General features: G+C 36.8%; 1 long non-coding RNA gene across 4 annotated transcripts; it reads left to right on the top strand.

Annotated features, from left to right (window-relative positions):
- Window positions 1-92,990: 92,990 nt before the first annotated feature.
- LOC132495067 (uncharacterized) lies at window positions 92,991-205,794 on the top strand. Of its 4 annotated transcripts, none has more exons than XR_009533201.1 (7): window positions 92,991-93,087; window positions 133,720-133,854; window positions 134,377-134,560; window positions 136,071-136,225; window positions 188,952-189,033; window positions 197,110-197,206; window positions 205,288-205,794. It is a non-coding gene; the product is annotated as an uncharacterized LOC132495067 (long non-coding RNA). The 4 variants fall into 4 exon arrangements; XR_009533199.1 differs by lacking the exon at window positions 188,952-189,033 and adding an exon at window positions 203,538-203,699; XR_009533200.1 differs by lacking the exon at window positions 188,952-189,033 and adding an exon at window positions 203,538-203,608 and having other exon boundaries at window positions 205,288-205,793.
- Window positions 205,795-288,358: the final 82,564 nt, after the last annotated feature.

Genomic DNA, 288,358 nt, shown 5'->3' on the forward strand with positions numbered 1-288,358 from the left:
CTGCCTGCTGTCAGCGCCGCCTGTGCCTGGAAGTCAATGTTGGCCTCTTAGAGCAATTCCCAGGGGTCCTAGTGCCATCTGCCTATTCTCTGCTAAGTAGGGGCTCTGCAACTCTGAATCTGGGCAGCAATGATGTGAGAGGTGCAAAGCCTCTTTGTCAGGCAGTCTTTCTTCATTTACCAAGCCATGTGTTTAAGCCTTGATAAATGTTTCACAGTCCAGATCCAACTCCTCTATAATTAATGCCAATTCCTCTTAGATTCTGTTTTTAGATTGACGATCAATCATAGTTTTTTGGTGAGTTGTCAGTGTGTCCTTTTTTGCAAGTGTTCATTTGTATTTAATGAGAAGTTGGGGTCAGCTATGCTGGGAACTTCTTGCCATTCATCATTTTGAACTTGTCTAATGTATGTTTACTACTAAAGATACCTGTTTATATTTAACTTACCCTGATCGAATTTTATAGTTTGTTTGGTCAAAACATGTTGGTTGTGTTTCAAAATCTTGTACTCTGATCTCTTTGAAAAGTTTGCAGAATCATGCTGAGTCATTTACAAGAGGCATTCTGGAGTCAGTTAACTACAAATAGTTTAAATAAAATCTCTCATTAGAATAAAAGATGGGTATAACGGCTAAGGCAACAATGGTTAAAGAAGAAGGAGCAAGTTCAAAAATGTCTCCCAGTTACCAAGCTATTTTTCTCCTTTATAATGTTTATCACTATTGTGATTAAATTATTATGTAATTAGTTGTTGAATGTCTTCCTACTCTTTTTAATACAAATTTGATGAGGATTTTGCTTTCACTGCTGTATCACCAGAATATAGAACTTTGCACACATAGTAAGTGCTCAAAAATAAATACCAGATGAATGAATAAGGTTACCACTGTCCCAATTCACTCCCATGCCACACCCAAGAAGGCATTCCTGCCTCAGAAGAAAGAGTAATATTTAGTAGAAATTAATCCTTTTGACAAATTCTAACCAGATGAATGAGTCATGGCTGACAATTCTGTAATACTGCAAGGAAATGCATTTTGAGGCTTGAACCCTGGGATGAAAAATGCTAAGACAGAGGTGACCAAGGGGAAAGATAACAATTAGTCTTATATTTCTTTAAAAAGTAAAACAACCCCTCCAAACAGCAATAAGAAAATGAGTTTACCCTCAAAAATGTTTGTAAATGTAGTTTAAAAAATTAAAAATTACTTAAAACAATAGTATTAACCTCCCATATATGTTTGCACACCTTTTGGATTCACAGATTTTTGGACAGTGATTTTCAGAAATATAAAGTGATTGCATGATCTTTCCAAACATTCTCAAATTATGGTCTAATGTCTTAAATCATAAGAAGTACCTCTAGTCACTAAAGTAAGCATCTCCGTTTGGCTTGATGTATGTTTAGTCTATTTCTTCTTGGCAAAAGTATTTTAGCCTAAGTGTCCGAGCATAAAGCTGACAAAATGTTTTCTTTCCTACCCATTTGTGTGGTCTTGTTTAATAAAAATTATATATAAAAAACTAAGTAGGATTTGTTCAGAGGAAAAATATATATCTATATAATCAGTTTACTTGGTATTAAGAATAATCTATGAAAGGTAGGTGAATTCTAAGTGAGAAAAAGTAAGAGACCATTTCTTGCTATCACCCTCTGTTTCAGTTATTTAATTATAAGTTTGCCTTATTTCATTAGAGAAAGTGAAAATCTCTCAATGAAAAGGAAATAATTTTACTTTTTGTGAATAATTTAATTTATAATACATTACCACTTTTGCTCTCACCATTTAATAATACATAGGCATGGATTTGTTTCTACTTTTGTCTTTTTTGAAAACTTGAACAGGAAATTCTGCATTCCCATAACATTATTCTTACAATACTAATATATAGGTACTTGGGATGAAAAATAATCTTAATTCAGAAAGTATGTGTTGAAATTTTTTGTGCTTATAATGTGCTGTTGAAGCAGTCTAAAGACCTTACAACATAAATGATGAGATATATTCACGTGCAATAATTATATGTCTCACAAAGCAGCATGTGACTAGCTACTATAGTGTACTGTTGAGATGGCTACCGAAATGTAGAGAGGGAGGAGTATCACAGTGGGTTAGAAGAGACTGAGTATGCCTTATAATTTAAGTTTAGAAAAGTAGATTTAAATAAAGTAAATGAATGGGGGAGGTCACTTCCTCTCAGGAAAACAGTATGAAGAAAGATTATGAGTTGAGAGCAGGCGTAGGGCAGAAATCTTGTGTGTGATGAGATTGGCCATGAAGGCTGGTACAAATTTCAGGAGGGTCTTGAGGTCCAGACTCATCAGTTTGATTCTATGGTTTTTTTTTTTTTTTTTTTGTTTTTAGACCAGTAGGAAGACATTTTTGAAAAGGGGAACGAAATGTTGATATTTATTTAAATTTGGAAATACAATGTATAGGATCAATAGGAATATGGAATGAGTAAAAGCAGAAAGACTACATATGGTGTTCAAGAAGTGACAATACTAGGATGACGGTGGATAGGAGTGCCCTTTTTTAGTTTTTTTTTTTTTTCATACTTTGTGTTCTTAGATGTTTCCAAATTTTTTGCATGGAGCAATTAGGAGAATGAAACTGCTAGGGAAGATAAGGTGGAAGGCTTCTTTTTTATGGATGATGAATTTGGTTTTGACCATGTTGATTTGGGTATTGTGTGAATAGGAATGTCCTTAGGTAGCTGGAGATCCAGGCTAGAATTACCCAAGAAAGCAGAAGGGAGGCACAGATCTGAACCATCAGCATAGGAGAAATAATTAAAATCATGAGAGGGCTTCCCTGGTGGCGCAGTGGTTGAGAGTTCGCCTGCAAAAAAAAAAAAAAAAAAAAAAAAAAAAAATCATGAGAAACTATAATGATAGTATCTGATGCTTTAGGTAAAGGATTAAAGACAGCTTTGGATAATTTCCCATTAGTGGCTGGGGGAAGGAGGAAAAAGTAAAAATGAGCAGTAGGACACAGGGGAAAAAAATGTTAGCCAAGTATAGTCCTGGAAAAAAATGGGTGTTCACTGTCCCATTGTGCTTGAAGGTCAAGTCTGAAAATTGTGAAAAAAATCTTTAGTTTGCCAAGAAGAGAGTAATTTGTCTTTTTTTTGGGTGGGGGGCAGTGGGGAGAGCCACATATAGGTCAAAGAGTGAACAGAAAGTTTGAATTTCAGGATATTGGGGAGTGAACTAGGGTTGCAGAAATGAATCCATGACTGAATGGATTGAAGCATGGCTGTAATTAAGGAAAACAGAAGAGTCAAGAGAGATTTTCGAGAGCTCTTTACCTTAGAAAGGGATGCCTTTTTAAAAATGACATTGGGAGCAGGGTGGGTGAGGGAGCTAAGGGCTGATGGCCTTGTTTCTTTGCAGGAAAGTAAGGGCAAGAATTTCTTGGCAAAAATAGAATGCAGCAGTGAGAAAAATTGAAATATTTATACAGTAGAATCTCATATATCAGTCCTACATTTAATTTATGTATTACCAAATATGCTTTGAAAAAAAGGCAAGGTAACAAGTGCCTTCAGTTTCATATGGATAAAATTATTGAATCTGTTCTTCATATATAAAGAATGACTTATTTTTAAGTTTTTCCTTGGCCATGAAATGAAAATACTAAGTATATCTTCTATGGTGGACACTGTATGCACCTAGATCCTCCTTCTGGATTGAAGGATCTATTTCCCCAGCTGCTGGGAATGCCACCAGACAACACTCTTTAACTGTCATTCCACTTTGGAAATTGCCTTGGTTGAAGAAATATGCTTCACCTGAGGTCGTATCTCCTTCTAGATGGCCCACATTTGGTGACTGATCAATATACGCTATATAGACCTGCCTGACCACACGCCCCTCCCTAGCAGAGAACCAGTCTGAAGGTCTAGCTAAGCTCTAGAGCCTCCCACATGGTCCCCTGTGTTCTTCATTGGGATGTATCACACAGCCGGTTTTCTTCCTCAAAACAGGTGCTCGAGAACACTCCCTAAACATCCTTTATGCTGATCTATGTTTCAAAGTTCACTTCTCAGGGAAACAAACCTGCAGTGGAAAGAGTTAATCCTCCAGTAGCTGTAAATGATGCTAGAAGAAGCCATCAGAATTTGTCTCCTTCATGATTCGCCTCAGCTGAAGAAAACTTTCTCTACCAAGTCGTGCTTTCTTCCAGGAACGATCCACGTTCAATGACTGATCAAGGTGGTGACATAAAGGGCTGCCATTTCACTCCAACTTGGGACAATTCTCATAGGCCAGCATACATTCAAAGCTCCCCATAGCATTGGCTGAGGTCTTAGTTGAGACTGCATTGCTGTTCAGCTTCTCCTTCTGTCCAATTCTCTTTCCTTCCTTCCCTGCCATAGGTGGGAGTCCAAGGGCACTCCTCAATCAACCTCCTGCATGCTCAGCTCCATCTGAGAGTCTGCTTACTGTGGAACTTAACCTGTGACATTTTTCTAACTCAGGTTTCATTTTTTAACACTAATTTTTACTGTAATGAAGTATTCCAATAAGGTTCCATTGTTGTATTTGACTCTCCTGGAAATAAGTAAGTTGTTCATATATTTTATTTCTTTTCATGGAGACATATTCCTCCTGTATCCATGGTTTAAAGTTTTTAAAGGTCCACTGACAACGCCACTTGGTTTAGAAAGTTTGTGTGTTATATTTTGCTTCATTAATTTCAATTCTCAAACACTTATTTTAATTTTATTTGAGATTCTTTTCAAATTGCCTGACACCTCTACAGAATATTAGTCAAAACATGTGTATATTTGGTCATGATATATAGAAGATGATTTCTGTTACTCCTTTACTGAATATTGAACAAGTGTTTCTATAATGCTGATAACTTTAGCTGAGTGTGGAAAAAAATTGCTGGTTTTTATCCAATATCCATTTCCCTTTATGATTTAAAGCTTCTTTTCTCCCCTCCCTTCCCCTCCCCTCCCCTCCCTTCCCCTCCCCTCCCCTCCCTTCCCCTCCCCTCCCCTCCCTTCCCCTCCCTTCCCCTCCCTCCCCTCCTTTCCCCTCCCCTCCCCTCCCTTCCCCTCCCCTCTTCTCCTCTCCTCTCCTCTCCTCTTTTCTCTTTTTTTTTTTTTTTTTTTTTTTGTTTTAGGAGAGTGTAAACCTACCTTGTTAAATACTGCATTTTCCATCCTCCCTTGTAGCTAAGTATGGCCATGTGATTCTATTCTGGGGATTTTCAGTGTAGATGGAAATGATGTACACAACTTCTAGAGCAGGAGAACTGCCTGCTGATGGATGTGAACACAATGGCAGGAACTAGGGGAGTGATCTCGGACCATGTTGAGGATGGCAGAACAACAAGACAGATGAAACCTGGCTTTCAACACAGGCCACCACATCAGCCAAGACTTTTACATGAGAAAGAAAGAAACATGTATCTTATTTAAGCCATTATTACTTTAGGTCTTTCCATTACAGCAGCCAAATCAATTCTTTAACTAATCTTGTAAGAATCTGCCTCTCTTAGGATAGTCCCTAATGCTATATTCATATAATCAGTTAGTAGTTGCTTGCCATTAGGTTGGGAAATACATGAATTCTTCTAAAACTACACTTATTCACCTGGGATATGCGTGACTCCATGGGTAGGTGGTGGCATGCCAGAGTTCAATAACCCTTAGGATCAGTATGACATATCTTCTCCAAATACTCACTTTACTCAAAGTTTAATAATAAAATAAATTTCAAAACTGTCCCAAAGATAATTAAATTATTTTAATATTCATATAGGTATGCATTAAAGAATAATGCAAAACTACCATGATATTTTAGGACAAACACAAAACTTAAAAAATATTTAATGCTTGAGATGGGCTACTTTTTGATGTATACCCCAGCCTACCAGTGGGCTTATGTTCCCAATCCTTTTGCTTTTATGGTGCTTTTGGGGAAATTTTTGAAAAGCACTTTTCCATAGAGCTATTCTGTCTCAGTGTCAGGAGCTCTCAGGCTGAATCAAAATGACTTGTCCTTATTTATATCAACATTTAATTTTGTTCCATGTGGGTATAATATCATTTATTAAATTGATGCTTTGATGTTTTAGAAATACTATATTTTAGAAATTGTAGAACTGACTTTTGTGATTTTTCTAGACTTTATTCTTCGAGGCTTTTTAAGATATCCTTATTACCATTTTCAACAGAGGTCTTATTTATTCCAGCTCAGTAGTTATACATGGCTGGGTCTGGCTCAGACCACGGAGGCCAATTTATTGTTTTTGGCTGTCCTTTTCTAACTTTGTTATTCAAACCCTTGGGTGGCTGCATGCTCATTTTTGAGTGTCTGATAGAGTTTGAGAGATTCCAAACACATAATACAGAATGTTAGAATGCTACTTGGGTTCTATTCAGTGATATAAGTTTTGGTATAAAGTTCAAAACTGCAAATATAAATGGATTTTCTTCCTGACTGCAATCAGACTTCAGCCTCATTTCATCCTCCAGAATATTCAACATAAGAGCTAACAGTGGGGACAAAGATCAGATAGAGAGTTGAACATGTCTAATAGAGTTTTGAAGAGGGACCTTTTAGGGTGGCTTTGGAATGTTGAATACACATTGCCTGGCACTTCTGAAAGCCAGGTAGACTGCCTTTGCTCTGTGTCCTTACGAAATGGGTATATTCATGAAGGGGATGCAGAAAAGAGAACACTTTCACTCCACACTAATTATCAACAAGGGGTCCCTTCTCCTTAGGCCAGTGACTACTGAAATTAAAATATTGGATACAGGAGGCAATCATCCTGTATTTGTGGTTTCAGATCAACCTCAGAGTGCTAACCATAAGCTGAACAGCATGAGGAATATAAAGATTAAGGAACAAACACACAAATGAGAAAGATGGTACATGAAACAAAGAACACTGCAAAGCCATCAGTGATTAACTGCCAAAATGCTGTGGAAGTTGCATTTAGAGCATGCTGGCCAATAGATCATGGCAGTTGGCAAAGTCAGCTGCAGCTGAAGAAAAGCCTGAAAAAAAGGGACACTTTATACAGCAACAGTTATGTTTCAGCAACTCAGTGACAAAAGTTGTCACCTGGCAAGGAGTATGAAGTGAAGACATGAGCATTAGTAGGGGATCTGATACATGTGTCCGCTCTGCACGGAGAAGCTTGAGCAAGTCTCCGGTCTGCCCTGGGTCTCATTCTTGTCACTCTAAGATGTTTCTTGATGATTCAGCTAAGGGCACTTGGTCCGCAACCACAGGAACCAATTTTGCCTGCTTAAGCAGAAAAGTGATTTACTGGAAAGATGTGTGGTTGTTCACAGAATCTAGTAGAATGCTGATGGAACCAGGTTCACTTTGGGAGTCTAGGAAGTAAAACAAAAAGCAAGCATGTCACCCCTGGGATGAATCTAGCTTTTGTGCCCTTTGCTCTAGGATCAACTTTCAGGCAGAATCCGATCTGCTTAGTTTAAGTCACGTGGATGAGACTGGGGATGGACAAGGTACTTTGCTTGAGAGACCCTCTAAACTGTATCCAGTGAAAAAAGTAGAAAAGGAGAAATGGAATATCTTTTTTTTTTTTTTTTTTTTTTTTTGCGGTATGTGGGCCTCTCACTGCTGTGGCCTCTCCCGTTGCGGAGCACAGGCTCCGGATGCGCAGGCTCAGCGGCCATGGCTCACGGGCCCAGCCGCTCCGCAGCATGTGGGATCTTCCCAGACCGGGGCACGAACCCGTGTCCGCTGCATCGGCAGGTGGACTCTCAACCACTGTGCCACCAGGGAAGGCCTGGAATATCTTTTGACAACTTCCAGTTAATGCACAGCACTATTCTGACTTTGAGTGCTGGTAGTTACATTATCTTGGAAAAGTTAATGAAAATCATTTGTATCTGTTTCCTCATCTGCAATGACAGTGCCTAATTCAAAGTGTTCTTGAGAGGTTACATTCATGTAATTATGTTAAATCTTCTAGTGAATGGAACATAGTAAACACTCAATGAATAGTCTTTTCTCTCTCTTAATCTTTGGAGGAAGAACTGGTATGTGGTTTAGGATGTGTCACGAATATCTACAAGTATGTTTTTCTATGCATGGCTATGTTAATGGCTTTCTCATGTCTATCTATGCTTGTCTATTTATGAGTGTGTCACTATCAATGAATGTTTATCAGTACTCCTTTGGGTACACAGTGCTGAGATACAAATATGTATATATAATGTGGTGTTTTGAGAAATTGCAAAATGCTAAATAAACATGTTAATAAACACATCAGTTTTAAAACATATGTGGCAATGTTTCCAAGTGCTAAATAAGAACTTCTAAGCAAAGTGTAATCATGGAAGTTTATAATGATTATATAGCTTTTTTTTTAAAGAAAACTTAAAAAAATTTACTATATCATATATTCAGAAAAGCCCACAGGTCATAAGTAGATGACTCAATGAATTTTCAAAGTGAACACACCCATGTAACTACTACTGGGGTGAAGAAATAGAACATTTATAGTGGCCAAGAAGGATCTCCTTGGGCTCTGCTTGTTCAGTAGCCATCTTTCTGTAAAAAAAATACCTTCACTTCTACAGCCTTGGGTTCATTTGACCAGTTTCTGAACTTTGTGTAAGTGGAGTCATACAGTGATAAATTTCTTTATATATGGTTTCTTTTGCTCAACATTATACTTGTGAGATTCGTGCATGCTGTTGCGAGTAGCAATAGTTTGTTTCCACTGTTGTTCAGCATTCCATAGTATGAATATATTAATATTTATTTATCTATTCTACTGTTGGTGGACATTAGTGTTGTTTCTGATTTGAGCTATTAGGGATCGAGATGCTATAAGCATTCTTGCAACAGTCTTTTGCTGCACCCATGCATGCATTTCTTATGAGTATATTCCTAGGGATTGAATTGGAGGGTTTTAGGATATATCTTCAGGTTTCATAGATATTATTTTCCAAACCAGTTGTACCAGCTTATAGTCTCACCACCAGCATTTAAATGTTCCAGTTGCCACACGTTTTCCTCCTTCTTAACTTTACCCTTTGTTGTGGGTGTGTGGTGTTATCTCACTGTAATTTTAATTTGCATTTCCAACCTAATAACTGTCTTTACCATCCTTTCCTTTCTGTTTATTGAGCACTTGGATATATCCTAGTGTGAAACGCTCATTCAAGTATTTGCTCATTTTTCTCTTGGGTTGTTAAAATTTCTTATTAATTTGTGGACATTAAAAAATATTTTGGACACAAAATATTATACAAACCTTTTCCTTCAATGTGTGTTGCCCTTGTAATCTCTTAATTAATTGAGGTAATTCATTTTTAATAAATTAAGAAATTAATTCTTAATTTTAATATAGTATAATTTATCAGTCTTATCTTGCATGGTTAGGTTTTTGTTTGTATCATGTGTAAGATAACCATCAAGGGGTTGACAAGGTGGTTCCTTCTGAGGGCTGTGAGGACAATATATTCTATGTCTTTCTCCTAGCTATCATCTTTTTTGGAGACACAGTTCAACACAGAGTGGGGTTCTAACAGAGCACATTGTTATCCAGAAGGGTATAGAATTTCAAGTCGGAATATGGGGGAAATCAGACATTTTACTATTTTATTATCATATTTTATCATATCATATTTTGTCATATTTCATTGTCATGTGTGCATCTATATACAGGCAAAAGTTGAACGTTAGGGTATAGGACTATCTGGTGAATGTCTATTTTTCTTCTACTGAGTAATAATTTCTATCTTGATTCCTTTCCCTATCCCTTCCAGAACTTCCTGCAACAATTTGTGTGCTAGATTCTGTCCAAAGATGTTTTGAATTTCACTATTATTATTGTTATTTTTTAACAAAAACAATCCTGTAAATTTATTTAGTATATATTTTTAAAGTACTGTTTCAAATTAGTGAAAAAAAGGAAGGGGTTCAATAAATAGTGTTGGGACAACTGACTAGAAATTTAAGAGAAAAATTAAATTGAATCTATAACATACAATTCCAAATTTCCAAAGCAGACTAAAAAGAAAACATTTTAAAATATCAGCGGAATCACTTTAGCACAAAGAATGACCTCCTGCTCAGTAAGCATGGCACCGGAGAATTTCACTATTATTTTTAATGGAGGGTTTTCTCATCTGCAGCTGGTTACTAGCTCTATCCATCTTCCTGCAATGTCACTATCTATTTCTTCTCAACAATGGGCAATTGGCTTCCTGATCTTATGTGCTTGAATCATTGGAACTGAGAACATTCTCTCCACCAGCAGCTCCTGCCTGCTCCACACTCCTATAGTTTCTGTCAAGCTACTAGATTATGGAATTAATCTTGCCCAGAGGAAGGGGAATTTGAAAGAGCCTTAGGCCAGCAGCTCATGGTGGCTGGTTCCATTATGATCCTGTTCCATGGCTCTTATGTTCCTTTGTGAGCACAAAAGGAAAAAACCTTCCTTTCCCTTCACATACAGAGCCTAGACCTTTCAGTCTTGCACTTCTATCTCTGAGTCCCACTCACTTCCACCTAATCTAGGGCCGTCTAAGAGACTCAGCCAGATGATAGGACTTAGAAAGAACAGATGTTTGCCTATTGGGGCCAGATCACTAAGAAGGTCCTGCATATATATTCTTCTCTCAAATATTTTTTGACATCTTCTTTGTAAGTGAGCCCCATTCAGCTACCCTGGCCTTGTTCTCAGAATATGTATGTCTGCTTTATTGCTGTTTCTAATTCTGTCCAACCAAGAAATACTTTTCTCACTATGCTCCATTTTCTCTTTTCCCTCTAATTTCATCACTCTAGCTCTGGGCCCAGCAGTGATTAGCACTCTTTGAAGCACTGCCCTTGCTGTAACTTTGGACTATTCCCTTACTTAGAGTCAACACCCCTAGACTAAAGTCCTCTGCATGTGCCCCAGGGATCAAGACTGGAACCTGCCTACCTTCTTCTAGTGTGGATTTAGAAGCCTTTGCGTGATGGAGAAAGATACTTCTTCCAGGTGGATGCAGCCGTGCTCCTGGACGCACTCCATGGTGAGTGGAGACGGATCCCCCCACTCAGTCGTTCTCCCTGGCATCTTTATGCAATGAACAAACTGCAGAATGGGAGAGCCCTGTGCCTGGACCTCTTCCCTTTTTCTCTTGTATGAATACTGGCCTCCTTTAGTTGCTGCCCCTACCTTTTTTTAACCTTCAAAAAGTTGATCTCCTGAATATCCAGATCCAAGCCTTTTAGCACTGGCCCACTTTGTCACTAACTTAATCACAGTGGTGGATTCAGGAACAATCATAGAGCAACTGAAATAGCCATTTAGTCATGTTGGGGGTGCGAATCGGAGTTCCCAGAATCATGGATGGGAAATTTGATGCCTAAGACCAAAAGTGCAAAGATATACGTATCTATTGAAAGATTGGGTCTGGTTCACATTTACTATTTCAATACCCACAAGTGATTGAGATTTCATAAAACCATAAAGGAGGTATTAATATTATTCATAACAGTACATAAGTACACTCAGAATCTAGGTTTTCTCATTGATTCTAGAGAAAACCTTAAGACAGCCTATCTGTTATAAAAAGGTCTTGGTTTATTAAAAATCCATTGTACATTTGAAGTGAATTGACCACTTTTCTTGAAAGACTGTTTAAATATAGCAATAAGAAAATGGATGCATATTAAAAAAAATTGGGTGCCAATAGCTGGTTCTGAAGCTCATTAAAACAAATGAAAGACTTGGAATGTTTTCTTGTTTTTTTTCTTTTTCTTTTTGGCAGAAATTACACATCCACATTGCAAGTTTAATGATTCTATGTTTGTGATTAAAACTTGAGTAATATTTTTTTTCCTTTGAAGAACATAATAAATGCATGTGGCATCCATAATATTCGGTACTTCTCTGTCGTATGGTAGAATTTCTGGGTGCTTAAAAATATTAACTCCTTTGCATAATAATACTCAGGAATAATTTTTATCTTATGGCTCCCATTATATCAACGAGAAAATAAAAATAAAAGGATTGTGTCAGGTCGGTGGCAAGATCTCACAAATGTAACCCAAGCCCAGGGTTACGGCCCCCTGTGGGGAACTGGGAAGACCTTATCGGATTAGTTGCCATATGGGCTCATGAAGTCGAATCATAACACCTCGCCTCCCTTCCCTGCTTCTTATCGTATGGACCTTCCGTGGGTGATATTAATTTATAAGAATCTGTATGCAATTCCAATTACTCTTAATCTACACAGAATTAAAAACACAAATCTTTTTCCCAGAGGCAATGTAGAATGAATGCACAATTGATGAACCACTTATCTGTTCCCTGCTTTCCAAACATACCAGTTTATTAATTCCGTAGTATGTTTTCTCCATTCCAATGCCCTCCACCCCCAACAGAAAGCAAATCCAAAAATAAGAAGTCGGTCCCTAAATCGAATAGGGGCAAAATCAAATTGAATCCCTTCCCAGGAAACCTTAACCTTTTCTGATCAATGGGTTTCATTCCTCATTCTTGCAGTCCTTGGTCAGCCTGGCAGCCAGCCTGGTTGGCTCTGGGCAGCAGGGCACTAAAGGATGAGCCTGGTTGTCTGTTTCACAAAGCTGGAGGGTTTACTCTTGGTTTCACTCAGTTGCTTGGCCAATCAAATAGGATTCTATTTAAAATAGCATTTTTTTTTCAACCTTGGCCTCTGAAGTCTTCCAGAATATTGGAAACCTGTTAAAGCATAAACATATGTCACGCAGAGAGAGGGATAGTCAAAGAAATCAGGATGGCAGAGTCAAAGATGCAAATTAAAACCCAGGAAGAATCAATTAAATAGGCACCAAAGGTCTGTTTAAATGATTAAATGAGACAGAAGTTCATCTTGAGATGAATAAATTACAGGAATGTGTGAAAAAAAATGAAGGCACAAGAGACTTGTGAAGGGGAGGATGAGTGAATAGCTGTGAGAGAAGAGAGTTAATACAGGTGATGTGCACACGGTCTCAGGTTTTGGTTATTAGATTGATTAAATATGCAAAAATGTTGCCATAGCCTCTGGGTAATTGTACAAAACATGAATACAAACGGTGGACTCCCACTGCTAGAAGAATAACAAGAGGAAAGGCTTTGCATTCCTCACGGGGCTGTGAGCAGTCTCTTGAAACACCACACTTTTCCTCTTTGTACCCAGAGCTCTGTCCTCAAGCTTCATCATGACGAACTGAGCCTTTTGGTCTCCCTCCTGCCTGGCTGAAGAGCCTTGGGTTAGGTTGCCTTATAATAATCTCTGTCATTGTGTACGTTTCCCTAAGTGCTTTCATGTATATCACTTAATGCTTAAAACTATGTGAGAATGGCAAGCATCACTACAGTTCCAGCTTTCTGGGCCCGCAACTGGAAAACACAGAAACTTAGGTAACCAGTCTCATAGAGCCAGGAGCTCCCCTAGGGCTGCCATGTGCAGTTAGGCAGGTCGTACAGCACACAAAATTGCTGGTTAAGAGGGCGAAAGATGGCTGTAATGCAAACCCTGTTCTCTTCACCACACTGTGCAGTTTGACACAAGATTTCTTCCTGGAGGTAGGGGCATTGTTTCCTAGTTGACAAAGGACAGATTTAAAGACCAGCAGTGGCCATGAGCTGGCCTTGGGTCTCTTGGGTCTCCCTCTCTGATTTGGTCCTGCCCTAAGATAGTTCTCTTCCTTTCTCTCTTTTACCGAATTCAGGGTCCTCCCTTCATCTCAGGCTCAACAGCCTGAAAATACTACCATGCTCAGTTACCTAGGTCTTTTAATTGTTTCTCAGGTTTTTTTTTTCCCCACATAATAATCCTTTTAATTTTTTATTGTTCTTCACTGTTTCAAAGGGCTTACATTGTCTTAAAAACAACCTCATACACAAATGCTTATCCTCACCTCACAGAGAAACACCTCAGGGGGAATTTCTCAAGAGTGGGAGGAAAAGCCTGGATTAGAGGCAGATCAGATCCGGGGTTTCAGGCCTGTCCACCATGTGACATTGCCTCAGGCCTAGTGTCCCCTTGCCAATTCCATAAGAATCTCTCCTGGCTCCTTTCTAAGTAACTGTACCTATTTTTACCTCTTCCATGAATCTATTCATGGTTTCATCAGATAGGCCAATAATACCCAGCTTCTTCCGTGCTGAAATTTGACGAAATGTCCACTTAGTTTTGGCCCAAGGCAAGGACCCTGGCTTAATTCCTTTTGTTAACATTCCTACTGAATGCTGAGTTTCCATGGGATGTGTCACTCCTCCCCACTCGTCCCCACCTAAACCTCTAAAGGGGCCAATCAATCCCATCTCCATGTTTCCTCCCATCAGACTGAATCGATTCAGAAATCATCTCTGTGGGCAGGAGAGAGGAATGCGTTTTATTTATGGTTATAAATAGGATGTGGCTGGGATCCAACACCAAAATGCAGTTCTGATTATCTGCCTACCCCATCCCAGTCTGCAGAGCTGGGGGACAAAACTTCCTACGAGGTGGGGGGAACCTAGAGGAGGAAGAAAGGGCTTGCCTGAAGGGCAGGTTGTTTCCAGAAAGAGATCCCTGAGCAGCATACATTGTCCCATCAGGCCCCCTAGACCCCCACTCCTAAGGAAGGCTCTTTCCACCTTCCTCCTCACTTGGGATGAGAGGCTCGTTGATGGAGAGAGAGGCAGGAGCTTCTTCCTGGATCTTTCCTTGGAAGGGTGGAGGGAGTAGCAGAAGAGCCAGTTTTATGGGCCACGGAAGGACTGTTGATGGCAGGATGTTCTTGTTCCTAGGAATGGAAAGGGTCTTGAGGTGGCCTTAGGTGAGCCCTTTCTCAGAGCATCTCTGAGGGCTTCCCTGTCCTCTCCGTGGAGTGCATGGCCTCCTCTCCAAGACCCCTCTACTGAGAAAGACTTCTGGAGTAAAATGCAGTTTATGGAGATTGAGCTCCCCTCCTGGCTGCTGTGTAATGGGAACTCCCACTCTGTTGGGTGTATATGAGGAGATGTTGCTCAAAGGGCAGAGGGGAAATCTCCTCTCTCTCTCTCTCTTTCTGTTTTTTTTTTTTGTAAGTTATTGATGATTTTGCCTGACAATTCCCTGAGAAGAATTTTCTCCTGTATGAATAGCAACATGAAGAACTCACTCATTATGAAATTATTTATGCTACTGGGTTACTTGAAAGCCAGGAACACTGGCCTGAGACTCAGGAGACAGACTGTCATTCTGATATTGGCACTCACTACCTGTGGGGTGCTGGCTACGTCTGGAAATGTCTCTTAACCACTTTGGATGTCAGTGCTGTAATCTGTATAACAAGATGCTTAGGGAATTCCCTGGCGGTCCAGTGGTTGGGATGCCACCCTTCCATTGCAGGGGACACGGGTTTGAAAGATACATGTATGTGTATAACAGAATCACTTTGCTGTACACCTGAAAACTACCCCAACATTGTTAATCAGCTATACACTAATATAAAATAAAAAGTTAAAAAAAGAAGATGGTTATATCAGCTGGACCCTTCCAGGCTCAATGTCTCCCAAGTAATGAGCTCTGAGACCTTCAGAAAAGTAAGAAGGGTCCTGGCTGATGAGGTATTAAACATCAACTCGCTCATCTCCACAATGATTTTTTAAAGCAGTAGGAAGGAGTCGAAGTTGACACAAATGCCTGGAATATCTCTAGTTGTCACTGTCTTAGCAAGAGACCCGACAGGCTTCCTTATCTGATTTACGAGTGGAGATATTTTATTTACAAACACTGTCTAATCAGAAAAGACACAGTACACCACAGAGAAATGTGATGGTAACAGGTTCAAAAGACTGCTGAGTAATATTTCACAGGTAAATTATCTCTATGAACACAATCTGTTGCTGCTGAGAATGGGTTATTTCTTTAAGTCTCTGGAGCATTAAAGAAGACATTGATTTCCCATGGATACAAATCAGCAGGGAGTGTGAATATATATTTTATAGGAAAATCTCTATAGGAGGAAATAAGGGAAGAATAAATGGAGTTCTTTAGTGGTGAGGATTAAATATATGAAAGACTATATTGTTATAGATGCTCTCTCCTCATTTCTGTAGGATGGTAAATGAGGGCAGCTTACAACAAAGAAAGGATCATTTTAACTGGACACTGTCCATTTTTACAGAAATGTTCAGGTAAGGGGAAAATGTGAGACAGCACTAAGCCAGATTCCAGGAATATATGTGGCAAAGGTTTTTTCTTTAAAGTTCAAAATTGGTATTCTGGCCACCCCCCCTTTTTTTTTTCCTAAGGAAATATTTTGAAAACTGAAACTTGTACTGGGAACTAGTGACCAGTCATAAGTCTTTTCTACCCTGGAAACTTGGTTGACATCCAATTTGGACAGATTAGCTAAGTGTTATTCCAGTTATAGTCCAGCCTGGTTTTTGTTTTTGAAATTGGGTAGTTTCATTACAATTAATTCACATTAACTTCAGCTAAGAGAAAATATTACACCATCTGTCAGAATTCCCAATTTTCTTTTAAGCTTGTGACCTTTTGTAAGTCTTGATGGCAGTATACAGCTTGTTCTTGCTGTTGAATCCACTGAGGTTAGATTCTGTTTGTTTCTGAATCTACTAAGTAGATCATCTTCAAACAATAAATATTTACCCTCTTTAAATGAAATGTGCAACCTTAAATTATAGAAACACTCAGAAGTAAAAGTGACTTGCATAGGCTCACATAGTTGGTTCCTGATATCGACAGGACACCTCTTCTCTTGGTTTATTTTGGAGAAGAACTTTTGTGGTTGCCATGATTTTGGGATAAAGGGGTACTTGAGTCTCTCTTTCTGTCACTTTATCTCTTTCTCTGTCTCTCTCACACACACACCCACTTTTAGTGTATATATTATAGGCAGAAAGAAACCAAATGTATTACTTACAATTATAGACAAGTCATACATGTCTGGGAAATTCAACTTGAAAATACAATTCATCAAAAGTAAATGGCAGTAGGGGGATATGAATGGCTTGAGGCCACTTCCACATTACAAATGCATTGGGAAATTCCAAGCCAATTTACTATCTGTTGAGTAGAGGAAATTTCTGTAAGACTGAATCTAGTTTGAGATATAGATAGATAAATAGATAGAGATATAGATAAGTGTATGTATGTACAGGCACAGACACACACATACACATGGTGCATTTTAAGGAAACAACACATATACTGCTCTATTGCACTGTACATCTCCAGAGGCCACCATTCACATGAAGTACAATGTGAATGGGAACCACTACCCATGCTCTCACTCCAAATTGTACAATGTGTAGTCTGGACATTACTTTTGAATATGTCAGAGTTTTCATCACATAAATATTTAATTTCATCAGGCATGTTTTAAGATTCTTTTAAAACTTCTTAATCATGTATGAGTTCTTAGGTATCATTTTTTATGAATGAACTCATTTTGCCAGAAAACTAATTATATTTAGAAAATCAGTCTAATTTGGATGAGGCTGCTGGATTTGACAAGACTTACTTCAGAGGTTGTTAATTTGTTATAAGTAGATTTAATGTAGGTGAAACCCATTCTACTTGTTGGGAAGATAAACAGTGAAACCAGGAAGTTCCCCAATAGAGCATAAGCTAAGACAATTCTCCCCTTGGCATCTACTGTGACGTCTGGAATTCCTAATATTAGTCATTCCTTTGAGTCATGACATTGTCTGCAGAAGGGCTCCTATAGGGCCTTGTTAAAATTATGATGTGCCCCACTCAAGTGGGGCAACATGTAACCCATTAACCATTATTGTTAATTCAACAAATAAAACATTTATTAAGAATCTTATATTTTCCTGACAGTAAGCTTTGGTTCACATATAATTCCACTTACTTCCAAAGAGAAGTTGAATCAACCTAAAGTAAAAATCCTATACACACAAAGTTGTTCTAAAAGTGTAATGATAATTATCTGGAAAGGCCGATGACGAGGAGAAGTGTGTATGTTTTGATGGGGTGTTTGAGTGCGTTTAATAGTTGTGTTTGCAGAGTGTTGGTCATGTTTTACTATTCCATTAGCTAAAAGCATGATCTGCATGGGATAAATTCATTAATATGCATTTATGGTCCTTCCTCCCTCTCCCCACCCCTGGTGCTAAACAATGTTCTCAGAGCCATTACACACTTTCCACAGCTGAGTAGAAAGTTTTGAGATGGACAAGCACCCAGTGTGTAGTCTGGTTCTTTCCTGCTTTTGCACATATTTTTCCTGTTTAGCTTCAACATGTTGATAGGTTTAAGGGATGCCATTTCTCTCTACTTTTTTTTAACACACATTTGATTGGAGAGTCAACACTTATTTTCTCTTCGGAAGCCCTATCTCATCAATGGAAGCCCTGTGAGTGAGAGCAAAATGCACAAGCGAATTCAGGAGGAGGGATTAAAGGTGCAGAGTTTATATCTGAGAAGAAAACAGATTCAAGGGACTGTAGAGTCACTCATTCAAAGACAAATATAGATTTAAGAATCAATTATTTATGTAGAGGTTTTAGTTCAAAAACCACAATTATATATTTATTTTTCTATATTCCTATCGATGTTGCTTCCTGTGTGATTGGAATGTAAGGTTTATGTATATTCATTTAGAAGAATGAAGTGTGTGTAGAGGATATTTGTTTGAGGTGTCCAGCAACATGTGCTCTTTCCTTCTCTTTGCTGACCATCTTCTTCTACTCTGTCTATCTGATTCAGTTAGGCTGTCATATCTGATGCCAGGAGTGGAGTCTGTGACTCAAGCTTGGCCATTCAATGCATCAAAGCCCCTTAACCACAATGAGTATTGAAGAGGTGGAAAGGAGTGAATCAGGGAATGTGCAGGAGCTCTTGGGAAGAAACATTTTCTCTTCTCTGTTGGATTGAACATGGGAGAGCATGAGCTTGGAATTGTCAGTAGTCACCACAAGGAGCCTGAAAATTAAGTCAACACAGTAGGAGGCACAGTCAAGTGATGGAGAAATTTCGACTCTAGGACTTTATTTGAGCCCCTGGATCAAATCCTACCTGAAGCTAGAGCTCAAGGTAATTGGTAATGTGGGCATTACCAATGGCAAACTCATAAGCCCCCCAAAAGTTCTGGTTAGGTCTATCAACTTCTTCAACTTCTTAAACATAAGCAAATGTTGAAGTCTTCAGACATAAAGGTTATTGAATATTGTTTTTTAAAGATTTGTGAACTTTAATGAATTTAATTTTTGTTCCCCCTTTTAGAAAAAATAATCACTCTTAAAGATTTCAAGTTAAATTACAAGAAAAGCTATCATTCTGAATTCCTTCAACTACATGTAGCCAGTTTTACCTTTCTAACTTTCACAATAATTTGCACCACTTCTGTGATAAAGTTATTTGTATGCCTGTCTCATTACCATAAACAATTTTAAAATTCTTTTGAGAAAGAACAGGTCTTGTACATGTTATAACACGTTCCTCTCATACTACACCATATACATTAATTGAAGTTACTTGAAAGCATGTGTGAAGTCAGATTATGGATGTTTAAAATTCAGGAAGTGAGCCAAAAATTTAGGTAAAGAAATTAAATGTGGAGCCTAGATTTATTGATACTTGAAATTAGCCATTTTTAATCACTGACTACCCAGTAATGAAGGGGAAGGGACATATGTGGAACCAGAATAACAGCTAATCCTTGTATAAGATAGGCTTTGTTTCAAAACCATTCAAAAACATGTAGTTACACACAGTTATTTACTAAAAAGGTTGATTTAAAAAGGTGGTGAATTTTCTCTACTTTGTCATTTGTTTATGTGTGTATCTCTTGCACTAGACTGGCAGCTCCTTAACTTATATCCATAAGGCTTGATGCTCAATTCATATTTATTGAACGAATGAGTACAGTATAGAATGAATGAAAGATTTTTTCCTCCTATCTTTATTGCTCATTTTAAGCATTTCCTTCTATTTTTTTCTTACTGTTCTCTACTGTTTCTGCCTGACATTTGGGTGGCTCATTGTAGGGTGTGTGTGTGTGTGCGCGCATGCACTTGCATTTTTGTGTGCGTATGACAGCAGTGGCAGGAGTTAGGGGTACTGTGAACCTTGGATTTTTCTAGAACTTTTTAATATAAAAATATTTCTGCTTCTTCAGTTCCCTGTGTGTATATTGCATTTACATTTTGTTTCAGGTCTCAGGTGAGGTATCAGAGCACAAATGGATGGCTATGATTGTGCATATTTTGGGTGCATTTGTTGGGAGGGTGAAGAATATAGGAGATGCCTGTGTTCTTTACATTGCCACAGAACTGGCCTTGCTCACAGGGATTCTGGCTTTGTCTGTGTGCAAGGAATAGCCAGACTGTGAAACAGTTTGCCTGTTTTGGCCCTTTACATTTTTGGATCATTCCATAACCCAATCAATTGTGTAGGAATTGGCTCTAAATTTGCCCAAATGTAGTAAGCTGAATACATATGCACACTTAGGTACTTGCATGGCCACCTCCACTGTGCCTGGCCTGAGCATCTTGTAGATGAGTCCAGGCTCTCAGTGATTCAGGACGTGCATGGACATCATGGGAGGCAGGAGAGAGTTAGGGTTAATGGAACAAGTTATGAAGTTGGACTGTCTGGGTTCAAGCTGAGGCTCTGTCACTTACTAGCGTGTGGACTTGAGTATGATATTTGCCTAATATGTGTTTCAGTTTCCTCACCTGTGAAATGGGGATAGGTCTTACCTCATTGGGGTTGTTATAAAAATTGAGCAAGATAATCCATGAAACATGTTTAGCTTAATGCCTGCCAAATAGTAACTCTCAGCAGTTGTTGGCTATGATCCTGTCATCATCGCCACCACCATCATCACCTCCATTATTATTAGCATCAGCATCATCCATAGGATAGCTCTTCTTGATAACTAAGCCAGAGGAAGGAGTGTTGAAATTTGAGGAAGGAATACGAGATTTCATGTCAGGGCAGATGATGTTTAAAAGTTGGGGACCACATGTAAATCAGGTTAGGATTAGGGTTTAAGTGCCTGTGGATGTATTTGCTTCTTCTTCTTGATGAGAAGCTGGATCAAAAGCTGGATCATGATTTGTTCACTGAAAATCCATAATAGTCCTTAGGTAATTTATTATGGGTAACTTTTTGATGGTGAGTCGTAAATATTACCTTTGTGTAAAGAGACATATGCAAGCAAAAACAGTCACAGGGATTTACAAAAGGCAAGATGGGGAAACAAGTTAAGAAGATCTCTCTCTCTCTCTCATCTATCTGTCTATCTATCTATCTATCTACCTATCTAATTGTCTATCTATCCATCCATCCACCTAATATATCTACCTATCTATCACTGATCTTTATATATAAAAGCAGTTTTTCCGGGTTTCTGGTTTCTCTTTTCTCATATAAATCTTGGGGATCTCTCATCATATCTTTATATCATAATTCTTTTCTACTCCAGAAATGACAGAAAAACAACTCTTGGAGAGAAATGTATTCCTATGTGAGCTACTGCATGAGTGTATCATATAATATGTGGTGGGTGCAGCTGTGAGGTCTGCTGGCAGAGGCAGGATTTGAAACAACTCTGGGAGAGGACCATTCCTACTGTCCCAAAGCCTGGGATGGGTGGAAGGGACGCATCAAAACAAGTTCTCTAAGTAAGCAACAAACTAGAAGCCCTTATTGTGCCTTTGTGACTCTATCAGTTTGTTTTTGAGCTGTGAGTTGTCTTTAAGTGAAAAGTGTAAAATGCAGTGATTTCTGAGGGCGTCAGCTTCATTATTCCCATGTCCAGGCTCACACACTTTCCTTCCTTCAGACAACAGCTTTGCCCAGCCTAATGCTGCTTGACTGTTTAGAATTCCTGACTTGTTCTTCCACATTCTTCAACCTAAAAGGTATAATAGTGTTTTATGGAAGGGCCACCTTCTATTTACCTTCTGAGAAGGAGGGAGATTAAAAAAAAAGAAGGAAAAGGTGAGATACATTGACAAAAGCACAGAACTAGCCGAGACACTGGACAGAGATAGGAGAAGCTGATCCACATATTCCACCTTTGGGCTTGAAAGGAAATAATACTTTATAAATCCACACATGAACTTCAATTCTGCTGGGTGTTTTTTTCTCCTATGGAATATATTCCTTTTTGCAGAGTTGAAAATTACTTTGTTTTCCTCTTCTCTAGGTTTCTTTCTTACCCTTGGTTATGTTCCTTTTTAACATGTACTTCTCTTTCTCTTTTTAAAGCTTTGTTTTCCTTTGTTCTCCTTCCACAAGACCTTTCTGGTTTTCCCTTGCTTTCTTTAAATTGCATGCATGTGTGCATGTGTGCATGTGTGTGTGTTTCTGTGTGTTGTGTGTCTGTGTGTGCTTGTGCCTGTGTCTGTTTGAATAAGAGTCTAAGGGGGAGGGAATTTAAAAATTGGGGAAACCAACTGAGTTTGGAAAAAGTTATGTTCTCTGAGGCACATTCATTTCGCCATGTGCTTTGAGACACATAACCTGCTCAGCCGTGCAGTATACCAAAAGAGTGCAAGCAGTGGAAAAAATGTCTCCCTTTCCAGCTTTCATATAGGCTACATGGACCGAGGTCACAGCTTCTGGGATGGAGTGGTGTCTTTTCTGCTTTCTAGGTGAAAAGTCAGTCAAGAGACAACACTTTGCACCTGGTGCTGGAGTCTGCAACAGGACGCAAAAGTTATTTTACAAGTTGCACAATGAAAGAATGTTGTTTGTGCAAGATCTGATGAGCAGAAGTGCTTATTAGGTGTACCTTGTTAAACCAGTGCCTGATTTAATCATAATGACTGTCTTTTGTGGTGGGGTTAAATTACAGAGAGTCTGCTATGTAAACAGGTAGACAATTGAAGTCCCACTGGAAAGAAAATCACCCATCTGGGCACTCCTGGAAATATCTGATTCCTCCAAGGTAGAGAAGAATTTGAAAAATCTGACATTACAGCATTCAGGCAGCTGGGGAAAGGAGCTGCAGCTTTTACTCCAAGATACATATATTTTCGGTCTAACTTTCACTCCCGCAGGATGAAAAGCAAACCCAAACACAGCTAACTCATAATCACTTTTCCTATTCTGGAAAACCCTTAAGAACTGCTTTAAAAGTTATGGTTCTTTCGGGTTTCCTTGACTTTTAAGTCTTAGGTAGAGGCTGCAATTGCAATTACTGTGCTTCTCCCTTCCAAGACCTGAAAAGTTTAATGGGTACCTCAGGAGAAAGGTTTAGTTTTGTTTTAAAACTGTGCTATGTTAAAGCTTGGAAATATTATTTATTTTTCATTTCAAATCAAAGTCATTAAGTCATTATTAAAAAATGTTCACTTTTTGGAGAGGTAGGTCATATACCTCAAGGTCATATAAAAATTTTTACAATGGCAATTCCCGTGGAACTTATGAAATCTAAAATACAAGGGTTATTTTTATTCTTTGAGATTATTTTAAAAGTAATTGAAATATTCTTTTTTCTTCTTAAGGAAAGAATACACATACAAATGCACACACACATATACACTACATTTGGAATGACTAACATGATTTACAAAATCAAATTTATCAATGATCTCTTTTTAGCAATTGTCTTTATTAATATGTAAAGTTCTGTTAGATTCTGCTGCATCATTTAGTACCTTTGAGTTGAAATACTATTTGAAATACTGTTAGATATCATATAAAAGGAAGGAAAGAGGAAATAAATTCAAAATAAATACTAAATATATTCACACTCAAATGTAAATGATGCCAAGAAAAAACATTGGTGAAAAGTTTTATTTTGAAGTAGTGCTTTTGGCTGTCTATAATTTCATGCTTATAAAGCACACACATGCTGCCTAAATTGGCTCCAAAAGCCTTTTGTGTCATTGTTCATGACACACATGCCTGGTTCTGGACCTCAGTTTCTACCCAACACCCAATATAACGTAAATTTTATAAGTGTGAAATTAAGCTAAATGACGTATGTCCTATAACTGTTAATAAGTATGCAAAAGCATGACAATTTTCTTGATTTTCTTATTATGCACTATTTTATTTTCTAATAAATGTTTTGCTTAAACCACCAAAAGACAGGAGTTTGAGCAATATATGACTGTCTAAACCCTGTTACTATGCAAATAACTTTTGTTTTCTTCCCTAGGAAGCATAACTTTTGACCCATTTGAGATGAACTCTTCCATCTGAAAAACCTTGCTCTCAAAAGTGATAGATTTTGGGCTTCCCTGGTGGTGCAGTGGTTGAAAATCTGCCTGCTAATGCAGGGGACACAGGTACGAGCCCTGGTCTGGGAGGATCCCACATGCCGCGGAGCAACTAGGCCTGTGAGCCACAACTGCTGAGTCTGCGTGTCTGGAGCCTGTTCTCCACAGCAGGAGAGGCCGCGATAGTGAGAGGCCCGCGCACGGCGATGAAGAGTGGCCCCCGTTTGCCACAACTAGAGAAAGCTCTCACACAGAAATGAAGACCCAACACAGCAAAAAAAAAAAAAATAAATGAAACTCCTAACCCCAACATCAAAAAAAAAAAGTGATAAGTTTTAAGATGTAAATCAAAACTAACATCTTATTAACAATTCAAAAGTAACAAAAATAAAATATCTCAACTTTCACTATACCTCTAGGTTTGAAGGCAGTCTGTATTAAATGACCAAGCTGTGCAGTGAAATATGAGTACCATCCCAGACTGTAGGCAAAATATATTTCACATGTCAACCTTAAGATACAACAATGTAAGATAGTCTGCCTTCTTAGAATGCCCTTCTCTGTCCTTCCAAGTTACCTACTATTCAAGGACAGATCAAGTGCTCCTCTGTGAAGCTTTACTCACAGCTCCTGTCTGATTTCCATCACATGCAGAAGTAGAGTTTCCCTCTCTCATGTTCCCAACATAACTCTTCATACATCTATTGTAGTTGTCATTGTATTATAATTATTTGGAGGTGTATATTGTCAGATGGTATATTATTTGAGAGAAGTGAGCATGTATTTAGCTATATGTTCTCAAAACTGAATCCAATATCAGGCATAGAATAGATGTTTAATAAATATTTGTCACATAGAACAATACATTCAGAAGGAAACTTCAAGTCCTGTTATCTTGTAATCAGTGGCTTTCAAGGTCTCTGTACAGTAATGTTCTGTAAAAGTATTTCTTTTCATCAGAACTGAGAACACACACAAGCACAACTGACAGTTTTATGACACAGCATTTTCCTTCCCTCAGTAGGTGTGATGTACACTGATTTTTTTGTGTTGCATTGTATCATATTCCATTCCATTTCATCCAATCCTACCCTACCCTATTCTAATTTTTAAATTTGACTCTAATCTACTACATTGATTTCCTGAACTACTTGGTAACCCACAGTTTGAAAAACACTATTTCATCTTTGTGGCTTTTGGCACTCTATTTTTAAAATTATGGTTTCAAGGTAATCTGTCCTATTTTTAAAGGTTATCAGAGATTCAGATTATTATAGCCATCTTCTAAACACTTGTTCCACTGGAAATAATCAATGTAGAAATAAAATGTTACTTCAAAATCTTCCTATTAGAAAATTTCTTCCAATGCTTCTCTAGTATATTTTGTTCAAGAGATTAGCAAAATTACCTAGTTCTGATTTTACCCAGTCTACTACAGTGTCCCATAAGAGGTGCTAAGGACTGAAGTATTAAAAATGTCATGTGTCCTGATAGTTGTCTGGTAGCCATGACACATAGCATACCTGAATTCATGTAACAAGAAATCAGTTACCAAGAAAATTGCGAAAGAGTTTTCTTGAAATAACTACATGGAACACTCAAAGTTAAAGTCTAAGAAACTTGTAATTCTTGACTCCAAACCCACAGAGAAAAAAATATTGAACAAAATTATTTCCATGATCCAGGAAGTTAGTATCACAAATCAACTTACAAAAACATTTAATTACACACCATGGTCATCCCATCCTGCTGTGCTTCAGTTACAATGGGGTGACTACTCACAAGGAAACCTTCCCTGGCAAATGTATAGTCAGGAGGCAGATCCTTTTCTCTGTGAAGTCAGAGAGAACTAGTCAACCTCTTGCTGATTTTCATGATCTTATCTACCATACATAGGCTATTCAAGTAAAGATTGTCCTTCTGAGTAACTCAAAGGGATCCCTTTTGGAAATGACAATGTTTTTGATGTTTTGTCATGCCTGAGCTAAATATAAACACTGCATCTTATTATTTTTAATGTGGGGTTTTTGATAGGAAGGTAGATACCATCTTTAAAATCCAGCAGAGTCAAAACTTCTTTGACTCTCCTAACTCAGTAAAGTTTTATTCTCTAGAATTGCACCATCCAATATGGAGGCATAAGTCACATGGGACTATGGAAATTCAATTAAAGTTCAATAAAATAAAAATTCAATTATTGAGTCACAGTGGTCACATTTAAAGTGCTCAATATCCATTATTGCAGGAGGCTCTGTTGAACAGCACAGTTCTCAATAGAGAATATGTTATTTAACATCTGATTTCTTTGGTCGTTTGTCTGATTGTTGAAAAGGAAAAGTGGCAGGAAGGTTGAGATGTGACGGTGGAGACTTGTTCAAACAGGAAAATATTTATTTTTGGCTCTAATGGCCTCTTATCTTACAGTCTTTATTCCCTCTATAAGTGTGGGTCCGTTCTAGCTCCTGATTTGATCTCTCTCCTCACTACTTCCAGAGGTATAGTTCTCAATCACAGGTCAGTGTAAGTCTATTTTTTCTTAAGAAAAGTTCGAAATGCTCAGAGTAATTTTTATTCTTGTTTTGGATTCAACCTGGCACCAATCAGTAGCTCTTAATCTCTTCCTCTGTGTAGCTTTGTTCTGGTGACACTCTTAGCCACCTACCCATACATCTTTAGTCCTTGGTTCTCACTGTTCCTTGGAGCTCCATGAAAGGTGTCCATGCCTCTTGGTTCAGTTTACATGACAGAACCTTTGTGAAAACTTCTGTGATCCCATCAAACTCAAACTCACCCCTACGTTTTTAAGTGCTTACAGCATTTTACTTGCATCTCTACTACAGCACCTTTTTTTCCCAGTTAGAGTTTTACATGTCTAACTTTCCCACTGGATTATAAGCTTTTTGAAGAAAAAAGAGACCCGGCATCTTTGTGTCCTCCACAGCTTTCTACACATAACTGCTTAACAAGGTATATATAGAGAGAGTTAAATTTAATTTGGAGTGAGGAATAAAACAACTGGCTAACTGAAGGTGAGTGAGAATTTGCTTCAAGAAACACTGCTGGGAGTTGGGTAGGGTTGTGAAGTATGCAGACAGGAGGAGGACTGAACTTACCACAAGAAATCTAACCTTGGCCGTGCTGAAGAGCATAACAGAATTGTGAGGCAGCACTGCAGGCTGCCAATGTTTCATAGGTCACAGAACACCACAAGGCATTCCTCCTGATGGAGATCAAGCTCAGGCATCATGAGTCACTCTCTCCCTGAGCTCATGGGGCACTTAATCCACAGCTCTACTCTGTTCTGTGTCCTTAGGCTGGGCACTTTTTGCTGTCAATGCCACCATCTTACTCCACCTCCCCTCCCCACCGCATGCTCTGCTCCATTCACCCTAGTTCCTAGTTTCACACATTCCATAAGGAGGTTCTCAGTAAACTGTGGCTGAATGAATCCAACTGTGAGATAAGAAATGAGTGAAAGGTGGCCACAGGTAGAATGTAAAACATGTAAGATTGTCGAGTACAAATAGGAATGCAGAACATGTTGCCGGAGTTATTTTATTTATTTTCAAACAGCATGGGGTCTTTGGGTCATCTCTCCCATTTAACCCAGCCATATCTTGGCATGCCTGGAATTCTAAATGCTGTTTGATCAATCATCACTTTTTTTTTCCCCAAAAGGGCCTGTTTTTACTAGAGATAAAACTCTCTTTCCTCATCTTCAAAAGGAAGCTCAAAATGTTTTAAAAAAATTCCTCCCTTTGACTTTTCTCTCTCTATGTTTCCTGGGGTCAATGTGAAGTGAATTTGGAGACTCAGAGCTGGGAGTGTGAGGAACGTGGAACTCTTACCAAGAGTGGGAGGGAAGTTCATCAAAGCACACTTGTGGTCAAGGAAGCTTAAAAATAAAGCTGATTTCTAAAGGTGAAAAAGAAAACATTCATTAAGCTTTCAATAAGCTGCTTTTTTTCTTAAGAAATTAGCTGATTTACTTACCAAAAAAAAAAAAAAAAAAAAAGCTGCCAGCAGAGGAAAACGTAATCCACTCTTCCAAAAGGATCCTTTGAGTAAAAAGAACACATAAATTCTAAGAAAAGTTAGTTAGAAAGAACAGTTTATTCTCACTGGTGCCTTCTCATCACATCAGTATTTATTCCCTCCAAGTGCACTTTATTTATTCATTTTAAACCATCATAAGTGTCTACATTTTGGTCAGGACATAAAGAACTTTTCTTACCATGAAGACCCTTTTGGGACACCATGTGGAGACCTCAGCTATCCTTTTAAATTCTCAGGACTCCAAAATCTAATGTCTGCAGAGACAAACAGGAGGGCTACTGCAAGAAGGCAGAAGCCTAAGTAGTTAGGATGTAGGCTTCTTACCAAGAAAATCACTGGGCTGTTCCAACACGAGCTGGTTTGCCATCAATCCATAAGATGGAGATAGGGTGTGCCAGTTTCAGACTGTGTAACTTCTATTTACTGAAACTGTAACACATATTCATTGTAAGCTACAATTATCCACAGTTTAGTCTGTTTATGAAACCGTTTTGTGGTTATTTATTAAAAATAAAATTTATGTGTGCTTATTGAAGCTATATTTTGGAAGGCAAAAGAGGCTGGCAGAAATTTTTGAGTCAACAGCCAGGCTCCAGCCACTCTTTATGTCGTCATATAAAAGCTTGTCAAATAATATTTAGTTTTTAATCTTTAGTTACAAACATAGGGTTCGTCATAAAAATATTCTGTAAGTAGGTCTCCTTGAAACAAGAACCCTGGTGTTTGGATTTCAGTAAAGGTGATAATTAAGTTTCTGGCTTCTTTAGGGGCAATCTGTTATTCCTTTCCTTCCACCAACTTCTATTACCTGTTTTTTGTCCAAGTTCCTCAAGTCTTTAAAGAGCTGTTTCATAATGATTTTTAAAAATATAAGCTGTTTATCTATCAGTTCTAAAATCCAAAACCAAATATATTAACATTATTAAGAAGAAATTATCCTGCCAGTATAGTCATGGCTGTCCTCTATTGGAGATCTTTTGTATGCAAATGGATTATTTATTCTTATGAAACATTTTAGTTATTTAAATCACCAGTCTTACTTTTCTAATGCCTTCTAAAAAGGAGGTTCTTTTTAAACAGACCACAGGTGTTGGCTTCAGGAATGTATAGTTCATCTTAATGAGATGAACTTACAAATAAGCCAAAATGACAGGAGTTTGTTGACAGGAATCCTGAATGGAAAGAAAAATATCATTAAGTAAAGGACCTTTGAAGTAGAGAGAAGAAATATACTATGAACAGTTGGAATAAAGTGATTCTTTGCTTTGAATCTACTTGCAAAAAAATCAGAGGGAGAAGAAGGACTAAGTATGAAATTATTCAAGAAGAAATCTTTCCTGAAAGGGAGTTTCTGAGATGTGATAAACAGGAGTTGAAAAAAGACTGCCCAATGTGCTTGTTGCTATTGCCTTAAATACCTTCGGTGTGAGTCACCCTGAGATTGTTGCGTAGTTCGCCTTGAAAGAATGTCTGATCCCAGATATACACTTTATGTATCAATTGTCGCCTGTCTCTCCACTAGAATTTGGCTTTGGTTCTAGTAGAGGAGCTGTTTTGAGGGTGCCTTTGTTGATAGTGATTTGATCCTGCAATTTAACATTTGTTGCCAAGTTTGCAAATTCAATTCCATACATGTTTTATTTATTGGGCATTTTCTGTGAGAAAAGTTCTTTGCCATCTGCTAAAATGAATGTCAAGTCTTCTAACACAAAGCCATTCCTGGAAGAAGCTTATAAAGTGATAAAATATATCATTTATGAGCGATCTGTATCCCATAGTTTATGGGAGTCTGGGTACCATTAACATGATGAAACCTTATTTTGTATCCATCAAGTACAAAAATCCCGAGACCTGGAGGAGTTTGGTGTATTTGAAGACAGAGACTCAGCATGACTGGAGCATGGGCAAGAGAGGGATCTATGTGGATCAGTAGGACCCCAAAAATGCCATTGCAGGGTTTCAAGCAGGGTAGCAAAAACTAGTGTAGATTGTGTTCCTGAGGAAGCAGTCTGAGAGTTGAGTAGGAAGGATGTTTATGGAAGAGTGATCTTAGGCTTAATACCTGTAGAAGTTTGGGAAAGAAGGATTTGCCAGAGAAAAAAAGGTGATTTGGGGTTTGAGCCCAATGACAGCCTCGGCTGACCACACAGGGAGGAGTGTTCCTCCAGAGTGGTCCAGTGATGCTCGCTTATTTGGGCATTAATACCTCCACACTCAACCATAACTGGAGAGGGGCCTCCCCAGGATGGGGTGGGACCCGGGGCAAGGCAGTTCTCTGCAGCCAAGTTAACCCTGAAGGGGTTGACATCACACTCAACTTCTGCATAATAAGTTCTTCATTGAAGCAGAATCTGAGTGATGTGTCTCAGTGTCCACAAAAAGAGTAGATTGGGAACCCAGTTAGGTGCTCTTTGAGTTGTTCAATGGGAGATGATGATAGTTTGAACTATAGGAGACTTTTGAGTTGCAAGGAAGATGATGGAATCAAGATATTTTGACATAGATCCTATAGGAACAAAGGATGGACTGGATGAGGGGTGTAAGGGAGAGAAAGGTAGCAAGGATAAATCTCAGAGTTTTGGCACAAGCAAGTGGGAGGAGAGATACCATGAACAGAGGAGGGGAGTGCTCAAGGAGAATTGTAGGTGGGGGGAGGATAGTGATGGGATTAGAGAGCTTTCCTCTGCACAAGTTAAATTTGGTATATTGGTGATTCCGTCATGTGGAGACATCAAGCAGAATGTTGGATGCATGATTCTGGAGCTTAGAAAAGAGGTCTGCAATGTTGCTTTATATTGTTGCTATTATTGGTACAGAGCCAGTTGAAAGTGCTAATTCCTAGCAAGGGGATGTGGTAAATTGGAAAGGAGGTTCAGCAGAGAATCCTAGGGAATAGCCACCTCTAGATGTGGAGGAATGAACAAAGGAGACTGAGCTGATGTGAGAGGAAGGAAGAAAACAAAGACAATGTGATGTGGGAGTTTAGGAAGAAGATCACTGTTAGCATCTCTTTTAATACTAATAAGGAAGAATATCTATTTTAATGTTTATTGTTCATTTATTAACAACTTTGTTGAAACATATTCAACATATCATATAATTCATCCATTTCAAGTGCACAATTCAATTATTTTATTTATTTTCTTTTTTTAAGTAAATTTACCAAGTTGTATAACCATCACCATAAATCAGTTTCATTAGAACATTTTATCACCCAAAAAAGATTCCTCATGCAGAGTCATTTGGTTTTGCTTTTCTTTTGTCTATTGCTTTCTATTTTTTTAAATATTGATTTTTAAAAAACTTTTTTTGATGTGGACAATTTTTAAAGTCTTGATTGAATTTGTTACAATATTGCTTCTCTTTTACATTCTGGCTTTATGGCTGCGAGGCATGTGGGATCCTAACTCCCTAACCAGGGATTGAACCTGCACCCCCTGCATTGGACGGTGAAGTTCCAACCACTGATCCACCAGGGAAGTCCCTAAATATTGATTTTTAAGAACTTTAAAAAAAGATATTAAAATTTTGGGGGCATAGGGCTTCCCTGGTGGCGCAGTGGTTGAGAGTCCACCTGCCGATGCAGGGGACACGGGTTCGTGCCCCGGTCTGGGAAGATCCCACATGCCGCGCAGTGGCTGGGCCCGTGAGCCATGGCTGCTGAGCCTGTGCGTCCGGATCCTGTGCTCCGCAGTGGGAGAGGCCACAGCAGCGAGAGGCCCGTGTATCACCAACAAAAAAAAAAGAAAAGTTATTTTTCAAAACCATTGCATTGGGCTGACAGGTAGAACTATTGAAGGGAAAAATAGTAGTCACTGAGTTGTGATGTAATAAGGAGCAGGTCAGATCATGCAGCAATGTAAGGTCTTTGGATTTTCAGCTAGATGAGGTGGGAAGACATTGCACAGTTCTGAGGTGAGGAGTGCCATATTCTGAAACATGTTTTTAAAGGATTACTCAGACTGGTTGACTAAAAGTGAGGTGATGGTGTGAGAAGTGTCTCAATAATCCAGGTTCGAGATGGTGTGGCTTGGGCTTAGTGGTATCAGTGCAAAGTGGTGAGATTTGAGGTATATTTTGAGGATAGAGTCAACAAGACTATTGATGAATTGGATGTGAGAGAGAAAAGAGAAGGCAAGGGAGATTTGAAAGTTTTGACCCCTAGAAGTTAGAAGTATGTGGTTCCCTTTACCAGAGATGGGAAGACTGTAGTTAGAACTGGTTTGCAGAAGAAGAGAAGTTTAAATTTGGTCATATAGAGTTTTCAATGTCTGTTAGACCAGTGGAAATGTTGAATATGTAGTTGAATATACCAGTGTGAAGTTTGCCAAGTGACCTGGTCCCGGGATATAAATTAGAGTTTATCAGGATAGAAGGTACTTAAAACCTTGAGACTAATGAGATCACCAAGGGAGTGAGTGAAGGATAAGAAGAAAATGAGAGTAAGGACTGAGAACTGGGGAATTCCAGGGTATAGTGGCTGGGAAATGAGAATGGAGACGCAGAAGGAGGGATTGTTTAGGTGGTAAAAACATGGTGAAAGCCAAGGGGAGGAAGGGCTTGTAGGTAGGAAAGAAAATGTCAAGTATGGCTGAGAGGTCAAGCCAGTGAAAGACGTCAGAGGCAAACTTAACAGGAACACTTTGGTGGAGTGGTGGGAGCGAAACCTAATGAGTGGGTTTAGGAGAAAATGGGACATGAGGTATTGTTAAAGACAAGTAGAGATAACTCCGTAGGGGAATTTTGTTTGACATAGGAAGGATGGGGCAGTAATTGTAGGGGAAAGTCCTATTAATATCAAGAAGGTTTTGTTATTTTTTTTTAAGATGAAAAAAATGCATTATGGGGACTTCCCTGGTGGCACAGTGGTTAAGAATCCATCTGCCAATGCATGGGACATGAGTTCGAGTGCTGGTCTGGGAAGATCCCACATGCTGCGGAGCAACTAATCCTGTGCGCCACAACTACTGAGCCTGCACTCTAGAGCCCACGAGCCACAACTACTGAGCCTGAGTGCCACAGCTACTGAAGCCCATGTGCCTAGAGCCCATGCTCCACAACAAGAGAAGCCACTGCAATGAGAAGCCCTCACACCGCAACGAAGAGTAGCCCCTGCTCGCTGCAACTAGAGAAAGCCCACACACAGCAATGAAGATCCAACACAGCCAAAAATAAATAATAAATAAATAAATTTATTTTAAAAAATGCTTTATGTAGATGGAATGATACAGTAGAGAGAGAGAAGCTTATGAAGCAGAAAAGAGTGGATAGGTACTAGAACAACATCCTTGAGTAGGCAAGAGAGGATGGAAACTGGTGCACAAGTAGAAAAGGTTGATCTTAGAAGTGCACACAAGTTGGAGAAAGTGGACTGCAGGCAGAGTGTTAAGAGTCAGATGCTGGTAGGTGGGTAGAAGTCATGTGGGAGGTTCTGTTCTGATTGTTGCTACTTTTTGTTAAATTAGGAAGCAAAGTCTTCAGATAAGAGTGAAGACTGGAACAGAAGTGTGGAATTTCCTAACAGTCACTCAGCAGGGTGGGAAAGGGATAGAGATGATCTATTTAGAATGATTGCCTTGTATCAGGAAGGGCCCCCTAATGATAGTGACCACAAATTTAAGCTGATATTAGATTTTCTTTAGCCATATTTAGCTTCTCTGAGATAGGCCAGAAATGGGTTGAAGTTTGGTCTTAATCAGGGTTGAGTTTTTTGCCAAGTGAGTAAAATGATAATAATATGAATATGAGTGATATGAAACACCATGTTCAAGGTATACTCAAGGGAGAGATGAGGTTCTGGTAAGAACCAGGGCACTATAATTAAATCGAGGTCAGAGTGTGGGATTCTTGGAACTGGATTATAGAGATGTTGTAGATTTTGGTAACGGTGAGGAAAACTTGAGCAAGTATGAGAATCACACTGAGGCCCTACCCCACATTTCCTGATTCAATATAGGTCTGAAGTGAGGTCTGAGAATGTTCATTTTTAACAAGTTCCCAGGTGATATTTAGAATGATCTTTGAGAACCACTGGTCTGGTGTATGAGAATGGTAAGTAAATGGCTGAGATGGGTGGAAGAACATAACCATCAGAATAAATTGGGTTCAAAAATCTAAGAAACCAGAATGTTGGAAGAATCATCTATTTGGAGATAGGAAATGTCAAGGAGAGAGGAACAGTAGGTCCAGAAGCTAATGTCATTGAGAAATGAGGGTTATGGCTGTCATAGGAAGAGTGGCTGGGTGAGAAAGTTTGACAATGTGAGATTCAAATTTGGATTTTTAAATGAAGGAAGGGGGACTGCAGCGCTCCATGGGTGGTTGTGTACCCTGCACATCTCTAGGGAGCTCTGTCTATGTCATGGTTCCTGGGAAAGAGAATGGTCTGTAAATTTCATTGAGACCTAGGAATACACTTACTTCATTAATTCCAAGCCCACAAATATGTAGGCTGTACATATGCTCTAATTATCTCTGCCCTAAAAAGAAAGTGCTTTGGCCTGCTTAAAACTGTGGGGCATTTAGCTCTGCACTGAGGTAACCAATGAGGAAGAAAACACATAAATAATCACACAACCAAACTCCTACACAGACACCCCTGTGCTCAAATTGGAATTAGTTATTCTGAAGTCTAAAGTCATGAAAGTTGGGTCCTTCAGGTTCAAAGAATATCACAAATCCCTCCCAGTGAAGATGAGACAAAAGCAAGGGGTACACTTTTGGATATTTGCCATTTAATTTAAAAAGTCTGCCTAATAATCCTGTGAGGCAGGAGGGTAGTCTCAATTTAGAGTCTGAAGAAACAGCAGCTCACAAGTATGAAATCTGCTTCCTCTTCACTGCCTTCTTTCTTTTTACTTCCAACTTTTCCCTTTCTCTCCTTTTTTATTGTATATATCTTTTGGCCAAACACCATACATAAAGATGGATTTATAAATGCCCAACTTTTACTCATTTTCAGTCTAGCTCTGAGGGAGGACAAGAGAAGTTGAGGGATCAGATAGGAAGACACCTTCCCTTTAGAGAGGTTAAATGCATCCTGTGTAGATCCAGCAGCCCTAGTGAGGTGGCTCTTTTCTGTGGGTGAGGTATTACTTGCTGGGGAGCACAGTTCTCAGAAGTGTGTAAGAAGAATTTGATGGCAAACCAGAGTTGGCAAGTAAAGTGGGATTTTAATTTTTATATTTAAAAAATTCTGCCTTTACTTTCAGGCTTACTTTATAGTACTACTGCCAACAAAATGAAGAAACTGCTTTACAACATGCATTTAAATTGGCTGGTGGGACCATAGCACCCTCAGAACACTGGTAAAGGGCATTTATTTTCAAATAGCTATGAAAATTCATATTAATGTTTAATTTCCTTAGATGAGCTGAAATTAAGAAAATTATCTGAGCATGAAGAAAACATTGGGTTTAAACTAAGTTTGGGTAAGGTTTTTGTTTAGAATATCCCTTTGTGTTTAAGTTTGTCTCTGTTTCCTTGGTTGTTTGGTCATTTGCTTTTCCTGCTATTGAATTTGAGGTTCTTTACAGAGAAGTTACATGTTTAATATTTTCTGTAGAATATGTGATATATCTTAATTATGTTTCGAGCTTGTTTTTATGAATAAGTAAAATACACTCAATCTGTAATAACAATATATAAATAATTGAGGAAATTACATGTGAGGGGTGGTATATAGAGTAATTTACTTTTCGTGGCTCTTCTTTTAAAATATTATTGAGGGCTTCCCTGGTGGCGCAGTGGTTGAGAGTCCGCCTGCCGATGCAGGGGACACGGGTTCGTGCCCCGATCCCGGAAGATCCCACATGCCGCGGAGCGGCTGGGCCCGCGAGCCATGGCTGCGGAGCCTGTGTGTCCGGAGCCTGTGCTCCGCAACGGGAGAGGCCACAGCAGTGAGAGGCCCGCGTACAGCAAAAAACAAAAAAAAACAACAACAAAAAAAAATAAAATATTATTGAGATATAATTATATACAATACAATACATAGATCTTAAGTGTTCATGCTGAGGAATTTTGACAATTGTATACAGCTGAATAACCATAACTGAAAACAAGATTTCCATCACTACAGAAAGGCCAATCATGCCCTTCTCTAGTCAATACCCAACCTCCTTGTCCAAATGGTGATGAATATCCTGACTTTTACTATTTTATAGTACTTTTGCTTATTCTTGGAAGTCAAAATGTACCATATATATGTATTTTTGGTGTGTGCGTGTGAGTGTGTGTGTGTGTGTGTGTGTGTGTGTGTGTGTGGCTTTTTTCTCTCAACATACTATTTAGGATTTATCCCTGCATAATTGATATTTTGAGATCCATCCATACTGTGGCCTGTATTAATAATGCATTTCTTTTTATTACTAAATAATTCTACAGTATTATCTATTTTACAGATCACAGTTTGGGCATTTTGGTTGTTTTCATATTTGGGCTATTATGAATAAAGCAGCTATTAATATTCATGTACAAATCTTTGCATAGACACGTCTTAACTTTTCTTAGATTCAGAATTTAAGAATGCCTGGATGATATGTTAGATGTATATCTAATCTTTTAGGAAACTGCCAGACTGTTTTTCAAAGTGGTTGAGCCATTTTACATCCCCACCATCAGTGTTTGAGAGTTTCAGTTCCTCCACATCCTTGCCAACACTTGGTGTGGTTAATCTTTTAAATCTGAGCTCTTCCAATAGGTGTGTAGCTCACTGCAGTTTTAAATTTTCATTCCTTAATAGATAATGATGTTGAGTATCTTTTCACATGATTATTGTGAAATGTTTGTGTCCAAATCTTTAATTCATTTTGTAATTGGTTTGTTTGTTTTCTTATTATTGAGTTTTGAGAGTTCTTTATGTGTTCTTAATACAAGTTCTTTTTCAGATATATAATTTCCATATTTTTATTCCTAGTTAGTGACTTGTCTTTTAGTTCTCTTTACATTGTTTTATGAAGAACAGAAATTTTAATTTTGAAGTCCAATTTATTAATTTATACTTTTATAGATTGTGCTTTTGGTTTTGTATCTAAGACATCTTTGCTCAATCCAAGGTCACATATATTAGACCACTTGAAGTTGTCCCACAGTTTCAATATTCTGTTCAGTTTTTAGACTTATCTGTTTTCCCATATGCTTTATTTTGGATACTTTCTAATGCTAAGTCTTCAAGTTCACTAATATTTTCTTCTACAATTTCTTATCTGCTGTGAATTCAATCCTGTATATTTTTTCATCTCCCATTTTATAGTATCATTTTTAGAAATTTGATTTTGGGTCTTTTAAAATATCTTCCAGGCCTTTACTTAACTTTTTTTCTTTTTCTTTTCTTTTTTTTTTTTTTTGTGGTATGTGGGCCTCTCACTGTTGTGGCTTCTCCTGTTGCGGAGCACAGGCTCAGTGGCCATGGCTCACGGGCCCAGCCGCTCTGCAGCATGTGGGATCTTCCCGGACCGGGACACGAACCCGTGTCCTCTGCATCAGCAGGCGGACTCTCAACCACTGCACCACCAGGGAAGCCCTACTTAACTTTTTTAACATAGGAAATATTTTTGTAATAACTGTCTTAATGTTTTTGATAATTTTAACATCTGCTTAAGTTCTAGGTTGGTTTTGATTGGTTATTTATCTCCTTATAATGGGTCATATTTTTCTCCTTCTTTACACGCCTGGTAATTTCTGATTAGATGCCAGACATTGTGATTTTTGCCTTGTGGGTGTTAGTTATTTTTGCATTCCTGTAAATATTCTAGAGCTTTATTCTGGGTTGTAGTTAAGTTATTTGAAAACCGTTTGATACTTTTGGGTCTTGCTTTTAAGATTTGTTAGGAGAGGGCTTCCCTGGTGGAGCAGTGGTTAAGAATCCACCTGCCAATGCAGGGGACATGGGTTCAAGCCCTGGTCCGGGAAGATCCCACATGCCGTGGAGCAAATAAGCCCATACGCCACAACTGCTGAGCCTGAGCTCTAGAGCCTATGTGCCACAACTACTAAAGCCCGTGTGCCTAGAGCCTGTGCTCTGCAACAAGAGAAGCCACTGCAATGAGAAGCCCGCACACTGCAAAGAAGAGTAGCCCCCGCTCACCGCAACTAGAGAAAGCCCGTGTGCAGCAAGGAAGACCTAAAGCAGCCAAAAATAAATAAAATAAATTTATTTTTAAAAAATGGATTTGTTAGGAGAAACTGGAGCAATGGTTGGTCAAGGAGTAATTATTGTCCACTACTGAGACAAGACCCTTAATGCATTCTCTGCAATTCCCCATAAATCATGAAGTTTCCAGTGTGGCTGGTGGGAAAATGTACTATTCTCAGCTCTCTGTGAGAGTGAAGGACTATATCCTCTAATCGTTTTGGGTAGTTCTTTCTCTAGCTTGCATAGTTTCCTTGCATGCATGTGCTTATCAATATTCAGCTGTATATTTGACAGAGAACCTCTGAGGATCCCCAGGGCTATTCCTCTGTGCAGCTCCCTCCTTTTCTAGTACTCTGTCCAGAGAACTTTAATCATGCTCTTCTCCCTGAATTCTCAGCTCTTTCTTAACTTAGGATGTTCACTGGACTCTACAAGGTGTCTGAGTTTTCCTTCCCTGTGTTACAAACTGGAGGCAGTAAGCTTGGAGTAATTGTAGACTCCACCTCATTTGTATCCCATCTCTAGTTTGTAAGCTGTTGCTCCATATATTTTGTTAAAAATAGTGTCTTAGGAAGGAGTGTAAAAACAGTTTCTGTTATTCCATCTTGGCCTAAAGCAGAAGTCATCTTCTACTCTTGTCAGTTTCTGCTTCATGTATTTTGAAGCTCTGTGTTTGATGCTTACACATTTAGGATTGCTCTGTCTACTTGAGGAACTGATCTTTTTATCATTATGAAGTGTTTTCCTTTGTCACTGACAATATTGCTTGTTCTAAGTTCCACTTTGTCTTATACTGGTATAGTCAAACCAGATTTCTTATGCTTAGTGTTTGTTTTGTGTACCTTTTCCCACCTTTTTACCTTCCTCTTGTCTGTCTTTATATTTAAAGACCCTTTTCATAAAGAACATACAATTGGTCTTGTTTCCCCCCTCAGTCTGATAATATTTGCTTTTTAACTGGAATGTTTATTTATCTATTCTGTTTAATAGGTCTAGTAACATGATTGTGCTTAATCTCCCATCTTTAAATTTTATTTGATTTTATTTATCTCATTTATTTTTGTTCCATCTTTTCTCCTTTCTTTTATTATTTTGAATGAATCACATATTTTAGGTATCTCTTTTGGGGGTCATCTTCTTATTAATTTTTCTAGATGTTGCAATATGCATTTTTATGTTATCACAGTTTACTTCCAAATAAAATTAGCAGTGTAGAAAGTTTAATAATTTCAATTACCCTCTTCCATTATTTGTGCTATTATTGTTTACATTTTATTTCACTGCATAGACTCTCTTCCTTCCAGTACATAGATGTTACTTTTATTTTAAATGGTCAATAGTTTTTTTAAATATATTTTTTTATTGAAATGTAGTTGATTTACAATGTTGTGTACAGCAAAGTGATTCAGTTATACATACATATACATTCTTTTTTAAAATATTCTTTTCCATTTTGGTTTATCATAGGATACTAAATATAGTTCTTTGTGCCACACAGTAAGGCCTTGTTGTTTAAATGGTCAATAGCTTTTAAAATTCAAAATTATATTAATATGTAAAATCATAGAATGAATTATTAACATATGCCTACCCAGATTTATTCCTTTTGGTATTCTTTATTCCTTCTATGAGTCTGAGTTCAATCTGGTATCATTTTCCTTCAGATTAAAAATATTCTTTTAGGGCCTCCCTGGTGGCACAGTGGTTGAGAGTCTGCCTGCCGATGCAGGGGACATGGGTTCATGCCCTGGTCTGGGAAGATCCCACATGCCGCGGAGCGGCTGGGCCTGTGAGCCATGGCCACTGAGCCTGCGTGTCCAGGGCCTGTGCTCCACAATGGGAGAGGCCACAACAGTGAGAGACCCGCATACCACACACACACACACAAAATATATATATATATATATATATATTTTCTTTTATCATTTCTTGTAGTATATGTCTGCTGGAGATGAATTCTCTGTTTTTACCTGTTTGAAAACATCTTTACCTAACTTTATTTTAAAAGAATACTTTTACTGGGTATAGAATTTTTGTTGTTTTCCCTTTATATAATAGGAAAATTCTGAGTGAAAATTGTATTAATTTCACATCAGAAAAATAGAAGAGGAGAAAAGAAAAAAGTTCCTTAGGATGGCACGTGAATATTTTCTGAATCCTTATATTTAAAACTCATTTTATGATAGAATTGAAATTGCCATTTTAAATTCTAATAGAACTTATGAATTGATTAAATTTGGGTTTACTGTAGTAAAAGGTAAAATTTATATATAATGACAGGAATCCTTTCCATAGCAAGTAAGTTATTATTTCATCTATAGAGTTTAGAGGTAAGGAAGTAAAAATATTAGGAAATAAGGCAATGGATGCTTGAATATCCATAGATTTCACTTATAGGAATCAACAAGGCCAGGTCAGAACATTATTGTTGAAAAGTTCTTTAAAGTCTGTCTTAAATAAATACAGTGATGTCTTCCAGTTATGAGACCTATTACTACAAAGAATATGAAAATATATGAATACAATTGAAGCCCATTTACATTATTTGGTTTTTAGCTGAAACTTATTTAAAGTATGTTTTAGTTGGTTGTGGTAGAGATTGTGCTGTTGCTCCTAGTTATTTGTTGCCCTCTTTGTGTGTTATTTGTGTATTCCTACCTATTGGTATAAGAGCCACAGTGCCATTTTGTAGGCGGGGTATGCATCCCCATCCCACTGAGTCAGGTTTTGTCGCTGATCTACTTAAGCTAATGAAATGTGAGTAGCAGTAGAGGTGACTGTATGTGAGCTGAAACTTCAGGAGCCATTGTATGATTCTTCCACTGCTCTTTCTTTCTCTTTGCACAAAATTAGAGTAATGGCAACTGTGTGCATCTGCTCACTGAATTGTTATTTAGAAACACCACACCTGAAATTTTATTTGAGTATAATTTAAATATTTGGAAGCTATGGTTGACACCATTCTTTTATAATTTTAACATATGTGTGGAAACTGATAATGAGTTGACAGTTATTTGGAGAAATAAGGCTATCGTATCAGGGCAAAGTTTAAGATGTTCTAATAAAAAGACCCCCATGATATAATGGCTTGAAAAGAGAGAAGTTTTTCCATTTCTCATGTAACTATCAGTCCAATCTAGCCTGGTGGGGAAGCTATGCTTCCTGAAATCATTAAGGGACTTGGTTTCCATCCATCTTATTCTTTCACCAAATGGGTTACAGATCTTTTCTGGATGATGGAATTAGGGCACTGATTTATCTATATCTACAGTTCACAATAAGGGAAATAAGAAGAGTTCTGGGACATGACATTCTCTCTTAAATAAACAATTTAGAAGTGTGCACAGACGATTTTCACTCATATTCCCCTGCAAAAGAAGGTAAAAATGTAGTCTCTAGCAAGTTTCCCATGATTCCAGCCAAAACTAAAATAAGAAACTCTATTACCATGAGGAAGAAGAGAGTTGATAAATGTAGACAGCAATCTTCACCTCACTATAAGATGGGAATCCAGATCATTAGGGCTCCATACACATTGCATTTTTCAGAATTTTTGAGTTGAAAGAGACTCTAGAAGCTATTACACTCAGCCTCCTGTGAGAGATAAATATCTATCTTAATCTTTAGCTTTTTGAGAACAGAAAATTTAAAGCTCCTCTTAGTTGTCTACTTTGTTACCCTGAGACACTAAATCATGAAGATCTTAACAATGCTTGGCACATAGAAGATGCCTGATTCAAAACAATATTCAATGAATGCATAATATATTTATTTGGCTTTTAGGAGAGTGTTCGTTAGAAAAAATTAAGTAACGTTTGTTGAATATAGAATGAGTGGGTGATTAGGTAAATTCTCAGTTGTTAAGTGTAAATAGGTTTCCCACTGAAAATGGTGAACTGAGCATGTGGATTTATTTCTTCTGCCTCCAAAGATTGAATAAAAATGACAGTAAAAGAATAAAAATCAAGTATGATCTTAGAAAAAAATATAGCTTGGGCAATCTTAAGCGAATAAGATATTTCAAACCTTTTCTTGAATGATGAAATATAGAACAGCCATAGACTTGAACACTCTCAGAGAAGGATGCAGCCAATAAGACTTTCAGGTCTCAGCGGCTGCAGGGATGAAGCATGGGAATGAGAAGGGGTTGAAAATGGAGGGACTCATATAAAGTCTGTATATCGACCAATCAACTCTACCCAAATCCCTTTCTTCCCTTACCTCCTAAGAGAAAAATAAATCAGTCGTGTTTTTTTTTTTCCAACTATACGAGCCACTCCCCCAAACTGAAGTTTGTTAAAGAAATTGAATGAACATCAACCTTAGGGCCTGTGGTGTAGAGTGAGATTGATGTCCCAGTGCAAAGCTTCCACACCCTGTGGTCTGGGATCTCAGAACAGTGCCACTAGCCTCAAATTGGCAAAGAGCTTGTGAATCCAAGAGCCTCACAGCACACATGGGAAAGACATGGAGATACCACCACAAGAATAAAGCCATTAAAAAAAAAATTGAAGCGTAGTTGATTTACAATGTTGTGCTAATCTCTGCTGTACAGCAAAGTGACTCAGTTATACACATACAGACATTCTTTAAAATATTATTTTCCATTATGGTTTATCCCAGGAGATTGGATATAGTTCCCTGTGCTGTAGAGTAGGACCTTGTTGTTTATCCATTCTAAATGTAAGAGTTTGCATCTACCACCCCCAAACTCCCAGTCCATCCCTCTCCCCCCACCCCCCCTCCCGGCAACCACAAGTCTGTTCTCTATGTCTATGAGCCTCTTTCTGGTTTGTAAAGAGGTTCATTTGTGCCATATTTTAGATTCTACATATAAGTGATATCATTTGGTATTTGTCTTTCTCTTTCTTTTAAAATGGCTCCTAGGAATGGGTAAAAGATAGAAAAGGAGCTGTTACCTTTTCCAAATGACTGAATAGTGTCCCCCCCACCCTGAAATTCATATGCTGAAGTTCAACCCTCAATGTGATTGTATCTGGAGATACCGTCTTTAGGAGGTAATTAAGGTTAAATGAGGCCATAAGGGTGGGGCCTTAATTTGATAGTACTGTGGCCTTATAAAAAGAGGAAGAGCTCTCAGCCATGTGAGGACCCAGCAAGAAGACAGCCATCTGCAACCCAGGAAGAGAGCTCTCACCAGAACCCAACCATGCTGGCATCCTGATATTGGACTTCTAGCTTCCAGAACAGTGAGAAAATAAATTTATTTATTGAAGTCACCCACAGTTGATGGCATTTTGTTATGGGAGACTGACACACCTTTCATTATGAATCCTTCTTTGCTCTTTGATTTTTAATAATTTGTAGATGTCTACATTGCTTTGAAAAGCCATGACAAAACAACAACAACCAGAGCAACAAGAAGAAATAAGCAAGACCTTCCAACTGGTATAGAGTAGATCAATCAACTTCCCTTTTTACAGTTGAAGGACAGTCCCAAAGAGCAAAGGATTTATCTGTGGTCAGCTAATTTGAAATATAACCTGTTTAAAACCTATGATTTTTTTATTTCGAGTCTGTCACTTCCAATGTTTGCTACATATTCTGTAATATACTTACATTTAAACACATTTACTAATTCAAATATTTTAGCCAGTTTGAAAATTTATACTACATTCTGATTTAAGATTGCTTGATTATATACGATGACTGCAGAATATTTTGATAGCTTGAAAGGGATATTATCTGTATGGATTGCTTACATGAGGAAAATAATATGAGATATATATAACATAACATAAATTTCCAAAGAGTTTAGAAATAGGTGAGCATTTTCATGTGAATATTTATGAGAAACTGCCTAGTTTAGTGAAAACTTATGAAAAAGTTGGAACTGTGGCTCTTTTACATATTATCTGTGTGACAATGGAACTCATTGAACTTTTCTGGGTCTCAGTTTCTTCATCTGTAACATGAGGATAAGGCTTGAACCCTACAACGATGAACTAGGTAATGAATAATTTTTGATGAGGTGCCTCATACTTTTGTTTTTTTGATTGCTGACCTTATTTTTCTCGTTGCTCTGACAAGTAGTTAGTTGCACATATCCATTCATTTCCTTCCTGAATCTGTTGAAGAGGACTCAGAAAAATAGATTGAGAATTCTAGAATATTTTAATAATGGAGCCCTCCTGATATTACCTTAATTGGTCTCAGATGCTATTTGCTAACTCTTGAATTCAATATAGATTCTTTGCAAAAGAAATAAAATGAATTTAACATTATGTAAAAGTTGTGTTTTTTTTTCTAGTGTTAGTTTAGAGGAATCATTTTCCTTATTTTGTATTACAAAAAGATCCTGTAATGTGAGTAAAACTACTGTAACAGTCATATGAAAATATTAAGCAAATAACATTTTGTGTCCAAATGCATATTAGTCACTATTAATTACTCATCGGTTTAGGGTAACAGCTGTCCAGCCAAGCATCTCCAATTATCATAGAAAACGCTCCTATTTTTTTCCCTTTGTCACTTTTACATCTCTTGTTGTTGAAGGAGTTGCTGACACAACAGGGGATGCTGATGTCCAAAGCAAACTAAATTTTCAGGACCAGCGATCCCAGGGAGGTACATGATTCATTGCCTTCTCTGCATACCTGCTTTCTTTGAGCATGCAGTTAACTGTGCTTTGCAGTGTTTGTTGGTTTGTGCCAACCTCCTTGAACCCAACAATTCCCTGACTTAAAATCTCATATGATCTCTTTCCGTATTTACCCTTTGTATTGAAGGAATTTATGTGGTTGATCTCATTTCTGAAAATAGGAAACAAAAAGGGAGAAAGATTAGAGTTTATGGTAAAGTTAATTACCCACCTACCTGTTCCCACAGACTTGGCCTTCCCCTCCGACTTCTCAGGGTCATCAAAATACGGAACCTATTGGGTTGCAGCATAGCATAGCTAAGAACGAGGACTCAAGTGTCAGATTGTACGACCTTGGATATATAATTAAGTCCTTTATTAAGGAAGCATTCATTTCCTTATTTGTGATATTTGGATAGTAACATTATTACCGCATAGAACATTTGAAAAAAGAGAAGAAATAATGGATTGAGGGTGCATGGCATTTTACCTGACTCATAGTAAGCAGTCAGAAGTGCTGGCTTTTAATGCCATAGCCCTGTGCTTAAAAGAACTTTTTATTTTTTAAATATGTGTTTGTGAAATAAGGATGAGTGCTGGCCAGGAGAATCCCACTATACCTTACTTGTGGGACTATTAATAAACTATTAATAAAAATGCTTAATATATTTCTCTGTAGAAGCCAATACTAAATTTATTTCACAAACAGTTGAGTTCCCAGCATCTATGTGTAGTGCTAGCAAAGTAGACACAAATGCAACCCTTTTGCTTTTCAGGAGCTCACAATCTAGTAGAAGTGATGGACCAAAAAATAAATTGCAAAGGTTTAAACAATGAAACAAATTACAATGACAAAATTCCTATTGGTGCAGAATTTCCCTCCTGGACCAATACAGAAAGTCAAAGTCATCAAGAACATAATGCAAATGTGAGTTTTATTTTAGTTTCGAATTGAATAATCTAATGAATCAGGATCAATCTCGACACATCTTAAATGCTCTATTTGAAGAAACTCGTATTTTTTGGGTAGAAGACAGAAAACCACTGCATGTATTATATTGCATTGCCTTACATGGTTTAGGGAAGTGAGGCCAAAAAACATCTACCGGATATTCTACTAACTGTTGTTTATGTGAGCCAACAGAAAGAATTAGTTTGCACATCCATATCAAATGCCCACACTCTCCACTCCCCAATTCTTTATATAGCTGTCATGAAACAAAGATATGCCTAATTGGCTTTGCCAGCAGTAAGGGATAAGCTTTTTTTTTTTTCCATCTTCATTGGCTGCACTTCTCATTCCTAATTTGATACAGAACACTTAGCTTCCTTTAACAAAGATCCCTGTTAAAATGAATCCATATACAGATGCATTTTTGCATGTAGTCTCCAAAAAGCAATGGCATGCTGGAAGTCTCTGGTGTTGTGGAAACTTGTGATTTAGGACACGTGACTGGCATTTCTTTTAGGGGTGTAAGCGGCTCAAGTGGCTCAAGATAGAATGCCACTCTATGCCTGGTATTACATTATGCACCGTCAGAAACCCTGACACTGATTTATTATTGTTACTGATGTGTATTACACCATCTAATATCTTACATGAAATAGACTCTAACTCAGTTCCAAACATTGTTTCACTAATAAGAAACAACCCAGACATATTAATATAAAGTAATTGTATTCAGCATAATTAAATTTTGTTTCTAACATTTTAGGGAACCCCACTTAAATTTTTCCTTTATTCTGTTCTCATAGTTTTCCCTTAGAAGTCAGACTTTAATAATAGGACAAGATAGCTGGGAGTGTGCATCCTAACTTCTATTGTCCTTTGTGTAATAAAATTAAATTTGGCTGAATCTATAAAATAGTGTTAATATGTAGTTAAACTGTACATTTGAAAATCTTGTGATTTTTTACCGAAGTGGTGGATAATGTTATTCTGGTCATAAATGAATGGGAACAACTGAGAATTTTATGATCACAAGTTAATTTTTTAATGTTGTTTACTACAGAGTTTGTTATTGAAGTTTATTTCTGAGCTATATATTTATTTACAGAAATATGTATGTAGTAGAGAAAGAAGAAAGTAGAAAATCTTAGTGTTTCAAGAGGATTTTTATGCCACCTTACACTCAGAGCACTGCATTCACCATTTGTTCCTGTACTTTTTTGCACTTTTAGCCACCTTTTTCCTTTTCTTATTAGGATAGTCTTTTTGTTTCTGGATATTCTTTTGAGAGTAGATTTATCTGTTAGGTCTCATTTGGTTCCAAGCGATACATAGTTGAACCTAGCTTTCTTAGGCAAAAGGGGCAATTTATTGACTCATGAAATGTACAGTGTGTAGGGCTGCCTTCAGGTGAGGTTTGAGTCAGATGCTCAAATGATGGCATCTTCTTTTTCAGTTTCAAGATTCAGGTTCCACTTGGGTCTGTTCTCATACAGGTTCTCTCCTTGTAGTATCAAAATGGTTGCCTAATGATGCGTTATAGTTTCAAGTCCAACTAAATAGAGGAAGAATCTTTTTCCTAGAAGATCCAGCCCAAGTCCATTCTTCTGTTTCATTTTGATTGGCTGATGTGCACGTCTCTGAACCAGTCACCATCACCAGGCTAGTGGTTTACATTTGTCATATTTCCACTTTTGAGTGGAAGTAATAATACACTTGGCTAAGGGTGACCGGAAGGTAAATGCCCAAATAATATTCTGGAGCTAATATTGGAAAAAAGGCAAGAGTATGCAGAGCCTGAAAACAAACAAATAAAAAAAGTCCATTGCAGAAAGGGCTCTTGGGTGTTCCAGCCAGTGACAATTTAGGCTGTGGTATGAATGACTGGGCTGAAGAATGATTAAGTGTAGGTGCCCTTGGAGATACTCAAAACTTTCCAATGTGTGCACCTAATATTCCTAGAATTCAGTTTACCAGAGTGACTGTGGTCACTCTCTGAGGAATATGATTTTGGGCCACAGCAGTTTTCTCAGTCTGGAATCATAAACTGAATAACATGCTACATGGAATGTCAGCTTCCCTTTCTCTTTTCCTTTACCTCTGTTATTTCCCTTCCATTCCTCTTTAAGGTGTGCCCTTTCTCACCCCTTCCTTATCACATTTAGTACTCAGATAACTCATATTGTGGTTTCTACTAGCCTAGTGCACATTTCATATAAGCTTTTCAGGATATAAACTTTTGAAGCCTGATCTTGATTAGGGAAAGAATTGGCAAACTGATTTCAGTGGCAAGAAGTGTAGTGAATGCAGAGGCCTCTTTCTAGGGTCAGTGGAAATCTTTTACCAAATACACATATGAAGCTCACATGTAAAGCCAGCCTTGATAAGAAAGAAAGAGGGTCTTGGCTGAATGCGGTTGAATACAGATCATATTTTAGAAGATTCCAGAAGATTTAATTTTAGAGTCATCCCTCTACATTGATATCTCTCTAGGAAGGGTACTGAAATAATATTGTATTCTCTAGGTTTTTGATTCAAAAAAGTAAGCTCTGAGGTTTTATTCCCTTAGAGAGTCAAGAACTAATCAGCCTTGTAAAGAAATATTTTAAAACAGCATTTCACAGATTTCGATGTGTATGCAAATCACCTGAGAATCTTGTTAAAATGCAGATTCTGTTTGTAGATCTGTGATTCTGCATTTCTAATAGAAATGCAGTGGGTGATGCCAAAGCTGCTGGTTCCCAAATCACACTTTGACAGCAAATCTCTAGTAACTGTGCTGTCTGATAGAGTAGCCACCAACCACATGTGGCTATTTAAATTTAAATTAAATAAAATTAAATAATTTAGTTCTTTGTTCTCACTAGCCACATTTTAAGCACTGAATAACCATTCATGACTAGTATTGCAGTATTGGGCTGCACAGAATAGAACATTTCCATAATCTCAAAAACATCTCTTGGACAACTTTGCTCTGGAAGATGGACAGTCCAACTCTAGATTGAGTGCAATGCTGTAAATAGGACATGGCTTCTTGAAATTTCAAGGTAGCTCTATTTCCCAGAGAAGTCGTCTATGTTTTCAGAAGGTCCAGAACCAAAGGTCTAGCACTTACTAAACCCTCATGTAATCTAAGCTACAGGAGATTTCTCCTGAGATCTTCTTTTCCTGCTCATACACAAGATTACCAGCACCCATCACCACACCCCAGCAAGACAAGTGCATCCAATTTAGTGCTTGGTTTCAGTTATTGGCCATGATTCTCATCTTGGTACTCTTGATACATATTTTGATTAAATAATTTAAAAACTGTAGAGTAGCTCCTTATCTATCAAGAATTCTTATGTGGCAACAACACATATTGTAACACAGGTAAAAACTAAGAATTGAAAAAGGCTTTTAGTTACCAAACAACAACCACAGACAAAGACTTAGCAATGAAACAACTAAACATGTACCTATAAAACACCCTATGCATATGGCAATGACTAGGTCTTGGTGGTAAGGGAAGAACCCAGTCTCTGTCCTCAAGGTGGGCTTATGAGGCTTTGACTTTACACACAGTTAGCTCTTGTGTTATTAGAGCTTATTAATTTCAATGTCTTAGAGGAACAGGGTATGCAAATGTCCCAACTGACACTTAACTGCTTCCAATTTAGCTCTGAAGCTCTTTTCCAGCGTGTAAATGTCAGTATCTTATGCATGGCACTTGAGAACGCCTCCTGAGCACAGGAGGACTTGTGTCATTCAGCCAACCCTGTGCTTCGGATTCGCTTCAACATGGACAGGACCTTTGTGGTGATGAGTACAGGGCACACTTCTCAACACTTCTCTGTTATGGAGACGTGGTTTGGAATTTTGCGTCACACCATCTCCAGTGCTATTCCTCCAGAGTCACATGAGTCTTTAGTATTTCTGTCTCCTGAGAGCTGGCATGACAAGTATAAGTTTGGCCTTCAAGTGTACTCACGTCAGATCGCTGGCCCGCATGAGAACATGGGGTGAATTCTCTCAAGTTCCTGTAAGGATAAGTGCAGTGCCTTTTGGCTACAGGTTAAGGTTAAGAGCCTCAGTGAGATTCTGCCTCATGATGGGATAAATGCACAATTGAGAAAGGAGTTAGAGATCAACCAGTGCTTCCTCCACTGAAAGGTTGTCCAGCCATGAGCTGAATAATCTCAGGGATGCATGTCGGTGACTTGAGGTGGGGGACAATAAATATCATCTTTCTACCCTCCTGAGATTGGAACCAATGGGCACTAGAGTCAGATCAATAAAATAAAAATATCACTTTTATGATTTTTGGTAAGGCAGTTGGAGAGTGGGCCTTAAGGGTTGTAGAAGGCAGCTTCTGATATAAGCGCCAAAGATACCCACCTCCTGGCATTCAAGTTTATGTGTAATCCACTCCCCTTGAGTGTGGGCAAGACCTAGTAACTTGCTGTAACCAATAGAATATGGCAATGGTGATGATTACAGATATAAGATTGTAGCTTCCATCTGGCCAGTGGGCTCTGTCTATTGACTCTCTCCCTTACTGGCACTGATGAAGGAGGCATTCAAGTGACAAGAAATTGAGGGCAGGCTCTGGACAACAGTCAGTGAAGGATGGAAGCCCGCAGTCCAATATCCTGCAAGAAACTGATTCTGTCAACAACCATGTGAGTTTGGAAGCAATATTTCTCCAGTTGAGATTTCAAATGAAGCCTCAGCTCTGGCTGACACCTTGACTGAAGCCCTAGGAGAGACTTTGCAGCAGAGGGTCCAAGTAACCCATAACTGTGAGCCAGAGAGAGAAGAACAAATATCATATATTAACACCTGTATGTGGAATCTAGAAAATTGGTACCGATGAACATATTTGCAAGGCAGAAATAGAGACGTAGATGTAGAGAACAAACATGTGGACACCAGCTGGGGAAGGAAGGATGAGATGAATTGGGAGATTGGGAGTGACACCACTGGGTATGAAAGAGATATCTAGTGAGAATCTGCCGTGTAGTGTGGGAAACTCTACTAGGTGCTCTGGGGTGATCTGGACAGGAGGAAAACCCAAAAGGGAGTGGATATGTGTATACATATGGCTGGTTCACTTAGCTATGCAACAGAAGCTAGCACAACATTGTAAAGCAACTATACCCCAATTTAAAAAATATATATATTAAAATAAAAGAAACTGTGAGATAGTAAATTGTTTTAAGCTGCTAAGTTTTGGGTAATTTTTTCCTAAGCAATAGATAACTAATACAGGTGTGTTTGCCAAGTAGACTTGCTAATACTCTGTCCCTAAAGTAGACAAATATACCCCCTTGCTCTCTGGGGGTACTGAGTGACTACATACCTCATCTTCTATAGCTTGTAGAAACAGAGAAGACAATATACTTCCTCAGTTGAGGAAGAGAGGGGATTGGTTCCTTTTACCAAACTGACCTACTGATGAGTTTCTCCTCCCACTGGAGAAGAATGAGGGTTGAGAGAAGCCAGGACCTTTACTTCAAAGACGGTTTTCTCTCTATGCAAATGCAAGCGGATGAGCTTCCTTGAGTCAGTTGGTTACCTAGTGATCAGGTAAGTAACTCCACTTTTACAGGTAGGAGTGAGTTGCAGTCATAAGACAAGAGTATTTAGGGAAAAAAATCTCTTCTCATGGAAGTGAGAGTAGTTAAAAAAATAAGTACTTTTCTATCACAGTGAGAAACTCAATGAGTTCCTGGCATAGAAAAATCTCCCTTGTGCTGATTTGAAATCTCACATTTTATTTTCTTGTCCTAGATTGATGTCTTTTATTAAATGAAAATTCTGAGCCCTGTCTCAGGAGTCAGGTCTCAGTAATGCTTTAAGATCCATCTCTTAAGATGTGGGATACACACACACACACATACACACACAGGAATATTACTCAGCTAACAAAAAGAATGAAATAATGCCATTTGCTGCAACATGGATGGAACTAGAGATTATTATACTAAGTGAAGTAAGCCAGACAGAGAAAGACAAATACCATATGATATTGATTATATGTGGAATCTGAAAAAAAATGATACAAATGAACTTATTTACAAAACAGAAATAGACTCATTGACGTAGAAAACAAACTTATGGTTACCAAAGGGGAAGGAGGGGAGGGATAAATTAGGAGCTTGGGATAACATATACACACTATAGTAATAACCTATAAGGGAAAATAATCTGAAAAAGAATAACTGTGCTATACATTGAAACTAACATGACATTGTAAATCAACCATAGTTTCAAAAAAAAAAAAAAGAACCATCTCTGCCCTCAAGTGACTTACAGCCTGGGAGGAAGATATATTTGAAAACAGACAACTAGAACACACTCTTGATTGCCCTGGAAGCTGGCTCTGAGGTGAAGTTTAATATGTAAAATGTGTATTGGGAAAGGTCCTTGGAATCAATACATGCCGAAGGGAAGCGGATGATGCAGTACTGGGCAGAGGGAGTTACTGAGCTGAGAGGGAGAGTCTCAGCTGATTGCATAAGAGGCTCTGGCATGAAAATGGTGCACTGGAGTTGACCAGATAGGCTGAAATAGCTTGGCCTTATATGCCACTGGATCCTTCATTGGATGTGGGCCACCCTGACAGAGGAGTGATCTTGAGAAAGGTTATTCTCTGCACCTGAGGGAATCCCTACAGGGCTGACAGCTAAGAGCAGTGTGCCACCAGCCCTCCTAGTACCTGAGGCAACAAGTCCTTCCTTGATGAGGTAATTTAGAAGGCTGGACCCACAAACCCCTCTCTCAAAAGGTAGGAGTAAGCCTACATGACAACAGCTCTCTCCAGTGTAGACATCCCACACAATCCCCTCTCTCCACACTCAGGTCCATTTTTATTTACTCCAAGGGGGGGAAGTGGTTTAAAAAGCTCAGGTTGGTTATTTATTTAATTTTTAAAATTTTATTGAAATAGAGTTGATTTACAATGTTGTGTTAGTTTCAGGTGTACAGCAAAGTGATTCAGTTATGCATGTATATATCAGGTTGGTTATTTCCTTTGCTTCTGTCTTCTAGCCTAGATTAGCCACACACCCTCTATGGCATCTTGTGTCTGTTGAAGGGGGTGAAGTTCCCATTGGAACATCCTTCTGTGTATAATTAGGTGCAAAATGGCCATTCAGAAGGAGTCCCTGGCTGTGAGACTGAAAGGTTACCTGGGGTGAGTCTGCAAAGTAAGCTGTATATTACAGTAAGAAATCTGCACTTTTGGGTTACTGAGACACAATTAGAAGATTATTCTTCACAGCACCCATGGGCCGGGACACTGGTTTGACCCAGGTAATGGGCGAGAGTGTAGAGCATGCACAGAAGGAGGGAGAGATTGGAAGCATGGAGACAAAATTAAGAGACCAGAAAGCTGTGGAAGAGAGTGGTGATGAGGTCCAGAGCAGAGCATAGGCAGAACAAGAGCAGGTACGGGGGCTCTTAGGGGGGATTTTGGAGATTAGACTGACAGGATTTGAAGACTGAGTAGGTATAGGAGGTGAGAATGAAGTTAGACTGAATATGTTTTTCAAATTGAGCTAATTTGTCTGGGGGGAGGAGGAGTGAAACTCTTTTCTATTTTGCAAAAATGTATTTATTCTAAAAACATGTAAGATATGTTATTAATGAGGTAATATTATATTTTTTTCACATGTGCATTTGTTTCCAAACAGTTTTTCAGGCATAGAAAATTTGAGTGGACATTAAAACGTTCCAAAAAAATTAACTCACAGTTGATAATAAGAATGACAATCATTTCCTGGGTATTTTCTAGGCATTGGGGCACTCTCCTTAATTCATCTTATGATACTTCACAACCACATTACTATCCTGTAGATTATTATTATGTCACTTTACAGATGGGAAAAGGAAAACGGTGTATCCAAAATTGGAATGACCATGGTCTGACTTCAAATCTCATACTTTCTTCTTATAACCAATTCAAAGCCTTACTCAAGATGGTATCAGTCTTTTCCTGGACCTCTTCCCTGGGCCACTCCATCTCTGCTGATAATGTGTATTCCTCATTACTGGCAACCAAAGGGTTAAGGGTGAGGTAGCTGATTCTGCAGGCAGTCTACGCCGGTAATTTGTGGTATGGAATGTTGATGTGCTGAGAAAAAAAGATGTTCTAGTTGCCAGGATTTCTTGCATAGAAACAAAACTTCCATTCACATCCTGCTGAATTTTTCGGGACCTAATTAGATGTGGGACCACATATTCCAGTTTGTTCACTCAGTAAGAGCCCAGATGGATACTGATAAAGGTTAGGAATAGGATTTTCAGCCTTTTTAATATGTTTTTGATCTTAAGAATTACAGATTTGTTCAATGTTAAACTTTGATTTAAGTAGTACCTTTCAAACTCATGTGTCCCCTCTCCAGTTTATCATATAATATGTTACCCTTGAATAGCACTCTGTGTTTTACCAATAACTCCCTCACATGGAGTCCCACTTGATCTTCCAATAATGTAAGACTGAGTGACTCAGAGGGCTGAGCTGTCAAATGTCACCCAGCTATTAAGAGTCAGGACCAAGTTTCATACTTGGCACTTCCAATTTCAAGTTCAGTACTCTCAAAAATTTTTTCACCACATTTAGGAATTTTGTTGACCAAACAGTAACCAAAAACACATGATGTTAATTTTATTTTTCTCATTTGTTGTATATCAACATATAGCAAAATTATTTTAATTCTATTACTGTTAAAAGTAGAGTTTGAGTGGAGTGAATGAAAGTTTGGGTTGTTTTTTTTTTTTTTTGCTTGACCTAGAAAAACAAAACAAAACAGAGAACAGGAAATAGATTCATTTTTTATAGTGCCATGGTACTGATGACATCCAGTTAACCCAAGGATTTGCATAGAGTTTGCATTGTTTTTGTGAAATGTTGTGGAAGCCTATGCTATTGAACTGAGTTATGACCTTAGAATTTGGACTTTGAAATAAAGACAAACAGATAAGTCTTGGTGATATACAAAGGCTGGCCTCTTTTGCCTTAGATTTGCAGACAGGGATTTCTGTGTCATTCCATGATTAAGGGTGCCAAATGTAGCCAGGAACTGTTTCAGCAATCATAGATGTTGTTTTTCCAATTGGGCCAATCTGCCAGACTGGCAGACAGAAAACTAACAGAAATATTAAATATAGACAGCTTCTATAGCTGAATCTTGTTTTTCCCTCTCTCTGCTGGAAGCCATGATAAAATAGTAGCCTGTGTGGAGGTCATTAAAAACATACACAGATACACACACCTCGTTGTGTATTTGTACTGTTAAATTAAGTCTTTGTGGACTCCATAACTGGATGCCAAAACAGTTGTTGCAGATGTACTGGGTGACTGAGGCAGTCCTTCATTCACCATGTTCTACCCAGATTCTCTCTCCTGGCTCCCAGTCGCACTGTGAAGGATTCCATTCTCTGTTGATCCACACACCTTAGGGAGCCATTTCAGGGGAAGCGCCACGCTTGAATTTCCAAATTCACACTCTTGAGGTCTCGTAAATTTGATGGATGTGTGCTTAGAGAACTTGATAAAAGAGTGGTTTTATTTCCAGGATTTGTTTCCACGCACAGTCCACAAAGATGCATAATTATGTGCAATTCTTTTCCTGGCCGCAAATGTAACAGAAGTGAGCTCAGTTAGTTTCTGTGACCACAATTTATGTAGAGCAAAACCCTCCCCTCAGATTCAGAGAAGTGATGATGCAATGATATGGCAACATACATATGTGGCTTCCCCAGATGCCCCTGGAATACAAAAGGGCCTTATGTAGCTTGCGTGGCACCTTGATCTTCCTTTCTAATGAATATCCTACTACTACTTTCTCAGCTTTCTTAGGAAGAAAAGAGTTTTAACAATATGATGTAAAGAGAACTTCTGTTTGGTAGAATTGATCAATATTCCCTTAGGAAAAATATCTTGCAAATAATTTTATCTCATAGGTAGAAAACATATGGAGAGCAGTGGGCTCCATCATACCTGATTAGAAATGACGTTTTCCACCTCCTCTTTCCTTTCCATCAGTAAAACTGGCAAATGAGAGGATGATATATTTGGAAATCTGTCTTCTTTACATAGGGCTTGAGATATAGTAATCGCCAATATTAAAAGTAGCATTTAATGTACATGTTTTTATAAGGATTGGGAATTAGGACATTTTTCTCTGTTTAAAGAGTTTGGATTATCTGATCCTTTGGTCAAAGTAATGAGTGATTTTCAGGAGCAGTAAACACTGTCGTTTTCCATGTAGAACTCTTTGCTTCTTGCCAGGCTTAGAGATGTGACTCTGAATTGAAAAAAATTCCTCCATTTCCCCTTTGTTATGCCTGAGAGGTGGAGAATAGGAAGAAGGGGTTAGAAAATTTTATGCCTCAAGCAATTCACACCCCAGAGTAAAGAGGATAATCATATGTTGGCAGTGTTTATTAACTAGCTTGGTCCGACTTCTCAACCTAGATTCTTCACTGTTTTATATATATTATATATATATATATATATATATATATATATATATAAAATATATATACACATACACACATATATAAAACAGTGTTTATATATATATAAAACACTGTTACATATATATTATAGCAATGCACTCCCTATACTTAAAAGGGCATTTGTGGCCTAGTCATCCTACACATGTGGGAAGACACCATTGCAATCCTTCTCTTCAGTATGGGATATTCCCTTTGCATGGAAGACCCCTTCTGCCCTCCATATAAATGCTTGGTTGGTGGTTTAGAACCATTTGGTATATTTTAGAAATTACTACTATTAATCTTCTATGGAAGTTTAACATATTACCACAGTTTTGTGGCTTAAAACAGCATAAATTTACTGTCTTAGAGTTTTGCAGACCAGAAGTCTGATGTGGATCTCACTAGGCTAAAATCAAGGTGTTGGCAAGCCTGGGTTTCTTTCTGGAGGTTTTAGAGGAGAGTCTGTTTCCTGGTCTTCTTTGGCTTCTAGAGGCTGCTGACATTTTTGGCTTCATGGCTCTCTTTCATTTTCAAAGCCAGCAATAGAGTGTTGGGTCCTTCTCACATTGTATCACCCCGACCTCAGCTTCCATCATTGCATCTCCTTTTCTGACGTTGACTTTTCTTTTGCCTCCTTCTTCCATTTCTAAAAGTCCCTTGTGATTACATTGGGCCCACCCAGATAATCCAGGATAATCTCAAGGTTAGCAAACTTAATTGCATATGCAACCTTTATTCTCCTTTGTCAAGTAACATGACATATTCATAAGTATTGGGGATTAGGGTGTGGACATCACTGGTGGGGACATTATTCTGGTTACCGTAACCTCCCCTTATTTTAGATTTCCTAATGAAGGACAAAAGTTGAATTCTTGAACTAGATTAGCAAAAGTTAGCTGATCTTGGCAGAACTGAAAATGGTATTTCTTGGGTAAATGCTCAGGAGCCTCATCCCAAGCCTGGGAATCATTGTATAGAGTAGGTATGTATGACTGCATGAGGGCATTCTGCAGAATCATGTTAGAACCAAGACATGTGGTCTCTGGGATTCCCAGAAGACTGTTGTAAATGACACTGCCCTTTTCTAATACTAGTACAGTAGCCTTAAAAAGAAGTAAGTTGACAGTTACTAGCTATGTATTCTTTGGTTCTAAATGCATTGTCATTATTATTATTTATACAAATGATTATACTGCATGAACACTAGTAATTTAGCAGCATGTTTGTCTTTGAAAAGACAACGTGGTTCCTGAGAGGATGCTCCAGGCCCCTGGGTTTCTACCTTCGCTCAAACACCCACCGAACCTTGCGCATCTGCTGGAGGAACACTTCCATTAGATTGGACCATTTTAGAGGGTGTTTCAGACCAGGCAGCTGTCTTGGTCCAGTTGTTGAGATGTGCTTTCAAGTCTCCTGAATTGTGCAATTTCCCCTTTTCTCATTTTAATCTTAAAATTCTAGCTGTGTATTCAGATTTTAGATTTGGCCTCTCCCCCTCTGCCCAGCCTGGACTCCTGGACTTGGGTACTGAACTCACCTCTTTGGGGTTTACCCATTATCTGTGATTGGGCCAGTAATCCCTAATTGGATTTTCAATATTCTTTTGTTTTCTCTATTCTTACCCCTTCTTCTACCTTTCTTCACACATTTAGGACCTCTTAAGGCATATAAAACTCTCTGTCGGGTCTCACTGACCTTGCCAGATTCTATCTCAGCCTTTCTAATCTTTCCCTTGCTGATTTCCCTTAACTTTTACCAGACAGTGGTAAATGACTCATTAATGTAGAAGAAGATGCTTTAATAAGAGAAGTGAGGCAACTTCCGAAAGAGCACAGTACACGCAGTTTCTCAGCAGCACTTTATAAGGAATTAGGAGTACATATTTTTATATCTGTAACAGCTAGAGCAGGGCTGTGATAAAGAAGGAAATCTCAATAACATTCACTGAATAGGGAAATGGTCATGATCAGGAAAGAAGATTTTGGCCACAGAAATTTGAGTCACTGTATTAAAAAATGTCTCCCTTTAAACTGACAGGTTATTATTTTTTTAATAAAAAACATTTTTTTTGGCTTTTAGATGGAAATGTTTCTCAGATTTCTAATTACTTAGAAGTAGTTTTCTCCAGGATCTTTTGGAAATGAAATGAAAGATACAGAGAGGAAGAGAAAAGTAGCTGAAAGCCAAAAAAATAAAAAGCTAAGGGAGTGTTGTGTTTCTTTGGAATCTTTTTAAAACTGTCAACAGTGTTTGGGGCAGTTTGGGGACACAGAGACACACTCTTAGCAGTAGCTGGAGTTCTGTTGCCTGATCTTGTCCTACCTAAGAGTTAACTTGCAGATATAAACAAGCTCCCCTTTCCACTACCCAAGGGATTGACTTCAAAGTTGAGGTTCTCTACACCCTACAATTTGAATTTGCACTACTTTTGGTTCGACTGTGAAATTGTGGTATGCTAGAGCTTAACTCAGCCAGGCTTACTTTTCCTATTTTTCCCTTGCAGCCAGTTTGGCATTAGCTACATCTTAAAACTGGTTTCACACTCCATTGTATCAAAGGTTAGAGGTCAATTTGAAACATGGCAGGAGTGGACAGTAATAGCATTTGGCCCCTAGATCCCCCTTTTATACACTGTGAAGAATTTTAGAAACACTAACCTCAGTGGGGTTCTCAGATTTGTTCTGTTTTGAATTAGTCCCTCGAATCTGGGTGGTAAAATGCTAGCAGGGAGTTTAAATGAACTTATTCAAGCTCAAAAACAGAGTGCTTTTCAAAACTGATATTCATATTTAGAATGTAATTCTTCATTACTTTTCTATCACCCTCTCTTCCTATTGACCTTCTCTGGAATCAAATGCATTCTCTGACATTTGTAAATCTTCTATACCTGGAAGGAAATGTCATTTAAGTACAATATTTTTCTATATTCTTCCTCTATTTGGTGGAGGGAGATTTTGTTACTGGACAGAGTGCATCAGGAGGGGAAGAAGGGAAAAATCTTGTTCATGATTGTTTATAAAGTTATTGGAATAAAAGGAGCTGCAAAGACTTCCTTGGGAACTAGTCATCGGTGGTCCAGGAGGGGGATTCTGGAGCCTTGATTTTGGAGGGGGAGCAGTTTATAACTTATGCTGAATATTCACATAATAATTTCTCACTAGGAAATGATGCTGGACAGACGCCGCCGCCGCCCCCCACCTCCCTGCAAATTAGATAGGGGCTCAAGACAATCTGAAAAAAAAGCTCTAAACTGGTATCTGGCCCTGAAAGTTTCAGCTGGAAGGGAGTGGCTTGGTTAAAGATGCTGTGTTTTTTTTTTTGAAGATGAAATGTAACAAAAGTCTCGACATTCTTTTTGATGCTTACTGGGCAGTAGTGGTGGTATCTCTCCTTCCTGATGGATTACTCTTTCTGGGAAGAAGACTTCAAACAGTGGGAACTTCTGAGGCAACCATCTATTTTGTGTCTGAATAGTTCTTTTTCAGAGATATGCCCATCCTCAGTGACACCCTGGATGGCTGCAATCTAGAAGTGCTTCAGGGAACACTTTTCAAACTGTATCTATTGTGAAGGACCAGGTTTTATTCTTTAATCCCAAAGAAAGAAAAGACACACACAAACACAAGTCTGCTGATCAGGCAAATCAATTCACTGAGAAGTTTCTAAATAGTTTCTTTCAATTTTTATACTCCCGCCACTATGGACAGGTAATAACAGTTGGAAGACCAGCATTAGTCTCTGGAACAAACTTTGAATAGCACTGACCTAGGTCCCTTGGTAGAAGGTCATCTTAGTTCTACTCTCTGGACCAGCTAACATCCCTGCTGAGCCATGTGATGGAAACTGATATTCAAAGTCCTCTCAAGTTGCTTTGTGAAGGAATTTTCAGTAACAATCCTGCATGCCACCTTGCTCACAGACCAAAGTGCCCTGAAATAAGGGCTTGCTTCATTGCATTCCTTTTATTAGGATGTGTTTTCCTGCTCAGAGGATACCCTTTGGATTTCCTGTTTCATCTTGCTTAAAATGTTTGAATTCAAGAATTTAGAGAATTTGGCAAAAGTCCCAAATTCCTTTTGAATTTCTCCCATGTGACATAAGGACGAATATGCAATTGAGTATCAGAAAGGATAGGGGTACATAGTTTGCCAGGGTAGATATGTAACTCAACATTAATAAAAATTCTGGGCTATATTAATTCACGTTCATATATAGGCAATGGGACTTCTGAGCTGAGGGAACAATTGCACAATTTTAATACGGGAAGCCACTTGTCTCCATATACATAGAAACGTTACTTAAAAAAGGATGACAATAGCCACAAAACCTGATAATAAATAAACCTGTTCTTAGAGTTTTATTCTGCAAAACCAACTACTACAAATTTGCGTCTTTCCAATGTGTGTTAGTCCTATGTCATAATTGTACAACTTGAGGAGCTTTTAATTTTTGTTGTAACCTCTTTTTTTCTTTCTACTCAATTTTTATTCTTCCTAGCTCTTTTTGTTGTGAAATTAAGAACTCAGTGATACTCAACAGGGACATACTGGATCTTTGAGGGATCTTTCTGAAGCCATTTTTGACATTTAGGACAAATCCTATTCTATGATTACTGAGAATTTGACAAAGTCATTCTCTCCCTCATATGTATTTATAGAATAACACGGGAACTGATTGATTGGATTTTCATCACTGAACTAAATATAGCTTCGACTTAAAAACAATGAACATCTACTTGGCAGTTAATCTTATCCTAAGGCAAAATAGGGTTGGTAAACTTGCAAGAATCCAAGGAATAAAAAGGAAAACTTGCTAGTAGACAAAGAGGAAATGTACTAATCTCTCATCTTTTATTGGAAGGTAGGTTTCAGGTGGCATGTCATAAAATAAGCCAATTAATTGAATTAAGGGTCTCTTCACAATATTCAGTTAACATTTAGCTACCTCTAAGCACTTTAAAGAAAGAGAAATAAAAAGTATTCAACCTATCAATTTCCAGAAAAATAATCTCTGCCTAAACACAAGACATAAAAATTCACTTTAGAAGTGACTTCTCTGTCATGTTAGGAAACTTATCTGGATGCCCTTAATTCTTTTCAGATGAATGAAAAATAATTTTCTACATCTGTGGAAGGCGTAAAATGAGAAAGTCTCATAAAACACCGTTAATAATCAGCCCAATGCCCTGCAGTTATTGGCCGAGTTTGATAAATTGGAGCTTTTTGGTGTTTTTCTCTTCTTTTACTTTTAGAGAGGAGAGGAGAAGAGAAGTCCTTTTGCCTGGCAGAAGAATCAGGGAATGGATCAAGGCAGGGAGGTATCAGATTAAGACTGACCCCACCCATGGTGAGGTCACTTCTATTCATACCTCTCCATGAATCAGAACACCTCACCTTAAAAAAATCCAGGTATAGAAATTAAAGGAGAGAAACCTGTAAACCTCACCCTGTGTTTCTGGAAACCTTACAACAAAATAAAAGTTTCCATTATCTAGAGTAACTTATTTAGGGAAGAAGCTTATCCAGAGGATATTTCTAGCAATTTTAGTTTCAATAAAACAGGGCAAAAAGGAAAGCTAGGGTTCTCAATTTTTGCATCATGCTTTAGGGGACTCCATGGTGGTCAATAGGTTTATTGATTCCCTGAAAGATTAAAAGTGCTGACACTTTCATTAAGTCCCCTTCCCAATATTCCATCCTATTTTTCATCCCAGGACCTGTGCTAAGGTTGTGGGACAATGAAAGCAAGCCCCTTTGCTTCATCTGTACCCAATCTGGTGAAGAGAGGTAGACAATTACATACAGCACATAAGAAGAGGTAGGGATATTACAGGAGTAACTAGGAGAGGCATATAATCCCGGGTTTAGAATTTCCAAGATGGCGCCCAGGAGGTGGTAATATCTCCCTTGGAACCAGATCAACAGAATGCAGTTTTTAGTTGGGTATCTTGAAGGATGAATGGAAATTAACCAGATGAAGACTTCACACTGGAACATAGGTGAACAAATAGACATACTGAAAAGGCAGGTTGGGTTCTGGGAACTGGATTGGAGGAAAACAAGGCTGGAGGGAAGCAGAGTCTGTCCTAAGTCTACAAAACTAGAGATCTTAATCCTCAATAAAGAACCACTGAAGATTTTTAAGGAGGAACAAGACACAGATTTGTGTTGTGAATAGATTATGTGAATGGCAGGGTGGAAAATCGATATTGGGGTGATATTAGTCCAGAGTTCTCACCAACTGTGCATCTCTGAATCCCATACCTATTTTGACCTGTTTCATGTCAGTGACTTGTGACCAGTAATCTTTCCCAAATTTTCAATAACACACACAAGGAGGAGTGGGAAGAAGAGGAGACAGCAGAGAAGGGAAGGTAAGCAGGCTCAGTCTCTGGTAGAAAGAACTACAGTCGTCCCTTGTATTGGCAGGGGTTTGGTCCCCCCCCCCACACTATATATCAAAATCCACGAATGCTAAAGTCCCTTATGTAAAACGGCGTAGTAAATCGACCCTTCCTATCCGCGGGTTCCACAACCTAGAATTCAACCAAGTGTGATTGATTCGTTGAATGTTGGATGCAGAACCCTCCAATAGGAGGGTCTACTGTACTTTAGCCAGGGTCTATGGCTGCAGGCTCCTCACGCCACTTGAGCAAACTGAGTGGGAAATACAGGGATATGGAGTTCATTCACCATGCCCTTAGCAGTCTAGTCTTCTTCTGAAAGTGGATTGTGGCTGTCGCTCTAGGCTGCTGTGACGCAAAGTGTGATCCCCTGGATCCGCAGCATCAGAATCACTTTGGATTTACGGAAATGCAAAATGTATCATTAATACCCTAACCTGGACCTACCAAATCAGAAACTGCATTTTAGTAAGATTCCCAGGTAATTTTTATGCTGTAAAGTTTGAGAAACAATACTTTAGAGCAATGTTTTTCAAATTTTTAAACCAAGACGTTCTTGCATAGCCAGAAATTCATTTTTCATTGCAGCCTAGAAAATGTGCATGCGTGCACACGTGCAGCTGAAGAAACAATTTTCAGGAGGTTAATGCTGTATATTTTATGCTATGCTATCCAAACAAACAAACAAAAACATAAAATCTCCCCCAAAATCTGCTCAACATCTACTCCTTTGATTTCATAATTCACTAATAGTTTGTGACTTATTTGGTTTGTGCTCCCAAAGAAACCAAAGTAGTATAGCCCTAAAATAGAATATTGGAAGTAGTTTCCCTGTTTGTAGGAAAAATAAATTAAATGGAAAACAGTTTGTCAATTTAAAGATTTTTTTTCCTATACATTTTTTTTTAAAGAGCTGGCTTTTGCCAGTAAACATAAAGAATAAAGGAAGAGGAAACAAATATTTATGGGAAAAAATTAGTAGAGCCATGTTTAGTTTAATAACTTAAAACATTAGTGATGTGCTTTTGGTTGAAATTTTATGTATCATAAAATTATTGTTTATTGCCGTGACATTTTTCTGGATATGAAAAAATTTGGCCATGTGATATCATTCCGTGTATTAATATTTAATACCACTTGATTACAGTTGAGAGTCATTGTTCTAGAAGAGTACTTCTCAAACTATTTTTGATTATGGTGTGGATTGGCAGAGCAAAAGACCCCACAGCTCACTTATTCTATCCATTCCCACTCTACAGAGGGAAGAGAATATAGTACTAAGAGGGAACGTGTCACTGTATAAGCAAATTTTTGTGGTTTGCCTTAGCAGAGTGGTAGAGATGACTCGTCTTTGAATCACAATGTATACATGACTTAAAGTCTGGTGATTGAAAAATTATGGTCCTCAAATACCGTTGATGGAAGCATATATCACTGTACACTCTGGGGTTAACCAAATGATCCACAACAAAGTCCAATGTAAATGAAGAAGCTAAGCCAAAAGTAATTCGTAAGTACACGGCATTTGGAAACCATGACCAAGTTAAGACCACATCGATAACCAAGTATGCTTCCTGAAAACTGCAGGCACTCCACAAGTTGTGCTCAATTAGAGTTACACAACCTTGCCTATATTACATGGCAATGTAGGACCCTGAATTAGAGTCATCTAATTATGAGTTTAGTAGAGTAAACCCTACTAAAGCAAGAGCTTAATTTTGTAAATACACCATTTCAATAACTTTAACTCATTCATTTAGTAGGTGGCCAAGATGTAATCTTTGAACGTATGTAATAACAGTATATGAATCATGCATCTTTTAGCTGTAAGAACCAAAGAAAGAATGTGCATTATCAATGAGGCCCAATGTGGATTATAATCCAGATTTTCAGAACTACCACTAGAGAATCATTCATTATCAAGGTCCCAGTGAGCTATCTGGTGACAACTCTGCAATTTCATGACTTTTTAAGGTCTTTTTGTTGTTGTTTTTTAAATTTTATTTTCTGTTTTTCAGAGAATACAGGAAAACCCACTGAGATTTGCCTGGGAACTAAGCCTGAGTAATTCCACATATTTCCACACATTTCACCTTGTCTAGGCCAGGGACTGCTAAAAGGTTTCATCTCACGAGCGAAGTCTGATTGATTTGTAATGGATGTCTGAGGGGTTGTGTTGAAGCCAGAAAGGGGTATCTTGTTTGATTAAGGATGTTGGCCGTGGGCATGGGACAGCGGAGGGGCAGCTGAATGCCTTGTCTTGCCCTTTCTGCTCCAGACTTTCTTTTCCTAAACTCTGAGGCAGGACATGGGTCCTCTGTCACCTTGTTGAGGTCTGCTTCTGGAATATTATTGATTAATTAAACTTTGACTTCCTCCTCACTGTGTCCAGATTCAGCTAAGGTTGCCAGATAAAAGACAGGATGCTCAGATAAATCTGAATGTCAGATAAACAACAAATACATTTTGGGATAAGTATGTCCCAAATACTGCAAAGGACATACTTATGCAGAAGACATTGTTTATCTGAAATTCAAATTTAATTGGTTACCCTGTATTTTTATTTGCTAAGTCTGGCACCTTAAATTCAGTAGTTAGGGTACTTGACAGTGTCTGAGTATCTGAATTTATAAGTTACTTACCTTCAACTTCCTCAGGGTATGAAAACTCACTTAGCACCAGAATAGTTTTGTGTATCCCAGAGTGACCCAAGGTATATATGCAAACTAATCCTGAATTACAAAAGTTTGATAAATCCTAGGAATGTGGCAAAGGAGAGTGGGAGAGAGATTTAAAGGATTAGGGGTCAGTGGAATGTACGAGTCAGGAATGTTCAATATTGTAGGCTGGGATTAAGCTATTTGGAGGAAGCTGAGGTGGGTGAAACCAGTTGGCTTAGAGGTGACTGTCAGGGTGGCATTTAAAAGGAGAAAAGCAGTGCAGCATTGTGTTTGATTCTTTCAAAGCTGCAACTACTTCCACATTAGGAGTTTCTGGGAAAGGGGGAGGGAGCAAGAACAAGGCATTTCTTAAGACTCAGGCTGGCACTTGGCTTGAAATGGAGATTATAATTCTATGTGTGATTTTGAAATATGGCGGTGATAATCTTTGGAGTCCTGCCAAAGCATTCCAAAAAATATTCTTAACACTTTAGAAAAGAGGGATGAGGAGAAAATATTTAAGCACAGAATGCTCGGAGAGGTTCTTTGTACTCTCTTCTCTCTCCTTTTTTTTCTTTCTATCTCATCTTCACTCTATCAGTTTTCTGGGAGTAAAATCTAATTGTTGGTGTTTGTGTCAAATGAATTATGTGTATATGTACGTGTATGCATGTATGAATATAGTTTAATTTAAAACCATGATCACTTTTGATTATAATTCAGACGCATCCTAAGCTTTTAATGCAAAACAACAGAAAAACTGGGAACCAGAGTTTAGCCAAAGATTAAATTTGTGACCAGCCATGGGAAGATTTACAGTTAAGAACTACTCTTAAGACTAATTTCACCAGTGGTTTCACTAGATTTTCTGCGTGCTGAAGAGTTACACTGGAGTATGTCAGATCTCAGTCATCTTGGTAAATTTAATGAAATCAACAAGGTATGTGATGACTGTAGGTTGGAACAGTGATTGAGTTCTGTATTATGTATCTGAATTTGCAATTAATGTTTGACTTTAAGGCTTCTTAGAAAATCTAACACAGATCATTCTTTTGTCTTATCTGTTTGTTTTATTAAGCACTTGAAATAACCTGCAGAGTGCCCAAGGAGTGCAAAGGAAATAGGGTTAAGGATATTCATCTGATCACTTTCACATCAAGTCTAGATATTCAGCAGTTTAGGAGGAAATGCACCTACCAGCTCCCAAATGAAGCTGCTGGTAAACTGGCTATCTTACCTTGCCTTCTAAGAACTCTCTTCCCTCTTGTCTTTTTCCCTCTTCTCTTTCTCTCTCTCTCTCTGTAATGTTTTTGCACTATGTAATGGTCATTTTTGCATTACTTACTGCAGGGTCCCCAGGAAGGTGAAGGCAGAGGAAACAGATTATGTGCCAGGGAGCTGGATTTCCTCTAAAGCCTTTTCCATCGAATGAAGCTTCCTCCTTTCACAGGTTTATAAACAGCCCTTCCTGTGATTTTGCAGCACAGAATATGGTGAGTCCTCCTGTCAGCTTAGTGCAGCCAGGTGCTCAGCGTCTGCTGCAGTGAGCTAGTGCCTCTGCAAGCTGCGTGTTTGCTATCATACTGGCATTCTCTCATCCTCCAGGGAACCAGGAGGCTCACTGTAACATACAACGCTCCCCACTTGGTCATGCAGGTAGCAAGAATATCACATTAATGTGAACTGCTGATGCTCTGCTTCTGCTTTGCTATTTTTTCCCCTGATAAGCTTATCGCAGTGATATCAAAAGCAGCAGGAAGCCTAGCCTAGGTGGTACATTACTGCTTTGTGGCCAAGAGGTCCTGGAGGATAGAGCAGAGAGTTTTTCTTGTCCCAGAGGAGTGAGGGCAAGTCCCCTTTTCTTCACATGATTTCCTTTTTCCATATAACTGTTGAATTTCTGGCATGGTAGGAAAAGCATAGTGATAGAAGTCCTTTCTGGATGGAGAAACTTGCTAAGCCCATGCAGATACATATATAATGGAAAGTGTTAGCAGTCAGTCCTTATTCTAAAGGTAAAAACAAATATTTGGGAAATCATCCCATATGCATGATTACTAAAATCTGGATTGTCCAACTACTGCATGTGGCATGAAATTTAGATCAGTGGAGAACAGAGCAAATGATCTACCTGAATAATTATGAATTTGATTTGTAAATTACATTAATGAGTTTTCACAAATGGCAGATTTGGTGACATCAAAATTAACCCTGTCTCATATTTCTTCATGATTTTATTCCAATCTAAGTGTATGCCAGATGCACCTCATTTCATATGCTTTATACAATAGAAAACTGTGTACGTTGAACTTTAATAAAGCAAACTACATTTTAACTCTGTGATGGTGAAACAGATGTGTGAAGATTGATATTAATTTAATGATTACTATGTGTCAGGCACAGTGCTTAATTCTTTATATGAATTTTCTAATTCGAATCCTTACAACAACTGCATGATTTAGGTACTATAATAATTCCCATTTGATACATGTAGAAATTGGCCCAGAAAGGTCAAATAACTTATCATAAGTACCTAGTGATGAAGTTCAGATTTCAACTCAGACAGTCTGATATTCCTGGGCCCAGGCTCTAATGGTGAAAAGTGATCTTACATAGTTGTCACATAGGTAAACCTCAGGCTTGCTATGGTTCAGACTGGGTAGTTGTTCCAACGAGATAGTCCCAACTAGATATTCCATTCTAGGGAACTGGGATCTCATTCTACTCTCATTGCCAAATTTCCCTTGTAAGACTTTGGGACTTCTGTGGCAGTCCAGTGATTAAGACTTTGCCTTCCAATGCAGGGGTTGTGGGAGCTGGTCAGGGAGCTAAGGCCCACATTCCTCAGGGTCAAAATACCAAAACATAAAAAAAAAAAGAAGCAATATTGTAACAAATTCAATAAGGCCTTTAAAAATGGTCCACATCAAGAAAAAATCTTAAAAAAAAGAAGACTAACATCCATTTGGTCAGGATTTTGTTACTCATCTCTGTATTTTGGACTGCAGTTAGCTTGGACACAGGAGGCAAGGCATTCAGTAGCTTTGCTGAATAAATGAGTAGAGTCTTGATAAACATAAATGAATTTTGTAGTGTTGTTTTTGTATTTTGCCAGATGTAAAGGGGTTAAAGTAACATTACTGTAGTTATCAATAGTATTCTCTCTGGAGTCTTTATCCTGCCATAGTAGCAGAAAAAAAAAATCTTAGTTTAGGTTTTCCCGTGCTTTTCTCATACACTGCAGCTATACTGGGGGTGAGTTGAAGGCCCTAACCAGCTAAAATAGAACTGGGGGACAATGCCCAGATTGTCCTTTCAGGACTGAGGTATCCATTCTCCCAGCTACCAAGAGTGTTGTCTCTTGACAGCTCAGAGCTGCATTCCACCCTGGGGCTTTCCCATGGCTGTTACTTGGGGGACCTCCTTTCAGCCATAATAACTGATATTTTATAGATATTTATGAGTGTTTATTTCTGTCCCCCATCTTTTACCCTTTCTCTATTCCAACCATCTAAACCTTCTTCATTCATGGCCTCAGGGGAGGGCAGCAGTCAGACCAAAAGCAAAAGTGGTGAAGACCACCCACCATCTTTCTACATTGAAAGATCACACCCCAAAGGGAGTAAAAAAGCTTCCAATTTTAGTTTAGAGGCTAGTTAGTCCTTATGATGAGGATCAACCCACTTCTCTCTCTTCATCTTGTCTCTTCTGCTCCCTTCTCTTACCTTCTCCAGGGGAGGAGTGTTGGTTGAAGAATTCACTTCTCAAGCCCTCACCATGATTAATATGATCTTTCAAAGATGTAATCTCACTACATCTAGCACTTTATTGTAGTTGAAATCTCTTTGCCGTCCACAGTTCTGTTAAACCATCATCAATCTCTTCTTTTTTTTTTAAATCTAGGATTTAAAAAAATATACACTGTTCTGCTCATGGGGTGTTAATAATTATTTGTTGTTATTTTTCTTCTTATTATTGAACTTGTTGACTATAGCCAGGACACAAAATAATAAAATGCATATCAAGTATAAAACTGACATTAGATTTTTGAAATTCATTGTTGACAATATCAGCCACACTGATAAGAATATGCAGTCCTCTCCTCACAGCTACTTGACTTAGGTTTCTCTTATATTTTGAAATTTATAAACATCTTTCTTACTATCCACAAGAATCTATTTATAATGTTCACACACTTCAATGATTTACTGTAGTCACCACTTGTAAGTAAATATCTCACTTCCTGGATAGATAATGAGATATCATGAATGAAGCTGGAACTATGAATGAAAGAGTTACCAAGGAGAGAAGGCAAACCAAATCCAAGATTCAAGTACACCTTCTTTCCTTTCATTGGTCCCTGAGATGAGTAAGGAAACTGCCCAGGGGATTTGAGGGAACAAACTTTTGGCTTTATCACTAAAAGGGAATACTTGATCAATAGAATTAAGGTGTTCAACCATGGTGATTGTTAAGGAAGTGCATGTAAAACTAACAATGATGTACCATGTCATGACTCTTAAACTGTCAAAGAGGAATACAACAGTAATTTCTGTGGGTTCAGGAAATGGACATCTTTAAGTTGGTCTTCTCTTTCAGAAGAGTAATTTGTAATTTGGGACACAAAGCCTCAAAATACTTGTTTTCCCTTTGATTTAGTAATTTCATACTCTGGAATTTATCCTAAGAAAATTATTAGAGATGAGGCAGAGAGTTATGTACAAGGATGTTTATTGAATATTTATTTATAACACTGGAAAATTAGAACCAACTCAATATGTGGCAATAGACAGATGGTTAAACATTATCATGATTATGCTGAGATAATATGCATCAATTCAAATTTTTGAGCAACATTTAATGACACAGAAGAAGCTATGACATTACATTAAGTGAAAAGTACCATATTTAGGATAATCCAAATTTTGTAAGTAAGGAATAACTATTTTGGGTATAAAAAAATTCCAGAAGGAACGAACTCTGCCAACACTGTGATCTTGGACTTCTAGCTTTTAGAACTAGGGAAGAATACATTTCTGTGGTTTAAGGGAAAAAAAAATTCCTGGAGGAAAATGAACCAAACTGTGAACAATGATGTAGTAGCGTTGAGGAGTTTTAATTTTTCCTTTGTAATTTCTATACTTTCAAAAATTTCCAGATCAGCTATGTATTACTTATAATTATGAAGGAACAATAGAAGTGTTCTCATACAAGTGATATTTGTCTTTGGTGATGACATTAGTGCCTTCACATGGAGAGGAAGAAAGCACTCCATATGTACACAGTGCCATTCAATGATAGACATATCTGAGGATCACTTCCACAAAGTGCCCCACCAGTCTCTGCCCTGATCTCAGAGTCCCAGTTCTGGGTTTCTTTGGCATGCATGTACTGTGAATACAGCATTAAAAGTTCAATCTCTTCCTTTGTAGGGTGACAATGGGAATTGATCTTTTGTTATTCCTTGAGGATTACTTGCTAAAATGCTTCGTTCATAACTATGCATGATTTGGAAACTTCCTTCTTTTCAGAAACAGCAAACATGTTAAACTGTAAGCAAAGCACAGAATTTTGCAGACCATAGTCTTTCTCAACTGCTGTGGCATGAATTTAGACTTACACTCATGAGGATATTTTTGAAAAAGGAATTTGAGCATCATGGAGTGGAGAGAGAAAACGACAACTTCCATAGAAACAATAACATGAAGTTCCTGATTTCTGTGTCTACTGAATTAGAAAAATAATTATTAGTTACTGTTAATGGAAACTCATGAAATTATGAATGCAGTGTAAGGTTGCAATGTTTAGTATTTCTCCAAGGAAATTGTTTTCTTTATCCCTTTTTAATTTTTTAAATTGAAATATAGTTGATTTACTATATTATATTCAGGTGTACAAAATAGTGATTCAATATTTTTATAGATTATATGCCATTTAAAGTTATTACAGGGACTTCCCTGGTGGTCCAGTGAATCCATGCTTCCACTGCAGAGTGCACGGGTTTGATCCCTGGTTGGGGAACTAAGATCCCGCATGCCACGTGGTGTAGCCAAAATAATAAATAAATAAAGTTATTACAAAATAATGTCTATATTTCCTTGTGCTGTACAATATATGCTTGTTGTTTATTTCTTTTATAGATAGTATTATGTACCTCTTAATCCCTTACCCCATCTCACCTCTCTCCCCTTTCCTCTCCCCACTGGTAACCAGTAGTTTGCTTTCTTTATCTGTGAGTCAGTTTCTATTTTGTTATATTCCTTCATTTGTTTTAATCAGGTTGTTGGTTTGTTTGATATTGGATTGTATGAGCTGTTCATATATTTTGGATACTAACCCCTTATTGGTCATATCATTTGCAAATATTTTCTGCCATTCAGTAGGTTGTCTTTTCATTTTGTAGATGGTTTCCTTTGCTGTGCAAAAGCTTTTAAGTTCAATTAGATCTCATTTGTTTATTTTTGTTTTTGTTTCTTTGGCCTTAGGAGACTGATCCCAAAAAATATTGCTACAATTTATGTCAAAGAATATTCTGCCTATGTTCTCTTCTAGGAGTTTTATGGTTTCAGGTCTTACATTTAGGTCCTTAATCCATTTGGAGTTGATTTTTATATATGGTGTGAAGAAATATTCTAATCTTATTCTTTTACATGTAGCTGTCCAGTTTTCCTAGCAATACTTATTGAAAAGACAGTCTTTTTTCCATTGTATATTTTTGCTTCTTTTGTCCTAGGTTAACTGACCATGGGTTTATTTCTAGGTTCTCTATTCTGTTCCATTGATCTATGTGTCTACTTTTGTGCCAGTACCATACTGTTTTGATTACTGTAGCTTTGTAGTCTGCAGTCAGGGAGTGTGATATCTCTAGCTTTATTCTTTTTTTTTTGATTGCTTTGACAATTGGGGTCTTTCATGGTTCGATAAAAATTTTAAGATTATTTATTCTAGTTTTGTGAAAAATGTCATGGGCATTTTGATGGGGATTGCATTAAATCTGTAGATTGCTTTGGGTAATATGAATAATTTAACAATATTAATTCTTCCAATCCAAGAACATGGGATATTTTTCCATTTCTTTGTATCATCTTCAATTTCTTTCATCAATATTTTATAGTTTTTAGAGGATATAGATCTTTTATCTCCCTGGTTAAGTTTATTCCTAGGTATTTTATTCTTTTTGATGTGATTTTAAATGGGATTGTTTTTTGCTTTCTGGTAGTTCATTTTTAGTGTATAGAAAAGCAACAGATTTCTGTATATTAATTTTGTATTGTGCAATTGTGTTAAATTCATTTATTAGTTCTAAAGTTTTTGGTGGAGAATCGTTGGTTTTCTATATATAGTATCATGTCATCTTCCCTTCCAATTTGGATGCATTTTATTTCTTTTCCTTCTCTGTTTTCTTTTTTCTTTTTTTTATTAGTTTCTGCTTTATAACAAAGTGAATCAGTCATACATATACATCTGTTCCCACATCCCATCCCTCATTCATCTCCCTCCCTCCCACCTTCCCCATCCCACTCCTCCAGGCGGTCACAAAGCACTGAGCTGATCTCCCTGGGCTCTGCGGCTGCTTCCCACTATCTATCTACCTTACGTTTGGTAGTGTATATATGTCCATGCCTCTCTTTCGCTATGTCACAGCTTACCCTTCCCCCTCCCCATATCCTCAAGTCCATTCTCAAGTAGGTCTGTGTCTTTATTCCCGTTTTACCTCCAGGTTCTTCATGACATTTTTTTTTTAAATTCCATATATATGTGTTAGCATATGGTATTTGTCTTTCTCTTTCTGACTTACTTCACTCTGTATGACAGACTCTAGGTCTATCCACCTCATTACAAATAGCTCAGTTTCGTTTCTTTTTATGGCTGAGTAATATTCCATTGTATATATGTGCCACATCTTCTTTATCCATTCATCCAATGATGGACACTTAGGTTGTTTCCAGCTCTAGGCTATTGTGAATAGAGCTGCAATGAACATTTTGGTACATGTCTCTTTTTGAATTATGGTTTTCTCAAGGTATATGCATAGTAGTGGGATTGCTGGGTCATATGGTAGTTCTATTTTTAGTTTTTTAAGGAACCTCCATACTGTTCTCCATAGTGGCTGTACCAATTCACATTCCCACCAGCAGTGCAAGAGTGTTCCCTTTTCTCTACACCCTCTCCAGCATTTATTGTTTTTAGATTTCTTGAAGATGGCCATTCTGACTGGTGTGAGATGATATCTTATTGTAGTTTTGCTTTGCATTTCTCTAATGATTAATGATGTTGAGCATTCTTTCATGTGTTTGTTGGCAGTCTGTATATCTTCTTTGGAGAAATGCCTATTTAAGTCTTCTGCCCATTTTTGGATTGGGTTGTTTGTTTTTTTGCTATTGAGCTGCATGAGCTGCTTATAAATTTTGGAGATTAATCCTTTGTCAGTTGCTTCATTTGCAAATATTTTCTTCCCTTCTGAGGGTTGTCTTTTGGTCTTGTTTATGGTTTCCTTTGCTGTGCAAAAGCTTTAAAGTTTCATTAGGTCCCATTTGTTTATCTTTGTTTTTATTTCCATTTCTCTAGGAGGTGGGTCCAAAAGGATCTTGCTGTGATTTATGTCATAGAGTGTTCTGCCTATGTTTTCCTCTAAGAGTTTGGTAGTTTCTGGCCTTACATTTAGGTCTTTAATCCATTTTGAGCTTATTTTTGTGTATGGTGTTAGGGAATGATCTAATCTCATACTTTTACATGTCCCTGTCCAGTTTCCCCAGCAACACTTACTGAGGAGGCTGTCCTTTCTCCACTGTACATTCCTGCCTCCTTTATCAAAGATAAGTTGGCCATATGTGCGTGGGTTTATCTCTGGGCTTTCTATCCTGTTCCATTGATCTATCTTTCGGTTTTTATGCCAGTACCATACTGTCTTGATTACTGTAGCTTTGGAGTATAGTCTGAAGTCAGGGAGCCTGATTCCTCCAGCTCCGTTTTTCATTCTCAAGATTGCTTTGGCTATTCAGGGTCTTTTGTTTTTCCAAACAAATTTTGAAATTTTTTGTTCTAGTTCTGTGAAAAATGCCAATGGTAGTTTGATAGGGATTGCATTGAATCTGTAGATTGCTTTCGGTAGTAGAGTCATTTTCACAATGTTGATTCTTCCAATCCAAGAACATGGTACATCTCTCCATCTATTTGTATCATCTTTAATTTCTTTCATCAGTGTCTTATAATTTTCTGCATACAGGTCTTTTGTCTCCTGAGGTAGGTTTATTCCTAGGTATTTTATTCTTTTTGTTGCAATGGTAAATGGGAGTGTTTTCTTGATATCATTTTCAGATTTTTCATCATTAGTGTACAGGAATGCCAGAGATTTCTGTGCATTAATTTTGTATCCTGCTACTTTACCAAATTCATTGATTAGCTCTAGTAGTTTTCTGGTAGCATCTTTAGGATTCTCTATGTATAGTATCATGTCATCTGCAAACAGTGACAGCTTTACTTCTTCTTTTCCAATTTGGATTCCTTTTATTTCCTTTTCTTCTCTGATTGCTGTGGCTAAAACTTCCAAAACTATGTTGAATAAGAGTGGTGAAAGTGGACAACCTTGTCTTGTTCCTGATCTTAGTGGAAATGGTTTCAGTTTTTCACCATTGAGGACGATGTTGGCTGTGGGTTTGTCATATATGGCCTTTATTATGTTGAGGAAAGTTCCCTCTATGCCTACTTTCTGCAGGGTTTTATCATAAATGGGTGTTGAATTTTGTCAAAAGCTTTCTCTGCATCTATTGAGATGATCATATGGTTTTTCTCCTTCAACTTGTTAATATGTTGTATCACATTGATTAATTTGCATATATTGAAGAATCCTTGCATTCCTGGAATAAACCCCACTTGATCATGGTGTATGATCCTTTTAATGTGCTGTTGGATTCTGTTTGCTAGTATTTTGTTGAGGATTTTTGCATCTATGTTCATCAGTGATATTGGCCTGTAGTTTTCTTTCTTTGTGACATCCTTGCCTGGTTTTGGTATCAAGGTGATGGTGGCCTCGTAGAATGAGTTTGGGAGTGTTCCTTCCTCTGAAATTGTTTGGAAGAATTTGAGAAGGATGGGTGTTAGCTCTTCTCTAAATGTTTGATAGAATTCGCCTGTGAAGCCATCTGGTCCTGGGCTTTTGTTTGTTGGAAGATTTTTAACCACAGTTTCAAGTTCAGTGCTTGTGGTTGGTCTATTCATATTTTCTATTTCTTCCTGAGTCAGTCTTGGCAGGTTGTGCATTTCTAAGAATTTGTCCATTTCTTCCAGGTTGTCCATTTTATTGGCATAGAGTTGCTTGTAGTAATCTCTCATGATCTTTTGTATTTCTGCAGTGTCAGTTGTTACTTATCCTTTTTCATTTCTAATTCTATTGATTTGAGTCTTCTCCCTTCTTTTCTTGATGAGTCTGGCTAATGGTTTGTCAATTTTGTTTATCTTCTCAAAGAACCAGCTTTTAGTTTTGTTGATCTTTGCTATCGTTTCCTTCATTTCTTTTTCATTTATTTCTGATCTGATCTTTATGATTTCTTTCCTTCTGCTAGCTTTGGGGTTTTTTTCTTCTTCTTTCTCTAATTGCTTTAGGTGCAGGGTCAGGTTGTTTACTCGAGATGTTTCCTGTTTCTTAAGGTGGGATTGTATTGCTATAAACTTCCCCCTTAGAACTGCTTTTGCTGCGTCCCATAGGTTTTGGGTCGTCGTGTCTCCATTGTCATTTGTTTCTAGGTATTTTTTAATTTCCTCTTTGATTTCTTCAGTGATCACTTCGTTATTGAGTAGTGTATTGTTTAGCCTCCATGTGTTTGTACTTTGTACAGATCTTTTCCTGTAATTGATATCTAGTCTCATAGCATTGTGGTCGGAAAAGATACTTGATACAATTTCAATTTTCTTAAATTTACCAAGGCTTGATTTGTGACCCAAGATATGATCTATCCTGGAGAATGTTCCATGAGCACTTGAGAAAAATGTGTATTCTGTTGTTTTTGGATGGAATGTCCTATAAATATCAATTAAGTCCATCTTGTTTAATGTATCATTTAAAGCTTGTGTTTCCTTATTTATTTTCATTTTGGATGATCTGTCCATTGGTGAAAGCAGGGTGTTAAAGTCCCCTACCATGATTGTGTTACTGTCGATTTCCCCTTTTATGGCTGTTAGTATTTGCCTTATGTATGGAGGTGCTCCTATGTTGGGTGCATAAATATTTACAATTGTTATATCTTCTTCTTGGATCGATCCCTTGATCATTATGTAGTGTCCTTCTTTGTCTCTTCTATTAGTCTTTATTTTAAAGTCTATTTTGTCTGATATAAGAATTGTTACTCCAGCTTTCTTTTGATTTCCATTTGCATGGAATATCTTTTTGCATCCCCTTACTTTCAATCTGTATGTGTCTCTAGGTCTGAAGTGGGTCTCTTGTAGACAGCATATATATGGGTCTTGTTTTTGTATCCATTCAGCCAATCTGTGTCTTTTGGTGGGAGCATTTAGTCCATTTACATTTAAGGTAATTATTGATATGTATGTTCCTATTCCCATTTCCTTAATTGCTTTGGGTTCGTTATTGTAGGTATATTCCTTCTGTTGTGTTTCTTGCCTAGAGAAGTTCCTTTAGCATTTGTTGTAAAGCTGGTTTGGTGGTGCTGAACTCTCTCAGCTTTTGCTTGTCTGTAAAGGTTTTAATTTCTCCATCAAATCTGAATGAGATCCTTGCTGGGTAGAGTAATGTTGGTTGCAGGTTTCTCTCCTTCATCACTTTAATTATGTCCTGCCACTCCCTTCTGGCTTGTAGAGTTTCTGCTGAGAGATCAGCTGTTAACCTGATGGGAATTCCCTTGTGTGTTATTTGTTGCTTTTCCCTTGCTGCTTTTAATATGATTTCTTTGTGTTTAATTTTTGACAGTTTGATTAATATGTGTCTTGGCGTATTTCTCCTTGGATTTATTCTGTATGGGACTCTCTGTGCCTCCTGGACTTGATTAACTATTTCCTTTCCCATATTAGGGAAGTTTTCAACTATAATCTCTTCAAATATTTTCTCAGTCCCTTTCTTTTTCTCTTCTTCTTCTGGAACCCCTATAATTCGAATGTTGGTGCGTTTAATGTTGTCCCAGAGGTCTCTGAGACTGTCCTCTGTTCTTTTCATTCTTTTTTCTTTATTTTGCTCTGCATCACTTATTTCCACTATTTTATCTTCCACCTCACTTATCCATTCTTCTGCCTCAGTTATTCTGCTATTGATCCCATCTAGAGTATTTTTCATTTCATTTATTGTGTTTTTAATCCATGCTTGATTCATGTTTAGTTCTTCTAGGTCCTTGTTAACTGTTTCTTGCATTTTGTCTATTCTATTTCCAAGATTTTGGATCTTGGAAATAGAATCTTGGATCAGCTTTACTATCATTATTCTGAATTCTTTTTCAGGTAGACTGCCTATTACCTCTTCATTTGTTAGGTCTGGTAGGTTTTTATCTTGCTCCTTCACCTGCTGTGTGTTTTTCTGTCTTCTCATTTTGCATATGTTACTGTGTTTGGGGGTCTCCTTTTTGCAGGCTGCAGATTCGTAGTTCCCGTTGTTTTTGGTGTCTGTCCCCAGTGGCTAAGGTTGTTTCAGTAGGTTGTGTAAGCTTCCTGGTGGGCGGGACTAATGCCTGTGTTCTGGTGGTTGAGGCTCAATCTTGTCTTTCTGGTGGACAGGTCTACGTCTGGTGGTGTGTTTTGGGGTGCCCGTGGCCTTATTATGTTTTTAGGTAGCCTCTCTGCTAATGGGTGAGGTTGTGTTCCTGCCTTGCTAGTTGCTTGGCATAGGGTGACCAGCACTGTAGCTTGCTGGTCGTTGAGTGAAGCTGTGTGCTGGTGTTGAGATGGAGATTTCTGCGAGATTTTCGCTGCTTGATATTATGTGGAGCTGGGAGGTCTCTTGTGGACCTGTGTCCTGAAGTTGGCTCTCCCACTTCAGAGGCACAGCACTGACTCCTGGCTGCAACACCAAGAGCCTTTCATCCACCCGGCTCAGAATAACAGGGAGAAAAAGTAGAAAGAAAGAATTAGTAGAAGAAAGAAAGAGAGAGGGAAAGAAAGGAAGAAGGGAAGAAAGGAAGGAAGGAAGAAAGAAAGAAAGGAGGGAGGGATGGAGGAAGGATGGAAAGAAAGAAAGGAGGGAGGGAGGGAGGAATGAAAGCAAAAGGAAGAGTATATGGAAGAAGGGAGGGAGAGAGGGAGGAAGGAAAGAAAGAAAGAAAGACAGGAGCGAGGGAGGGAGGAAGGAAAGAAAAAGAAAGTGGAAAGAGGAAGGGTGGGAGGGAGGGAGGGAGGAAAGGAAAAGAAAGAAGGAAAGGAGGAGCGGAGGGAGGGAGGGAGGAAGGGAAGGTAGGAAAAAAAGAAAGAGCAGGTAAAGTAAAATAGAATAAAGTATGAAATATAGTAGCATTATTAAAATTAAAAAGTAACTATTGAAAAAAAAAAAAACGGACAGATAGAACCCTGGGACATATGGTGGAAGCAAAGCTATACAGAGAGAATCTTACACAGAAGATTACACGTACACATTCACAAAAAGAGAGCAGGGGGAAAAATCAAAAATCTTGCTCTCCAAGTCCACCTCCTCAATTTGGGATAATTCGTTGTAAAAAGAGGAAAAGGGCGAGAAGTCTGAAATCTTGCTCTCTAAGTCCACCTCCTTAATTTGGGATAATTCGTTGTAAAAAGAGGAAGAGGGGGGAAAGTCTTAAATCTTGTCCTCAAAGTCCACTTCCTCAATTTGGGACGATTCGCTGTCCATTTATGCGCTCCACAGACGCAGGGCACATCAAATGGACCGTGGAGCTTTAATCCGCTGCCTCCGAGGCTGCACAGAGAGATTTCCCTGTCTCTGCTCTCACAGCTCCCGGGTCTCAGCCTTGGACCTGGCCCCGCCTCTGCGCGTAGGTCGCCGGAGGGCGTCCGTTCTTCGCTCAGACAGGACGGGTTTAAAGGAGCCGCTGATTCGGGGGCTCTGGCTTACTCAGGCAGAGGGGAGGGAGGGGCGCGCAGTATGGGGCGGGCCTGCGGCGGCAGAGGCCGGCGTGACGTTGTAGCAGCCCGAGGCGCTCCGTGCGCTTTCCCGGGAAAGCCGTCCCCGGGTCCCGGGACCCCGGCAGTGGCGGGGTGCACAGGCCCCCCGGAAGGCGGGGCGGACAGTGACCCGCGCTCGCACACAGGCCCCGCGGCCGCGGCGGCAGCAGCAGCCCCAGCGTCCCACGCCCGTCTCCGAGGTCTGCGCCTTTAGCCGCGGCTCGCGCCTGTCTCCGGCGCTTCCCCAAGCAGCCCTCTTAATGCCCTCTCCTCGCGCACCAGGAAACAAAAGGCAAAAAAGTCTCTTGCCTCTTCGGCAGCTCCAGACCCTTTCCCCAGACTCCCGTGGTGCACTAACCCCTTCAGGCTCTCTTCCTGCCGCCAGCCCCAGTCCTCTCCCTGCGCTCCGACTGAAACCCGATACCCAAGCCTCAGCTCCCAGCCCCGCCCGCCCCGGTGGCCGAGCAGACAAGCCTCTGGGGCTGGTGAGTGCCTGAGGGCACTGATCCTCTGTGCCGGAATCTCTCCGCTTTGCCCTCCACACCCCTGTTGCTGTGCTCTCCTCCGCTACTCCGAAGCTTTCCCCCTCCGCCACCTGCAGTCTCCGCCCGCGAAGGGGCTTGTAGTGTGTGGAAACCTTTCCTCCTTCACGGCTCCCTCCCACTGGTGCAGGTCCCGTCCCTATCCTATTGTCTCTGTTTATTCTTTTTTTCTTTTGCCTTACCCAGGTATGTGGGGAGTTTCTTGCCTTTTGGGGGGTCTGAGGTCTTCTGTCAGCGTTCAGTAGGTGTTCTGTAGGAGTTGTTCCACGTGTAGTTGAATTTCTGATGTATCTGTGGGGAGGAAGGTGATCTCCGCGTCTTACTCTTCCGCCATCTTCCTCCGGGGTCCCCTCTGTTTTCTGTGATTAGGACTTCCAATACTATATTAAATAGTGGTAAGACTGGGCATCCTTGTTTTCTTCTTGAATTTAGAGGAAAGGCTTTCACCTTTCCACCATTTAGTATGATATTAACTGTGTGATTGTCATAAATGGCCTTTATTATGTTGAGATATCTTCCCTCCATACCAACTTTGATGAGGGTTTTTATTACGAAAGGATGTTGAATTTTGTCAAATGCTTTTTCTGCATCTATTGAGAAGATCATGTAATTTTTATCCTTCTTTTTGTTAATGTGGTATATCACATTGATTGATTTGTGAATATTGAACCATCCTTGCATCCATGGAATACATCCTACTTGATCATAGTGTACGATCCTTTTCATATATTGTTGGATTAGGTTTGCTAATATTCTGTTGATTTTTTTGCCTATATTCATCAAATATATTGGCCTGTAATTCTTTTCCTTTGTAGTGTCTTTGTCTTACTTTGGTTTCAGGGTAATGTTGGACTCAAAGAATGAATTTGGGAATGTTCTGTCTTCTTTAATTTTTTGGAATAGTTTTAGAAGGATGGGTATTGCCTCTTCTTTATATGTTTAGTAGAATTCCCCCGTGATATTGTCTGGTTCTGAACTTTTGTTTGTTGGGAGTTTTTTCAATTACAAATTGAATTTCAGTACTGTGATCAGTCTATTCAGATTGTCTGTTTCTCCCTGATTTGGTCTTGCCAGATTTTATGTTTCTAGAAATTTGTCCATTTCTTCTAAGTTGACCAATTTGTTGGCATATAATTGTTCATCATATTTTCTGACAATATTTTTCATGTCTCTGTGGTATTTTTATTTCTACTCTTTTATTTTTTAATTTGTTTATTTGGTCTTCCCTCTTTTCTTCTTGGTGATCCTGGCTAAAGGTTTATCTTTTCAAAAAACCAGCTTTTGGTTTTATTGACCTTTTCTATTGTTTTTTTTTTTTTTTTGGTCTCTATTTTATTTATTTCCTCTCTGATATTTATTATTTCCTCCCTTCTGCTGACTTTGGGCTTTGTTTGTTCTTCTTGTTCTAATTCCTTTAGATGGTAGTTCAGGTTGTTTGAGTTCTTTCTTATTTATTGAGGAAGACCTTATCACTGTAAACTTCCTTCTGTTTTTGCTGCATTCCATAGATTTTGGTAAGCTATGTTTCCATTTTCATTTGTCTTGACATATTTTCTGATTTCCTCATTGATCCATTTTTTTTTTTTTTTAGTAGCATGTTTAGTCCCCATCTGTTTGTCCTTTTCCCATTTTTCTTTCTGTGATTGAGTTCTAGTTTCATACCATTGTGGTCAGAAAAAATGCTTGATATAATTTCTATTCTCTTAAATTTGTTGAGACTTGTTTTGTTGCCTAGTGTGTGGTCTATCCTTGAGAACATTCCATGCACACTTAAAAAGAATGTGTATTCTGCTGTTTTTGGATGGAATGTCCTATAGATATCTACTAAGTCCAACTGGTTTATTTTGTCATTCAAGACCACTGTTGCCTTATTGATTTTCTGTCTAGAGGATCTGTCCATTGATGTAAGTGGGGTGTTAAAGTCCCCTACTATTATTGTATTATTATCAATTTCTCCCTTTATGTCTATTAATATTTACTTTATATATTTATGTGTATCCCTCTTTAATTTTGATTTACTCCTTCCAAGATTTCTCCCAGCACAAGTTTTGCAAAGTATCTTACAGAAAATAAATGAGACAAAAAAAATGCTATAAAATCACCATATGTTTTCTAGGAATAGAGGAATGAATGTTTTTTTGTCCATTCATTTTTCCTTCTGTTCCTCCATCCCTCCCTTCCTCTATTGCTCTCATTTACACTCTTGTTCTCATTCTTTCACCCTCTTGCTTTCTCTTTCTTTGCTTCCTGATTTAGGTTGTTACATAAAGTCTGATACTACTTGGCCCCTTCGAGGTAAGAATATATAAAATCTTAGTTTTAAAAACAGTATTTTAACATGCATAAGCCATAACTGCTGTAATAGGAACATGTTCTCCTGTGTAAGATGGCATCATCTTTTATGATTTAACTTGTGATATGTAACTATGCTTGGACAAGTATATTCACAAAAAGAGTGCCTTTCTTAATTTTCAGATTTGGAGATGTCTTGTGGCTGTTTTTAAATGGTTTACTCACTGTGGATGCAAAAATAGGGAAAGTCTTATTTCTTGTTTCTTTCAATAATTTTAGCAAACATCTGCTAAGAGCTCCCAGGGGTATATTTTGCACAGAACTGAAAAATGACTGCTGGTAATGCTAAGCGCCTGCTACTTTCAGAATATGTAACCCAGCTAATATGCATTACAATTTAATAAATCCATGAATGGATATTACATGGAGATTGTAGACCAGCTGTTCCCTGCTAAAACAAGCCAGAGGAACAGGGGTTGTAGTTAGAGGGATTCAGGTTCAATATAAGGAAGTTGAAGAAGTTACTGGTGAGATTTTTGAATGAACTATGAAGATCCTTACTCAGAAGGTTGAATGTTGCCACTGCTGGCCTGTGATTTTCAAGTCTTGCAAGTTAAAAAAAGAACAAAAATATCTATTTGGATTTTAAACTTAGATGAAAATTGTTGTATTTACTGAAACAAGTTCTCAAGCAGTACTGAAAATAAGGAGGAAAATCTCCTTTCAAAATTTCTAGAATTAAAATAGAACCTGTTCACCCTCTTTGTCTCTGTCTTAACATAGCAAAAAGTGAATCCCTGCAGATTGTAGAAGTGATTTCAAGCCTTGTGCCAAGCCTCTACCATCACAATTTTCTCACTGGACTTTTCAATAAATTCCCTGTCCATTACACTGACAACCAGAGTCAGACCTGGAGTAAGACTAAAGCAACAAGGTTCCTTCAATTTATACAGTAATCTTCTGATGTTGAATGCTTTCTTGTTTAGTGTCTCATTTAATCTTCCCAACAATCCTACAAAACAGGCATAGTTGTCTCCATTTCCTGATAAGAAAAGTGAGAATCATGGGAGGACCTGTGCAAAATTACTTGCTTTGTAAGTGGCAAAGCCAGGGGTAAAACCAGTTTTAAATCCTAGCTAAGGGCTCTTTATCATATCTCAGTAATTTTGATGTACTCATCATTTTTTTCTTTTCCAGGGTGCTCCACCTTCTAACAATGTGGCTGATTTTTTTTGGAATGAGCCTCCATATACACCCTTCTAAGAAACTGAAACAAGTTCTCAAGCAGTACTGAAAATAAGGAGGAAAATGTACTTTCAAAATTTCTAGAGTTAAAATAGAACCTGTTCACCCTCTTTGTCTCTGTCTTAACATAGCAAAAACGGAATCCCTGCAGACTGTAGAAGTGATTTCAGGCCTTGTACCAAGCCTCTACCATCACAATTTTCTCACTGGACTCTTCAATAAATTCCCTGTCCATTACACTGACAACCAGAGTCTGACGTGGAGTAAGACTGAAGCAACAAGGTTCCTTCAATTTCAAAGAAAGGACTTAGACTGGAGCTTTCCAGAAAACACCCTTGATGCAGAACATTCCTACTTATCCATTCACTATAAGCACTGACAGTCTGGCTTTTCCACTCATCAGTTGTGTGGCAAGTTATTTAATATCTGTATGTCTCGGTTTCCTCATCAGTATAAATGTAAATAATAATAGTACCTACCTCAAAGGGCTGTTGTGAAGGAAAACTAATTTAACACCTGCAAGGTGTCTGGAGTGAACTGTGCTGGTAACAAAATATGTGGAGTGAAAATGTTGGCTAATATCACAAATTTGCCATAAACTCTAGATGCCAAACTTGGCTTCCAAACATGTGACAATATAGCTAAATAATTTTATAAAAATCATCTATAAATATACCTCTTTTTAAGGTACTGGAAGAATGCAGGGATGAATAAAAAGTGATATACAATAGGTTTGTCATTCAGTGGAGGAGATATGGAATATATGTACATTTCTATAGTCCAAGGCACAATAAATAATGTAAGATCAGAGCACAAAGGAAGCAGACATTCTTAATAGCTGGAAGAATCTGATAAGATTTGTAGGCGTGGTGAAACTTTGAATATCTTATTTGCCTGGAGTCTTCACAGTACCTGGCTCAGTGGCTGCTGCATAGAAGGTGCTCAGTAGATATATAAGGAGTGACTGAGTGTGGCAGGTAGAGGTCAGAGGTTTGGGGAAAGCTTCTTTGGAGGGGAAAGAGTATAAACCAAACACGGAGGCATGGAAAGGATCCAGTTAGGAAGTCCATGACTGGTGGATTCATACGTTGGGGGTCAGTGATGAAGCAATCATCAAAATAGATTTAGTTCTAAGTACTGGACAGTCTTGAATGACATTCTACTGATTTAAATTATATGTGATACCAATGGAGACAAGCAGAATATCAGATAGTTCCAAGAAGCATCTGGTGTGACTGGATATGAACTGTAGGAACATGCCTTTTATGATTTTGAGGAATGTTAGGACAGTCACCTTATTAACAATATTAACAAGACCACAGCCACTCCTCTCATAAAGTGGCCCATGTTGTGGGTTAAAAGTTATTACTTGAAATTTTTGTCCTCAACACCCAAGAACTCTAGTAAGATGGGCTTAGAAAATAGCATGTAGACCAGAGGAGCGTCTTTGCTATCCCTAAGCCTAGATCATAACCTGGGGACTGTGCTCCTGCTGTCCTTGAGAAAGGACAGAAACTTTTGAGATTAGTGGACTGAAATATATATGAAAGAGAATTGATGAGTAAGGCAGCTAGATGACTCAATCTCCCCCATGTGGGAGAAGTCCTGGGCTACTTTGCCATTCCTGGTCCATAAAAGGAGAAAGCAAAAGAATGAGCCATGCCAATGTGTGTGATCATTAATCCACAGTGACCCTGCTCATTAGTAAATGCAGCTCAGGCACATGCCTGAAATCTGACTCATTAAATGAGTGTTCTTCCTCCTGGAGAGAAGAAAAGAAGGTTCAGGGGAAAGTAGGTGTTTGTCTTTTCAGAATCCTACCTGGAATATGACTTAAAGAGAAATGTTAGAGACAGAGAGAATTTGAGCAAGGTCAGTGTCGTGATGAAAGAGAGTTTGATTTCAAAGACTTCGAAGAATCTGATCTGATGTTGGGATGAGAGATACAGAGGCATTGAAGATGATTATCATTTTGCCATCTCTTGTGACTGGGAGGATGGCGTTGCTGCCATTAACTGAAATAAGCAATGAAGGGGCCAGGATGATTTCTCTTCTTTTGCAGTTTTCCTGTAGCTTAAAACAAAACATATCAGCTTATACCCGGAGACTACCTTGAGGCTGAGAAGAGCTATAAGTTAATTAACAATTAATATTACAGTGTTAGGAGAAAGGAAAGGATGAAATTACCTTTTTTTTCTTTTTCTAGAGAATGAAGAATAGCAAAGTAGAATTCTTCAGGAGGCAGGTAGACTCAGTGTCCTGAAACAAATGGCTGCTTGTTTGACATCCTTTTTGTGTCTCAGAGGATCTCAAGAAACATCTAAGAGGTGCTGAAAGCTTTTAAAAGGATTATGTAAAAAAATTGTGAAAGAAGGCAGTCATAGAAATTACTCTCTAGGCAATATTTTCATAGTTGAACAGAGAGCCTTTGCTTTTGGAATTGTTTAGGTATATGAAAGAAAAGAAGAGACTCCTCTTTAAAGCCAGCAATGGTATTTTAAAAAGAAGGGCAGGAACAACATAATGATTCTAGGCTCATGAAGAAAGATACACATATGTAACTTAGTATTTGCCCTAATATCACTGAAGGGAACTGGTGAGGGGGTCTAGGATAGACAACTGAGATAAGAAGTGCTGTTACTATTCCATGTTAATATTTGGGGAAGACAAGAAAAAGCTTATGACAGAAAAGGGACTCAAACTCAGTGACTGCTAACAAGTCATGCAATTTAAGAGAACACTCTAATGAATGAGGTTCAACTCTCAACAAAGATTGGAAGGCCCAAGAGCTGGAGACTTAGGCAATTGTCAGAGGCAAGAATAGACAGTGTCCAAGATCCAAGATGGTAGTTTGAGCTACGGGGACAATGGTAATAGTAGGGCTGGAACTTTGGTCAGTGGCTGGGGGAAAAGTGTAGGAATCCACTGTAGTAGTAGGAAGAAGGGCCGTGGTAAGTTAGAGTGTTTTCATTGGGTTCTTGTTAGGACAAGAGTCAGTTCTCAGGATGGGTTATCTTGAGTCCTTATGGAAGAATGAGTAAGCTCTTCATGTACATATATGGGATGATCTCTCAGAATAAAACAAAAGGAATACAGAGCACTCGGTATAGTACGCTAGCAATTGTGTAAAAGAAAAGGTGCATGACTATATGTATCTAATCTGTCTTAGAACTTCTGGAAGGATCCACAAGAATCTGTAATAGTGATTTCTTGGTAAGTGGTAATGAAGAACTGAGGAAAAGAAAAAAGGAATGGAAAGAAGACTTTAACTTATACCTATACATTGTTATATGACCTTGGAAAAATTAGAGATATATATTTTAAAAAGAGTGCTGCTTCGGGCTTCCCTGGTGGTGCAGTGGTTGAGAGTCCGCCTGCTGAGGCAGGGGACATGCGTTCGTGCCCCGGTGCAGGAAGATCCCACATGCCGCAGAGCGGCTGGGCCCGTGGGCCATGGCCATTGAGCCTGTGCATCTGGAGCCTGTGCTCCGCAACGGGAGAGACCACAACAGTGAGAGGCCCGTGTACCGCAAAAAAAAAAAAAAAAAAAAAAAAAAAAAAAATAAGAGTGCTGCTTGAGAATTTCATGTGAGACTAAACAGGATTACATGTGTTGGGAAGGGTAGAGGATGAGGTGTCAGTCATCTCACATGATGGAAGGAAATTTTTTGTTTTAATAAGTTGTTTCAAATATTTATCATCCATAATTTAATGTGTTTAATGTGTAAGTTAAAAACTTTAACTCATAGAAATCCAATGTGTGAAGTGAGTCCAGATTAGAGATGAATTTCCTTGGAGAATAGAAATCAATCAAAACACCTACTTTGGGGGCTTCACAGATCTCTGACTCTTTCTTGCTATCTTCAGCAGTATAATTAAAAATCAGGGGCAAACCTAAGGGATGAACAAACTTCTTGTATGTGAAATCGTGAAGTGAACTCCATGTGGCAATAGCTGAGTGATAGAGCTCTTCCTACTTGCAGGTATTTTTGTTTGTTTGTCTTTTTTAGTTGGTGTCAGCAATGTTTTGGTTTTAAAAACACCAATGAATCAACTCACTAACTGAACCAAACCCAACAAAACAAACCAGAAAAGAGAGACAAAGATGATGGTGATGAAGAGAAACACTTGTATTTCACAGTTCTGCTCAGGACTAGTTTTTCCTGAAACATTTTCCCATTAAGTCACACAGCAGCTTATGATACCAATTCATGGTTCATTAAAAACCTTCCTCCTTCCTGGAGCTCTCTTTGCAGTCAGTGGGAACAGAAATGGAAAAAGATTTTAGAGTGATGGTGTGTGGGTTCTTACTGTGAGTGAAATCCCATTCAGGATGACTGAAGGATTGATTTGTGCAAGTTATGGATGCAGTATTGACTCTAAATAGGTGTTGGGTTCAACTTTGGGAAGAACTGGAAAACCTGTGGGAGAATAGATTTATATTCAGGTGTTACTATGTCAAGGCAATGCTTTTAAGTTATGGCCAACCAAAATGTTTTAACAGTGTGCAAAGAAATAATTTAGTTAAGTAATTATAAAGAAAATGTTAAAAGCAAAGATTTTTAGATTTAATACGGTTTCTGGAATTTCCTCATTTATTTTCTTCCTCTACAACCTCAGTGCCTCAGTTATTATCATCTCAGAAATGGGGAGATCAATGCTGCTTCACGAGGTTACTAGAAGAAACAACCTAAGAAATAGGTTTGGGGGCTTGAGAGGTACCATCTTCCAGTTACAAAATAAATGAGTCACAGGTATGAAATGTACAGTGTGGGGAATATAGTCGATAATAATCTAGTATCTTTGTGTGGTGACAAAGGGTAACTAGACTTATCCTAGTGATCATTTTGAAATGTATAGAAATATCAAATCACTTTGTGATTGAACTAACATAGTGTTGTCAGTCAATTATACTTCAAAAACAAACAAACAAAAAATAGAAAAAGAGATCAAATTTGTGATTACCAGAGGCAGGGGTGGGGAGAGGGGGAATTGGATGAAGGTGGTCAAAAGGAACAAACTTGCAGTGATAAGATAAATAAGTACTATAAATTCAATGTATGACCTGAATAATATAATTAACACGGCTGTGTATGTATGAAAGTTGTTCAAAGAATAATCATGAGTTCTCCTCATAAGTAAAATATATATTTTTTCTTTTTCTTTTATTGTGTATCTATATGAGTTGCTGGATATTCATTAAACTTATTGCAGTAACCATTTCACAATGTATGTAAGTCAAATATTTATGCTGTACACCTTAAACTTATACAGACCTGTCTGTCAATTATATCTCAATAAGATTGGAAGAAAAAAAGAAATGTTATTGCAGTCATTCTGCAAGGATGAAATACTAAAATTTTGGAAAAATTATTTATATCAATGCAAAAAAGGTTGTCGATTGGATTTACTGATAACTTTGATATTTTACCCGTTCTTTTGGGTTATGTTCCTTTGACATATCCATAGTTTACTTAGCTTCTCTTTTGGAGATGTTCTGATTGAAAATTGAACCAACATGTCTTTCCTTATTCATGTAAGTTCTTTCAGTTTTTAAGCATCTGTTCTTTGATCTAAAGCTGTTATGGAGGCTTTTATTTCTTCTAGAATGTAAGCAAGAATCATGGAGAAGAATTTTCTGCAGTACTCTAGTCTTGTTTATAATAATAAGTTCTTTACAAGTTTCATAACTGATGTTTCCAAGGGTTCACAATTAAATATTAATACATTGGGGTTGAACTACAAAACACCAATTTCTGGAGGAAAGAGTCAAATAGTCAACAAACCAACAAATGGTGAGAGCTAGTAAATACTCTGAGATTCTAGCTATTTATCATTGGTGTTTGGTAATTGTGATTTATTGGGGAAAGTTACAATTCTCTGAGTTCATCAGGCTTTCACTTCTGTATTGTGGCCCAGGCTTACTGCATTTGTTTGTAACATAAATCATGCCTGGATACCAAAGACTACAGACCTGCTAACCTTTAAGCTTTTGTTTGTTTGTTTGTTTGTTTTTTTGTATTCTTTGTGTTTCCTTATTAGGAAATCTTGATGCTATGTTCTAATGCATATTATTTTCTTAAAAGAAATGTTACCCAGAAATATTATTTGATATAAGGGTCACTAGAAGACAGGTGAGCTTCAAATTTATGGTATTTGACATCTCTTTTAAAAAAAAAACTCTTCTTGGTGTCATTTTGGATCAGAATCACCTACTCAAAGACTGTTGTTTCTTGAAATCCTGACAATAAGTAGTTCATTAGCTAGTATTGTGGATAGTTAAAAAATTAGCATACTAAATATTGCTTTAAGTTACAGGTTACTGTCTCCCTTCTTTGATGAAATCCCCTCAGAATGCTTTGCTCTTAAATCTTTACTTGCTAGGTTCCTTCCTGTCATTCAAAGTTCACATCAAATGTCATTTCCTCAAGTAGGGAATGATGTCTAAAGCTCTAATGCTTTCTAAAGTGGTCCCCTGCCATTACTCTCGATCACATTACCTTATTTTATGTCAATATCTGAAATCATCTTACCTATCTGTTTCCTTTTTTATTGTCTGTATCCTCTCAGTAGGAGGAAACCTTTGTGAGGGCCGAGATCTTGCTCTTCTTATTTTTCAGCTATATCCTCAGAGCTATATCCTCAGTTTGGGACTCAGGATGTAATACACACTCAATAAATACTTTAAAAAATTCAATAAACAAATTAAATTGGAGTTACCAAGAGCTTTTTTCCTCTGCAGTTTACTATGTGTATAATCTTGAGCACGTTCTTTGATCCCATTCATCTTATTTCTTTCTTTGTAGAATATTGAGTTGAGGAACATGACTTAAAAGGTTGCTTTAAGGTTGAAAAGCGTGACAGCTCTAACTTTGAAAATTCCATTTAATTAGTGTAGTTTAATGTCAAGAAAGCACTTTGCATTGGGTTACTCTACTAGCAGACATCTGTAATATTTCAGCCAAATTATTGTTTTCCTTGGATTTTGAGAGGAAATTTTCCTACCTTATATTTTTTCCTCTCTTGGATACTTCCTTTCTGCTATAACGTTGACTTGACATCATGGTATGGAAGAAAAGAGACCACTGTTTAAAAGGGCACCTATCATCTCTGGCTGTGCTCTGTCAGGACTTGATCAAATTTGGCTTAGTGTTACGGAAGTTAAGCTCAAGAGATGTTACTGAATCTCCAGCTCACTCTGAGTGATCAGGGGTCTTTGAAAGGACTCAATATCTACTCTTCATTTTATCCACAGTTCAAATTCAAAGCCCAGATTTCAAGTGACTAAGACAAACAGATGACAACTGGCTTTTTTTGCTTCCTATATTTGATCACACTATGTATTCTTATGATATATTTTAATAACCCTATTTAAAATAGGATAAGAAATCTGATCCTTCTTATTCTCTTCTCATGTTAATTTTCTCCTTAGTACTTACCAATTTATCACCATCTAATATCACACACACACACACACCCCTTATTTATTTATCTTCATTTTGTTTTTCTTCAGTAGATTGGAAGCTCCATATGAGAAAATTTTTCTATTTTTGGCTGTTTTGCTCCCTGTGTGTCTATGGTGTGTCACGTACTAGAAATATAATAAATATTTGTGGAGTGAATATTTACATATATAATTTCTAGATACTTTTTTTTTCATTAAATCTATTATCAGAAAAGCAGGACCAATATTTGCCTATGATTTCTCATTAAAAAAAAAACAGTCACTATTTTGGAACTTAATTTTGTCATTGATTAGTGTTCACTGTATGTATTAAACTCTATAATTTTTCCTTTGGAATGGGAATTGAGAAAAAGTCCATAAGAAGATATTCAAATTAGCTTGCATGCAAAAAGTCAACCTTACGAGATTCTGATGAATAGAAAAGAGAGCATTTAAGAAAAAAAAAGGCTTCCATGGGTATATAGTTTAATGATCTCACACAAAATGCTTCCTATTTTTTAAATCTTCATTAAAGAAGAAGAGAGAAATTTTGTTTATTCTTTTGATCACCATACTTCTTTGTTTCTGGACTATGAAGTAGGAGAAAAAGGTTTGTTTTTTACATGAGTTAAAATTTCCATAAATTTCATTTTTTTTTTCAGGATAATTTGAGCTTTTTGAGTGTTAAGCACCCCATTCCTTTCTCACACTTAACTAGATTAATCTCAGGAGGGAAAACATGTTGAACAGCATTTTCTTCTTTCCAGCAAATCAAATTAAGTGTTGTTCAACATGTCAAGCAGGATGGGGGAGCTCTATCAAGTGTTTTTTTCCCAGAAGAGCAGGCATCCACTATTCATAAGACTCTAGCAAGCAGAACAACAAAGAGAACTAAATAGCAAATTGCCAGGAGTTAATAAAAATCTGAATGAAGGAAAAGGATCACTGATCCAAAGCATGCTATTGACACGAACAAGAAAGAAAAATGAATACATGGACTTAGAAAAGTGAATTTTAGTTTAGTTAAACTGAACCCACCTGTTGTCCCCAATTATTTTATTTTTCAAAAAGTGAACCCAAAGTGTTACAAATCCCAGATTACAGAAAGATCTTTTTTTGGAGTTAAATGAACCAAAAGCATAATTTCCCCTTCTGAAACACATCTCAACCATTCAATTTCTCACTATTCATTCATACGTTCCAGGGGCCTATTGTCTACAAGACAGACCAACCTGGAAATAATTACAGTGGTATGACAAATGTCCTAATAAAAATGTGGACAATATACAGAGAAGGATTTGGTTAATGCTGCCTGCAGAATTTAGACAAAGCTTCTGTCAGAGAGTGACATTTAAACCACGTTTTAAAGAATAAGGAGGATTTTTCCAGCAGGACAACGTGGAAGGAACATATTGACCAAAAGGAGATGGCTTTTTCAAAGCAATCAGTATGAAAAAGAGCAAATAAAAAATGTGTAAGTCCTCGCTTGTTTCACAAAAGGCTTTTAGTTCATTTTCCTGAAGGCTAATATTACTTTTTTATTAAACAATTATATACCTGCTTTTCATGTCTAGCCCAACAAAGTCTCCAATAACCAAATTTAGATGACTAAAACGGGAGTGTCAGGGAGACATATTTTTAATGGGAATCATTTGTTTAAATCACTATGGTGAAGAAATGTGTTCACTGGTCAGTTAAATAGCCTAAATGCTCTGCAAGCTCTTCCAGGATAGCTATCATAATGATTGGTCCTCTTGTGAGTAAAATGCTGCCGTTTCCCCATTGCTGGTGATGGAATGCCTTGATTAATATCTCTCACTTTTCTTCGTTCTCCCTCCTGGGTGTTTTGGCCATGACTTCATGGGAATTCAACCGTTGCTTGGTAGAAATATTTGTAGAGTTGTTAGGACAACTCATACACTCCTTGAAACAGATGTTTGTTTCCTCCCATTACTCCTTCAGCCCTCTTGCCTCCTTTCTTAGCTGCCTCGCCTGTTTCCCATCACCTTCTTCCTGTCCCCTCAAAAGGAGGTAAGACTTGTCCAAGCTATAATCTCTCTACTCATTTTTCTTAATCCTTATCATTTACTCAATACTATAGATGTTATAAAATTAAATAAATATCCCAAATCTGATTATTCTTGCTTATACTTTAAGTAAATGTATAATTATTTGAGTTTTAAGGTTGTAATAGAAGTATTTTTGGAAATATTAATAATGCTTTCTATTTTATGACAAAATATTTTCTATTATGATAATATTAAATTTGATTTAATTAATCTTTATAAACTGGTATAGCATCATGAAAAATTATTATAATATTTAATAAAGTAGAATATTAGTCTTTACATATAGCTCTTAAGTGTATACGTACACATGGGTGATGAAAAGAATAAAAATCTTATTGCACAGAATCTTTTATTTTTCTGTTTATGATACTTGTCACATCTAAATATAAATTATGATAATTATTACTTATGTCAATAAGCATTAAGCTCCATAAATGAAACATTCATCTTTTCACTTTTCTTACACATGCCTAAAAATATATGAAACAAAGTACAGCCAACATATTAATCACCCATTTAGCCAAGAAAGGAAAAATAAAACTTTCTCAAAATATAAACAAAGATTTTAAAAAAAGTATTTATGTTTTTAAAACTAATAGATATATTGATAATATTTAAGATGGGGGGTCTAAGTGATCACATTTTGTATCTATATTTAAACATGATTTAATGAGAACCATTGGTTTGGAAAGCATAGTTACATTAAGGGGCATTGTTTAGTTGGAAAAAAATTGAATTATGCTGTAAACATGACTTTTGTGGGATGCAATTTGATCTCAAGTGTTGTCATTTCCACAGAATTATTAATTTTTGATATCACATGATGATAGTTAACACTTACTTTGTATAGGCATCATTCTAAGTGTTTTATATTTATCTACTTATTTGATAATCAGAACTGCCCTATGGAGAAGGTACTGCGGATCATCCCTGTTTAGTAGATAAGGATACTGAGGCACTCAGTGGATAAGGTCCAGGCCACATAGCTAGTGAGGAACTTCTGGCTTCAGCTCTCTGCAGTTTGTGCTAGTAACCACTGAACTCTATTTTTTTAAATAATTAGGTGTCCTGTTGGACTACTCCTTCTACTAAATTAGCTGTGTATTAAATGTTTGAGGAACGTTTAATGAGTGACTGAAAATTATATGTATAAAATCATGATCAATCAAAAGTGAAGAAGGTAGGCATAGGGAGTAACACATAAAACACTTGATAGATATGTCACTTTCTGTAAATGTGATTTCTCTGGTCTTGGCTTCTTCAACTATAACATAGGAATAATTATATACTTTTTGCCAGGTGATTTTTAAGATTCCATAGGCTAACTTAAGGTTAAGTATTTTTAATCTGCAAAGAAACATTTGTGAATCAAAAATGATCACAAAACACAAGGCATTTGCATCCTCCTTCTGCTACACTTAAAATATGTTTGTCTTTGTTGTTTCTGTTCTTGTTGATAGCAGAAGTCAGTGAAAACCCTAATGTTCAAGTTAAGATGAAATGATTTTAAAAACTTGGAGATCCTCAGGAGTTGCTGAGTAATGACTGAATTTATATTTTCTAAAATCAATTAGACTATAATAAATATTTTGGCTTTTAGTCTCAAATAATTGATTTGACCCATTTTTATTTATGAAACATTTTATTGTTATGTACTTGATAACTACAGAAATTTTGAAAAGTCTACCACTAACAGTTTAACCAGAAGGTGAATTGTTGTGGTGACTATTCAAAGAATCTCATTTAAACACTTATTTAATGACCAGTATCTGTCTGACCCTTTTTATTGAGTATTGTGACATAAAGATAAGTAGAATGAGTTAACTCCCTCAAGAGTTAAGCATGATTGCAGAAAACCATTTAAGCTTTTTATAACATGCAATGGGGTAAGTGTGATGATAGGTGAGTGCTTTCAGAGGAAAGAGGAGAGTCTTCAAAACAGTCTTCCCAGAGATTTAAAGAAGAATAAGGCTTAGCATGGGAAGGGTGGTATGGAAAACTGTCCTGTTGAAGGACTCAGCATATACAACAAAATGGACACAAGAACTCTCATGTTGGTTCAAGGGACTGAAGTATTTAGTTTGCCTGGAATGAGGGATTCGTCTGAAGGAGTAAGAAGAGACAAAAGTAGAGGTAGAGGCAGGTCTGGATCATTTAGAGCCTTGGGCACTTATCTAGACTGTTAGAACTTGATCTTGAAAACTGTGGGAAGCCACTGAAGGACTTATAACTGTTACATTACCAGATGTTCAATTTGGGAATATCACTCTGATGGTACAGTAAAGGAAAGCCAGCCATCCTGGAGGTAGGAGTGGAGAGAAGCCTTTTTCACTAATCCAGGTGAATTGTGATGAGGACTGGAGAGGAGGATGGATAGAAGAGATGTGAAAGATGAAATCTTTTTGATTTGGTGACTGATTGATTAAAGGTGGGGGCAGATTGAAAGGGTATAGTCTTGAATGGTTCCTTTGATTCTAGTCTGGCTACTGGGTATGGACGATAGGATCATTAAGATAGAGGACACAAAACGTGAGAAGTGGGCATATTCAGGAAGATTGGGTTGTTTGTGTCTAGAATTCAAGGTTGTAGCTTGGGATTTAGATATATGTTTGAGAGCATATTTGATTGACCTTCAACTAGACAAGGAGAAGAGGTCCCCTGAAACAATAAATGTGTCTCTCTTAACCTCCTTTTGTCTCAAGTGGACATTCCCCTTGAGTCACACTTCTGATCTTTCCAGGGCATTTAATATCAGCTGTATTTTCCCTTGAGGATAGAATCAAATTCCCAAGGTAACAATTTTCTAATTCTAAAAGACTGATCTAATCTTTGTGGAGATATGCTTCACTGGCCAACTATAGACAGGGTTTCAGGTAAGAGGACTTTAGTTGTTCATCTTAATTGGTACCATAAATGGAATCAGAAGCAGTTTAGATATAACATAATTAATGTGGGGTGGGTATAAGGCAGAAGCAGAGTCCTGTGTTGCCTGTTCTTAGAGACAAGCAGAGGAGACACCAGAATTTGGATAGACCAATGTGGTGGCCATGGAGTTGCATTTCTCATCTATTCCATCAAGAAAATTGCTGTGAGGAACAGAGGAATACTGCTGTGAGGAATACCTAACAATCTCCAGTTACCACAACTTTGGGCTCCATTGGGGAATTCACACCGTGGCCAATGACTAAGCATGGCAGTAGTGCTAGATATAGCAGTCCTGCCATAAATGGGAGTCCATTCATGGACATTCTTTGCTCACAAGCTTCCTATTAACCTGACCAAGACATTTTCAAAACTTCACTATAGTCTGAGACCTTTTTTATCCAATTCTCTTCCCACTCTTCTTGCACAAATGTCTGACCTGCACTGTGGTTGGAAAGCTTTTCCTGTCTATTCCTGCTTCCTTTATCTTAATTCTTCATAGGCCTTTCTCGCAATAAAGCTCTTACACATGTAATCCCATCTTGGCATCTATTTCTCAGCGCACCTGAACCGGTTATGGATTAAAATGACAAGAGTTTCTATGTGACATATAAGCATATACTACTTATCATGTCTCAGATGATATTCCTATCCTCACCTTTGGTCTAAAGATGATCTATTACTGGTCATCCCTGGATAAGAGTCCTTCTGTTTAGCCTGGCCAAAATAGCACATTTATATACATTCTTGAAAGTCACAGAAAGATAAAGATATACATAAAAATAGTTTTGAGATTATTTTAAGCAAACGGTCACACAAATTCTTGAAGCTGGCAACTGTCTAAGTTTCTGAAGGATAGATAATTGAACGATGGGAGTGAAAGTTGACAGCTGATCCCTGTGGAACATGAACATAAATGCAAGGGGAGAAAGAGGAATTCACAAGGGCAACCAAGAGAGAATAAGTAAAATGATAGTAGTAAATGGGAGAGGTGACATGCAGGCCACTGGATAAGAAAGGGTTCAGAAGTAAGGAGCAGTCAGCAGTGCCAACTACAAAAGAGGAAGCAAAGAAGAGAAAGACAGAGTCTTTTCACCGATCTGATACTATGGTGTTATTAATGACCTTAGCATGAGCAGTTTTACTGGAGTGGGGAGGACAAAAGCGAATAGCAGTATGTTAATGAATAAGAGCTATAGTAGTGGATAGTATTAATATAGATTTTTATTTTAGAAACATTTATTATTTCATAAAGGAAAGAAGAGAGAGAAGAAATAGAAGGAAATGTGAACTTGGGGCCAATTTTGTTTTTAAACATAGGAGAAATTTTCTGTTGGATGAGTGGTTTTGGGCCCATCATTTAACTATCCCATGCTTCAGTTTCTTCATCTGTAAAATAAGGGGAGTAATTATGCTTTCTTGGTGTGCTTGTGAGGGATAAAGGGGCTGATATACATACATTACTGGAAGAGTGCCTGTATTGCACATCCTAAAGCCAATGAAATGTTTGCTTGTATGTAAAATGGCTTGTATGTAAAAGTAAATGAAAAATATCTATGGAGAGGGAAGGTTGAAGTTTTAGTTTTTCCTTCAGAGACAAAAGGAAATGAGGAATAAAGTTTCAAATTAATAAGTAGAATTTTCTTTTTATCCTGATAGTTCCCATGCTCTCATGGAGGAATGAAGGTCTCTGTATGAACAATAGATCTTCTTAATCTTTCCTGGCTAGCTAGTGTCAAAGCTTCCATGAATAAGCTAGCAGGTAATGGGTTGGAAGTTTTGAGGAAACAAGTGAAGTTTAGAGCAACTGCTGAGAAGCAAAGGAAAGATGAATGGGCTAAGGATAGATAGAAGGGCTGCTGGGATTATTAATGTACATACTTAGAAATTATTAATTAATATGGGTTTTCATCATCAAGATCCCTGAGTGATATTCTTTAGCAGAGTTCAGTCATCTGGGATAAAGAACAGGCAAGTTAGGCAATTGGATTTATCCAGACCTATACTATTCCAGGGCAAATGAGGTGGAGAAAGCAAGAAAGCAAGAAAACAGAAGTCTGAGGAAAGGACAAGGAAATATTTATGTGATAGGCCTAAGAAAATGGGTTAGAAAGGTATGGAAAGTACAGGCAATTAGGAAGCATAGATGGGTACAACAGCCAGACAGTCTCTATGAGGGTAAGAAATAGAGAGGTTTGGAAAGATGAGTTTGTTAAATGATGTTTGTAGTGGGAGAGTGGAATATTGGAATTTAATGAACAATATGTGGAACTTTACAAAATATCAGCCATGTTTATAGGAACTGATGGTGTGAAGATAAGAAAATTACTCACATGGAGGAGATCAAGTAGCAGTTGTCTAACATAGTAAAACTATCAAAATGAACATGGATGTTAGCTAGGATGATGGCAAGACTATGGGTCTATCCTCATGGAAGACCATTACCTACTGATAAAAAATCATTAGTGAATGTGGAGAAGGAATTAGAATGCAAGTAGATGACAGTAATGAGGAGAGAGACAAGGGTCCCAAAGAGATATAGTTACTCTAAGGAGTAGGCTTAATAATACTGTATAGTAACAATGGGCAAGAAGCAATTACTGAATAATTTCCACACACTTCCTAGTTTCTACCCCCATTCTCTAATCTTAGCCTTGTAAGAACTTGGAGTGGGAGAATGTGCAGGCTCTATCTGAGTGGACTGAAACCAAGATGGGAAAAATCTTAAGGAGAAAAATTTTATCTTAAGGAAAAATAGAGTGAAATGTGAACTTAGGAACAATTTTAGGTGCAGGAAATCTTTTGTGAACAAATTGATGATGATGATAGAAATAACATTTATTGGAACATGCCTTCCCGAGGATAACTTTAAATGGATTGGCAGGGAGGGCCTCAAAAGGATGATGAATTGGAAGAAATGGGGTCTGAGTAAGAGTTTGGGAAGGAGTGGAACACAAAAGGATTTGCATTTTGGATAGAGGCCAAAAATATCAGGGAGATATTGGCATTGAGAGATAATGGCATTGAATGGTCTGAAGATTTGGAATGGAACTCTGATGTAAAATTATTTTTGTGCCAACAGAACACTGGGCCTTAGAAAAGACCTTATTCTATATGTGGTCTGGTTAGCAATTTGCAGCCATTGCTCATTATTACATATAGAACCTTGATAAAATGAAGTGTTTCAACTTGGCAAAGCTCAGAGTTGGGTATAAACAGCAATGTAATTAGAACCAAATCAAGATGTTGTCACCAATCCCTTATGACCCATTGGATCTAATGGGCTTAAATATTTGCCAAATAGCTATTAGTACTCATCCATATTCATGTTCTCTTCATCCTGGTCTCACAACTAGATTATATTTTTCAGTCTTCCCTGTGGCTAGATCCATATCAAACTCATATAAATGAGTTCTACTCAATGGGATTGATGGAGATGGTATAGATCACTTATAGGTCTACCTGACAAAATCCTCCAAAACCCTCTTTCCCTAATGTCTGCTGAATGGGGAGGTTTCTGAGGACTTGGGGAATCACAAGATGGGAGGAACTTGGAGTAGAGGCTCCTTCCTCCACTGCTCCCAAATGATTAGCACTGCAATGGGACATAAAAGTAAATCTATATTGTGTTAAACTAGTGAGAATTGGAGATTATTTATCATAGGAATGGCCTTGCCTATCTGATGCAGTATCTGTGGAAGATATCTTTATTGTATTGAGCTTGTGACAAACGCCACAGAGTTTTGGAGCAAAGACATACTTTCTCAGCAAGTAAATTTCTTTTTATTTTAAAGAGGAGACCCTAGCTTGTTACTGGGACATCATAGAGACTAAACACAGGGTTACGGTGCTGTCCAAGCTCTCTCTGTCATCAATTCACTGTCATCTGATTGACTGAGCCAAGGAGTCAAGTGTCCCCCTGGGCACTTCTTCATCAAAAGGAAGCATGTCCTGATGGCACAAGTGACTAACATCCTTATAATACCCGCTTCTTCTGCAAAATACTATTATGGTCTCAGGAGCAATTTCCTATGACAAAATGAGAAAAAGAGCCTAGTTAAAGATAACTATACATGATATACTGGCACGAGCATTACAACCTGCTGCCTGGGTGGCTCTGAGGGACAGTGTGGGAAGAGAAATCTTCCCAGGGGGTAGAATTTCACACAATACTTACTAAATTTTGAGTTCATAGATAAACCAGCTCCTCTTATAATACATTCTCCACATTATAAATAGTCTTTAAATACTAATTAGAAAATAACAGTTGCATGCTCAAAATCCTTCTGTAGCTTACTATTACTCTTTGCATTATTTTATACTCTTATTCTTCCTATTATTTTATTTTATACTCTTAGCTTTGGTCTACCAGGCCCAAAGTAGTGTGTTCCTTGCTTTACACTAGAACTTCGGCTTTGATTACCCTTTCGTTTACTGCTCTAGACACTGGCCTTATTTTAAGTCCCAAGCATCAAACTCTTGGCCTTGTAGGGAACTTCGCCTGTGCTAACTCATAACATGGCTGGCTCTTTCTCATCTTTCAGATTTTAGCTCACATTTGATCTCCTCTGATAGGCCTTCACTAATCTTCAGCATAAATTGAGCTTCTTCTGTTACTCTACCCTGTTATTTTCCTTCATAGAAGGTACCAATACATATATAATTGTTTATGTATTATTTTACTGAAAAGTTTTCTTCTTTATTGTGTTGTAAATCCTGTAAAAGTGAAGACCATGTCTGTTTTGTTCACCATCAGATACAGAACACTTAGTACAATGCCTGGCTTGTAGTTGGTGGTTGAAAACCTTTTGTTGAACAAAGAATGAATAAACAGCTGTCCCTCTAGGAAAATTTTTAAAGAGAATGTGGGTCCCTAGGCCAAATGCAAGTGTTCGGGTACCAGGAGACTAATTTGATTTATAAGCCATGGTAAAGAAAAATAATAGAAAGCTGGTAAGGCAAAGTCAGCAAACCTGTGAGGAACAGGAAGAGGCAGAACAGATATAAATATGAAGGATGGTGGAATAAGGAAGGTCTTGTTGGTTATCAGGGTCCAGCCAAAAGAGGAACACAGACTTGCCCAGGATCTCCTGTAGCACTTTTAAGAGAGCCCTTATTCTACTCTGATTGGAGCTTACATTTCTTTATTTTCTTTCTCTTTTCTCATTCTTTTCTTTACTTTTTCCACACACACACACACACACACACATACACACACACACATAAACAGAACAAAACAAAAACCAACCAAATTAAAAAAGCAAAAACAAAACTAATCTTCTAGGATCTGGGGCTGAAATATTAAGAACAATAAAGTTTATTTATAGAGAGTGAAATTTTCAGGAGCCTCTAAATTCATTCATTAAAAAAAATTATGTACATTTCTGCTCATTAACAAAATAAAGATTAGTGTCTCTTACGAAACATTTTTTTTTTTTTTTTTTTTTGCGGTACGCGGGCCTCTCACTGTTGTGGCCTCTCCCGTTGCGGAGCACAGGCTCCGGACGCACAGGCTCAGCGGCCATGGCTCACGGGCCCAGCCGCTCCGCAGCATGTGGGATCTTCCCAGACCGGGGCACGAACCCGTGTCCCCTGCATCGGCAGGCGGACTCTCAACCACTGCGCCACCAGGGAAGCCCTCTTACGAAACATTTAAATTTTACTGCCAAATTATTATAATGATGTTTTTCTAGGCCTAGACATTCTGGAAAATACAGCTTCTAATAAAAAATTCTAAAAAGCATCCAGAGAGAAAAATTCCAGATTTCCAACTGAAGTGCATCCCTGAAGCTGATTAAACATTCGTATAAAATGAACACACACCCATATATAAAAAGTAGATCATCAAAGGTCATTTTTTTTTTTTTTTAATCATAGGTCTTCTTAGAAGCCCATATGATTTAAATTTATTTATTTATTTATTTATGGCTGTGTTGGGTCTTCGTTTCTGTGCGAGGGCTTTCTCTAGTTGTGGCAAGCAGGGGCCACTCTTCATCACGGTGCGCAGGCCTCTCACTATCGCGGCCTCTCTTGTTGTGGAGCACAGGCTCCAGACGCGCAGGCTCAGTCACTGTGGCTCATGGGCCCAGTTGCTCTACGGCATGTGGGATCTTCCCAGACCAGGGCTCAAACCCATGTCCGCTGCATTGACAGGCAGATTCTCAACCACTGCACCACCAGGGAAGCCCAAAGATCATGTTTTTGAAGGTAGAAGATTAAGGAAACAGATATCCTGAGAGCGACTGGCTGTTACTGCTAACTTCAAAATACTCTTGGTTTCAGTTATTTTTTTCAAGATGTCATAAAATACTGTAGTCATTCCAGTCATTAGGCATTTCATGCCTAAAGGTTTCCCCATAGAAATAACCTATTTTTCAGGACAGTGTTACAAAAGGAATGAAGTGAAGGTCTGTTAAACATCTGCAGAAGAACTGTGAGATGAAAGACTTGGTTGCTTTGTGATATGTTTATTCCTTTCTCCTGCTAGCTTGCTGGAGTTCCTTCTGACCAAGCATTTCCTTCACTGAAAAAAAAATGAGCTCTCTGAAATATATCTAACCTCAGGAAAGACACAGTCTTTGATTGAGGTTGATTAAACAGTCAAATATGACCCCCAGAAAAGTACCTATCATTTAGACCAGTGGTGGGTACATTGAATGGTGTAATTAATTGCAAGCAACTGAAATAAACTAATTTAAGTAGTAAAGAAATTTATTAGGGAGTAGGTGGCTGGTCATAGAGTCTCCAAGAGAAACACAGGACTGGCCTGGGGGAAGGCAGCCAGGGACAATATCTCAAAATGTGCCCCAGAACTACACATAAACTATCACCACAGGGTACAGCCAAAGTGGCCAGTACCATCAATGCCATGGCTGAGCGCTCGTGTCCCTGTGAACTGGAGGCAGTTGCTAATTCTGCTGCCTCCCCTACCTTATTACAATGGATTGTATGTGCACTCTATTTGCTTGCATCCCCATTTCAAAATTCAAAGTTCAGGGAAGGCACATGTGATTGCAGGAGCCTAGGTCTTGCCCTAGCTTCAGGGGAGGCTGGCATTCTCCAGTTATACACTGGGAGGTAGTCTTTTCCATAAGATAGGCATAGGACTTGTACATAAAAGGATGATTGGTTCACAGATGACCTGAAGGAATAAAAAACATCTGCTATAGTCAATATTTGTTTGACTTCGTGTAGATTGTGTTATAAAAGAATGTCTAATTTCTTAAGTAGTTAGTAAAATCAAAATGTGTTTGGAGTAAGAAGGTCTGGGTTCAAATCAAGATGTGAACATTTAAGCTCATCAAGCCTTAGTACTCTCTTCTGTGTGTGTGTGTGTGTGTGTGTGTGTGTGTGTCTGTGTGCATACATACACTTAGATGGAATAATATTTTGTCTTTTTTTTTCTGCCTCACATTATTATTGGGAGAGTCCAATGAGATCTGTGTGAAAAGAATTTGAAAATACGAAGGGATTTAAAATCACATAAAACCAGATTCAAATCTAGGCTCTACCTCTTATTAGATGTCTGACGTTAGGCATGTTATTTAAATTATCCAAACTTCAGTTTCCTAATATGTTAAATGGGGATAAAAGTTGCTACTTTTCAGAGTTCTTAAGAAGTTTAAATGGTATAATGTAATTAGAACTCAGAACACACATGACACATAAAAAGCACTCAGCAAAGGATCGTATTTACGTACACAGGTACACACACAGACACAAATACAAAAAGGTGTGTCCTTTACCCAACTAAATCTATTATCTAGTTGACATGGAAAATATATATTGTTTATATACTTTTGAATATTTTCTTGTTGCTGCAAATTAATATGTCAGTAAACATTTAACATGCTTTAACTTAACTTGTATATATCTATCTCATGCTAATTAAGTAACTTCATTTTATACAGAGTGCTCATTAAAAAATCCCTAAATTCTCTTTCAGTCTCTCCTCCCATCTCTCACCTAAATATACTCTGTGTTCTCCATGTATGGCAAACATTGTATGGTAACCTCATGTGTTTACCTGTTCACTTAAATATTTATGTATTATACCAGGTACCACGCTAGTCAATGAATACTGAATGGTGAGTTAAAAGGCCATCATATAAGGAAGGAGACAAGAAATAAACAAGCAAACAGGCACTGTAAACATAAACCAGATCATGCCACCCTGCTGAAAAGCTGCCAATGGCTTCCCATGTAATTGAACATAAAAGCTAAAGACCTTCTGAAGACCCATGAGTCCCTACAAAGTCCACTCCTGACCACTTTACTCACAGAACTAATTTTTACTAGTCTCCCCAACTTGTATTTTGTCCCAGCCATGCAGGCATCCTTGGGTTCTTTGAACACAAAAACTGTGCCCCACTTTAGTGCTTTTATACTGGCTGTTCCTTCTGTCTAGAGTATATGCTTCCCTAATTCTTATAGCTAATCCTTCAAGTCCTGCTTAAATATCACCTTCCTAAGCTTACCTGAACTGCCCTACTTAAATGCAACTCTCCCATTTCTCTACCTTGCTACTCCTGACCCTCTTTAACTTGCTTTGTTTTTTTCCATTGCACTTATAAACTTCTATAATACTGTATAATTTACTTATTTATTATCTGTTTCCCCTTACTGTTGGTGTTGCATGTGGGCAGGGAACTTTGCTTGGCTTCACTGTTATATCCCATGTGATTATCACATGCCCTGGAACAAAGTAGACATTTAATAAAAACCTTTTGAATAAGAGAACAAAGAAAAGAAGTAACTTTAGTATACAGAATTGGGAAAGAAATAAGCAAGATACTAAGATAAAGACTAACAGTCTAGGAGATGCCTATTCCAGACAGGAAGGCCAGAAGAGGCATCATTAAAGCTAATTTTAAGCTGCATTGTGAACAACAACTGAAGGATGTGAAGGGAAAATGTTGCAGGTGGAGGCCAGACATTCATTTATTTAACACATATTTTTTGAGTTCCTACTTGGTTCCCAGCACTGCTCTAGGTGCTAAGAATTCAGTGATGAACAGAACAGATAGAATCACTGATCTTATGAAGCTGATATTCTGGTAGTGGAGGCAGAAAATAAACAAGGTAAGGAAAATATATAGCATCTTACAAAATGATAAGTGTTAGGGAGAAAAAGAAAGCAGAGGAGGAGGACAGAAAGTGTCAGTGGCACACGGTGAAGATGAAATTGAAGGAGAGGATAATACTAGAGATGAGTGGCTATCAGATGACTGTGGAGGTGAGGGAAAAGAAATGGAAGGAGTTAATTCTTTATACCTGTTTCTTGGCCAAATTATGTGCTGAGGATAAGGAGTATGGCAGTGGGGTTGAACTGTGGGATTGAAGGAGAGATAACCCACTGTAGGGAATGGAAATATTGCTGTCAATAAAATCAATTAAAATGTCTGTTTCTACCCTGATCCAGCAATGTGCTTTCCATTTGCATATTATTTTTGGTCATACCTCACTCAGCCACTGTCTGTTGTAGCCATTAAGTGGAAAATATTACTAGAATCCTATCGAAGTTTGATGGTTAAGTTCATGGATTTTGTGAACTGATACCTAACTTTAATTTCTTTTTATTCATGGAAAAAAAATCACATAACTTGAAAACCAGATGCTAAATTGCTAAAGAACCCAGTAGACTATGTACTTGCATAACTGAAGAACTCAAGCAGAAAGGGTATTTCAGTTACAGAATAGAGTCCCAAGTTATGTTCTTAAATAAATTTAAGGGAGTTAGCAGAGCATTTCAAGATTTTTGTTCCATTTCCCTTTACTTAGGAAAAATGAATATATTCATAAGCCACTAAGGTGATTCAGAAAATCAAATTAAAAATGTATTTTTCAGTTTAAAGATTAGAAGTTAAACTGTCAATAAAAGGAGCCAACCTTTAAATAATGATACTTGTTTGATATAATATGAAAGATTCATCAGTTGATACTCTTGATGAAATGAAAGGCGGACCACTTTCCCTAAACAGTTGGAGTTGTGGAGTGCTGTAAAACTAATCAGATACCATTTTCTCTTAGAAACAGAGTCAGATTTTTACAATTTAGGAATCACGCTGGAAATTTTCACGGAAATGACTTGAGAGAAAAAGAAACATCTGGAACTTTTGTAGCATATGTCTGGAGAGCAGGGAGGGACTGAGAGATCTGTCAGTGGAGTAAATGACTGCCTGCCTGGGAGATCCTGTCCCCAAGTATTTCTCCACAGTCCTGTCTCTATTGTGAAATTCCACAATTAGCAATTCATTTCTTTGTTTAAGCTTTGTGCTTCTATAAGGTCCAGAATCAAATATCAGTGTTCTTCAGGGTTAATACTGTGATCTTCTCTTCTGTGTATCTTCTTTCACTGCTGTCATTTTGAGCCACCTGTGCGTTGATGATTCTCCAAACTTGATTTACTGTTTTAGACTTACAACCAAGTCTATTGGATATAATAATGATGATGATGATGATGATAATAATAATAATAATGTTAATGATAATAAGAAGTGTCACTTATGAATGACTTTACAGACAGCATATATCAGGAACTAGACTAAGAACTTTAAAATAGGATTCCATTTGATCTATTAACTCTGTGAGGTTTACAGAGGAGGAGACCAAAACACATTAAATCTAGATAATTTGTCCAGGATCTCATGGCTTATAAGGGGAACAGCTGTGACCTAAACCCAGATCTTTCTGATTCCAACATGCTTGCTTTAATCACCACCTTATACTAACATCCCACTCAAATGCACCACTGGAACTTCAAAATCAACATAGCTAAACAAATCTCATTTTATTCCTGCCCCACCTCCTCCTTCTCCTATGTTCCGGATCCTAATTAACGGTCCCATCGTCTACTCGAGTACTAGTCAGAACCTAGGAACAGGGCCAGCTTCACAGACGTGTGACCTGTGCAGTGGAGTGAATGCCACTCCAGAAGTGCCCCATGCTTTGCTTAATGCTCAGCTGTTGCTGTCTTGAAATTCCTAATAATTTTTGAACAATTTCACTTTGCACATAAATTACATAACCAGTCTTGCCTGGGGGGTGGGGATCATCTTTGACTCTTTCTTTCCTTTCACACATTTCTCTCACTCTTTCCTTCATCTTTAATTCGTCAGTAAATCCTGCTGATTCTCCCTCTTAAGTCCCACTTGAACATCTTCCCTCTTCGTCATATCAACTTTCCCTGCCTTAATTTAGGTCCTCATCATGCTTTTCCTGGATTACTGTCAAGTCTCCTGTCTCCCTGTCTCCTGTCTCTACTTCCTATGATTGGTCCTGAATATTTTTTGAAGGGATCTCTTAAAAACATACTTGTTAATACTACTCCTCTGCTTGCAACCCTTCAGTGACTTCCTACTTCCTGTTGGAATAAAGTGCAAACTTCTTATTATGGCATGTAGGGCTCTCTAAACTCTGTCCTTTATCTGTTTCCTTAGCAGCACCTCTTACTGACTTTCTGCTCACTCCTTGTTTTGCAGCCAAATTGGGAAAAAAAGGCAACTGCCAGCCCTATTCCCAACACCAACCAGGACTCATAATACACCTTTATTATTAAAGCAAACACCCCTATGAGCCTAAGCCATAAAAATGGCTGTTTCTGTAGTTCAGTAATGGTTGTACATCTGCACTTTTCTGTGGTTCGACTTATATTTTTTTGAGATTTCTTGACACTTTCACTTGATTGTGAGTTAAGGGCAGGAACTATTTTGTATTCAGCTTCATGCTTCTGTCCTTGAGGATAATTCCTGGCATAAAATAGGTGAATGAACTTCATGGGAGGAACAACAAAACAGAGCAAATTGTGAGAACATGATAGACTTGAATTGGAAATGTTCACTTTTAATTATAAAATCCTTTCCTCCTTATGTTTATAGAGTCTTGTTGGTTTTAAGTAAAGTAGAATCTCTGACTCAAAGGGAACTAAAGTATTTCAATATGAGCTCAATCGATCTGGACTGTTTCTTATACAGTCATTGTCAGAACTTAGTTCATAAGACCAGTTACTAGAGCTTAAAATTTCATTAAAGAAAAATTGTGAGACAGAGGCTTTTGGAGATTTGAAGTGACTAATCTAGGCTGATACACCCATAGGTTTAGAAGAAAAGCATTGGTGTCTGACACAGGCACCCAGAACCTGTGGACAATAAGGACCCTGGGGCTGGTTAAGGAGTACAAGGACCAGTTTAATAGGCTGTCAGGGTAATTCTGGTGCCACTTTCCAAGAAATGTCTTTGAAATCTCTTAATTTTCTGTGGATCACCATGTATTCCCCTAGAGTGATTCCGGGTGTTTTTCCTTCTTCTGGCTCTAGATTTATCCTTATTACCTGCTTCAGGTTCTGTTCATTTCATCACCTTTGAGGAAATTGGAGCCCAGAAGTTTCTCAGTCTGAATGCCTTTGTGGGAAGGCCTCCTTAATATCAGACCTCTGAGACTTCTGGCTTTTGAGCTGGCCTCTAACCACTATGGTTTGGCCTTGCCCAAGGAGGGTCCTTAAATAAGGAAGATGCTGCTGACTTGTCTAGGAAGAAGGAAAATATACTAAATGAAAAATTTTAATTCTCCTGCCTAATGGAATTTCAATTTTTATTCCTTTTAACCATTGATTATCTTCATCATACACAGAAGTTGTGCCCACTGAGGGGCTCTACATTGTGAAGTATGAAAAATAAAAGATCTGGTACATTACTTTGTAATCTCTCTGAGATGTCAAATTCAGCCCTCAACATCTCAATCAGAGAATGATTAGAGGCAAACTAATATCTGTATAGGAATTTGGGTTTATCTCAGTTAACTTTGGGTGTGATTCCTTTGGGTGGGAGTATCAGGAAGACACAACAGAGGAGTTGAGTCTCCAGATGAGCCTGCTGGGAGCAGGACAAACAGCTTCTGTGGGATCGCTGTCACCTTAACTAGTAGGCTTTGATGAGAGGATGAAAGCTCACAAGAAGGAGAGGAAAAAGGGGAGTCCAGGGAATCATTTTATATAAGGGAGAATAGAAATATAAAATTAGAAATAAAGAAAATAGAAATCTAATATAAATATGAAGCATAAACATAAGAAATAAATATAATTTTTTTTTTAATAAGGGGAAAGTAAGGCTCATTGAGAAATTGAATCCAGGAAAGTTAAACAGTGAGAGTCAAGGTTTCTAAACTAAAGCCTGGAAGAATGGTAGTCTTGCTGGAATTATTTGGAAATGGTAATGGATTGTATTTTATTTGGGGAATGGAGGGAATCAGAGAAGGCAGAGAGGATGCTAACATCTAACTTTGAAGAGTTAGTATCCATCAGAGAGCAGTGTTTCCCAACATGTGACCTGAGAAACACAAATCTTGCCAGGATGCTCATAGATGTTAGAAAGAAAAAGAGAGAGAGAGAGAGGGAGAGAGAGAGAGAGAAAGGAAAGAAGGAAGGAAGGAAGGAAGGAAGGAAAAGTAAAAGGAAGAACAAAATAAGGAAAGAAAGAAAGAAAGGAAGGGAGAAAAGGAAGAAAAAAAGGAAAAAGAAAGAGATCAATTGGTTATAATTAGTTAATTAATTACAAATAAGTAGTTAAAAAGAAAGTGATTATGGTTAAACATGCTTGAAAAATATCAGGTCAAACCAAGTGAACCCAGGTTTTTTTTCTATTGTAGGACTTATTGGATCCTCTCTTATAAGAATGTTCAATGTTTGGCAATTCTACATCTGTGACTCTACTTCTGTCTTGTAAATAAGTTCATTTGTGTTAACTTTGTTTTAGATTCCACATATAAGTGATATCATATGATATTTGTCTTTCTGTGTCTGATTTAGTTCTCTTAGTATGACAATCTCTAGGTCCATCCATGTTGCTGCAAATGGCATTATTTTGTTCTTTTTTATGACTGAGTAGTATTCCATTGTATATATGTACCACATCTTCTTTATCCATTCATCTGTTGATGGACATTTAATCTGTTTCCATGTCTTGGCTATTGTAAATAGTGCTGCAATGAACATTGGAGTTCATGTTTCTTTTCAAATTATGATTTTCTCCTGGTAGGTTAATTTTTTTCCTTCTCCTGACTTCACTCCAAGATTTGTTTTGAAGGGTAGATGATGCTGAAGTCTCAGTGTATTTCTTCTAGGGCAACATTGAAAATACCTTTTACATTTATCTGTGTACCTGATCCAATTTGTTCATAGGTGCACTTTTCTCCATGTGAGTCATAAAACATATTGTACCTATCATTGTGCAAACATACACACACACACACACACACACACACACACACACACATGCACATGCTCCTAGCTCAGGTAGAGAAGGCATGATTCCACTGAAATGAAATGGATTTAACAAATCACATAAAATTTTTATTAGGTTGTATCCCTTTATCATTGCTAAAAATTTTGATATAATTATTAATGCTATTCAAACTCAATTTAAGTATCTAAAAAGTATTTAAATACATGCTTAAATGTTAGTGGGATAAAGCATTATAAAAATCTGGAATTCTCTTTCCACTTCTGTTCTCTGCAAATATTCCTTTTTGTTTTCTACTCTATGGTTGATGGAACCTGGCATTCCACTGATCATTTCACTTAATTTAGCAAATTTATTGCATACTGGGCGTGTGCAATGAAGTGAACTAAGATTCTCAGGAAATAGGGATGACTAGTACATTTTCCCCTCATTAACATACACGTAGGGGCTTCCCTGGTGGCGCAGTGGTTGAGAGTCCTCCTGCCGATGCAGGGGACATGGGTTGGTGCCCCAGTCCAGGAAGATCCCACATGCCACGGAGTGACTGGGCCCGTGAGCAATGGCCGCTGAGCCTGCATGTCTGGAGCCTGTGCTCCGCAACGGGAGAGGCCACAACAGTGAGAGGCCCGTGTACTGCAAAAAGCAAAAACAAAAAACATACACATAGATGAGTGGTCAGCAAGTGAGGGGGCTGTATGTATGTGCCTCAACTATGCAGCCTGTCCTGGCTGTCATGATGGGGATGATGTGGACAAAGGAGAGAGCGTAGGGGAGGGTCCCTCTAACCAGATGGTGGGATGGTTGTGAAGGACTCATTCAATGAGCCAGTTCAACATCGAATTTGGAAAAAGAGACTCAGAGAAGTCAAGGAGATTTCTCCTAAATTTCTTCAGTAGGAATTAACAATATAGAGTCCAGATTCTAGCCTGTTTTTGAGATAAGGCTCTTTCATGTGATGTCTATTTCCCTTGAGCAAATATTTAACATTACTGAACATCAGTTTCCTCTCCCATGAAATGGAAAAAAATAATATCTTTGAATTTGAGAATTAAAAAATCATAGTTACCAGTAGTTGAGCTATTTCTATGTGTCAAGTACTGTTCTTAGCACTTTAACTGGGTTAATTCTTTTAATGCTCCATATATTTTTTAAATTTGATTATTAGGTATTATTTCTTGTGTGCCAAACTGAGGCTGAGAGAGGTTAAATAATTTACTAAAGTCACACAGCTAGAAGGAGGTGGAGCTAAGATTCAAATCTTGAGCATGATGCATATTGTTTTAATAGTTTCCAAAAGATCAGTAGATTGCAATAAATGGTGACCTTGATTATTATTACTGGCTTTCTCTCTGTGTGTGCTAAGATATACTCCCTCGCTCCCACATACAATTCCTTAAGACTCTACTTTGGTCATTTTATTCTGAAGTTTTCTTTCTGATTTCAGTTAATTAAATCCAAACTCCTTAGCATGCTATTAGATATTTTCCATAATTTGGATTTTTTCTTACTTCCAAATATTATCTATCACTATTTCCCTAAACATCTCTTCAGATGAATGGGTTTATATATGAAGTCATCTATTCATGTATAGTACCCTTTGGGTAATGGAAATTAGTATCCTGGTTACTGTGAGACTACAGGGAGAGGTGAGGACTATGGTAAATAAGAGGGTGTCTAAATATGTTTACTAAGCTCCAGCCAATGGTGTTCATGGGGAAATAAATATTTGCTGACTATTGCTGGATCTTTAAATTTTTAACAAAATGCTAGTAATTTGGACTTTTATGTGAAATTTACCAAGTGTTAAGTGTTGTCAACTGATTTAAAAAAATAATGTGTTGGATAATAAACAAAATATATCCATGGGCTGAATCTGGTCCGTGAACTGCTATTTGGAGATGTCTTTTTCTCAAAGTATGTGCAGACTCCTGAATATGATTTGTGTTCCTTTAGCCATGTACTTTTACTCATACTCTTCCTTTTGCTTATAATGCTTGGTTGCCATCTCATTCTATCAGAAATCTTCCCAATAGTTCAGTGTCCAGTGCAAAGGCCACCATGGACTCTCCCTTGCTCTGTCATCTTCCTCTGAGTGCCTGTAGTGCTTGTTGTCTGTGCCTCTTCTTTCATTCTTACCAAATCCTATGTTTTATCATTATTATTGGATATGTCTTATATCTGATATTTAAAATCTGTAAGTTTTGGTAACCATGACTGTATATTGTAGACTGTATATTTTAACCATAATAGCAACATCTGTCATGGCATCTTGTATGTAGCTCTTGTACAAAACCAAGTAGTGAATGAATGAAATGTTGTATATCAAAGCATTTTGTTAAAATTATTTTTGCATGTATACAAAAACATAGTTATAGATATAAAACTAAAGTTTTATTTCATTAATCATGGATGTGGCATTACATTACTTTTAGACATAAAGCTTTATTGGTAGAGGAAAATAATTTTACTCTCATAAGTCTGAGAAAATAGATGGTCATTCAGTATCACTTGCTAAATCACATGTGGGATTTAGTATTTTTTAAACTTTTTCCTTCAGGTTTTTTACATAATGCACACTCCTTGAGCCTAGGGGTATTGTCAGGTATAATTGCTTTGGAGATGTTGGAAGGAAAGTTGTTTTAAAACACCCTGGGACTTTTGTGGGCTGCTTACTCCTCTCTGCTTCAGATCTATTAGACAAATGTTGTAAGATCTTAAACTTACCTTATAAAGATATTACGTTCTCAAATTGCCTAGAGAAAATGAAAATTTTAAAGTATTCTTGGAGCAATTATTTGAAAGGTCTCATTTAATCCTAGGTTATGAGTATGGACAGACAAAAAACAAAGCAAAGAACTGTAAGAGTGTCAAAATAACAGATCATTTTATTGTTTAGTAAATCAATTGTATGCAAGACAGGCATATACATATATCTATATCTTCCTAGTGATACACACACACACACACACACACACACACATATATATATGTATATACACACATGTTTTAAAAGTTTAAAACATCTTTCTATTCTAAGGAATAACATAACACATTCATCTAAACCACATTATGAAAAGAGGAAAGATTCCCCACATCTGTTGGAAATATTAGGGCAAAGATGTTTGAGCTGGTCAGACCTATAATATTTCCTTTGTACTCTACGTGATATCATGCATGTGGCAGTTTGCTGTGTGCTATAACAAGCTCCCTTTTTGATTGCGATTTGCAAATGTTTCCAGGGGGCTGATCACACTTGTTAAAACAAGGGGGAAATTCCTCTCACCTGAAAGAGTGTATTACCTTTAAGACTGGTGGGATTATGTCCTAAGCCCTTAGACGTGAACTTCTAGAAAAGGCCATGACTTTGAGAGGGTAACTGCATGACAATGTCTATTGCCCAGCAATACTTTTATCCTCAAATTTTTGAGGACAAAAATGAACTTGGGTCCAAAAATCTTGTGATATTTTTCTGTCTGGGAAAAATGCCATCACTTTTCATGCTTCAATGCAGCAAAGTTTGAGATAAAAGAATATGACGCTTCCCCTTTATTCGACAGCATTTATTGAACTCTACTATATTCTGGTCATTGTTGGCTCTAGGGATAAAATACAAATTAAATTAAAAACTACCTCCTTTTACATTCAAAAGAATGAAACAAATTTCTTAACAATTATAATACAAGATGGTGATTTTTATAATTGAGTCACATAAAGAGGGGAAAGAAATCCACACTTCCTTTGGGAAACCAGGAGAAATCACAGGAGCTAGGACCTGAAAGTTACATAGACTATGGAGAACAGTATGGGGGTTCTTTAAAAAACTAAAAATAGAACTACCACATGATCCAATAATCCTACTCCTGGTCATATATCCAAAGAAAACCATAATTTGAAATGATACATGCACCCCAATATTCATTGAAGCACTATTTACAATAGCCAAGTCATGGAAGCACCTAAATGTCCATTGACAGAGGAATGGATAAAGAAGATATGGTACATATATACAGTGGAATATTACTCAGCCATAAAACGAATGAAATAATGCCATTTGCAGCAACATGGGTGGACCTAGAGATTATCATACTAAGTGAAGTAAGTCGGACAGTGGAAGACAAATATCATATGATATCACTCATAAGTGGACTCTTATTTTTTTAAAAAAAAGATACAAATGAACTTACTTACAAAACCGAAATGGACTTACAGTTATCGAAAACAAACATACAGTTACCAAAGGGGAAACCTGACGTAGAGGGATAAATCAGGAGCATGGGATTAATATACACACACTACTCTATATAAGATAGATAACCAGCAAGGACCTACTATATAGCACAGGGGACTCTACTCAATATTCTGTAATAACCTATGTGAGCAAAGAATCTGAAAAAGAATGAATACATGTACATGTATAACTGAATCTCTTTGCTGTACACCTGAAACTAACACAACACTGTAAATCAACTATATTCCAATAAAAATAAAGCCATTGGAAAATCCCTTTAAGTGTTACCTTGCTCCTAGATAAGATCTTTGTCATTTTCTCTGGTGATTACGTTCTAAGAGGTCATTTTATTTGGCTTGTTAATTGTAAAGCAAGTTGTTTAAAAGATAAGTTAAATTGTGAATTGACAGGTATGCAAGTGTAATGAGTTTAAATGGTTATTAGAAAAGATTTCATTGAGCAGATGTGATAATAACTGCTTATATTGGGATTTCTGTTTAAAATGTGTTCTTATACAATAAAAAAGAAAGTTATGTAGAGATATTCTTGGGAAAATGGGCATGGAGGACAATTCAGTCAGTGGAACTTTACAAAAGCCTAGCGGCTTGGAGTCAACATAAGTCTAGTTCAGAGAAGTGCCAGTAATCTGTGTGGTCATGTGAAGTGGGTGGTGGGAGATGAGATGTGGTCAGAACACAATGGGTATTATATGCTTGCTGAGGGTTGCTAAGTTTTATCCTGGAGGGGAATATTCTAATTGCCTTTGACTAGCTCTTTTAGACCAATGATTTAACACTATGTTGGGTAATAAATGAGGAAGATTAACTGAAATTTTGAAGTATGTCTTACTGAGTGTCAGATACTGATCTGAAATTTAATCTTTACAACTCCCTTTTTGGGGTAAGCAGCATCTGCTATCTGAAGGCTCTGACACTTAGAGAGGTTATGGACTTGTCCCAGAGACAGACACCCAGTGAGCATCAAAGTCAAGTTCAAATCCAGGAAGTCTGGTTCCAGGGGCTACACTTTAACTTCTAATGTTCTGCCTCTCCAGACAGGTCCTCTATTCCTTTGTATCCATAGCTGATATAGTAGACTGTTTTGTTTAGTGATAAGTCACTGATATTTACCAATGGATTCATATGTATAACTGAATCACTTTGCTGTACACCTGAAACTAACACAATTTGTTAATCTACTCTGCTCCAATATACAATAAAAATTATTTTTAAATTAAAAAAGGGCATGAATATGAAAAAAATTTTCCTTTGTATACACACAGAGAAGAGTATGATCTTAACTGTAAAAATAAAAGGTCTAAAAGGAAATAAAAGAACAAGAAATAGAAGTTACCTCTAAATGGTAGAGCAATAATGGATGTTTTTATATTTATGCTGTTTAAACATTTTCTAGAGTACATGTTGTTGCTTTTAAAATTATAAGGAAATTAATATATATTGCTTTAAAATTATAGAAAATATACAGGAAACCTAATCAATGAGACAGCTGATCTTAAACGTTCTTACCAGAAAAAAGAAATGGTAATTACGTGATGTGATGCAGGTGTTATCTAACGCTATGGTGGTAGTCATTTTCAGTATGTAAGTGTATCAAATCAACACGTCATCCACTTTAAACTTACACAATGGTATGTCAGTTATATTTCCTTGAAGCTGGGAAATAAATAAATAAAATTAATCAATATAAAAAAAGTTCAAAGGCTTAATGGATATGATGGTTAAAAGTCACATGTTAAGTTAGAAAGCTGTCTTTTGAGTGCTCTTCAAATGTAACACCTTAAATGAGAAAGTATTCAGGCCAATCCTCATCCTTCACTTGGATATTAAAAACTGAATCTGGGAAAGAGAGAGCGATCTTTGCTCTTTGGCCGAAGGCTGTAAAGATGTGACTTCAGAGCTGTCAGTGGCCATGTGCCACCAAGTGGAGAAGTGTGAGAGCAGGGACCCAGCCTGCAGACAGATGGAGAGCTGAGGTTTGAGAAGAGAGAGAAGGAACTGACTGTGTTCCAGGTCTGAATCCTTGTCATGCTTTAGTTTAGAGGCCCCTCTGTCTTTCTAATATCTATGTTAAGCCATGAAGTTCTCTTTTTTTCTTTTAAACTGAACAATGTAGGGAGTTAAATTTTTGTATCTTTGACTTTGAATACATGACAGCATGAGTTCCTCACTCTTAGAATAGTTCAATTCTTAAAATGTAGATTTTCTTTGTATAAATTGATATACTACTACTAATTATACCTAAATTAATATCAAATGACTATACTCCAAACTATCTTCTTTCTTTGATATCATACAAATAAATATTTATATGCTTTTGGCATTTAAACATCCAGTGATCAATTTTTTTTCTTGATACATAACAAGTGAGTATGCAAAATAAGGATAATGAATATATGATTCAGAAAGAGAATAAGGGAGATAGATTTTAAAATGGTGCTATGAACCCTCTTTAAATAATGAGTCTCTTTTGAGACCCTCTCTAGCAAGTTAAATTGGTAGACAAATTAAGCTTTATGGTGCTGAGAAATTTTAGAGACCCCTTGTTTGGTGTGCATCAAAAATAGGTAATGAACTGTCACTGTTTGCAGATGACATGATACTATACATAGAGAATCCTAAAGATGCCACCAGGAAACTACTAGAGCTAATCAATGAATTTGATAAATTTGCAGGATACAAAATTAATGCACAGAAATCTCTTGCATTCCTATATACTAATGATGAAAAATCCGAAAGAGAAATTAAGGAAACACTCCTATTTACCATTGCAACAAAAAGAATAAAATACCTAGGAATAAACCTACCAAGGGAGACAAAAGACCTGTATGCAGAAAACTATAAGACACTGGTGAAAGAAATTAAAGATGATACCAACAGATGGAGAGATATACCATGTTCTTGGATTGGAATAATCAATATTGTGAAAATGACTATACTACCCAAAGCAATCTACAGATTCAATACAATCCCTATCAAATTACCAATGGCATTTTTTTACAGAACTAGAACAAAAAATCTTAACATCTGTATGGAGACAAAAAAGACCCCAAATAGCCAAAGCAGTCCTGAAGGAAAAAAACAGAGCTAGAGGAATCAGACTCTCTGACTTCAGACTATATTACAAAGCTACAGTAATCAAGACAATATGGTACTGGCACAAAAACAGAAATATAAATCAATGGAACAAGATAGAAAGCCCAGAGATAAACTCACACACATATGGTCAACTAATCTATGACAAAGGAGGCAAAGATATATAATGGAGAAAAAACAGTCTCTTCAATAAGTGGTGCTGAGAAAACTGGACAGCTACATGTAAAAGAATGAAATTAGAACACTCCCTAACACCATACGCAAAAATAAACTCAAAATGGATTAAAGACCTAAATGTAAAACCAGGCACTATAAAACTCTTAGAGGAAAACATAGGAAGAACACTCTTTGACATAAATCACAGCAAGATCTTTTTTGATCCACCTCCTAGAGTAATGTAAATAAAAACAAAAATAAACAGACCTAATGAAACTTAAAAGCTTTTACACAGTGAAGGAAACCATAAACAAGATTAAAAGACAACCCCAAAAATATTTGCAAACAAATCAATGGACAAAGGATTAATCTCCAAAATATATAAACAGCTCATGCAGCTCAATATTAAAAAAACAAACAACCCAATCCAAAATTGGGGAGAAGACCTAAATAGACATTTCTCCAAAGAAGACATACAGATAGCCAAGAGGCACATGAAAATCTGCTCAACATCACTAATTATTAGAGAAATGCAAATCAAAACTACAATGAGGTATCACCTCACACCAGTTAGAATGGGCATCACCAGAAAATCTACAAACAACAAATGCTGGAGAGGGTGTGGAGAATAGGGAACCCTCTTACACTGTTGGTGGGAATGTAAATTGATACAGCCACTGTGGAGAACAGTATGGAGGTTCCTTAAAAAACTATAAATAGAGTTACCATATGACCCATCAATCCCACTATTGGGCATATAACCAGAGAAAACCATAATTCAAAAAGACACATGCACCGCAATGTTCATTGCAGCACTATTTACAATAGCCAGGTCATGGAAGCAACCTAAGTGTCCATTGACAGATGAAAGGATAAAGAAGATGTGGTACATATATACAATGGAATATTACTCAGCCATAAAAAGGAACGAAATTGGGTCATTTGTAGAGACGTGGATGGACCTAGAGACTGTCATACAGAGTGAAGTAAGTCAGAAAGAGAAAAACAAATATCGTATATTAATGCATATATGTGGAACCTAGAAAAATGGTACAGATGAACCGGTTTGCAGGGCAGAAATAGAGACACAGATGTAGAGAACAAACGTATGGACACCAAAGGGGTAAAGCGGAGGGGGTTGTTGTTGTTGGTGTGATGAATTGGGAGATTGGGATTGACATGTATACACTGATGTGTATAAAATGGATGACTAATAAGAACGTGCTGTATAAAAGAACAAATAAAATAAAATTCAAAAGTTCAAAAAAAAATAGATAATGACTACAGTGCATGAGCACTGGCCAATCAGAATGGATACTGCCCTTCCACAACAGTTATACAGTCATACTGATGTGGTGGGTACTTGCTGAATACAGGCTGGTCCTCATTCCAGGTTCTAATCTGGTCCCTAAACATTATTGTGCTCCTCTGCCCATCCTTGTTTTCTCTGTTACCCTGAAAACAGCCCCCCAAACATACTTTATTGACTTAAGCAGGAATTGCGGATTTTCATTGAAAGCAGAATTGGGCCCATGGGCTTAACAAACACATATTTTTCCTATTACATTGAAGGCGGCTTGTTTTAAAATTTAAACACAGGCTCTGTTTTGTATGACTATCATTTGACTATTTTCTGGCATTTTAATAACCTTTATTTATGGAATTCTTTTCATATTACAACTTCTTCTATGTCTTTCAAGAAAACGTAAGTTGCTATGGTTCCAAAGAAAACCCATTTGACCTCAGTAACACTTTTTCCCACAGGGAGTTCAAAGTGCTTTGACCTTCATGCTTCACGTTTGAAGGTGCTGCTGTGCTGAGTTTATGTTCTGGACTTGGCCTGCTCACTGGCAGGGAGAATTACGCATGGATTGCCAAAGGCAGGGGTGACTTGGATGTCTCAACTTTGACCCTGCAACCAAGCACTCCCACAGTGAGGGTCAGTTTAGAGAGTCATGTAGTGACTAATGGATTCTCTGTGTAGTTCTTCAGCTGTTACATCAACATGTAGCTCAGAGGCTCATGGTCTTCCCTTAAAAATCCCATTCCACCCCTGACTGTTAGTCATTATAGAGAATTTTAACATATGCATAATTCTGAAAGTTAAAACACAACCAGGATTTTGAGGAAAACATCTTAAAGTGGAGGGAGACTTTTTTTGAGCAGGGAAAAATGTATCTTATAGGAATTGGGTAATATGGGGGAAAAGGTCTAGAAACAGAGTAGAAAGAGATGCTGTATGCAAGAAAAGAATAAAAGGACAAAATATATAGATCAGCAAGGGTGGTAGAAAGTAAATAAGGTGATATCATATGACAAAGACAAATTTGTTAGATTTACAGGAAAGCTATCATGAATTCTTCATTTCCTTGTCAATGAATCTCTCCAAAGTTGAGACTTGGGTTATTCAGGCTGATGGAGGAAGAGACAAAGTTATTGAAGGCTTTGATGGAAAGTCAGCAATTCACTTATACTGCTTCCCAGACTTCTATTAGGAGAGTGGGAACATGAAAGTTCTCTGACTATATGGAGGTCTAACAGAGATCCAACATTTATTCTTCTACTACAATTTAGAAATGAAAACTTACTCAAATCTAGAAACAACTGTGATAGAAAAGAAACTCAGATTTTCCCATAAGCCCAACATCATAGGAAAATTACTATTAAAAAGACAGCAAACAAAGCTTTCATTCATACAAATTCTGATGTGATTAGTCAACAAACACATGGTGAATCAGGTCAGCAGTAATGAGGTTACATCCCTCACTAATGTGCTACAACAAATGCTCAAAATTTGCAATTTTCTCTACATATGTTTGCATTTTCAAACAGCTCCAGTGATGAAAATAATTTGTATTACTTCTTCATTCATAAGAGACATGAAGGTTTGTAGAAATAGGAAAGTGTGACTTATGGATGGAAAAGTACACATTTTTTCCTGTGAGGCTGGAATTATGGGACACACTGTAAAATTTATAGTTACTGTTATTGAGAAGCTAAAGACTGAATATAGGGAAAGAAAGAGGAGAGTTTAAAACAATAAAAAATTAAAGCATTTTATGATTTGGGCAGTTTGTGCTTCACATGCTTACATACTGGTAGGATACTATGTTAGATTGGGCTTTAGACCAGGGGTCAGCAAACTCTGGCCCACGGGTCAAATCCAGCCTACCATCTGTTTTTGTCAATAAAATTTTACTGGAGAAAGCCATGTTCATTGGTTTACATACTGTCTATCTGTGGTGCTTTTGCACTGTAATGGCAGAGTTGAGTAATTGCTATAGAAACCATATGGCCAGCAAGCCTAAAATATTTACTATCTGTCCATTTTCAGAAAAAGTTTGCCAACACTTGCTTTAGAGAGTTAGAGGCTGCAATACTTAGAGGTATTCCTAAAGACCTATAGGCATAGGGTAGACCACAATGAGTAGCTCTTCCCATGCTTTTTAGGAAATATTGAAATTAAGCTGATCTTTAAGGGTAGGTTTGAAGGCAAAAAGAAGAAAAGCCTATGTGTCCTAATGGTGCATGTGGAAAGGGTTGCTGCCCTCAGGGTCATTATGATTCGCCCACTGGATGTATACCAGCCTTGGATCTGTTTTCCAACCAGTTGGCAGCTTTTACCATTCAATTCTGTCATGTGAAACTTTAGCCACCTGGTACCAGGAGCTGTGAGGGCCCCCCAAAGTGAGGGGCTCAAACTGATTAGCCCAATTTGTTATACTCTAGGATTTGGTTGTGAGAAGTTATACTAAACTAAATTGGGACCTTGTGAAAAATAGGCACTTACTGAAAGCGAGTTATGTGATAAAATTCCCATCACGTGATGCACACAAGACATAAAATGTGTAACTTGAGAAAGAGTCACCTGCTGGCGTCATAAGTCAAGAATTCTCAAGGATGGTGGGATTTGAGGTGGGCTCCGAGGAACAGGTAAAATGCTGATAAATGGAGAAGGGAGAGAAATGCTCCCCTGTGGAATGAGTGGAGGTTTTCTCTTCTCTGCCTGAGCAGAGCAGAGCGACAGCTGGCTGACTTCCTGCAGAGAACAGCCTTTGTACACAGGAATGGAAGACAAAGTCCAGGCTTTAGGCTCTAGGATTAAGCTACCTCAGACCTTAGAGACAGAGCATCTCTCGGCACAATACTCACTATTGTTCATTTGGGAATTTTTATTTGTCTTATCAAATTTCTCTCCAGTGCTATCACAATGGAAAGCCACAGGAAATATTTTGCAATTTACACATTGAAAAAGAAAGACATGCTTATACATAAATCCATTTAAATGGAATTCACATGGAATGAATTAAGGAGGAACAGGGATAAACTTACTTTCAAAGTAGAGGAAATTGAGGTGTGAGAACAATTTCCCAGAGTGACAATTAGTGTTAGATTAGTTACTGAATTTCAGCCTATTAAATTCTAGTGTGCAGTGCTGTTACGTAGTCAATATGCATGAAGGAGGCTTTGTTAACATACATTTAAAAAATTTCCCTTTTGGTTGGTAAATAGTCACTGCCTTGAGTTCCAAAAGACTGGTGACCATAATTCCTGCTTTGCCTGGACAGTCCTGATATACCCTTGTTATCTAGTGTAATTAATATAGTGCCCTTTATCACTCCCAAAACTGTTCCAGTTTGGATGATAAATTATATAGTCACCCTGCCACTGTTCCCTCCCTAGAACCCCTTGGACCTCCCTATAAACCAACAACAATGGGCTAATGACAATGCAACCAGGGTCTGCAGAAAGGAGCATGGCTCAGCACTAAAGCTGGTGTCCTTGCCTAATCAGTTAGTAAATACTTTGACTTTTATCCTTACAGGTTTGGCCTTTTTCAGGTTTTCAAACTCCATAGATGGTTCAGAGAGATTCTCCCTCAGCCTGTGGCTGTAACTGCCTGGTGCAGAGGGGAAGACTCCAGTCCTCTTGTGGCCTATGTGGCCCTGTAGGATGTGGCCCAGCCTCCACACCACTCTCCAGCCTCGCCCTCATTTCCTGTCCTCTTGCCACGTGGGTCTTCTCTCAGTTTTGTGAGAGCAGCTCTTTCCTCTTCACTCTCATTCTGTCCACAGTGCGCCTTCTCCCACCTCATCTAGCCAAGTCATCTTTTAAGTTGCAACTTCACGAGGACTTCCCCAGGCAAGTTTTCCTTGACCCACTGTGGTAGCAGAATTCAAAGATGGCCCCTGAGATACCTGTCCTGGGTATATATATATATATATATATATATATACACCTTTTCCCAATTATTCAATGAAACCTTAGTCTAGGTACTACTGTAAAGGGATTTTGCAAATATAATTTAGGTCCCCAATAAGATGAGCTTAAGATGGGGAGCCTAAGCTTGGTGAGCCAAACCCAGTCCAGTAAACCCTAAAAGGAGACTGGGTTCTTCTGGAAGAGAGAGCTTTGAATCATGAGAGATTCAATACAAAGGAGGTTTTCCATCGCTGGCTTTGAAGAGGGAGGGGACTCTGTGACAAGGAATGTGGGTAGTCTCTAGGGGTCGAGCACAGCCTCCAGCAGTCAGCCAACAAAGAAACAGGGACCTCAGTCCTGCAACCACAAGGAACTGATTTCTTCCAACCACCCGGATAGAACTTATTAGTGCATTGTTCCCTGGAGCCTCCAGACTAGAACTCAGTCTGGACAACACCTTGATTTCAGCTTCTGAGACCCTGGATAGAGAATCCAGCCACACTGTGCCTGAGTTCTGATCTACAGAAGTCTGAGATATTAAGGTGTTATGGTTTTAAATTGCTAAGTTTATGAAAGTTTGTTACATAGCAAAAGAAAACTACTACATCCAAAGTCTAGTTCACACTCCTTTCTTATCCACCCATAAGATCATATTCTTTCCTTTCATTGGTCTTGTTTAGTTTCTAATTATATATTAAGTTGTATGGTGGGTTGCATAGTGTCTCCCAAAAATTCATATCTACTGAGAACCTCAGAATGTGACCTTATTTGGAAGTAGAGTCTTTGCAGGTGTAATTAAGGATCTTGAGATGAAATCATCCTGGATTTATGGTGGGCTCTAAATACAGTATCTGCTGTCCTTATAAGAAAAGAGGACACAGAGACACACAGATGGAGATAGAGATTGAGTGAAAAGTCTTACAAGCTGAGGAAGTCCAGAAGCTGGAAAAAGCAAGGAAGGATTCTCTGCTAGAGCCTTCAGAGGGAGCTTGGCTCTGCCAATGTCTTGATTTCAGACTTCTGTCCTCCAGAATTGTGAAAGAATAATTTTTTTTTTTGTTTTAGCCACCCAGTTTGTGGTACTTTATTATGGCAGCATTAGGAAACCAGTATGAAGTCTATGATTTTTTAATTTTTAGATTCTCTCTGTCACACCCTTTGAGTTAAGAGTTGTGTCTATTGTTGCCCAGCATGGTGTCTTCCATGCCTTTCCTAATGTCTGACATAGAGTAGGTGCTCAAAAAATTAAATCATCATCTAATTAATATGTATATGGTTGTAAGAATGGAAAAATGACTGAGAGCTTTGCCTTACCTCTGACTGGTTAATTTTCCTTTTCAGCACACTAGGGAACAAATATCTCAGAAGGAATATTTAGCACAAGTCCAGGTTTGAGGTCAGTCAGTATACTGTATATTTGGGAACCACAGCTTTTCATAGTCCTCCTTCTACAACAGAAACAGCAATATTCTTGGATTATTTCCATTCAGGACCTGATATAGATTTTGACAAGAACTTAAATCCAGTCCTGTACATCTAAGGTAATGTGGATTTCTGAAACTAACTCAGTTGTATCCAGACTTTGGGGCTGCACTCAATGGAAATGGCTTGACTAATGTAAGCAGTAAGACAAAGCTATGGGAATGCACTGAGTAGAATACAAAATTGAAGGAAGACTTGAGCAGCAAGATGTCTGGAAGGGCAGGAACCAAGGCCCCTAAGATACTTCGGGTATCTTAGAAACAGGCTCTTATGGTTACCACCTTAGGGTTCCACCATTGGATGATTCAGCTCCAACCACTTTTTGTACCTCAGAGCTAAAGATTACATGTCCCAGGAGACCAGATCTGATTGGCTAACAAGTCACAGGCTCACCCCTGTGATCGGGGTCCTGTGATTGGCCGTTCCACTAAACCATGTGAAGTAAGAAAGTTCCACAGATAAAGATGGTACTATTACCAAAAGGCAGAAAAAGGAAGCTGGACAGATAACCCAGAAAACTTCCTCTAAACTCTCCATGTAAGCTCATCCTCCAACCACAGTGACCTGACCAAAAGTTTGTTATTTTTGCCTTTTAGAACCCACCTTCCCTTTTGGTATCAGTGTCCCCATATTTTGTCCCCTCTCTACATTCATTTGGTGTCAGTGGAGCTCCAGGTATTCTTAGGAGACCCCAGCCAGGTTAATTCAAACCAAGGAGTTTGCAGGTTTTTTCTTGGATGTATTAGAGGAAAAGTATTTTTTTAAAAATTCTTCTTGAGGTTGCTAAGAATGTAGGGTATAACTCTTGAAAGTCTAATTTTCACACAACAGAAAGAGCTTGGAATGTATGAAGCCAACACAGAGGACATCAGAACTGAGGAGGGAGGAGAAAAGACTGAGCCATAATGATGTCACGTATATCCCAAATCTGACCCCAATTCTTGGTTTTACAGTTGAATGAGCCTCCTTTCTTTTCCCTTCCTTCCTGCTTTTCCCTCCTCTTCATTCTCCTCTTCCTCATCCTTCTTTTCCCTTTTCTTTGGCTTGATTAAGTGTGAATTGTAGCTTCTGTCACTTGCAACCAAAAGAACTCTGAGTAATTTGGTGAGAGAGAGAGAGGAAGTGAGAGAGAGAGAGAGGGAGTTTCACTCATAAATAGTGAGGACAGCAGAGTCCCCAGCCTGGTTTCTGCAAATGCAAGTTCTGCTCTGGTGCACACAGTGAGTACAGTCTTCTGCCTCCTCTTCAGAGGCCACACAGTGTGTCTGGTGCTCTAGTTTTCATCCCCTCCCCCAACTCAGATTGACTGTGTTCAATCCCTGGTGTTCTCTGTTATAGCTTCTTGAACTGTCTCCCTATTCTTCCTGTGCCTTCTTTGACAATTACTGTCACTCTCTCAAAAGTTGCAAATGTTTCTCACTGTTGCTTTGAGAAGTGGGAATCGTGCAGAGAGAGGTGTTATCTGTCAGCAAAGCAGCATTGTGAGATTGGCTTGCCAAGTTGGTGAGACTCTTCACGTTGTTTCCCTCAGGGTGTGGAGCTTTGTGAAGGTCTCTTTTACTTTGCTGTAAAGGAGTCAAGTGCATAAAGGCACATGTGCCTGCTGTGTGTGCAGACAGCACCTGCCTGAAACAGCCTGGGTCACAAGGACTGCCTGCATGGGGACCTAGCATTATCCATCACTTTTGCTACAGATCCCAGCCTCTGCTTTGAGAAAGTTATTTGACAAGCTGAGGCCGTGATCTGAGCCGTGGCTGAACTAGGAAAGAAAAAGTTACAAGAGGGCTTCTCAGGGCTTCCTTGTTTATCCTGGAGCCAAGCTATTGGCATGGATGTAATTTCTCGCTACCCACCTCGGACACAGCAGCCGAATGACTGTTAGAATGATTGGTGACTAAGTGGAGTGGAGCTAGTTGAGGATAATGTAGAACATCGATTTTATGGACTTCAATATATTGTTTCAATGGACAGGTGGCCTTGCAAGTCTGTTCCCATGAATGTGGGATGCTGTTTGTTATACATTCACGGAAGTGAGTATGTATTACTGCCGTGCCATGTTCATGGTTTTTATTATGATCAAGTCCTTTGTCTGAATTGTTAGGACATGTTGTTTGGAAGCCCAAATGACGGCAGCTGTTTTTTTGTTTGTTTAAAACAAAGCAAGTTGCTAAATCTCTTATGAGGAAATACTGCAGTTATAAACAGAAAGCTCCCCAACATTCACTTACTTAGAATTTATAAACTTATTCTTGCAAAAGGTATTCTGGTAGAGCTCCCAGGAAGAGCATGCAGAGTGCTATTAGAATACATTACGAGGTTCAGAGGGTATTTTGGAGAAAGCTTCTAGAGGAGAATGATTTGGGGAAAGGAAATAAATGTTAGCCAGGAAGAAAAAAAAAACTAAAAAAAAAAGAAAAAAAGTACAGCAAGAGCATTATAGGTAAAAGGAACAACAAAAATAAATGCAGTCTTTCCAAACATTCCTGCAACCTTTATAAGAATTATTCATAGGAACAAGAGATGCAACAGAAAACTCCTTGATAAATTTTCTCCTATAATTATATGAGAATTTGGTGTTACATTTCCAATGAAAGTTTGCTGTCACTTAATCACTTTAAAGAGAAAACATTGTCTTATGTAGAGCACACTGTTACTCTTCGGCTATAACTTCTGAGGGGTGTTACATCCATCTCCAGGGATGTGGCCATGGAGCTGTACTCACACGTAAGGAAGATCATTGTCTTTCAATCCCTGCAGGATATAGAGAAGTCAGACCTATTTCACCATCTACTAGCTCTGTGATCTTTGTAAATTGTTTACTTCATTTGAGTCCTTTATCTTCATCTGTAAAATGGAGCTAATAATGGTTTCTACTTAGTTCTTGCTAGGGTTAAATGAGAAATTACATTTAAAGGGCTTATCACTCTTTCTAGAGAAAGAAGAAAAATGAAGCACTTAATCCTTAAATAAAATCAAATAATAATAGAAAATAATCATAAGGAAATCATGGGAAATGGTATAAGGCAGATAAAAGCAAAAAGTATGAATTAAACAGAAAAGCAGTTGACTTGATATACTCAAGACATTATATTGGACAAAAAAGTTTAATATTCAAGTTTAGCAAAAACTGGAGAAAACACAAAACACAATGTTATGTATTAAATGCTTTAAAACACTCCTGCACTGTGATCCAAGATTTCCACTTCTAGAAAATTCTTGTGAGGAAATAATCACAGAAGTGCATAGAGTCACAAATATATGTATTATTTATGTTGGGAAAATAATAGAAACAGCATCCATTAGTTGTATGTAGCTCATTACACAATTATGGCAGAGCCGAACAATCAAAATCTATGAAGAGTATTTATGAGTATAGAAAAAGACTCATAATAAGGTGTAAAACTAAGTCAAGAAGCTGTACACTTAGATACTAATTTGATTTCTAAAAATCCGTATGAATTTATAGTCATAGGGAATGAGTGTGTGTGTGTGGGGGGGGAGGGGGTAATGATGTAGCCCAAGATACTCAGACACACAGTGGAATAAGAGAATTACATAGCTTGATTTTCTTTTGTATATTTTAAAAACTCTCCTAATTTTGTGCAATAAGCATTTATTGCTTTGGTGTCAGAAAAAAACATAAATACTAGAAGTTACCATTTTTTTCAAGCCATGCCTTAACATGGGAATAATTGAAAATCTCTCTCTTGTTCCCCCTTTCCTCCTTTCCTCCTTCCCTCTCTCTCCCTCTGTCTCTCCTGTGAGACATTTCACTGGACTGGGTAAAGTCCAAGGATCCTTTCACAAACAAGACTTAGCATGAAGAAACTTTTATGGACAAAGACTATTGTTTTTCAAAGCTCATCAAGGGGCTATGGGAGAGGGCATTGAAAATATCCATCATTTCCACCCAAACCACTTCTCGCATTTATTTCTTCCCTTTATATACCCTGACCAGGTAAGACATCCCACCATAGTGAGGGCTCTCATGCTATCTACTCTCCTAAACTCACCTTAATCATATTTTTTCCTTCTTGGCCTGGCAGAATCAAATCATATTTGTATGTATTTGAACATTACTTACATGCATAACTGGTTATTTTTTTTTAAATCCAGCTGCATGTTTTAGTTCCCTCCTCATTTAGGAAATTTAAATGGAACCTTAAGTCCATTCAGCAGTACATACTTTGTTCGTTTCCTGAAGCTATCAGAAAAGATCCAGTTTCTAAAAAGTTTCATGAACTTCATACAGTGGATTCATTTCTCTATACTTACTCATTACTTAAATTGGTTTGCACATCACACTTTTAAGTTTTTGATTTCCTATCTATTTAGTATTGCCTATGTTTTATAGCAAGTCAATCTAAAAGAGCAACAAAGATGGGGCAGGGGTTGAGTTCCTTGGGTCATCTCAAGGAAAACACTGATCTTCCTGGACAGCAACATTCTCTTCTGTAAAAGGAGAAATTTATTTGCATAAATTCTCCCTTGGTTGTTCTGGAAGGATTAAATAGCCAATGTCTGGAAACAACACAAGCCATTCTGAAAATAAGGCTCTGGGAGACTATGACTTTCCTTCTCAGAGGATTTATTGCTTCAGCACTGGGGCTTGCATGCATTGTGTGTACAGAGCTGGGACTGACCTTCCTGGTTCAAGAAAATACTTTATTTCTTTAGCAAACACATATGTAGTGATTAATATGTGTTAAGCACCATTTTAAGCTCTACAAATTTTAATTCATTTAATCCTTGCAATAACCCTATGACATTGGCACTATTGTTATTTTCATTTAATAAGGTAAGGAAAAGGCCCCAGACTGGTGAAGTAATTTGCCCCAAATCTTGCATTTACTAAATGATAGAGTCAGGGTATAAACTCAAGCTACCCATCTATAGATTTCATGTTTATAACCATGATGTTATGCTGCTTCAAAGGAATTTTTGAGAGTTGACTGAAAATAACCCCCACTTTATGTTACTGAGGGGTTTTTTTGGTCTGTTTTAAATATAACCTTATTAATGTTGCCTACTTCCTGATTGATAGCCAATATTTATCCCAAACGGAAAGTGATTCCTGAACTTAATCTTGCAAGGGTGATTCTTCTTCTTAAATGCCTTCCATGAGCTGATGAAACCCTTCCCATCACATGTACTTGAATGCATTTGAACACACAGATTGAGAACCACCAAAGAAGGGAGAGGGAAAGTCCTTTTCCCGATTCATGGAGGAGGAATCTCAGCATGAATCCTGTCCATCAGGAGGCTCAGAGTACTCAGGAAACCTCTCAGGAGATAAGCTGTTTTGAGGATTTTAAATCCACGAGCCCAACAAACTCCCCATCGCGCTGGTGGACAAGATTCACCTGACTAGCCGCTTAGCTTGGCTGTATATGACATTCAGCATTTTGGTCAAAATTAATGTAATGCAGCTGAAATCCAGATAACATTCATTAATTTTTAAAATGTCACTGTTTTACCTAACATGAAGCTTGGGTTGATCATGATCTTTTTATTTAAAAAAATTTTGGGGGGGGCTTCAAAGAAGTAATGCAAGTCAAAATACCTGCTTTTTCAATCTAACAAAAGAAATCCTGAAATCGATGTCTCCATCAAGCCATCTCATTTCTTTCTGAATGCGTACATAAAATTAAATGGCATTAACCTCACAATTGGCTGAGGGGATCAGAACAAAGCAATCGCCTTGAAATAACTGTTCTGTGTAAGAACTATAATAAAGCTTGTGAACATCACCTCCATCCTCTGTAAGTGACTTAGTATGACATTCTTAGAGTCGTGGTGGTACTTTACAGTTGGAATTGTTCTTTAATAAACTCTTTCCTCACAACTTATCACCCCTTACTCAGTAAGTACCTTCACAATCCATTTAATGGGCAGACAAGCATTATTACCTTTATAATCCAAAGAAAAAATAGCAAACAGCTAAATTTGAAAAGTGGTTGTTAGTTAAGGCAAAAAAAATGATAAAGACGGTTAAAAAGCAAACAAAGGAGAAAATAGAACAAAGAGATGTTTAAAAACTCCTACAGACAATGGACAATGCTTCCTACTTTTACTTTAAAACACTTAGATAATGATAGAATGCCTCTAACCAAATTCCTCTGTTTCTTTTATTTTTTGGTAAAACAGTTGGTTTGTGCAGGCACTTATGAGGTCAAACCAAGAGATTTCAGGTAAATACCTGCTGTTGTAATGCCCTTATTTAAGCACCATCTATTCAGGTTAGCTCTAAAGGGCTTGTAGTAACACACCTGCATTCTACACTAGCTCTCTGGAAACTGACAGCAACTCCAACATTTCAGCAGTCTGTGGAGGCTGTGAAATCCAGCCCAGGGGCAATGATGTGCTTCTGCTCTCTGGGTGTCAGCCTGTTTCCTTTTTGCCTCTCCATCTCATATTTGTTCAACACCTCTTTAAACAATTAATTTCTTGTATTAATGTTCCTCTGTCTAAAGTACTTAAAATAATTAATTTTCCTGAGTGGATGCTGAGCTTAATTTCAGGAAACTCAGGAAACTAGAAAATAAAGGATACTTTTTTAATTTTAATGATATCACTTAGAAACCATTCTTCCACTGGTGAATATTTTTAGAAGGGCTTCTAGAGGTATGCTAAAAGCCACTTAAAAGCTGTTATTAAGCAATAATTAATCAATTTCATTTACTCATTAATTATTTATTGACATGCCCAGTGTTGTACTTATTACATACGTGTAAAATTTATTCGTAGCTTTTACATAGCTTGCTTCTCTTATTATTTCTTACCTAGTATTAACCAGGTTACCAAACAAAGATTTGACTGGAAGCAGACATAAATGCTAGTTTTCATTAAAACCCTTGGTTAACAGGAATAAAGCAACTCTGATCGCTCTAAGCAAAACAGTAAGGCAATTATAAATTCTGGAACTATCAAAGGAACTTGAAACTGCTAGAAAATTGCCAAGCATCTGTAAGTCTCTAAAGGTTTACACCATCAAAGAAAATACACTTTAATTTTAAAACAAACTTTGCAATTTACTAATGGTACTAAATACAGTGTTTCTAGATGCAGAACATATTGCTTTTAACTTCTGTAAGGCTCACAGAAATCTCAACAAACAGGGAAACTGGCTAACAGTCAACATGGAGCATAAAAGAAGAAGAAGCCTCAGGAGCTGAGAGGGAGGTGGCCCATGGTGTGGAGCCTACCTGAGTCAGAATCCTGGCCCTGCCACCATGGCCTATGAGCTGTAGAGTGCAGATTTCTCCTGTCTGAGAGAGATGATTATGACTATAATAACAGAAATGAACTCATAGGGTTCTGGTGAGGACCACATAGAAAGTACTTAGAATAGTGTCTAGGAGATAGTAAACATTCAGTAAAAGTTATTATTAACAATTATGATTATGGCTGGTATAGTCACAGGGCACAGGCAGCCTGGACACTAGTGAGTAATTTATCTCTGATCAGTACACTCACCTCAAACCTCTTCCTTCCTTCCTTGTTTCTTTCCTCCCTCCCTCTCCCCACTTCCTTTCTCCATCCCTTCCATCCTTCCTTCCTTCCACCTTTCTCCCATCCTTCTCTCCCACTCTCTCTCTTCCTCCTTCTCTGAGTGTGATTCTGTCTTTTTCTGTTTCCTTTTACCTCTCTCTCTCTCTCTCTCTATTATTCTGCCTTCTTCATTTAGTTCAATCTTCCCACCCCAATTTTTCCCTACCGCCTTCTTCCCATTCCCATCAACCTCACTAGTTATGATCTGTTTAAAATGCATTTTTAATTACTTACTCTTTTCTAGTAATCTAACATTTTCATATTTCTACTTAAAAAATTAGCAAGGGAAGTGTTTTATACCTTGAAAAATAAAGTCCTCAAAACTATTTTAAATTATTTTATACATGTCATTGCCTTGGTTGGATATCGTTATTTGTGGAGCAATAACAAACAAAGCTGTCTTCTATTCCACCATGGTAAGACATCAGTGGATTCCTAGCTTTGAAATTGTAAACAGAGAGAGAGAGAGAGAGAGAGATATCTAAATTAGGGCTTGTCTAGGGTGTAATAGATTAACACCTGCAGTTGAAACACACAATCAGGAAGCTGGGCTGTGCACAAGAGTCTGGGGCTACATCCCCAAAGCAGCTCCAACCACTGAGCAGGGCTGGCCAAGTCGAGGCTGGATGGCAGCCATGGCCAGACATGTGGCAGAAGCGATTCCTGTCCTAGGAGGAGGAGAACAAGAGAACCTCCCATGGCTTTTCTTCTGGAATATTGTGATGGTGGTATTCTTGTATCTATTAGGTCGACATATTTGGACATTTTCCTCTTCTTGCTTGTATCTCAGAGCAACTAAGTAGACCTTAAAGATGATTCAGGAGAAAGTTCAAGTCCACTCTAGGTGCTTGTACTGTCACTTGTGTTTGGTAAAGCATGTATCTGTATTTGTTTACTTATTTAGTGGATGGTCCGGTATACCATGGGGAAAAAGATGCACTTGGTAGACAGGAATCGTTTTATTAAAAATACTTATGATGAAGCTACTTAATGAAAAGTACAAATTATTTTTCTCTATAAAATATTTTATTTTATCAATATAGCTTTTAATAACACCCAATCCACCCTATTACAGTATAAAGAGAAGTGAAATGGAAACAAAATTCCCTTTTCCTTTTCCACTGAAAAGCCTTCTACTTGGTACCTACTTCATTTAGGGATGCCACAAAAAGATGCATGGTCTCTCAGTGTCCCATTATACACTGAACAGAATTAAGATGGAAACCTAGACAAGTATCAGAGCTAAATTCACTAGCAGGATAACTTTACATTATTATTCCATTTCTTAATACGTTATGTTTTCATCAGAGTTCTTAATAGAAATAAAGATTAAAGGAGATGACTTCCAAGCTGCTGTTTTCAAGAACACCTGGTCTTGGATTCTGTCATGGATCTGACATTTATAACATTGCTCACTGCACACTTCCATCCATTCTACGAGCTTGCATTTATAGAGAATATTTAGCATCATAAAGATACTTTACATGCATCATGGTATTTTACATTTGTGGAGTACTTTAGCATTTATGAAGCACATTCACCTTCATTGTGGCATTTGAGTTTTACAGAAATCTTGTTGTATTAAAGAGGGGGCCCACAGAAGACCAGCGATTATAAATCATCCCCAGGTCACACAGGTAAGAGATAACTCAATCTTCTAATGAGACTTCATTTGAATCCAGGGCTTCTGATTTCTTTTCTCACAGGAAAACACCAACCAACACACACACACACAAAACTTGCAGATTTGTGCAAAGTGGGGACAGTGAACAGAATCTGGAGAGAACAGAAGTCATGACATAAAATTCCTGGGTGCTCGGTGCAGCCCTTACTAAGTCAAGGTAGGTGTGTTGCTCTTTTCCATATTAAGTTATTTCAGCTATATGAAGTGCACCAAGATGACACCAGCAGGGCACTGACTTGATTTAGAACTGAGCCACACACCTGTTCTTCTAAATATAAACAAATTTGCAACCTGAGCTACTTGCAGTCACTGGAGTGTAATCAAGTGAAAGCTGGAGCTGGTGCCTGCCTGCAGCCTGACCCTGGGCTTACAAAAGCACAAGGACGAAGAAAGCGTCATGCTAGGCAGGATGTTTGGCATTGCAATCTGGTGGTCACAGTGACCTTTTATCTCACCAGAGAGATTGTAATTATTAGCTTTATTATCCTTATTGCTATTTTAAAATGTGCTTAGTTTGCTCTTGTGGTTCAGCTTGTACCCAGCTTGTTGAACTTTCTAGGTCCACTTGGTTTGTATATATGAAAGTTGCCTCAGTTGCTGTGTTTGGAGAAAGCTTATCTGAAGGGAAATTGTTTGCTGCACTCCAGAACACTAAATTAAATCTATAATATATTTTCAGTGTCCATGTGAAGACAATATTGTTCCAGAGTCTAGAGTTCCTGGCTATTCAAAGTATGTGACTATTCCTTGATACTATGAGGCCTCTCTCCATTCTTGCTCAGAGGGAAAGAAATCATACTGGGGTCCTTGGAAATGTTCCACATTATCCTTAACTGATGGGATACTACAGAGGTGATGCAAATGTAAGTAGCCCAGTGGCAGGTGTGTTATAGTGTACATGATGGAATTGTACAGAACTGGGGACTTGATTGATCTGATTGGCCAGAACTCTTAAGATGGTCCAGGTTATGATCATCAGTAGGTTCTGAAAGCATTATTTCTAGATGCTGAGCATCAGCAGAGAAATCTCTTAATTCTCTTTCAAAATGACTGTTATGCAGTTGCAGAAGATTTGCTTGTTGAAATTTTTGAATAGACAGAAAAGCACCAAAGAATAGTAAAACTACTGCCATCTTTTGATTTGCTTATATGTTCCTCCATCTTCAACCTGGTAGTTTGGTGAATTCTACTAGAATGTCTTCTAGTGTGAATAAATATGTAAAGCCAACTGGCCCGAGGCAGGGGAATGCAATCAGATTCACAGGTTGCCTCAGACCAAAACTCTCCGGACCACCCAGTTCCAGAAACTGACCTGGAGACATTCTGGACCACCCAGTTCCAGGAACTGACCTGGGGACCTTCCACCCGGCCCAGCCTTCCCGCCTTTCGAGGGGCGGGACTAACGGTCCCAAGACTGATGCAACCAGCACCAGATATTGCCACGATACCCGAAGAGACCACCAAATAAGGAATACCCTGCGCCCTCCCAGATTCACCACACCCCTTTCCTTTCTTCCTCTATAAAATCCTGCCCAACCGTCGCCCGGGTGCGACTTCTCTGGCCCCTTTCTCTCGGACCAGTGAATCTCGCCCGGGAGCGTCCCCTAATAAAGCTCACTTGAAGCTTTCCTCTGTTTCGCGGTGCCGTTTGTTAAGATCCGACCTTACAAAATATATTGAATTCTTGGGATAAACCCTACTTGTGTATGGTGAAATGTTACATATTTAGATAGAGATAGAGATAGAAAGATTGATGTATACATGTAGATTGATCTAGCTGAGATGGTGATAGAGCTGTAGTTCAATTCTCCCTTTGAGAGAACCTGCTGCAAAGAGTCACTGGCAAACAGACTCAGCTGCTGTCACTTGGGAACTACCTTACCATTCGCATGTGGCCATGCTCTCCCTGGTCTGTTCTCAGCCAATGACTGAGCACAGGAGGAAGATTAGAGCTGGACATTCCTGCTCCATCCCATCTTCCACCAAGAGGATAAGTCAAAACAATATTACAGCCCAGGGGAATGGTGGAGATTACCATCACCATTAAAGTCCTTAAATGCAGTGTCCTTCACCATATCTTCATGTAATTCATTAGTCTGGTCCCTGCAGAAACTGGATGAATCCTGAAAATGACTATAGCCTACCACAAACAGTCAAGTAGCTCTGATCACAGCTGCTATACAGGATATGGTATGATTGTCAGAGTTAATTTATAAGGTCTCAGGTACATTGCAAGTGGCCATGGATTTGGTGAGTGCATTCTTTTCTATTCCAACCAGAAGAGAAGGACAGAAAGCGTGCACATTCATGAGGACTTCACAACAATAATTATAGGTTTCCCCAATGGCTATGTTAACTCTCTTCCTCTTTCAGGATGCAATCCAAAGATGCAAATCCATCTGCATATCCTAAAGAACATCACATTGCTACCATATATCAATGGTGCCATATTGATGTGGCAGGCTAAGCAAGAGGTGCTTAATATGCTGGAGACCTTGGTGAAATACACACACTCTAGAGGATGAGAGGTAAGTTCAGTGATGGACCCATCTCTTTGGTAAACATTTAGGAATTGAGTTGTCAGGAGATTTCCAGTACATAACCTCCAAAGTATGTCAGTTGGCTAGAGCTTGTGCTGCCTACTACTGAGAAGTCAGGGGGCACAGCTCCTTGTAAACTACTTCAGGTTCTGGAGGCATCACATTCTATACCCAGGTCCTAGGAATACGGCTCGGTTTCATGTGCTGGGTGACATGGAAGGCTGCTAACTTTGAATGGGGCTTAGAGTAGGAAAGGACTCTGTTTAGTAGGTCAGGCTGTGGTGTGAGCAGTTCTGCTATTTGGGACATAGAGTCCAGCCACCTCTATGTTCGAAATGTCAGTGATAGAAAAAGATAAAGCATGGAAAAAATGGCAAGCCTAAAAACTGGGAGGATTACAGTGAAAGCCCCTGATGTTCTAGAACAAGGTCATGCCATTTGAGTGAGAATTATATGGCTTTTGAAAAAACAACCCGATGTTTTATTGGTCTCTGGTAGAGGCAGAACATTTCACTACGGTGTGCCTAACAATCATGCATCTAGAACTACCCATTATAAGCTAGGTCCTCTTGGACCAGCAAGTCATACGATCAGGTGGGCACAGCAGCAATCCATTGTAAGATGGAGATCATACATCAAGAATGGAAGTGTAGACAGACCAAATAGTAAGCAGCATGAGCAGATAGCTCAGATCCCCGTATCTCCCACCAAAATTGCACCAGCACCTCTTCTCAAGCTTGTCCCTATGACTATACTATAGGGGGAAGTTCCTATATGGCCGAAGGAGGAGAAAAGCCCAAACTGGATTTACAGATGGGTGAGCTTGGTGGGTTGGTGTGAGCTAAAAATACAAAGAAGCTGTATTATGGCTACAATCCAGGGTAACCTTGAGAGTCAGTAAAGAATAATTTTTCCAAAGATAGAGCTGTGGGCAGTGCTTGTGTGTTGAAGAAAAAGTAACGAAAGAGGAGGAGTAGCTAAAGGTGGTCAGAGTCTGTAAGGAAAAGGATTGGGAAGTTGGAGACAAGGAGGTGGATGGACATTTGGGGGTGGGCATGGTGTGCGAAGACTTTGTGTGCCCACTGCAAAGCACTTACCTCTGAAAAGGCACTGGAAAACTGAGGAGACAGATGGTTTAGCCAGTTTGTGTTAGCTGACCTCCATCATTGGCAAAGCCCAGAACTGGCAATGAGGGTGTATGAACTGAGAGGCTGAGATGAAGGCTACATGTGGACTCCTCCTTCCCGTAGTCAATCTAGCTACAGCTGCCTCTGTATGTTGAATGTTCAACCTATTAGCAATAGAAGCTAATGTTGATACCCAATATGACACTTTGCCCCAAACATCTAATTAGCAACTTTGTGACAAGTTGACTATATTCAGTGTCTTCCATTCTGAAGAACCAGTGGTTAATCCTTACAGGGACAGAGACCTATTCTGGTATGGGTTTGCCTTTCTCACCCACAGACTCAGCCAGAAACACTTGTGAAGGCTTATGAATGCCTAGTCCACAGACATGGGATACCACATAGCACAGAATCCAACCAGGGCACCCACATTTCAGCCAAGAGGGTGGAGGAGTGGACCTGTGACCATGAATTCATTGGTTAAATCGCATACCATTCTGAAAGAGGCAGTCTGATAGCACATTAGAACAGCCTACTTCATGAAGGCAGAGCTGAAATGCTAGTCTGGTAGCAGTCCTTTGCAAAATGAGGTGCTATCTTTCAGGACACAGTATATGCACTAGATAAGAGACTTCTATATAATGCTGTGTCCTTATCAAGAAGAATACATGACATATATACACTAATATGTATAAAATGGATAACTAATAAGAACCTGTTGTATAAAAAAATAAATAAAATAAAATTCAAAAAAAAAGAAGAATACATGAGTCCAAAAACCAAAGGATCTTGTTTGCCATTCTTCCCAATGACCCAACTACAGAATCGTTTATATAGCAAATAATTGAGAACAAGAGAAATGTCAAATTATGGTATATAACATGACAGAATGATAATTAATAGCTATAATTATTGAAATTAAGAATATTTATTATGTATTGACATTATATGGGATAATTTTTAACTCTCATCCCCACAACTCTGGGTTCTTCAGGCTTAGATGTTCTGATCTCCAAAGGACATTCACTTTTGCTAGGAGACACAACTAAGTTTCCATTTAAATATAAGCTATGCCTGCCTCCAGGGCACCTTGGACTCTGTGTGTCCAGGTCTCAGCAAGTAAGGCGGTGTCTTCATTCCAGGGGTAACTGACCCTGGGCAGAATGAGGAGGGAAGGCTGCTTTTACACAATAGAGACAAAGAAATAGAACTCAGGTCCCCAAGGTTTTGTATTTGTGTTTTATTTTCTTTTTCAAGGTTATTAGACTCATTTTTTTTTTTTTTTTTTTTTTTTTTTTTGCTGTACGCGGGCCTCTCACTGCTGTGGCCTCTCCCGTTGCGGAGCACAGGCTCCGGACACACAGGCCCCGCGGCCATGGCTCGCGGGCCCAGCCGCTCCGCGGCATGTGGGATCCTCCGGGATCGGGGCACGAACCCGTGTCCCCTGCATCGGCAGGCGGACTCTCAACCACTGCGCCACCAGGGAGGCCCTAGACTCATTTTTTTTTCAGAAAATACATTTGGTTGAAATACCTTCTGAGACTTCTCATGTTTGATATCTTTCTGTTTCTCTTCTCTCATCTCACTATAACTTTCTTGCTTCACAGTATTCTTCATCAGAACTCTGTGGACATTGCTTCATTGCCTTCTGTCATTTGATGTTATGAAAAGAATTTTAATATACAACTACTGTATAATTTTTTGTAGGCAACCTCTTTATTATTCTGCCACTGTTCATGCAGAATTTTGTTTCCTTTATTTTTGAAATAAAAACATGTCATAAAATATATGGCTTTTTTTCATTTGTTTTATCTGGCAATCAAGGGCCCCTTTGACCCAAAACCTCAAACCTGTTGAAGAAAAGTTTTTTTTTTAATGTTATTTTGAGTATTGCCTCTCATACTTCTCTTCTGTTTTCTCCTGAAACTGTTGTTATACATGTGCTATTGCTCTTTGGTACCTTTTCCATGTCTCTTATCTTTTCTCTTGTCATTTTCTTATCTTTATTCTTAACTCTCAGTTATTGAATAATCTGTGAAGCACATCTTCTGCTGTAATAGACTAAGGTTTCAGGTGTTCTAATGAAGGTTTTACTGACAGCATTGCAATTTTAAATTTGGAAATAGGCATTTCTTCCAGATCTCAGATGGCTTGACTTAGTGCTTGACTAGTACAGATTCAAAAATATAATATTCTCTTTAACTTTTCACCAAGTCTTTCTCTTTTTACTGCACTGAATCTGCTGAAGTTGAGGAATATTTGGTTGATTTCTTTGATTGGCTCATTTCTTTTTAATTAATGTCTCTTTTTATGTGTTTGCTTATTTTTCTCTCTTCATCCTTTCAGGTCCAAGGTTGTCTAATGTCAAAAGATTCTGGTAAATTCCAGTGGATATTGTGTGGTCCCTTCTTAGACTTTTCAGGCTCAGAGGAGGGGAAAGTAACACTTTTATATTTATATAACAATTGTATTCACCAGATATGTATTACAAGGGATTGAGAAGTAGGGAGAGCTGAAGGTGGGGTACTTTGCACTTTGCCAAGGAGTTTTTGTTTAGTTTTCTTTTAGCTTTATTAAAGTATAATTGACAAATAACATTGTAAGATATTTAAAATGTACAGTACAGTGATTTGATATACCTGATATACATATTCATTGTGAAAGAATTCACCCCATCAAGTTAATTAACACATACATCATCTCACGTATTTCCTTTTTTTGTGTGTGTGTGAGAACATTTAAGTTCTACTGTCTTAGCAAATTTCAGTTATACAGTAATACTGCTATCACCATGCTATGCAGTAAATCCTCAGACCTTATTCATCTTAAAGCTGAAAGTTTGTACCCTTTTATCAACCTCTCCCTGTTTCCCCTACATTTCAGCCCCTGGCAATTAATTTTCTACTCTCTGTTCCTATCAGTTTGAAATATTTTGTTAAGATTCCACACATAAGTGAAGTATTTGTCACCTTGTATATTGTGGATATTAACCTCTTATTGGATATGTGGTTGGCAAGTATTGTCTCCTTTTCCATAGGTTGTCTTTTCATTTTGTTCATAGCTTCCTTTGATGTGCAGAAGATTTTGTTTGATGTAGTCCCACTTGTTTATTTTTTGCTTTTCATTGTCTTTGATTTTAGTGTCAAATCCAAAAAATCATTGCCAAGACCAGCTTTAATGAATTTGTTTATTAGTTCTAACAGGTTTTGTGTGGAGTCTTTAGGGTTTTCTATGTATAGTATCATGTTATCTGCAAATAGAGAAAATTTTATTTCTTTCTTTACAATTTGTATGCTTTTTTTTATTGCCTAATTGCTTTGTCTAGGACTTCCAGTACTATGTTGAATAAAAGTGGTGATGGTGAGCGTCCTCATCTTGTTCTTGATCTTAGACGAAAAGCTTTCAGGTTTTTTTTTTTTTTTTTTTTTTTTGCGGTACGCGGGTCTCTCACTGTTGTGTCTACTCCTGTTGCAGAGCACAGGCTCCGGACGCGCAGGCCCAGCGGCCATGGCTCACGGGCCCAGCCGCTCCACGGCATGTGGGATTTTCCTGGATCGGGGCATGAACCCGTGTCCCCTGCATCGGCAGGCGGACTCTCAACCACTGCGCCACCAGGGAAGCCCCTGTATGTCTTTTTTATTGCCTAATTGCTTTGTCTAGGACTTCCAGTACTATGTTGAATAAAACTGGTGAGAGTGGGCGTCCTCATCTTGTTCTTGATCTTAGAGGAAAAGCTTTCAGTCTGTTTACAATACTCATCTGTTCTTGAATCTTTTCTACTTTTTCCAATGAGGCCTTGACATATTAATCATAATTTGTTTAAAGATCTATCTGACAATTGCAACATCTGTGTAATATCTGAGTCTGTTTCTGATGCTTGCTATGTCTCTTTAGACTGTTCTTTTCCTCCATCTCTCCTTTCCTCCCTTCCTCCCTCCCTGCCTTCCTTCCTTCCTTCCTTCCTTCCTTCTTTCTTTCTTTCCTTTTTGTTTAGAATGCTTTATACTTTTTTGCTGAGGGCTGGATATGTTGCTTTGGGTATTAGAACCTGTGGTAAATAGGCCTTCATTGTGAGGACTTATGTTGATATGGTTAAGAATTGAGCTGTGTTTTGTTTGTTGTAGCTTTGGTCCCAGATGTTTTAATTCTCTCTACATTACTTGCTTTGGTTTTGGTATTTTGAGCTTCCCTCTGCATTCCTCCTCAGAGAGAGTATGCACCTTGCACTGTTATTATCCTAGAGCCCCATTAATTTGGTGGTTAGTTTGAGGGTGGGTTTAACTTTCTCTAATCTATGCTAAGTCTCAGTCTTTTAGTGGACTTGTTTCTCTGGGCTGTGACCTTCCCAAATGTTGTTCCAGCGGTTGCCCCCTGTTAGGTGAGACAGGAAAGCTATAGAGGATTAGAGTGAGAGGAATGCCTTTGCCACCTGGGATCAGGTTCTGGTAATTTTCTTCCTCTGAGGAGTAGGTCGTTTTTGTGGAGTATGCTCTGGGTAAATTTCACAATGATTACTCTTTCCCTTCCCTTGCCAATGTCAGGAGGCATTCTTTCTGGGATCTTCACAGTGAGTACCTCGTATGGTTCCTGGAAGTACAACTCACCAAAGTGTGGGGATCCCAAGTCTGCATCCCCCAGGAGGTTCTCATTCCCATTCTAATCCACATTCAGCCTCCAGCAATTTATCAAAACTCTCCTCTAATTTTCTTCCTAGTTTATGGCTCCAGTGGTCATATCTATCTGCTTTAAGGAAGCAACTCTGACTCTAAATTCACCTTTCTCTCCAGATTTTTGGAGTGATGATTTGCTATGCAACTTCAGTTTTCTGATGGGTCTGAAAAAAGTGTCGAGTTTAATTTGTCCATTCTTTTATTCTAAGGATGGTAGTGACAACTTCCAAGGTCTTTATTATGCCGGGGCTGAATATGGAAGTCCATGTGCTTTTTTTTTTTTTTTTTTTTTTTTTTTGCTGCATTCATCTTACTTCCATGTTTTAATTATCCATAGGGATGCTCAATACTCCCATAGGAGGCAAGTTGTTTTAAATATGGGAGATACAACACAAGGAAGAATTCAGCTTTATTATACCAAAGATACAGATGCTTTCCTATTATTTACTAACTATGAGGAACTATGCTCAATACTTCCCTTTTATCCATTTACTCTTCATAAAAACCTTACAAAGTAGTTTACTACTTTGATTCTTATTTTAAAGATGAAGAAACTGAGGCACAGAGAGATTAAGACACTTGCTTCTGGTCTCACAGCTATTAAAAGGCAGAGCTGGAAGTTGAATCCCAGTAGACTGCCTCCAGAATCTGCTTGTTTAAATGTTGCTGTGTGCAGTCTCTCCTCTGTTAGCAAAACACTTCCAAATGTGCACAAATCTGCAAGCATTGTAAAAATACCAGTGTCAGACCTATGACCTCTCTGAAATTCCTGATAGTATAGAAGATAAATTTTATTGGGCAATTTTGATTAGCACTAGGTTTTCTATAGCTTTAGACTATTTATCTACTTATACTCTTTAGGTTAAAGACAGATACATTAAAACTCATACTAGATAAAAATACATGTAAGTGAGGAAATTATGAACTAAGAAAAAATAAGATAAACTAAGGGTTGACCTTATTATAACTTTATAACCATGCTGCTTGCTGCAAGACTTTAAGGCCAGGGCTAGTGTGAGGCATCCTCAGTGGCTCCTTGGTTCTTGTGCTCTAGGCCTCTTACTAGCCTCACCATAGCTCTGATCCTGAGGTTGTTCCTAGAAGATATGGTCACAAACTTGTCTGGACTGGGTTTTATAGCAATAAATACAAAAAGGGAAACATGATTAATGCCACAAAGCTAGTAACTTATGAAAAACACAATAATTGTTGGAACTTGGAGTGAGAAAAAACTTTCCAGTGGTTCTTTACAGCAATATCTTGATGTAATATTATGAAAAATCTTCTCAAAACATCAGAGTGGTAAAAACAAGGAGTGTCATTGGAAGAGGCCCAGGACATGATATCTAAATATAATTCAGTGCAAGTGGTAACCTCATATGAGGTCTCAAGGGAGGATACTCCCATGGTCCAGGCTTATCCTTTATTATATTATTTATTCCTAAGTCCCATCCAGAGGAATAAGGGACTTAAATTTTATTGACTGAATTTGTTTATTTTATTTAATGTAGTGAATAATTAGTGTGTGTGTTTGTGTGTGTGTGTGTGTGTGTGTGTGTGTGTGTGTTTGGTGAGGGGGCAGCCTCAATTATCAGTTCAAATTTATCTACAATTCATACAATGTGAGGCACTTCTGAATGACCTTAAATGTCTTTAATTGTAGTTCAGGATGCATGACTGATAAGCACAAAATTAGATCTAACAAAATGAGGAAATATATAATTATCAGGAATGCAGTGGTAATGAGAACAACAGAAAGTTAGAGATAGTAGCAAACTAACATTGGCTTGGCTTGACTCTTGCCTTGTGGGAAGCCCAGAAGGAATTAACCTGATGAATTCTTCAATCATTTCTTTATCTAATGATCAGTCATATTTGGTACCAAGACAGATGGTAGCGTTCTGCTGATGTTGACACGGCTTTGAATAAGAAAATGTGTGAAAACTCAATAGCTCCTCCTACAAGAACTTCATTAATATTCAGTTATTAGATTTAACTTGTAGTTGGGTGTGTTGGTGGGTGGTGCTCAGGGCTTGTTAGAGATGGGAATACTTCCATAAAGCACTACCAGATTAAGCAACAATAAAGAAATCTAAATGTTCTCACTATTGGGTATGGGACTGGTGTAATATTCTTGTTAAAAATCTGCTTTCCCCTCATTACAGTTATATTTTCTGTTGGAGTTTGTGGCTTCCTGTGGAATCTAATTCTTTCTTTTGTTTCATAATTCAGTTGATAGAGTAAAACATGTTTTTACAATTTCTTGGGAGAATTATCAGCCTTTATATCTTTGGGGCCAAGTTATTGAGCTTCAGCTTCTATGAGTCCTCATTTCCCATTTTGACCCCTACTCTTGAAGAGCAAGCAAGTCATGGTTTCAGAAGGAAGACACACCATATTTCAGATGACCTTATAGAGAATATTTTTAATGAGAATGAGTTAACTGGGTCAGAGGGACTCTGGCTTTATAAGACATAGCATGGATGATCTAACATGCAGTGTTTCTCTTTCTAAAGGTAGAGATTAAAACTAATGAATGGTTCAGCAACAATTTGATTATCCCTCTGTTCCTTAGGAAAGACAAAATGTCAGATAATTCTGGACTGCATATTACAGTTAACATCTCACAAGTACATGGGTTTTCTTCTTGTTATTCTTCATGTCACATTTGGTTCCTATAGGAGGGAGTGTGGATTGCATAATGGATCTGTTACATCACCCAAATCTTATTCTTTGTACTGGGAACCTCACAAAGAGGTGAAATCCTTTACCATGGTAACCATCAGCACAACAAAATTCTGAGCTGTGGATCACATTTTGTTTTTTTGGAAACATCTGAGTAATTAATTTTGGTTAATTTTAAATTTCTTCTCAGATTCAATTGAAATGCTAACCCCTCCAAATATTCTTTCTTAATTCCTTTCCCTTGGAGCAAATATTTTAATCTTATATTTTTATAGGGTTTCTTGTTTTCTACCCTGAATCATGGTTAACAGTGCCCAGGTCTCATTGTCCTTATTGAACTGAGTTCCTTTAAAAGGCAAGGTGAACATCTGATTCAACCCTAAATCTTTCAAAGATCTGGCTAAGTGTTTGTTAAAGAGTTGGTGTCCAATGTACATTTGTTGAATGAATATGTAAGAGATGCTAGTTGGCCAATGCAAAGACAATGGGTAAGAAAAAAGTATCCAACTATTAATGGGTTTTGAGTATTTTTTTTTTGAAAATAGGCTTAATACCATACATGGGATGTGGCTGAAACTACTGAAATACATCATAGGTGACCCAGATGTCAGTTGTCCCTTCATCTTCCTCCTGAAACTACCTGTCCATGTTATCCCCCATCCTAATAAGAGAAAATCAAACATTCATCAGTGTAGAATCTACTGAAGATGTGCCAGGAAAAGAAGAGGAGTGGGTTATAGCATAAACAATTTAGAATTTAGAAAAGTTCATGGATTGGCCTTTACTTGTTGCCTCTCCTGAATTATTACAGTGCTCAGCAAAATGCCTTCTCGTTAGCATCATCCAGCATCCTTAAAAGGTATTGGGGGATGATATGTGTTCAATAATTCAAAAGGACCTTTATTAAAATGATTAAATGTTGTTAATAATTAATGCATTAACAAAAATTAACATTATCTGATAATATGCCTGTCCTAGATGTGACAGATGGAAAAGTTCTGTAATATACACAGAATTGTAGCCATTTATTTGTTTGGAGAAGATTAAAATAAATGAGCTCCATAATGCAAGCTATGACCCATCTCAGGAATCTTTCAGTTTTGTGGGTCTAACTGGAAATGAACAGTTAGCTCCTGATTCTGTGTGAAAACCATTTTAGGTTATTCCAATACACCTTCACATGCTTGTTCATGGTCAATGGGAATAAATTTCTTGGACATTGCTTAAAGAGAATAAAGAATATCGTGAACTCCATGAAGCTAAGGTTGCATGGAGCAAAATTTGGAAGGAGGTTTCATTGTTGATTTCAGTATCCCCCCATGCTCTCCTTCTTTCACAGTTTCATCATAAAATTCCTCTACCCCTATTCTCTTTTTTCTGAAATGTATTTGATGACTCTGAAAAACAATTGACTTAGTATTAATCTGTATAATTTAGCCTTGTGATTTTATTTATTTATTTGGCTGCACCACACAGCATGCAGGATCTTATTTCCCAACCAGACATCGAACCTGTGCCGCCTGCAGTGGAAGAGTGGAGTCTTAACCACTGGACCTCCAGGGAATTCCCTATAGTGCCTTGTTATTTTGATTATCATTCAGAACTAATGATTTGACCATTATTCAGAATTAACAATTAAAATGATACTATTACCATTATCTTCATTATTATTTTTAATGAGCAGAGCTAATTTCACCATTTCTCAGATGTTTCATCTTGTTGTGGATGTTCTACTCTTGTTTCCAACAGACTATTCATCTTCTTATAAGAAGACATAGATGGCCATAGTCTTATGGCCAATCATGCCTTTCCCTTCAACTCTGCCTGCCTTAATTCTACACCTCTCCCTAGATCAATTGAGACCATCAAGGTCTGAGTTTACTTAACATTAATCTGGAGGAATGAAAAATAGCTCAGTCATCTTTGGTAAGGAAACTGACAGTGTGGTTATAATAGAGGTTGGTCCATGAGGTCACATGTACTTTATCAGAATGAGAAGGGGCCAAGGGGATGAAGCAAGAGTAGCCACTGTTGTGTAAGTATTTCTACCAGTCTGGTTAACAAGGGGATCTCCTTGGCCTCATTTTAGGAAATAGTCCAATAAGTTAGTAGTCATAGAGTGTTTACAAGAGAGAAGGCTAGCTTAGAGTCAATGACTGGAGTGTAGGCAGGCTTTTAGAAGCCTAGCTATGAAGAGGTGACTTTGCATAAGGCCACATGGTATCGAACAATTACATCTTGAGTGACTCACCTAATGCATGAAGTAACTCAGGGAGTCACCAAAACCAAAACAAAACCAAGCAAACACACACACACACACACACACACACACATACACACAAGCTACAGACCAGTGATTACTTTTCTGAATTTCCTTTCCTTTCTATGGAGATTTGTCCCAATAAGTGTTTTCAGTCAACACTATTACTGTTCCACTTTACAAACTTGGCTTGGAGGCAAACAAATTTCCATTAAAGGGCCTTTATTTCCTACAAGAATGTAACTGTTAAAGATATATTTAAACAAAACTATAACAAGTGTTATAAAGTCATTTCACCACACAGCCTTGAGGGTAATCATAATTAATGTCATTTTCAAATATGAAGGATAGATCCTTCTCTATTTTAAGAAAGGAGTATTTGAAAATAATTTACATTCTAATGATCTCAACATGAATGTCAGCTGTATTTATTCAGCATTGCTGAGTTGAAAAGGTGAATAAAGCCAGCTGCTGACCACTGTGGTCATTTTTAGAAGAGCTATATCTTTTATTAGGTCAATTGAAGCAAATTGAAGCATCTTTGTTTTCTCACATTCATTCATTCTTTTTTTTTTTTTTTAGGAGAAAGAGGGGTGGACATTACAGAGGACAGGATGGTGTGATGGATTAGTAGGAAGTGCCTAGGTCTAGCGTAATAGTCATTGAGATGTTTTCAGTGTTAATAGGTTAGGTAGTAGATTGTTTTGATGTGTTTGCAGCACCCAACTGTCCTGGAAACTGGCGTCTTCACTTGCATTTTCTACATAGAGGCCAAAGCTTGAACAGTGTTTAAAGTCTAAGCCACCGGCATCCTTTTCAGAGGTCAGACTGCAGGAGGCATAGGAGGGAAGTGGTTGGAATGACCTAGACAGAACTTGAATTTCTTGTACTGCTTTTGTCCTTAAAGCCATACTCTTCACAAGACATTCATTAACTTTTTGTGGCCATGCTGGACTTCGGGTGCAGAATTGAATTGACTCAATCAATTATATCCCCTGTTATTAGCACAATATTACTACTGTTCAAATCATAACTCCATGACTAATTTGTCCCCTTTTGGCCCTTTTCCCAGTTCTATCCCTTTCCTCTGCATTGTCCTTTCCATCCATTTTCAAGCAGGGACTTAAAATTTGTAAATGTCCAGCAACATATAAATATTGCTCAATATATAATTTTAAAATTGACACAAATAGATTATTTGGTATGAATTATACACACTGCAGCTTGATTTTTTCCCATTCAGTATTATGTTTTTGGCATCTGTTTATGTTGATAAATGTAGCTTGATTCTTTTAACTACAGTGTGGTAATCCATGGTATAATTATACCACATTTTTTCTACCTATTCCTCCACTGACAAGCATTGAGAGTGTTTCCAAATCTCTGTTTCTGTCAGGTTTACAGCATAAATAATTTTCTTTGGGGTTAATCACAAGATTTGGAATTTCTAAGGCTTGAAGCATACGTATTTTCAAATTTGTTTTTCAAAATGGCTATATGAACTTTTTCTCCCATCTGAAGACAAGACAATTTCCAAATAAATTTATATGCAAACAATAGTCATTTAAAAGAAAACAGAATCTCCCAGGGACGAGGTTACGATATTATCCAAGGTTAGGTGAGTTGAAGTTCTTGACAAGGACTTCCTTTGGGACTAATCCGTGGTCACTGGCAAAGCATTTCTAGGAGACCATGTCTGAGGCTGGACAGAAATGACCATAGAATCAGCCACCAGTAGTGCTCTATTTGTCAATTGATTAGTGCTTTTTAGGAAGCTGATGAAATTTGACCGATCACATTGCCCACTGACTTCACATCAACATTCAGGTAACCCAACTCATAGTCTAGACACTTCTTTCAACCTGCTGGAGGCCCAGCATGATACATTGGGGTCAGCGACTTACTGAAGCATTAGACCACCTCTGCCAGAAGGCTTGAATTAAGCAGCTACAGAGAAAACCGTTGTGAAAGATTCATCAATCACAGTATGTCTATTATTGGAATTAAAACACCTTCTAACTGTGGTATAGATATGCATTGATTGCTATAGGCTGTGAGTAACATGCTGCCTTTCCTGCTTGCACTGCACTCACTGTCTTTGGATTGGAAGCTGGGATATGTGGGCTGACTTCCTTTCTTTCTTGGAGTCTACTTCTGCATTACAGGGACCATGGGGTGTTAAATGAAATACATTTATGTCAGGTGATTTGACTTGGTGTGTAATCATCAAACTTAATATTATGGGGAACAATTATTTGACAACTAGAAATTGGAGCATATGATCTGTCAAAGATGTTTTATTTGAATTTTGTGTCAGAGGCAAACTGGGAGATGCTGACACTAAGATATTGTATATGGAAACAAGTAAAGAGAATGCCTGGAATTAGGATTTTCAATGGCCATGTTTACAATGTCTTAACAATTTTGTCTCTCATATTACTGTTCTTGTGATGTCCTTGCAAAGCTGAATAAGGAGGTATAGTTTATATTAAAGATAGTGTTGTAATTAGAAGGGGTGTGTTCTTATCTATACAGTATGTTTTGAAAGTCTTTCTTGGGCTTCCCAAGGTGCTCTAAATTTCACAAACAATAACTGTTAGTGATAAAAGTCACCCTCTGTTGAACGTGTGGCAGACATAGTGTTAAATGCTTTGAGTCATTTGATCTTTACAACAATTTTAAAGCTATGTATCATTACCCGCATTTCCGAAGTATGGAAGCTACATTTAGGCTGAAAACTTAAATAACTTTCTTTATGCTAAGGTGATCAGTATTAAAATACCCGTAGGAAGTGTGAATTTGTTACTCATTTTTTGTCAGGCACCCCCAAGGGGAAACAAATATGCCAGAGCAAAGAGCCAAGATTCACCTGACATTATCAAAGATAAACTTCTCCATAGCATTTCCACAGGCGATCCTCAACTTCTATACATCTTTCATTTGTGTAATCCCTACTTTTTACATTTTACACTGATGCCTCTGGTCACTTTTCACTTGTTGAATTCAGACTTTCATTTCTCAGTGGTCAATGAACGTTTTGAACTATAATATGGTGGTACCAAGTATATGTCTATGGTTCAATTTCAGGAACATTTTCATTTTTGTGTATATAGCACTGCTTATTTGTGTAATTCTAAATGTCTTTTTACTTTTAATGTAGCTTATAAAAATAGTAATTGGAAAACACAAAAGTTCCATTACTTACAATAATAATAAGGGAAAATTTACTATAATGGTAATGGAGATGAGGATGGATGTCATTAATTTCAATTGGGTGCTTGATGGACAAATATAGCTATTGAAATTATACATCCGTAAGTTTCTGCACTTTAAAGTATAACATCCAACTTATTGTTTTATTTGGAGACACTTTGCAGAAAACATGTTTTTTGCATCATGGTGATTTCCCTTCCTAGGAACTGAACAGTTTCCTGCTAGTAAGATCTCCTTGCACCCCAAAGCTTTGTCCCTTGTGGGAAAGTTGCTTTCTGCCCGCTTGTGGCAGTGAGGGAGGGGTGAGCTGGAATGAAGCCTCAAGGTAAAAGGCTGGACAGAAGGATCATCCAGGAGAAAGCTCTAAGACCAAATGCAGGCCATCTCGAAACTCGAGGTGGAATAGTGGTGGGAATGCACCTGCCAGCTGGTTATTAATGGGCTTCAACAATGCAGAATTATGAAGTGAGGCAAATCCTCAAAGCTTCTCTGATATAAGTGAAGGGATAAATACATAACACAAAGCATAACAGTTTCTTGAATTATTCTTGATTTCTCTCTTCCTGTTACCCCACATCTAATATGATAGAAAAACCAGGATGACTTTGTTTTCAAAATCTTCTCAGAATACAAGTGCTTATTATCACCTCTACTGTTCAACCTGCTAAATCCACCATCATGTCTGACCTGAATTTGTGAAACAGCCTTTTATTTCATACTTGCCCCCATGGTCACATCAGACAGAGCGAGTCTTTCAAAGGGATTACGTTCCTCTGCTCAAAACCTTCCAATGGCTGCTCATCTTAGAGTGAAGGTCAAAGACTTTGAAATGACCTACAGTCCCATGTATCCAACAGGTTGTATATTTATGCTGTGCCCCACCTCCACCCTAGGTCTTCTCTGACTTCTCTCATTACCTTCTCCTGCTTCTCTCACCTCCGACCACTACAGGTTCACTGGTCTCTTTGCTCTTCCTTGAACTTGCCAAGCATGCTCCCTTTATGCAGTCCGTTCCCTAGATGTCTACATGACTGGCGCTCTCTGGGTTTTTCAGTCTTTGCTCAATATGATTGCCTAAATGAGGTCTACCTTGCCCACTTTTTAACCAAAACAACTATTTTATTTTAGTATAGCTTTCAGATTTACAGAAAAGTTGCAGAGATAGTAGAGTTCCCACCTACCTCATTCCCAATTTCCTCTGTTGTTAACCTATATTAGTATGGTAGTTTGTCACAAGGAACAAACCAATTATTATACATTATTATTCATTGAAGTCCATACTTTATTCAGATTTCTTAATTTTTGCCTAAGGCTCTTTTGCTGTTCTAGAATCTCCTCCAGGACACACATTACATTCAACACTCATGTCTCCCGATTCTCCTCTTGACTGTGGGAGTTTCTCAGACTTTCCTTGTTTTTGAAGACTTTAACAGTTTTGAGGCATCCTGGTCAGGCATTCTGTAGAGTGTCTCTCAGTTGAGATTTTTATGCTGTTTTGCTCATGATTAAGCTGGAGTAATTTTTGGGGGGGATGAAAACCACAGAGGTAAAATTCCATTTTCATCACATCATACCACAGATACATACTACCAACATGACTTACCACTTCTCATGTTGACCTCCATCACCTGGTTAAGGTCTTGTTTGTCAGGTTTCTCCAGTGTAGAATTATTCTTTTGTTCCTGGTTTCCAAACAGTGTTCTTCAAAGGAAGTCACTAGACTCAGCTCACACTGTAGAAGTGAAGAGTTATGCTCTATCCTCTTAAGGACAGATTATCTACATAAATTATCTGGAATTCTGTGTGGGAGATTATCTGTATATCTATCTATTTGATCATATATTTACATCTATGTGAACTCATCCATATGCATTTTATTCTATGGCTTATAATCTGATACTGTGTTACTTATTGGGCTCAAATTGTTCCAGCTTTGGCCATTGAGAGTTATTTCAGTCAGCTCCTGTGTCCCTTTGAGATAAGTCCATCATTGTGTGTGTGTGTGTGTGTGTGTGTGTGTATATTGGAATGTTTAACACTTCCTTACTTTTTGGCAGAATAATATGCTCCAGGCTTATCTCGTGTATTCTCTACCCCAGCCCTAGAGTTAGCTATTTCTCAAAGGAGTTTTGGTCCTTTTTATTGAAGACTGGGTTAAGAAACCAAGATCTGGACTCTGTATATACTTGTTGCTCTGAGGGTATTTTTGCTTTAAGGCCTTCTCAGTTTCAAAGCAAAGGAATATATCAGCCAGTCTTTTGTAATATTGCCCATACATATCCCTGAGTCCCCACATCCCTCACTCACTTTTATTTCCCATAACATGCATCACCTAATTACATCCTATCTATTTATCTGCTTACTTATGCATGAATGCATATATTTAAGAAACTTTGAGTGAATCAACATTAATCTGCAAGTAGAAATAGCATCCATGGTGATTTCCTTTTCCTAGGAGTAGAATTTGGTGGGGAAGTTCAGCCATATTACTCTCAAATAGAAGGCACAGCACTGTCATTAGCAGTCCTGAGAAATAAAAGTTAAATTTCACTATACACAAGCAATAAATAAAAACCACCTTTAAAAATCTGTCCTTAGCCCCAAAGATAAGTAAATATATTTAAAATAAGTATTTAAGAAATGAACACAAATTGCATATGCAAATAACTATGCATATATATGCAAGGTTGGGCTATAAAAGAGACAAAAAAATCAGTTGCATCGTGACATTTTCTCTCAATGTTCTTTAAAGTTCTTGGATATTTTTAGTAAATAGAAAGCAAAACTAAAAGCAATACATGATTTTTCTTAATTGCATTTTTATGTTACAACCCTACAGAAATATCTGTTTCAATATCTATATATTCATGACATTTCAAATGGCTACCTATTATTCCCCTGTAGCATTATATAGCACCACAATTAATTAACTAAATCATTTTTAATGGATATTTGTATTATTTCTCATGATGTACTCAACAATACTTTACTGAACATCCTTGAATATTATTTGCCTAAATATTTATTTTAAGGATAGATTCCTACAAGTGAAATTTCTGTGTCAATGTGTATAGGTAAAATTTTATCTCATGTTTCTAAGGTGCTCTCCAGCAACATAGCAAACTTATACTTGTATCAAGAATATGTGAAAATAACTGATTCCCCCACATGTGCACTCATATTGTATAATATCATTCTTTTACATTTTTGCTAAGCTGAACTTTAATTTGATTTTCTTCTTTATTATCAGTGAGTATAAACATCTTTTCAGGAATATAATGATGATTTGCCCTCTGTTGGTGAATTGCCTTTTCATCTTCCTGTATTATTTTTATATTGTGAATTTTAGGTTGTTTTTCTTCTTGATATATAAAAATTAATTTTATATTAAGGATATTATCACTCTATCATAAATTGCCAGTGCTTTTCCAGTGAGTCATTAAGTTTTTGACTTTCTTTATGGTAATTTTTTTTTTTTTACTAGAAAACTTTTATTTTCGATGTAATCAGTCTTTTCCATTATGACTTCTGGTATTGGTGTCATGTTAAAAAAAATAAAAGAAAAATTCCATCTTAGTTCATACTTATATTGCATTAAGAACATATGCTTATGTTTTGGAGCATATTAGTGGTATTTGGGAGGGCTAACTATATGAGCATCTGAGTTCAAATTGCCATCTTAGATCCAGGTATCTTTATATTTGTAATCGAAATAAGGTTTTTAAAACTTAAACAATTTGTAGGGGACCCTTTAAACTTTTAATTTATTGTTTAAAGAGGAGAAAAAAGTACTTTGAATTCTTTCACTTTCTATCAATGTCGATATTTGAAGACAATTACTCATCAATCATATGAATATAAATGTTTTGTTCTCAATATTTTTTTCTGCCAGAAGAACTTGAATTCTACTATTTGTTTCCATTTTAAAAAAATAAGCAGTTTTTAAAAGAAACAAAATAAATATTCTATTAAATAGGTAAATTTTTATGTTCAGTTCACCTTGCTGAAATAAATAGAATTATACATTATTGCTGTCAACTGAAGGATTAGGATGTTATATAAATTCACATTCATGCTTACAGTTACAGTTGCTATAAAACCATGAATCAAACAAGCACAATCAGTATTAGTGATTTTACATGGGATTCTTCAGTCTCTGTTGAAAGGCATAGTCCAAGGGTTGCAAATTAATGGATATGCTGCACCCAGAATTCATGTTTCTTTTCCTTATATTCCATGGAGACTAGGAATCTCTAAGAATTGTCTGTTTTTTAATCCCTGCCCTCGAAGCATGCTTCCTAATAAGAGAATAAAAATGTACAGAATCCTTAGAGGAGTGGACTAAAGAAGTTTGAAAAATAGTGAGAAACCATGATGTGGGCTGAGCATTCCACCTCTGTAAGCTCTCCCTTCTCCCTGAGCCCTTCTAGGTCTTTATGTCTGGGACTCTTTGATGGTGGCATTCCAGGCTGCCACCAATGGGCATGCCAGCAGACCACCAACGAGAGGAGACTGTGGATTTGGCTCCCTAGAACCTTCATTGGAAAACAAACTCAGAGCACTATGGGCCATCTTTAAATTACACTCCAAATAATGATATTTACACAGTAGAGATACTCTATGGGGTGGGGCTAAAACCCTGAATTAGCCACATCGATCTGGGCAAGTGATGGATATGTTCCCCACTTCTGGGAAGAAGCACGTAGAGTGAAGAGCTATATCTTCTATTTAAAAACTCTATGGACAAATCCATCAAGCTATTTGACAGGTAAATTAAGCAGGGTTCTAGTTTCTAAGGAGCCCAACTCATACTCCTATCAGGCAGCAACAGACCATGGTCTTTTCCATCCACTGGGCTTCCCCTTCAGGAGCTTAACTGGCTCTAAAACCAGTCTCAGAATTTATGCCTCTCGGTCTTCCTCACGGTCAGAGCCAAGTCATTGAAAGCCACCCACAGCTGCTGCCGTTTCTCCTGGATATGGTTATTCCTGGAACAGGCAGGCTTTTCTTCTTGCACAACCCACCCAAAGTGTAACTCATTCCTTAGCTGGGCTTGGGGAAAGTTGTGGCAGTTACAAGGTACATTTTGGTCACTGATGGATGATGACATTGAAGTAATTGAATTCCATTTGGGGACAGAGACATGCTTTCCATGTACTTTCACTATGATTGAAGAAGAAAACATAGCCCCAGCCAAAAAAAAAAAAAAAAAAAAAGAACTACAGAGGTCACTTTCCAGAAGAGTGATACTCTGTAGGGACCAGGAAAGAACTAAATAAACTAATTATGTGTCAGATATTTGTTAAGCATGTAGTGTATGTAGGTGCCTGAGACACAAAAATGAATAATATACTGGAGGGCACAAGGAATGCCCACAAGGAATGAAATCCTCAAACCCCATGTATATGTCTTGTAAGTGCTAATACCTAATTAGTTTGCAAGCAAGGGCAATGTGCTTCTCACTGCAGAGAAATACATATAAATGACATCATAAACATCTTCCTAGTCTCCACCTCTTCATCATAGTGGCTACTGTCTCTTTAGTGCTTTCCATGAGCTTAGCCCTGAACTAAACAGCTTAGTCTAATTTAAGCCTTGTGCAAACTTATCAGTTGTTTATTATTGGTCTGACGTCACAAGTGAGGGGATTGGTTCTCAGGATGTTTCATCCATTCCTTCTTTATTTTTAGCTGATATTGTGTGTCAGCTATGTGCCAGACCCTGTCCTGGGGTCTTGCCCTATACGTCTGAGGGCTCCAAAGTCTTTCAGCCACCCGACTATGCCTTTATTCACATCACCTCCTCCTCCTGGTAGGTGTGCCCCATTTCCAACCCGAAGGTAGCATGAAGCCCAGACTTAGGATGGGAACTATGCCACTGGGCCTTGTGGGGTCCTGATTAACCAGAACACAATTCATCTTGATTGAGTACATGTAACCAAGGAAGGAATGAAGACTATTACATTTCCATAAAAAGGGCAGAAACAAAAGTTGCTTACTGGTCAACTCAATTTTCACAACATTTGAATATCCCAGATTCGACATCCCCTCAGCATTTTGATTAAAGACAACTCCTTGAACACACATCTTCTCATTCTTCTTCTGAGCTTGTTAGAGTGAGCCCCAATGCTACCACTCTAGAAAGGATTCCCCTGACCATTCTAAAAAATGTAAGGTTGTTACAGGCATACAGGTATAGGTTGACCTTTATAGGTTTTATTTTAATAGTAATTATTCTTAGTTATGGGTTTTTTTCGGTCTCTTTCCCCTACTTAACTGTAAAATAGTGATTTGTTCCCCATTGTACCTCTTATAGTAGGATCAGTGCATGGCACAGAGTGGATGCTCAGTAGATATGCTCTTGAAAAAATGGCTATTTTATCCACAGGGAAAGGGTCAGTCAACATGGCAGTCTAGTGAACACACAGGAGGGTAGGGCAATTGTTAGACTTGTCTAAATAATTGTCCTAATATAGTTTGGAAAGAAACTGGGCTTTCTATATTACTGACGTGCTTTCTTCATTATCATAGACAATGGAGGCTGCTGTGAAACATGGCTTGTGAAAAGAATGCATATGTCAAGTTCTAAAATATACAGTGCCACAAATCATGAGGATTGACACACAGACAAAATCTATGTAAATGAATCACTAATCAAAGATAAACTTGTTAGGAAAGCAGACTTTCCATGACACCAATCTATCCATTTCTGAGGTTTTCACTGCATTATTCATTTATAGGATGTTTTCTTGGGTCTTGGCATTTACTTTTAGGAAAAATGTATAATAAATAGACTTTGGAATGTCTTCTCAAACACACTCTTCTCTAAGGGTAGGATTTAGAACATTTGGGGATAAGAGAATTTGGCACAGATTATTTAAACAAATGGGTTCTGGAATCGAACTGCTGGGCTTAAAATATAGGTGCTATGTGTTTTATAACCTCACTAAGACTCAGTTTTCTCAAAAGTGAAATTGGGAGGATAATATGATGATAGCATTTATCTAATGTGTGTGTGTGTTTGTGTGTGTGTGTGTGTGTGTGTGTGTGTGTGTAAGAGAGAGAAAGAGAAAGAGAGAACTGAGAAAATCTTGGTAAAAGTACTTAGAGCAGTGTTTGGCACATTATTTATTCTTAACTAATGCACTTTTAAATTTAGGTTTAATTACATTAAATAGTTTTCTAAAGTTTGCTAAAACATCTATTTGTATGAATATACTTCCCTTCCACTTATATCTTACTTTTCTCCTCAAATTTCCTCCAAGTGCAACCATTACTTGATTCTTTTAGGAGAAGGCAGGGTACTGTCTCAGAGAAGTTGAAGACAAAGCATATAGATTCATAGGGCATGTGTGTGCTGGTGAGGGAGTGTGGGTGAGTGGTCCATTTAGGAACTGATCTCATCCAATGAAATCATTATCATCTTTTAGATTAGTCATCATCTTGGGAAGAAAAGACTCCTGTGCCCAGCAGGAATTGTATATTTGATTGATTGATGGCATTAGTGGTCATGATTCTTCATCTATCCCTGTAACTGTTCTCTTTGCCACATGACTTGCAATGCTTCTCCTGAAATAGGAGGAGCCTCTTTCTCCACCCTCTTCATTCTGAGGTGGCCATGTATCTCGCTCTGGACATAAGAATGTTAGCAGATATGACTCTTATAGAAACTTGAAAAAACTCTTATACATTTTTGCTTCTCCTTTGGTCCCTCTGTCTTCTCATGAGAACAGGCATGGACAGAGAATTGAGACATTTGAAATAGCCTCCCCAGACAAAGCCATCCCAGATCAGCCACGTAATGTCTAGTCAACCCTTAGACATGTCAGGAGGTCCAACTGAGACCAAGATATTATGCAGCCTAGCCCAGACTATATCACCCAACTGAAGATTCATGAGCAAAATAAATATTCATTGTTTTAAGTCACTGAGAGTTGGGACAGTTTGTTACTCAACATTATTGTGGAAATATATAACTTATACTGAATATGAGATGAATAGTCTCGTGGAACCTTATGTAGAATCTAATGAATAATATATATCATGTCATACCTAAATGATTCTATGTTAGTTACGCCCTGCCCATCTTATCAACCACATCCCTTTTTCTCCCTATACCCCAACACTATGCTTCTTTCAAAATTGTACTTATATTTCTGAATATAGCATATTATATCACTCTTAGGCCTTAGGTTTTTCTGCCTGGAAAGAAAGTCTCCTTCCACTCCTAGTAGTAGTAGAATTAAGTTTTCACTTGTTCCTTGGTTCTTATTTTAGGTAGCTTTTTTTTTTTTTTTTTGGGAAAGCCTACTTAGGCCCTGTAAGAGAAGCTTAGGTAACTCTCCTCTGGGTGCACATAGCACTTTGTGGTTTTATTTCCTTGGTTCTTATCATATGTTGATGTCATTGCCTGTTTCCTGGCTTCACTGGGACCCATGTTCTCAGAGGGCAAAAAACTTTTGTGTTTTATGAACCACTGCATTCTCAGTATGAAGCTCAGTGCCTGGCAAACAGTATGTTCTCAACTAATAGATGCCAAAGGAATAAATGAATAGTTGTTGAATTCATGGGCAAATGGGGAAAGGATGATATTGTGAAGGTCCCATGCCCCAAGACCAGGATATAAGTGGAGTTGATAGGAAGGAAAATGTTAGGCTCGTCTGCAAGTTGGTAATGTTCAAATCATATAGAAGAGTCTTCCACTCTACAGACCTCTTGTATAGGTTTCAAGTAAAGATCAAACACATCCAGAGTTGCTAAAATAGAAATAGAGTTCTTGGTTTATAAGTAAATCATCTAAAGGGAGCAATCTGAGTGGGATCTGCAAACTAGGCAGCATGGACTGGGTGTTGCTTTCTTCTCTAAGTAAATTAAAGAAAATGAAAAAGTAAGAACCCGTTTAGAACTTCTTTTACAAAGAGTCACTTCCAAATTTTGGATATTATTTTAGACATTGAAATTACAGATTAAAATAAAAAACAAAAACAGGAACAAATCGAGGGACACAATCTTTTTGAATTAAAGTTCTGTTCCTATGTTACCAGGAAAATTAATGAGTCAGTGACTTGGACATGCATAATATTATGGTCATAGGATTTTAGATAAGGAGAAAATCTTCAGGATTTTCTAACCAATGTTATTTAACCCAGTGTGTTTTGCAAACGAATGGAACACATATTTGACACCTTATGTCTACTCTGACTCACTTCTGCTCCAGCAGTTAGAATTCAGTTCCTTCAAGTCTTTCCTTTGGTCTTCCTGCATTTCTGTTTTCTTGAGAATTTAGACCATTAAAATTTGAATTTTAACCCACTCGTTAAGTTTACCTTTTTTCACCTTACAAATAAAAAAAGTGATTCTCCAAAGTTGTGATTGCCTAAGTTAACCAAAATGATGGTGAGAAAGGTAAAATCTAGTCCGGAAAATGTGCAGCTCATTCAGTACTTTTTTCACCACGATGCACTCTCTTTGACCCCTTTCCTCACACATTCCACTGAGTTGTGCAGAATCTGCATGGCTGGAATGAATACAAGTGGAAGGGGAAGTTAAATCCATCTAAACTTTAAAATGTAGGGGAGATTTAACATCCTTATGTCCTTTGGAATGCTATGGTGCATTCATGGTTCATGTAGTCAGCAAACTAAAGGTCGGGGTTTAGCTGGTATTCAGCATAAAGTATGTCGTAACATTGACAGGCTATATTTATACAGTGGTGCTAAAAGATTAAAATAAATATATACCAGTGTCAATCGTAAGGAACGTATGAACTGCAGCTGATAGAGGCAACATCAGTGTTTGAGTCTGTAATTGTTTACCCATATGTTGCAAATGGTAATTTTTCCAAAATATAATAATTTGGCACTTCGTTCTATAGATTTTTTTGGAGAACGAGAAAATAACATGTTTAATATTGGTAGGTCTTGATTTCTAGACTATATTAGTGAGGGAAAAAATAAGGGTCCTGGCTTTCAATCAGCTCTTCAACCAGTTTTATAGGAATTCCATCTCTACAAGTCTTTCTAGGCAGTAATTTTTTCTCTTCTAAGTGCTTAAAGGAAAAAATACCTCATGCTCTCTAATTTCTCACAGGGGAGCATGTCATGGGTCTATGGTCTTTGAATCTGTAGGATAATGTATTACTTGTGCTCCAGATCTGTACCCACACTTATATTGTCCCTTGTGCCCTGGGGACCCCAATCTCCTGCCAACAGGGTGCAATGCCTATTCCACTTTCTGTTCACATCTCCAAAGCTAATGACATTGTTTGTACATATCTCTTAAGACGAACTGCCCACATGAGGAAGAATTATCTCTCTCAAGGTGGTAGTTCTTTGGTTCAACTGGTACAAGCCTCACAGCACTAAAAATGTTACTTTGTTATATCCAGTTTAGAGCTCTTTCAGATGAGGTCGTTGACAAAAGTGCACATCTGGTAGCTATTTGGTACAGCTCCACTGGATCCTGCTCTCCATGACATGCATTCTGTGTTTCACAGCTGTGCACATGTCCTTCCTATCCTCCCCATGTCCCTGCCTCTCTGTGGGATCCTCTAGAGGAGCGGACAGCCTTTAGCTTCCCTCCTTAGCATTAAGTCTTAAGTCTAATTATCAGGAACAATTGCCCTTTCCAAGCAGCTGAACGTATTTCATGTACATTTTACCTTTGGTGCCCTTCATTGACATCCAAGAGCTCCTGAGATCCTTCTCTGGTCTTCTATACTGATGATTTTTTTCCCCCAGGTGAAGTAGTTACATTGACATTTTAATAATGTGCTGGAGATAATGTTTAAACTAGATATATATGCATGATTGTATGGGAGGGCTATGTAGCCAGCATAAGGGCAGTATACCATTTGATACATTCCCTAGACTTTAGATTTATCAAGAGATTTAAAGTTGCCATCTAGGGAACTAATTCATACTGTTTATAACAATCTTTTCCTAGACTACTTTTCCCATCTAACCTCCTACAGTTTTTCTTCCCTTCTGATTCTCTATCTATAACTTATTCCTCCCCGTATTCAATTGCAGTAGGCATTTTGTTTGCTTTTACTCATAGTGTTCCCACCCTGAAATACCTTTTCTGGATTTTCTGCTTATTAAAATTTATTCAAATGACAGGGCCCAGGGCAGATGTCTCAGGAGATATGAGCAAACACTCTCTTATGTTTCAATTAGAAGTAAGTGTTTCCTTCTCTGTACACCCACCGCCAGTTGCTCACATTGCTAAGAGTTCATTTATCCTATCTCGGACAATTATTTGTGTTAGGTGTATATGTATAATTGTAAAATACATATGTATGTATATTTAATATTATGTATTTATATTATATCTATTATACCTATATCTACATAATATTATCATGGATTCACACAAGGTCTTAAAAATAGGATACTTTCCATAACTATTTATTAAACAAATGGACATTTTTGTGGATGGACAAATTATTTTATTTCAAACAAATTTCATTGAATTATTTTAATGAAGAAACATTAAAATGAGTAAAGGTGACTACTCTGTTAACAGCCAGTTGCTGTTGACCATGATTCTCATGAAAATAACCTATATCTTCTAGAAGTTTAGATTAATTCTGAATTACCTAAATACAGTTTTAACAAAGCACTTAATTCTGGACCCATGTAGTTCACAGAAAAGTGCAAAGTAGTGTAGACTCTTGCTTATAAAGCTCCAAGGTGAATTCATGAGTGTCCATGGGAATATTTTTCCCCCTGCTAAATGTGCTGTCCCAATTTGACCAACTATTTGTGCACATATTTGTGTCATGCACTGTAGTAGGGAAAAGAAAACGTGGATCACTGAGCAGAGATGAAAATTTTGTATTCTAACAAGAACTATGGCTTCTCTCTTTTATAATAGAAAGGTAGCAAAGAGCTAAATAAATAAAAGAAGACTTTAAAATAAGAGATCAGGAAGATGCTGCCTACAGATGGGTATAATTTTTGTTCCGACAAACTAGGCAGAAGGAAAATCACTGTTAACTCCCTGATTTTTGCATGTTGAACACAAAACCACAGTCACTAACTAAGAAACCTAGGAAAGTGCTTTCATCAGCAAAGGTTTCAGGCTCCTCCAACTAACTTTATATCTTCTTGAGTGTTCTGTGCCCTCTATCGGTTCCTCCAAGAGACCCAGGACAAGATAAAGAATTTTGACTAGACAAAGTAATTGAGAAATCACCCAAAGTGATCATCTATTGAATTTGTTTTCATCATAACCTGAACTATAAAGAGTACAGGACAGTAATATATCATTATGGAATCTAGGTGGATTTAGATGGATTGGTTGTTGGTTTGTGAAAAACATTTGTTTATAAGCAGTGTCAAAGTAAAGTCGTTTATTTGTCACAAGGGTGCTGTGAAGAAGCAAACTGAGTTTCACTAAAGAGGAATCTGGGACTAAAAAAGGAAAGTTTTGCAAACAACAATATCAAACTTCCTGCAGCAAGTTGTTGTAGTATTTATAATATGTTTAATCAGCTACTGTTAAATGGCTTCAGGATTGATAAAAGACGTCCTTTGATGGAAGATGTGGTTTCATAGGTACCATTGCACATCTGACGTTCAGAACATGAATGAATGTTGACACTCACATTTGGAAATAAAGGGGAAAATTATCTTAATTTATAAAATGGGATAATAATACCTACATTGTAGAGTTGTTATGACAATGAAATAAGATAACATATAAAGTGCTTAGCATTGCACTTGGGGCAAATCATTTTCAACACATGTTAGTTCTAATGATGGTAACAATTATTCAGCACCTACTATTGCAGGTGTTGTCCTAAGGACTTCATGTGGCTTAGCTCATTTTATCCTCTCAACAAACCCTACTAGGTTCTCAAAATGCTAAACATAACACAGGAAGTTTAGCATAACCTTTGCCAGCTGATTGCTAAAGTGATATATATTAAATACTCTTTCATAATTTCTCAAAGATAAGTTCATAAGGCCAAACATCTTCGACTAATGTGGCTAGAATATATTACATCCATTATTAAAAATATGATTGCATAATAATTTATTTACAATTGCTTTACTGTTGTAAAAACTGTTACATACACAACTCATTTGATCTTCAGAATAGTTCCTTTAATAGGAAAAGTAGTTATTATCACTCTTTCCATCTAAAGAAACTGAAACTCAGACAGATTAAGCTTCCTGCATTATCACATATTAGAAATAAAGAGCCAGGTGTCTGAATTCTAGTCTAATATTTCAAGTCTCATATCAGTACAAATCATAGCATCTCACACTATTCATTTGATAATTAGTTTATTATAGAGGATTTATTAAGCATTTATCACTCCCCAGGCCCCACGATAAGTGTAGTTAGGATACTCTGGGTTACCTTACCATGGGGACCCACAATTGGATTGAATACCAGTTCTGCTCAGAGAAGGTTAAAGATTACTCCCTGCTTCTAGTATCCATATTTTCTTCCTGGACACACAACTAGGCCACATTTTTCCAAGCTCTCTTGCAGTTAGGTGTGGCCATGGGCATGAGTTCCAACCAATGGAATGTGAATAGAACGGTCATGCACCATCTCCAATTCCCTTTTGCTCTCTAGCATCTGGGTTAAGATGACTACAGGGAATGTTGGAGCCACACAATGGAAGAAGTCTCTGTCCTTGAATCATCACATACGAAAGCTAACCAGGGATACTTTAAACAGGAACTAAAACTATTACCTAAGTGAGAATTAAGCTTCTGCTGTGTTTGTTTGAACCATTATGCATTTAAAAACCTATGTGTGTTAGAGAGCAGTCATTTTCTAAAACTCAGGGAATAGTAGGAGAGGCTTCCTGAAGCAAATGACTACCATGCAGAAATCTAGGAATTATGTAGGTAAAGCAGATAGGGAAGAATAGAACAAAACAAAATAAAACAAAACACGACAGAAATAGTAGATACCAAAGCCTAGAACCAGAGTGAGAGAGAATGATGTATATTTGGCTCTGCTACTCAAAGTGCATGAGCCAGCAGTTTTCGATTCCACATATAAGTGATATCATATGATCTTTGTCTTTCTATGTCTGACTTACTTCACTTAGTAGGATAATCTCCAGGTCCATCCGTGTTGCTGCAAATGGCATTATTTCATTCTTTTTTATGGCTGAATAATATTCTGGTGTGTGTGTGTGTATGAACATGTCTTCTTTATCCATTCATCTGTTTTTGGACACTTAGATTGCTTGCAGCTTTCAATTTAAATAACCATTATCTTTCCTAATGAGGATCAGAAGTTTTAGAAGGGTGGAGAAAGGATAAGGGAGAGAGGGTGTGAGGTGGAAGGAGAAAGAGGGCGAAAGACAAAGAGAGGATATATTTCATATATGCAGATAAACACACGTTCTTATGGATCTTGAATAGTAATCTTAGCCCGAAGATATATATGATCAAGATAACACTATATATAGTGTTCAACAAAACACTAATAACAATGAGAGAGACTTTAACCATCCCCCCATCCCTTTTTGTCACACATGAAGAACATTAAATTATATGCCCAGGGGCACCTATGCAGAGAGTGGCAGTTATGAGATTTGATCTCAGGTCTCTCTGCTCTCAACCAAAAAATATCACAAAATCTTCAATGAAATACTAGATCTACAAGATGATGATAATTTTTATGAGACAGAGAGTTCCATGGTCACATGCCTTTGGACAATTCTGGGTTATGCAGTGTATAATTGGATCATTTGTGGCAGGACTTCTCAGCTTTAATTTAATGCACTGATGAGTTCTGTGCATATCCCAGAGGGCAGCACAAAGTTTTCAGAATTTTCCAAAGTCATTTGTTACAGGGAAACAGTGTTCCACAAGACATAGTTTGGTTCCATTGCACCATACTAAGATTTATCTCTGATTTATACAGAACTGCTCTGTGAGTTTGGTGAGAAAATAATGTGAGATCTCTTTTCTTATCTCTGGCAACAAATAATAAATTGACTCTAAGCTAGTTACCATTTATTTCTTTGGGCTTTAACTTTCCCATCTATAAAGTAAAGGGACATATAAGATGGCTTTCCTCTGATGATTGTATTATCTGTGTTAAGGGTTGTGGATCAGCTGTATGAGGAAGGGGACCATGTCAGTGTACTTAAGGGGCATGTCTGGCTCTGCCCCTAGCAAGCTGGGTGATCCATAGCAGTTCACAGAGCCTTTCCAGGTTCTGGTGTTTTTATCTGAAAAACAATGAAATTGAACTACATCATCTAGTCCAGAGAACCTTGCTTGATAGGCCAAAGCTATATGATTTTACAGAGACTAGACTAGCACTAAAAAGTGATTTAAGAAATAATGAAATATACAAAGTTGATGAATTCAACCTCAGAAAAAAGTGAGACTACAAATGTTTGGAATAATGTTAGCTGTGTAACAGGATGGTGGTCTTTTTTAATGAGAAGGAGGGAAGAAGAGTGAGGAAAAGAAAAAATAGGTGTGTGGGCTTCCCTGGTGGTGCAGTGGTTGAGAGTCTGCCTGCCGATGCAGTGTACACGGGTTCCTGCCCCAGTCCGGGAAGATCCCACATGCCGCGGAGCGGCTGGACCCGTGAGCCATGGCCGCTGAGCCTGCACGTCCGGAGCCTGTGCTCCTCAACGGGAGAGACCACAACAGTGAGAGGCCCGTGTACCACAAAAAAAAAAAAAAAAAAAAAATAATAATAATAATAATAAAAATTAAAAAATAGGTGTATAAGTATAAATTGGAAAAGTCAAGTTGCTGTTGTTAGAAGTGGAAACTTTAGATATTAAGCTTCTCTTTGTCTCCTATCAAGTCACAAATTTTATAACATGAAAAGACAAAGTAATTGAGTAATACTTTTAGATTATTTAAAAAAAAAAACCTTAATGCAATTAAATAATATATTATCAATTCAAATAAATTGGCTGAGGAAAACCAAGTCCCAACAAATCAAGGTCTAAAATACAAGTTAACAAAATGCAAATACTGCCCGATGCCCTAATTAGTAGTTTAGAGAATGGATATTGTTTTCTGATTACAAAAGTAGTACATATTATTAAAAAGATTAGATAATTCAAAAAATGTGTACGGAAGAAAATGAAAATCATCTGTGTTCCCATGAATAATCAGTTAGTATTTAGTTATAAATCCTTAGGTTTAGTGTGCCTACTCATAAATATATTTTATATGAGGATGAGTATCCTATTCATAAGAACATATTAAAATTACACTACAATGAGATCATACTATGTATAATGTTTGATAACAGACTTTATTCACTTAATATATCATATAGAATTTTTCATATCAATAAATGGAAATCCATCAATAAATGGATGTAAGTAATTTGTATTAGTTAAATGGTATTTTGATGGTATAACATTATATATTTGATCAATCTCTTATGGATGACCATAAGAGATTATGAAAACATCGTTATATATTTTTAAAATATATTTTTATATTTGCATATAAATTTGTATATTTATCTCATTACCTCCCTGCAATAAATTCTGATGGAATTGCTAAGGCAAAGGATATGAACATTTAAAGTTTTGATTGCTAAACTACCCACAAGAAAAACTGTACAGATTTTATTCCCATCAATAATATATGATAGAACTATTTATTTATACCATTTTCAACAAAGTATGTTTTATTTTAATTTTTTAAACTAAAATGCAATTATTGGTATCTAATTATTTAATGAGCTTTTAATCAGCTATCAACATGGTTTAACACCTTTCTGTAAATTTATTGATTATTTACATTTCTTCTGCAAAAGTTTGTTTTATGTCAATTTCTTATTGGGGTATTGGTCTTTTTAATTTACAAAAATGCTTTATATATTAATGTTATTGACTATTGGACATATATTACAAACCCTTTCCTCAGTTTATCACTTATCTTTTGATGCTTTTTATAGTTTTATAATATAAATTTTTTTATAAATAATTATGTCCTTTACAGAAACTTCCATTGATATTATACATAGAAATTCTCAATATAAGATAATAAAAGTCTATATTTATATTTCCTTCAGTTGCTTTATGGCTTTTTTTTAAATTACATTTTTGATCCATTTGGAAGGATTTTTTTGATGAGTGAGGTAATGAACAGCCCCATTTTTTCCTCTGCATTGCTAGCCAATTGTGCTATTAGAACTTACTTAATAAGTCATTACTTTCTCATTAATTCAAAATGCCTTTTGAGGAATTCCCTGGTGGTCCAGTGGTTAAGACTCTGTGCTTCCATTGCAGGGGGCAAGGGTTCAATCCCTGGTTGGGGAATTAAGATCCCACATGCCATGCTGTACGGCATAGCCAAAACAAAACCAAAAAAACAAAAAATCTTAAAATGACTCTCAAAATAAGGAAACTATATTTTTATGTAGTTAAATCTATCAATATCTTCCTTTATAATTTCAATTCTGAATGAAAACTATTTTCTTCTATTAATTTTATGAATTATATTTTACTTTGTTTTCCAACAAAAATTATTTGTAACAAAGGGCTTGAAAAATAAATTAACCTTTTTTTGGCCGATATTTACCCAGTATTTCAGCACCATCCACTCTTCTCCCATGGATTTCAAATGTAATCCTTCTTATACAACAGTTTGCTTCTGTTCTTTCTGTTTTGTCTATTCTGTGCCAGTATTAAACTTTAAAAATTACTTTGGATTCATAATAAATTTGATATCTGATTGTGTTAATCATAAATAGCTGGTAAAGTCACTCTTATTGTACTTTTTTCATCTAAATACTCATGTCTATTTTCACATTTATTTTTTAGATGAAATTTAGAATTTTTTATCAATCTACATAAATACAAGTATGGAGTAATATACATTATTGAGTGTAGATACCTTAATGTTAAGTAGGGCTTCCTGACATATTATAGGGAAGTTATTTTAAAGAAATAGAAACTTTTAGAGGCAAGCTCCCTGCTTTAGATCAATATTCAGTCTAAGGAAGAGCGAAGGACACATAACTTTATTTCTGGTATGTTTGGAGTGTTTTTTTTTTTTTTTTAAGGATGCTATTTTCTAATTATATGTATCTCCTAAAGTTTCACTACAAAATTGTTAAATATTTGTATACTAAAGACTGGGTAGCTCTCTGTAGAGTTATTAATGGATGGGTGAGTTTTTGAAAGGGGAGTTAAAATCAGTCCCCCTTTGAGTCTACAGCAGTCAGAATCCTAGGAGACTAGCACATTAAATCCAACATAAAAACAGATTTGTTTTCAAAGACTTTGTGCCTATATATCACAAAATAACACAGAATGTTATTAACACATATCTTACACGACAGTGACAATCTTTCCTCTTCCTCCTGTCTTACAAATGGAGCACCAGTTGAGCTATTCTTGTAGTTGTATTTAGTTTTGTTTGAGTGCAGTAGCTCTTTCCAATGACAACCAGCTTAAGTATAAAAGTAAAAATCAGTGAAAGATTTCTTGTAACCCAACTAGAATCAGTAAGTCTAGTTAAATTTGTCCCCATGCATCACAGGATTTCATAAACTAATCAGTTGGAATTCTTTTTTAAAGAGTAAAGATTGGGGGCGGGAAGAAGAAGTGTGATGGGCAAGTACAAGATTCTCTTTGACAGATGGAATGGATAAGGTAGAGATAGTTCAAGGCTAAGGATACTTGCACATTAAATAATTTTTCCCTGTTATATTTGTACAGATTAATAGAATCCTGTCTAGGTCATATCAAGTTGTGGAATTATAACTGGCCCCTGTCAAAGGACCAAGACATTAGTAATTATTTCCATCTTTTACTTAAGGAAAGGATAGCAGTTTTCTGAAGCACAGCTTGGGAAGAAATAAGACAAAAGATAGGAAGAGATATTAATAGCAATCATTTATTGATTATTATATTCTACGACACAGTGGGCTAAGCACTTTATATTCTAAAACTTTATAATACTGACACAAAATATTGTGTCAATATTTGTTTTTATCCCAATTTTTCAAGGAGGAAACAAATAATCAGATAATCAGAACTTAAAGCACATAACTGTGAAGTGGTGAATTAATCTTCTAATGTATGGTCTCTGACTCCATATTTATAATAATTTCAATATACAGAATATAGACAAATTAGGGCAATGGAAGAGTAAAAGCAACTATTGTAAAATACCCACAAAAAATTCAGGGAAGAAAAAGTACTCTTTCTAGTACACATCAAGTATTCAATATTTTCTCTCTCTGGTAAGTTTCTTTAATCATTACTATTGTTAATCTATTTTATTTTATTTTATTTTTTCCATGTTATGGCTGAGTTAATTTTTATCTTGCTATATCTTATGAAGAATTGGAAGCTACCTCAACTTATCTTTGTAATGATGAAGGGGTTGTAAACAATTATATTCAATCTTAACAAATCACGTGAGTCAATTTATAGAGCATAATTCAGAAATGCTTACTGTTGTATTATTTATAATTTTTAAATTCCCTGGTAACCCTTTTTGAAGATGTATTGTAAATCAAGAGGAATCTACTTACGACACTTCCTCAACATTTCCGAGAAAAATCCACAGTATGTTAAATTCCCTGTTGGGATAGAAGCTCATGTTGTTCATAATCACATATTTGGATATAATCAGGTCAATATGTAAGTGACTTTGAATGTGATCCACTGTGTCCATATTTTCCCTCAAAGGTACAGCAAAGTCTGTTTTCTCCAGAGACAGTCTAGTCAATATCTGTGTTTTGCACAAGCCAGAAATGTGACATTTAGGGATCTGAGTGCCATGGAAGAACGGATTCCTGTCTCATTTGCACACTGCACAAAGATTAGCAGTCAAACTAAGGATGACACTAGCATGAAAAAATCCTTCCTCCTGATTGTAGGCTGGACTTGCCATTCCATCAGTTCAATACAAATTATTTTTGAGCAATTCCTCCTGCAATTACCTGATTAGCAATCCCAATTGCTTTTCCCTGTTTCGAGGACCTTGATTAAATGATATCCCCTCCTGATTACTTTATCAAGTCCAGCTACTCTGGATTACTGACAGCTCTGTGTTAACTAACTGTGTTTCTTTGGCAAGCCGCCAGGCAAATGGGAAAGCAGCTGTTTCTTGAGATGGGAGAAGAGAAATGCCAGTTGATACAGTCCTTATGGCTTTTGCAAGCTGACAGACCATTAGCTGACCTTGACATTGTTTTGGTGGTTATTAGTGTGTTTGACATCCCTTTGGATTACTGAAGATGGACAACTAGATAGCAGAGGGGTTGATACTCTGATACAAAACTCCATCCCTTTATAGCTTATAGAAAGCAGGTGTATTGTGGGTTGTCATAGAGGAGGAAATACAATGCATTAGCCTACTTCTCACAGAGATCTGACTGCACGGAGGGTCCAGAGTCACAAGGCTTAAATTTGACATTTGCCTTCCTTCCTTGTTGAGCTGAAATCATGTGGAAAGGCTGCTGAATGTGCTGATTTTCATCACATGACTCCATACAGCAGGGATGGTGGTCTTTTTGTATATCTCACTTACAAACACATGGAGGCTTTGACACAGGGCCATGGATGATTTAAACATATTCATAATCAACCTGACACCATGATCTTTAAATACAGATTATTCCATTTTTAGTTGTTTTTCTTCTCTTTCAAAATATTAACTTCATTTTTATGTACTGTGTTTTTTTTTTGTTCATTTGTTATTTTCATTTTAAATAGTCCTTAAATCTGAATCTAGGAGAAAATCGGTAGGCAAAAACGTTGGGAGAGAAGGCTTGAGGTGAATGAATATTATTTAAAAAAACAATGATGTTTGCCTTTTCCTCACACTTAACTCCAGTTACATTTTTTTCTTTTCAACAAGCTTCATTTTAGAAAAGTTTTGGATTTCCAGAATTATTATGAAGGTAGTACAGAGAGCTTCTGTTTTCCCCACACCAAGTTTCCCCTATTGTTAATATACTTCATTAGTATGGAATACTTGTCACACTTAATTACCCCAAACTGATAAATTATTGCTAACTAAAGTGCATAGTTTATTCAGATTTCCTTGTTTTTTACCTAATGTCATTTTTCTGTCCCTGGATTCCATCCAAGATACCACATTTTACTTAGGCCTCACATCTCCTTAAGTTCCTCTTGACTGTGAGAGGTTCTCAGACTTTCTTTATTTTTTATGACCTTGACAGTTTTGAGGCCTATTAGTCAGATATTTTGTAGAATGTCCCTACATGTAAAGAGTAATTTTACAGTGGAATAACCAGAAAAACACTATCACAAGCCAGATGATCAAGGTCAACATCAACAGTTATAAGCCATGTTGATAGTATGTACCCTTGATATGATATAATGAGAATGGCACTTTACCTCTGTGGTTTTCTCCCCCCAAACCCATTACCCTAATCTAATTATGAGAAAAATATTAGATAAATCCCAACTAAGAGACCTTCTACAAAACACCTGACCAATATATCTCAAAACTGTCAAAACTAATTAACTAACTAACAATAGAAAAATAACCTGTACAGAGGAATTTCAAATAATTTATTTAGATATTACATCCTCACTATAGACTCATGAATATTTATTTTATACTTTTGGTTAGCATCTAATACTACTTTTTTTTAACTTAAATTGTTGCAATTTGAGCTCTTCCAGTTGACTTTTGTATCCCTGTGCCATATCCCTATCATTGTTATTGGGGTTTTTTTTGGGGGGGAGGTATTTTATTAACTCCCTAAACTTTTTTTAATTGTGGCAAAATACTTATAAAATTTACCATTTTAACCATTTTTAAGTGTATGGTTTAGTGGGGTTAAGTGTATTCATATTGTTGTGCAACCAATCTCAAAACTTTCTTATTTTGCAAAACTGAAACTCTATACTCATTAAACAACTGTTCCTTCTTTCTTCTCTCTCCAGCCCCTGGAAGCCACCATTCTAGTTTCCATTTCTATGAATTTATCTACTCTAGACATATCATATCAATGGTATCCTACAGTATTTATTTTTATGTGAACTGTTTCCTAAACTTAGTCTAATATCCTCACCGTTCGTTTATGTTGTAGCATATGTCAGAATTTCCTTCTTTGTTTAGGCCAAGTAATATTCCATTGTATATACACACCACATTTTGTTTATCTATTTATCTGGCAATGGAGACCTGGGGTTACTTTCACGTTTTGGCTATTATGAATTACAGTGCTATGAATATGAATGTACAAATTTCTCTTCAAGACCTTAATTTCAATTATTTTAGATGTATGCCCCAAAGTGAAATTGTTGGACTTTCTAATTCTATTTTTAATTTTTTGAGAAACTGACATAATTTTTTCCATAGTGGCTATACCATTTTACTTTCCCATCAAAAATACACAAAAAGTTCCAATTTCTCCACATCCTTGTCAAACTTGTTATTTTGTATTTTGCTTTCTTTTTTGATAGTAGCCATCCTAATGGGTGTGAGATGATATCTCATTGTCATTTTGATTTGCATTTTGCTAATCATTGGTAATGTTGAGCATCTTTTCTCATGCTTGTTGGGCTTTTGTATATTTTCTTTGTAGAAATGTCTGTTCAAGTCCTTTTCCCATTTTTAAGTCAGGTTATTTGTTTTTTCATTGTTGACTTTTAGCAGTTCTTTATAAATTCTGGACATTAACTGGTTATCAGATATATGACATAAAAATATTTTCTTCCATTTCATAGGTTACCTTTTCACTCTGTTAATTGTGTCCTTTGGTGCAGAGTAGTGTTAAATTTTTATCTAGTCCAATTTATCTATTTTTACTTTTGTTGCTTGTGCTTTTGGTATCATATCCAATAAATCATTGTCACAACAAATGCTGTGAAGCTTTTTCCCTACCTCTTTCTAAGTTTTGTAGTTTTATAAAACTTAAAACTCTTCTTTATAGTTTTAGTTTTACATTTACCTTTTTGACACATTTTGAGTTTACTATTGTATATGCACTAGTGTAAAGTAATGGTCTAACTTTATTCTTTTGCATGTGGATATCCAGTTTTCCAACACTATTTGTTAAAAAGACTGTCCTTTCCTCATTGAATTGTATTGGCACCCTTGTCAAAAATCATTTGACCATATATGTGAGGTTTTATTTCTGGGCTCTCTTTCCTATTCCTTTGGTCTATATGTTTGTCTTTGTGCCAGTTACACACTGTTTTGATAACAGTAGCTCTGTAATAAGTTTTGAAATCAGGAAGTGTGAAACCTCCAATTTAGTTATTTTTAAAGACTGTTTTGGCTATTTGGCTATTTGAGATTCCATATGAGTTTTAGAATGAATTTTTCTACAAAAAACACCATTAGGATTTTGATAAGTATTGCATTATATCTGTAGCTCACTTTGGTAGTATTGACATCTTAACAATATTAATTCTTCCAATCCATGAACATGGAATGTCTTTCCATTTATTTGTGTCTTCTTTAATTTCTTTCAGCAACATTTTGTGGTTTGAAGTGTAAAATCTTTTGTCTCCTTGATCAGGTTTATTCCTAAGTATTTTACTCTTCTGATGCTATTGTAAATTGAATTGTTTTCTTAATTTCCTTTCGGATTGCTCCTTGTTAGTATATAGAAACAGCTGATTTTTGTGTCCAATAACTTTTAAGACTAATTTAACTCATAGATTCAGAAAACGGGTTTAGAATTTTAGGGTTCTTTTTCTCTTGTCGTTTGCCTGAAGTGGAATCTATAACCTTATCATTTTGAGTTCAGGGTTCTTTCACTCACAGACATGACTCAGAATCTAATTTATTTAAGTCAGTTCTTGCCTTAAGGACTTCCTCTCTTACCATCTTTTTTTTTTTTTTTTTTTTTTTTCGGTATGCGGGCCTCTCACTGCCGTGGCCTCTCCCATTGCGGAGCACAGGCTCCGGACGCGCAGGCCCAGCGGCCATGGCTCACGGGCCCAGCCGCTCCACGGCATATGGGATCCTCCCAGACCGGGGCACGAACCCGTATCCCCTGCATCGGCAGGCGGACTCTCAACCACTGTGCCACCAGGGAGGCCCCCTCTCTTACCATCTTGCCTTCAGTCTCAGAAGAATGAAAATGCTTGTCTGTCTTGGTAATGGGAAAGAAAGAGACCAGGTAAATCTCATCTTGTGGGGCAGATTCCCTGAGATAATGATAGTGTCATTGCTATTGATAGGAAACCTTGTATCACACAAGCCAATTAGAAGTTTGTTGTTAAGAACATGGTTTTGAGATTAGAAAAATCTGGTGTGTTCTAGCTTCAAGATTTACTAGCCATGAAAACTTGTTGAATTTCTTACTATCACTGAACTTCAATATACTTATGTTTTTAAAATGGTGAAAATACTAATATCTCCTAAAGTTCTTATGTGCTTGAATCACTGAACGCATATGAAGTGCTTAGTATAAGAGCAGGTATATAGAGTACAGTGCCTTATATTAGTTTCTCTCATGTTTGTCACCTGGTCAATTTTCAGGTAACACAATGAAATTAGAGTTTAACACTAGAGTTTTTCAACTATTACTGAATGCAATAGAAAGAAATACTACTCTCAACTGGAAAATACAGCATTTTTCTTGTGGGGTGGTGGAGAGTATTTGTACTAGAAAGTGTGAAGAGATAGCCATAATTCCTAGCCTTAGTTTTTCATTTGAAAGTGGTTTGAGAAAGATCAGTTGTGGCAAGGGGGCTCTGCAAGTACAGCATATGTGTATCAGGGGGCAGAATGTGATGTGTGATACAGAATTCATAATCTAAAATGATTAGAAATTCAGATACAAAATTTCACAAACTGGCTCCTTTCCAACTCTCCTGAATGTGTGCCTGAATCCAAATAGCATCATTAAAGAGAAAAGAACAGCAAAACTGTGAAATGTGCAGTTTAATGAACTTCCCAAATATAGGACCTCAAAAACCAGCTCTAAATGAAATAGATACAGGAGTGTTAAATGAAATTCTATCTTCTTACATGCTGAAAGCCACTTGTCCAGAAGTCCTCCTACATCCAATATGCTTGGGATTTTTCTTAGCAAATGTGTATCACTTCAGATGAAAATAGTTGAAATGGAAACAAATGGGTAAAAAAGCAGAATTAGAGAAGTGAGCAGATGGTATGTAAGTATAATGATGATCCAATTGCACCATATTATAGATGAACTATCACAGAATCTCAGGGGAGCTTCTGGCCAAACACTTGAACATAATGGAGAAAAGCTCTACTTGTATCTTTCTTCCTTTTATTTTTCACAATTTAAGAAAATTGCAAACAAATGCAACAACTTACTAGAAATCGTAACACAGAACAGCTACTCATGCAACACATCCTTCTTAATGTCTTCCACTGGAAATTGAAAAAGGCCAAGTAACGCTTGGTCAGAATGAGATATCTAAATACTATTTCCATGGAACTTACAGCATATGGGGCCAATCATTGAAAGGACCTTTAGAACAGCAAGAGAGCAGAGAACTTTCCCTTTCCTGGTTTCTCAGGGAAGTCATGCATTTCATCTCCCTCTGTTGTAGTATAGTTTTCTGGCATATTTTCTAATTTCCTCAAATTGTTGGTGGAAATTGCTTCAAACCACTTTGTTATCTCTCTCAGATGTTCTCATTGAAACTGAAATAGATGTGTCATCTGCAATCATTTAACAGTTTTTAAAAGCACTGTTGTTAGAACTTCACAACATAATTTTGCATTCAGTTTAAGCCCTTTCAACTAGTTTGAACCACAAGCTGAGACAGTTGCAAGGGCCCAAAGATGTTTTATTAGTCTGAACATCAAATTAATTTCAATTCTGTTCAACAAATATTTCCAGAACATCTACAGTCAGCTTAGAACTGAGTTATGCATGCAGAAGGGCTCCACATTCTTGGAGAGCACTGAAATATCCATGCATGGAGAAATCTGTTGAGCCTGAACTGTTCACATTACAAGGTGTTAGAAGAAAACATTAGTGGCTGTTCGCTGAATTCTTAGTTTTAAGAATTGGCACAATTCAAATGTCTATAAAATTAAATGAGGAATTTTGAGGATCACTGTAAAAAGAGGGTTTCTCAACCTCAGCACTACTTATCTTATGGTTCAGACAGCTTTTTGTTGTTGATATTGGAGGGAGCTATCCTTTTCACTGAAGATTATTTATTAGCCTTCTTGGCCTCTACCCACTACATGCCAATAGCACTCATCCTGAATTGTGACAACCAAACATGTCTCCAGACTTTTCTAAATGTCTCATGAGGGGCAAAACCATCTTTGGTTGAGATGCTGCTGTAAAAGATATATCCTTTACCTTCAAAGAGTTTTCTACTCAATGGGAAAAGAAATAGTACACATATTAAATAGTTAAGTCAGTAACAGTATTAAGAAGATGATTCAATGCTAAGTGGGACAGCCAAAACATACTATAAAATTTAAGAAGAGGTCCTTGAGTCAATTAATCTGATTTCTTACTTGGAGGACTTCTGATAGCACGACCAGTTCACTCTTACAACTCTCATACTGTACATAAGTTTTCCTTCTCATAAAATTTTCATCCATTCTTTTTGGTATTACTTATTGACTAACAATTACTTATCAGATGGTAGTGTAATTAGGAACATCATGGTACTACTGCTTCTAGTTAAATTTTCTATTTGTTGTGTGATATCTTCCTTCATTTTTGACTCTTTTCCTATGCTAATTTTTTTTCAGAAATTCTAAATTGGGAATCTAAATAAGTAAACTGGAGGTAGTGCTTATGCTACTCTTTTTTAGTTGGAAATTATAGAGTCAAATATCTAATATTAAAGAGGTATCCTATGGAGTCTAGAATTCACTCTAAGAAAATAGTGGGTAATCATAGACATCACTGAACTTCCATAACCATGATTGTATATCATTCACCCATTAGGTATTTATTGAAGACTTATTGTGTAAGACATTGTCCTTTCCATCCTTCTTGCAATTTAAAGGCAAAGTCTCTTTTCCTTGTTAAAAATGGAAACTACAAGACTCTCAGTTCCTTGTCTCCACTGAAAATAGAACATGATACAGTCCTGAGTCTCTGAAAGGAAGCCTGTCAGAGCTGGTGGATATAAGTTTTCTGGGAAAGATTGAATCTGTGATGAATAAGAAACTGTTAGAAGTATCTCTCCTTCTCTTTGGCCATGGTTGTATGAGGATGTAATGCCTGGAGCTGTGGCAGCCATCTTGGGGTGATGAGGGGATACTCATAAAATGATGACAATGTTCTGTGAATGGCAGAAGTGAAAAATGAACAGCCCAAAGTTCTTGGTGACATAACTGAGTGGCTGAATTCTTTAATCCTGTATCTGTCTGCCATCACACTTCTTTTTAGGGAATATTATAAATGTTCTTATTTAAAAAGCCTCAGTTAGCTGTGAATTGCAGCTAAAGAATTTCTCAGGTAATATTTTCTAATATATTAAAGCCTCTATGCTAAAAAGCATGTGGAGTTTAAAACTAACCAACCAACCAAACAAAAAGAATGACAAATCCTGTCCTCAAGAAATGTATTTTGACATTATTTGGGATATCCTCTTTCCAGAATATATAATATGTCATTATAACATTAACATTTAACCTAGAATGGACATAGATAACATAGCATTTTGTCAACCTGATCTTGCCATGTCTGTTATGTATTAAATTGTGTCCCTACTGACAGTATGTTGAAATCCTAAATCCTAGTTCCTCAAAATGTGACCTTATTTGGAGATTAAGATCTTTTCAGAGGTAATCAAGTTGAACTGAGGTCACTAGAGTGGACTCTAGTCCAATGTGACTGGCATTCTTATAAAAAGGGGAAATTTGGACAGAGATACCCAAGGAGGGAAGACAGGTGAAGAGATGTTGACAAAAGATAGCTACCTACAAGCCAAAGAGAAAGACCTGGAAGAGATCCTTCCCTCACAACCACAGAAGGAACCAAACGTGCTGACTCCTTGATTTTGAACTTCTAGCCTCTGGGACAATAAATTTCTGTTGTTTAAGCCATCTTTTGTGATTCTTTGTTACAGCAGCCCCAGCAAACTAATACAATGTCCAAATCTGAATTCCTCATATCCTCTCCAAACCTGCTCCCTTAATCATTTTCCCCATCCTAGTTAATCCTTCCAGCTCCATTCTTCCAAAGCTCTGGCAGGAAACCTTGACATCATCCTTGACTACCTCTCTCCTACTCTATATCTAACCATTTGAAACATGTTTTTGCATCTACTTTAAAAGTTACTAGAATCTCCATGTTTCTCACTGCATCCACAGCCACTACCCTAGTCAATGTCACTGTTATCTTTTTAGTTGATTACAGCCAAAATTGTGGGGTTAGTATCATTTAATGTCATTGAAATTCTTTTTTTTTTTTTTTTAAAGATAAGTCATGACTCTGTTTAAAACCTCCAATGTCTTCTATAGGACACAAGTAAAAGTCAAAGTTGCTGACAATGCCCTATTTGATCTTGCTATTACCTCTCTTAGTTTTCTCTTATTACACTTTCACTTACCTAAGACCTAGTGGCATGCTGGTTGTTTTTTGTGCTTCCAGACATTTTCATTTGAAATTACCATTCTTCTGCTTGAATAATTATTTCCTCCAGATATTTGCTTGACTACTTTTTAATCTCCCTTAGGTGTTTCATTTGAGAAGATCTAATTTTCCTAATGAGATCTTCCCTGACTGTTTATTTAACTATGTAATTGTTCCCCTCTCCCAAACCCAGACATAACCTCCTCCTTTCTTGCATTATTAGATTTGTTCCAATGGGATTTGTTGCTATTGATCATATTATTTTTATTTTTTTCCTTATTCATTTTCATTGATGTCTGTTTCCCTTAATATAATGCAATCTTTATGAAGGCAAGGATTTTTGTCTACTCTGCTTACTGCTCTATCTCTAGTGACTACAACAGTGCCTAAGATATATAGATACATATAGATATGTATATGTATATAGATATATAGATACTTTAAAAAAGTAAATGCAATAAATATGGGAATGCACAAGAACTCACTTTACTATCATGTCTTACAAAACTAGGAGTTCCAGGAGATTTGGAATCATCAAAAAGTTCTTTTGCTTTTCATCATGCTTGGAAAGTTAAAATTCCTTATAGTATATGTATAATGTTTTAATGCCAGTGAGTGAAATTTTAAGTGCTTAGTATATGTAAGTCTCTGTAATATAAACTCACAGCACCAGATTTAAGACTATGTACATATTAGGGGGTTAGTAAAATTTTGTTCAGGGAGTGGACAAAAAGCATTATGCTTTATTACCTTAAGTATCACACTCCATGACTATCTGAGTGAATAAGAGAAGGAAATGTTATTGTTCTTGTTGTTTTTCCTCTTTTTATGAGGGCTTGTTCCTAGGGCAATGGGTTGAAAGTTATCTGAATAGAGGGCTACATTAGTAAATAGTTTCCAGTCTTTCGTGATACAAGTAAAAGACCTAAATTTTGTTGCTACATCGTTTTATCTCACTGGGGGAGATAAAATAAATTTGTGTATATTTTTAGATTTTTAAAATAATAAAATTTGTTTGCAACCCCTCTGAACATGAATAAAAATCTCTAGCTTCTATTGGTTTCTGGCAAATACATTATTTAGAGATATTTAGCATATCAACTGTAAGCATTTTGCATGAAAGTCACATATATTCCTTTTTCATCTGTCTTATGCTTGACATTTAAGCTCTGTGACTTTTAAGCCCTGATTACCTGGAATCAGCCATCAGAGGAAATTTCCTGAGGGAATTCTGGTCATGGTCATGAACTTAGGTTAATTTACACCCAAACCACCAAACACAGGTAGGATTTTAGCCTTGTTTTTTTAAGATTTCCCAGCCAGGGTCAGAAAATCTACAAGGGCCTACCTTCACTCCTGACTTTAAATCTTGCCTTAAAAAAATCTATATCTAGGGCTTCCCTGGTGACACGGTGGTTGAGAGTCAACCTTCCGATGCAGGGGACAGGGGTTCGTGCCCCGGTCCGGGAAGATCCCACATGCCACGGAGCGGCTGGGCCCGTGAGCCATGGCCGCTGAGCCTGTGTGTCCAGAGCCTGTGCTCCGCAACAGGAGAGGCCACAACAGTGAGAGGCCTGCGTACAGCAAAAAAAAAAAAAAAAAAAAAAATCGATATCTACCTTAAGTCATTCTTGCTGAAGGTAAATTTATTTTCTACTGTTCAGTCCTTAGTGGACATGGGTGGGCAATGTCACAGGAAGAAAAAAAAAGGGAATTCAAGATTATACACAAGGCACAAAAGCAAATTTTCAAACTACAAACTTCTGGCAAATAATAGCCATAGAAATTCTTATCAGAGATTTTTGTAATAAAAATATTATAACTCTTTTTTTTTAGTAAATCTATATAGTCATAAAGCACAGATTTTGAGTGTTACTTCCCTCTCTCTCTCTCTCTCTCTTTAATATTTAATTTTAAGACCATGACTTTTGTGTGATAATTAGTAATGGAGGGGGATTTATTCCCTTAATTCTTTCTACAGGCTGCTGGTTTCCAGGCTAATCATTGTAAAGCACAGTTTCTCTAAAACCTTCAGTAACTCTCCATTATTTATATAATACAATCCAAACTTCTTAGCTTGGCACTCCTGCCTATCTTAGGACAGATCCCCTAGAAATCAATGTGAGATAAGGATTCTTCTGCAAATAAATGATTAAGGAGATTTTTTTAAAAACTGAAGTAGAGTTGATTTACAATATTTCAGATGTACAGCAAATTGATTCAGTTATATATATATATAGATATAGATATAGATATATAGATATAGATAGATAAGTTATCTATCTCTCTATATATAACTTAACCTGTTCTTTTTCATTATAGGTTATTACAAGATATTGAATATAGTTCCCTGTGTTATACAGTAGATCCTTAGTGTTTATCTATTATATATATATATAGTATATAAATCTGTTAATCCCAAATTCCTAATTTATCCCTCCCCCCTTCCCCTTTATTAACCATAAATTTGTTTTCTATGTCTGTGAGTCTGTTTCTGTTTTGTAAATAAATTCATTTGTATCATTCAAAAAGCTTTTTTAGATTCCACATATAAGTGATGTCATATGATATTTGTCTTTCTCTGTCTGGCTTACTTCTCTTAGTATGATAATCTCTAGGTCTATTCCTGTTGCTGCAAATGGCATTATTTCATTCTTTTTTATGCCTGAATAAGATTTAAGGAGATGTTTTTAGCAGAAACCTGTAAGAAAGAGAAGGAAGCAGGAGAAAATAAAGGAAGAAGTTAAGCAAAATGTGGTTTCAGCTGACATCTAGCCTTAGCCTGATCCCATGGGTAGCTCTGAAGTATAAATGGCACCAGTGAGTTTTCCATCTTGAGGCAAGGAGACCACCTTTCATACCTGCAGGCCATCACAAACACTGCAGATCCTAGGCATTTTCAGCTGACGTGACTCCCTTTAGCCATGGGCAATTTTCCAGAGAATGGTGAGGCTGTGAGCCTTTATCATCAATAGTCAGCTAGAGGATACCAGCTAGAGGATGAGTGCACCAAACTAGTAAAGGGAATCTGTGTGTGGGGGACCACTAATAGGATCTAGTACACAGGTTCCCATGATCTGGCTTCAGTCTTATATACCATTTCTCCCCTTGTTTATGTTTTCCTCTGTTGCTTTGTAAAACATTTATTTCTCTCTCCTTTCCTTTTATAATATTAGGATTTAAGGATCTACCACTTCTTTATCTTCTCTTCAGGGATGGTTCACTATAAGATTCTCTAGACAACTGGGAAACCACTATAAGACTCTCTACACATTAATTAAACTACACATGTATCTGGGTTAGATCCTCTTGGTTGTGTACTTGATAACAATTCCCCTCTCTTTTCTTCCTTATGGACAAGACTCATGCTCAATTACAGAGGCTGGAGATGCTGGATAATCTTTACCTAGGCCTCCCCTGTTTCCAACATGAGTGGTTTCTTCTACTTCTTTGGGTGTCTACAAATTCCACCAATATTCCACTCACATGCCTTTTCAATAGACTCACAAGGAGCAAAGTTCTCCTCAGTGGCAGAGTTCCATACCCACCACCCCTTTTTTTCGTGTGTTTGGAAGAGAAAGATGGGGAATTAGAATCAGAGTGACAGATTATCGTTAAGACCATTTCTATTTCTAAATATATGCCATTACCTTAAAGGTATTTGGAAATAATTTACTAGATGCTAAGTGTTTTTGATAGTTTTGTCATATGTATATTTGTTTGGTGTCCCTGGGGAATGACATAATTATGTGTTAAACATGATTAACTGCATATCTCAAGAGATGTGTGAAAGAAAATTAACTACTCCAGAGGAAATTAAGATAAAAGATAGGATGGGGGCATAGTTACATGGTTTGTGATATTTTGTGTGTGTGTGTGTGTGTGTGTGTGTGTGTGACCTTAGACAGAGGCGCTCCAGTCCAGTTTGGCTTGAAATTTTCTTTACAAAGCCCTTAGTTAATGTAGAACTTGGTGGGGTGTGAGAATTGAGAGGAGGTGTCTTCTGGTGCTCTTGCGTTCCATCTGACTCGGCTAGCACAGCTGACTTTTGCACTGGCTCCAAAGATGTATTTTTGAACCAGGAAGAGTTGCCTTACATAAGCTGATTACTTGCCTTTCCCCCAAGTCCCTTCAGAAGGGATATGTGGAGAATAGGCTGGGGGTTTATTTTCCTCTCAGATGTATAATTATTCATGCTTTCTTTATAGTCACTCCAAGAACCTAAGTTTTGGACACTTAATTCCTGCATTGTGGCTATATAAATGACAAATGATCACAAGTTTAGCAGCTTTATGATCTCACAGTATCTGTGAGTCAGAAGTTCAGGCACAGGTGGCTCTACTGGTTCCACGCTTAGAGCCTCAGAACATGGTTGTGTCCCTGTCTGGAGGCTATGGGGGGAAATTCATTTCCAGGCTCATTGAGTCCAGGTTACTGATTGAATTCAATGCTATGCAGCTCTTGGCTGAAGGCTGTTCTCAGTTTCTAGAGGCCACTTTCATTTGAAGGGCTGTGGCCTCCTTCAAGTCAACAACGGAGGGTTAAGAAATTCTTTTTACACTTCTAATTTCTCTGGCTCTTCTTCTGCCTCATCTCACCTGCCTTCCTCTTCTGCAACATCTGCCTTCTGACTCCAGCTAGAGAAATTTCTCTGCTTTTAAGGATTCACATGAGTAGATTAGGCTCACTTGGATGTTCTAGTTTCATCTCCTTATCTTAGGATTTATAACCTTAATTATTACAATTGGAAAATCCCTTCCAAAAAGTACCTAGATTAGGGTTGAATAACCATGAGATGGGGGTTTTGGGGGACATCTCTTTATAATTCTGCCTACCACAGTGGCATAATTTGGAATTTAATTCAGTGTGAACTTTAATGCTTATATATGCATGAAAAACTCTCCTTTCTCACTGATTCATTCATTTACTCCTTTATCAATTACCAATATTTCTGGAATGCCTGTGTATTATTTGCCAGGCACTGATCTAAGCACTAAGAATACAATAAGGAGTGAGACTAGAACTGTGTTTTCCAAGATGGTAGCCACTGACCACATACACGGCCATTGCAAACTTGATAGTGGCTAATGAGACTGAGGAACTAAATTCTCAATTTTAATTTATTATAACTGATTTAAATTTAAATAGCCTCATGTGTCTGGTAGCTACCATGTTGACAGTACAGATAGTATATTTTGATCATTGCAGAAAGTTCTATTGACAATGCTATGCTAGACAGAAAGTCCCTGCTCTCCTGTAGTTTATATTCTAGTGTGAAGTTGACAATTTTTTTTCTGTAAAAGGCCCAATAGTAAATATTTTAGGCTTTATGGGCCAAATGGTTTCTTTTTCAAATACTCAACTTTGCCATTGTACCTGAGAGCTGCCATAGACATCCATAGACATTCATGAATGGATGAGCATGTCCATGTTTTCCAATAAAATTTGATTGACAAGAATAGGTGATGAAGCAGATTTGTCCAGTGGGTTGTAGTTTGCACATTCCGGTTCTAATAGATGATTCCCTATTCATTTATCTTCTGGCTGTTGCTAGGTCGTCTCTACTTTTGCTATGATCTTCACCTTTCCAACTAGGCCAAGTACTCTAACATAATTTTATTCAACATAAACCAGCCTTCATTAGTGTGTTAAGGCTTCCATAACAAAGTACCAGAGACTGGGTGGCTTAAACAACAGAAATTAATTTTCTCAGTTCTGGAGTCCAAGGTCAAGGTGTTGGCAGGTTTGGTTTCTTCTGAGTCTTCTTTCCATGATATGCAGATGGCTGCCTTCTTGCTACGTGTTCATATGGTCGTCCTTCTGTGTGTGCTTATTCCCGGTGTTTCTCCATCAAATTTCCTCTTTTTATAAGGACACCAGTCAGATTGGTTTAGGGCCCATCCTAATGGCTTCATTTTTAACTTCTTACCTCTTTAGAGGGCTTATCTCCAAATACTGTTATATTATGACATTCTAGGAGTTAAGGTCTCAACATACAAATTTTGGGGGATACAGTTCAGCCCATACATAACAAGCTTTAAGTTTTAATACAGTGCTTTTAAAACTTGCCCAAAGTTAGGACCACTTGAGAAGTTAGGTCCTTTTTAAGAGATTCACTGAGTAAATTGGCAGTATGGCCTGGGAGTTTAGATTTTTAAAGTTCCCTGGATAAGAATGATGGTCAACCAGGTTAGGAGCTATTGTTCTATCATGTATCTAAATGCTGCATACCAAGAAACCCAGACTAATATGTGTGATACACCATATGTGACTCTTCAAAGGCATGGTGTTTGCATCTTTATGCACCAATTGTAAAAAATAATTCAGTTTAATTTTTCTCAAGCATTTTTCTGACCTATGATAGTTTTAAGCAAGCCAGCAGTCCTCAAAAAAGGATTGACTCTTCAAGGAATGGTGCCAGTACTCCAGGATGAAGTAGATTCCCTCCATCTGATTTTCTGCAAGTGATGTTGCTTATGTGTATACAAATGATGATGATATTTCAGATAAAAACACCTAGTCTATACATTTCTAAAGAGAAAAAAATCTTTGAAATTATAATGTGCCCTTGATTCTAAGTACCATTAAAAATTATGAATAATTGAAATCCTTAGCATGCTGTAAGGAGCCCAAGACCAGGTAAACCCAAGTGTCTGTTCTGCTTCACTTCCTGCCATCCTTATGTAGGATTGCTATGTTATAATCAACGAGTGCTTTTCACTCTGCTTGTGTGCATGATTTCCTCTCTATGGCAAGTTCTTTCCCTTACATTATGCCTTTTTAAAATGCTTCTATGATTTTTGTGTTTTCTCTACATCACCAGGCAGAATTATTTATTACTTCTGCTCATTACTATTTACACTCTAGTATTGTAAATATCCTGTTTATGTGTTTATGCTGCTCAACAGATCAAAGATGTCCTCTGTCATTGCTTATCTCCACATCCACTGTAGACATTGATAATCAATTATGGCACTTCTTCCTGCTTGGCCTATGTGGAGTGATTACACAGCTCAGCAAATTATTCTAGGGAACCACCACTAACTGACTATTTGGCTTGGGAGATTATAAGTGCTTGCCAGTAATCATTGAACTGTCTCTGAAGAGTAGAGATTGACAGATGGTCAAAACCTGACAAATATTAATTGGATTAAGGGAAACAACCTAAAAGAGGGAAAATGTGGCTTTTTCAAAAAAAAATAAAGTTTTAATTTATTTATAGATTCATATGCAGTTTTAAGATATAATATGGAGGGATTCCCATGAACCTTTTACACAATTTAGTCCAATGGTAACATCTTGCAAAACTATGGTACAATATCACAACCAAGATATTGACATTGGCACAGTTAAGATACAGAAATTTTCTATCAACCCAAGAATCCCTCATGTTGCCCTTTCATAGCCACTCACACTTTTCTCCGATATCCACCTCCTCCTTAATCCATAGCAACTACTGATCTTTTCTCCATTTCTATAACATTTGTCATTTCAAGAATGTTATATAAATGTAAAATATATATATATATATCTTACAGTATATAACTTGGGATTGGCCTTTTTCACTCAGCATAATTCACTGGAGATTCATTCAGGTTGTTTCTGTGTCAATAGTTTATTCTTTTTTGTGAGTATTGTTCCATGGTATGGATGTACCACAGTTTGTTTAATCATTCACCCATTAAAGGACATATGAGTTGTTTCCAGTTGTGGAATATTAGGAAGAAAACTGCTATAAACAGTTGTTTACATGATATGTGTAAACACATGTTTTCATTTCCCTAGGATAAATGCCTAAAAGTGCAATTGGCTGGGTCATAAAATAGTTGTGTATGATAGATTTTTAAGAAACTGCTAAACTGTTTTCCAGATGGCTGTACTATTTTACATTGCCACCAACAATGTATGGATAATGTTAGTTTCCCCATATCTTTCCCAGTATTTGGTGTTGTCAATATTTAAAATTTTAACCATTCTGATAGGTGTGTAACTACATCTCATTGATGTTCTAATTTGCATTTCCCTAATGGATAATGATATTGGAAATCTTTTACATGCTTATTTGCAATCTATATATTGTTTTCAGTGAAATGTTTTTTCATGTTTTTGACCATATTCTAGTTGGGTTATTTGGTTTCTTTTGCTGTTGAGTTTTGAGAGTTCATTATATATTCTGGATAGGATGATTATCAGGGTTTATGGTTTGCAAATATTTTCTCCCACTCTGTATCTTGTCTTTCAATCCCATTAACAGGGTCTTTCAAAGAGCAAATACCAGATAATTTTCTTAACTTAATAAAGATCATCTGAAAAAACTTTATAACTCACATTACACAGTGAAAACACATAGACATGGAGATATCTGTTTCAGGGATTTTTAAATTACGAATACAATTTCCTTAATAGTTATAAGAATTAGTCAAATTACCTATTTCATAGGGGGTGAGTTGTGATTGTTTTTTTTTTTTTTTGAGAAAGTGATCCATTTTCTCTAAATTTTAAAATTCCTGTGTATTTTAAATTTTAAAATGCCTGTGTAGAGTTGTTTGTGGTATTCCCTAAGTCTCCTTTTACTATTTTCAGGGTCGTGGTTATATCTCCTGTTTTACTTCTGATATGGGTAACATGTGTTACCTCTCTCTTGCCCCCCCCCCTTTTTTTCTGTGTCAGTCTTATAGTAGGCTTGGCAATTTTACTAAATTTTTCAAAGAACCAACTCTTTGTTTCATTGATTTTCTCTACTGTTTTTGCTTTCAATTTTATTGATTTCTACTTTTTATTATTTCCTTCCTTCTGTTTGCTTTTAGTTTTTTTATGATCTTCTGTTTTCTTGGTTTTTGAAGTAGAAGCTTGAATGACTAATTTCAATGTTTTCCCTTTCTCTAGTTGCCTTTAGTGCTACAAATTTCTCCCTCAGCACTGCTTTATCTTTGTCTTACAATTTGATATGTTGTATTTTCATTTTCAATCAGTTAACTGTATTTCTTAATTTCCTTTGAGAGTTCTGTTTTGATAATGCAGTATTTAAAAGTGCTTGTTTATTCACAAAACATTTGGAAATTTTTATCTTTCTGTTATTGATTTCTAGTTTCATCTCACATATTTGAAGAATATAGTCCAGACACAATGGAATTCTTTTAAATTTATTGAGTTTTGTTTTATGGCCCAGGATGTGGTCTCTCTTCCTTGAAAAGAATGTGCACTCTGCTGTCAGATGGAGTGTTCTATAAATGTTGATTAGATCCGGTTGGTTAATGGTGTTGCTAAGTCCTATATCCATGCTGACTTTTTATCTAGTTGTTCTGGCGATTGTTGAGGTTTTCAAGTATAAGTTTTCTCTATTTCTCCTTTCAGTTCAATCAGTTTTGGTTCACACATTTTGCAGCTCTGTTTTTTGGCTCATATGCACTTGATTGCTATGTCTTCTTGGGGGACTGACACTTTTCTGATTATGATAATGCATTATGACATTATAATAATGCCACTTTGGTAATATTCTTTGCTCTAAAATCTACTTTATCTGGTATTAGTAGGCACACTCTTGCTTTCTTCAGTCAGTGTTTGCAGGGTATATCTTTCCCCACACTTCCATTTTCAACCTGCCTATATTGTTATATTTGAAATGTTTCTTGTAGATAGCACATAGTTGGATCATGTTTTTAAATATGATCCACCAATCTGTCTTATAGTTGGTGTATTAAGACTATTTACATTTAATCTAATTAAATATAATTAAATGTTGGGGCTTAAGTCTGCCATTTTATTTTTTGTTTTCTATTTGTTTTTTTCTGACTTTTTCCTCTGTTTGTTTTTCTTTCCTTTTTGTGAACGACTTGAACATTAAAAATATTTTGATTTATATATGGTATTTTTGAGTATCTCTCTGTGTATCTTTTATAATGGTTGTTCTTGGTATTACTTTTTATACATAACACAGTCTACTAGTGTCACCATACTACGAGTTCAGATGAAGTATAGTAACCTTACCTCATCTCTGTATCCTTGCCTATTTAAAATATAATTGTCATAAAGAGTCCCTTTACATACATTTAGAAACACATCAGACAGTGTTATAATTTTTGCTTCAACCATGAAACAATTTAGAAGACTCAAGAGAAGAGAGGTATATTTTTAAGGATAGCATATTAATACACATCCACAATACCTAAAAAAGGGAGATCATGTTATTCAGATTTTGACAAACATTAAGCAAATATATTTTATTTTCAATAAGATTATTTAAGGGCGCATTTTTAAATTTTTTAGGAGAAAATCTGAGGAAATGGCAATGAATTAAAGGAAGAATTATAAAACTCTCACTGAGCATTTAAAACTTCTCCTCAAAGCTGTGAGTAATCACCATGAGAACCTAATGGCATCATTGCATGTATCTCATATTATTAATTGTTTTGTGCTTATTTGCCCTTATGTTTGGTTCTGCTGATTCTAACAATGATCCCCTTGGAGAAGAAGCCTCTTCACACAAAAAATGCTGTGTAGAAACACTAAAACAAAGGGAAAATCTTCATACATTCCATGAAGCAATGTTATATGTATCTTCTCCATTACACAAAATATACCTCAATTCACAACTTCTGAACTCAGTATAGGCAAGGGTTTCTTAACAGCAGCACTATTAACGTTTTGAGACAGATGATTCTTTTCTGTGGGGACCTGCCCTGTGCATTATAAGATTTGAATGTCATCTCTGACCTCTATAAACAGATATCAGGAGCATCCCTTACCCCACTCCACTTACAACAAGCAAAAATTTTGCCAGACATTTCCAAGTGCCTTCTAGTGGGCAACATTGTCCTTGATTAAGAGCTGCTGAAGTAGGCAAAAATGGGACATCTTAAGTTTGTCCTCTTTTATGTATCCCTGTTCTCTACTTTTTATACTTTTTTCTTTCAGCTCAGTGATAAGCCACTACTCATGACAAGCAGAGTGTCTTCTTATCCTCTTCCCCTCTGTCTACTTATAAACACAGATAATTCATTTATTTGTTCATTCCTACATTCACTAGTACAATTCTCACTATTTGGGCATGTATTTGGCTCAAATTGGCAGACTTAATATCCTGTGGGGAGGCTGTCTTTACCAATAAAACACCTTTAGGTAGCCACATCTACCAGGTCAACCTGTCATCATTGGCAAACAGAGAGCCCAGGCCGTGCTTTCTTTTTAAATTGAATATATTTTAATTTATTTGTAAAATTGGCCCTGGAAAGAGCCTCTATCTTAGGCTTTGTAAGTGAAATTTTACTGGGACACATTAATATTGCCTAAATTATAAATCTCAGACAGTATACTTCAGTGTCCAAATGATAAGTACATAAAATTCTTAACCCAATATTTGAGCCTCAAATAAAAATTAACTGCATTATGTTATCACTGATGGTTACTTTTAAATTTTTCTTTCATTAATTTTTTTCCTTTATTTTTCTTTATTTATTTTAATTTTTTAAATTGAAGTGTAAATAACCCATAGTATTATGTTAGTTCCAGGTGCTGAACATAGTGGACCAATAGTTCTATACATTACAAAATGATCACAGAGTGTTTTAACATCTGGGAAATTTTGATGTCATCCTGAAACACAGTTTCAAGACAGCTGAATTAAAAATTTTTATTTGTATGGCATTTCAGAAATTAAGTAACAGACAAAAGGAGATGGGAGGTGTAGTAACTCATAGTTCATGATTTTTACATTAACATTTATCAAAAACTTTTTATCTGAACAATAGTTTCAAAATACATTCATATAAGTAAGGCCAAAAAAAAGTTTCCATGTTCAGATGAACTTAGGAATATACAAAGTTATGCAAGACTCTAACTCAGAACTTTTTATGCACTACTATATAAATATTAGGAAGTATACACAGTGTATCTATTTAAACCATAGGGCCTAAACATATTTAATCTATTTATTTCCTAATCATTTTTAACTATAACACCTTTTTCTCTTCATTGAATATGTCATGTGCTCAGTAGTTCTCAGATTACCCTTTGGGAAACTCTATACAACTTAGTTTGGAAATAGATGCTTTGCAAACTTTGGCCTAGGTTTTACATGTTTTACTCTGGGAGGATAAAAAAAATGCACACACACACAAATAATTATTTTACACAGCAAAATATAGTTAATAGTCTAATGGAACAAACTTCATAGAAGGGAGAGTTTTTTTGGCTTTAAGGGCAAAGGAAGTCACAAAATTTATTAGGAGGAGGTGACACTTGAGCTACGATTTTTGGTGGGTGGGATATGCAGTAAGTTCTATGACAAGGCAGTCCATAGGTGAATATATGTGTGGTCAGTCCAAATTGGACAGAATTTGAGAAAGTCATGGGCGACATTTCTTACAAAGTTCTTTTGGTTGCAATTAAGACACCTTACACACCAGTTCAGACTTGAATTTCTATAGGCATTGGAGCAATGGAAGCATTTTGAAGATGTGAATCATGTGCAGAGCCATCTTTCAAGAGTGTAAATCTAACCACTGAGTTCAGAATAAAGTGAAAGAGTTAACAAAAAAGGGACTAAAAAATCCCCCAGAAGAGAATAGACAAATTATGAGGCTACGTTTTGAGGCATATAATTAAAAATGAAGTGGGGTATGGAGTAAGGATGGTGAGGATAGAAAACTACAGCTTTCCTATTCTATAACATGGTTTACATAGATAGATGTTAATTATAATTCTTACTCTCCTCCAGCCATCATTTTAAGTTAAATGTTCTCCTTTCAAAAATTAGAAAACTCAGAGCTTTGTCAGTATAGCTCATGCTTATGCCTTAAGTCTTGTCGTCCACAATTACCCTTTCATTCCTGGTTATTGCAATTTTAACTTCCCTTGAAACCTTGTCAAATTCTGGTCTCTCCTCATTCCTCTATTCTTAATGTACTTAAATTTTTTTTCCTATGGCACGTATCACCTTGTAACATAAAACAGGGTTTACTTATTCATTACTTCTGTTGTCTGTCACCTCTATTAGAATACAAGTTCCACAGGATAGATGTAATTTGAGCTCAATACAGGCTTGTTGAATGAATAAATGAATGAGTGATTACATTAGTTGCAAAGCTGGAACTAAATTGTAACACAATATTTCTAGAACATGCCTCTCTTTTACATATTTAGTAAGGTGGTAACAGTTTTATAGTTTGAAAATTGAAGGGTATACTATTGATATTTGCAAACTAAAATACATTATTGTACAGAAAGTAATGATAACAGAATTTCAGACATTCACCTCGAACTTTCCAACGATATTTAAAAAAAAAGTTGAATTAAACTGTGCAGTCATACTAATCCTTCAGTGCTAGTCAGTCACCTGTTACATATTGACAAAGGGAATTCTGGGAGGGTCACTCAAAACAGATGACCCTTCAGGTTTCAGGCCACCCTGGGAAGATGTACTCTACAAATACGTGGCAATGTGACTGAGCTTTGGTGAGCCAGCAAAGTGTGGGATCAGATTTTGGCTTACTCAAAGGCAACGAAGGAAGTGAGCCATATGGTGTTATTTTGAGGATGTCAGGGGAAACTTTGTATGTGCTCCCAAATGCTTTTCCTACCTAATTGTCGCTGATTTTACTAGGAGAAAAAAAAAAACCCACAACTTTCTTTGTACAAATACATACATGGCTTAAAATGCAAATTCCTTTGGAAAAAGTTGGACCCTGATATTTAAAAGTCCATTAAGATATGAATAATAGCAATCCTTTTTCTGAGAGTATATGTTAATGTGGAGATATCACTGCAGAGACACTGCAAACCTGATAAAGAGGAAGCTGAGGTTGCCAGTGCAGGAGTTTAAATACAAAGAAGAACTTGAGGGCATTCAATGAAGTATCTCTCTCCACTGCAATTTAATGAGTTCAGGACTTCGGTGTGTGTGTGTGTGTGTGTGTGCGTGTGCGTGTGCGTGTGCGTGTGTGTGTGTGTGTGTGTGTGTAAGAAGGAGAATTTACCACCCACAGTCCCTTTTTCTTTGTCATCCACAAAGTTGGTGGGTAGAATCCTTTGCCTCACATTATATAATAAAGCATTTTGATCTTAGTTTAGGTAGGTAAGTCCCCATATAAACTAAGCACATTTCCCAGAGTTCATTGGACTTAGAATGAGACTGAACTCTATTTGCTTAGATGAACTACAGAATAAAGGGTAAAGGATCACCAACTCACATTATTAACTAGTTAACTAATTACATAGCCTTAAGGAAATAGTTTCTTTTTTTAATTAAATATATTTAATTGGAGTATAGTTGATTTACAATGTTGTGTTAATTTCTGTTGTACAACAAAATGATTCAGTTGTACCTATGCATACATTATTTTTTATATTCTATTCCATTATGGTTTATCACAGGATATTGAATATAGTTCCCTGTGTTATACAGAGGACTTTGTTTTTTATCTATTCTGTATATAATAGCTTACATCTGTTAACCCCAATCATCTCCCACTCCATCCTTCCCTTATCCACTCTCCATCTTGGCAAACACAATTCTGTTCTCTATGTCTATGAGTCTGTTTCTGTTTCATAGATAGGTTCATTTGTGTCATATTTTAGGTTTCACATATCAGTGATATCATATAATATTTGTCTTTCAAACTTAATTCGCTTAGTATGATAATATCTAGTTACATCCATGTTGTTGCAAATGGCATTATTTCATTATTTTTTATGGCTGAGTAGTATTCCATTGTATATGTGTACCACATCTTCTTTGTCCATTCATCTGCTGATGGACATTTAGGTTGTTTCTATGATTTGGCTATGGTGAAGAGTGCTGCTATCAACATAGGGGTGCATGTATCTTTTAGAATTAGAGTTTTGTCTGGATACATGCCCAGGAGTGAGATTTCTGGATCATATGGCAACCTTATTTTTAGTTTTTTGAGAAATCTCCATACTGGTTTCCATAGTGGCTGCACCAACTTACATTCCCACCAACAGTGTAGGAGGGTTTCCTTTTCTCCACACCCTCTCTAGCATTTGTTATTTGTAGACTTTTTAATGATGGCCATTCTGACCAGTGTGAAGTGGTACCTCAGTGTAGTTTTGATATGCATAGGACATAATTTTTTTGTTTCTGAAACTATTCATGTCTCCATCTACTAGTCAGAGGGATAAACTGGTCTCTGATTGGCCTTCCATTTCTGAGATACTAAGACATCTTTATTTTTGTCAGTTAATGAGTAAAACAGGTAAAACCTGAGATTAGTGGACAAGGTCTCTGAAGGATCTGTGATGGGACAATTTTTAAAAAATATATCCAAGTCTGAAGTTGTGCTGTATTGTGTAACAATTATTCTTCTTGGGCCTCATGTTCCCTGTCTATGAAATAAAGGCATTACGTTATAGATTCTGCTTCCTTCTGATGAACTATTACATGTTTCCATAGTTCTGATATTAACTTTAGATTTTATAGTTGAGACAAGATATGCAGTGATTAGTACAGTGAAGTAATGGGATTAACATTAATTAATATAATCTTTCCACTTGGTAAAGGGACTGCTACCTAAAATTCCTTCTTTTATTCCTTTATAACATTCAAGATGGTAGGAAAATATCTACAAAAATTACAAATTTAAAATCGACAGGAAACCCATACATAAGAGAAGCAGGCTGAAGAGTTGCTTTAGTAATTCAAAGTCTGTACACTTTGACTTAAGTATATAAGAATTTTTTAAAAATTTAGAAATGTAGGTAGATCTGAAATATATTTGAATCACATAGTTTTCAGAAGTCATTTTATGAAAGTCAATTCAAAGTAGATACATATGTGTCTTATTCATTTGATTGAGCATTCTCACAAATATTTTTCTAATCCATTTTATTCTAGAAAAATTGAAAAAGTACTCTTTTTATTCTTTCTTTCTCTTTTAGTTTCACTGGAATTTAAAATTCTCCTTAAATCACTGAGGTTACCATTAAACAAAGACAGCTCTGTCATTGTATTTTCCAAAATTTCAAGTTTAAATTCTTGTGGATTTTACTTGTAAAGGTTACATTTCAGCTCTGTCATGTTCAACCTTAATTTATTAACTAGAAAATTCTTTTCTGCTGGCCAAGCTCCTGGTTGCCAATTCCTTTATCCTTTATTTCATTATTTCCCTCTATGTTGTTTTGTTCCTCTGACTACTGTAGAAGAAATATGCTCCAGTCAGCAGATTTTCTCCGAATCTGTGAACAGAGGTTTGATGATCAGAGGCCAGTATTTGCTGGCCATGACAGGGATGGGGGAGTGACAGAGGGGAGTCTGGGGAAACAGGTAGTCACCTTGTCACCAGTTTTGATCAACATAAAACCAGGATACTGAAATGTATGAAATAGCAATATTTGGCTTTCAGTGCAGGTAGAAAAATGAAATCAAAGACTTTCTATTAGATTCCCAGAATATGAGTTACCGCAGATGTGCCTATAATTGCAGTGCTGTGCAGCATAGCACAATGGAAAACTTTATTGCTCTGTGTCCCTTCAAGTCCCATTTGCATCTGTTTGCTGGATGAGTGTACTGGCAGTAATCAAACACGTACAGATCTTGGCTGGCTCATGCATGCTGAAGGTCTTTTATGGGAGCATACTTTGTTATTTGTCTAGGTGTGTTTTTCTGTTTTCCCAAAAGAAGACATTTTGAGAGAAAAGGAGCAAAGGGGTAATGTGCCATTCAGAAATGGGCTTATACCAGACAAGTTCCATGCCAAATGCCAGGAAAGTCACAGGTGTGTTTCACCTGAGACAATGCAATCATGTGCTTAGGGGTATGAGTAGGGGACTGGGATGGAATGCATCCATCGTGAAGACTCGCGTGCATCAGCTCCATTTTGATGGTATTTTTCAAATATAAATCAGGTTAATAAATATCACCTCAAATTTAAAAAAAATCAAAAACAGGTTGATTTATTAGGGATTATGGAGGCCTCTATAATCCTCATCAACATCATAATATAAGAATATTGTTTACAAAAGAGAGAATCATTATCTGGCTATTGTTTGTTCTCATTGCATTCTCTCTTCCAGCTATTTCCAGAAGTTAGCCGATCTCGGCTTGTTTCACTCTGTCTTTTAAGAATGGAGAGGCTGAGCCATTTGTTAAATTCATGCCAGATTCACACATTGGGTAAACATACTAGATTTTGGAAACTCATGTAGTAATACATTGATAATAGTTTCTTCGAAAAACAACTTTCTTTTTCTCAAAATAATAATACCTTACATGTCTTTATTACTTTATAATATAAAGCCCAGTTTCACATGTTCTCTCATTTAAGCAGCATAACACTCTTGGGAACTTTAGTTAGTAAGTGCATTTCATAAGGTTATTAATTTTGTTATTATTTTATTTTATATATGTTTTATGAATCACCTCAAAACCTTGAAGGGATAAAATGTAAATTAAATAAATAAATAAAGAATTAAAAATAAGTAAATAAGTAAACAAATATTGCTTAGGTAGTGGTAATAAAATAATCATGATTAGAACTTGGATTCTTTGGTGCTTGATTCAGTTGTTTCTGTGTATTAGGAAGAAACCAGAATCAGTCTCTCTCAATAGCTTCTCATTCTATCACTTGTTATGCCCCACAATAATTGTTAGAATAAGTATTTACACTGACTTCAGAATTAAATATTTTAATGACTGTTGGGAAAGTTAGGGTGGAGGAAGCTGACTGGAACACTTCTTGGACACAAAAGGAGAATGGACAGCTTTTCAAGGTGCATCAATTTCCTGAGTCATGGATTCCTCCACGAATTCAAGAGGAATTCAATGTGACCTCTTTTCACGATAGTGCTACTTGTGTTTAGGACCCAGAGGTATAAAAAACCAAAAGCTCTTTATTGACTAATAATACTAACATTAATCATAATAAATGGTTGTATTTGTATTGATAGGTATTACACAGATGGTAGTTAAAGCTTTGTGAGGGATAAGGTCATTTAGATAAATTATGTAAAATGAGAAGGGCTGAACATAAAACTCTGGTGAATAACATCATTTATGTATTAAATAGAAGAATAGGGAAAAAATCTGAAAAAAAGTAGAAAATATCAGAAAATAATCTAATAGTGTCATGAGCATTAAGGTAGGTGAGTCTATTAGTTTCCTAGGGCTGCCTTGGTAAAGTACCATAAACTGGGAGGCTTAAAATAGGAGGAATTTATTCTCTCACGGTTTGGAGGTTTGAAGTACAAATTCAAAGTATGAGAAGAGCCATGCTCTCTTTGAAACCTGTAGGGGAGGACCTTTCCTTAGCTCTTCCAGCTTCTGGAAGCTCCAGGTATTCCTTGGCTATGGCTGCATAACTTTCATCTCGGCTTCCATCTTCATGTGGCCATCTACCTTCTGTGTCTGTAGATTCACATGGTGTTCTTCTCTGTGTGTATGTCTTGATCAAAATTTCTCTCTTCTTAACAGGATACCAGTCGTACTGGATTAGAACCCACCCTAATGACTTCATCATAACTGAATTACATCTGCAAAGACCTTTTTCCAAATAAGGTGATAGGCACAGGTACTGGAGAACAGGACTTCATTATATCTTTTTTTGGGGGGGGCACAATTCAATTCATAATAGTTAATGTTTCAGGAAGAAAGGTGAGTAAAATATAATAAACAAAGCAGAGAACAAGTAAGGTAAGGACTAAATATGTCTGCTGAATTTCATGATTGGAAGTTGGTTAATAACCTTATTTTCATTAAACTCATTAGAATGATGGGAATGATGGCAGATAACATAGGGTTGAGAATTGAATGATGTAAAAGAAAACTCTATGAAGAGGAAAACCACAGGGCAATGACCAGAATGAGATCTAGAGATGATGAGAGTTTATATGTGTAGTGAGAGAGTGCATGTAAATGTACATTAGGACAGAATTTTCTGCTTCCTTCAGTCTCCTTATTCTTTCCTATCAGTCTTCATTCTTAAAAAGCAAAGAAGCTTTTGACATGATGACACCTCAGTTATACTCTGAGAGGTCAATATTTGTGAGCAAAAGCTCTGTAGAGATGTAAGATTATACCAGACTGAAGCCAAAACCATTCCTTCAGAATGACTCAATACAGAAGATGAGAAAAAAGCAATGAGACACTTTGCCGTACTTGCTTTTCTGGATTATGGTGCATTGTAGCTAAGTATAATTGTCAGAATAAATGCAGAATGTCTAATTAAATTTGAATTTGAAGTAAAAAACAAGTAATTTTTGTATAAATAGATCATGAAATACTTGGGACATACTTATATTAAATTTTTTCATTGCTTACCTGAAATTTACTAGGGGATCTTTTAGTTTTACTGGCTAAATTTGGCAACACAACAGCTGAGTGCATATGTGTTAATAGAGGAATGGAGACAGAGAGAGATTGAGATTGAGAGAGAGAGAGAGAGAGAGAGAGAAAGGGAGAGAGACAGAGACAGGGAGACAGAGAATATGCATACAAGAGGAGTCCTAGAAATAATAGGAAGGAATAAAATCTAGATCTCATGTAGGAGAATTAACTTGAAATAGAAGGGACAATTCTTTCACTGAGGCAGGAAGAAAAGAGGTGGGTTAAACATAAGTATATCTAATGTGGGAATAGATATTTGTAAGAATTCATTCTTAATCATTCATATTTTTATCTGAATTAGGAGAGAAAACCATTTTCTGGGACTGGAGAGGTAGGTGTGAAATTAGAAAGGAGGTTCTTGGAGAGAATAGTAGACATCTTAATAGCCAACATCACAGGAAAGTGGAGGGCATGAGATCCGAATTTAACCTTCCTACTGTGCAATATGAGTAGCAAGAGAGTAACCCTACTTCTCAAAAGGACTCCAGAGGAAAAGATTTAAGTTGTACAGTAAATAGAATTGCCAAGCCATCAGGTGTCCAAGTGTGTAAAAGGAATTTGTGAGACATGAAAAAGGAGAGATTAAAAAAGGATAATTTCAATCTCTCTCTCCCTCTCTTTCTCTCTCTCTCTCTCCCTCTCTCTCTGTCTCTGTCTCTGTCTCTCTTTCTCTCTCTCTTTATCTCTCTCTCTCTCTCTCTCTCTCTGTATTAGTTTATTTGGTAGGCAGACTCTTATGTTGCTGTGGCAAGATTCCAGCAGAAGCTTCAGGTTCAGTTCAGTCCCCAGCAGAAAGATAATTTCTTATTCTTATTTACTATAGCAGGAGTCCCAGGACTGATGCTCCTTGGTTCTGATTGGCTCTGGTTGGCTCTAGTTGACCACTCCTAAATCAGGCATGTAGATTAGGTTGATAGAAACCTTTGATTGGCTAATCCTGGGGCTGAATGACATGGACTGAAATGGGGGATCAGGAACAAGAAAAACTGGAATGCCATATAGTTTTATGGACAGTTAAAATCGATTACATATACGTCCAAAGTTGTTTGGGGAGTACTAGGGAGGCAGAATGTGACACTGGAAGGGCAGATAAGAGCCAAACATAAATTTCATACTTTGACCTAAGGTGTATATATATATATATATATATATATATATATATATATATATATATATATGTATATATATATATAATTTTTTATATCCACCTTGCATTCAGCCCAATCATATGTAGCACTCAAAGTTTTTTTTTTCTGATTTTTAAAATTAGTTTCTGCTTTATAACAAAGTGAATCAGTCATACATATACATCTGTTCCCACATCCCTTCCCTCTTGCATCTCCCTCCCTCTCACCCTCCCTATCCCACCCTTCCAGGCGGTCACAAAGCACCGAGCTGATCTCCCTGTAGCACTCAAAGTTTACAAAGGGAAATTCTGATGGACATCAGTAGTACCTACCTACAGGTGAAACTGGGCTTAAACATTTTAGGTTGATGGATGTCTGTTTCATTCTTCTAGATCCAGAATGGCAGACTGGTTATTACTCACCCTAAAAGAAACAATAATATGAGGTCTTCTGAGTAATAATGGCATGTTCTAATTCAATTGGACAGTTTAACTTAACAACCATCTACTACATGGCTACTATGCAAAAGCTACTGTCTTAGAAGTGAGGGAATACAGTGTGCTCTCAGAAAATATTATTGAATGAATCTGTTGACATATATGAGGGACAAAATTAATAAGTCATATGGAATTGTTGCAGGAAAAGTTCAGTAATAGTAAGGATTTACATAGATGTCATTGGGTGAATAGTTATCAAAGATATAACTTTGAAATGTCTTCTTGTATCATCAGGATAGTCTAGATTATACTGCAGTAAGGAAAATAAAATCTCCAAGTTACAAGGACAGAAAATAAGACAAGCTGTGTTTTGCGCACGTTATATGTCCATCTTTCAATGGCAGGTCCCTCTGTTCCATGCGGTCCTCATTGAGGCCCCTAGGTTGATGTAGGTTGGGATCATCCAGAATACCAGTCAAAGAATAGAAGAAAGACAGTATAAAAATCATGCAGTGGCTTTTATGTGCTTCCACCTAGGAATGATGCATATCACTTCTGCTAATGTGTCAGAGAAAAGTCTCACGGTCACACTTAACATCAAGGGGGCAGGGAAATGGTCTTTCCCTGTGGTAGGAGGGAATTTCAGTCTGTCTCAATTTATCAAAAAGGGATTGAAATAGTGAGTCATTAGTTGCTATCATGCTGAGGCTATGAGAGGTTTTAATAATAACAACCACCATTTATGAACATCTTTTAAATTGCAGGTATTATTCTTGCAATGCTGGATGATTCATACTGACTTTCCCTTTTCATAGTTGAGGAAAGTGAATTGCACAAGTTATGTAGATTTTCCAGTGTCACAGAGATAAGGCCTGGTTATATAAATGATTCACGTTGTTCAATTCTAAGACATTTCACAAATAACTCAGATCTAACACCTAATAAATGTATGTTGATTAACACTAATTGAGTAATTGGTAAGTGCCAACCACTGATCTAAATACTTCCTGGGTATTTTCCCATTTAAGGAATAAACGTCTGCCCTAATTACCCTAACTCTGTAGTTTGCCCTTTCTTTGATGAATATGTAACGAATTATTCTGTTCCTTCCATCTAACATTTAGAAATATTCAAGTAGGTCAAAAGAAACACTCAAGGTAGAGAATATTATCTGGAAAGAGTGTTAGACATGACACAGACACGTCATTCTTCATTTCATCTCCATGTCTCACTCTGAACAAATCACTCAGCCTTCTTTGACCCTAGTTTTCTTTTCTTCACGGTAAGTGGATTGGATCAGTGACCTCTATATACCCTACTGCTACTATCTGTGGTTGTTTTTCTTTGAGTCACTCTGTATCCATTCAGATTAATACAAGGCAGAATGGGAAGCCTCTATCAGCTTTGGGAAAGGAGCCTCTAGAGCAATAAGAAAGAGTGACTAAGATAATGGTAAGAATCAAATGAGTCTACATTCAGTCCTCAGCAGAAGTAACAGCTCTAGCAAGGCACTATTTGTGTCAGATTTTGAGGGACTAACTTACAGAGGAGACATCATGACTCATGAAAGTAAATGACACTGAAATTTTCCATGAGCTTTAGAGTGTAGTTATATAGACTTATCTGCTTCTCAGCTTGTTGTAACCTCTCCTGCAGCCTATTTTTCCTTAGCCTCAGAATTACTACTGAGCAATGAATCTAAATCAAGTGAGAAGGGAAGTCAGAAGGACTTCAAATAAAAGGTTAAAAACATCCAGCCATTCCCCCCCACCCCATTTCCAGAATTTTTGTTCCTTAAAGACTTTTTAGATGTCCTCTGAGCTCATGATTCTTAAGTAGTGGCTGAAATTGCCTCCTTTTCATGCTCCTACAATATTAGAGTACCACATTTCTAAAATGAAGTGTTATACCCATGGTATGAAAAGTAGGATATTCTATAAAGTCAAATAACAATTTTCTCTCCAGACAATAAGCTTACCACACTAATTGTTCTCAAGTGACAATAAACATACCAAAGAATGACTTCCTTCTCAAATTTTAAAGTGCATTTGCTAAATAACAGCTCATATGATATGAAAAATGCATACTGAATATAAAGTTGCAATTATTTTAGTTCACCATAGCATTATGTAGAAAAGATAGATGATATTATATAATTTAGCTACAATGGCCAACTAAGTCTCTAAACTTAGAGACTCGAGAAAGAGGACTGCTTGAGAACATAAGTGAATTCTTTCAGGTGTGCAGCCAGTTAGTACCATAGATCATATCCAAGAAAGATATGTCTTAATACAACTTGTAGCCTCCCATATGCTACTTACTACTTCAGATAAAGCAGGCAGATTTTCTTGTTAAACAGAAATAACCAATATTTCTATAAAATTTTACTATGTATGCATTTTTCAAATAAATTATTTGAGATGAAAAGAGGGTATGATTTTAATTCTCACTTTACAGAGTTAAAGCTCAGAGTTCAATGCTCAGGTTGTAGTAGTTATACAGAACCAGGTCTCCAACCTCCAAAATCCAGGCTGTATCTCCCTGTCACACATGGGCCCTATATTCATCATTATATTATCTGTTGCCCTCAAAGAGATAGGGGTAACCAATGTAGGATGCTTCTGCTATGACCCAAATATAGGGGACAAGACAAATAATTAATTCCAGTAATTGACATTTACTGTGTGCCTACTATGTGCCAAGTTCACAGCCACAGCAATAGACAAGACATATGAAAGTGTCTGCCTTGTGGATTTTAATGGAAATGAACAGGGTAGGGAGAGAAAAGCAATAGGTAAATTTACTTATAAACTTACTTATGAGCATACATGATACATTCAATAATAATCAATGTGAGAGAAAAACAAGCAGAATGAAGAGTAGGAAGCTGAGTAGTGGTGGATGCTGATGTTTTAAATGTCAGGGAAAATTTCCCTGAGAATGTGGCATTTTAGCAATAATCTGACACAAGAGAAGGAGATGAAAAGCAGGTAAACTGACATAATTTAAAAAGGATTAACAGGAACAAAACTGAAAATGTGATTCTATCCCAGCTTCCCAAAGCTCCTAAATCATCTACACCCAGGATGGAGGTAGATGGTAAGAGGATGAGCCATGCTGGGAACATCATGGTAGTTTAGCAGGTTCTGGGGAGGAAGCATGCTTTGGGTTGACTCCAGCTGGTGCCAGTGGTGAGTGAAATGCTAGCAGTAAAAAAATCAGGGAGCACCATGCTGACAAAATACCCTGTTTCCTTGAAGGAAATGATGCTCCTCAAACTTTTCATGTAGGAAGAGAGCTCCAGGACAAGACTCCAACTTTATTTATCCTTTTCTTTCTTTAGACAACTTGTCTTCTTTATTCCTTTTGAACATATCATTTTTTCCTTCTAATTTCCATATAATAGAAAAAGGAAAGAGGTATGAGAAATGCTAAGTGATTGGAAAGGAGAGTCAAATCCGAGCTGGAAGTTAAAACCAATTCCTCCTTTTCCCCCTCCTCACTTCCTAATAATTTTACTTACTGCTCATCTTAAAAGTTGCATTTTTTTTCTTGACTATAATCAATGTTGCCTATCCTTTTTCCTCATGTAAATTCAATTCTCTTTGAGAATTTTTAAAATAAAAGCTATGTTTACATACATAAACTGTTGATTCTACTGAGTGATTGATGAGTTTAATCTTTGAATGATTAAACCAAACACTTTTAAACCTTTGTTTTCTTTTATTTAGTGAATCATACCATTTGACTGAAATATGATTGTAGCTAGCAAGGTCAGTTTGAGAATTTCCATTGTGGACACATCCTAAAAAGAGAAATAAAATGAAACAAAGCCAGACATCTTCATTCAATTTGGACTGTATAGAAAAAAGTTGCCAACTATTTTTACTGTAATATTTCTGGATAATATTGGAAGATAAAAATTCTTCTGCTTATTCTGTCTCCCTTCCAGGTCCAGCAGGTGTATTCAATATAAGACCAGATTGCCTTCAGTGATGTTGTCCCAATGAATCATCCATCTGGGTTATCTTTATATTCTTAAAATTGAAATGATGAATACCTGATTTAAAAATTTTACAGATGGTTTCTTCTTTTGGTTGGCCTTACTTTAAAAGTAAGGTCATTTATATTTTATCTGCATCTGGGGAAGCTCCTCATCTCACACAGTTCCCAAGCCTTTCCAACATTTCAAATACTTGCTGCTGTAGAAATAAGTGGAATGCCCTAGCCTGATTCATAAATGCCAGTAGGGTTTAATTCTGCACTTAAATTATGTATAGAATTGGAAATGACATTTGAAAATTAAGAGTTTGTGTAAGTTTAGAAATTCACAGACTTAGAGAAATTCTAACTGGAAAGGTTATTAGTAGTCATCAATTCATACTCACATGATGAATAAATCTATTATATAACAGCCCAATAGATGGTTGTCCAGTTTATGCTTGGACATTAAGAGCATGTTTTTCAAAATATACATGAGACTCATGTTGTGTTTGGTAGAAAAAAAGGTTTGGGGGGAGAATTAATTAGAAATAATCTCTATTGTCTCTATAGAGGTGAATATCTTTGTCCTTATATTTAAACTGTCCATTCTTCAGCACAAACCTAAATATCCTCATGTGTTCTCAAAGGTTTTTAAAAACAACCTTGGGTTTTTAATAGGCTAGTTACTGTATTTTCAAACAGTAATTGTCAAGAAATCTAACCATAATTCAAAAAGAATCATGTACCACAATGTTCATTGAAGAACTATTTACAATAGCCAGGACATGGAAGCAACCTAAGTGTCTATCAACAGATGAACAGATAAAGAAGATGTGGCACATATATACAATGGAATATTACTCAGACATAAAAAGAAACAAAATTGAGTTATTTGTAGTGAGGTGGATGGACCTAGAGTCTGTCATACAGAGTGAAGTAAGTCAGAAAGAGAAAAACAAGTACTGTATGCTAACACATATAAATGGTATCTAAACAAACAAACAAAAAAGGTTCTGATGAACCTAGGGGCAGGGCAGGAATAAAGATGCAGACATAGAGAATGTATTGAGGACGCGGGGAGGAGTAAGGGTAAGCTGGGACGAAGTGAGAGAGTAGCACTGACATATATACACTATCAAATATAAAATAGAGAGCTAGTGGGAAGCAGCTGCATCACACAGGGAGATCAGCTTGGTGCCTCGTGACCACCTAGAGGGGTGGGATAGAGCGGGTGGGAGGGAGACGCAAGAGGGAGGGGATATGAGGTTATATGTATACATATAGCTGATTCACTTTGTTATACAGCAGAAACTAACACAACATTGTAAAGCAATTATATTGCAATAAAGATGTTAAAAAAACAAAAAACAAAAAAATCTCAAGCCCAGGAGTCAGGTTTCTTGTGTTTGAATGCTGGACTTTCGACTTGCTCACTACCTGACCCTGGACTAATTACTGAATCTCATCCTTAAGATGTAGCAATAATAATACCTCTATTATAAGTTAGATTTAAAAGTGATATTCCACATGGAAGTGTTAATTTCTGCCTATCACAAAGTAAACTTACAATAAATTTTATTATTACCCCTTGTAATTTTTCCTAAGCACAGATTTGAATTGATTAGGCCAGAGGCTAGTTTTCTGTGCCATGCTACATTAGTTAAGAGTGAACAAAGTCATCTGCCTATTTGAATGACCAATTTGTCTCTGTTTTCCAGGGATTTGCTGGGTTTAGTGCTGAAAATCCTATATCCTGGGAACACTTCCTGTACAAACCAAGATGCTTGGTAAGCCTACCAAGAATCTACATCTCCAGCATGGATTTGTGATTCTCTAATTTCATTTCCATCTCTACAAGTTTTTCAATGGAGTAACTCCTGAATTATGATAATTAATTAAAAATCATGTTAAAATTTTCAATATGTATCATTAAAAAATGTAAAGATTTACTCTAATTTTTGAGTTCTGGATTATGAGAAACATGCTACCTTGTTAAGACAGGTATTATTAAAATGTGGAGGGTGATTATTTTTCTCCCCCACACCTCTTGGGACAAATTTAATTCTGAGTGGTTTGCAGGGTTAGGGTGAGAATGCCTGATTGAAGAAATCTCAAGAATGTGCTGGTTTTCCTCTGAATACTGATCATTTACTTGGAGAGCTGTGAACCAGTACCCATGAATGATACTTAGGGTATCTGGGAAACTCTTAAAACTGTAATAAAAAATTCATATGCATATGTTTGTGTGTGCATTTTTCAGGAAGAGTATTTGTAAATTTCATCAGATTTCAAAAGGAAACCATGGTGCCTAAATGTTTAAAGTTCACTTTCTTGAGAAGGCTTGAAAAGCTAACATTTGTACAGTTTGGGTCTACTTGAAACAAGGTTTACCTGCTCTCCTCTTTCTTGGTCCCTTTTAGTCCTTGGATTTAGTGAGTGAATTCTCAGAGGATCACTTCAGAATAACTTGATTCAAATCCTCTATAGAGTCTCCTTCCCTCACTCGATATTAGACAAGCTTTGAATTGGTCTCAAATTTGATTTCAGGATTGGAAAACCTATATTAGATAGGGCATTTCTATGAGGGGTTTGTTTTTAGAAATAACGAATAACATTATTAACCCTAAGGTAACAGGAAAGATGTGTTGGAAGAAGGTAAACAAGAAGTCTGGGTTGTACAGACAGCGTAACTGAGTTATTTACCCTGTTCATAGGCTTAGGTCTGTGACTAAAGAGCACTCCTAATTTTCACATGAAAACTATTTCCTTTATGCGTGCATGAGATAGCACATGCTGAAGGACAATCTGAATGATCATCACAGGTGGAAGCAATGTAAATTAGTGTTTGAGAGGTGAACCGTGGCTGCAAACACAAAATGATCCCAAGGTCCAATAAATAGTTTGTGAATAAGAAATGGGTTGGGAAAGTGGCTTCGAGACTCTTTTTGAGGATAAGACTCTTAGAGACTCATCTTTATATGGTGCCAGTACATGGGTGCATGGATGGGTATGGTGATTTACAGGGATATACACAAATTCTCACAGAGATGTAGCAGGAGATGAGAGGTTCTCTGTCATTGGGGCAACAGTGCTCCCTTGTTGGGCACACTGCACTTTGTTGAAAAAGCACTGTACAAAACTTATCCGATTGGTACTTCTAAATTTATGGTCACTAAAGTTAAATGAAACTTCAGCGTTGCTTGGCAATCCTGCTACTTTTTTCTAAATGACTTATAATTCCATTTAACCTGTTTATTTCATTACTCCACAGTACTGTCAAACCTCTAGCCTCCCACCCTTTTTCACTCTCAGTAATTGAATATTTCTTGCCTTACAGATAAAGTATAAACTCCCAGAGAGGAAGGCTTTCAATTCCTGAAACCAAATGTACCTATCTACTACAATGAGGATAATACACCATCTTCTGTCCACGCCCAGTTCCTTCACTTTTGCTCAAATCCTTCCCTTCCTGCCATCTCAGAAATCTTTACTTTATCGACTGTACTTTACATTACCTGGCACCTCCTGAGTCTTCAACTTGTTATCCTACTTGAACATTCTTAACTCAGATAAACTTGATTATCTTAAAAAAAAAACCTCCTTCTATTTTATGTCGCTTCCCACTTCTGCTCTTTACTCTTCTCTCTCAGTCAAGCATTTTAGGAGTTGTCTCTACTCATTGTCTCCACTTACTGAGCTGCAAATTGTCTTCTGCTTCCACTTTCCACTCCAAAACTGACCACACTAATGCCACCAATGACCGCAGTATCACAAAATCCAAAAAGTGATCTTTCATTATCTTAGTTAAAATCTCAACCACATCCAAGGCATTTGATTGTTCTTGGAAGAATTTCTTGCTTTGACTCCACTGACACCAGAAACTTCTCATTTTCATTCAACTCCCTGATCACTCCTTGCTGCTCTCCCTAGCTGTCTCTTCCTCTTCTACTCAATCTTCAAAGGTTGACATTCCACCCTGAGCTAGACGCTTCCCTCAGTTCTCTTTTTCTAGGCAATGTCTTATCCTTACATCTCTCAAACTCAACTGCTGACTTGGTCCGTGTGTTAAATACCTCAAACTCAACTTTTCAAAATCAAATCCGTTCTCTTTCACCACAAACCTTCTCTTTACCCAGGATTCTCCATCTCAATAGATTACACCATCATCAAATATTCTGTTCAATGTGGAATCCTGGTTATCATCTCTGATATCTCCTTCTATCTCCAACCATACTCAGTTAATCGCCATTCCCTCGGTTTTGCTTACATCTCTCCATATGTAACATCCTATTCTAAATCAATATTGTATTTTACTTGGTATCCTCTTATCCACTGTTGCTGCCTCAACATCCTACCTTTTTTTTCTTTCTTCTCTAAGCAGCCACAGTTGTCTTTACAAACTCAGATTTTATCATGTTGCCCCTATTCTAATATCAATCAATGGTTTACCATTGCTCCTAGAATAACCTCTAAAATCTTTAACCACAAGGTCTTGAAATTATATCACTCTCATTGCAATCTTAGTCTCATACCTTACCATATCTTACTTATCTCTCTGTGATATTGTCACCTTCGACTCCTTTCAGTGGTTCAATTACCTTGTGCTCCTTCACATCACAGAGCCTTCATGCAGATCTGGGTTGCTTTTGCTTTTTTTTCTGCACCTAGTTAATACATCCTTCAGTTTTCAGTTTATAAGTCATTACCTTCTACCCAGATTAGTTTCCACTGTATTTCTCTCTTAATAGATATAACAATGTACCATATGTGTAATTATTTGTTTAAAGACTTAATTGCCAGCATGATAATAACCTTCACGAGGCTAGGCATTATCCACCATATTTGTAGCTGTATTATTAGTTATGTCTTGAATGAATGAAGATACTATAATCAAATTTCTCCTTTTTGATAACTTCTTGACTAATCTTATAACCAAAAAACAAAAAATCACTGAGGGGGGAGATCAATGTGGCAGACTAGGAGGAAGCAGAGCTCACCTCCCCCCATGAATACATCAAAAATACATCTACATGTGGAACACTTCTCACTGAAAACTAACTGGAGACTGGAAGACAGACTCCTGTACAACCCAGGCTATAAGAAAGATACGCATGGGATCAGGTAGAAAGGGAAGAGAGGTGATTAGTTGGGGACCTGTGCCCTGGGGAGAGACTAGGAAGAAGAGGGGGTTATATGGGTAGACATCTTCTGTCTGAGGAGTAAGTGGTTCAAGCCACATATTGGGCACTTCAGCCCTGGGGGAAAAATGAATCTTCTTGTCTGGTTGGAGGGCCAGGGGTACTAATAGGAAGGCTGTGGGAAGCCTGGACTCTGCTGTGAGGAGTGCACACATACTTCCTTACTCCCAAAATAGGGCAAAGAGGAAGGATTGAAACTGCATGCATTGCTGGTAGGTTTCTGGTGACCATCCTGACACATGACCCAGCCTGCCCCAAGCAACCATTCTTGTCCCACTTGCTTCCTGATTGTAGCTCCACACTAGGGTGAAGGCTACAGGGGCTAAGGGGAGGCTCAAAAGCAGCTGTGAGGCACAAAAGCAGCTCAGACCCAGAGGGGTATCTGAATAGGGTGGGGGCAGCCAATACTACTTACACAGACACTGCATCAGAAGCAGTGTGGGTCACTGACTGCAGCCAGGGCCACACAGCCCATACCCATACCCACACCAAACAGCCACACTAGCCCCTCTTGCTCCAACACTGCTTCCCTCTGGGACAGGGATGCTGGTGCTGGGAGTGGGAGAGCACACACTTAAGGGGAATAGAACCAGCTCAGATCTGACCCTCGGGGTTTCTACTCTGAAGACCTGGTCCCATACTCAATAGGCAGTGATGACCTCTGGGCATAGGAGAAGCTCCAGTTCATACTTAACTCTGACCTCAGCCCCACCATCTCCAGCCCCACTTCCTACCAAGACGATAGCCGCCAGCACACTCTGAGGAAAGATGCAACTTTTGTTCACATCAAATCCAGCTCTCCTACCAAAGCCACTGGGCACATGCAGACTGCATAATGATGCTCCCACACAAGGACACCCCTTCAAGACTGCAATGGGTAACTGTTCCACCTAATTTCATATAGACAAAGTTAAGCGAAATGAGAAGATAGAGGAATTTGTTTCAGGTGAAAGAATAAGAGAAAACCCTTGACTTGCCACAGCAATCTTGAGATAAAAGAGTAAAGCTGGAGGAATCAGACTCCCTGATGTCAGACTATACTACAAAGCTAGAGTAATCAAAACAACATGGTACTGGCACAAAAGTAGAGACATAGATAAGTGGAACAAAACAGAGAGCCCAGGAATAAACCCACATGCCTAGGGTCAGTTAATCTACAACAAAGGAAGCAAGAATATACAATGGAGAAAAAACAGTCTATTTAATAAGTAGTGCTGATAAAACTGGACCGTTATGGGTAAAAAAGTGAAATTAGAACATTTTCTTACACCATATACAAAAAATGAACTCAAAATGGATTCAAGAACTAAATGTAAGACTTGAAACCATAAAACTAAGAGAGAACATAGGCAGAGCACTTTTTGACATAAATTGTAGCAATGTTTATTCAGATCTGTTTCCTAAGGTGGGGAAAAGAAAAGCAAAAATAAACAAATTGGACCTAATTAAACATAAAAGCTTTTGCACAGCAAAGGAAACTACTGAAAAAATGAAAAGACAAACTACTGAATGGAAGAAACTATTTACAAATGATATGACTGATAAACGATTGATATCCAAAATCCATAAATAGCTCATACAACTCAATATTAAAAAAACCAAACACCCCAATTAAAAAATGAGCAGAAAGCCTGAAAAGACATTTTTCCAAAGAAGACATACAGACAGCAACAGGCACATAAAAAATGCTCAAAATCTCTAGAATGGATAAAGAAGATGTGGCACATATATACAATGGAATATTACTTAGACATAAAAAGAAACAAAATTGAGTTATTTGTAGTGAGGCGGATAGACCTACAGTCTGTCATACAGAGTGAAGTAAGTCAGAAAGAGAAAAACAAATACTGTATGCTAACACATATATATGGAGCCTAAAAAAAAAAAAAAGCTTCTGAAGAACCTAGGGGCAGGACAGGAATAAAGATGCAAACATAGAGAATGCACTTGAGGACACGGGGAGGGGGAAGGGTAAGCTGGGACGGAGTGAGAGAGTGGTATGGACATATACCCACTACCAAATGTAAAATAGATAGATAGTAGGAAGCAGCTGCATAGCACAGGGAGATCAGCTCGGTGATGTGTGACCACCTAGAGGGGTGGGATAGGGAGGGTGGGAGGGAGACACAAGAGGGACGGGATATGGGGATATATGTATATGTATAGCTGATTTACTTTGTTATACAGCAGAAACTAACACACCATTGTAAAGCAATTATACTCCAATAAAGATGTTAAAATAAAAAAATGCCTTAAATATTAATTAAGAATAATGATGCATACATGGTAATATTTGTAATAAATAAGTAAATAAATAAAGTATACATTCAGTATATACCAAAAAAAAGTTAAAAATCTCTAATCATCAGAGACATACAAATCAAAACCACAATGAGATATCACCTCAAACCTGTCAAAATGGTTAACATCAAAAAGTGCACAAATAACAAATGTTGGTGACGATGTAGAAAAAATGGAATCCTAGTACACTGTTAGTGGGAATGTAAGTTGATGCAGCCACAATGGGAAACAGCATGGAAGTTCCTCAAAAAACTAATATAGAAGTACCGTATGATCCAGCAATTCCACTGCTGGGTATGTAACAGAAAGATACATGAACCCCAATGTTCATAGCAGCATTATATTATTTATAATATCCAAGATATGGAAGCAACATGTGTCCATCAATAGATGAATGGATAAAGAAGGTGTGGTATATATATATATATATACATATATATATATATATATATATATATATACACACATATATACACACACACACACACAATGGAATATTACTCATCCATAAAGAAAGACAAATACTCTTTGTTAATACTTATATGTATAACTAAAAAATAAAACAAACAAATGCATATAACAAAACAGAAACAGACTCACAAATATAGAGAACAAGCTAGTGGTTACCAGTGAGGAGAGGGAATTGGGGAGGGACAAGATAGGGGTATGGGATTAAGAGACACAAACTACTATGCATAAAATAAATAGCAACAGGGATATATTGTACAGTACAGGGAAATATAGCCATTATCTAGTAATAACTTTTAATGGAGTATAATCTATAAAAATATTGAATCAATATGTTGTACACCTGAAACTAATATTGTGAATTGATTATACCTCAATAAAAAAATTACTCTGGGGCATAATAGGTGTTGATATTTTTTACTTTGTGGTAAAGGAAGCAAGATATAGCAATTTGTTGTTTGCTTTGAAGGAGATGTCATGGTATACCTTTGACCAGTGGGCCTCCAAAACTGAAATGGCAAATTTCTCAATGTTCAGAATTTATTTCTCTCTCTGTAATACAAGTGTCTTACCAAGCCCTCCAGGGACTGTGCTGTAAGTATAAAATACATTCTGGGTTTCAAAGACTTCATGTAAAAAATGTAATATACCTCATTAATAATTTTATACTGATTTTTACATGATGAAATAGTAATATTTTTGGAATACTTGGTTAAGTAAAATATATTACTAAAATTAAACCCAAAAAATTCTCTGAAAATAATACAGTAAAACCACTGCTTTAAAAGTTTTCCCACGTGTCAGACTAAAGCATTTCCAGAAGTCTTCTCAACTGCTTGTAATGTCCATTTCTTGTAATGTATGTATTTGTTTGTTTGCCTGCTTACTTATAATATTATAAATATTGCAAACAGTATTCGAAGCTTATAACAAACAAATAAAAAGCTGTGCTTTCCAAGTATTGTAAATAAACATATAACATCATCAAAGAGTTTAGCTGAAAAGAATCTAAATTACAGAGGTATAAGTAGGTATAAGGAAACAAACAAATGTTAGTGACACACTCAGAAACTCGCACCAGAATGAAGCCATTATCATTCTTAGTACTGAAGTGGGAAGGGGAGGGGACAGTGTTATTAGAATCTTACATAAATGAAACCCGTGGAAGAAGGGCCTTTCACTTGAAGCTGAGACCTGGAAGAAAACAGAATCTGCTGAAGTGCAGCAAGCCTGGAAGGGACCAGAAGCAGGCTGTGTGGAGAGATAATTCCTTCACCCTATCCCACATTACTGTTCTTTAGTCTCTTCCCGATGCCTGCCATGGGTCTAAACCAACATGAAACCCGAGGACATTGGTGAGAGCAGGGTAGAAAAGAGTAGAGAATACTCTGCCAGATAGAGTTTAGGTAGGTAAGAGAGCTTCAGAGAAAACCCAGCACACATCCTTTCTTTCATAATATTGTGTAAAGATGGCCCCTAACTTATAACTCCTCTTGTTTTAATGTCTGTGGCTTTGTCTCTTTTAGATAGCCTAACAGAATTTAGTTCTCTCATTTCAAGTAAGACCCTTAATCATTATTTTCTTAGATGCTTTCCATACCACACTAAATTAGGGAGGTGAGATGACTTAATAAGAACATGTCATTAAGGACAACACATAAAATGTAATTTTCCTTATGGAAACTTTTTTCACGCCACCACCACTTGAATAAGATACAGAAATAAGTTTTTATGAAGCCATGACCAACATGGAACTGGTATCATCTGACTAAAAGAAAGTTATTGTTGTGTACATAATATCACATGTATGCCTATAAATGTTTTAAGCCAAAAGTGAACTTGATTTGGACAAAGCAATCGAATAACAGGCAAGGAACCAACAAAGTGGATAATAGCCAATAAAAGATTTTGTAACTAGAGTATAAGATTAATTCGACCTTGGAACGCATTTGAATATTGTAGGTCAACCTCCTATTACTTTGCAGTTTTGAGCTTGTACTATGTCATCTATGTTACTTGGACAATTAATCAAGAATGCTGTTACCTGATAATAGATATTCTATTAGGTTGAACCATATGAATTGCTGATAGTTACCCACTTTGACCTATAAAAACAGTTAAACAGTGATACTACCTAATATGTAATGCATGTTAACTCTGAGTTTTAAAATAAACGACCAGATAAATACATGCATTCTTGCTTTCTGATGTTTATTAGTTTCCTCAAGTTCCTTGGCCTTTTAAAAATGGCATTTATTTATTTGGTAGAATACTAGCAATTTTGAGGGAAATATACAATACTTGTATTATAGCCAGTGCCAACAAGTACATCTGTGCCAGAATTAATCTCTTTGACATAGCACTGTATGAAAGTAATTTGTTTATCTCTTTCACAGTACATGCTTGTACAAAATTCTTTTTTTTTTTTAATGTAACACATAGACTCATCTCTTTCATTAAGCTCTTTGAATGTAGTCAGATGTGGTGATGAGGGAATAACAATCTCTCTAATATATTTTTAAAAATCAAAAATAACGTAGCTACTACTCTTCTTTGGCACTTTCATTTTTTATAAGAATGTTCCATGGGATATTCTCTTATTTAATTTTCACGTTTTTACTCCTGTAAATTTTAGCAGGAGCTGAGAGAATTAATGAGAACATCCTTTGACAGTATTTTTCAAACCTCTAATTCTGAAGCTATCTGGCTACTTACTTGTTGGAAACAAACTATAATTTTGATGTGTTAAAGACAGTAAATAAAACATATACAATGCTTATTTTTAATACAAACTTTCTCCTATTGGTATTGTATATTACATGTTTGTCCAAGGGAGATATGTAAATGCTATCTAGAGAGATGTTTATTTTAGGTTTGTGATAATTCATAATGTAAATAATTTGCTTTTAATTGACGTTTAAATTTCTATGATAAAATGCAATCTAAAATAACTTACAAAATAAACCATTTTTCTACTTTAATAAAAAGGAGTGGGTTTTTCATAGGTTTCTGGATCTTAAATAGAGGATTGAAAGTGAATATAATATCCTTAATTTCAAAACTATTAATTAGCACATCTCAAAATCCTGTTCCGTTAAAAGTAAAATTCATTGTAAGAAAGGAGTAAAGAATAAAGAAAATAAATAAACAGAAAGGAAAGGAAAAGGAGGAAGAGAGAAAGGGGGAAAGAAAGAAAGAAAGAAAGAGAAAGAAAGAGAGGAAGAAAAAAAGAAAGAAAGAAAGGAAGAAAGGGAAAAAGAAAGGGAGAAAAATAAAACTAAAGCAAACTCAAATCAATAAAAATAATGGCAGGAATTATATCCCAGTGTGTTGGAGAGTTTATTCTCGATGTTTTCTACATTGGCTGCCCCTGTAGTTGACTAGAGATGTCAGGTGACACTGACCTGGGTCATGTGTGGTGAGGGATGATAAAGGATGGGAGAAAAGCCCTCCGTTTTCACCTTGGCAGGCCTTTTCCTCTGTATCACCATGGCTCCAACTTTTGTTTTTAAAGGAGAGTTTTAGGTGAAAGCAACAAGTCTGAGGCTACAGCCAAATATGAACTGGGGGAATTACTATAGCAATGGCTACCTCTGCTCAGATTTAATTCTCAGATATCAGCTGGACATTTGCTCAGGGAAAGTGGTCTCAAAAATTTGGCTTACAGTATACTCTTTCAACTCTTGATGGAACTGGAGAAGCTGCCAAAAATAAGAGAAGACTAAGAATTAGACTCTCTAGACAGCTGACCAACTACTTTCTATGTGTTAATAACTGAGTAATTTCATGTCCCAGAGCCTTCCTTTTCTCACATGTAAATTTGTACCTGGCTTGCTGGTCTCAGGGAAGTCTCACAGGCTTAGATGAGAGAATATATACAAAAGTTCTTTAGCAGCTACCAAATAATATGCAGGTGGAAGGTGTGGAGTTACAATTGTATTAATAGCTAATTTGAATTCATTGATCTAGGAAACACCTCTGGAAAAGCCAAGAAAACATACATTCACAGAAAGGGAACTAAATCATTTGAACTTTTGAACAATCTCTATTCTCAGGGGCTGTACATGTATCTCTATTGTAAAGATACAATCTATAGCTTTGAGTCTTAAACATAAGAAGTACCCGATACCCTTAAATAAAAATGTGGATACCCTGACCATATCCCTTGCGATTCAAAGTCAGTGCATTTTCACAAGTCAGATGATTCTGGTGAAGAGATCAGTATGGAGTAGGACTGCCCAGCTTCTATGCTTATGCAGAATATCCTAGCATTTAAGAGTATTTGCCTTTCCATGAGCTGTGTCACTTACTACTTATGTACCTTTGGGCAGGCAATGTTATGGACTGCATGTTTGTGTCCCACCGAAATTCATATACTGAAGCCCTAATTCCCAATGTGATGGTGTTTGGAGATGGGGTCTCTGGGAGGTAATTAGGTCAGAAGGATGGAGCCCTCATGAAGGGATTAGTGTCTATACAAGAAGTCTAAAGGAATCAAATCCTTGTGTTATCTGGATCATTCTTTCTTACTATTTGCCTTTATTTTATTTTTGTCCTAATAACCCCCAATCTTCCAAGTTTAATATGCTTGCTATATTTGTTATATACTGGCAGCCTTCTGTATCCCCCATTCCCCATCTGAGGATACAGAGGGCTGACTGTAATATGTCATCTTCTATAAGGGACTTGAGCATCCATGGATTTTGGTATCCCTGGGGGTCCTGGAACCAATCGCCTGCAGATACCGAGGGATTTTATATTCATCAAATGCATACTCAAAATGTTAGCAAGTAAAATGAAAACAAGCAAACGAACAATGAAGTTTTTCTGCATATACTTAGAATAATTGTTCATCAGTGGACCTGTCTCACATGTTGGAAAGCATTGCTTTATTTTGACCATCCCTTGGGAAGCCCATAAACTTTAATTCCAACAAAAGCAACGCATTTAGTTGCCTGTAGGTTTGGATGTCCTATACCCAACTCTTAGGGAGGAATTTTCTGAAAATTTCAACTTTTATTTTTAAATCTCCCAAAGCCTTAAAAAAAGTCACGCTTGTGGGTGAGTCCTGAGAAAATTCCATTTATTCCTTTCCCAAGATGGAGTTAGAAGTTGGGAGTCTCCATCTGTCATCCTCTGCTCACACATCCTTGGTGCTCCTGACTCAGCATCTGAAATGAACACATTTTCCATTGCAGTTCAGTCGATGCATCAACTGTGACATTTGACTTTTACAGATTAAGGAAAGAAGGTGTCCCCTTATGTGTTGCTTGTGCTGCTTATTTTTGATTTATTGCATGTTAGATTTCAGGTCTTCAACTTGCATCTTTCTAGCAAATAGTGTCTGAAGGTTGTGTCTTAGCAAAAGTCTGGAGTTGTATATACATAAAACAAAGGAAAATTCAAATGGCAAAGCTCAGAGAAGGAAACTAAGGACACATCATCATTGTTTAACCCAAAATGTTCTCCCCTTTCTGTTGCAGAAGTGTCAGAATACAAAATGGCATCATTTAAAAAATACTATTTCTGAAGTTGCTCATTGACAGTTTTGCTTTGTTTACACCTGGATTGAAAGCAATGGTTGACTTCTTAAAAATGCTTTTTAATTGCAGAATATACAATAGCAAAGAGAATGTTTTTTTCTAATTCATGTAAGTTTTTTAACTGTGCTATGATGAATGCAACCAGAAAAAAAAAACAATTCCTTCTAACAGAACCTTCATTAAAACCATTTACAAAAGCCTACTCAGGCTTCCCTGGTGGTGCAGTGGTTGAGAGTCTGCCTGCCGATGCAGGGGACACGGGGTCGTGCCCCGGTCCAGGAAGATCCCACATGCCATGGAGCAGCTGGGCCCGTGAGCTGTGGCTGCTGGGCCTGCGCGTCCGGAGCCTGTGCTCCGCAACGGGAAAGGCCACAACAGTGAGAGGTCCGCATACTGAAAAAAAAAGAAAAAAAAAAAAAAAAAGCATGCTCTTTCTCCTCTTTTTCGTTCCGTTAAGAAGTACGATTTAGATAATAACAGCCATATAATAGAATTGCCTATTTTGTATGAAGTCTCTTATTTTGTTATTAAGTAATCAGCTTAGATGATTGGATTCTTACTAACCTCTGCCACTCAGAAGTCCAACTATATGAGCCAGGTACAACCTCTCAGACTCAGTTTCCTCAACTGGAAAATGAAAATGATAATAATTGAGTTAACAGCAGCCTTGTAGACTTGCTAAGAGAATTGAATGAGAAGTTTTATGTGAAACTGGTTTGTAAATTCTATGGGACTATAAAATGTACAGCAACATTGTAACATAGATAAACATATATATTACATCATTTATATTATATAAATTACCACATATTATAATTATTTAACAACAGTAACTAATATCATATGACTTTATTCATTTAAAGAGTGACCAGGATTCATAAACACTTTCAATTTCAAAGTTAATCATCCATATACATCTAAAAGGACAATGATGTGTAATTTTTCTACAGGTTTGCTCTTTAATATTTTTCTGGATCATTTGTAATCAACATGGATTTTAACACTGAATTAACTAGTACAATTGCTTAGAATTTTAAATTTTTATTTTGTATTTTCTAAATGACTTTTGCCAGAGTAGCCTTGTTAAATTGGTCTATATAAACATGTAATTATTAATACCAACTCACATTAGGTCCATGGTTTACGGACTGCCAATTTTCCACCTATGTAATTATAGCCGTAACAGATTTTCAGTTATTTGAACTAAAGAGTTCACTGTCTTAGAATCATACTTTTTATTCTTCCTTGCAAGTGATACATTCATTAGATTTTTAAAGGTAAAATTACTTTATATATACGTTATATATACAGACACTTAAACTGTGTATGAAATGTATTCACAATTCTTAAAAAGTTGGTAATTATGAGCTGAATATATGTTTCAGAAACAGTAAACTAAACTTTCACTTAAAAAGATGTTCTTCATACTTTAAAATAACTTTAATTTCCTTGGATGTGAGTATTATGTAATTAAGTAATCCCTGTTATACAGAAAAAACTTGTTAGATGTAAATACATAATTCTGCCACCACAGCTAACAGAAATGTTATCATTAAGTGTTTTCTACATTTTGAGGGAGGTAATAAATATCCCAAGGTCTCCAGGTTTGTCCTTTTAAAATTTTTTTGAAAGAAGCATTAAACATGTTGACTATCCAGTTCTAGCACTGAAATAAGAAAACACAGAAGGCGTAGTATCAAATACGTTTTGAGGGCTAACATTCTGTTTGTCAACTTTGGCTACCAGAAATGGCATTATTAACTAAGACTCACTATCATAAAGCAACTCTGGTAGCTCTTACAATTCTTAATTCTCTAAGTTGAAATATATGAACTTTGCAATATTTAAATTCTCAAGTTGACCTCTGTTTTTTTTTTAATGGATAATTTCCACGAATTCATTGAACTTTTTGTATAGGGCCTAGCTAGTTTTTGGTGGACTGACTTGGTAATAAGTTTGATCTCTTGCCTACTTCTAAATCATCAACTCAATTCACATACATGTGTCTAGGTAAACTCAATACCCACTGAATTTAGAGTTATGTTTTCACCATTAATTCTGGCAAAATTTTTTTATAGCAATGTAGAATGTTCGCAAAACTAGACTTTTCAGGGTAGATCAAAGAAATTTGTGTCTGAGAAAGGAAAGTTTGACATGATGTACTGTTACATTTCAGAGCCAAATATATAGGTTAGACCCATTTTCACCAAGCCCAAGCCACCCTCAGAATGTATCTGATTTGGATCAAACTGTCTTTTTTTTTTTTTTCACCTCCAGACCTTGGCCTTACTTATCTCTCTCAAATTTTTCTCAGAGCAAATGAGCTAAGAAATTCCTGAACAAAAGTTGTGAAGCTCCATAATTACTAATTAAACAAATTAAATTTACCAGTTTATCTGAAAACTACTGGTCAAAAGGGAAAAAAAATACACGAAAAGTATACTTGTGAGTCTATGTGTTTTTCCAACATCTCCTGAATGAATTCTCTTGACTGTATATGATGGATCATTTGGAGGCACACATAAAAGAAATTTGATGTAAGTTAGTTATAGGCAGAGACAATATTTATGCTCAAACTTGAGATAATTTTCCTCTATAGTTTTGTTGCTTTCCACTAGTAAAATATTACATTTAATTCATTCAATTCAGATGATTTCAGACTTTTTTCCCTGAAAGTAATATTAATTGTATTTGAATTGCAAATGACCACATAATATCATTTTAAATTTCAATCCTTGGAACCAAAAGATTCTACTAAAATCCAAACAGATGTTCAACATGAAGAATGTTTACAGACTTAATGAATGAAATGTTTTTGGTCTCTAAACTTTTTGACATTAACAAAATATTTTTAAGAAAAGAAACCCATATTTGTGTGTGGCCTCATTTACACAGCAATTTTGTGTGCAATCAATTATCAAAGCTCCTTGGTTTCTATATTACAGAGTTTGCAAGACACAGAATAGTGTTTGTAAAGTAAATGTCTCGACTTCTACTTTGAAGTGAAAGGGACAAGTTTTACTATCCAGTCTTAAACAAAATTTTAGTTGTTTAGGGGAAAAAATAAACTATGGTTTTCAGATATTGGACAACAGACAGTGAAATTTGTGATATTGGAGAAGAGGGTAATAAGCAACCTTAGTCCTACAGTTGCCCCAACTTACTGCCTTAGGAGTTTCCAAGCCACAGTACAGATAGAATGTAAGCAAAACCATGCAGTTACCTTGCATCAAGGGACAGAATTGGAAGATTTGGTAGAACAAGGAAAGAATAATGGTGCAGAGAAAGTTGCAGAAAAAGAGAATGAGCTCCAGAGATCTATCAAGTGTTCCCTCCTCTTAAGTCTTCAGCCAAATACTGATCAGCACATGAATCTGAGAAAACTGCCAAGCCAGGGAAAAAACTACTTGTAAAGTACAGACAGAAAGATCCTTAAGAGTTGATATTCTCAACAGTCAGGACAGAAAACCGTATAAAACACGGATGACTGAGTAAAGTGTTAGAAAAAGACATTGCCTAGGTAGTGGAGAAAAATTAGCCCTGGACTAAAGGCTCTTTGTTCCCACCTAGCAAAATTCAGAAGCAAGTTTCATAAAAGATCAAACTATTTCCACATGACTTGAGAGTTCCAGAAATAAAAGTTCAAGAGTACTTAAAAAAATACAAGAATATTCAAAGAAATAATTAGAAAATTTTCCAGAAATGGAAAAAGAAGCTCAATGAACAAAGAACAGGAAAATTAAGACAACTATAATAAGGCACAGCATTAATCACATTGATTAATAATACCAGTGACAAAGAGAAAAATCTTAAAGACAGCTTGAGAAAAAGAAATTGTACATATAAAGAAACAAAGATCAGGATGACAAATTGTTTCTCTCAGGAAACAATGCAAGCCACAGGGAGTGGAACACTATTTTTAATATACTGAAAGAAAAGAAAATTGTCAATCTGGAAGTTTATATCCAATATAAAACCTTTCAAACAATATGAGAAAATAATTTTTCTAGGATACAAAATATGAAAAAAATAGCTACTTTTAGACATGCAATATAAGAATGTCAAAGTAAGTCCTTCACGTAGAAGGAAAATTATACCAGATAGATATCTGGATCTACAAAAAAGAAAGGAGATCACAAGAATTAGTAGCATATAGATACATATAAATTAATTTTTTAATTAAAAAATCAGTTTAAAAGATAATTATTTAAGTAAAAATAATAACATTGCATTGTGGGGGTTATAACAAATGCAGAAGTAAAATTTATGACAATAATATTAAAAATGCTGGGATAGGTGAAATGGAAATATTTGTTTTTATACAAAGTAGTATAATATTATTTGAAAGTAGATCAAAGTTAAAGATATACAGCAGAATCCCTGAAAGCAAGTGCTAAACAAACACACACAGGAAATTAGAGCTAATAAACCAGAGATAAAATTAAATCATAACAGATAATTACTTCTAAACAAGGCAGAAAATGGGGGAAAAAAAGGAACAAGGAGCAAATGGAACATAGAAAGAAAAATAATAGGATGTTAGATTTAAACCCAGTCATGTCAATAATTACATTATATATAAATGGCCTAAATACTTCAATTAAAAGGTAGAGATTATCAATTTGTCTGATTGTATATAAAAGTAATACTCTACTATTTGCTTCCTAGAAGAAACTGACTTTAAATTAATGACACAAGGAAGTTGAAAGTAAAATGGTGGAAAAGGATATATCATTCTAACACTAATGGGAGGAAAGTTGGAATGCTTGTATGTAAATTATAGAGCTTACTAGTGATAAAGAAGGTTATTTCATAAGGATAAAGTGGTAAATTAATCATGAGGATACAACATAATAATGTTTATGTTCCTAACAACAAACTTCCAAATTCATGAAGCAAAAACTGTCATAACTGAAAGGATAAATAAACCAATTCAAAATTATAGCCAAATATGTCAACACCACTCTCTCAATAATTGGTAGAAAATATACAATGAAAATTGGATCCATAGGAATGCAGAAGACTGGAAGAGTACTATCATCTACTTAATCTAGTTGACATTTAGAGATTATCTCTTCACCCAACAGCAGCAGATATACATTTTTTTCAAGTGCATACAGACGTTTTCAAGCAAATCATATTCCAAGTCATGAAACAAGTCTCAATACATTTAAAATTATTCAAATAATACAAAATATGACCATAATGAAATTAAATTAATAATCAATAATAGAAAGATATCTTTAAAAAGTTCTGAAGTTTGGGAACTAAATAACTTACTAAGAGTAAAAACTAAAGAGTAATGTAAAAGGAAGATTAGAAAATATTTTGAGCTGAATGAAAATTATAATAATATATCAAAAATTGTTCTGTGAAGCCATAACCTTTCCTAGAAAGAAATTTATAGAAATTTTAAAAAACTCAGAAAATTTATCACATCTTTTAAAACTTAAAAAAAGAGCAAATTAAACCTAAAGTAAGCAGAACACAGGAAATAATAAATATAAGAAAAGAAACCAATGAAACATAAAACAATAGCAATAGAGGAAACCAATGACATCAAAACCTGGTTCTCAGAGAGAATCAATAAAATTTATAAATCCTTAGTCAAATAAATAAGAAAAAAGATAAGACAAATTGTCAATATCAGGGATGAGAGAAAGACGATCACTGCAGAACTTACAGAGATGGGAAAGTATGATAAGGAAATAATATAAAAATTTATGTCAATTTATTCTATAATTTAGTTAAAATGGAAAAATTCTTTGAAAGATACAAACTACTAGAGCACCCCACCCCAAGAAGATAGAGATAGACATATTGAGATAGAGAAAGAAATGATAAATATAGATAACATGAACAGCTTATATCTATTAAATAAACTGAATTTATTGTTACAAATTATCTTAGAAAGGAAAGTTCAGACCCAGAGGACATGACTGGTGAATTCTTTGTAACATTTGAGAAGAAATAATGCCAATTCTACACAAATTTTTCCAAAAAGTTAATGAGAAGAAAGTATTTCCAAACTTATTTTATGAGTCTGATATTACAACCAAACCAAAAACATTAAAAGAAAAGCACAGACCATTATTTATCAAGAAAGTAGATGACAAAACTTTTAAAATTTAATAGGAAATGGTGCTAAAACCATTGTATACATATATGCAAAACAAACAAAACTCCAAAACAAAAAAATCTTCAATTCATACCTTGCACCATGTAAAAAAGTAACTCCAATTGGATTACAAACCTAAATATAAAGTAAAAATTATGAAATGTCTGCAAGAAAACACATGAGAAAATCTTTGTGACCTTAAATTAGGCAAACATTTCTTAGATTCAAGACCAAAAGCACAATCCATAAGAGAAAAAATTACAAGTTGAACTTTATTCAAGTAAGAGTGTCCGTTCTTTGGACGACACTCTTAAGAAAATGAAAAGACATGCTACAGAGTGGGAGAAAACAGTGGCAAGTTGAATATCTCATAAAGGACTTATATCTAGAATATATAAAGATCTTTCAAAATTCAACAATGAGAAAACAACCAATCAAATAATGAAATGAGCATAAGATTTAAATAGATCTTTTACCCAAGATAATACAGAGATGACAAATAAGCATATGGAAAGATATGCAACATCATTAATAAATACAGGACAACAAATTAAAATCACAATGGGATACCCCTCCACACCTATAATAATATTTAAAAACAAAACAAAGCAAAATAGAATGATAATGCCAAGTTCTAGTGAAGATGCAGAGTGAGTAAAATGTTGATACATTGCTGGTACAACTGTAAAATGTGGAAGATTCTTTAGTCAACTGTTTGGCAATTTCTTATATTCTTTAACATACACTTATCATATTGCACAGCAATCCTAGTTGCTTAAGTGAAATGAAAAATTACATTCACATAAAAATATGTACTCAAATGTTTTCCACAGTTTCATTCATAATCATGAAAACTGGAAGCAAACCAAATGCCCTTCTGTTGATGAATGGGTGAACAATGTGTGGTACAGTCACACATTGTGGTACATTGAGTACATTGTCACACATTGAGTACACTGTGGTACTCTATATATATATACACTCTTTGAACCATTTATGGGTACTATTCCTAAAGAAATAAAGTTGTGCTTAGAAAGATGCCCAAACATTCTAAATACCCTATCAAGAAGAAAGTAAAGAATTCAAGTAATGGGGTTATCTTGAAGCCTCTAAAATAGTGAGGTAAATTTATATTTATTGACACAAAAGATGTCCACAGTGCAGCAGACTAATGTTATGATGTCTACCCAACCCACATGTTCCTTTTCTTGAGAACTACAGCATGCCCTATTCAACTCAAACAAATAGAGCCAAGATTCTCTTTTCCAAGAGTTTGGAATTGAGTTTAAGAGATGCTAGTTTTATTTGGGATGGTTACAAGAACTGAACTTTTAAACTCCAGAACTGTGAGGAAGCCAAAGCTGTGAGGGAAATAAAAAAGCAGATGTGCAGAAAGAAGCAAACATGAGACTTAATGTCCCCACAGTAAAAGAGAAAAATATGGTGGGGTCTCTGATGATCTTCTTGATTCCAGTATGTCTTGATACTCACTTGCTCTTTTACACTTGGGTTTTCTGGAATATCCATTTTTCAAAAACCCTTATCTCTTTAAGTTAATAATTTACTTGTAATTGAAAGGTTTCATGAAAAGTAAGAATTCACAACAAAAATTGTGTGTGTGTGTGTGTGTGTGTGTGTGCGAGAGAGAGAGAGAGAGAGAGAGAGCGAGAGAGAGAAAGAGAGAGAGAAAAAAGCAAGCTAGATGCGGGATATACACAAAATTCTTACTAATGATTATCTGTGGAAAGTGGGACCATAGATTACTTCATTTTTTAATATATGTTTTACATTTAGAGAAGAATGATTTTTTTCACAGGTGGAGGAATGTGCCATACTGAGCCAGTTCTAATCACTACAAGTGAAAATTGTTAATGGTTTGATATTTAATTACAGTGTTTAGAACTCTGAACTATCATCTTTTTTTCCATTTCCCAAATGGATTAGTTTGCCGTGAGAATGTATTTCTTTTATAATAAAAGAGAAATACACACAAAAATGGATTTGAGTGTTATGTATATCGCCTGTTTTCAGATATGAAATTCTATGGAATTTTCTCATTTCTTTGTAACATAAAATATTTTCTCATTTCCTTACCATTTCCCCTTGATCTAACTCTTTTAAATTAGTGCTAATCTTAACTTCATTGATCTTTACATAAGCAGAAGGAAAAAATATTTATTCTTATCTTTCTTTAAGTAAAACAAACTTTTAGTAATAAAAAATGTCCTAGAGGTGCTCCAATTTCTTTGCTCTTATTGAAATTTATCATATTTAATATTGTTCATAAAATCATAGGTATTACAGATAATTAAATTCTTTAAAAGGTAATTAGCTGAATCTCTCAGTTTTCAAATGATACGATGAAGACCTAGAGATGTTAGGTTACCAAAGACCACTTTCAAGCTGGTCTGTTTTTGAGAAGAAATTAGTTTTGTATACTGTGATTTATCTTAGGATCTCAGATACTTCTGCTCTCAATGTCAGTACTTCAACAGCTGTGATTGATTCTTAGGCATTTTTACATTCTAATATATCTAAAAGCAATTGTACATTATCAAATGTACTTCCTCTCCCTCCTCTTTCTGTCCTCCTCTCCTGCTCTTCATTTTCCTCCTCTTTCTTCCCTTCTTTTTCTTTCTCCATTTTTTTTTAGAATGAAACTATTTATTCTTCTTTTAAGGGGACAATAGAGCCATAGCATTAACAAAGGATGAATAATCTCATAAGTTTCACGTATTTGAACCAGATGTGGCTCATACTGATGATGGTCCTTTGTGATAAGCTTGTTACTTCTGCATAATCTTCAATTCAAGCTAAAATTACTAATTACTGAAAAAATTACTCTAATGTATTGAATTGTTTTCATAATAATACAGCAAGGAAAACATTTGTGGAGTATATGGAGTACCACTTGTGTACCATGTAATAATGAACATTTAAAAATAGATTCAACATCAAAAGACCTAAATTTCAGAAAATAGCTCCACATTTTATATATTACAAGGAAGCACTGGTCAGAATTATTTTACATAGTCATGAACAATTCCAAATATTTTTTAAAACACATCAATTCAATAGAAAGTCTGGAACTGTGATAATGTTCCTAATTCATTTTTATTATCCCGAAGATCACTTCCTTCTACCATCCACTGAAGAAAGGCAAACCATAACAGAATGAAAAAAAAATATTTAGGCTGATATGGTAGCAAACAACTTAAATAATTGTTTTCTCTCCAATTGGATTTTAGGGCTTTCTTAATTTAGCTGAGACAACACTCGGGTGGAAAAACACAGAACACATTTTTTTGTACACATTTAACATTTTTCATTTTATCCAAATAGAAATGAATACTTTGTTTTGGTCATCATATTTTTTTGGGAGGGGGGTTTAAATTTTTTATTTTATACTGGAGTATAGTTGATTTACAATGGTGAGTTAGTTTTAGGTGTACAGCAAAATGATTCAGTTATACATATACATATTTCTATTCTTTTCCAGATGTTTTTCCCATATAGGTTATTAGAGTACTGAGTAGAGTTCCCTGTGCTATACAGTAGGTCCTTGTTGATTATCTATTTTACTTTATTTTATTTTTTATTAAGGTATAGTTGCCTTACAATACCATATCAGTTTCTCCTGTACAACGAAGTGAATCAGTAGATTCACTTTGTATATGTATACATATATCCCCTCCCTCTTGGACCTCCCTCCCACCCCCCAAGCCCACCCATCTAGGTCACCACAGAGCACGAGCTGAGCTCCCTGCATTATACAGCAAGTTCCCACTAGCTATCTGTTTTACACATGGTAGTGTATATGTGTCAGTCCCAATCTCCCAATTCATCCCAACCCCACCTTCCTCCCACCCTGTGTCCACATGTCCGTTCTCTACGTCTATGTCTCTATTCCTGCTGTGCAAATAGGTTCATCTGTACTATTTTTCTAGATTCCACATAAAGAGAAAAACAAATATCGCATATTAATGCATATATGTAGTCACCATCTTTTAACACTACAAACTGTTCACCAATGTATCTTTCCCCTCTTCTTTTCAGACAAAACCTGGTGATAAACTGACTTTAGCCCATATCTCACTAGGAACCTTTTTTTACATATGTACACTTATTCCATAGTTACTTGTTATAGTTTTTAAACGTTATTTGAGTAATAAATCCTGGTCATTATGTTCATTTGAAAGTAACCACCAGTTAATTTTGGAGGAAAATTTCTACTTTCACAACTTCACTCTGTTAAAATCTATAAACATATTCTTTCATTTAGAGGTAATTATAGAATTCTGCTCTCAGAATTACACAATTAAATGGTTTAAATAAATACCCACACAAATTCCTTTTTAAATAAAGTTTGACTTACCAAGGTGTTTGAAGATTTTGTCTTCCTCCTTTTTGAACTAGTAACAAGTGAAATAAATGAAAAATGGTCTTAATAGAGAGTTAACATGTGGTTCTTGATCCTATGTGTGTTCACAAATTCCAGAAAATTAATAACTCACATTTACCAAGTATGCACAATGAGCCAGGTACTGAACTAAGTGCTTTAAATGGATTATTTTATTTAAGCCTCTCAACAAGCCTAATAAGATGTTCTTACAGTCTCCTGTAGAAACTGAGGCCTGAAGAACTTGCTTAAAGTCAAACAGTTAGGAAGAGGTGGAGCTCTGATTCAAATGCAAGTGTTCTGAGCTCAGATACCAGACTGTAAATGTGGACACTACATCCAGTCAGGGTCACTGAGGCTCAGTACTTCAACTTTACAGGTGGGAAACCAGTATTTCTGGATCACTGCAATGGCCTACAAACATGTTTCATTGTGACAACTGGCCACATTTCTCCACTGGGAGAGACTCCTGCAGGCTCCAGCCAAGACTGAGGACGTCCATTTACATCAAATTCCAACAACCTTGTTTATTCCTCTAGCTGTGGTTTCAGGGTTGTCTTTTGGGGAAATTTTATCTGTCCTGAAGCTCAAGATGTTCTATGCTGGGAACTAAGTGACTATATTAAAAGAAAAAGAGTTCTTTCTTTTTAGTCTATTTATTTAGTCCCATGAGCAATGTTAAAGGTTACTTTGCTTGCACTGATTGTTTATGGCAGCCACAGAAATTCACACAGACTGACAGAGGTTTGCCCTGGAGTTAGATGACCTCAGAGTATGTACAAATACAATTTCTTAAAATAACTAAATATCTGATATTAATCTCTCTATGGAGGCTTACTCACAACCAAAGGATACTCCTTTGTTCTGATCATATTAATTTGGAATAAGTTTAGGTAGGGCTGATAAATATATTTGGTGGCTAGTATATTTTTACTCTTACTATGCCACTAGATGCTATTTAATCCTAACTCATAAATTAGAGTGTTACTTATAGTTTTTAAAAACAAAGTAACTTAAATGTCTAGCAATACAGGATTGATTAAAACACTTTTATTCATAAGATGGAGTGCAACACTCATTAAAATATATTTAGGTGAAGAATCATGTTAAAAATATGGTTAAATGGAAAAATATTAATAACCAACACAAATTAGGATACAGGATATAAGTTCATTTTTGTAAAACAATCAACAAAAGGAAGTATTTGCCTCTTACGAAATATTTTAATCTTTTTCTTTTTGCTTATTTCTATTTTTAACACTAAATATGTATTGCTTGTATAAGGAAAAATTAGGAATTAAATATTACTTTAGGACAATGTACAAGGAAGTAATTTATTCTTGAAAAAACACAATTTAGGTATTGTGGATGAAAGATAAGTATAAAACGCACCTCATTGAAAATGCTTTCTTAAGATTTTATTTATGCAAATACGAGGGACCATATGCTGAACCTTGCAGTTTGGCATGCAAATAGCTCATCTTTTAATGGCCCAGGGGATCTTGCTCAGGTTTGAGAGATTATTTAAAGTTATTTCAAACAACCAATACCATTTAGTCTATAGAACCAAGGAGAGTAAAAAAAAAAAAAATCTATCCCACGTAAGAATAGGTCAGTTCATTATAAACAAAAAATACCTGTGGGTTTAATTCTTGTTAGGGTCAATTATGCCTATACATATTTGTTTACCTTGAGAATGAAATTTATATTGGCCCGGAGTAGAAATCTTATTTCTTCTAAGGTCCATCTGGCCATTTTCAATTTTACTCACTGGCAACTTTCCAAAGAAGATGCAACATACTCCAAAACAGATCTTCCCTTATATTTAGGATTGCATATAAACTTTGAAATACATTGTCAATGCACATGAAATACTTAAACTTCTTAAAAAGCTCTCCATTGCTCTTTGAGTAAAATCTAGATTTTAAAAATGATTTATAAGGTCCTCCGTGGTCTGGCCTTTTCTTGCCCCACTTGTCCCATCTCTATTGGTTCTCTAGCTCCTCAATATGTTCAGATTAACCTGGATTTGTTTCAATTCTTTTGTAAATGCTGTTCCCTGTGCCTGGAACTGCCCCTTCTCCTATCAAACTCCTACTCACATTTGAAGTCCAGGCTGAGACCTCCCAGTTCCTTCAGGAATCACATCAAAGCACTTTTCACAGTGATGACAGCACAGTCACCTGTGTACCTGGATAGCAGATAGAAACTGAGTCTTTCATTCTCCACTGCATTGCCAGGTCCTAATATACAGAAGATATAAATTGAATATGTAATGATGGATATCATGCAAATTCCTTTTGAACATTATATTTTCAGAAAATGAATTTTATTCTTCCTCATTATGGTATGTAGGAAAGACCAAGAGTTTTAGAGCCAAGAGGTTCTGGCCCTTGGGTCCCGTATTTACTGTGGATGTGATTCTGAAATGAGTTACTCAAACTCCCCCACCTGCAGTTTCTTCAATTGTAAATGGGGCCAATAAAAATACCCTCCTTAGTTTAACTTCAGGAATAAATTAGGCCATGTATATGAAAGCATTTTTTGAAGTGATGAAGTGCCTCATAAGTGTCAGCTATTTTACTGTCCATATTTCAGCTGAAGCCTCATGAGTAACACTTGGTGGTGGTTGGTTGTCACTTCTTAAGCTCTATCAGCATCTATCAACAGCAACAACAAATGGACATACAAACTAAGTAAAAGCAGTATGCTTGCTATGCAAATACATTGTCCTAAGCCCTGAACTGTTAATACTAAATACGTTTCTGCTCCTCCTATGAAGAAATTCCAGAGGCACTGCGATCTTAACTTGCAAGGCTCTTATAGCTACAAGCATATAGCAATCAAAACCCATCCCAAATGGATTTTCTTAAAATTAAATTGGCCAGACATATTAGGGAGATTTTTTTGGTTGCCGTATTTTATTATTGGATATCATTGATGAGGAGTTTTGAATGATGTTTTCAATCCCATAATTTGGCATAGAATTAGCACCAAAATCAGTAGAAAGAAAACCCTTCTTTTTAACAGATTTTAGAAAGGATTATCAATGGAAAACCTTCCATTTAAGTATGGTGACATTTGACTAATTAAAACCTGAGGTACTCCAAAGGTGCAGATTTAACGCGATCTGCTCTTTTAACTGTCAAGCACTCTCTTTAAATAAGGTGTGTTTGGCTCGTTGATTTGCATGAATTCTTCTGGTTTCTGTCATCTGAAAGTCATGTCTTACAATTTTAAATGTTTATGAGCTTTGACAGTTCCCATCTGCTGTGGGGAAGTCTAAGTGCCCCAAGCCTAGTTGGCAAAACTCAGTTAAATCTTTGTTTTTACTTGATAGAATTTAAATTATTTATAGTGGTTATGTCTCACTGATTATTAAAGAGTTTTTTTATGACAAAAGGATTTACTGTCACCATTTTCTGGATTATGAATAAATGAAAAGTAAAAGACACACACTTCTTATTAACATGAACTTCCTGATATTGTGACCATAATTAGTTGGACTGTAGTCCCTTCATTAGTTATTTATTTATTCACCTTCATTTTCCACTTCAATTTGGAGAGGATTTGTAGTGTTGTCATTTCATTAAGAAAAGTGCAAGGGCAATTGTGTCAGAAATGTCAAGTATTCAGAAATCGGCGAACTTGAAACACTCATAACTCCACAGAGCAAAAATTTAATTATAGCAGGATGGCTTTCTACAAGAAAGGAACTAGGGCAGAAGTTAGCCCTGAATGCCACATGCCAACTATTTATGCCCAATTCGTGGACATTCATGCTCTCTATATCACTTAATAAATATTTATTGGAAACCTACACTGTGCCAGCCATTGTCCTAAAGAAAACAGAGAAGGTAACTGTCCTCATGGGGCTTACATACTAATGAGACAAGTCAGACAATAAATTAAAAAAAAATTTTTTTGTAAAGAGTTCTAGTAAAGGAAATATAGAGAACTGTGGTTGAAAACACTCTCCTGTACAAATCTCCAGTTGCTCTGTCCCAAGTTTGCTGTAATATACCCTTTCAAATTAGAAAGGGTGAGGTCGTGATATTATATAAACAATAGACATTGTGCTTCTAATGGGTTTAGGTCTAACTTTTCCCCTGCTGTAAAATGATCACTCTTCTCAAAGGCAATAATAGCTACCTGGATGTAGGCAATATTTCAATTCCAATTACTGATTTTGTAATAACAAAATTATGTTACATAGTATTTATTAAACTCTTATCCTAAGCATGAGTTATATTATTCATAACTTCACAGACTGTAAGGTTTTATTATTATTATTATTATTAAACTTTTAAGTTCACACTCTTTAAGTAAATTTCATTTATATAATAGTGTTATCAACTATAGTCACTATGTTGTATGTTAGATCCTCAGAACTTATCATTTTATACCTAAAATTCTATATGCTTTTACCAACCTCTCCCTATTCCCCCAACCCACCCTCAGCTCTTGGCATCTACTTCTCTATTCTTTATTTCTACGAGTTTGACTCTGGTTTTAGATTTTGCATGTAAGTTAGAGCATGCGGTATTTTATCTTTTTCTGTCTGGTTTATTTCACTTAGTATAATACCCTCAAAGTCCATCCATGTTGCACAAAGAGCAGGATTTCCTTTTTTTTCCCATGGCTGAATAATATTCCATTGTATAGATATACCACATCTTCTTTATCCATTTATCCATTGATGGAAACTTAAGTTGCTTCTATATCTTAGCTATTGTGAAAAATGCTGCAGTAAAAATGGGGGTGCATATATCTCTTCAAAATCCTCTTCTTATTCCCTTTGGATATATAACAGGATGGGATTGCTGGGTCGTATGGTAGTTCTAGTATTAATTATTTACAGAATCTCCATACTGTTTTCCATAGTGACTACATCAATTTACATTCCCACCAACAGTGCACAATTGTTCCAATTTCTCCACATCCTTGCCAACACTTGCTACTTATCTTTTCCATAATAACCATTCTAACAGGTATGAGGTGATATCTTAATGTGGTTTTGATATGCATTTCCTTTATGACTGGAGACGTTGAGCATTTTTTTATGTACAAGTTGGCCATTTGTATGTCTTCTTTGGGAAAAAAATGTCTGCTTAGTTTATCTGTCATTTTCTAATCAGATTGGCTTTTCTTTTTTTTTTTTTTGCTATTGAGTTGTGTGAGTCCTTTATATATTTTTGATATTAACACTTTAACAGACATACAATTTGTAAATATTTTCTCCCATTCCATAACTTGCCTTTAATTTCGTTGATGGGTTCCATTGCTGTGCAGAAGCTTTTGAGATTGATGTAGTCTCATTGGTTGATTTTGCTTTCGTTGGCTTTGCTTTTGATGTCAAATGCAAAAATCATTACAAGGACCAACGTTAAAGAATTTATCCTTTATTTTTTTTTTCTAGGAACTTTATGGTCTCAAGTCTTAAATATTTCTTTAATCCAGTTTGAGTTGATTTTTATGCATGGTATAAGATAGGAGTCCAGTTTGATTCTTTTGCATGTGGCTCTCCAGGTTTCTAAACCATTTATGGAAGAGACTATCCTTTCTTTATTTTATATTCCTGGCTCCTTTGTGGTAAATTAATAGACCATACCAGCCTGGGTTTATTTCTAAGCTCTCTATTCTATTCCCTTGATCCATGTGACTGTTCTTATGTCAGTACCATAGTGTTTTGATTACTATAGCTTTTAATATAGTTTGAAATCACAAAGTGTGTTGCTTTGTTCTTTCTCAAGATTGCTTTGGCTATTTGGGTTTTGTAGTGGTTTTATTTTAGGATTGTTTTATTATTGTTTGTTATATTATTTTTAATCATTTTTTGCAAGTATAACATCCAAGTAATAGAGTGTAGAAATTTTAAATGTACAACTTAACCAATTTTTATGAAGTGAATACACAAAATATAAAATTACCAGCTCTCAGAAAACACCCTTGTACCAATTCCACTCAGTACCTTCTCCCAACAGTAGCCACTTTTCTGACTTTTATTACATCTAATTGAGAAATTTCATGTGAATATACATTCTTTTATGTTAAGCTTTTTTTTCTCAGTGTTTTACCTTGAGATTCATCCAGTTGTTGCATGAGGCAGAAGGTTGTCCTTTTTCATTGAGGTACATTATTTTAATGTGTGACTATACCATGATGGGGTTTATCTTTTCTGCTATTGATGGACATTTGATTATTTCTGTTTTTTTGTTTTCATAAATAAAAAGTATAGAAATTCTTGTTCGTGTATATTTGTACACATAAGTACTTGTTTCTGTGGGTGGATATTTAGGACTAGAGATGCTCAATCATAAGGCATGCGTATGTTCAGCTTTAGAAGATACTGATGAATAATTTTATATCAACTGAGATTTTATCAGGGACACCAAACCACTATGAGGGAATTATTATAGTAGTTAGACTTTATTAATTGGTTGAAGCTGGTGGAGCAGTCTATTGAGAATGTTGCCATTATGTCTAGTGTTGAGCCCAAAATCACTCTAAGCCAGCCAGACCAACAGCTGGAGAGAAAAGTTAAAGTTAGAAGAGAACAATAACTAACTGGAACTCACAAGGAAGAACCAGACCCTTGAGGAAAAACTGGAACCCTTGAGGAAAACTCTTGACTTATTAGGAAATGCCACAAGCTGCTTTGTCACTTACCATCTCTAATCTTCATGCTGTGGTTCATCTGAAGGAAGAGCTGGCATTATTTGCTTTGGAGCTGCACACATACTTTGTCCAGGCCTTGGAAAAGCTTGAGAGAGAGATAAACTAGACTTTTCAAGCTGTGAGTGACAACTGCAGTAACTACCACCATGCCTGACTTCCTGCAATGACATTCAAAGCAGGAGAAATATGGCTTCTGCTTTACTTCTGCCTTCCAAATACCACTTAGAATGTCTTTCTACCCAGTGTTAACAAGGAATCATACAGGGAAAGAACTTTTGTGAAATGTAGTTTCAGCTTAGTTGTGTAGACAAAGGACAAACCCACCTTATTCCAACTCTTGTCATATTGATATTCATACCTACTTTTGCCAACTATATTTCACTTCTTAAAAAAATAAGAAGCAAAATCATGTTTCTACCTAACATGACACAACTGTCCTTATGCAACTCAAAATAGTCTGTCCTTCTCTTCAAAAGAGAATCATACTCCTGTGTGATTTTGAAAACCTGAACTAAAATACTGAGATATAAGTTCAATGTCTATGAATATATCTTATGTTAGGTGATAGAGAAATGGTAGAGAAAAAAAGTTGGTCAATATTTATGCAAATAGTCACATCAAAATAAAGAAGGAATATTCATAAATATTATAGTCTTCATTTCCACAGCTAGCCATATACTTATCACTGGTATCTTTCAACTCCATATTTATTTTTTCCCTCAGCAAACACAGCTGGTCATAATTCCTTGCCTGCTGTGGTGACTCAAACTTTTATTCCCAAAGAATCTGGACTATTCACGGTCTTGTCTGTATTGGGTTATACATTGACTTTATTTATTTATTTTTATTTATCCATTAACTTTATTTTTTATTTTTTAAACATCTTTATTGTAGTACAATTGCTTTACAATGTTGTGTTAGTTTCTGCAGTATAACAAAGTGAATCAGCTATACGTATACATATATCCCCATATCCCCTCCCTCTTGCGTCTCCCTCCCACCCTCCCTCATTGACTTTAATGATAGGATGTAGAAGTATTAAGAGGCACCCAAAGAATATTCTGGATTCCAGACATATTTCCTTACCCCCATCATGCAGTAATAGTACAATTTATCCTTGATATTCAAGATCAATATACCTTGATAGTATATTAACTATTGAATCATTGTCATGGAAGCTTAAAGTGGACAGTTATCAAATTGACTTTCAATTTAGTGGAACCATTACTGTGTCCCCTAGTGTAAATATTCATCTTTTGGGAACTCTGGAACTTGTGTTATACATTAGCTAAATATTATAGACACTAGTCAAGTGGTTATTTACATTAAATTTAAGTTATTTAAAATTAAGTAAAATTTAAAATTTATTAGATTGCAGTTGCAGTAACCATATTTTAAGAGTTCAAAAAACATTTGTGGCTAGTGGCTACCACAATGGACTACACAGATATAGACCATCACTAGCTAGTCTATGGACCATCACAATCTAAAATTTTGTTGGCAGAAGCAAAAATTTTGCTAGAAGATTATCAGAGCTAGTATTGAGAAGAGTCCTTCCCATTTCCACCCATTGATTCCTGGACCAATGAATTTTGGCTAGGAGAAACAGCACTATATATAGGTTGCTGATTTAGAGCATATACTGCATCCTGGAGGACATTATTTCAGCCCCATAAGATGTGGTGTTCTTAGACAACTGAAGCCATAATTGAGTCTTCAAAAAGTCATTTCATCATTCTATCCATACAGCTGGTTCAGGATTATGGGGAAGATGGTAAGACCAGTGAATTGCATAAGTATCAGACTGTGTCCCTTGATCAGAAGAAAACCTGTGTGGAATATCATGATGGTGAATAAGGTTTTCTGTAAATCCTTCAATGATGGTTTTGGCAGAAGGATTATGGGCAAAAAGTCTGGTTGGTATTCATAGTAGGAGTCTATTCTAGCGAGAACAGAGTGCTGTTCCTTCCATTATAGAATGGTCCAGTGTAATCGACCTGCACCAGGTGGTTGAACAGTGCAACATTGGGAGGCTCAGCATTAGCTGAGTGATGGATTGGGTATTCAACAGTGGCTTTAGCCAGATTGGCCTTGATGGGTGGTAGTGTATGTTTTTGAGCCCATGTGTAAACTCTACCCTTAAGTCATAGCCACTTGGTTCATGAACCCATTGGACAGGACAACAGTGTCTGGCGATGGTCTGCCTGGCTGACCTCCAGAGAATGGATCATCTTGTCTAGATGACAATTAAAATCTTGTTTGAGGTCACTCTTTGTTAAGTGTTCACATGAAGAATAAATATCTTCACAATCTGTGCCCATTAATGGAACCAATTTTCCAATTATGCTCCTTTCAAGTTATTAACTATTTATTTAATCATTAGCCACTGTCCATTAAGTAGTAAAGATGCATACCTCTGGTCATCTGTTCCTCCTTTCAGGCAAAGCAAACAACCAGGTTCACACCTGAAGTTTTTGTTTACTGGATGGTTTCCCTTCATTGTTGTTCTCTAGGGCCACCCCACAGCGGGTCTGTACAGATGCCTCCTTCTCTAAAAGGGGCCATTTTCCCAAGTTAACTGGTTGTAGGAAAATCTCCGTATGGCCATGAAGCAGGATTGAGAAGGGAGAGTCAATGAAGTATGAATATGACCTGTGGGCACATGTGCCACTTGCTCATGCAACTTATATTTGCTTTTTGGATACAACTGAGCTCAGTCTTGTACATACTACTTCCATTTGACAATGAAGTGCTGTGATGCTGCTCCACTTTATGGTTTGATGGTCAGATCACACCTACTTCATGAGAAGCTAAGGTCTTTTGATAATTGGGTAGTCAGTGATCAAGCATTCATTCTTTGCTTGGCCCCAGGAATAAGCCTGAACTTGTTTCTCAAAATGACAGTCATATTTGTGGAGGAATGCATAGTTTTGATCCCAAATCCTAAATGTTTGCATTGTGACCTACTTATAAGATCTCTATAAAATATCCTTATCTGCCATAGACTTGTCAAACATTATCAGAACATGCAGGGTCACATGTTCCAAGTGGTAGGGCAGCTGAAGAATTTTTTTTTTCTGGGTCCTGCTCAAATCTGGCAGATTATCAGACTACTCAATAAATAGGTCAGAGTGTCACACCCAAATGAGATTTAGACTTCTGTAAAATCTAAAGTGGCATACCAGACATTTTGGTTCTTTTTTAATAGTAAAAGGAAGCAGATGCAGCAATTAGTCTTTTACTTTGGATAGAATACCTTAACATGCCTCAGACCTACTGTACCCCTAGAAATTCCCCTAGGTGAAAAGTTCCTGAATTTTTGTGGGTTTTCTCTCTCTTCCTCTCTCATTCATGTATCCTACCAAGAAGTCTAGCTTAGTTCCTGCTTCCTGCGGATCTGGTCTAATCATCATTATACCATAAATGTAATGAATTATCAATATAATGATGCTTTGTGAAATGAAGATGCCTTAGAAGTTCTTGTAGACTAGATTATGGCAGGGGGCTGGAGATTTAATATGGTCCTGCATTGCTGGACATGCCAGGGGAAAGGAAATTTTTTCTGATGGTCTTTACTGATAGGTAGGGAGAGAGAAAGGGAGGAAGAGAGAGAGAGAGAGAGAACCATTTGTCAGATGCCAGGGATGTGTTGATTGGTTCTGGTTCTGGTAATGACACTACATCTGGACCAACAGCTGCAATTGGATTTCACCACCTTATTAAGTTTACAGTAATGCACTGCCATTTTCTAAGTCCCATTTATCTTCTGCACAGGCCAAAGAGGCAAGGTGAAATGAGGATGTGTTAGGATGACCACACTATATGTTTCGAAACCTTGTTGATAGACTTTATCTCTGAAATCCCTCCAAGAAGATGTTGTTTGCTTTTGATTTATTATTTTGGTGGGTAGAGGCAGTTCTACAGGTTTTCCTCTCGACTTTTCTACCACATTTGGTAAGGAGCTACTCATGTACTTTGTTCATGGTCTAAGAAGCTGACGGAGGAGATCAGCTTCTTAGACAGTGATCAGCTTCTGCTGAAGGTGGCAGCAGAAGGAGCTGAAGCCCTGATTGCTGTCCCAGGTTAACTCAGTGAGCTGGCAGATAAGTGACAATATTCATGAATTACCCCAGTGTCTGTGCCCTGTGCTGCCTTCAGAGAATAAGAAATATGACTGTCACTTTACTTTGCCTTCTAAATACCCTCTCATAATCATGAAGATATTTTTCTATCTTATCTCACAGAAAACTAATTGTTTATTATTCAAATTTAGATCTGTGATCTCTCTGGAATGGATTTTATGTGGTTTAAATAGGCACTGAAATGAATATATTTGTCATATTAATACCCATTTGATTCAGCATCATTTATTAAAAACAACAACAAAACAACAGAGAACATTCTTTCTCTGGCACTTTTGTGGTAAAACATGTGACTGTACAGGAAATGTGATAGAATATGACCACTGTGATTTCTTTTTTAACATCTTTACTGAAGTATAATTGCTTTACAATGGTGTGCTAGTTTCTGATTTATAACAAAGTGGATCAGTTATGCATATACATATGTTCCCATATCTCTTCCCTCTTGCGTCTCCCTCCCTCCCACACTCCCTATCCCACCCTTCTAGGTGGTCACAAAACACCGAGTTGATCTCCCTGTGCTATGCGGCTGCTTCCCACTAGCTACGCATTTTACATTTGGTAGTGTATATATGTCCATGCCACTCTCTCACTTTGTCACAACTTATCCTTCCCCCTCGCCATATCCTCAAGTCCATTCTCTAGTAGGTCTGTATCTTTATTCCCATCTTACCCCTAGGTTCTTCATGACTTTTTTTCCCCTTAGATTTCATATATATGTGTTAGCATACAGTATTTTTTTTCACTTTCTGACTTATTTCACTCTGTATGACAGACTCTAGGTCCATCCACCTCACTATAAATAACTCAACTTCATTTCTTTTAATGGCTGAGTAATATTCCATTGTATATATGTGCCACATCTTCTTTATCCATTCATCTGTTGACGGACACTTAGGTTGCTTCCATGTCCTGGCTATTGAAAATATAGCTGTAATGAACATTTTGGTACATGACTCTTTTTGAATTAGGGTTTTCTCAGGGTATATGCCCAGTAGTGGGATTGCTGGGTTTTATGGTAATTCTATTTTTAGTTTTTTAAGGAACCTCCATACTGTTCTCCATAGTGGCTCTATAAATTTACATTCCCACCAACAGTGCAAAAGGGTTCCCTTTTATCCACACCCTCTTCAACATTTATTGTTTCTAGATTTTTTTATGATGGCCACTCTGACCGGTGTGAGGTGATATCTCATTGTAATTTTGATTTGCATTTCTCTAATGATTAGTGATGTTGAGCATTCTTTCATGTGTTTTTTGGCAATCTGTGTATCTTCTTTGGAGAAATGTCTATTTAGGTCTTCTGCCCATTTTTGGATTGGGTTGTTTGTTTTTTTGTTATTGAGCTGCATGAGCTGCTTGTAAATTTTAGAGATTAATCCTTTGTCAGTTGCTTCATTTGCAAATATTTTCTCCCATTCTGAGGGTTGCTTTAGGTCTTGTTCATGGTTTCCTTTGCTGTGCAAAAGCTTTGAAGTTTCATTAGGTCCCATTTGTTTATTTTTGTTTTTATTTCCATTTCTCTAGGAGGTGAGTCAAAAAGATTTTCCTGTGATTTATGTCATAGAGTGTTCTACCTATGTTTTCCTCTAAGAGTTTGAAAGTTTCTGGCCTTACATTTAGGTCTTTAATCCATTTTGAGTTTATTTTTGTGTATGGTGTTAGGGAGTGTTCTAATTTCGTACTTTTACATGTACCTCTCCAGTTTTCCCAGCACCACTTACTGAAGAGGCTGTCTTTTCTCCACTGTATATTCTTGCCTCCTTTATCAAAGATAAGGTGACCATATGTGTGTGGGTTTATCTCTGGGCTTTCTATCCTTTTCCATTGATCTATATTTCTGTTTTTGTTCCAGTACCATACTGTCTTGATTACTGTAACTTTGAAGTATAGTTTGAAGTCAGAGAGCCTGATTCCTCTAGCTCCATTTTTCGTTCTGAAGATTGCTCTGGCTATTCGGGGTCTTTTGTATTTCCATACAAATTGTGAAATTTTTTGTTCTAGTTCTGTGAAAATGCCAGTGGTAGTTTGATAGGGATTGCATTGAATCTGCAGATTTCCTTTGGTAGTAGAGTGATTTTCACAATGTTGATTTTTCCAATCCAAGAACATGGTATATCCCTTCATCTATTTGTATCAACTTTAATTTCTTTCATCAGTGTCTTATAATTTTCTGCATACAGATCTTTTGTCTCCTTCGGTAGGTTTATTCCTAGATATTTTATTCTTTTTGTTGCAATGGTAAATGAGAGTGTTTTCTTAATTTCACTTTCAGATTTTTCATCATTCATTTATATGAATGCCAGAGATTTCTGTGCATTAATTTTGTATCCTGCTACTTTACCAAATTCATTGATTAGCTCTAGCAGTTTTCTGGTAGCAACTTTAGGATTATCTATGTATAGTATCCTGTCATCTGCAAACAGTGACAGCTTTACTTCTTTTCTGATTTGGATTCCTTTTGTTTCTTTTTCTTCTCTGATTGCTGTGGCTACAACTTCCAAAACTATGTTGAATAATAGTGGTGAGAGTGGGCAACCTTGTCTTGCTCCTGATCTTAGTGGAAATGGTTTCAGTTTTTCACCATTGGGGACAATGTTGGCTGTGGGTTTGTCATATATGGCCTTTATTATGTTGAGGAAAGATCCCTTTATGCCTACTTTCTTTAGGGTTTTTTATCATAAATGGGTGTTGAATTTTGTTGAAAGCTTTCTCTGCATCTATTGAGATGATCATATGGTTTTTCTCCTTCAATTTGTTAATATTGTGTATCATGTTGATTGATTTGCATATATTGAAGAATCCTTATATTCCTGGAATAAACCCCACTTGATCATAGTGTATGATACTTTTAATGTGCTGCTGGATTCTGTTTGCTAGTATTTTGTTGAGGATTTTTGCATCTATGTTCATCAGAGATATTGGCCTGTAGTTTTCTTTCTTTGTGACATCTTTTTCTGGTTTTGGTGTCAGGGTGATGGTGGCCTCGTAGAATGAGTTTGGGAGTGTTCCTCCCTCTGCTATATTTTGGAAGAGTTTGAGAAGGATAGGTGTTAGCTCTTCTCTAAATGTTTGATAGAATTTGCCTGTGAAGCCATCTGGTCCTGGGCTTTTGTTTGTTGGAAGATTTTTAATCATAGTTTCAATTTTAGTGCTTGTGATTGGTCTGTTCATATCTTCTGTTTCTTCCTTGTTCAGTCTCGGCAGGTTGTGCATTTCTAAGAATTTGTCCATTTCTTCCATGTTGCCCATTTTATTGGCATAGAGTTGTTGTAGTAATGTCTCATGATCTTTTGTATTTCTGCAGTGTCAGTTGTTACTTCTCCTTTTTCATTTCTAATTCTATTGATTTGAGTCTCATTGTGATTTAATAAGAAGTCTTAATGTCTAGTAGTACAAGTCCTCCAAAATGTTGGTCTTCACTATATTGGCCTTTCACCTTCTCATATATATTTTAGAATTCACTTGTCAGTTGCCACAAAAATTCCTGTCAAGATTTTGGTTGGGATACATTGAATGTATAAAACAATCTGCAGAGTCTACATTTTTACAATGTTGAGTCTTCCAGTCTGTGCACATGGTGTATTCTTCTATTTATTTAAGTCTTGTCTAATTTCCTTCAATAGATTTTTGTAGTTTTCTGTCCAGAAGTAATGTACGTGTTGTTAGTTAGGTTTATGTTTAGGTATTTGGTGTTTTTTAATGCTGTAGTAATAGTTACCTTTAAATTTTTTTTTAAATTGTCCTACTGCTATATAGGAATTGTATTTGATCATCCTATATTTTTCTACATTTAGTTATTAATTGAAATTTTGAATTCTCTATATCCTCAATTTTGCCATATGAAAATAATGACCTTTAATTTCTTTCTTTCTGTTTTTATATGTCCTTTTTTGAACTGTCTAGGACCTCCAGTACAATTTTGATTATATATAACGATAATGAATAGTTTTGTCTCCTCTATAGTGATAGCCCTAAGTTTTTTGTTTTTGTAGTTTATCAGACTAAGAAAACTGCTTATTGTCTGTTTTATTCTTTGATTTTTTAACTATAGTGTGTTGATTGCTTTTTCTGCAATTGTGGAGGTGACTATATGATTTTTCTTTCTTATTCTGATGATATAGTAAATCATGTTGATTGATTTTATGATATTAACTAACCTTGCATTTCCTGAATAAACCTAACTGTTCTAATACATTATTTTTAATTTGTTATCATTATTTTGGTATGTATATATTTATATTTATGCTCATGAGATTGCTGTTAGTTTCTGTTATAGTCCCTATGCCACAGATTTGGAAACTGAGGTGTAGAGAGTTTAAACAAAGGAAACAACCTAAATGTCCACTGACAGAGGAATGGATAAAGAAGATGTGGTAGATATATACAATGGAATATTACTCAGCCATAAAAAATAATGAAGTAAGCCAGACAAAAACAAATATCATATGATATCACTTATATATGGAATCTAAAAAAAATACATAAATGAACTTATTTACAAAACAGAAATAGAACCACAGATATAGAAAACAAATTTATGGTTATCAAAGGGGAAAGTGTTAAGGGAGCAATAAATTATGAGTTTTGGATTAGCAGATACAAACTACTATATATAAAATAATAACCAACAAGGACCTACTGTAAAGTACAGGGAACTATATTCAATATTTTATAATAACCTATAAGGGAAAAGAATCTGAAACACTGAATCACTTTAATATAACTGAAGCCAGACAGAGAGTAAATTATTTAAAGTGAGGAAATTTGATTCAAGAATATATTTCCATAAAATAAAATTATTTGAAAAGTTGCTGATTATGTTTTCAGAAAATGGTATAAAAATGATTCTGCTGTTCCATGAAGTCCTGTATAATAAACGTTATATGTTTGTATTTTTCTAGAGAGTATACCATTTTAGTGAGCATGATGGTTAATTTTATGTATCAACTTGACTGGGCCAAAGGATGCCCAGATTGTTGGGCATTACTAAATGAATAAAACTTTATTTCTGGGTGTGTCTGTGAGGGTGTTTCCAGAAGAGATTAGTATTGAATCAGGGACTGAAAAGGAACATGTTCCTCACTAATGTGGTGGGCATAATACAATGCTTGGAGAGCCTGAATGGATCAAAAGGACAGAGAAAGGGTGAATTTGTTGTCTTTTTTGAGCTGGGACATTCATCTTCTCCTTCCCTCAGACATCCACCCTCCTGGTTCTTGGGCCTTCAAACTGACTAAATCCCACCACTGGCTCTCTTTGCAGTGTCCAGCTTGCAGACAGCAAATCATGGGGCTTCTCAGCCTCTTATACCTATTATATGTATATATCCTATTTGTTCTTCATCTCCAGAGAGCCCTAATACAGCAAGATTATTTTTTTTCCATCCTTTGGTCGTACATTTTTACCACAGTTTACAAAATGCTAAATAATCTTTCTCTGTCTTTTTTACTCTCTTTCTACACACACACACATTCATTATTCTTCAGCCACACTGACCACCTGCTGTTTTCTGAATATGCCAAAGCCAAGGTGTGTCTGGTCATCACACGTGCTATTCCATCTACCTAGAAATTCTTCCTCTAGACATCTGCATGGCTCAGTCCCTCATTTCCTTCATTCTCTGCAAAAATGCCATCTTATTAAAAAGGACTTCCCTGACTCATGCCACCTTTCTATGTACATTATTAACATCTACCCTCAGAGCCATGCTCCTTCTTTCCCTGTTCATCCATAAACAAGTTTTCTTTATTTGTTCTCTTTACCTCTTTCTCACCTCCATAAGTGGAATATTTTAAATTCATATTTCTAACTTCTCCAGAATAATGTGAACTCACTTAAAAGGCAAGGCTTTGCTTTGAATCGTATTCTTACAGCCTGGATAAGTGTCTGACATATTATAGACTACTTTTTTTTTTTTACAAATATTTGTTGTATGAATGAACGAATAAGTGAATGAATGAGTTTCTAAGCATCTAAAGTTACCTAATTTCTCAGGAATACCTGCTAATTATTTTTTTCCCTGTAAATCTAACCCTGAAGAAAGACAAGTTTGTTTCCTTCATCATTATCTCCTTTTTATAGCAATGATGTCAGAAGGTGTTGATAGATAGTTAACGCATCTTTGAGATGCATCCTGTCTATGCCCAAGGTAACTTGGAGGTGGAAGCATTTATCATTTGCCATATGATAAGCTTCTGTTGTTTGCTTGTGGTGCAGAAAGTTCTTAATGCCCACTCTATATGTAATATGCTTGAAAAATGAAAGATTATTGTTGATATTAAAGTAAGATACACAATATCATATGTAATTTGTTTCCCTCAATGGATGCCTGTTAGCTATATTCAACCCTGTCCTTCACACCTGGTCCTGAGATAAATGTAAAAGTAGGGTTCTGAATATAAATGGTCCATCTATCTACCAAAGTGATTTCTTGGGCCAAAGAAATAATTGTAATTTATGAGATACACTTGTGATAGTCATGAATGTTCAGCAGAGTAGATAGACTGGGTGGCATGACTTTGATTTTAATTATAGGTCAACTCAGCTTAATTCCATAATGTCACTCTTCACCCTTCCTTCTTCCTTTAAACTGAAAGCTAAAAGCACAAATGAACTAACTTTTGAATGTCAACCTGAGCTCCAAGAACTAGATGTGCAATTCTGATCAAGTAATTTGACCTCTTGGGCTATCTGTTTTCCTAGCTTGGCCCATATGATTTCTAATGTCTACTCTTAAATCCACAAAACACAATGATTCTATATATTAATTATTAATCATTTATTAAGGGAACCAGTTTGGGGATTAGAAATTAGATGAGAAGAAGCGTCTTAGTCCTAAGTCTCATGCATAAGTTTCTGATAAAAAGAGAAAGGAGGGAGAAAGAGAAGAAAGAAAGAGAGTCCTAAGTCAGAAATCTTTAAAAAAAAAATACAACCCCAGTTTTTTTAAAACACAACCCCAGTTTGCCAGACCTTGCTTACTTGGGAGGACAGATGGAGGTCAGAGTCGCAGAGTAACAAGTTTTGTTGGAGTTTTCCTTTAACCAGTGACCCAGAATCTCATTGTCTTCTTGAACATCATTCTTCCTCTGTGTGAAGGTGTTTCAAAGACTTTCTAGGGAGTGTGCTAAGAGTGAGGAAGGAATTTGGAGCAAGGCTCCAGGAAAGTGGTTTGATGATGTCGACAGCAAGAGTAAAGTTTCCAGTATCTGGCGGAGTATGGTGCATTCAAGATATGATGTGGCTAGAGCCTAAAGATTGAGAGTAGGGGAAAGGGGTGACATAAGATCACAAGGTTAAGCAGGGGCTAGATCCAGCAAGGACCGAGAGGACAGCTATTTTAGCTTTTATGTGCAATACTTATGCTCACCATAAACTTAGGTAGGGCTGAGGTGGTAGGAAAATTCAAGTGCCAAACATCATGCTGTATTTAGGGTGAATCTTTCTCCTGCCACCAAGGGTTTCCTTACAAGTTCAAGTTCCTTCTGGGTTGTTCCTTCTTAACTTAGTTTAAGAGGACTCCCAGAAAGTCCTAGACTTTGCATAGATTTCTTGAAGATCAGCCCTACTAACTCACTAGATATGCCCAGTCATATCAGAGCCACATTTTAGGTACAAAGCAGAAGTACCTGTACTCAGACCACATCATAATAGAATTTCATAATCAAAATTTACAATGCTTTCAGGAATCTAAAAATTTATGTGTTATGTACACCTTGACTTTTAATAGGAGGTTAAAGATGTTTCAGATAAGGTTATCACTTATGTCTCTCATCAAAAATGGACTTTTAATTATCTCCTTCCCTATGTGCTTGCTGATCCACTAATCCTAGCCAATCTTATGGCTCCTTCACAGAAATGAAGCCACACCCCTCTTGAAATAGGTCTCCTTATTAGTAGAAGAGGCTAGTACCACTGGGATTATTTTCAAGCTCTCTGACAAAATATAGTCAAGGCGTCTCAAAAGGGTTGACAGGGCAATAGCTGGCCTAATTGGAAGCTGATATTTAAAACAATAATATAGGTCTTCCATATCACCTTAAAGGTGATTGATTTCATGCCAACATGTTGAGAACACACTGCTTTCCCGTTAGAGAAGATGATCAAATATATTTTCGTATTACATTTATGCATCAAGGCTAGTTAGTAAGGACCAACAAAATACTTGTTTCAGCTGCAGTGATAAAAACAAATGCTTGCAATTAGGAAACCTCCACTAACAAAGCCAATCATTTTAATGGAAGAAACACATTATACTGCTAAAGTTGTGTTCCAGTGTAAGATGTTTATTTGTGTAGAGGATACTTTATTTAGTAATACTAACGAAGCTTGAAGAGGAAGCAAAAGGACTAACAAAATGAAGTACAGTATTAATGTTTTTGCAAAATATTTTATAAAACTTATCTTAGGTTGACTTAAGGGCTTTTGTTTTTATTTTTTAAGGGGAAGAATCATTTCTCCCTATTGGGCTCATTAAATGATATCAAACCATTTGTTGGTAAGTTCCTATTGGGTTAATACTGCATTTTTTGTTTCTAAGATTTGATTCTATGGTTATTTGAAGTAAACTTGTTAACAGCTATATTTTTCATGAAAACCGCAAGTATTAATCACACTAATCCAATTATTTTTCAGGGAAACCCAGTAAGGACACTTTGACTCCTGCTACATACCAGCCTAACAGATTTATTAACTAAGAGATGTATGTTAAGCAATCATGTAGGACCTCTCAGTGCAGATTAATTTGTGATTTAAATGCAGGATTCCTTTCTAGTGCTGATGATATCAAGACAAATCACACACCTTTTCAAAAAGTGTTAAAATTCCCAGCAATTTCTGTTAATCTATGGTCGAAATAGTTTAAGAAATAGCTTTTATGTGTTGTGTTGATTCATTTGCCCGGAGTAGAAGTGTATATATAATGTTATATAAGGCTAATCAGATTGTTAAAATAAATTTTCTTTGACGTGGAGATACAAATTACTACCCCAAGTTCAAAGAACAAATAACATTATTTTTTTATTCTATTGACTCTTGGACAGTTTGTATGAATGACTGAGGGTCAATGACATCCACAGCATGGTCAGAATTGCTCTAGCAGGGAAGGTTCTGCTAACTTGTACCTAAGGCTTACTGTGTGCCAGACACTTTATGTATATTAGCTCATTTAATTCTCACGATAATTCTCCAGGGAGGGGGGCTACCATTGTTACCTTCCTTCTAAAGATGATGAAATTGAGGTGTAGAGACTAAGTATAATCATGTGTCCAAGGATAGAGAGAAAGGGAGCAGAAGAGGGAGAATCTGAACTCAGGACCTTTGACTCTAGACTCTGCTCTTCACCACTGATCTATTTATGCTCTAGGAATGGAAGTTGATTACTGCTGTGCCCTCTCTGGATGGGTAGCAATGCTACCTGGACTTGTCTTGGTTTGAGAAGTTGGAAAGACACTTCCAGGTTAAGGTCCCCATGATTATCCTAAAAACATCCCTAAGGATCAGACACTCTCATCCTGTTTCCTGTCTTGGTAGAAGGTGATGACAATCAGGTTAGTTCTCTAAACTTTGTGAAGGAAGAGAGGAAGGGGAGTTAATATGGACATTTGTTCAAGCTAAGCATAAGGAAGAAGAGCTCTATCAGGAGAGAGTGACTGATAAATAATGACTTTCCAAATAATAAACTTAGAAAAAAAAGTGAAAAAATCTTGTTATATTTTTTGCCATAGTCTAGAATAATGGCTCTCTCTCTTAGAAGTTCATGTACCATCTAAACCAGAGTTTCTTAACTTCAGCACTACTGATATTTTGGAATGTATAATTTTTTTTTTTTTTTGATGCAGGAGGCTGTCCTGTACCTTGCAGGATGTTAACCAGCATTTCTAGCCTCTACTCACTAGGTTCCAGTAGCATCTCCAGTGTGACAAACAAAAATGCCTCCAGGCATTGTCAATGTCTCCTGGAAGCAAAATCATCCCTGGGGCTTCCCTGGTGGTGCAGTGGTTGAGTCTGCCTGCCGATGCTGGGGACACAGGTTTGTGCCCCTGTCCGGGAGGATCCCACATGCTGCGGAGTGGCTGGGCCCATGAGCCATGGGCGCTGAGCCTGCGCATCCAGAGCCTGTGCTCTGCAACGGGAGAGGCCACAACAGTGAGAGGCCCGCATACCGCAAAAAAAAAAAAAAAAAATCATCCCGGGTTGAGAATGACATATATGTGTTTGTGTGTATATAGTTGTGATCTAAGTAGGAAGAAAGGGTTTTCATAACTTTAATATTAATATAACTTCTATGAATTTCTATATGTTTAGAAAAATGGGAGTTGTTTATTTCCATGCAGATTAGAATATTTATCTTTTAATTAGTTAATTGATCTTTGGCAGAGTGATTGTCACATGTAATTGATCTTTGGCAGAGTGATTGTCATATGTAAGACAAGAAAGATAGATTTTTTTTCAGGGTATGGAATAATGAAGGTTAAAGCAACCTAAAATGGTAAAATAAACCTGACTTACTGAGAAATCAGAAACAATTCAATAGGGATATTTCTAATTCAAGCAGAGTGGAAGTGTATCATATAAAAAAGTAGTTAAAGGTTGAAGCATTGCATCAAGAAATAGTGACAATGGGAACTTTATCAGCTTTCTTGATTAGTATCATGGCATGTCAGTCTGGGGGCCTATTTAAGATCAACTTAATTTTCTCATTTTTCAAAGAAACGGGGGTGCATGAAAATTAAATTACTCTATGGAGTTCTTGGTGGCCGACATAGGAATGGAAGGTTGATCTCCTGATTCTCATTTCTACTAAACACAGTTTCTCTGGGGAATGCATGAAATCCAGGTTAACTGTCAGGAACAGCCTTCATTTCCCACCACTGCAATCAAGGGCTCTATTTGCCTGCATAACTCGTTTTTTCTTTCCTCTTTAATATTTCTGTTATATTGCTGTCACCCTATGTTTCTCTTTCATCACTTAAGTTTTGTTTTGTAGGGAAGAGATTATATCATCCTAATACCTAGCATGGTTATTCAATAATAAAATATTTTATGAACTTTAAGAATGATAGATTCCAAGCACTGGGGACTGATGCAGAGGCTTCTGTGAAGCTTCCAGATGATGCCTGTGTTTCCCCAACATGGAGAAAACTATTATTAGACCTTATTGTTTGATTTGATTGATTTTTCTGTCCTCTTTTCAGAATGCTTCCATGAGAACCAAACTCTTTTTTCCCTTGCTCAATCTTGGTTCTCCATGGCTCCACGTGGTAATTGGCAAATAGGAGACTCTTAATAAATGTATTGGTTGAGTGATGAAATAAAGTAGTGGGTTTGCCAGGATGGATACAGTGGAAATTTTCAAAATGAATTCACATGCAATACAGTCTCTTGACAACCATTTACCAAACAGAGTATGTATTATAACGTGTAGAAACAGCAGACCACTCAGCCAGACTTGGATGCGAGTTCAGTTGATTGTTATTAGCTACGTGACCTCAGTCAAATTGTTTAACTCCCGAAAGCCTAACTCCTGCATCTATAAAAATGCATTATATTTTTAATACTATAAGATAATAATACAGTAGTTATTTAATATAGCAGTTACATGAGTAGTATTTATCTCTTAGGGTTCTTATGAAAATTAAATGAAAGAATGAAGGTAAATTGACTAGAACAGTGCTTGGCACCTAGTATGCACTTAATAATTGTGAGCTGGGTGGAAAGCATACTTCTATCCCACATGGCTATCTTGCCAATAGACAAATTTTCATTGGTCAAACCCCGGGTTTGGGGGAAAAATTGCCATGTGGTAAGTCTCAAGATTTATGCCAGGCAAGCCTCTTATTTTTTCCAGCATCCAAGCAGCAGTCTCCCCTGCTTTTTTTTCCCTCCCTGCAGTAGGGTCGTGGCATGGTCCCCAGACCAGGCCAGGCATCTTTATCCAGTGACTAGCTGTATAAGTGGACTGAGAGCCACCTTACCCACAGGCCACTTATTCTGGACTCATAAATAGGATGAAGGAAACAGCCCTTTGAAATTCAGCCTGAGTCCTTTGATACTGCAGTGCTTTCCAGGGAAGTCCCTCATGAGGAAAGGTGCTGAATAGTCAGTAATTATCAATAAAAAGGAATTAATTTTCCCCTTTGCTATTTTTTCCTTTGTGTCAGAGAACTCTAGAGAGCACCAAGGGTGAAGTACCAAGACCCAATCCTTTCAATTATTATTAAAAGAAGATAAGCCTTAGGATCCCATTCTTTATCTACATGAGAAAATAAGATATGGATGACAATAACAGCTAGCTGAGGAATGGAATCTACATGTAAGTAAAGAAAATAGAACAACTACATTTAAAGGCTGGAGAGACATATAAAAGAAAATGCTGACTGTATTGTAATCTGTCTTCCACGTCCATAAATAGTCATTTACTTTATGCTAATAGATGTATTAACATCTATTTTCTTCTGAATAATGAAGTCGCATACCTCCCTGGTAGGTGACTTTTGAGTTGCATCTATAGATCTTTTGAGTTGCATGTATAGACCTTTTGAGTTATTCCACATGGAATAATTTGAGAATGAGAACACAGGATATCATGAGATGGTAAAACAGAAGGATGAACTGAATAGCGCCCCCTTCAGGAAGAGGAAGGAAACGGAGGTAACACAGCCCAGCCCAAGGAGAACAGAAGGTGAGGGGTGATGTAACAGTCTGGGCAAATGTAGTCACAGAGAATGGCTATGTTCTGAAGAGCGCTGGCAATGCTGAACTCAGTAGATTATACAAATAATTAAATTAAAAAATACTCCACTTGTTTCTTCTCAATCGTGGACATTTTTTTATGTCTCTGGAGCCACTGAGGATAAGAGGCAAGAAGTCAATAATTTTGAGACTTAAACAGACTTGAAGAGAGAATTCATTCATTCATTCATTCATGCATTCATTCACTCATCCATTTATTTCATCCCTTTAATGAATGTAGTATGTTCCTTTTATGTCCCAGACAAGGAAAAAAAAAATGAGATACACATCTCAGTGGTGTCAATGCTCTTAACAAAAATCCTGAAGATAAAAGATTTGGAAAGATTTTAGCAATTCAGAGATGGTATATTAAAAATAACTGAGCAGTAGCTGTTGTTGTAAAAGAAACATGGGAAAGATATCACTATGCTTCTTTATTATTTTATAATTAGAAAAAATACTTTAAAATGTCTGTCTAAGTTTATTGTTGTCCTGTGCAAGATTTAGATCTTCAACAAAGATTCTTTGTTAAGAGAATGATTTTACAGAGCTGACACTCTAAATTTAGTTGTAACTGCTCTATAAAATAACAGAATGATAAAAAGAAATGTAAGACTTTTAGGTTAAGTTTCTATCACCCACTTATAACTGAGTGGTAGATGATTAATTTTAGTTCATATTGTTGATTGGCTCTTTATGATAATGGCTTTTTGATTGTTTTATGCAAATTGGAAATTGAAATTTAAAGGTGAGATTTATAACACTAGGATGATTGTTATTAAGCCATGAACAAAATAAAATGTGTTTACAAAGTGAATTTTAATCACATTTCTCTGCAAAAAACTAGGTCATATTTCACAATTAAATAAAAACTGCTTAGGACTAAGAAATTTTTTAATGAAATATTCTCAGTTCCTTGAAAAAGGTAAGCCATACAATATTAGAGAATTGGGATTTGGAAGACTATGTCTCATTTTCTGACTTTAATAATCAAAATCACACATAAATTCCATAATTATAATAGCAATAATAACAGTAACTCACCTTTATTGATCACTTAGGGTGTGCCAAGTTTAGTGCCAAGCACTAGTCTACAAGTTGTTTTACTAATGTTCACCATAGCCTTGCGAGATAAGTATTATTCTTCTTCTCGTTCTACAGATGAAATGCTGTGCCACTAAGATGTTGAGTAATTTGTCCAAAGTCACACAGCTGATAAAGTGTGGAGGTTGGTTTCTCCTGGTCTGTCTGGTTTCTAAACCCACTGGATCAACTATGTTTGATGGCACAGTATAGAAGTTGTTTTCTTTGACACTGTCAGCCGACATTTGCATTAAGGGGAAAAAAAGTCTTACTGTAATCCTTGTTTGATTTCAAAATGTGAAGAAGAAAATGGAGAGGAGAGTGGACCCTGTCTCTTGATGAATCATAAATTCTCTCTTAAAGGGATGCACCCTTTAAGCTGTGCTTCCATATTGAAGCACAGCTTCTCACTTAGCACTAAGCACTTACTTAATTCTAAGAATATCACGTCCAAAACCTATAGTCTGTCAGAGGAAATTTCCTTTGAGTGTGCATTATACAGGGGAAATCCCAATAGTAACCCAAAATGAAATGAGATGAAAAATGAAAAACAAAATTCAGCTCTACTCTCCATTCTGCCCCACTGTCTCCATTTGGAGAAAATTTCTCAACATTCTCATGGTTTGAGCACATATTTAACATTTTGAGAAACGATTATTTGTCTTAGGTTAGAATAGCCATCATAAATATCCTCTGCCCAATTATTTAGGACAGCTCCTCTTTCTTCTCACACTCTCTTCTTGCAAGTTCACTCCTGTGATAGCAATCATACTCTCCAAAATGTAGTAATTAATACTTAATAATAGGAATGTAGGGAAGTTTATTTTTGGTCTCTTTTATTATAAAATGAAAGTGCTTTTTATTAAGATATTGGGGGAACACTAGGTAGTGTGGCCGTTTTCTTGAATTTCCAAATTTAATTCCTGAAGAACTCCATCAACAGAAATCAACCAGTTGGAATTGTGCTGAGGATTGTGCTTTTCCCTAAAAGCTCCTGAATGAAGAATGCCCCTCAAAATGATGTTTTAGTCAGACATCCCAAACTGGATAGATTTCCTCTCTTCTCATTATTCTTCAACCAATCAGAGATATTTGTGGTATACATACGTTTGGAGTGATAAGCCAGACAAATGTCAGGTTGATCAAACAAAGATGAAAATAGAAAATGGAGTTGAAAGTCACTGGGAATTAAGATGAATGCTATAGGAATATGCCTTAATAAAACAACAAATTTATTTGTGTTACAACCCCAAATCTAAATTTATGAATAATGTATTATTTGGATAATAATGATATTTGGAAATATTCAGAATTCAGATTTGATTTTCTATACTTTATAATATTTTCATGTTTAGCTTAGTTGATTCTTTCTCTCAATTATCCAACTGGACTGCAAATCAAATTTTTCTAAAACCGATTTTAAGGAACCTTTGCAAACTATTCTCACAATTCCTATTTAAGTGTCTTAAGCTTCTTAAAATGTTCTTCCCGCAAACTAGTTTGAGTTGATTAACTCTTTACAAATGCTCCCTGCCTCATTCCACATTTTACATTTGTTAATAGTTCCTGATACTTTCTAGTTGTAGGAACATTTTTTTTTCTACTTTTAATGGGGAGAAGAAAAGATTGAGTATTGCTTTTTTTTTTGAGTTGTAACATCTTGATTATATAATTTCAAGACATCACTTTTTGTATTATGTCTTTAAATTTTCCCAAAAGTTATAAAATTTTCAAGATGGTAGAAAAATATAATTGTTCCTTCATGAAAACACACAAGAAAAGAACTAATGTAAAATATTTGGTTCTCTTTCCCTGTGAAATAAAGCAACAAAATGTATTGGCCTTCTTATTCTAGCTCTGAATAAGTCATTTGTTTCTGGGATATTTGGAATTGTTAGCCAGGTGCCAGTGCTTCTACCCACAAGATGGAGAAAATTCCTATCAATTTTGTTATGACTGTCATTTTGTTCTTGAGAGACCTACATCTTTATCAAACTTGTAAAAATAAAAGAAAATAAACAAACCTGTAGATCCAAACTCTTGAAAATAGGTTCATAAAGTCATCAACATGTGATAAGATTTGAAATTCTAGAAGGATCTGGCTCCTGGTCCCCTTCCCCAAACTCTCGCTACCCGTCCCTACTCAGAACCGGGTCAACATACTGTGTTAACTCTGTTTTCTCCATGTTAGTTACATCTTTCTAATTTATGGTTTTAAGTCCTATTGAAATGCAAGGACTTTTTTTTTTTAATTGCAAGAAAGTGATGCATTTACTTTGCAGAGGTAGTACAATGGTTGCTGCAGAGTGTGGACATGATTAATGTCACCTTGAAGTGCTGTCTGGCCTAGTTTTGCTTGTTTAGGATGTAGCCTCATTAAGATGGAATCCCATCTTACTTTCCAAATGAAGAATCTGGGAGAAGATTTTGATAAGATAATAAGAGGTTGGGAGTGGATTTAACTACCTGAAGTTTTGGTAGTGATGCCAATGAAGAGGTAGGAGGGCACTGAAGGAGGAGAGAAACACTGAACACAGACAACTCACCCTGCTTTACCAGTTTGCTTCAAGCAGCTTTGGCAGAAGTCCTCACTTATTTTCACCTAACTTGTTCACAGTTTTCAACCCACATTTTAACCTCACCTCAACTTTCAGATTGCCTCTAAGACACATAATTATATAAATAAGAACATCTAACAACAAACTGTTGGGTCCCAAGAAGCTAGGGTGACAAATGACAGTCCTGGATTGACACAATTGTGAATTTCTTTATTTAAAACCTCATCTCTCATTTAAACTCTGTTGATTCTGTCTTTGCAGGCAAGGTTTTTCCACAGCAGTTCAAAATATACATAGTTAATGCTTCTATTGAGACAAGCTTTTTAGGTGAGACTCAGTTGTTATTTATTCTTCACCCACACTATTAGCATATTAATGGTTGAGTATTTTAAGCATAAGTAAATAAAGTCTCCTTGTATCCACTGAATAATATATCACATTATTATACACATATAATATATACACATATATATACAATATACACAACTATATGTAATACACATGCATATAAATGTGAAACAACCTTCTGTTTGCCTTATTAGCTTTAATAACTGGTAACACATGCTCTCTTATGAGTCTAAGGTTGTTAATATTTTTTCTCATTTGACAGAGGAGTTACCTTGGATAACCTATCCCCACACAGAGTTTTATGGCCTGTTTTCCAAATTACTCTGAAGTGAAAACCACAGTGGAAATATTCCAGAATCACATTCCTGGCTCTGGAACACAATGCCTTGGTGGTTTGCCAATTCTCTTTTCTTCATCATTCAGAGTAGTTTATAAAAATGTTTTTATATGCCAGTATTGAGTACTGGCACTAATGTGTTCTCCTTTAAATTCATTGCTGGCAGCTACCAAGATAATTAGGAAGAAACATGTAAGTATCAGTTGAATAGTACCTCTCAGTCTAGGAGATCTCTCATTACCTTAGATAGATCATTAATTTGTATCATGGAGAGTCCATCTAAAATGCATGGTTAGTGAGAAAAAGAATGAATCAAGACTTACAGGAACTTGCTGCTAGAGCAAGATCTTACTGCCAATTTAGGGTCTTACCAGGGTAAATTTTTCAATGCCTCAGGAAGTTTCATTACAAGTGTCATCAAAAAACGTTTAAGAATTCTGGACAACACCCTCTGCAGAATTTAAAGAGTGCTGTAGAAAGGAAACAATGCAAAGAACATATATTCTATGATCAACATCTATAGCAATTATAGTACAGTCACATTAAAAAGCATAAAACATGACTATGTAAAGTGCATTCAAGAATGCAAAAAAGTTTTAATATTAGGAAATCAGTTTATCTACTTATATAACTTGTTCTATTAATAGGTTAAAAAGAAAAAAAGACAGGCAACTCACTTGATAGTTATTAAAGACATTTGATAAATTTCATGACATTGTTGGATTGTTTCATGTGGAAAACATTTTTTGAAATGGTCATGTATATTTTCTTAATAGGATAGGAGTAATCAAATTCAACCAGTGATTTGCAGCACAGTAGAAGGATTTTATTTAAAATAAAAAACAAGACATGAATGCCAATATCACCATTACATTTAGCATTTCCTCTCAAGAGCCTGTTTGCCCATTCGGAAACAACAGCAACAACAACAAAAAAGGTGTAATCATGAGAAGAAAGGAGGCAAAAGTGTCAATATTTAATTTTTTGATTGTATATATACAAACCACAAGATAACCAATTGGGTGGAGGGAGGGGTGTTAGAACTGAGTTCAGCAAGGAAGTCATTTAAAATTTAATTTACAAAACTTTTAAATTCCATTTTGATTATAACCAGTTAAATATAGTAGAAACAAAAAATGAAATGCTTAAGAATAACCAAGGCATATGTGGTACCTTCATGAATAAAATTATAAAAAAGTTATTGAAGCACATAAAATAAGAATTGAAATATGGAGAGTTGTGAGTTGTTTTTCCAAAGATGTCAATTTTCTTTGAATTAATATATAAATGTAATTCAGTCCTAATAAAAATCTGCCTTCTTTCTAGAATATGATAAAATGATTCTAAGGTTGATCTGGAAGAGTAGATATCTGATTATAGGCAAACATCTAAAAAAGTTGAGTATTGAAGGGGATCTTAAAATGCATTAGAGAGCCATGGTAATCAGAAGATTTTGGCACTGGGAATAAATGTAAAGGAATAAGAAAATTAAAATCCAGCTTTGAGCTGCTATGATAGTCCCCGAGTACATATTGAAAAGAAATATCATTTCCTAGGTATGATTATTATTCACTTCAATTCCATTATCCTGTGGCTACATACACAACCAGTATTCATTGGAAAATGTACAGTTCTTGCTATTGTATCCAACAAGCTATTTTTCTTGGTATACTTGGACAGGTTATATAGATGCAAACAAACACTACTTTTAATGTCAAAAGTGTTGATTTTTAGTCCCCTTTTCCTATAAAAATGCATACATTTCACAACAAATTGTTTCATAATTTTTGAATATTTTAAAAGCAATATATATAAGTAACATGTTTAGAGACAAAATAGAAAATATACACATTTACCTACCCTAGGATAATCTTTCTTTTTTCATCATTGACCATCTGAGGGACTAAAATTAGTATTTTGTTCTTTGTATTTTATATTTAACTACCAATGAGCTTGAAATATTGCTTTGTGGGCTACTTGTGTTTTCCTGTGTGAATTATATGCTTCTATTTTTAAGGCATTTTTCCAATCTAAGTTTTTTTATTTTAAAAATTGATTTCTTAAAATATATCTACATACTAAGACTATTAGACCTTTGTTTTTCAAACACATGGCAAGCATTTTCCCATACTGTCCTTTGACTTTATTTATAGTGAATTTCATCATAGAGAAATTTTAACTTTTATGTAGTCAGATTTATTGATCTTTCCCCTGTGCCTGTCATACGTGATAGGACCTTCCCAATTCTTATATTCACTTACACTTCTCTTTGTAAACTGGTGGTTTCATTGTCATATGTAAATCTTTAATCCATTTGGATTTATTATAATGTAAAATATGAGGAGGGAATATAACTTTACTAGTCTGTTTTCCTTCTATTTTGAAATATGATGATTATATGATCAATATACTTTTATATATATTAATACATAATATATTTGATATATATTTATGTATTCAATATAATATAATATGTTAATCAACAATAATGTGGTACATAATAATATACACACATGAGTTAATATCTTCCTTTCTTCCCTTTTAGTGCTACAGCAGGCAGAATTTTATTGCTGAGGTTTTGAGGGACAAAGCAGCTTCCAAGGGGGCCCAGGAGGACATATACCTGCTGTATTTGAAAAGCAAGCAGCCAGCATTTTGAATGGTATATTGGAGCATAATAAGGATTTCTAAATAAATCAAGTGTAGAGCTGATTAATAATATTTCATGTAAATGCATAAGCAAATTGTACTTTACCTTCATATGAGGCATAAATTATTTGTTACAACCTAAAAAGAAGTGTGAAGAGACAATTCAGAGGAGAACCTTTAGCTTAATGCTTAACTGCCAAGCCTTGTGCAAGCTACTATCAGAGACATCTGACACCTACTGTGACCAAAGCACATCCTTGACAAGTTATAAGTTTCCTAAAGCCACCATTTCAAATTGAAGTTGTGAACCTGAAGGTAGAAAGATTGAGAGTGGACCTAGAAGACTTCTATTCCCAAGTATTCTATTCCAATTTCTCTGTCTGCTTTATCACTACCATGATCATTACCTTCACCACCATTGGCAGTTAGGTCTCTCCACTGTTCCATGAGGAAATTCATCAATAACGAATGAATGTACACTAAACAGTGTCCTTCATTACTATTTTGATATATGCAAAATATTATTGATATTATTTTTAGTTAAGGTATTACCTAAATTAAAGTGCTTTATGTGAGCATAAACATGTTTGCTTGGTGAAATTTTGACTGTCCCAATTTTTGTTTATGTCCTTTTCAACAGGTTCTCTTACCAAAGTGAAGCTTAAAAGGTACCACTTTACTCAAGTGATGAAAGTAAGCATTATCAGTAATGGGACAAATCTAAATTACTGATATGATATAATGTGAACAACTCAGCATCATTGCTGTAATGTTATACATAATACATAACATAAATCTAACCGTAAGAAAACATCAGAAAAGCCCAATTTTGAAGGACAGTCTACAAAATAACTGGTTTGTAATCTTTAAAACAGTCAAAGTTCTGAAAGCCAAGGAAAAACGGAGAAATTATTCCAAGTTGAAGGATATTGAAGAGATATGTCAGCTAACTGCAATGTGTCATTCTGAACTAGGTTTTTTGTTGCTGTTGCTGTTGTTTTTGTTTTTGTTGTTTTGCTATGAAAGTCATTATTTGTTAATTGGAAAACCTGAATGGGGGTCTGAAAGTTAGATAGTACTAATGATATATCTGTGCTAACTACCTGGGTGTGAGGGCTGTAGTGTGGCTATGAGGAAGAATGTCCTTGTTTGCAGAATATGATAGTGAAGAGTTTAGGGGTGATTAGGGTGAAATTTAATTTCAGATGGTTTAGAAAAGACAAGATCTTCCTATAGTACTCACAACTTTTCTGTAAGTTTGGGGTTATTTCAATTGTTTCAAAATAAAATTTAAAAAGAAATAAGCATGTTTGACAGGCAAATTATTAAGATGTAGTTATTGATTTTCTACACTTATGCCAGCATTCCGCCATGACTCTTCAATGATGGAAGTGTATTATTTAAGATATGCTGGCCACCCTGGAAGAATTTAGTCTATTTGAGTATATCATATATGAAATAGAATCATTTAAAGCTAATGAAGTCCTACTCTATACTTTCAGTAGACATTCAGAGATTGACTGATGTATGTAGAAATCAAAGAGAGTGCCTTTGGGGAATATTTTGCATAAAACATTCTTTGAGTTAACAGGAAACCTCTCTTGCTTTCATTAGTGAACTGTGGTTAAGCAAGGGGTAAAATGCAATGATGATATTGGGTAGGTGAAAATACATGATTGGCCAAGGATTGTCAGCTGAGCTACTAATTGTAGCAGCTGGGTTCTGAATAGAAGCTTGTGGATATACAGTCAGCAAAATCCAACACTCCACTTTTACATTGAAATAAGGCATGTACAGATGCTCATTATTCCTTTTCTTGTCTGTAGGACACAAAGTGTTTTACATGACTTTCAGAGCAGCACTGTAATATGCTATCATGCCCACCTCTTTCAAATCTTGTCTTTAGTATGGTACATGAATGTCACATTGGTTTTTAGATTCATGAGGATCTTCGGACAATTTCTTTGCAAAAGGATTAAAGCATTTCCAGAGTCTGTGTCAGCTGACTTGTACTGGAAGGTCTCTTGAATAAAGATGGTGTTATTGTTTGATGTGAACTTATCAAGGCCAGGCTAACACATCCTCCTACCTGGTGTATGTCCATTTGCATACCATGTTGAATGTTCTCCCACCACTATGCTCCTTCATTTCACTGCTTGCACTCAGATGGTCCCTAAGCTTTCAATTACTTTGACCAGTACAAAGTGGTTCCCAACACTTGTGACGTATGTAAATTTGATGGTGAGTTTTAATAAAAGCCCACAGATGATTCACCAAAAGAAAACCAAAAGTGAATTAACTGGTTTGGGAAGCAATCCAGTTACTGTTATTTTTAAAATCTTCCCTGAGTTCTAAAATATAATCAGAGCTGAACATTGGATAGATTGGCTGGCAAAGGCCTCCTAAGAAATTGACTTGTTTATCCATCTTGTTGTACTGCTCAAACGACTGTTAGCATGTTAAAATATTTTTGACCGAATGGATGTAGTGTACTCAGATTGTGTGGGAACTTTGAACCTGCTCTGATGGCAGGGGAAGGAAATGATATTGAGAAATAAGGTAAGAAGAGGCAATATTTTCAATGATTCTATCTCCTGGACTGACTTTAAACAATGAGCACAAATGTGAAGTAACTGAGCACAATAATGTAATATTCATTCTGAATGACCTTGTCTATTAACATAGCACCTAACATGAGCCATGTCCTATAATACACTTTTAGAAGTGAAAGTTGAACAAGATTCAGTCTCTGCCTTCATGAACCACACAGCATAGTAAAAAAATGAGGCAAAATAAATACCTTGAAACTGAAACATGGGGCAAAAGAAGAATGCAATGTGGGAAAAGGAAATAGGGTATTTGGTGACAAATATGGAAGAGAATTTTTCTCCCTGAAAAGTTAGATTTTTGTAATATTTTTCTTTTTTTTATTACCATGGTAAATTCCCTACAATTCTTATTTTTACTGCAGTATCACTAGCCCCTTGTTTATAATTCTTTCTTCTTTGTTTGCTTGCTAAATAACAGAACACCATGATCTAGGGCTTTTAACTTTATTTGAATAAAAATGTTTATTTATGAGAACTTAAAAAACAAATGGGGTCAGTTTCAGTTAATTCTCTCGAGGCTTCAGCAATAGTTAATTGTTTCCATCCTAAGGCAATTATAGCCAGCATTTCCCAAGACTATGACTTGAAACTTTCCCAGAGGTGGTTGATAGGACAAACTCCAACAAAATGTTCCAAGTCAAACGAATCTGGGGAATTCTGGATTAGGCGAAGTTAAATACGTTTATTTACCTCAGGACTACCTAGAACCTTTAAGGGGCTACTGCACAATATAACTCACCAAGAAGAGAATATTTTTTTTTCAAAGTTTCTCAAACATAGCAAGCCAACGACCCCTTTTTTCCCCAGAGCTAATAGTAACACAGCCCTGTTTCCTTCCAGTTACCTCTTATAAAAGACTATAATTCAAATTATCAGAGAGACTTTTGCCCATTTCCCTATCTAAATTAATATCAGACTTGCACCAATTTCTACCCTCTTACCTTGTTCCCACTTTGTTCTTCATAGAACTTACTAGTAGCCGGCATCCTTCCTGTCTGTATCTCATTCCCCTTTAGAATTTAAAGCCCATGAGAATAAAGCCCTGTTGCTCCTCCGTGCTTGCCACAGGGTAAATACTCAAAACATATTTGTTGACTGAGTTGGTTCCTGCATCACCACCTTTAGTGCATGGCTTTTGTTTCCATGGCCACAAGATGGCTACTCTCTGTCCAGGCATTATGACCATGTTCTAGTGAGAAAGCAAGACAAATGATAAAAGTCTTGTGCCTCCTGGGGCTGTCCTTCCTGTCTGGAAAAACAACAGTTTTCCGAGTGGTTTTACCCTGTAGACTTCTGCTTGTATCTCATTGCTATAACTGTGTCATCTGACCACCACAGGCTGCAAAGGATTCTACCAAGGTGAGTATTTTAACTGGGCAAACAGCCTTTCTGAACAAAATAGGATTTCTGCTAATAAGGAATAAGGCTACACTGGGCATAATTTAGGCCACTAACAGGCATCCTCACCAGCTCTAGGAGACTGTGATTGTCACATAGTTGGCTTCATTCATGTGACTTGTTTGGCTCCTATAGGCATTTGAGTTTGCAACCTTAAACTAGAGATTTCTTAAAATTATTCCCAGTCTTTAAATTTTATGATTTTATATAGATAACCAACAAGGGCTTACTGTATAGCACAGGGAACCATACTCAATATTTTGTAATAACCTATCAGAGAAAAGAATCTGAAAAAGAATATATATATATAACTTTGTTGTACACCTGAAACTAACACAGCATTGTAAATCAACTATACTTTAATTTAAAAAAGAACAAATACATTTTATGATTTAATGATTTCTACATTTCCAGTAAATGCCTTTGATTTATCTGTATACAGAAGATTTTCATGTGTTGGGTTTAAATTATTAACTTGATTATTCAAGGGAAAAAGCTTTCTTTCTTTTTTTCCTGTTTAAAAAACCCAACACTTCCAGGTAATAGTCAGCTCTGTTCTGAAGTCATTCTTGGTCGTGTTCACTGAAGTAAAACAAATGCTCTGGAACAAGTGAGCGTCCCTCCCCTGGGAAGGTTTGTCATGCAACCATCACGAGTCCTAATCACAGTCTCAGGAACAATGATGACGCTGTCACTAGGAGGTCAGGAGAGGAAGCTGAGTAGCTCTGAATTCTAAGCCAGAGCAAGAATGACAGAGGACACAGAAAAAAAAATCACACTCGCAAAAAATGAAATGAAGACACACAAAGAAAACACTTTGTGAAATGGGTTGAAAATTGGAACATTTTGTTCTATAAAATATCCTGTCACCTTTTAGCAATTTTCTGTTTTGCTGTTTGATAAGTGACAAGTTTCACATTGCACAGGTGGCCAATTCCACTAGTTCATTGAGCCCTATCAGTATCATTTATCAGAGGCAGCAGAGAATGCTGCATTGCACTAGAGACATTCATTCCAATCGGGTCTACATTCCTGACTGACCAGTGGACTTCAGGATGGGTCAAGAGGAGAGGTTGATATTTATTGAGTGCCTATCATTTTCACACTGATCATATTATTTATTTATTTATTTATATTTTTTGTAATAACCCTGTTAACCTATTGCAAAGGAGGAAATTGAAACACAGGGTATAAACTTAGGTAAATTACTTGAAATTGCTGACTTTCCATTTTCTCTTATCTTATTGGCATTGGACTGGATGACACTCTTCTTTATTCATTTAATGACCGTGTAATTGTCAGCAAACAGCTGAATTTCTTTAAAATTTAGTTTTTTTCATTGGTGGAATGGAGATAATAATATCTACCATATATGCTTTACAGGGTTTTCATAAAAACAAATAAAATAATTATAGGCAAAAGTGCTTTTCATGCTGTCAACTATATGTAAAATTAAGTTAATGTTAGGACTTCCAATTTATGCTCCTATTGTGTTTCCACCAAAAGTTTATAATTCCATTTTTGTTTATGGTATGAGGTACAGGGCAAAGATTTATTTATTTATTTCTCAATAGGCATATTCAATTAACACATCACCATTTTTAATCAGTGCCAACCCCCCATCCCACTGTTCTGCAGTGCTGCCTTTGTAATAAGTCAGGTGACATATGTCTACAAGTCTGTCTTGGGATTCTGTTTTGTTCCATTAATTTGTCAATACCTGTATTGATGCCACTTTGCTTTAATTACTATACCTTTAAAATAATTCTTGACACCTACTATTGTTAGTCTACTAGATTTGTTCTTTTTTCAGAGTGCCTTAGAATATCTTTACAGTATTCAGTTTACCAACCCCCAAATATGGGATTTCACTCCATTTATATGTCTTCTTTAATTACTCACAATAATGGTTTATAGTTTCCAGTGAGATCTTACATATTTTTCCTTATATTTATTCCTATGTGCTATTTTTTTAAATGCTTTGGTAAATATGACTTTTATTTTAAATTTCACTTTTTTTTTGCTGCTGGTATATAGAGATAGATTGAGGAATTTTGTTTGTTTGATTTTTTGTTTTTTATATTGACCTTGCATCCAATACCTTGGTAAATTTACTTCTTAATTCTAGCAGTTGGTTTGGAGATTATTTGGATTTTTTACATACACATTTATGTCCTATATTAATAATCATAGTTTTAATTTCTTCTTTTCTAAGTCTTATTACTTGTTTCTAATTCTTGCCTTTCTGTACTGCTTAGAACAAGTAGTTCATTTTGAATAGAAGTAGTGACAATGGGTGTCCTTGCTTCAATCTCAGTATCAAGGGGGATGTTTGCAATATTTGATTGATAAGTATTGTATTTTCTTAAGTTTTTAATAGATATCCTTTATCAGATTTAGGAAGTTCCACTGTGTTGCTAGTGTGCTGAGATTTTTTAAAAGCTACCTAATCATCTTTTTTAAAGTCTCTAACTCTTAAATAATCGGATAGTCAAAGAACATCATGTATATGGTGAGAGTTCACAATGTAAAAGATTCAAACAGGGAAATAAAAACCATAAAGAACATGTATTGCCAGATTGAAAAGTTTCACCAACTGACTTGCACAGTGAATGAAATGGAGCCCACACCACCACACCAATTCATAACACTGTGAAATTTCAGAATGCCAGTTACAGGGAAGATTCTAAAAATTTAGAAAGAAGGAAGCAAAGAAAGAGAGAGTGAGAGAGAGAGAGAGAAAGAGAGAGAAAAAGAAAGAAAGAAAGAAAGAAAGAGAGAGAAAGAAAGAAAGAAAGAAAGAAAGAAAGAAAGAAAGGAAGAAAGGAAGGAAGGAAGAAAGAAAGAAAGAAAAAAAGGAAGGAAGGAAGGAAGGAAAGGAGGAAGGATGGAAAAAAGGAAGGAAGGAAAGGAGGAAGGAAAGAAAGAGAGAGAGGGAGGGAGGAATGGAAGGAGGGAGGGAGGAATGGAAGGAGGGAGGGAGGAAGGAAGAAAGAAAGAATGAATGAATCAGGGGCATATTTAAGCTCAGAATCAGGGTCTTTAGATTTCTTAAGACCAGCACTGGAAGTAAGATGACTCAATGAATAAATAAAGCAATCACTTAAAAATCCTGAAGAAGAATCATTTCCTCCTTGAATTCTATACCTAGACAAACTATCAAGAAGGTATGAAGGTAGAACAGAGATATTTTCAGGCAAGCAACGTCTCCAAAAATTCATTCAATCCCATAGACTTCTCCCCTGCCATTCCTCTATCCTACCAATATAGCTATCACCCTTCATCCTTTCCTCCAAAATTATTACAGCAGTGCTTCACATACAACATTCCTTTGTGTAATACAATTAAATATGAATTACTAGAAGCAATAAAAAAAGTCTAAATTCTATTTGATCCAGCAAACATTAAATTGCATTTCAATAAATGTGATCTGAACCAATCTAACATAAGGAAAAAAAAGAAATATAAAATCTGTACATGTTTATCATTAAAAATGAGTGTATAGACATGAAATTGATTGTTTTTATTACACTAGAAAATTTTAGTTATTCCACATTTGTGCCTTAAAAAATGTTATTAGTGAGAGTGATTCCCTCTTTTAGACACATATATACATAGTTTAACAAACCAAATTTTTATCATTTTTAACATTTTTAATATCACACATATGCTTACTTTTTGCTTGTTAATTTATCCATTGTAGGTTGGATTCATGACAACAGTATCACCGGGTATAATGTATAGCTAAAATATTTCTATCTTTTGCTTTAATTGCATTTGTTGGAGTAAAACTAGTCTCCCAAAATATGTGAGAGAAAGGAAGAAGAGATTTCAAAGCAATTCTGGCATGCTAAGGATATTCAGTTGCATCATTTATTTAAAATGAAGTACATTATGCTATATTTTCAACATTCATCTTAAATTTTTTACCAATTGCTAGTTCCAACAATCTGTCCTGTAAAGTTTTAAGTAAGTTTAAATTATCTTTCAGTGAAAGAAAGGATTCTGCCTCCTTGAACAGACTATTATTTGAATATATATATATATATATATATATATATATATATATATATGGTAAAAATGTTTTATCAAATTTATGAACAAAGGTATTCAGTGATAACTTTTTCCAAATATATAAAATATATTTTAACAACTTACAAAAATTCTCTAAGCTGATCTACCGTTATAAAGCATGTTACATTCCTCCCTCACATCAGAGTATTAAGGTAATTAAAAATACTAATGAGATCAAATAAATAAACAAATCTGACTGTCCAGTTTATACCTTCAAATTTTGAGACCTCAACTATTTTCTTATTTTGCAAGAAAACCAAGTGTTCAATCAGTCTAAACAGAGGTTTTTCCCTTGAAACCACTGTACATCGCCATGCAAAGAAACTGCTTATAGTCAGTCTCATTATTATCTCTATAATTAGCTCAATAGGCTAAAATTTAGTATTGTACATTAGCCTTTACGTAATTCATACCATATAATCTAGCTGACATTTGTTTGACAGTAAGAATTTCTTTTTTTTTTTTAAATTTAATTAATTAATTAATTTTTGGCTGCGTTGGGTCTTCATTGCTAGGTGTGGGCTTTCTCTAGTTGTGGCGAGTAGGGGCTACTCTTCTTTGTGGTGCGTGGGCTTCTCATTGCAGTGGCTTCTCTTGTTGCAGAGCACGGGCTCTAGGCGTGCAGGCTTCAGTAGTTGTGGCACGCAGACTCAGTAGTTGTGGCTGGTGGGCTCTAGAGCACAGGTTCAGTTGTTGTAGCTCATGGGCTTAGTTGCTCCGCGGCATGTGGGATCTTCCCAGACCAGGGCTCAAACCCGTGTCCCCTGCATTTGCAGGAGGATTCTTAACCACTGTGCCACCAGGGAATCCCTGACAGTAAGAATTTCTTGATGAAGGATGCTGGGTCACTGATATACACATTAATAGACAATGGGATATTTTATAGTTTGTATTCTAGAGTCCAGACATAGTTGCATTTTTTTTGCAATAAAATCCTTCCCTCATAGCACCAGCATAGCTAAATTTCACATACTCTAAAAGAATTACTGCCTTAGCATTATATCAGCATGTGTCAACTTGCAGTAAAAACTGCTTGCTAACTTGATTTGTTCTGTGTTGGGCTTTTATGCTATGGATGCCCTGGTTCCTGAATATGTTGCCCTGTGGTGCAATTGTCAAGTGGTCCTCTACCTTCCTCACACAACATTTAATTTTAAGTATATTTCTTTACATCTTTTATGAAAACGATGCTTAATCATTGAGAACTTTATTACTTCATTAGCCAGTACATCTGTGCACCTAGCACAGTGTGCTTTTACACACAGCATCAGTTATTACTTAAAAAGAACAAACTCAACACATACTTGTAAGCAAACTAGCATGAACTCTTCTGGTCTTCATTTCTTTGGAATTCCTTCCCCCTCATCTCTTGGATGACTTCTGCTTCATGTTCAGAAAAGTCATGGCTCTTCACAACAAGAAATCTAATGAAGCGTATTTCACCTTCAGTATTTTACCACTGAAATAATACAAAGTTTTCCACCCTTACTTAAAAGATAAGCTGTATATTTAGAAAAGGCTTATTTAAATTAAAATTATTGTGAAGTAACAACTTAACATTAATACTCACTTTTTTTTCAGATTTGTATATACTTCTGAATTAACATTGGCTAACTTAAAATATCACCCCATGTGACGTGGTCTTACTGCACCTGTCTCTTAGGTGCCTTGCCATTTTGTTCAAGGATATCTGAACAGGTCTACAGCTGGAGTAAAAGTGTGAATGGAGTAGCAATTTCAAATTATTATAAAAGCATTCAAATGCTTACTAGTGAGTTTTGTTCTTATCATAAACTATGGATGAAAATCTTTGGATCAGAAGGCGTTTGTGGACCCCACTGAGCAGAGGATGTACACTACCAAAACAGGGAAGAAAAGCATGAAAGGGGAAGACACCAAACATATGAAGATCCAGAATAAACGAAGTCACAGGACAGCAACTGAGAAGCAGGCATAGAGCACAACTTCCAGATTGGACAGGAACAGAGGACTCAAGGAAGAAGCTGAAAGGAAGAAAGTAAAACAGTTGCATTGCTGGCTCCCTGAAGCGCTTGACCATGTGACAAAGAGTATTTGAGAGTCTTTTAATGCACATGGAGAGCTTGGAAAGCATTAATGGTAATGACAGAAAATCATAAAAGCTCATAAAAAGATGCAGTTGTTAGCTGCAGGAAAAACAAAGTCAATCATGCTTAAAACCATCAAAATAAAAGTATGATATAATTGCATTGGAGGATGTAAAGAAAAGGATGCAGGGCATGGGGATGTAAGAATGCTTCTTGTTTTCCACTAGAAAGCTATTAGATGATGTCTAAGAATTATAAATCAAGAGCTAACAGGAAAAGCTTATTATTTAGAAATAAGGAGGTGGATAAAATAGTAAACTGTTAAAGGAATTGTTAATAGTTATTTCTGGGGAGCAGTATGCAGACTAGAAGTGCAGTAGGAGATTTCCAATTTCAGGATAAGGTTCGTAAAGTGATTTGTTTTATAAAGCTTTGCACGCATAAAATAATTTAATGAAGGATACTAGTCTAATTTAGTATTTTTATTCTTAACTGTATCAAAATTTTGATCTACTAAAATATCTGTTTCACACAGTTTTTCTAAATATGTGTATATGTCAATCACTATTAACTATTTAAAATTACTCAATTATCATGACTATGTCTAATACTCCAATATAATTTTAAGCCATTCTTAAAACTTTAAAAATTTTACCTGAAAAAGAAATTAATTCTCATTCCATGAATCTTTGTGTTTAAAGTTCAAGAATTTCGATGTTCTAAAGGTTAAATAGGGTTATTGTTTTTTTTGTGCTTATGACTGAAAAGTGGCTTAGAAGACTTCTAATTATCTTTTTAGAAAGTCACCTCACCTCTGAGCAGAGAAACCCCTGCCCCTTAGAGGAAAAGTACTTGTACTAATTTCAACCGAAAAGAAATGAGGTTAGAGTGGAAAGTATTTGGCAATGATAAAGTTTAGCCCTTGCCAGAATTACAGTTATTGTGCTTTAAGTTTGTAAAATTTCATACTGTCATACTTAATATAAAATAACGATATTCTTTGAATACCTAAGTTAAATTTTACATTAAAGCAGGTGGAAGCATAGATGAACTTGGCTTCATCAACTTGCTAACAAATTCTGACAATATCTTCATTGATATTTCCTTTTTTATTATTATTTTAATTACAAAGATAATAAAAACTTGAGGCAAAGGGCTTAAACCAGGAATGAATTTCATTCTGTTTAGTGACCTGGAACATTTTCCTGGGAAAATCTTACGTCAGCCATGTGATCCTTTCTTGTTCTTTAGTCCTCCACAACCCATAACCTTTCAGGGATTCCTAGGCTTCTAATGAAAAACTACTCTTTGGCTGCAATTTAGGATCTCTGAAATTCCCACTGGAAATGCTACCTGAGGTATAGAGAGATGGATGCCTAGAAGAAAAAAAAAACATAATAAATTGCCTTGAATTTTTCTGGAGCAAAATAATACCTGTGTTTAAAATGGAAAAGAGCTTACTTTCCTGTGCAATACCTATGCTCCAAGTAAATCATATCCTCTGTCTGAAGATCCACTGTAGGGTTCTCATTGACTTGGAAGAAATTCAATCTACAGGGATCAAGGCAGGGGAGTGGTGTGGGGAGAGAAATATGACATAAAAGCCAATTAATGACAGTAGTCATCCATTCCCAAAATGTGTGTGCAGTTGCAATCAGATTAATATGACAGTCACAAAGTAGCATAAGGAGGCCATGTGGAAATGCAAGGGACAGAACATCCTGCTTTGCCTGGATCATATCATGACAGGTAGATTTTAGTATTAGGCTGCTTTGGAAACATATTATGAAAATGAGACCTTCTTTTCTACTAGCTACCTTCCCAAGGCACTGCCTGACCCTCTGTTTCTGTGGAGTTCCTGAAGGCTCTGGGTTCATGTTCACCAATTCAATTCCTACATTCCTGTGGTGATTAGCCACAGAGAGCATAACAAGAGAGAGGTTAAGGATCCATCAGATCCTATTTGATTCCCAGTCTGAATTACTCCAACCAATAGCTGATCTCATTCAATCCCACCCCAACCCAAAAGTCAGACAAAACTCTTCAATCCAACATTCGCAAAACTGAACTCACTTTCCTCTCTAAGATCTGCTTTATTCCCTTATTCCTTTAGTATGTGAAATCAAATTCTGATCAACCATGCAAAATAAAAACTTATTTTCTTTGATTCCTCATTTTTCTTAAAACCCAGTCTTGTAGAATGTTTTTTCTTCAAATATGTATTGACTCTGCTGTATCCTCTCCATCCTGTCCTACTTCATGTTACTATGCAGATTTGAAGTTGGGTATGTGTCTCCCCTGGACGTATACAATCCCTTCTCCCCATGGATGTCAGAGTCATCTATCCTCAGCATATAACTTCCCACATCACCCCCTTGCCTAAACCTCTTCAACAATTCCCTTTGACCTACAAGGGACTGAAATACATGTTTCTCAATATCTCCATTATAATTTGATCCCCACCTTCCTTTCCTATGTTATCTCTTGCACCATCTATCTTGCACATAATCAGCATCCACACTAAACCACTTCTAATTATCATGTTCCATGTGATGCTTCTTGAACCTATGTTTTGCCTGGCATTAATCACTCTCCCTGGAATGCTCCATTCTCATCTGTGTAAACGTTCTACTCATCCTTAGTCTCAGGAAGCCTTTTCTGCCTCCCACTTTTACTTCAAGTCCTACAACATTTACCTACAGATTTAATTATTTTGCTCTCTTCCTTGCTCTTCTTCTCCATGGAAGACTCATTACTTCTACCTGTGATTCAGATCCATCCCTTTTTTCATTGTGATCTGGCCTCTGAAATTATCCCTTACTTTATACATCAACATGATTGCCAGCTCCACTGGGTGTTTCCCTTTAGCCTCCAAGTGTGATCTCCTCTTTCAAATATATTAAAAGTCTTCCCTTGGTCTTACTTGCATCTTTTTTTCTTTCCTTTATCACCACAAATACCTTTTACTTATTCCTCAGCCCATTGTAGTCATTTCAAATGGTAAACATAATTGAAACTGGGGTCTCAAAGTCACCAATTATCTGCTGATTTTAAAACCAAAGATTGCAGTTTTACCCTTATGTTATCCCATCCCCTTGAAATAATCAAGATCAATGCGTATCTCTGAAATTCGCTTTAGTGTGGTTAAATGACAGTGTCTCCTCCTGTATCTACCATTATTCCTTCTCCTACTTTTTCACCTGTTTCTCTTCTGCTTGTCCCATGTTCAGGAACTCCCCCCAAGTAACTGTCCCTCTCCTTTTCTTGTTCTTTTCTTATGATATAACTACAAACTTCACTTCTCTACAGATAAAATCCAAATGCATATTGTTTACATTTCCTTGTTCTTTCTCTTCTGCATTTCAATCCTATGTTTCTACTTACCTCTCCAGTATCTCTCAAATTCAACAAGTATAAAAAGGACCTAATAAATTTTCATCTTGTTATTTCTTGGAATGATCTTGTTCTCCTGTGTCCCCTCTATCAACTATGTTTTGGAACCTTAAGTTGATCTTTAGAACAGCCTTTTTCCCTTGCCCTCCACATCCAGATGATCCCCTAGAGCTGTCAGTTCTATCCTTAAACGCCTCCCAAATAATTTTTCTCCCTTACATTCTTGTTGCCATGACATTCGTTCACAGTCTGTCGTTTAAGCTTTTTAATAGATGCCTCATTGGTATCCCTTCCAATCCATTCTGTACATTGTCACCCCAGCCCTTTATAAAAGCCAAGATCTGTCCACATCATTTTCCTGCTTACAGGTATGCTTTGTTTTCTTCTTGCTAACAAAATAAGTTTGAAATATAATTTAGAAGAAAAACACTTTTGGGGCTTAACATTTGTCATCATCTGGGTCAATCCCTTTTTCCAGCCTTGATTTTTCCAATTGTGTCACAGAATTAGTTGAACACCAGTTGTTTCAGATCTTGATTTGCATAGTTCCATGTTATTTCTCTATTTATAAATAATAATTAGACACTTGCTATATACCAGATTCTATGCTGTGTACCAAAGAAACATAATGAATGTGGCAAAAACATCCCTTAATATTCATAGAGATCACAGTCCTAGTGCAGAAAAAAATAAAAATAAAACAGGGCTTCCCTGGTGGTGCAGTGGTTGAGAGTCCACCTGCCGATGCAGGGGAAACGGGTTCGTGCCCCGGTCTGGGAAGATCCCACATGCCGCGGAGTGGCTGGGCCTGTGAGCCATGGTCGCTGGGCCTGTGCGTCCGGAGCCTGTGCTCCGCAACGGGAGAGGCCACAACAGTGAGAGGCCCACATACCGCAAAATAAATAAATAAATAAATAAATAAAAATAAAACAATAAATAAAGGAAATGAAAGTGTATAACATACTGTGCTAGAGGAGGTGTAAGATTCTAAAGTGTACATAGTAGGGCACCTTACCTCATGCTCCTGGTGGCACTGGTGGGCATATGTTGGGCAGGAAAGTTGGTTACAGAAGTAGGCACTATTTAACTTGGTGGGGGGATAGGTGAGTGGGCTGAATCCTGGCAAGAGAAAATGGCCACACATAATATAAAAGTTAAATATGCTCAGCACAGTGATTGCTCAGAATATAAAGGGGAGAATGTTGACTATGGCAGTGCTGGTAGGGTAAGAAAACACCAGATAATGAAAGGACCTGTAAACCAACACAGGTGCTTTGGACCTTATACAAGAAGCAACTGGAAGTCCACTTTTTAAAAGGAGTGTGATAGAATCACATTTATATTGAGAAGAATCATTCTGGCTGCAGTGTGAAGGATTAAAAAGAAAAGATGAGAGGAAGTGGGAGCATTTAGTAGCTGTTGCTGAAATACTTGGAAGCAAACACATTGGCTTTAACAAATTCTTTGTTATATGGACAGAGTAAGGTGGGTTGGCTTACAAAACAGGTAAGAGGAATGAAAATCAGGATTTAGTGACTGCTTTATTGATGGTGGTATATGATTAAGCAGGATGGATGATGGTCAATGGGGAGTGGATATATAAGTCTGCAACTCAAAAAAGGAATCGGGGCCTGAGATGTAAATATGAAATCCACTAGCATACAGGTTTAGCTAAAACCATGGACGTAGATTGCTCAGGGAGATATAGTACCTGAGAGGACCTGCGGGGATGCCAAACTTTCATGTATCATTGAAAGAAGACAATGGTGGTCCTAGGAATGTCAGAGAAGCTTATTCAATGAGACAGAAATGTCAAACACTGTCTAGGGAAGATATAGGCTTATTTTTTGTGGGGAGGGAGTATTGAGTGTCAAGGATATCATTAGTGAGCTTGATGAAAGCACTTTCAGTTGAGGTTTGTGACGGAGGTGACATGGCTTTCTTTATTCACCTATCTACATGCCCATGTCTTGCGTGGGCCAACTCGGTGGCAACCCTACCCCTGCTCTGGGTGGTGGATGTGGGAAGGGGTAGAGACCACAAGCCACTACACCTTACATCTCTTTTTGAGCACAAGTACAAGTCAGTGTTGACATTTCTGTCTTTACTGAAATCCCAAATACCCTACGGAAGATGGCAGCAGCAAAACACCCTTCCAAGTATGATTATCCTGGGTTCCCTGCTATAGCTGGTCGTCCCAGACCCCACTCTCTTGTAAGGACAGAACTCCCTGCCCTCACCTCTCTGTTGAAACTCCATTCAATTTCAAGAAACAGATCAAATATCACTTCCTCCTAAAGACATCCTCACTTCATAAGAGAATTATTGCTTTTAAGTATTCCCAGAGGATTTTGTATATAAATTCCTAAAGCATTTGAAACATTCTGCTTCGTGATATACTTATATATGTAGGTCTGTCTTTCCCTCTTGGGACACCATCTTATTCATTTTTGTACCCCAGATTTCACCTAGTAAATTGAGGTATTTAATCCTTGTTTATGGAATTGAATGGAAATGTGTATATACCATTGTGTGTCTGATTACAGTTAATTATTTTTAAAGTCCATACTTAGTTTTTCCATGATGGAGAGCTCCATTTTTGTAGAGAAAACAAAATTATAAGAGAGTTGAAATTACTTTTGCTCCTTCCTCACACTGTGAAGGTATAGTACTGAATCAAGTAGAGCTCTACTCTTTGTGTGTGAGCTAGGCTTAGTTAAAACTTTCTTGCATGCAGAGGAGAGAGATAGACTCCATAAATAATATTTAGTGACTATAATTTCTGAGCTGCATTCCAAAAAGTACACAGTAATCTTGGGTCTGCCTATAAACTGGGTTTGCTCTGAATAGGCAGCTTACATCATACAACAAATAAGAGATTTGCTGCTGGGAGTCATCGTCTAATTTACCATCTTCACTTAAGTAAAGAAATTCTAAGCTAGTTCCTAAATGAGGTTTATGTTTCCCACCAATCTTTTGTCTTTACAAGATATAATTTTTATTTATATGGTCTAGGACCTAGAAAAGTTATGTTTAGTACTTTGAGATGATTATTTCCATGTAATGTCGGATTTGTGATATGGTTTCTTCTTTGCAGTAGGGTAACATTTGAAATAGGTATAAATTTTCAAGTGTCAAATGAATTCTCAGTATGCATGAATACCATAAAATTTGAACATCAACTAAAAATTTATAACTTCATAATGTAGCCAATAGCCTTAAATGAGTTGTGAATTTCAGGGGTTTTTTTTCTTTCTACCCAAAATATTGCCTATCTGTGAGCAAACTGATCCTTGGCTCAAGACTTGATGAGAATAAGTAATACTGGAAAGTGTTAAGAACGCTTGAAATGTCCCATACTTGAATTGTTATTTGACCCCATTCTTCTTCCCACCAGACAGAGCATAGAGCAAATCATATGATGGATATCAAATGCAGATTTATAATTCACTGCAGTTAGGAAGACTTATAATGGTGTATTTTTAAACTCAGTGAAAATGCCCAAGCAGATCAACATCTCATTCAGTAGAGCTGGTGCTAGTATAATGGAATGTTTTCTTCAGTATATTCAGTGAAGCATGGTAAGGGCTAAGGTCCAATTATTTCTTATGGTGTTGGAGGTGGAGTATGGTCACAGATGCAAAAGAGGACATGAATCAAATTTGTGTCCTCTCCTATAGAGTTTGTATGTGTGTGTGTGTGTGTGTGTGTGTGTGAGAGAGAGAGAGAGAGAGAGAGAGAGAGAGATTGAGAAAGAGGGGTGAGTCTAGGGGAAAATCTATCTTTAGGTATTAAAAATGGTTTAAAGTTCCTCAAGTGTTACACAAGGAAAAAATTGTCATTGGAAAAACAATACATCTTTGTGTTAGGGTTATGATAATGTATTTTAATGAATGAGTTCCTTGCCATTAATACTTTAAGCAGAATATTAAGCAAAAATCTAATAAAGTGGAATCATTTTTTCAAGACAAACAATGAAACCTTGTTTATATTGGTTTACAAAGGAAAATGACAATAAATATTTTATACATTTTTTGAAAACAGTTCATTGAGAGTTTTCCATGAATAAATGATTTTTTTTTCATGTGTCTAAATTCATTGCCAAAATATTTGTGACTGGACACCTGGGGCACTTGCTTCCTCCTTGGGCACAGGCCTCCTTCTCATTTCACATACTGTTGACTCAATCAATTCCATCTGTTATAGTCAGAACCCACATGTGGCCAGATTCAAAGAGAAAAAACTTGGCATTGGTGCCCACAGCTTCACTTCCTGCTTCACTGACCCCACTCCGTGGTGCCCCTCTAAAGCTCCATCCTTTCAAGGAGCTCAGGCATTCCTGATCTCCCTCTGTCATTCTTCATTAAGCTTCCAGTAGTATTCAGTTACTTAGGACTTATTGTGAATTTCACTTTATGGGTACTTTTCCAATGTCTCTGCATTTTATCCAAGCTCTGATTGGAGGATGAATGGCTCTGCTTCCCATTATGGGATTTCCAGGCATCAGTGTGCAGGTAAGAAAACAATGGTACTTTCCTGGCCCTCAGAAACCATACCACACAGACCTGTTCTGACTCCCTAACTTACTATGAATATTCAAAGCCATGTGACCTAGGACTTTCAGTGGCTATTGTCTCCATTAACTTTTAGCCCTTCTATACTTCTTCAGTTAACTTTGATAGCTTCTCTGTGGTCTGTACATTATATAAAAATCTATGCATACCTGTTTATAGTTATATGCATACATATTTTGGGGGGAATCTTCTAAGCTTTTCTTGTAAAGAACCTCCCCTTTGATTCTATTTGTTCCCATTATTCAAACTTAGTGTGTTCTAGGGGACAAAAACAACCATTAGACCCAATATGGAACCGATTACAGGGTCTTTTCTCCTGTTTTTAAAAATATGTGCACAGAATTTTTATGAACTTCACCTCTGTTACTGTTGGGCAAACGATTCTGCTGGAGCCACAGTTATTTTGCAAGTCAGCGAGGACTTCTCCAGCCCTGGGTTGGAGTTGTGTTGGTAACTTTGCTCTAAATTCCCCATTTAATGGAAAAAAATATGGATGGAAGACAGAGGAACATAAATCTTGCAAGTTGCTTTGCCGAGACGAGCCAGAACTAGCCCTAAATAAAGCCAGTGTATGCTGCTGGCGGCTGTATTCTCCTCATCCCGATTTCAACAAGTAGCCGCCGGCCGGAGAAGCATTAGAAGGTAAAAGGGGATCAACCAGCTGTTAATCCAGTTGTGACTTTGGTTTTGGGTTCCTTTCTTCAAACGGCCAAGCCGTGCATTGTTCTGCGATTGAGTGCCTTTGTCCTGACAGAGCTTCTCATTTTGTACCTTTCACCATTGTTTTTGGCCACAGACCAAGCCTCACATCTTCTGGTCATAGAATTCCTTTCTACAGGCTCCACCGCAGTCCCAGGCCCCAGCGTAACCTGAGATGCCTTGATTTCCCCGCAGACAGCACATTAAAGGGAGGTCTGTTGGCCAGCTGCAGGAACAGGTGTTTTTCTCCTTTCATTCACACCCGTCCCCATTTATTTGTCTGAAGAATTCCTCTTCCAGGATTGTTCACAAATGCTGAAAGAATTGGGCAAATTGTAGAGGTGCTAGAGTCTGGGATTAAACATACTTCACCTGCTGGGTAGCAGAGCCTGGTAAACAATGCTACCAGATGCAGTGCACCTTCATTCTGTTGTTTTGCTTGCCCCTTGCTAATGAGCAAGAAGGGATGCGGGTTACCTTGGAGGCCCACCACTCCATGTGTTTACCGACTGAGATTCCACCTCCGCTCTTTGGAGAAGGCTGGCTCATGTTGCTTTCTGAGAAACTGGAGAAGTAAAGTAAACACTATGATTATTGTCTTTTTTTTTATCCACAGAGCAGAGCCATGAAAACCTGAACTGGTTTAGTCCTATCAAATTTAATGTTGGTAGGGCTAATCCAGATCAATTTTTTATAGCTCTATTGTATAGATGTAGAGGGTCAAATGTCATAGTGTTTACTACAGACTCTGCTGTTACTTCAAATACGTCCTTGGAGATTGTTGTGGGATGTGGAGATGTGGTCTTTCTAGTATAGATCACCATGATCCATTATTACCTTTTCTGATATTGGCAAATCTAAGCTGACAGAATTTGTTTCTCTTCCTTATCTGAAATTTGGCTGTAAAATTCCCTCTTTGAGTTGCCTCAGAATTTTTTCACAAGCCACACTCCATGTGCAACCCTCTGTGTCATCTCCCATAGGCTTGGATAACTGATTTTTCTCTCATGTGCAGGATTTGGGGTAAATAGGAATATTTTCCAGAATTAAAGTAAAGGCTTTTAAATACAAATGAGGGCTTCCCTGGTGGCGCAGTGGTTGGGAGTCCACCTGCCGATGTGGGGACGTGGGTTCGTGCCCCAGTCCGGGAGGATCCCACATGCCGCAGAACGGCCGGGCCCGTGAGCCATGGCCGCTGAGCCTGCGTGTCTGGAGCCTGTTGCTCTGCAACAGGAGAGGCCACAACAGTGAGAGGCCTGCGTACCGCAAAAAAAAAAAAAATAAAAATAAAATAAAATAAAATACAAATCAATATCATAAACAATTAGCATAAGATACTACTTTTTTGATTTCAGTAATATAAGTAAATACTATGAACCAGTGGAACTACGAGACTACCAGGGTGACTGCGAGTTCATTTCGTTCCTTCCTGACATTCAGAATGATCTCTTTTAAGATGTTTGGATGGGACATGGGCCACATAGGAGAGAATATCCTTATCCCTGTCTTCTGGAATTTCTGGAAGCTGGTCCTTAAAGAAAATGGTAGGTTCTTCACTTAAATGCCCTCAGGTTGTTGGTATCTTTGGACCCTTCCTCCCCTCCTTCAGGCAGGAAATCAAATAAGCCAGGCTGGTAGCAAGACTTCATAAGTGGACTCCTACCATACTGTTACTTTTCACCTTTTGAAAACACCTGTGTCTTTACTGTGCTTGACAAACCCCACAGGCTGTCACAAAATGTCCTGTGTTCCAACCACAAACATCGCTAGGCACATTCTGAGCACGCTGAGTTCTTCTAGGCTTTGGTGCTTTTGCACATGCCCTTTCCCCTGTATAGACTGCTTCCTCATGCTCTTTTTTCCCTTTTTTTCCACTTGGCTAAGTCCTGCTTTTCTTGTATCCCTGAAAGCAAGCATCTTTTCATTTGAGAAAACTTCTCAACGTTCCTAAGCAGAGATAGACACTTCCTGCTCTCTTGGTCTCTTTAGCACACCTCATTTTGTCACGCATCACATGACTTTTGTGACCCTGAACTGGACCCTTATTTCCTTGAGGGTAAGGACTGTACCTTTTTCATCCCCGTGAACCTTTACACCCTTCCCTCCCATCTCCCATTCTACTGCCTGGCAGAGTCCCACACACAGTAGGTGCTCAGTTAATAATGGTTAAATTAATGAGTGAACATAGCTGTACTTATAATTGGTCTTGAAAAGTTTGAGGGAGTGAAGGCAGGCTCTAAATCTGGGAAGGGACCTGAAGAAGGAAAGCTCCTAACTTCAGCTGCTCGTTTTCTGGGACTTAGCACCAATTGGCTAAAATGAACTAAGTTATACATTTCACCTTTTTCCTTTCCATCCATTTATTGCTTCTCTGTTCAAGAGGGTCACCTGATATGCCAGACAATGTGAGAAATTCACAGTGTGCTATCCTTCCCTCCCAAACAACTGTGATCATTGTTCATTTTATCTAGTGTCTCATATTTACAAGTATAAAAAAAGACTGACCTTTGTTTCAAAATAAAATCAGGATTAATATATTGGTGTATCACATATAAATATCAAAGAGCACAATGTTTTTTTTTTTGTTTGTTTGCTTTTTGTTTGGTTGGTTTTATTTTACTGTGTGTAAAGTAGTTATATTTCTGATCTTTTGATCTTCTTGTGTTGATTGATAGACCATCTTTCTTTCATTTTCTTTCTGTTCCTCTCATACAGCTATGGGCAAACAGTTCCAGGCAACGTTCTGAGCACTTTTAAAAACCATCAAAAGAATCATATAATGGGAGTGCTATCAAGCCTCAGTTTTATAGCAGAAGAAACAGAAATGCTGAGAGGTCAAGTAACTTGCCCAAAGAGCACACAGCTGGTAAGTGACAAAGGTAGAATTCAAGCCCATTCAGCCTGGGTCCAGAGTCATGCTATGATAAACTGTCTCTTCTTCAGAAGTCCATTCTAATGCCATATGAAAGAAAAATTATTTACAGGGAAAGAAACTGAGCAGCTAATGTAAAGAAACCCTTGTAAATGTTCCCTAAAAGAATAAAGACAATAGAAAAATAATAGTTTAACTTGTAGTGCCAGAGCCTGGTAAACTTTTGAATACTCATGCAATTTGTACCTCAGACTAAATAACTGAATATTTCCTGAAGTAAGTAACTAGTTATGTAACTTGGCAATAATCTGACTACTTAACCCATGTAGAAGACCACGGCATATGGGCTAACGACCCGAGAGTTTTAAGTCAATATATACTTATATAGTGAAACTATTTTTATTGTTGTGGTGGTTTTACCCTTTCCTTCCGCTTGGAAAAAAATTAAACTTTCAAGCTGTTTATAAATTGTATTTTTCCCTAGAAAGCAGAGATCACAAACATAAATGTTAGCTGTCAGAAAAGCCACAAATGAAGATGACGTTCTTTTATTATGGTATCTGAGAAGAAACCCAGTAATCCAGAATTTTTATTCCAAGTTTACTGAGATGTTCAAACTTGAGTGTGGCCCTTGGTAAGGTATTGATTTCTGAAAGGTAACTTTGTCTCATGGAGGATCTGGAATGAGATCTAGCAGAAATTTCCATTGAAGTTGTATGGAAAACACAAAAGGGAATGTTCTATGGAGCTCAGAATCTGGTAATGAAAGATTTACTCCATGTGTGAAAGCCTGGAGTGTCTTTCCCATAGTTGATTTATTAATTGGTTTATTAAGAAAATTCTACATGGTTAATATTTCAGTACCTGCTTGAACATAGTTATAAATTCCTAAGTAAAGAACCCACAAATTAAATATGGACACTCCAATACCCATCAAATAATGTTTTTGCATTTATCTACCTAACTATCTATGTAGTCATTTCCTAAGAAACAGTATTGTGCCCAATTTCAGTATAATACTGTGTTTTTATTTTATTTTTAAATTTAGATATATCTAAAGATGATCAAGTATTAATTTACAGGGAAATTATTATACTCCTTTTTGAAATAAGCCTGTCTAAATCTATGGCATGAAATGCACCCATTTATGACTGGATTACTTTAATAATACTCTCTCATTTGACGAGATTTCATGGCACCATCACATAACTGAATAAATTACTTTCCATACATAGCCTAATTTCCCATAGTCATAAGTCTTAAATATTTTTCAGATTTTTTTAGTAGGGGAACTATTGTAAGATTATCAAATTCAGTATTTTGCTAAAGGACAAAAATTTACCTGAACTGTCTTAAAAGTCTCTCTTTTCAATTAAAGAAAAAAAAAAGCTATAGCAATGGAAGTCTTCTATTATGTAACTCCCTAGGGTGGGTCCTTCTGTTAACTAACTCAAATTTTCAGGAAGCTTGAATTCCTCCAATTCCATTTTAATGCCATTTTTTTTTCTCATTCTGTTTCAGTGGCAATGAAGAACAGCTGGCCACCATCCTCTGTGATAATAACCTTCATATAGTCGAAACTAGAGTGGTTTTGGACATGGTACTTACAAAAACATCTCCATGCAAATGATGTGGCCTATTTGGTATTTCACCCTGTAAATAGCTAGATTCCTTATAGCCAACCCATCCACTTACTATCAAATTTTAGCTCTGTTTAGTATAATACAAGCATTTTCTGCCTCATCTACTCAAGAATGTCTTCTGAGAAGTTTTCACAATAAAATTTACTGTGTTTAATTTATGACATGCAATGTAAGAAGAATAGAATGCCTTTTTGTTAGGATTTGCATTGATAATTAAGGGTTACCATAGTGCTGGTCTGCTTTTACCAAATTTGCCAAATTCTGAAGGGAATTCCAATTAGAAGGCTGTAATGTTTTTCACTGCAACAGATTGAAACCAATACCTGGTGGTGAGGACCCATCACTGTTGGCCAGACCCTACTTCTATTTGGGAAGAAGGCAAATGCTAGATCACATAGTGTTTGTGAAGTGATATCAATCATTCCAAATCATAGCCACACCCCAAGAAAGCTGAGGAAGTGATTCAGTCTTTCTTAGGTCATCTTTTCTATTAGTAGCAGGGGAGCCAAAAGTCTGAAAGCGCTCACATTTTGCTCTCTTTAGGAAAAAACAACATTGATTTTAGAGGCTTTTGTGATGGAGGCCAGGGGGATTTTCCCACTGCAGCACAGAGGAAGCTGGGTTTGGATTGGGAAGCCAGACATTTCTTGGCCTGAGTTTCTCACTTGAATGGGATTTGAGTGTGCCCCCTCCTCACCTCTCCAACCCCCAAGCAGCTAGAAGCCCCACCTCCTCCCTTGGACCATATGGGGAAGCTGGCTCAGTGGCTGTTATTCTACTGACTCCAAGTTCACGCAGCTGTTCATTCCCTGCTTAATGTACCAGTAATTACAGCAATGTGCTCTTCTCTTTTTCCAATCATGTAACTTTTTCTAATGGAAAATGATTTGTTTTTAACAACTTCCATGCATTCTCTTCTTTAATAAGAAAGGGTGTTTTGTGGCATTGAGGGAAATCAAAAGTTTCTCTCTCAGTTCCCAGCTCCATAGAAGGGCTCAGTGGGACAAGCCAAAACTGGGGGTAGGGAAGACTTAAGTGGGTGTAACTAACTTGATATGAATAGGTCAGTTGGGAAACAAAGCAAGCTCATAGCCTTCTGCACATGGAGGTGGTGAAAGAACATTTTTAAAAAATATGAAACTGGGAAAAATCAAAAGTACAAACTGAGCTCTGCTTTCATGATGCAAACTCAATATGCTCTCAAAGGATTTTTAAAAACAAATATTTGAAGAGCTTTACACTTATGTTGGTTCTATCTTTCAGAGCTGGCAAATTTTTGGCTTTGATGTTTGGGATTGGGTGGCGGAGTCAAATGACAGTAAGGACCGCTTCCTTCCCTTTAGCCATGCCAAGCTCAGGGGCACAGCACAAACATCTGTTTGCTCACGCTATCATTTCGTTTGTGGATAAAATAGATCAGCTTGGGAATATCTGCCCTTGTGTCTCCCTAAATGGCACTGGGAATCATCTCGCACACACAAAAATCATTTATTTTTTTAAAGCAATAAATGTTTCAACTCATTACAATGTTTCACTTGGGGATTTTTATTTTTAAAACTTAGTTAAGCAGCAGTTGTAGCAAAGAACACCAATTCAAATCCCTGTGTGTGGATGAAGATCATAGTTCTACACAGCAGATAGAGCTGATTAGATCAGAAGGCTGATAGCAAAATTAAAGTTTCCTTCATGAAAATTCAAAATTTGATGAAGTTGAGAGGACCACAGACTATGACTGCAAATTGAATATGCCTCATTTGACATTTTAAAGATTTGTGTAATTTAAGATTTAGCTAAATTATAAGAGGCGTACTCTGAGCCCCAAATCTTTTAGTGCTAAAATGTATCAATATCTTCTAAGGACATTAATTTTATTACTTGTATATTACCTTTATGCTAATAATGATTAGTAACAATGTGATTGCCAGAAATCACCAATCTTTTCCTCTACTCTTCTTATCTAGCCCATCCACCGACTCCCTACAAAATTTTTTTGTTTTTTTTTCTTAGAGATTTTTTTCAGAAATTTTTATTACACCAAAGTGAGGAAATTTTATTTAAATTTCCTCAAATTGAAACTTGGAATTAAATAATTTCTTTTTTTTAACATCTTTATTGGAGTATAATTGCTGTACTATGTTGTGTTAGTTTCTGCTGTATAACAAAGTGAATCAGCTATATGTAAACATATATCCCCATATCCCCTCCCTCTTGTGTCTCCCTCCCACCCTCCCTATCCCACCCCTCTAGGTGGTCACAAAGCACCGAGCTGATCTCCCTGTGTTATGCGGCTGCTTCCCACTAGCTATCTATTTTACATTTGATAGTGTATATATGTCCATGCCACTCTCTCACTTCGTCCTAGCTTACCCTTCCCCCTCCCCGTGCCCTCAAGTCCATTCTCTACATCTGCATCTTTATTCCTGTCCTGCCCCTGTGTTCATTAGAACCAGTTTTTTTTCTATTTAGATTCCATATATATGTGTTAACCTACGGTATTTGTTTCTCTCTTTCTGACTTACTTCACTCTCTATGACAGACCCTAGGTCCATCCAGCTCACTACAAATAATTCAATTTCATTTCTTTTTATGGCTGAGTAATATTCCATTGTATATATGTGCCACATCTTCTTTATCCATTCATCTGTTGATGGACACTTAGGTTGCTTCCATGTCCTGGCAATTGTAAATAGTGCTGCAATGAACATTGTGGTACATGATTCTTTTTGAATTATGGTTTTCTCGGGGTGTATGCCCAGTAGTGGGATTGCTGGGTTGTATGGTAGTTCTACTTTCAGTTTTTTAAATAACCTCTATACTGTTCTCCATAGTGGCTGTATCAATTTACAGTCCCACCAACAGTGCAAGAAGGTTACCTTTTCTCCACACCCTCTCCAGCAAGAATTAAATAATTTCTTAATTTGTAATAACTTTAGCAAAACAGTTCCTTTCCTCCAAAACCACAACAGCCACAACAACAGCATGGCAACGTTTCTGTTTCTCTGAAGTCTTGATTAGAAGCTCTATATGTGACAAACGACAGCGAGAAATATCTCTGCTTCATTCCTTATGAACGCAGCATGTGAGTCTAGATCTGATTTCACCCGGTAGGAAATCATTGTTTCCTGTTTTATGAAAAGCAAACATGCTATTTAACATATTTAAGCAAGCTCTGAGAATTAGGGCCTTCAGAATTTGTAGCATGACTCTAACCCTGGTGTGTATCCTGCCTCATATTCTATTTCTTTTAATGTACATCAGTATCTTTGAAAAGAATTGTTTTTAAAGCTTTGGGTCATTTTGATATATGTTAGACCATCAAAGCTATACATTTGACCTGATGAATGTCAAAATAAGTAGTTGTATGAGGCATGACTTCTCACAATCCTCATTACACTCATTCATTCAACAAATGCTTTATTTTTTCCAGCTGTATTGAGGAATAATTGACAAACAAAATGCTATATACTTAAAGTGTATACTCATTCAGTCAGCAAATACTTATTTAATTTTATTTTTTCCAGCTGTGTTGAGGAATAATTGACAAAGTTCTATATATTTAAATTGTTCAACATGATGATTTGATGTTTGTATACATTGTGAAATGATCCCCACCACCAAATTCACTAACACTTCAATTTTAAAAGTTACTTTTTTTGTGTGTGTGGTAAGAATGATTAAGATCTACTGTTTCAGCAAATGTCAAGTACGCAATACAGTATTATTGACTATAGTCACCATGTTGTACATTGGAATCCCAGAACTTATTCATTTCATAACTGAAAATTGTCCCCATTGATCAACATCTTTCCATTTCCTCCACATACCCCCTCCCCAGCCCCGGAAACCACCATTTCACTCTTTTCTATGAGTTTGACTTATTTTTTTAATTTATTTATTTTTTAGATTCCACATATGATGAGAGATCATACAGCATTTGTCTTTCTCTATCCGGCTTATTTCACTTACCATGACCCTCCAGACTCATAACGTTGTCACAAATGGCAGGATTTCCTTCTTTTTTATGGCTTAATAATATTCCATTGTAGATATACATCACATCTTTATCCATTCATCCATTGATAGATACTTAGGTTGTTTCTATATCTTGGCTATTGTGAATAATGCCACAATAAACAAGAGAATACAGATTTCTCTGAGATACTGATCTTATTTCTTTTGGATAAATGCCCAGCATTGGGATTACTGGATCATATGGGAGTTTATTTTTAATTTTTATAGAGTCTCAATACTGTCTTCCATAGTGGCTGTACCAATTTATATTCCCGCTGACAGTGCATGAGAATTCCTTCTTTTCCACATCCTTGCCAGCACTTGCTGCCTCTTGTCTTTTTGATAATAGCCATTCTAACAGGTGTGAGGTGATATCTCATTGTGGTCTTGATTTGCATTTCCCTGATAGTTAGTGATGTTGAGCACCTTTCCACGTACCTATTGGTCATTTGCATATCTTTGTAAAAATGACTGTGCAGTACCTTTGCCCATTTTCAAATCAGATTATTTGTTTTTTTGCTATTGAGTTTTATGAGTTCCTCATATACTTAGATATTAACCCTTTACCAGATATATAATGACACATATTTTCTCCCATTCTATAGGTTGCCTATCATCTTGTTGATTGCTTTCTTTGAACATCTTCTATGTGCCAGGAATTTTCTAGGGATCAAGGATTCAATAGTGAACAAAAGAAACAAATGTAGGTGACAATTTAGAGTTTTAAATAAGAGGAGATAGACAAATGAAACATATCAGTAAGAAAAAAATTAGATTAAAAAGCAAGAAGAGTTAAGGAGAAAAATAAAGCACTGTAAAGATATGTTTATTTATTTATTTATTAGTATGAACTTAATACATATTTATTGAATATTTGAATAACAGTATGATTTTCAACTCACTTGGAAAATACCTTTTTTTAAAACATTTTTATTGGAGTATAATTGCTTTACAATGGTGTGTTTGTATCTGCTGTATAACAAAGTGAATCAGCTGTACATATGCATATATCTCTATATCTCCTCCCCCTTGCATCTCCCTCCCACCCTCCCTACCCCACCCCTCTAGGCGGTCACACATCATGGAGGTGATCCCCCTGTGCTATGCAGCTGCTTCCCACTGGCTAGCTATTTTACATTTCGCAGTGTATAAATGTCCATGCCACTGTCTCACTTCATCCCAGCTTCCACTTCCCCCACCCCATATCCACAAGTCCATTCTCTCACTGTAAAGAGATTTTTAAAAGTTATGGGAAGGTTAGAATTTTACATGAGGTAACAGAGAAGACCGACTAATAGAGACCTTTGAGCATATATTTGAAGGTAGTGAGATATGAGCTACATGGACATCTGAGTGGAGAACTGTCTAGGCAAAGGAAATAGTAAGTGCAAAGGTCCAGAGGAGGTGTGGATTTAATGTGCTCAAAGAGCACCAAGGAGGCCATTGTGCCTGGATTGTAGAGAATGATGGAGCAGATGTCAGGATATAAGGTCAGAGAAGTAGGAGGGAACCCGATCACACAAAGTCATAGTTTATTATAAGAACTTTGGCTTTTATTTTGAGATATGGGAAGCCATTAGAGGTTTTTAAACAGAAAAGTGAAAGAATCTGACATACTTTTTCACAAGATGACTCTGGCTGTTATGTTGAAAGTCGATTCAAGGGCAGCAAGGGAGGAAGCAGAGACCAGTTAGGAAACTAGTATAATAAGCTGGACACGAGGCCAAAAGGAAGAAGTAGAGATAGTAGATATTAAGGGAGTTCCTACTGTATACCAGGCACTCTTTTAGGTGTTGTAGATATAGCAGGGGGAAATAGAGGGTCTGTTCCCAAGGGATTTACTGAGAGGAAACAGACAATCAACAAATAAGCCAATGTATGTATAAAATATCAAGTAGTGATAAGTTCTATTTAGAGAAATGCAAAAGACTCTCTGGAACATATTCTCAGTAACAACTCAGTTCCTGATGTAAAGTTCTTAGAAATAAGTACATGCCTCTACAGAGGGGACCAGAGAAGTAAATTCTGGCACATTCAATCAGGGAAATGAAAACGAGTGACCACAATTATATGCAACACTATAGATGGACCTTAGCAATATAAATATGAAGAAAATATAAGCATATAGATATCTGAAAAATCAAGATTTTTTTCCATAAAGTCAAATACATATACAACAAAACCATATACTTTTAAAGGAACACACATGTGTTAAATGCATATAAAATAAATTTTTAGAAATTGTTAATACTAAATTTGGAATAGTGGTTATCTTGGATGAGGGGAAGCTTGGAGTGATCACATAGGTTTCTATGTGTGTTCTAGTTTCCATGTTGGGTGTTGGAGTCATGGATTTAATTACATTCTTTTGAAGGAGAAAATGAAGGAAGAAAGAAAAGATGGATGGAAGGAAAGAAAGAAGAAATAAGGAAGGAAGAAGGAAGGAGGAAAAGAGGGAGGGAGGAATGTAGGGAAGAACACACTTTTGTGAACTAATTAATACTGAGTATATGCCATGAACCAAGGATTCTGATTAAATTTTATGCTCCTGGGGTGGGGAACTGGGCAGAGTTAAGGGGTAGTTGTTTTCAGTTTGTTTGCTTACTTATTTTTTGATAAAGTTGTCAGGGAAGTCCTCTCTAAGAAAATGACCTTTGGGCAAAGACATTGATGGGCTGAGAGAGAAGCCAGCAGAACAAGGAGATGCTGTGGCTGGGATGGAGTAAATGAGGGGACCAGCAGCGGGAGGTGAGGTCAGGGAATTGGCAGGAGCAGGTCATCTTGGGCTCCACAGACCATGAGGAACACTTGGACGTTTACTCTAAGGGAAGCTGGAAAGCACTGGAAGACTCTGTGCAGGAGTAACATCATCAGTTTTATATTTTAAAAGGAT

Source organism: Mesoplodon densirostris, chromosome 8, assembly GCF_025265405.1.
Source record: "Mesoplodon densirostris isolate mMesDen1 chromosome 8, mMesDen1 primary haplotype, whole genome shotgun sequence".
Taxonomy (NCBI): domain Eukaryota; kingdom Metazoa; phylum Chordata; class Mammalia; order Artiodactyla; family Ziphiidae; genus Mesoplodon; species Mesoplodon densirostris.